The sequence below is a fragment of the Narcine bancroftii genome, chromosome 2 (assembly GCF_036971445.1).
Source record: "Narcine bancroftii isolate sNarBan1 chromosome 2, sNarBan1.hap1, whole genome shotgun sequence".
NCBI classification, from domain to species: domain Eukaryota; kingdom Metazoa; phylum Chordata; class Chondrichthyes; order Torpediniformes; family Narcinidae; genus Narcine; species Narcine bancroftii.
The window spans coordinates 183,966,552-184,254,909 of NC_091470.1; the positions used below are offsets into that span (position 1 = coordinate 183,966,552).

Consider the following 288,358-nt stretch of genomic DNA (forward strand, 5'->3'; position numbering starts at 1 on the left):
CATCGCCAAACGCAGGCAGTTGTGACCACTGTGTGTGGGGATATGTTTGACTGGGGTGGGCCGGCTGGGAGAAGCTAATCTTTCTCCGCCGTGTGAATCAGTATTATCTCCACGAGGAACTCAAAGGGTCAGTTAGTGAGCGAAAAAGGAAACAAAATTATCAACGTTGCAGCCAGGAACAACGTTTCTTCACAACTATTTGAAGGTAGATGCAAATCGAGCCAGAGGGAAGACCTTTACTGCTCCGTTATATTGTTATACAATGGAAGTCTCCGAAGAAATTCATACGTGATATCAAAATTAAAAAATGCATCCACGCGGATATTGGCAAACCGATTTTCACACACCATTTCACATCAACAGCCTAAGGGATTCCTGCAGATTTCTCCTCCAGCTGAACTCCTCATCCCATGCCCTTCTGAGCGAGTGCACGCTGTGGATGTACCGACACCCAGCAGCCTGCAGACCCACCATGGGTTGCAGGAACAGGACTTGGCCAACAGCATCATTGGGAGAATAACAATGGTCGAAGGTCGGGAATTGCGATTCCAATCATTGGGCCTTCCGTGACCATGGATGATGTCACATCAAAGCCCCATCAGTCAAACATCCCATCACATCGAATGCTGGTATCCACTGTCAAAATCCTAACTTCACACATGGTTTCAAGACTACTGTCCCATCCCTTTGAAGTTGAGTACGAATTACTATGTTTTGTGTACGAATTATTCTATTTGAGTATATTTGAATGTAATGTGGCTCATAATTTTAAATAAAGTATTCAAAAGAAGAGGTATGCACGTGCCCTTCCAAATTTACCCAGATTCCAAGAAAGCAGAGACGCGGCTGTGCTTTCTTGACAATTGGATCGACGTGGTTGCAGCAAGACATGCCACTGCTGATATATACACCTCGTATCATAAAGGTGCCAATGATGTCAAACCCCGGAAGGCTACAATCAACATTTTGGTCTGACTTTTGTATAGGCACCATCCCCTCTCACTTTATAATTATCAGCGGTACAAACCCACTTCCAAATTAAAGATGTTTCACTTGCACTTTCTCCAACAGAGAAATCGTGCTCACGATTCGGCAAGCCCCCTTCCCTTGAATGCATGGAACATAGACGGTCTCTTTGAGGAACTATTTAATGGATATCAAGAGATGACCCCAAATTTAGCTCCACTCCGCTTTTATTCTGCATCCTATTTCCTTCTGATCCCTCACTATGTGACCTCCTGCACCGTTCCAACACATCGGATTTGACAGCTAATTTCCTTCAGGTTCACTAAACAGGGATTTGAATTGATCTGAACTTCTCGGAGCATGTAACATTCCCATTGATAACTTCTACTATGACTTCAAACAGCCTTGTGTAAACTCACAATGTCTGAACATCCCCATCTCCCGCCAGCCACTCTCTATTCACACTCCTCTCATTGCAAAGAAGATTCATGAGACGGAGATAATTTTCTCCCATCCTTGGAAGATTAAACACCCAGAGATGGTGAACTTTGGAATTACTTCCCATCGAGGCAAATACTCTGTTCATTTGAAGGAGAATGAATAAGATTTCTGTGACGTGTTAAACGTTGATCAATGCACGTTTGGATTACTGTGGGCAATTTGTGTCAGTCAACTGCAGACAATACATCAAAGAAGATTGAAAACAGGGAGGAAAGGTTTATAATGAGAGTTGTCTGGACAAGAGGAGCCGTGTTCGAGGGGAACGAGAAACCTATTTCGACTTTTGTCCTCTAAACCCCAGAGAACAAACGCTGAAGTTATATATAAATAAGCTGTATATCTCTGTATAAGCTGTATATTGGAGCGCTTACTCCCCTAACGTCGAAGTACTCGAGATGGCAGAGGTCGACAGCATCGAGTCCACGCTGCTGAAGATCCGGCTGCGCTGGATGGGTCACATCTCCAGAATGGAGGACCATCGCCTTCCCAAGATCGTGTTATATGGCGAGCTCTCCACTGGCCACCGTGACAGAGGTGCACCAAAGAAAAGGTACAAGGACTGCCTAAAGAAATCTCTTGGTGCCTGCCACATTGACCACCGCCAGTGGGCTGATAACGCCTCAAACCGTGCATCTTGGCGCCTCACAGTTTGGCGGGCAGCAACCTCCTTTGAAGAAGACTGCAGAGCCCACCTCACTGACAAAAGGCAAAGGAGGAAAAACCCAACACCCAACCCCAACCAACCAATTTTCCCTTGCAAACGCTGCAATCGTGTCTGCCTGTGCCGCATCGGACTTGTCAGCCACAAACGAGCCTGCAGTTGACGTGGACTTTTTACCCCCTCCATAAATCTTTGTCCGCGAAGCCAAGCCAAAGAAGATATCTCGAGTAAAGGTGAAACGTTTTATTTTTTTTTTACCTGAACCTGAATGCAACAGTATTTGAGATTATCATGAAAGGCAACTGGAAGTTTAGATTTGCTCATCAAAAAGTGCATACATCCATATCAGTAACATTACATGAAGCGATGAAGTCCGGCAGATGCACTGAAGTGTGACCAATCCCCTCAGAGACGAGAATAAATCAAGGCAAATGGAGATGGATAAGCGCGATTATCTAGTGACGCGGTTCAAGCTCACGTGAGGCACCAGTTTCGCACCTGAACCTTGTTTACTCCAATCCGTCGTGACAAATACTGGTGGCCGAGCTGACCCAGTTCATCAATTTAGAATGTTGTTTAAATCGAGTCTGTGGTTGCGTAATTAAATGCCCCAGTGGAAACGGCTGTTAGACAAATAAGGCTTCACAGATAATCTCTTCGTTCTGGCACCTGGAATGTTCAGCAAATAAAACGTTCCCATCTTCAACCTGTGCTTCGAATGGACGTCACGGAAATCTTCTATCCAATTCTTGCGATAGTCGGCATTCCTGGTAAGCGCTGCCATCTCTGGGGTTTGGTTGCTTATTGTCATATTTCGGACGACTATTCGCTCTTCATCGCGTGTATTCATCACTGCAGATCGATCCACGTTTCACTTAAATGGAATGAACTGTTGCCTCCTTTGTTGCCAATGCGACAACTGGTACAAACCTGAAATTGTTGCAGATAGGGCTTGACCAGTCATTGGAAAAAATCATACGAACTCAGTCAATGGCGCTTCAGCAGTGAGAGCTGAGAGAAATCTCAGAGATTTTCAGCTCCGTGTCCAGGGTAAAAGAGAACGTATCAGACGCCGCGATCGGAGCAGAGGTTTTCCTTATTTACAGACTGAACTGGGACATAGAACCAGGCAAAGGGATTGTTCAGAGTGTGCGATTTTCAGTTACTATCGATTGGTTCGCGTATGTTGGGGTAATGTCGACCAAATGTCGAATATTGTCTATTCCCATTACACCCCTGGGTGTCTTTTGGACACTTTCTCTACTCGATTTATATCCACGCTTGTGTACAAATGCTAAATTACTTACAAATGTACTGACAATGCCACATTAATGTGTCGTATCGAAGTGGTTGATTTGTCCGCAAACAAGATGGCGATTGAAAACATAGTTGAGTGGTGTATCAACAACAACCTCTCAGTCAATGTCGCCAAACCCCAAAAGCTGATAGTCGAGTATAGGAAGGGGAAACCAGGTGTGTACTATGATTTGGGGAGCAGAGGTGGCGAGCTTTCACAAATTGCATATCATGGGAATTACAAATTCAAACGACCCATTCTGGAAACAACCTACTTGTGTCTCGTGGGAAAATAAATATTTCAACGCCTCAACCTACACTGCGAGCTTGCTGATATTTGCAGGGAGAGTAGATATACCTCGGCCGATGTGAAGTGGAATTTGTTCGGAAGGACTACTTGGGGGCTGGGAAATGGCATACAAATATTTAAATGCTCAAAAGACTTTCAAAAGATTACTTTACACTGTACATTACATCAGAGACAAGTCTCTCCCCATTATTGAGAAAATTTACATGGAGCACTGTTTTCCTAGCGCAGCAGCTGTTATCAATGAACTAACCAGGCACACACCACTCGGTGCTCGATACTGCCGTCAGAAAAGAGGTACAGGTCCCACAATACACGTACTACCATGATCAAGAACAGTGGGTATCCCTCCCCCACCAGATTGCTAAACAGGCTCAATCTGAGATTCTTTAAAGGACTCCAACTTTGCATGTTATTTATGACAATATTTATCTTTTTCTGCATTTCCACATTCAGCTTGTTAATTTTTCTTTCATTGTTTACGTGTCTCTCCTTTGTGTCCAGATATTTTTCAACAATATTTTACACAAACGATCAATAGAAATTTTGTCTTAAAATGAAAACAAAGAATCGCATGGTTTCATTTGATGCCGTGTCTGCACTGTGATAATATACTTTAAACTATTTTTCTTTATTTTTCACACGGTGAAGCATATTAATCAAAATACCCACAAACATTTCGCTCTTGAAAATACACAGTGCGATTTCTCTCCTTTTTCTCCCTCCCCTCCCTCACTCCTCCTCCCACCCCTTCCAATCCCATTAAACATTCATCATATACAATACAATAAACCCATTGAAAAATGTCATCACACAATAAAAATAAACAAGAATATTGTGTCATCTACTTTTACACACTGGATCAGGTCATTTCATCTTCTTTTCATTCTCTCATTTTAGGGGGTGGAGGTCCACAGTAGGCCCTCTCTGTTGTGTTGCATGTACCGTTCCAAATTTCTTCAAGTAATGTGACTTTATTTTTTTAATTATGTGTTATTTTTTCCAATGGAATACATTTATTCATTTCTATGTACCATTGCTGTATTCTCAGGCTCTCTTCTGATTTCCAAGTTGACATTATAGATTGTTTTACGACAGCTAAGGCTATCATAATAAATCTTTTTTGCGCTTCATCCAGTTTGAGGCCTAATACATTACTTCTTATATTACTTAGAAGAAAGATCTCTGGATATTTTGGTATGTTGTTTTTTAATGATTTTATTTAATACCTGATTTAGATCTTACCAAAACTTTTTCTCTTTCTCACATGCCCAAATTGCATGTACTGTTGTTCTCGTTTCCTTCTTACAGCGAAAAAATTTATCTGATAATGCTGAGTCCCATTTATTTAACTTTTTGGCCATGATATATACCCTGTTTAACCAATTATATTGTATCATGCGTCACCTACTATTTATTATATTTTTCATAGTTCCAGAACATAACTTTTCCCATATTTCATTTTCTTCTTTATGTTTAAATATTTTTCCCACTTTTCTTTGGGTTTATAGCTTATTTCATCATTTTCTTTCTCTTGCAGCTTGATGTACATGTTTGTTATAAATATTTTTATTATCATTGTTTCTGTAATCACATATTCAAAGCTGCTTCCTTCTGGTAATCTCAGTCTGCTTCCCAATTTCTCCTTTCAGTAGGCTTTCAGCTGGTGATATGCAATCATTGTACTATGAGTTATTCCATATTTGTACTTCACTTGTTCAAATGATAATAAATAATTTGACAAAAAAACAATTTTCTATTCTTTTAATTCCTTTTCTCTCCCATTCTCTAAAGGAATGGTTGTGTATTATGAAAGGGATTAGCTGATGTTGCGTTAATAATAATTTTGGTCGTTGGTAATTTGTTTTTGTTTTCCTTTCTACGTGAATTTTCTTCCATATGTTGAGTAAATGGTGTAGTACTGGTGAACGTCTATATTGGACCAGTTTTTCATCCCACTTATAAAGTATATGTTCTGGTACCTTCTCCCCTATTTTATCTCGCTCTATCTTGGACAAATTGCATTTTCCCTTTTTTGATTACAAATCTGATAGACACCTTAATTGTGCTGCTCTATAATAATTTTTAAAGTTTGGTAGTTGCAAACCACTTTGTTTGTACCATTCTGTTAATTTATCTAGCAGTATCCTCGGTTTCTGCCCCCCCCCCCACCCTTTCCATAAGAATTTCCTTATTATTCTATTTAGTTCATTGAAGAATTTCTCTGATAAAGGAATTGGTAATGATTGAAATAGGTATTGTATCCTTGGGAATACAATTTACTCTCCCTATCAGTGTTCGTGGCAATTCCTTCCAATGTTCTAAGTCATACAGTAATTTCTTCATTAATGACTGATAATTAAATTTGTATAGGTGGCCTACAATATTATCTCAGGTATCGAATTGCTTGTATTAGCCATTTAAATGATTATTCTCTTTTCAACTATGTGTGATCCGCATTATTCATTGGCATCACTTCACTTTTATTTCCGTTGATCTTGTACCCCGATATTTTTCAATATTCCTTCAAATTTTTATGTAGTTCTTTTATTATCGATATTTCTGGTTCTGTTAAGTATACTATGATGTCATCTGCAAATAAACAGATTTTATATTCCTTCTCCTTTAATTTTATCCCTTTTATTTTATTTTCTGTTCTTATCAGTTCTGCCAATGGTTGTATTGCGAAAGCGAACAGTGAGGTAGATATTGGACATCCCTGCCTAGTTGACCTACATAATTTAATTTGGTTCGATGTATATATCTATTTACTGTCACCTTTGCCAATGTTCCATTACATAATGCTTTAATCCAATTAATATATATTTCTGGTAGGTTGAACCTCTGTAATACTTTGAAAAAGTAATTCCATTCTACCCTATCAAAGGCTTTCTCTGTGTCTCAAGCAACAGCCACTGTTGGTATCTTATTTCCTTGTACTGCATGGATTAAGTTCATGAATTTACAGACATTGTCCGTTGTTCATCTTTTTTTAATAAATCCAGTTTGATCTTGTTTTACTATTTTTGTTACAGTCGGCCAATCTATTTGCTAATAATTTTGCTATTATCTTATAATCTGAATTAAGTAGAGATATTGGTCTATATGATGCTGGTGTTAGTGGATCCTTCCCCGTCTTTGGTAATACTGTAATTATTGATATTTTACATGAATCTGGCAAGTTTTCTGTTTCTTCTCTCTGGTTCATTTACTTCCAGGAGAGGAGGAAATAATAACTCTTTAAATGTGTTATAGAATTCTATTGGGAGTACATCCTCTCCAGGCGTTTCATTGTTCGGTAGCTTTTTAAATATATCCTGTATTTCCTCTATTTCAAATGGATTTATCAATTTGTTTTGATCCTCTTCTTGCAATTTTGGTAGTTCAATTTTAGCTAAAAACTCATCCATTTTGTCTTCGTTCTCAGTTCGGTATAATTGTTCATAGAATTCTTTAAAGTTTTCATTGATCTCTGTTGGGTTACATGTAATTTGTTTGTCCTATTTCCTTGATGCCAATACAATTATTTTAGCTTGTTCTGTTTTAAGTTGCCAGGCTAATATTTTGTGCATTTTTTTTGTCCGCAATTCTCTTATTTTTGTTGTATCTTCCGTTGTTGCTAGTTCTTTTTTTGTACTTACTATTTCCCTTTCAATCTGTTTAATTTCCCGATTGTAGTCCGTTTTCATCTTCGTTACATAACTTATTATCTGCCCTCTAATGAAGATTTTCATTGCATCCCATAATATAAATTTGTCTTTCACCGATTCTGCATTTATTTTAAAGTACATTTTAATTTGGCGTTCAATACTTTCTCAAAATTCCTTTCTTTTAAGTAGCATGGAGTTTAATCTCCATCTATATGTTCTTAGTGGGATGTCCTCCAGTTCTATTGCTAATAACAGGAGTGAAGGATCAGATAACAATCTCGCTATATATTTCATTTTCCTAACTCTCCCTTTTATATGTGCTGAAAACAGGAACAGATCAATCCTTTGCATATGTTTTATATCTACGAATAATATAAGTATTCCTTCTCCTTTGGGTTTTGCCTCCTCCATATATCCAAACGTTGCATTTCTTGTATTGATTTAAACATATATTTGGCAACTTTGTTCTTTTTGCTAGTCTTTAGTCCAGTTTTATCCACCTTTGGGTCCAAATTAAGGTTAAATTCCCCTCCCATCAATATATTCACCTGCATATCTACAATCTTCAAAAAAGATATCTTGCTAAACTTTTGATGCCATTCATTAGGTGCATATATATTGACAAAATTCCAGAATTTTGAATATATCTGAAACTGTATCATAACATATCTCGGTGTGGGATCTATTATTTTCTCCTCTATTTTGATTAGTACATTTTTGTTGATAAATATAGCTACACCTCTGGATTTTGAATTATATGATGCTGCCGTTACGTGCCCTATCCAGTCTCTCCTTAATTTATTATGTTCCACTTCAGTTCGATGTGTTTCCTGCACGAATGCTATATCTATTTTTTTTCAGTAAATTTAATAGCCTCTTCCTTTTGATTTGATTATGAATTCTATTAATATTTATGGTCATATAGTTCAATATGGCCATCTAATACTCTGTTTGCACCTCATTTCCACTTCCTCACCACCACCTTTCCCGTTTTCCCCATTTTCATTTCTCAGTTTTCCTTTTTTGAACTCAATGTATGACAACACTTTCAAGCATAAAATACTTCAACCACTCCCACATATAAAATTCCCTTAACCCCAAGTGTCCTCCCTCTCACAGTCGCCCCTTGTCCCTTGCCAGGCAACCACAACCCCCCTCTCCATTTGCATTGTGAACCTGTTCGCAAGTGTCAACTGATTTTGCAGTGACTGTTATTCTCTCCCACCCAACCCCCTCCAGAAAAGACTTTTATCTTCACATTAAAACAAAGCTCACCCTCTTTTCTTCTCTTCTTCCCCCTCCATTTTTTCACCCTTTCCCTTACTGCCCTTTTCTTTCCCTTCTTTAGTTCTTACTTATACATTATTTTAAATCTTTATATGTAATTTGTCGTCGTTCTTCGTTCTTGTTACATCTATTCATCTCTCTTTATCTCCTGCAGACGTTCTGAAAATTCTCGTACTTCCTCCGGATCTGAGAAAAGTCTGTTTTGCTACCCCAGATAACTATTTTAAGCACCGCTGGATATATTAACATAAATTTATAGCCTTTTTTCAATAGGATCGATTTTGCTATGTTAAACTCTTTCCTCTTTAGGAGTTCAAAACGTATGTCTGGATAAAAAAATATTTTATGACCCTTGTATTTCAATGTTTTTTTTGTCTTCTCTAATTTTATTCCATGCCTTCTCCAATATATTTTCTCTGTGGTTTATCTCAGAAATTCAAATAAATGGATTTTGGTTTTTGTTCTGACTGTGGTTTCCGGGCTAGTATTCTGTACGCCCTTTCTATTTCCATTCCTTCCTGTATTTCAGGCATTCCCAGGACTTTTAGGATCCATTCTTTTTCAAATTCTTTCATATTTATGCCTTCTTCATCTTCCTTTAGACCCACTATCTTTATATTGCTTCGCCTACTATAGTTTTTCATTATATCCATCTTCTGAGCTAACAACTCTTGTGACTTTAACTTTTTTTGTCAGTGTCTTCCAGTTTTCTTCTTGTTCCATTTCTACAGCCATTACTCCTTCTTCCACATTTTCTAAACTTTTTCCTATTTCTATTATGACCAGCTCTATTTTACTCACTTTTTCTTCTGATCATTTCATTTTTCGTTTCATTTCACAGCATTCTAGTGTCAACCATTCTTTAATGCTTTCATTTGTTTTTGATATTTTTTATCTATGTACTGTCCATCTATTTTACATTCTATTCCTTTGTGCAGAGCTTGGTCTTCTTCCGTGTCTGCTCTTGCGTTTGTGTCTTCTGCTTCTCTTCCTTGTATTTGTGTCTCTTCTGACTTTCTTGTTGAGTTTGTTGGGTGTTTTCTTCATGGCTTCTTGTTGTTGGTCCTCTTCTTCTGGGCTAGTTATCTGTTGGGCTTCCTGTTCCTGTTTTTCTTTCTTATCACTCCCTTTCCCGTTGCTTTTCTTCCAGCTGAGAACCCTGATGTCCGGCATCTCTCAGCTGGTCGCGCAGTGTAAGTTAACTCCACAGATGGTGTTTTCCTTTTCCTTGTTATGCCATTGTGCACTTCTGTTTGGTGCAGTGAGCCATTTTTACAGTTCCGCTGTCGGGGGGGTCGCGACACTGCGGTGTTTCCACTAACCTCTTGGAACGGGCTCCTCTGTCCACTGTGGGTCTCTGCCTCTTCATGCAGGTAAGGACTTCTCCTTTCTCTTCCGGCATCTTTCTTTCTGTTTTCCCTTTCTTTTGTTTTTTTCCTTCTTAGGTGCCATTTTTCTTTATTTTCTCCAAACCTTTATATTTTATTTGTTGTGTTTTGTGTTTCTTGAGCTCCGCATTTTCTTCACTTTATTTCTTCTTTTCTGGAGGGGGCTGGTATTCTCCTACCGGCCACTACTCCATGACGTGTCCCTTAAATACAATGAAAACTCAAGGAGACGACACTCACCAGCTGCTTTCCTGGAAATGGTTTATGGTCGCAGCCACCCTTCAGTTCGGATGGTCCACGGATTCGTAGTATCCAATGTTGGATATGCAGTCGATCGATCCCCTTTTTCGTTCGCACATCCTATTCTATCTATTAAACAGCTAACGTAGAACAGTACAAAACATTCATGATGTTGTGCTGATCCGTGAAACCTCATCATCCATAACCAAGTTTCTCCAGATCGCACTCACGAAAATCTACTTTTCTAACACTTATCGAAGTGTGTTTTAATTGTCGTTGCCTTATCCGCCTCTACCAGAAAACCGTGAACTAAATTCCGGGCGCCCAACATTTTGAAATACAATGAAAACGTATCTCCGACATCTCCCCTAAACTTCCTTCAACTCATTTGAATCAGCTGTCATCTGATTCTTGTTATCGTAGCTCCAAGGGACAGCTTTTGGCTGTCCACGCCATCATCTTGAATAGCCCTGTAAAGTCACATCATACCCTTTGTCGGTCAGTGAAAGCCCGGACCCTGTCAACCTTCCTTCACATCATAAATTCTCCAATCCAGGCATTGCATTTTCCCCCTCTCAAGAGCATCGTCTTCCTTTTATAAGGAAGCGACCAGAATTGAAAGCAAAGAGTTAAACTGTTTATAGTCACGTGTTCGGTAAAATGTGGAAAGGAGTATTGTTTTTCGTGCTATCCAGACAAAATAGCCCATAGAATATACGGCAGGCAGTGCAGAGATAACATTTAGTGCAGGTGAGACTCGAATAATCGCATATCCTGCTAAAGATAATGATGCTGTTAAGCAATGCAAGGGATTAAATTTTACTTGCAAGGTGTCGATTCACAAGCCTGACAGCAGAAATATTGGTGCCTTTGAACCTGGCAAAAAAAATTTTGCCAAACTCGTACTTCTTCTGTTTAACGGGAGGCAGAAGTAGAAACTATTAGACAGTGGAATAGATATTCTAACGTCCACTGATTATTTATCCAAGAGGCGGTGGGAGGTATTTCCGGTACCAATGGTCGGGTTGTTGGCTCGTTGGACAGTCCTGAGTTGCGTTTGTTCCTCGCCGAAGACTATTGAGACAGGGGCCAAGCATTTTACAACCCTATCAGTGATTAACGCGCACAAGATGCTGCATTTGCACACAAGAGTCACGTTCAATGGGGCCATGCATATTAACCTCAGCATCTGAGGCAGTGGAGGCATTGCTGCGCTTTCTGTTCCGTACCGTCAGTGTAATATCAGCAAATAAATCAATTACAGGGGCATACCAATGACCCGCTAAGATTATTCCTTGTGTTTCTATTGTTAAAATCACGTTAAAACTGTTGGCCTGTATTCTGATAGTTGAATTGTTTTGCATTCTGTTACAGCTAACCTGCTCTCCGTTGTCGTCCTGTCCCGGGGAATGCCCGACCTCTCCAAAGGAGTGATTCGTTACATGATAAATATGGCAGTTGCAGACACAATGGTCTGTGTGTTTAACGTGACGTTGGGAAACGTCTTCCTCTATCATTTTCCGCGTTCCTTCCTGGCCCACACCTCCACTTGCCGCCTGGGAGCCGTCATACAGAGAAGCAGTGTGCAATTCTCTGTCTCGTCCACGGTATCATTCACCATCGACCGCTGCATTGCTATTTGCTCCCAGAAATTGAAAACCAAATATTGTACCAAGAGGATCGCCGCGGTCATTATATCGACCGTGTGTGTCTTTAGCTTTTTGATGCACATTCCAGCTTATTTCCAGTATGAACCCCAGTCAGTTGTGGATGGTGTCCAATGGGACTGCAGTACCGTAACTCAATACTATTCTTCACCAGCATGGCAGGCTTACAGATGGTTGTCCAACAGCTTCGTGACATATGTTCCACTGCCACTGCTGTTACTGCTGAATTCTCTCACAGCCCGACACATTTTGCTGGCCAGCAAAGCTCGGAGGTCTTTGAAGCGCCGTGGGGACGGTGAGGTCCGTGATCCCGAGATGATAAGCCGAAGGACGTCCATTATTTTGCTCTTCGCCATCTCTGGGTGCTTCATCGCCTTGTGGGCCCCCGCTATGATAATTGGCATTTTTTCTCAATTCACCACAGAGTTTACGTTTGACGCCGAGAAGTCTCTGTATCTGGCCATTAGAATCTCGGTTCTGCTGATGTATCTTAGTTCCTGTGCAAATACTTGGATTTATGCTTTGACCCAGAGGAGATTCCGTGAGGAATTGATGAAGGTGTTAAAATATCCATTTATGGTCCTTGTTCGGTTTTTTTAAACGAATGAAGTAGTCGCAATAAATCAGAGTTCATGAAAATGTTCCTCAGTTCGTTTCCAATTTCGACTCTTGACGATTCTGTCTTTTCATTGAGTTTATTCTTACTTTATATTCTTAAGAATTGCATATGTTTTGGTCTTTATAGCCCTAAAATATCTGGAAGAGACGCTGTCAAATGCTAGAGGAGGAGGGGGCGAGGATTCATTCATTGTTGCTATCTCTCATTTCAGGGCAATTGTCTATTAATATTGTCTGGTTATATTAATGGAGATATAAGGTAGGGGACGAGGGAAAATTGGACTCGATGCTGAAGCTTGTACATAATTGGAAAATGTTCCGCATTTTTATTATTATGGATTTTTGGAAAAATAGTAAAATATTTATTTAAAACAAATTGAATGAAAGAAAAAGGCAAAATGCTAGAATAACTCATCACGTCTGGCAGAAACAATACCAAGAGAACTCGTTAAATGTTTCGTAAACAAGCAAAATACATGAGAGGATTGGATCGGCGAATGCACCGCGTAGTTTGCCTTGAGTAGGGGCTTGGAGGACCAGATGACACAGTGAGGGGGAAGGAGCGATTTAATACGAACTGGGTGGAAGTATAGTGACAGATTATATAAAAATATTTTTGGGGAGATAAATTCGGAAAGGTTAGAGTAGGTTATATAAAACACTTTCAAACAAATCTTATTTGTAATCCTGGAGAATTCACAAAAACTTTGAATAATGCCTATGGAGCCTTCACAAGTAACAATTAATAGTACTGATGTTGTAGAATAAATGGACTATTGTATTTTTTGATAAACTTTATTTATAAATATATGAAGTACATAACTAAAAACACAAAATTAAAAGTAAATCCCCCTTAAAAAAAAAGAGGAAAAACCCTATATACCCCCTCCTCTAACACCTCTAATAAAAACTCTCTAACGAGGGAACAAAACATATCTCAGTTACTCATTCATTGCTAAGGAATATGCCAACGTTTACAATTTAATAAGAAACACACAAAACACCACAAATAGTAACTATTGTACCTTCAAAGACATACGCCTCAAATATGGAGACCACATCTTCACATGAAAAGAATAATTATTACATAAATTATATGTTATCTTTTCCACACACAAGCTTTCAATTCATGATGCAAACGATTCATATTCAAATCCATATCCTTCTTCCATGTAATCACAATACATTTCCTTGCCACTGCTAAAGTTAAACGAGTAAATTCACGTTGAAATGTATCCATTTTTTAATCTCTTGTGAAAGTTATAATATTCCCCATTAAAAAAACATTGGATTCAATATTAAAATAATCTCAAATAAATCCTTCAAAACCACTTTAATTTGTATCCAAAAATACTTAACCTTATCATACAATTAGACAGAAAGGAAAAAGTACCAATGTGAGTCCCACAACGGAAACAAAAAAAATTATTAAATCCATATATTTTATCTTTTCCAGAGTTAAATATAACTGATATAAAATTAACAATTCACCCAACTATATCGTACGATTGAGTCACGCTATCTTCACACATACTAGTCCATTCATCTTGCGTTAATTCCAAAGATAAATCTTTTTCCCATTTATTCCTTGATTTATCTAAATCCGATTTAAACATTTTGTCTTGAAACAAAAAAATACATGTCTGAAATAAATCCCTTCTTTACCCCATTTACAATTAAATTTTCAATTTTAGTTAATTTAGGTATCTTCAGTTTGCGCCCAAATTTTCCACTACTAAAGCACGTACTTGATAATATGCAAACAAAGAATTTAATGGCACCTCCAATGTTTCCCGAAGTCTATCCCTTCTTCAAAAAAATCTGCTAAAACTTTAATACCATTCAGTTGCCAGATCTTTAAATATTAATTGTACGTCTATAAAGGTATTAACCTATTCTGATATAATGGAATCTGTAATGAAACCTTGTCTAATTGCCTTTAACGCAACAGCGGAGACATAGTGGTTTCCAATCCTTTTTGCAGGTTCTTTGAAGAGTGCTCAGAGATCAGTGATGAATGAGAAGGCTGGCTCCTATTGTTTGCTGGAGAAGATAATATAGTTTTGCAAGCAGAGGGAGTCCAACAGGCTACTCAGTCTGTGTGTGTGTGTGTGTGTGTGTGTGTGTGTGTGTGTGTGTGTGTGTGTGTGTGTGTGTGTGTGTGTGTGTGTGTGTGTGTGTGTGTGTGTGCGCGTGTGTGTGCGTGTGTGTGTGTGTGTGTGTGCGCGCGCGCGCGTGTGTGTGTGTGTGTGTGAGAGAGAGAGACAGACAGAGAGAATGAGAAAGAGAGAGATACAGACAGACAGACAGAGAGACAGAAAGAGAGAGCAGTGTCAGCCAACTGAAATAGAAATGGCTGGCAAGAATCTCCAATTTGGAAGATGGCATCGTCATAATCTTGTGGTTCATGCAAGAGGAGAGGACTGGTTGTCTAATGTTTCACTTCGAATAAGTGAAACAGAAGGAATCTCTGCACTGACCTGAAAGAAAAATGCGGGGGTACGTTTTGACAATAAGGTGACTGATGGAAGTATCTCAGTTGTGGATGTCCTGGAACAACACATCTCTCTCTCTGTAAACCTTCCTGGATGGTAACGATTTATCTTTCGATAAATGGACACCACATCTTCACATGAAAAGAATAATTATTACATAAATTATATGTTATCTTTTCCACACACAAGCTTTCAATTCATGATGCAAACGATTCATATTCAAATCCATATCCTTCTTCCATGTAATCACAATACATTTCCTTGGTGAACGTGATTATGTTTTCATGTTTAATGATCATTAAAAACAACTTTTGTTTAAGTAACCATTTGTCTTAGTGAATATCTATTGCTGCTAGGTTTTTAGATCCTTTGGGCTCGTAACAGTATTTTTACAGTAAATGGCGGTGAGTGAATGTATAAGTTACTGAAGGAAGTATTTGTGGCAGTTGCTATTTCAACGTTTAAAGAAACATGCAGACGTGTTGATCTGAACTTAATACATAGAAAGTCTATGGTCTCTGAAGAAATTCACAAGTAATACCAAAATGAAACAAGGTTCCACAAGGATATTGGCAAAGCTGTTTTAGGGTTGAGTAGAATGCAAAGTTTGGTTATATTAGTTGAATAATTTCCCATTTAGACATTTATAGCAGCGGAACCTACTGTCAAACCTGCCCCCACCTACCAGCCATGGTGTCTTTTCCTGTTTTAACCCCTCCCTCACTTTTCCCGACTGTTTACATGGTTTGCTCAAATCATTCCTGTTAGATATGCAACAAATAAATGTTTCAGTGAGCAATGCCCGTTCGATCGAAAGCAGTACGCAACACTGAGAAAGAATTATTAATTTAAAAGTGACCTGATTTTTATATCTGTTGAACAATCTTGTCCTGGTTTTAAATAATAAACTGCCGTGAAACATGAAAGACTTCGGACGCTGTGTCTGTAGTTAAAACACACCGTAAATGCTGGACGAACACAGCCAGTCTTTCAGCGTCCATAACAAAGATATATTGCCGATGGTTCCGTCCTGAATGCGCAGAATCGGCCAGAAGCAGGGAGTCTCAAAATTCAGAAATATTCTGCCTGGGGAGGAATCTAGACCAACGAAACATGTCGATTGAACATCATGGGGCGGTGAGGATGTATCGTGTCTGCGCGAAACAAGACAGGTAGGGGAGAGACCGGGCCGGGCGAAGGTGATGGGCGAAGCATTAATATCGATTTCTCTAGTTTTCGTTAACCCCACTCTCATTCCTTCACCCAGAGAGTGGTTGGATTGTGGAACGAGCTTGCATCTGAAGTGGTTAATGCGGGCTCCGTTTTGTCCTTGAATAAAGATTTGGAAGGTACTTGCCTTGCAGGAATTTTGAGTTTTATGGTGTTGGTGCAGGCCACAGAGACAGTGCAGAATTGTTATGTCGGCACAGATTAGATTGGCCGAATGTAACGTTTCTGTGTTTTCGTGTTCAATGGCTAATCAGCTAAGAGACGCGGGACGGTGAGAACAGCACTATGTAGGTCAGCTGTGACTTGCATACGACATGATTTATTTTCTTATTTACAAATTAGAACCAGGTCTCGCAGCCGAAACTGCTAATTATTTATCAAAAATCATAGCTGGCCTTTCATAGCTGCGCGAGGTGTCTTCACGAACATTTTGCACCACTAAAGTTGACTGAACCATGTTCTGCATCAATGCTGCCTGCCGTGTTGAGCATATAGGAGCATCGGAGCTCACGATGTTGCGCTGTCATATGTAAACCTTCTCCACGACATTTAATTTTCCCACCATTTCGCCCACAAATCTCTGAGTCTAAACAGCTACGTGATGTTTCACAAATATTCCAGCATGTTCTTGTTGTTCGTCTTTCAGAGTCGAAGATGACCACGATTCAAAATCAGATGAAACATTGATGGCTGTGGGTCCGGAAGTGACTGCTGAGGCCACTCTGGGCCCTGAAGGCTCGCCCTCATGTGGGACACAAGTGGGTGGGTGTTGTCGTGGCAGTGGATGCTGCTCGAGTCTTGCTCACAGCACGCTTTCATGGAGCCTGCCTTCAGTTGCACAAGCTCCTGTGATGACCACGCTGCCTGAAGCTAGACAGTTGAGGGTTAGCGTCCCCCACGTGTTGTTATCGACACCCAGTCCTTTGAAGGACATTTTGCAACGTTTCTTCTGCGCCAGACTGAGCGCTTGACCTGACACGGTTCTCCGTAAAGCAGCTGCATAGACAATCAGCTGTCTGGCGTCCAGCCAATCTGGCTTGAGGATGTAGACGCTGCAGAGAACAGCACAGTAGACATTAAGTTTGGTGAAAACGATGAGTGCTCTCCACTCCCAGACGTTCTCACGGAGTCTTCCAAAACATTCCAGCATGTGCATTCTTGTTGTTGGACCTTATTTATGATTTGATCAGTCACACGTTATGTCCTTCATCGCCTGCCTTCTCTTCATCCCAGAATGCGCCACTTTATGATGGCCGCTCCATCGTCGCTTTCTCTCCATCGCAGGATTGGCCACTTGGTGATGGCTACTCCATCGCCGCCTTCTCTCCATCACAGGATTCGCCACTTGGTGATGGCCACTCCATCGCCGCCTTTTCTCCATCCCAGAATGGGCCACTTGGTGATGGCCACTCCATCGCTGCCTTCTCTCCATCCCAGGATGGGCCACTTGGTGGTGACCACTCCATCCCTGCCTTCTCTCCATCCCAGGATGAGCCACTGGTGATGGCCACTCCGTCGCCGCCTTCTCTCCATCCCAGGATGGGCCACTCCATCGCCACCTTCTCCCTTCAGCGTCTGTTGGTCTGGCTCATTCTCGGAAAATGTACAATTCTCGGTTATTATTTTTACTATACCGTGTTCTCTTTTACAGCCGTTGGAAGAATACCAAAGGAATAATAATGGAAATGAACATCGCGGATCGATGGAATGCACCTGAGGACAAGAACGCGAATGGAAGCGACGGAACTGTGACAAAACCTCCCAGAGACCAGCATAAAGCGAAGCGAGACTGCGGTTCCAAGGAAGCCATTCCAAGCTTCGAGCTGCCACTTAATTTTGCAAACGCTGGTAACAATTGTTTAGAGCCAAATCCATTCATTACTTTAGAAAAAGCTTGTACTCTTTGTTAAATTGAGCATGTAGAGCGATTATGTAATTGAATATCTCAGTGGAGCCGGCAGTCCTATAAATTAGGCTTCATATTGAAACTCTTCGCTGTCAGGTACCGTTCAGAAAGCGTTCCTATTCACAAAAGATTTCACGAATGGACGCAGCGGAGATCTTCTATCCCATTCTTGCAATTATCGGCATTCCTGGTAAGTGCTGTTGATGCGATCTCCGCCGCGAGGTTCCTGGTCGTCCGCATTCCGCAGGGGTATCTCCTCTTCACCGCGTGTGCACATTGATCCGCCTTTCACTGACGCAAGGAGAACCGTTGCAAAATTTTCTCCCACTGCTGCCACCTGGCACAGAGCAATCCTCAGTGGGACAGAGAGAACGTTGGTCAACCGTCGCCCTGCAAAAGTGTGATGAATCATTTGACTTGAGGTTGTTGAAGATGGGGAATGTACAATCATTGGAAAATAAAAACCGACGACCTTAGGGCGCTAACAGAGACAGGTGAGATAAATCTCTGTTGTTTGCTGTCCCAATACGTGGCAAAAGGAGAGCACAACGGACGCTATCAATGAGTGTTATGTCACCTCCCGTTCCACTGGCATAGAGGAAATATCCATCTAATGGAAATCCTTCAATGTACCCTGAATTTTCTCATCCGTGATTCTCTCCCGTTTCTATCGCCGTCGCGATGCCGATCACAGACACTTATGGAGCTGCATAACATGGTCAGTTAGCAAGCGACGGCCCACCCCGAGTCACTTCAAATCACAGTCGCAGTCTTCAACGGGTCCTGTCTTACCAAACCCCTGCAGAATGATCACCGGCATGTAACCTGCTGTACAGGGTGTATCAGCCAATTTGATCACTGCGAAAGGCCTCTCTTCTTTCATGATGCAGCACTTTGGGTGTTTGCTGTCCATCCCTCATAATTTTGTATACCCTCAATAATTCACCTCTGACCTTTCGTCGCTGCTTAACCAAAAAGCCCCGGCTCTGTCAACCTTCCTTGAAATAGCATATTCTCCAATCCAGGAAGCGCCTTTCCACCTTGATCAGAGCATCCACGTCCTCAAAGGAGGCGACTTCAACCGAATGCACCATATTGAACTTGTCTATCATCAGGTGCACGGAGAAAAGTGAAAATGTGTTGTTTTGCGTTCTCTCCAGGCGAATCAGCCCAACAGCAGACAGTCCAAGGGTAAAAGATATTGCAGGCGATAGTGTTACATGTATACAAGTCCAACGTGTTGCTAAGCAGTGTAAGGCATTACCTTTACACATTATAGGGCACTCAAGATCCTGCCAGCTGGAAACTGGGTGTCTTTGTATCTAGTGCAAAGCGGTTTCTCAAACGCGTGCATTTTCTATCAGGCAGGAGTGAGAAGGGGTGGAATTGATACTTTAACATGTAGACTGATTAATTATTCCCAATGTAGCGGGAGGAACAGTCGGACAGATGGAGGGGAAGGTGGCCTGTTTGATGATCATGAATTGCGTTCCATACTCTCCTTCGTTTCTTGAGACCCCGTGCACAGTAGTCTCCACGCTCATCTGTGATACACGGGCAGCAAACTGTTTTGGTTCTGCATTTACACACAACGGTCAGGGGGGCAGGGGAAATTTATTCAGCTTCTGAGGAAGTCGAGGCGTTGCTACACACTCCGTTCCTTTACGCCGGAGTAATGTCAGCAAATGTATCATTTACAGGAGCATAAAAATGATCCGATAGTTTATTACCGATTGTTCCACAGTTAAAATCATGTTAATGCCTTTGGTCTTGTTTTCCTTTTTCTCCGGTAATTTCATTGTTTTCCATCTTGTTCCAGGTAACCTGCTGTCCGTTGTGGTCCTGTCCCGAGGAATGCCCTGACTTGCCAAAGGAGTGATTCGTTATATGGTCACCATGGCAGTTGGAGACACAATGGTCCGTGTGTTTAATGTTACGGTTGGAAACGGCTTCTTCTATCGTTTTTCGGACTCATTCCTGGCCGTCGCCTCCACTTGTCTAACAGCCTTCATGCAGATATCTACCGTGCAAACCACTGTCTGGGCCACGGTGTCATTCATAGTCGACAGCTTCATTGTCATCTGTTGCGAGAAATTGAAAACAAATTATGGTACCGAAAGAAACGCCGTGGTGGGTCTAACGACTGTGTGTGCACTGAGCATTTTGATTCACGTTCCAGTTTATTTCTGCTATGAACCCCATTACACTGTGGGTGGCGTCCAGTGGGGTGGCCGTACTGTAACACGATATACCACTTCACCAGCATGGCAGACTTACAGTTGGATGACCATCCTCGCGGTACCACTGATGCCGGTGCCGCTGATGTTACTGTTGAATGTTCTCACCGCCCGACACATTTTACTGGTCAGTAGAGCTCAGAGGGCTTTGAAGCGCCGCAGGGACAATGCGGTCCCTGATCCCGAGATGACGAACCGGAGGGCGTCCATTATTTAACTCTTCGCCATCTCTCGGGCCTTCATATCTTTGTGGAAACCGGTTACGGTCATTGAACTATGGTTCCAACTCACCTCAAGTTTTGCCCTCGACGTCTCGAAGTCACTCTCCCTGGCGATTAGAATCGCGATTCTACTGATGTATTTGAGTTCCTGTACAAACACTTGTGTTTATGCGTTTCCGCATTGGAGATTCTGGGAGGAGGTGAAGAAAGCATGAAATGTCCATTTATTGTCTTTGTTCGGATTTTTAGACAATGGAAACCAACCACGGCTTCATTATTCGGCTGTTATCAATTTTGACTTTTGTCCGTTTTCTGAATTATCCACTATATAGTCAGCCCGTTAATCAAAGCAAACCAGACAAGCCATTCACACACCAACGTGTCTGTCTGTGGCCGCATGTACTCACAAATGGAGGCCATCCTTAATTGGAAGAACACAACCTTTGCGGTCTCAGACTTACTCAATATCGAATTCGATTTTCTTTTACCAGCCCCTCCATGTGCCCCGTCCCTTCATTCCCCGATCAGCAAACAACATTGCCCTTTCATTTTCAACTTGTCTGCCTTCTACTCTCCCACCTGTATCAATCGTTCCTCTAACCTTCTGACCTGTTCTCCTCTCTTCAACTTCCTCATCCCCATCGCCTCTGCTCTCGCTCCCGTCATTTATATAAACAGGTGTCTGACCGATATTAATGCCTTATACCCAATGAAGACCTCAGGCCTATATGTTGGTTATCCTTTGCTTTCTATGAACGCTGCGTGACATGTTGAGTTTCTCCAGCAGCCCAGCATCTGAAGACTTTCTTTTTTACCTCTTAATTCCAATACTTAGCTTGCGGTAGGGGGTAGCAGCAAGAAGGAGGGATTGGAGCGAGGGTGGATAGGAGGAAGTGGTTGAGGAGGGATTTGGGAGGAGAATAAAGTGAAGCTAAGAGAAAGAGATAAACGTGACACTCCTGTGCCAAGGTTCCAGGTCACGTGTGACAGACACACACACACACACACACACACACACACACACACACACACACACACACACACACACACACACACACACACACACACACACACACACACACACACACACACACCTGAACCTGATTTCCTGTGAATAACAAGGACGGATTACTAAATCACGAATTTAGAATAAACTGGATGGGAGTGTTAAATCGTGTCTCTGGAGATGTTATTTAATTTAACGTCCCAGTGGAAACGGCTGTCCTATAAATGAAGCCTCACTGTGCTATACAGGAATCGTTCCTATCCACAAAAGGTTCCACGAATGGACGCCACGGAGATCTTCTATCCCATTCTTGCCATTGTCGGCATTCCTGGTAGGTAATTATGTTGCGATCTTCACCGCCTGGCCTAAGTCTGTCGTTATTCCGAAGCGCACAGCAGCAAATAATTTTTTCTATCACTCTTGTCAATTATTAAAAGCTAACTCGGTTTAATAATTTAGAAATAGCTTGGCCTTTTTGCTCAATCGAGTCTGTGGAGATGTTATGTAATTGAATGTCCCTGTGGAAAGAATGGCCTCTGAAAGGTATTCGAAAGGGAAAAGATTGTTTTGAAAAAGGTGTTTTTTCTTTCTCTTGGCCAATTGCAAGAACATTTTTAAATATCGTCGAACTCATTGTTTGCTTGTTATCAGATGCGAACTTTTGAAGAGAAAATTTGGGGCAAGAAACTAATCTTCCTAATTAAACTAGGTTTCAAATATTAATTACAGACCCTTTTAAGATAGGATTTATATCGGAAATGTATATATTTAGTTCCAAGAGAAGTTGAATAAACCTGATATCTTTAAATTTAAAAATAAGTGGGTGGAGAACATTCAAGTGGTTATTTTAGATGAAGATTGGTTAAAGATGTGTGAAAATACAGTCACTAGATTGTTTAATGTGAGGTATCGTTTGGTTAAGTATAATTATTAACATCAAATGTATTTGATGGTGGAGAAATTGCAAATATATGGATTTAGGGATTGGGATTTATGTTTTCGAAGTGGAACAAAAGAGGGAGTTTTATTACATTCTGTCTGGTTGTGTGAAAAGGTACAGAACTTCTGGTTAAATGTTAGACAATTTTTGGAACATTTGTATAATATACATTGTTACTTGATCCTTTATTATTTTTATTGGGTTCTTTGAAGGGTTTAAGGGGTTTGAAATTGGATAAAATTCAAATTGCATTGATTCGTTTTGGCTTTGGCCGGTGTGAGGAAAGGTGTAGCAGTAACATGGAAGGACAATGCAGTAATAAATATTCAAAGATGGAATAACAAATTGAAATCATGTATGCATTTAGAAAAATAACATAATTTGGATAACAATTACTCTTATTTACTAAATTGTTGGAACAATATCTAAAATCGATAGATATTATTATATCTTAAATATTATATTTTAAATTTTTGTGTAATATTAATGTACATAATATTTTTTTCTAAAAAGCACCATTAAAATATTATGTAGCTGCAGAGGTAGTGATGGGTTTTTTGGGGGGTGGAAGGGAGGGGATGAATGTATTACTAAATTATTAATTTATGGTTAAGTAATTTATTAATATAACACTGTAATAAGTGATTTTGACTGTATATATATATATATATATAGATAGATAGATAGATAGATATATATACACACACATTTGCACATTCTTAATAATATACATACAGTTGATTCATTTTTTTTTTAAATGTCCCAGTGGAAAAGGCTGTCCTATACCTTTGGCTTCACAATGTCCTGTGCTATACAGCAATCGTTCCTATCCTCAGAAGGTGCTGTTAAGATCATTTACCCTATTCATTCAATTGTCGGCATCCTTGGTATGTGTTTCTAATGCGTGGATCCTGTTTAGATTGACTGGAACCTGGCTTTTGACAAAGATAAAGCGTACAGTATGGTTTTTCAATTAACACCGGCTGGAACACGGACGGTTAGGTTTTGTCGTCCACCTGTTCCACTGCTTTAGAGCAATTAGCCATCAAATGCAACTCCTTCAGCGTACCCTTAAATTTCTCATTATTGAGTCTCACCGGAGTCCGTCTCCTGCCAGACGCTGATAACAGGCACTTGCGGAGCTGCATGACGTGGTCAGTCAAGAGCGACGGCACACTCCACTTCACTTCAAATCAAAGTCGGTGACTTTATCCAGGCCTGTGATACGTAATCTCTGCAGAATTATCACCAGCACGTACTCTGTTGGACCAGTGGTACCTATACATTTCATCACGTCTAAAATACAATAAGGAAGGTCCTTCATTCGTTCACGTCTTAGCATTTTCGTTTTTGTTGTCCACCCCATCTAAACCACTGATAATGTTTTAGACCCTCAATAATTCACCTCTATCTCTCCGTCGCTGTGAAGTTAAAAAAAACCAGCTCTGTCAACCTTCCTTCATATGACATGTTCTCCAATCCAGGCAACACCTTTGAACGCTCTCCAGAGCGTCCATATCCTATAAGGAGGCGACCGGAACTGTAGCAATGTCTTGAACTGTTTATCGTCACGTGTATGGAGAAAAGTGAAAAGAGGATGTTTTACGCACTATCCAGGCAAATCAACCCACAAATAATAGCGCAGGAAGTGCAAATAAAAAAAATGCACGGGATAATGTTACAATAAATGTACAGCATGTCGTGTTAAAGACAGAGCTGCCTTGAAGCAGTGCAAGGCTTTACCTTCCTTCACCTTACCTTACCTTCACTGTTAAGGTGACTGACGGCAAGAATCTATGTGCCCTTGAATCGAGTGAAAAGCGTTTATTTCGAACTCATGCATATTCCACCCGTCGGGATGAAGAAGGAGAGAGTGCGGTCGGGGTGGAATTGATACTTTAAAATGTACATTGAGTGTTTATCCACAAGGCGCTGGGATGTATGGATGGATCGATGGACGGACGGGTGGTTGGCTTTCTTGATGGCCCTGAGTTGTGTTCATTCCTAGTTACTTGAGTCTCCGAGTTGAGCAGCTTCCACACCTAACTGTGATAGAGCCGGACTGGACACTTACGATTGTGCATCTGCGCACAAAGGACAGTGATAATGACTGGTTGACGAATTTCGTCCGCTTCTGAGGAAGTGGAGAATTTGCAATGCTTTCCTTTCCGTGGCGCCAGTGTAATTTCATCAACATCATCGTTTACAGGAAATCTGGTTGTTATTTACAAACACTCTATTGTTAAAATCATGTTAAAGCTATTGGGCTGTTTTGATGGTCGTTTTCTTTTTTTTCCGTCTTGTTGCAGCCAACCTGCTCTCCGTTGTGGTCTTGTCCCGGGTAATGCGTAGCCTCTCCAAAGGAGTGATCCGTTACATGGTAACCATGGCAGTTGCAGGCACAATGGTCTGCATGTTTAACGTAACGTTGGGAAACGTCCTCCTCTATCATTTTCCGCGTTCCTTGCTGGCACAAACTTCCATTTGCCGTCTATCTTCATTATCTCAGGTATCCATCGTGCAATTCTCCGTCTGGGCCACGGTGTCATTCACCATTGACCGCTTCATTGTCATTTGTTGCCAGGAATTGAAAACAAAATATTACAATGAAAGAAACGCCGCCGTCACTCTAACTGCTGTGGGTCTGCTGAGCTTTTTGATTCACATTCCTGCTTATTTCCGCTTTGAACCTCATTACACTGTGGGTAACGTCCAAAGGGGCTGCGCAATTTTAACACGAAATAACTCTTCACCAGCATAGCAAACTTACAGATGGTTGACTAAACTAATGGTACCACTGGTGCCGCTGCCGCTAATGTAACTGTTGAATTTCCTCACCGACCGACATATTTTACTGGTCAGCAGAGCTCGGAGGACTTTGAAGCGCCGCGGGGTCGTTGAGGTTCCTGATCCCGAGATGACGAACCGGAGGACGTCCATTATTTTGTTCTTCGCCATCTCTGGGATCTTCATAGCGTTGTGGACACCGGTTACGATCATTGACCTATTATTCCCACTCACCTCAACCTTCGCGGTCGGTGCCCCGAAGACACTGTATCTGCCCATTAGAATCACGATTCTGCTAATGTATTTCAGCCGTTGCACAAATACTTGTGTTTATGCGTTGACACAGAGGAGATTCCGGGAGGAAGTGAAGAAACTGGTAAAATATCCATTTGCTGTCCTTGTTCAGTTTTTCGAACCAATTAGGGAGCGACAATAAATCAGATTGCCCTCTTCCTCAGTTCGTTTCCCGTTCCGACACTTGTCCTATCACTGAATCAATCCCAGTATCGTTAAGCCCCGTGAAACAAAGAAATCCACACACACACACACACACACACACACACACACACACACACAGACAGACAGACACACACACACACACACACACACACACACACGCTCACTCACCGTCACACACACTCACACTCTCTCTCACTCACTCTCACACACACACACAACATTGCCACACCAATATGGCCTCATGACTGCCCAATGAAAGCCTCCCGCAAATTGGAGGAACACTGCCTTGTGTTCTCAAGAAGACTTCATCAATATCGACTTCGGATTTCTGTCGATGCCCACTCCCCATGACTCCGTGTCCCATTCTTTCTCTTGATTCGTTGTGGGTGTTAGGTATTGAAAGATTAGATGGTTGAGGTGTAAGTTCACATAGGTCGGCGGCTCCTCGTGGTCCGAAGAACATACACTTACTGTTCTACGCTCGAAAATACTTATGCTTTATATTAACGAACACTTTGGGCCACTCAGAATTTCGGAATAAATTTTCCTTTCTGACTGTGAATGCAAATTAACATCAGACATTTATATGAAGAGAAGCCGATACAAAAGCATCGCTATTGTCCGAAATCTGACTGGTGGATTGCTGGCCAGTGTGATTGTCCAAACAATGGAGCCAAATATTCAATGGCACATGAATCAAAGATTGTCCAGGTGATTCAACGGTTCAAATTCGAATTCTGATTTGTCACATTTACACAGATGATGTGATTGAGTTATCTTACAACACACCAGTAGGTATCTCATACATCAGATTTATTATCGGATTAAATGCATGACATGACATAGGCAGTACGGTTGGCAATCCGTTTAGTGCACCGCATATACAACGCTGGCGATCAGGACCGGACCTGAGTTAGAAACCCCATTGTCCGTTACGAGTCTTCACATTCTCCACTTATCTGCATGGCTTTAATCCAGGGGCTCAGCTTTCCTCTCATCTTTCAAAAACGTATCGGGCTGTCGGCTAAATGCGTGTAAACCCTGCGGAACGGTCACGTGGGTCGAAATGGTCAGTTACCGGGCTGTCTGTCTCAATATTATTTAATTTAAAATTTCATCCCCGAGATTATGTTTTTCTGCGGGCGAGGTAGAATTTCCACTTATTGTTGATGCGCAAAACTGTACATAGCCTATACATGTAAAGAAACAAAGAACTGTAAGTACATAACGAGCGTAAACAATCAGACTGCAATACAGAGAGAATTTAAAACTATCAAACGAATGCAAAATTAAGTACATGGTCCAACAAGGAAGACAATGAAACAGTGGAGTGATACAAACAAGTTTGTGTGCGCGCACGCGTGCGTGCGTGTGTGTGTGTGTGTGTGTGTGTATGTGTGTGTGTGTGTGTGTGTGTGTGTGTGTGTGTGTGTGTGTGTTGGTGTTTGGAGTGGATGGGAGAGAGGGATGGACGCAAAAAAGATTTCAGGTGCCATGGAGAAAAGGCAACAAAACATTACGATCTTTGGACTAACCCTACCCCTAATACAACCACCGGGGAGAGGGTACAGGAGTCTAAAGACGAGCCCTGAGCGGCACAAGGACAGATTCTTCCCCGCTGCCATCAGATTCCTGAATGTTCATTGAACAAAAGACACGGCCTTACTTTTCGCGCTCTATTATCGCTATTTTGTTATATTTTATAGTGTCATAAAATGGATATAACGTGTTAGTTTGCGCTCGGACGCAGCAGCAAAACACCGTATTTCATGACTTGTTCAGTACATTAAATTCTGATTCTGATCCTGAAGGGTGACCGAAATTAGCTCCCGGATGGGTTATTGAGGCTGGCCCTATAGAAACAGTGCAGAAACGTTTAGACTGATACATGACTAGAAAGTGGTTTCGAGGGACAGCGGCCAAACGCAGGCAGGTGTGACCACTGTGGATGGGGATATGTTTGACTGGGGTGGGCTGGTCGGGAGAAGCTAATCTTTCTCCGCCATGTGAATCAGTTTTATTTTCACGAGGAACTCAGGGGGTCAGTTAGTGAGCGAAAACAGAAAAAAAATAAATTATCAACATTGCAACAATGTTCCTTCGTATCTATTACATGGTAGATGCAAATCGAGCCAGAGGGAAGCCCTATACTGCTCTGTTGTATTGTTATAGAAGGAAAGTCTCGAAAAATTCACACGTGATGTCAAAATGAAAAATGCTTCCACACGGATATTGGCAAACCGATCTTCTCACAGTGATTCACGTTAACAGCCTAACGAATTCCTGATGATTTCTCCTCCGGCTGAACTACGCATCCCATCTCCTTCTGAGAGACTGCACGCTGTGGAAGTACCGACATCCAGCAGCCTGCAGATCCACCGTGGATTGGAGGAACAGGAGATGGCCAACAGCATCATTGGGAGAATAACAATAGTCGACGGTCTGGATCTGCGATTCCACTCAATGGGCTTTCCGTCAACATGGATGATGTCAGATCAAAGCCCTATCAGTAGAACGCCCCATCAAATCGAATTGTGGTAGCTCCAAAGTCTAAATTCCAATTTCACACGTGGTTTCAAAACCACTGACCCATCCCTTTCAAGTTGAGTACGAATTATTATATTTTTTGTGTACGAATTATTCTATTTGAGTATATTTGAATGTAATGTGGCTCAATATTTTAAATAAAGTATTCAGAAACAGATGTATGCACGTGACCTTCCAAATTTGCTCAGATTCCGGGAAAAGAGAGACGCGGCTGCACTTTCTTGACAATTGGATCGACGTGGTTGCAGCAAGACATGCCACTGCTGATATATACACCTGGTAACACAACGGTGCCCATTATATCCAGCCCCGGACGGCTACAATCAATGTTTTGGTCTGACTAGCACTGAAGGAGTGGCTTTTAGTTTTACACCACGCCATCTCACCTTACAATTATCAGGGGTACAAACCTACTTCCAAATTAAAGATGCTTCACTTGCACTTTCTCCAACAGAGAAATCGTGCTCACGATTCGGCAAGAACCCTTCTTTTAAATGCATAAAACATAGACGGTCCCTTTGAGGAACTATTTAATGGATATCGAGAGATGACCCCAAGTTTAGTTTACCCCCTCTTTTATGCTGCATCCTTTTTCCTTCTGATCGCTCACTATGTGACCCGCGACACCGTTCAAACACATCGGACTTGAAACTTAATTTCCTTCAGATTCACTAAACCGGGATTTTAATTTATCTGAACTTCCAGTGGCATGTAGCATTCCCATTGATAACTTCTACCAAGACTTCCAACAGCCTTGTGTAAACACACAATATATGATCATCCCCATCTCCCGCCAGCCACTCTCTCTTCACCCTCCTCCCATTGCGATGAAGATTGATGAGACGGAGATATTTTTCTCCCATCCTTCGAAAATTAAGCACCCAGAGATGGAGATCTCTGGAATTCCCTCCCTTCGAGGCAAAGACCCTGTTCATTTGAAGGAGAATGAAGAAAATTTCTGTGACATGTTAAACATTGATCAGTGCATGTTTGGATTACTGTGGGCAATTTGTGTCAGCCAACTACAGAACATACATCTAAAAAGACTGAAAACAGGCAGCAAACGTCTACAATGGGTGTTGCCGGGACCAGAGGAGCCGAGTTCGAGGGAAACGAGAAACCTGTTTAGACCTTTCTCCTCTCAACACCGGAGAATAAACGCTGAAATAATATAGAGGTTATGAGCGGTATATCCTAAGTACATGCAAGCAGGATTACCCCACAGACGTTCGATGAGACCAGAAGTCAAGGAAATCTGTTGAAGTTGAAAAGTGAGATATTTAGAGGCCGAATCGGGGGAATATGGTAACAGGTTGTGAGAGGGTGATCGAGCTGCCAGATTAAATAGTGAATGCAGGCTCAATTATGACATTTAAGAACATTTTGGAAAGGAGGAATATGCAGAGATATGGTTCTGTTATAAGTCATTTGGAGCTATGAAATATAATGTTTCAGCACGGATTAGATGGGCTGAACGAATGCTATCTAATCCTATGATTAGGAGATTCAAGGGTATTTAATACAGTGCAATGTAGATCAGTCATATTATTTTTATTTTGTATCCATTTAATTGATTATATCTTCCTATTTACCGATTAGAAACTGGACTGGTGGCCGCATCTACTAACTATATATCACAAATCATAGCTGATATGATTCTGTACGACGTTCCTCACTTAGAGGTCACGAGCCGAAACGTTCTCTGCCCATATCTCTCCGCGGATGCTGCAGAACTCGTTGGGAACACAAGGAACATCGGAGCACAGTGCAGTCCCTTCAACCTGCGAGGATGTCCCGAATTAAGCAATGGTCACCTACAAACACCTTATCAGCCCTTACTCGAGTTACCCGATTTTTAGCCACGTTTCGAGCAAAAGCAGTTCTTGTGTTTCTTATATTTTATCAGTCACGCGCGTCTCCCCCAATTTCTCTCCTCCTTATGTCTATCCCAGGATGGGGCCTCTCATCGCGCCATCGCCGCCTTCTCCCGCTGGCATTTCTTGGACTGAGAATTCACCGGACTCTGTATGAGGCAGACCTTATGCTTATCATAGATGGTAGCTGGAAAATTAGATTCGCGGATGGAAATAATGCTTCTGACTATCAGATGGACGCTCCCCGAAGCGAAGAAAGCAGGATGATGCAGAGAGGTCAGACTAAATTCCCTCTGGGACCAGGATAAAGCGAAGCCAACAGAAATTAATTAGCGTGACGATCCGCTGCCAAGGTTCCAGGTCAAGTGTGGCAGCGACTCACACCTGAACCTTGTTTCGCGTCAGTTAATATGGCCTGATTACTAACTCACTAATTTAGAATGAACTGGTTGGGAGTGTTAAATAGAGTCTGTGGAGATGTTATTTCATTTAACGTCCCAGTGGAAACGGCTGTCCTATAAATTAGGCTTCACAATGTTCTGTGCTATACAAGAATCGTTCCTATTCTCTAAAGGTGCCACGAATGGACGTCGCGGAAATCTTCTATCCCATTCTTGCAATTGTCGGCATTCCTGGTAGGTGATTGTTCTGCGAACTTCGCCGCCTGGCCCAAAATTGTCCTTAACCCCGAGATCGCAGCTGCACCTTGTGTTTACGATCGCTCATGCAAATTACTAAAAGCTAACTCGATTTATTAATTTAGAAAGAACTTTTCCTTTTTATTCTCTTCACTATATGGAGCTGCTACTTAATTGAATGTCCCAGTAGAAATGGCTCTTCTACAGAGCTAATTGTAAGCAGTGCAAGGCTTTACCTTCACTTCTGAGAGGTCTGTTCAAGTGTCTGACAGCAAGAATCTATGTGCCCTTGAATCGAGTGAGAAGCGTTTTATTCAAACTCGTGCATATTCCACCCGACGGGATAAAGAAGGAAAGAATGCAGTCGGGGTGGAATTGATACATTAACATGTACATTGATTATTTATCCTCAAGGCGCCGGATGGTATGGATGGATCGATAGACGAGAGTTTGGTTTACCAGATAGCCCTGAGTTGCGTTCATTCCTGGCCGTAGTTACTTGAGTCCCCATGTTGAGCCACTTCCTCATCTATCTATGACAGAGCCGGACTGGTCACTTCCGATTATGCATCTGCACACAAGGAGCAGAGTCAAACATGGAATAGAGGAGTTGCTGCGGTTTCCTTTCCGTAACGCCAGTGTACATTCATCAACTTCATGATGTTCAGGAGAAAACAAATGTTTGGTTGTTATTTCCAGAGATTCTGCTGATAAAATCATGTTAAAGCTATTGGGTTGTTTTGATGATCGTTTCCTCTTTTTCCGTCTTGTTACAGCCAATCTGCTCTCTATTGTGGTCCTGTCCCGGGAAATGCCCGGCCTCTCCAAAGGAGTGATCCGTTACATGGTGGCCATGGCAGTGGCAGACACAATGGTCTGTGTGTTTAACGTTACGTTGGGAAACGTCTTCCTCTATCATTTTCCGCGTTCCTTCCACGCCCACACAACCACTTGCCGCCTGAGAACCGTCATGCAGAGAACCAGTGTGCAATTTTCCGTCTGGTCCACGGTATCGTTCACAATTGACCGATTCATTGCAATTTGTTGCCAGAAATTGAAAACAAAATATTGTACCGAAAGAAACCCCGCCGTCATTCTAACGGTTGTGTTTCTGCTGAGCTTTCTGATGCACATTTTTGCTTATTTCAGCTATGAACCCCAATACACTGTGGGTGATGTCCAATGGGGCTGCCGTACTGTAACAGGATATAACTCTTCACCAGCATGGCAGACTTACAGATGGTTGACTAAACTCATGCTACCACTGGTGCCGCTGCCGCTGATGTTACTGTTGAATACCCTCACCGCCCGACACATTTTACTGGTCAGCAGAGCTCGGAGGGCTTTGAAGCGCTGTGGGGTCGGTGAGGTCCCTGATCCCGAGATGACGAACCGGAGGTCGTCCATTATTTTGCTCTTCGCCATCTCTGGGACCTTCATAGCGTTGTGGACACCGGTTACAATCATTGACCTATTATTCCCACTCACCTCAACCTTCGCGGTCGGCGCCCCGAAGTCACTGTATCTGGCGATTAGAATCACGATTCTGCTAATGTATTTCAGCTGCTGCACAAACACTTGTGTTTATGCTTTGACACAGAGGAGATTTCGGGAGGGAGTGAAGAAACTGGTAAAATACCCATTTGTTCAGTTTTTCAAAGCAGTTAGGGAGCGACAATGAATCCGATAGCCCTCTTCCCCACTTCGTTTCCCGTTACGACTCTCGTACAATCACTGAATCAACCCCAGTATCGTTAAGCCCCGTAAAACAAAGGAAGCCACACACAGACACACACGCACACACAGAAACACACACACACACACACACACACACACACACACACACACACTCACACACACACTCACACACACACTCACACACACACACAGGCACACACACACACACATAATCTCTCTCACACACACTCACACACTCACACAGGCACACACACACACACATAATCTCTCTCACACACACTCACACACACACAAACACTCTCTCACACACAAACACACACACACACACACACAGACACACACACACACAATTCCAACACCAATTAATCCTCAAGACTGCGAAATGAAAACCACCCGAAAATTAGAGGAACACTACCTTGTATTCCGTCTCAAGAAGATTACATCAATATCGACTTTGGATTTCCATCAACACCCCCTCCCCATGTCGCCGTGTCCCTCTCTTTACCATGGTTTATGAAAGATTAAATGGTTGAGGAGTAGGTTCACATCGGTCTGGGCAACATTGTGAGCCGGAGAACATGCACTTACTGTTCTATGCTCTAAAATAATTATGCTTTACATTAACGAACACGCAGGGCCACTCAGAGATTCGGAATAAATTTTCCTTTCTGACCTTGAATTCAAATTAACTTCAGAATATTATATGATTAGAAGGCGATACCAAAGCAGTGCTATTGTCCGAAAGATGACCGGTGGATTGCTGGCCAGTGTAAACAATGGAGCCAAACATTCAATGTCGCATGAACCAAAGATTGCCCATGTGAATCAAGAGTTCAAATTCGAATTCTGATTTGTTGTCACATTTACAAAGAGGATGTGATTGCGTTGTCTTAAAACAAACCAGTAAGGATCCCATACCCCAGATTTATTGTCGGAGTTAATGCATTTCATGACATGGGGCGGTACAGTTGGCGTTCCGGTTAACCCTAGCTATTTGGACCGGACCTGAGGTGATATCTCCGCTGTCTGTAACGAGTCTCTACATTCTTCCCTGTCTCATGGCTTTTATCCGGAGGCACAGGTTTCATCCCACCCTTCAAAAACGTACCTGGGCTCTCAGTTAATGCGGTGTAAACCAAGGTGAACGGGCACATGGTCCGAAATGGTCAGTTACCGGGCTGTATGTCTAAATATACATTTAATTAAAAATTACAACCCCGAGATTATTTTTTTTTCTCAGGGCGAGGAAGGATTTCCACTTACAAAGGTCTGTTTAAGTGTCTGACAGCAAGAATCTATGTGCCCTTGAATCGAGTGTGAAGAGTTTTTTTTCGAACTCGCGCATATTCCACCCGACGGGATGAAGAAGGAGAGAGTGCGGTCGGGGTGGAATTGTTACTTTAACATGTACATTGAATATTTATCCACAAGGCGCCGGGAGGTATGGATGGACGGACGGGTGGTTGGCTTTCTTGATGGCCCTGGGCGTAGTTACTTGAGTCCCCGAGTTGAGCAGTTTCCAAACCTATTTATGATAAGCCGGACTGGACATTTACGATTGTGCATCTGCGCACAAAGGACAGTGCTAATGAGTGTTTGACGAATTTCGTCCGCTTCTGAGGAAGTGGAGAATTTGCAATGCTTTCCTTTCCGTGGCGCCAGTGTAATTTCATCAACCTCATCATATACAGGACATCTGGTTGTTATTTCCAGAGACTCTGTTGTTAAAATCATGTTAAAGCTATTGGGCTGTTTTGATGGTCGTTTTCTCTTTTTCCGTATTGTTACAGCCAACCTGCTCTCAGTTGTGCTCCTGTCCCGGGTAATGCGCAGCCTCTCCAAAGGAGTGATCCGTTACATTGTAACCATGGCAGTGGCAGACACAATGGTCTGCGTGTTTAAGGTTAGGTTAGGTAACGTCTTCTTCTATCATTTTCCGCGTCCCTTCCTGGCCCCCACCTCCACCAGACGTCTTGGAGCCGTCCTACAGAGTACCAGTGTGCATTTCTCCGACTGGCCCAGGCATCATTCACAATTGACCGCTTCATTGCCATTTGTTGCCAACAATTAAGGCTGTGGGTCTGCTAAGCTTTCAGTAGCAGATTTCAGTTTATTTCTGCTGTGAACCCGAATAAACTGTGGCTGACGTCTAAAGGGGCTGCCGTACTGTAACACGATTTAACTCTTCACCAGCATGGCAGACTTCCAGATGGTTGACTAAACTCATGGTACCATTGGTGCCGCTGCCGCTGATGTTACTGTTGAATTCCCTCACCGTCCGACACATTTTATTGGTCAGCATAGCTCGGAGGGCTTTAAGCGCCGCGGGGATCGTGAGTTCCCTGATCCCGAGATGACGAACAGAAGGACATCCATCATTTTTGATATTCGCCATCTCTAGGACTTTCATAGTGTTATGGACACCGGTTCCGATCATTGACCAATCTTTCAAGCTCATTAGCGCTTTTGCAGTCGGCACCTCGAAGTCACTTTACCTGGCCATTAAATGTGTCTACGTGTTGACACAGATGAGATTCCGGGATGAAGTGAAAAAAGGGGTGAAATATCATATTCTTTGTCCTCTTTCGGTTCTTTCAAGTAATTCGGCTGTCAAAATTAAGCAGAGTGTTCGAACCTTTTCACCAGTTCGTTTCCAATTTCAACTCATCTTTTCTCGGATTCATCCCCGATTTTGTAATCCCCGTGAAACAAATCATTTTCCAGAGTATGTAGAAGTTTCTGGCAGATAAATTGGGAAAGGTTTGTTAGGGCAGGTCACGCACAAACACTTCAAAACACCGATTTTTTGCAGAGGGCTCAGGTACTCATGGTGGAGTGTTGATTTCTAAAGGTTACAAATGTAACAAAAGGCACTATAAGCTTTGTCAGGAAAAGAGCATTTACTGTCTGGAAGGTCATGTGATCTTCGCAGGCAGAGAGAGCAGAAGAAAAGACAGGCTTTGGTCTCAGTGTTGGAGGGGAGTGAAAGAGGAGAGACATATACATATACATTTGACCTGGTCAAAAGAGAGTACTGGGTGTCCGGTGTCCGGTGTTTACCTCGGAATAGGAGAAACAGAAAGGAACTCTGTGGTGACCTGAAAGAAAGAGGTTATCATCTGGAGAACCCTGAAGGGGGAAAGTTTCTTCAGCAAGACACCAGAGTAGCTGATTAAAAAGGAATCAGTTGTGGATGCCTGGAACACTGAAAACCAGCAAGAACCTTTCTGAGTGGTAAAGATTTATCTGTTAAGCATCAAATCCGGGGGAACATTATTATCAATGTTAACTTCTGTGCACAGTTCATGAACTGCCTGAAACCAGTGAGATTGGACTGTGAACTAAAGAACTTTGTTGAACTTACACACACGTGATCTTAGCATGAGGAGGGGTTAAGTAGATAAAGTAAGTCAATAGAGATAAGTTGAAGTTTGATTCTATTTTCATGTTCAAAGATAATTAAAAGCAACTTTTGTTTAAGTTACCCTTTGTCGTGGTGTATATGTATTGCTGCTGGGTTTTGGGATCTTCAGGACTCGTAACACAACGCACACCCTTCCACACCAAAGTGTCTGTCAATGGCCTCATGCACTGCCAACTGGAGATCATCTGCAAATTGGAGGTCATTAACTTGTATACCGTGTCCAAATATCACCCTCAAATTTAGTACCATCCCTTATCCCCCTCTGTCTCTATGCCAATAGCGTGGGGTGCAGACCACAATGGGTGACACCGTCAGTGGTGCTGACGCCAAATGACTGTCAATAAAACTGTTGTGTGGAAATTTATTATTTATCATGAAAATATCTTTGCAGTTAATTATAACAACAAAAACATTTTTCATGAGTCCAGTTTACACTGGCAAACTGGATGCTCATTTACTTTTGGAATCTCCCAATGCACTCGGGTCAGAGCTGTGATTATTATCCAAGGACAATGGCGCTTCAAATCGCGTGGTTTCACCTGCACGCACCACAAGCAAGCGCTGTTGTTTTCGTTGCTGCTGGTGATTTTAAAATCGCTGCTTTTGTCAAATGTACTGGTGTTTTCGCTACAATCTTGTGGTCATTAGTATTTGTGAACCTGGATCAAAAATTGTTTTGAGTACGAAGTAGCAATTAAAGGAAAAGAAGAGAAAAATTTAAAAAAAAAGGTTTCTGCTCAGTTACTAATAAAGTTAAAATTCAATGTTGAAATATCTTACGAAACAATTTTGTTGTTAAATTTCATATAATCTAAAATAGATACATTTAAGCAACTATATTATCATAGGAACATAGGAACACAGGAACATAGGAAGTAGGAACAGGAGTAGGCCAAAAATTGCCCATCGAGCCTCCTCCGCCATTCAATAAGATAATGGCTGATCTAATTTATGACCTAACTCTGCCTACCTGCCTTCTCCTCATATCTCCCAATTCCTCTATCATGTAAAAATTTATCTAACCGAATTTTAAATATGTTTAATGAAGCAGCCTCAACCACTTCCCTGGTTAGAGAATTCCAAACATTCACCACTCTCTGGGAAAAACTATTTTTCCTCATCTCTGTGCTAAATCTACTCCCCCAAATCTTGAGCCTGTGTCCTCTCATTTTAGTTTCCCTGGCCAGCTCAAAAAACCTTCCTACATCTATCCTATCCATACCCTTCATAATCCTATGTTTCTATCAGATCTCCTCTCATTCTTCTGAATTGGAGCGAATACAATCCTAGATGATTTAATCTTTCATCATAAGTCAACCCCTTTATCCCAGGGATCAACCTAGTAAACCTCCTCTGGACCGTCTCCAAAGCCAGTATATCCTTCCTCAAATATGGAGACCAGAAATGGCCACAGTACTCCAGGTGCGGTCTCACCAGTACCTTATACAGTTGCAACATTACTCCCTACTCCTGAATTCAATTCCTCTAGCAATGAAGGCCAACATTCCATTTGCCTTCTTAATAACCTGCTCCACCTGCAACTTAGCTTTTGGCGATTCATGCACAAGCACTCCCAAGTCCCTCTGCACAACAGCATGCTGTAGTTTTTCACCCTTTAAATAATATTCAGCTCTTTTATTTTTCTTGCCAAAGTGGATAACCTCACACTTACTAACATTGTACTCCATCTGCCAGACCTTTGCCCACTCATCCAGCTTAACTATATCCCTCTGCAGACTCTCCACATCCTCATTACAATTTGCTCTTCCACTCAATTTGGTGTCATCCGCAAACTTGGCTACACCACATTTTGTCACCTCCTCCAAGTCATCAATGTAAATGGAGAACAGTTGTGGGCCTAACACTGACCCCTGCGGCACCCCACTTACCACTCTCTGCCAACCTGAAAAACTCCCACTTATCCCGACTTTCTGCCTCCCGTCAGACAACCAATTTTCAATCCAGGCCAATATACTTCCCCGGACTCCACTTTCCTGTAACTTACTGATAAGTCTCTTGTGCGGCACCTTATCAAACACTTTCTGGAAATCCAAATATACAGCATCAACTTGTTCCCCTCTATCCACCGCACCCATTATATCCTCGAAGAATCTTAACAAGTTTGTCAAACAAGATCTTCCCTTTCTAAAACCATGCTGCATCTGCCTGATTGAACCCTTACGTTCCCAAAGTTTCACTATTTCATCTTTAATGACAGCTTCAAGCATTTTTCCAACTACAGACGTCAAGCTAATTGGCCAATAATTTCCAGTCTTCTGCCTACATCCCTTCTTAAAAAGTGGTGTGACATTTGCTGTCTTCCAGTCTTCCAGGACCTGCCCACAATCCAAGGAATTTTGGTATGTGACCACTATAACTTCTGCCAACTATAACTATAACTTCTGCCATTTCCTTCAGAACCCTTGCATGCATATCATCAGGACCAGGTGATTTGTCTGGCTTTAGTCCCATTAATTTCTCCATCACTACTTCCTTTGTGACAACTATTTTATCAAGGCCCTCCCCAACATTCGCATCCTTAACTCCGCACTTGGGCATGCTGGACGTGTCTTCCACCGTGAAGACTGACACAAAATATTTGTTCAATGTCTCGGCCATTTCCTCATTTTTTGCTACCAGTTTTCCTTTCTCATCCTCCAAGGGTCCTATGTTAACTCTGGCCACCGTCTTCCGTTTTATATATTTACATTGTTCTATCTTTTACAACTAAATATTATATATTAATTTATGCCATGTGTATATGATATTTTAGTTTAAAGGTGCAATTTTAATTTTGCTCGTTGTTTATCTCACTACAATCATCGTTATATTCAATGATACACGGGAATTGGGAATTACGATTTCCGAGTAACATTAATACAAAGAACATGAAGGATTCTGTCTGGTCTGGTATGGGAGAGGGTCCATTGGTGGGGAAGGGTGAAGAGTGACACCGTGAAATACTGCACTGGATGACACCAAACCTAGTAGCATTACTGTTCTATACCCCGTCTCCTTTCCTCAAACCCCCTTACATTCTGTCTCCTATTGGAGAGCCACCCTCTCTGCTTTCACTTCTCAGCTTTAGGTTCAAATTCATTCTCATCTGATTGTACAAGTGTAATCCAATGAGACAACGATTTCTGGTCCTCGGTGCAAACACGCAGGCACAAAATGCGCCATAACACAAACGCTTTCAAGTGGAATCGCCTGGAGATTGCGGCTCCGGGTGTCTGCGAATGGACGTTCAGGTGGCAGCGCTGAAGGCGGTGTTCTGCCATCTGAAAGATCCGCAGCGGAGCGATGGGCCGCAGAGCAAACGACGGCTCCTGAGTCAGGCCAGGGGCAGCCGTCTGACAGCTTCCCTCCGCGCTGCCGACAGCCTTTTCCTCGCTGACTGACAGCCTCCCGCTGCGGGACATCAGGGCCGGGGCTGCCGGCGCGGGACCACACCAGCCGGGATGTTGGGTGGCAGGCTGACTGTCATCAGCCCGCCCCCTGCTAGGCATCTGAAAGATTCGGGAGCGCTCAGAAGCGGAGATTATAACACCCCGAGGTGGGTTGAGTAAGTGCTCCTCGGGGGCGGGTTCTCCGCTTTCAGTTGGCCTCCCGACAGTCTCATTTGGGTATTTTAGGCAGCTTAACATTCGGGTATTCTGGCCACCTGAAAACAGCTATAGAGACAAACAATATATTTGCGGGACAGATAGGTATTTATTTGTGAATAGTTGGAAGTACATGGTTTAATGAGAGCAGTTCCTTTGGTCGTTCAGCATTGTCACTCACCGTGGTGAAAAGCTGTTTCTCAGCCTGCTGCTGCTGGCCCTCATACACCTGTGCTAATTTCCTGACGGGAACAGCTGAAGGACGCCGTGTCCGGGGTTGTCAACAATTCTGCGCTCCCTCTTCAGACAACGATCCCAGTAGATCACATCGGTGGAGTTGGGGAGGGAGGGGGAGTGAGGGAAAGCTGTTGATCCTCTCTGCCACCCTTGCGGTCCTGAGGTTTGACCTCCGATTCAATTCTCTGCAGCATCTGTACCACACAGTGACGGAGCCTGCTCTTGATAGAGCTCCTGTTGAAGGTTGACACGATGGTGACCGACTGCCTTGCCCGTTTCAGTCTTCTCAGGAGGTGCTCACTGTTGCTCCCTTCTTTCAGCACTTGTCATGCACAAATAAGATGAAGTCTTTTCACCAACCACAACAATTTGCTCAAATTATGTAACAGGCCGAGTTTAGAAAATGTCATTTTGATTTTTTGTAAAAACATAATGCTGGAGAAACTCAGCAGGTTCAACAATGTACTGTAAGTTGTTGGTCCTTCATAGTCGAAGGTGACCATGGCTTCAAAGTCAAATGGAAGATTGGTGGCTGTGCGTCCGGAAATGACTGAGGAGGCCAATCCAGGCACTGGAGGCTCGTCCACATGTGGGGCACAAGTGGGTGGGTGCAGTCCTGCCAGTGCATGTTGCTCGGGCCTTACGCACAGCACGCTTTCATGGGGCCTGACTTCAGCTGCATGGGGTCCTGTGGTGATCTTGCTGCGCTAACCTGAACGGTCGAGGGCAAGCGTTCCCCACGTGTGGATGTCGACACCCAGGCCTTTGAAGGACGCTTTGACGCCGTCTTTGCGACTTTTCTTCTGTCCTCCAATTAAGCGCTTGCCCTGACACGGTTCTCCGTAAAGCAGCTGCTGAGGCAATCGGCTGTCCGGCGTTCTGACCACATGTCCAGCTCATCTGGCTTAGGGCCTTCAGCACCCATTGCACTTTGTTGAGCAAAGATAAAAAATACATAACCAACGTTCGGGGCTTGAGCTCGTCAAGGTTTGAGCAAAATGTCAGCAGGCTCACAAACAAAACGGTGGGAAGGGAGTACGGAGGAAACCGCTGAGTATCTCCAGCACCGTGTTTTTATTTCAATCACGGTGCCTGCAGATGTTTGTGTTTTACTACGACAGCTCATTTTAAATTGGGAGTTCAGCCATTTTTGGCAATTTCTCGGGGACGAGACAAACATGAATGTCAGCAATGAGCTGAAAAGACTGACATTTAAACAAGCCCTTCAGTGCATAACTTTTGGATTCTTCAACTTAAAAGGAGCTGGTTCGTAGCTTAACTGGCTAAATTGGCCTTGTACAGTGCAGGAAAAATTGAGGTGGAATTGGCCATGAAATGAAAATAGCAGGTAATATAAATAATGGGATTGCTCAGGGAACCAGAAGACACAAGGTGCTGTATGGCATTAATTTGGAGGCCCAGGTAGCTAGAGTGATAACCTTCATTAATGGTGAGTTCTTTGTAGATTTCAGATTTATTGTAGAGTACATACATGACCCTGAGATTCCTTTTTGCAGACTGGCTTGGTAGAATACAGGATCGTATTAGTTTTACACCTGAACGTTTTTTTGAATTAGCAGATGGCTTACAGAAAAACAGCAAAGAACCCTCAAAAACTGTCATGGAAGTTGGGTGTCAAATTAGGGACAGCATGGCACACAACGTTAATACTGTACCAGCAATCGGGACCAGGGAGTGGAATCCCACACCATCTCTAAGGAGTTTGCACGTTCTCCCCAAATCTCCATGGGTTCCTCCCACCCTTCATAACTTACTGGGGGCTGTAGATCATTTGGGTGTAATTGGCCAGCATGGGCTTATGGGTCAAAAGGGCCCGGATACCTAAATTTAAAATTGAGTTTTAAAAATGTAAAAATAATTAAATTTAAAACATTTAAAATATTACATTTAACAATCGATTTTAATAATTCAAACTACTTATTGAAATGAGTAGCATGCAAAAAAAAAATTTATTCCATGGAAATTTGAATTGGCCTGCAAATTGCTTTAAGGAGCTAATGCGCTGAATGCCCTCCCATTCCAATAACAATCCCATCAGTTGTAAGTAGCATACAAGAACATTGAACACGCTTTTTTAATTTTTTTTTATTTTTCACACTATAAACCATAGATATTGACCAAGATACATACAGACATTTTTTCTCTTGAATATATACAGTGTCATTTTCTCCCCCTTTCTCCCCCCCTCCCTTCCCTCCCTCCCTCACCCCCTTCCCCATTTATTTGAAGTTCAATCTATAAGATACATTTAACCCGTTCAACAATGTTGTAACTTAATAAAAATAGTCAAAGAACTGACTCAGTTCTGAGTCAGTTCTTTTCGTTGTCTTCTCCTTCTGTCATTTTAGGTGGTGGAAGTCCATGGTAGGATTTCTCTATTGTATTTCATGTATGGCTCCCATATTTGTTCGAATATTGTGATGTTATTTTTTCTAATGGAATACATTTATTCATTTCTATGTACCATTGTTGTATTCTCAAGTTGTCTTCTAATTTCCAGGTTGACATAATACATTTTTTTGCTACAGCTAGGGCTATCATAACAAATCTTTTTTGTGCTCCATCCAAATCGAGTCCAAATTCTTTATTTCTTGTATTACTTAGGAGGAAGATATCTGGGTTTTTTGGTATATTGCTTTTTGTGATTTTGTTTAATATCTGGTTTAGATCTTCCCAAATTTTTTCACTTTCTCACATGTCCAAATTGCATGAATTGTTGTTCCCCTTTCCTTTTTACAGCAAAAACATCTGTCTGATACTGTTGGGTCCCATTTATTTAACTTTTGAGGTGTGATGTATAGCCTGTGTATCCAGCTATATTGTATCATACGTAACCTCGTATTTATTGTATTTCTCATCGTTCCAGAACATAACTTCTCCCATGTTTCATTCTTTACCTTTATGTTTAGATCTTGTTCCCATTTTTGTTTAGGTTTACCGTTTTTTTCCTTGTTCTCCTTTTCTTGCAGTTTGATGTACATGTTTGTTACATTTTTTTTAATTATCATTGTGTCTGTAATCACATATTCAAAATTGCTTCCTTCTGGTAACCTCACACTGTTTTCCAATTTGTCCTTCAAGTAGGTTTTCAGTTGGTGGTATGCAAACATTGACATACCAGCAATCGGTCTGTTATCGTGAGTTATATTATATTTATCCTTCATTTGTTCAAAGGATAATAATTTATTTCCTGAAAAGCAATTTTCTATTCTTTTGATCCCTTTTCTCTCCCATTCTCTGAAGGAAAAGTTATCTATTGTGAAAGAGATTCGTTGATTTTGCGTCAATATTACTTTTGGTAGTTGGTAATTTGTTTTATTCCTTTCTACATGAATCTTCTTCCAAATGTTGAGCAGATGATGCAATACCGGTGAATTCCTACATTGCACCAATTTTTCATCCCATTTATATAGAATATGTTCAGGTATCTTCTCCCCTATTTTATCTAGTTTTAATCTGGTCCAATCTGGTTTTTCCCTTGTTTGATAAAAATCTGAAAGGTATCTTAATTGTGCGGCTCTATAATAAATAAGTTTGGTAGTTGTAAGCCTCCTTATTTGTTCCATTCTGTTAATTTATCTAGTGCTATCCTCGGTTTCCCTCCTTTCCATAAGAATTTCCTTATTATTTTTTTTAGCTCCTTGAAGAATTTCTCAGTTAGGTGAATTGGTAATGACTGAAATAGGTATTGTATCCTTGGGAAAATGTTCATTTTAATACAGTTTATCCTTGCTATCAGTGTTAGTGGTAAGTCTTTTCAATGCTCTAAGTCACACATGTCAAACTCTGGCCCGCGGGCCTGGCCCCCGATGTAATTATATTTGGCCCACAAGATCGTTTCAAAAATGTATTAGAGGTGGCCTGTCCTGCAGCGAGAGCCGATGCTGTTTTTTTGGTAATGTCACCCCTATCACCCTCCCCCTTCATTGCACATCCTTCCCCATTGTAACACGAGAAATTGTAACACGAGAAGTCTGTCGATGTCATCAGCCGGCAAGCCAGTTGGAAGGCTCCCCGCACAACCAGTCACTTCTCCCACCTGTTGAGCGGTGCAGCGGATTGGCGAGCGCCTGTGATTTCCTGTCAGCGCAACGGGCATGGCAGGCTGCGCATGGCCCCCGGGCAGCACGAGCCCCGCGCGACTGGCACCGGACGGCCCTTCCACAGCGCAAGCGCACTTCTCCCGGTCGCCACGGCCTTCAGCGCTTGCACCCGCGCGGACCCCAGGGACGGTTGGTTCGGCCCTGCACGTGAAGAGAGAGATGGTGGCTGTCCGCAAAGGCTGATCGGCAGCGCGCTGAGCCTGAGTGGGTGGGTAAGCAGGGGTGGGCAGAGGGTGTAGGTGAGGAGAAATGGGCAGGGGAAGTTATGGTGGTGTGAGGGGCAGTTAGAGGGAGGGATGAGTAGAAGGAGGGGTGGATAGGGAAGAGGTAAAAGGGGAGGGGCAGGGCGAGTAGGGGAGGGGTGATTAGAGGGTGAGAGACGGGTAGAGGGAGGAACAGGTTGAGGGGAGAGGCAGTAGAGATGCGTGTATAGGATGGGGTGGGTAGAGGCAGAGCGAGTGGAGTGAGGGGTGAGTAGAGGTTGGGTAAAGGACTGGTCAGGTAGAGGGATGGTGGGTCGAGGGTGAATAGAGGCCTAGAGCCTAAGGAGTGAGCAGGAAATGCTGAGTCCTGATGCAGGCCAAAATGGACACAGCCTGTGAATGCTGACTACATCTCCACAGGGATCAAATAGGTTTCCCTCAGGACAAGCAAAGGGTGAACTTGAGCTGCCTACTCCTGGCCTGTAACATTATCCTCCTAAAGTTATATCCTAAAGTTTAACATTACATATGTTGAAAGAAGAGAAAACATGCAGATGTTGTTGAAAATTTTCAATAAATATTTAGTTCGGCCCTCGACTTAGTCCAAGTTTTTAATTTTGGCCCACCGTGAATTTGAGTTTGACACCCCTGCTCTAAGTCGTCTTGTAATTTTTTCATTAATGGACGATAATTTATTTTATATAGATGGCCAAGATTTTTATTTAGTTGTACACCTTGGTATTGCATTGCTTGTGTTTGCCATCTAAATGGTGATTCTTTCTTAAACTTAGTGAAATCCGCATTATTCATTGGCATTGCTTCACTTTTATTTGCGTTGATCTTGTACCCCGATACTTCTCCATATTCCTTCAATTTCCTATGTAATTCTTTTATTGATATTTCTGGTTCTGTTAAGTATATTATAACGTCATCTGCAAATAGACTGATTTTATATTCCTTCTCATTTATTTTTATCCCTCTTATTTTATTTTTTGTTCTTATCAGTTCTGCCACTGGTTCTATAGCTAACGCGAACAGTGAGGGAGATAGTGGACATCCCTGCCTTGTTGATCGACTTATGTTAAATTGTTTTGATATATATCCATTTACTGTCACTTTCGCCAATGGTCCCTTATATAAGGCTTTAAACCAATTAATATATTGCTCTGGTAGGCTGAAGTTTTGTAGTACTTTGAATAAATAATTCCATTCTACCCTGTCAAAGGCCTTCTCTGCGTCTAAAGCAACCGCTACTGTTGGAGTTTTATTTCTTTCTACTGCATGAATTAAGTTAATAAATTTACAGACATTGTCCGTTGTTCGTCTTCTTTTAATAAATCCAGTTTGGTCTAGATTTACTATTTTTGGTACATAGTCGGCCAATCTGTTTGCTAATAGTTTAGCTATTATCTTATAATCTGTGTTAAGTAGAGATATTGGTCTATATGATGCTAGTGCTAGTGGATCTTTCCCTGTCTTTGGTATTACTGTAATTATTGCTGTTTTGCATGAATCTGGTATGTTTTGTGTTTTATCAATCTGGTTGATTACTTCCAGGAGGGGAGGAATTAACAAGTCTTTAAATATTTTATAGAATTCTATTGGAAATCCATCCTCTCCTGGTGTTTTATTGTTCAGTAATTTTTTTAATATCTCCTGTAATTCTTCTATTTCAAATGGTTTTGTTAATTTATTTTGCTCCTCTGTTTGTAATTTCGGTAGTTCAATTTTAGTTAGAACTTCATCTATTTTGTCTTCTTTCCCTTCGTTTTCAGTTTGATATAGCTGTTCGTAGAATTCCCTGAAGTTTTCATTGATCTCCGTTGGATTATATGTGATTTGTTTGTCCTTTTTCCTTCATGCCAATGCCATTCTTTTAGTTTGTCTTAAGCTGCCACGCTAGAATTTTGTGCGTTTTTTCTCCTAGCTCATAATATTTGTTTTGTCTTCATTATGTTCTTCTCCACCTTGTATGTTTGTAGTATTTCATATTTTATTTTTTTTTTATCTGCCAATTCTCTTCTTTTAGTTGTATCTTTTATTGCTAATTCTTTTTCTGTATTTGTTATTTCCCTTTCCAACTGTTCTGTTTCCTGATTGTAGTCCTTCTTCATTTTAGTTACATAACTTATTATTTGCCCTCTGATGAACGCTTTCATTGCATCCCATAGTATAAACTTATCTTTCACTGATTCCGTATTTATTTCAAAGTACATTTTAATTTGTCATTCAATCAATTCTCTAAAGTCCTGTCTTTTAAGTAGCATGGAGGTTAATCTCCATTTATATATTCTTGGTGGGATGTCCTCTAGCTCTATTGCCAATTACAGGGGTGAGTGATCCGATAATAGTCTAGCTTTATTTTCCATTTTCGTAACTCTCCCTTGAATTTGGGCTGATAACAGGAATAGGTCTATCCTTGAGTATGTTTTGTGTCTACCCGAATAATATGAATATTCCTTTTCCTTTGGGTGTTGATTCCTCTATATATCCAAAAGTTGCATTTCTTGCATCGATTTAATTATAAATTTGGTTACTTTGTTCTTTCTGTTAGTTTTTTTTTCCAGTTGTATCCATGTTTGAGTCCAAATTAAGGTTAAAATCCCCTCCTATTATTATGTTCCCTTGCGTATCTGCTATCTTCAAAAAGATATCTTGCATAAATTTTCGATCTTCTTCATTGGGTGAGTATATATTGAGTAAATTCCAAAATTCTGAATATATCTGACATTTTATCATTACATACCTCCCTGCTGGATCTATTATTTCCTCTTCTATTTTGTTTTTATTGATTAATATAGCTACTCCTCTGGCTTTTGAATTATATGATGCTGCTGTTACATGTCCTATCCAATCTCTCTTTAATTTCTTATGTTCCATTTCAGTTAGATGTGTTTCTTGTACGAATGCTATATCATTTTTTTCTTTTTTCAGTAAATTTAACAGTTTCTTCCTTTTGATTTGGTTATGTATTCCATTAATATTTAAAGTCATATAGTTCAACATAGTCATATCATACTTTGTTTATCTTTCCTTTCCGTTTCCTCATCACCACCTTCCCTTCTTATCCATTTCTGCATTCTTTTTTTGAACACATTATAAGAAAACATTTCTAAAACATAAAATATTTCCACTATTCTCATATCTAAAATTCCTTTAACCCCAATAGTCCCTCCCCTTTCTGAGTTGCCCTTTGTCCCTTGTCGGGCAACCACATCTCCCCTCTCCATTTGGATTTGCGAATCCGCTTGCAAGTGTCAACTGATTTCGCAGTGACTGTAATTCTTCCCCACCCAGCCCCCCCAGAAAAGATTTTAATCTTCAAATATAACAAAGGTCACGCTCTTAATTCCCTCCTTACTTCCTTTCTTCCCCTTCTTAGTTCTTACTTATATATATATATATATATATATATATATATATATAGTTTGTTGTCATTTTTGTTCTTGTTACATCTCTTCATCTCTCTGTCTGTTTTGTAGTTGTTCTGCAAATTTTCGTGCTTCTTCCGGATCTGAAAATAATCTGTTTTGCTGCCCCAGAATAACTATTTTAAATACTGCTGGGTATTTTAACATAAATTTATAACCTTTTTTTCCATCGGGTCGTTTTTGCTGCATTAAACTCCTTCGTCTTCTTCAGGAGTTCAAAACTTGTATCTGGATAGAAAAAAAAATTTGACCCTTGTATTCCAGTGGTTTTTTTTGTCTTCTTTTATTTTTTTCATTGCCTTCTCCAATATATTTTCTCTTGTTGTACATCTTAGGTATTTTACTAGAATGGATCTTGGTTTTTGTTGTGGTTGTGGTTTAGGGGCTAATGTTCTGTGTGCCCTTTCTATTTCCATTTCTTCCTGTAATTCTGGTCTTCCCAGGATCCTGGAGATACATTCTTTTATAAATTCTTTCATATTTTTTCCACCTTCATCTTCCTTAAGGCCCACTATCTTTATATTTTTTCTTCTATTATAATTTTCCATTATATCTATCTTCTGAGCTAACAGCTCCTGTGTCTCTTTAACTTTTTTTTAATCAGATTCATCTAATTTCTTTTTTTAAGTCATCTACCTCCATTTCTATGGCTGTTTCTCGTTCTTCCACCTTGTCCACTCTTTTTCCTATTTCTGTCATGATCATCACTAATCTATTCATTTTTTCTTCTGTACCTTTTATTCTTCTTTTTATTTCACTGAATTCTTGCAACTGCCATTCTTTTACTGCTTCCATATATTCTTTAAAAAATTATATATATCCATGTACTTGCCCTTCCCTTCATCTTCCATTTCTCTTTGTTCTCCCTCCTCTTCTGAGTCCACTCCAGGATCTGTGTCCTTTACCTCTGTCTCCTCTGGTTTTCTTGTTGGGTTGTTTATTTTGTTGGGTATTTTTGTTCTTATTTTTATTAAAAGTGTCTTGGTGTTGGTCTTCGTCCTCTGAGTTGCTCATCTGTTGTTTCTTTGATTTCCTATTTTTATTCTCTTCCTTCTTGTTCTCGTTATTTTCTATGTTTTCCTGTTGAGAGTCTTGCTGTTGTGTTATACTTGTCTGTTTCAGCTGTGGAGATTTACTCCTGAGCTGGTCCACTCCCGTCGGTGTTTTTTTTTCTCTTGTGCATCCGCGCACTTTTGTTTGGCTCCGTGAGCCATCTTTGTAGTCCTGAGTTCGGGGTTTCCACTGACCTCAGGGAGCGGGCTTCTCTCTCCACGGCGGGCCTCCTCGTACCGACCGGTAAGGCCTTCACCTTCCTCCTCCGATGTCCTTTCTTTTCGTCCCGTTTTTTTTTGGTTTTTCTTTCTTTGCTGCCATTTTCTCCACACTTTCACTTTGTTATGGTTTCTGTGTTAGTGACTTTGTTTTTTCCCTACCTTTTTTTCTACTTTTCTGGAGAGGGCTGGAGTTCCCCTACCGGCCACTACTCCATCACGTGACTCTTCTAACAATGAACACGCTTGATGTTAATTCAAACTGCCATTCAATGTCCCAACAGCACATTGAAGTTAAATCTTCATTTTCTTTTCACCTCGTGTAATATATATATTTTTTTAAAAATGCAGGGTGTTTAATGGAAACCGGAAAAGTTGGTTGATGTTATCTCGTTGGAGGGTGCCCAGGCAGACGATGAGGTGTTGTTCCTCCAATCTGCAATTGGTTTCAGCCTGGCAGAGAATGAGACCACGAACAGACATGTCAGCAAAGGAATGGGACAGCAAATTAAAATAGATGGCCATTGGGACATCCACACCACTGCAGTGGACAGAGCCATGGTGCTGAACAAAGCGATCGTCCAGTCTGCGCCGTTTCTCCACTGTCAGGGAAGCCAGAGTGGGAAGTGCTGCTTTGCTTGGAAGGACTGCTTGGGACCCTGAATGGTGGTGAGGGGGGGGGGGGGGGAGAGAAAGTGGAGCATCTTTTGCAGTCACAGGGGTAGGTGCCAAGGGGAGGGAGGAGTGGACAAGGGAGTTGTGGAAGAAGGTGTCTCGACAGAAAGGGAAATGTGTGTCATGCTGTGGTATCACATGATGACAATAGTTCCACAAGCAGTCTGCCCTCTGAATACAAGCACAGACAAGTATTTTGTCTGGAAAAAAGGGTCTGTAAAAGCCTTGAATTCATTTTCTCGATGATAGAAGCATAACTTCCAGTAAATGATGCCCCCTTCTCATCAGTGGGGCAATGAAGCCAAATTGTTCTCAGCCTACAGTGTGGGGAGAAAGTATGATTAGATAAAAAGATCTTCAGGTTGCCACAGCCAGCATTTAAAGAACAATAGCTCAGGTCTTTACTGATTTTATTCTGATATTGTCAGTGATATGGCAAGAATCTCTACAATCAGAAACAAGTAATTCATTAGATTTGCATGGATGAAAGTTTTCATAAATACAAAGAAAGTCCACAAGCAAATCAATTTGGACTGTAAAATCTAGTGCATGTCTAATATTTCCTTTCAAAATACAATATGCTTTATATTGATTAGGCATGTAGCTGATTTTGTTTTGTTACAACCTGATTTTGTGCAGATGCAATACCACTTATCATTGCCCTCACAAAGAAAGTCAATCTCCCACAAAGATCTGCACCTAAAGGGCTTGCAATAAAACGAGAATAAAAGCAATGTATTATTGTACTTAAAACTGTAGAATAAAAGCAGATTATTGTTATTCCTGCAACTCAAATTCTGGCACATTTCTCTGTATCTTATCGGGCAATTTACCGACTGTTTTATTTATTTTCTTTTTTAAATCACAATCCTGTTTCACGTTGCAGTTCAAGAAAAGAGTAAGGCTACCATATGAAATGGTAGGTGTGGGAGCAATTGGGATGCACAAAAGACATTTGGATGATTGAAAAGGTTTGGAGCAATATGGGGCACGTGCCAGCAAATGGGACCACAAGGGGAAGGGCCTGCAAAATCGTGATAAGAAAGGGATGCAAGATCAAGCTAACCTTTATTTGTCTGGTGGAAAACTATGTAAATGGGTTTACTTCTATTTCCAAATAGCCACTGTTAACAGGATTTTGGATCACAGTCAAGCTGGGTTCTTGCTCCAGCCGCTCTATGTGGGAACTGCAAACAGCAGCAAGGACCTGATCCAAGGTGATCAACGCCACATGGGCCTCTTGTTGAGGCAACTATTTTGGTCATAGATCTGGTCCAAAGGGGAGGGAAGGAGTTTATGTTTTGCCAGCTTCATCAGCAGTTCTCTATGCGCTTAACAAATGACCAACTCTAACAGCTTGACATGCTTTTAAAGTTTTTTTTAAAGCTCGCAGCACAGTAACAAGGCCTTCCTGGGTATGAGCCCGTGATGACCAATGAACCTACCGCCTCTTTACATCTTGGAAGGGTGGGAGGAAACCAGAGCACCCACAGGAAACCCACAGACATGGGGAGCATGCACAAACTCCTGACAGTCGCTGGCCACTGTAACAGTGTTGCCACATCAACTGTTCCTGGATGGGCCAAAAGGCCAGTTCCCATACGGTTGCATTCTTTGGTAAACAAGATTACCCCATGTCATATTCCAATATGTGCATTTATTTTATCAGATGGACGTACACCCTCATTTATCCTCCAAGTTACTTATAATAAAGTAAGTACCAAACTTGCAATCAACTGATCAAAGTCCAAATTGCAGACTTTAATAATCAGTACAGTGATGTTTAAAATGTCCCCATAGCTCATTGACTGCTACCAGAGTTTAAATTCAAAATTGAAAACCTCTAAACTCAGGGCTGATCCTTTGGTAGGCAAGACATTTGCTTCAATAAAGCATTTCCATCAGTTTGGCAGACAAGTGCATGAGAATTCCAGCAAAACACAGCAGGCGGAAAAGGCACAAAAGGGCAAGATGAAAACTAATAACCATTGAGCTAATTGATCGCTTCAAAGCAATGGAATGGAAGATGAAACTCTGCAGACACTGCGATTTAGTAAAAACACACACAGATGTTGGAAGAACACAGCTGGCCTCGCAGCATCCACAGGAGGTAAAGATGTATTACTGACGTTTCAGGGCTTGAGCCCTTCTTCAAGACTGCAGGATGGCCTGGTGATGAATCCTGACCAACAAAAGGTGCTAATGGAGGTGAGAGGTGAGAATTGATTTTTGGCTTTGAAAGGGAAGAGAGGGAAAGTGCAGAATCTGTAATTACAGTGCTTGAAAAACTTGCCAATCTTGTAAGGGTGAGAGAACTGGGGGGGGGGGGAAGGTCACAGGGGAAGGTGCTTGGTAGGTGTGGGGTGGATTGGTAGGGAGGGATGAGGGCACAAAGGGCCACTCCCTTTGTGACTCCCCACATGAGGCAGAGAGGGGAAGTTGCGTCTGGCAGTGGGATCCAGTTGTGAATGCCGGAAGTTCGGGGAAGCCGCGTTGTCAAAGGAGGCAGACAGTTCGGAAGATTTGGTCTGGAAGACCTCATCTTGGGAACAGATGCGGCAGAGATGGAGAAATTGAAAGAAGGGAATAGAATCTGAATGGGGGATGGGGTGTGGGGAGGTGCAGTTGAGGTGGTTGTGGCAGTTGGTGGAAAGCTGGCCTCCCTGAGATCGCGAGATGCAAGAAAAGGGCGATTGTTGCTGGAGATAGACCAGGCAAGTTTGAGATCAAGGTAGCATAGTGAAAGAAGTCGACGAGCTCTTCTATGTAAGGCACCGTTGGACCTGCTGAGTTCCTACAGCTTGGTTTTTACTTCAACCATGGTGTCTGCAGTCTTTTGTGTTTCACTTCTTTCAACCTGCCAGTTGACCTTCAGGCTGTCCTGCTCAAGGACTCCCAAGCCCCTTTGCATCTGGGCATTTTCAATTTTCTCCCCACTTAAAGTCTGCCTATTTGTTTTTTCCACCAAAGTGCATGACCATACACTTTCCAGCTTCATTGTATTTCATTTTCCACCTCTCTGCCCATTATCCTAATCTGTCCAAGTCCTTCTGTAGCCTCCCCGTTTCCTCGACACGACCTGCTCCTCCACTTTTCATACAAGCCAAATGCTGGCTGAGAAGAAATGCCCTTCAAAAAAAAAAACTACTTAAAATGAACTCAAGAATAATGTCCTGTGAAAGCTTGATCAATGCCAGAAAATAAATCAGAACAACCATTACCATGCCTAGGTCAGGTACTACATTTTCAAATTTGAATAACTCTTTCACTCTTCCTCTCATCAACATGCTGTTGAATCAGCCAATTTCATAGTCTACAAAACTGTCATGTGAGCATCATTTTATGTTGTGGTCGCGTACTTACCTTCGTCGGGAGGAGGGTGAGAGTGTCAGGACCACTTATGTGGCCATGAGCCAATGAGAAGGTCAGAGTTGAGAGGGGGAGTTGAATGTAATGCTGTGTGTGTGGTGATATGACCACTAGCCGACTGCAGGGGGGGATCTCTGTACCTGCAGAAGAACCACCTGAGGGGGCTGATTCCACCTGGCCAGCTGTCAATCGGCCAACCCAAATGTAAGCCTGAGCCGGCCCCTACTGAGTCAGTCACTCGGGTTCCCCCACCACAGCTGAAACTGGTGGGCACAGACTTTTAGCAGAGTAAAGCTTGCAGTAGTCTTTTGCATCTGCTTGCTGCTACCTCAGAGCATCACACTGTGTCTAGTGAAGAACAAAAGAAAGTTGGCTTCATGCTGTGCTGAAAGAAACGAGCGAGTGTATTTTTTATTTGTAAGCTGTGGTAAATCAGCGCTGTTACAACGTGATCAACATACACCAAGCACAAAGATGGCACAGGTTATACTGGTATATATCTTGAGAAGCCAAGAATATTTTCAATTCAAGATTCATCATGGTGGCCTGGGTAGCACAATGCCATTACTGTGCCAACAACCCTAGTTTGAATCCGCTGCTGTCTGGAAGGAGTTTGAGTGTTCTCCCAGTGAGGTCTGTGTGGGTTTCCTCTGGGTGCTTCTGCTTCCTCCCTCCCTATGAACTGTACAGGTGTTGTTTGTTAATTGGGATATTTGGTCAGCATGGGCTCATGGGTCCAAAGGGCCCGTTACCATGCTGCATGTCTTAATTTATTTTTAAAATTCAAGACCACACTCACTTCTTCAAGCCAGATCCAGAAAGAAGAAAAAAACTCAAGTTTGGATGGAAATGTGATTGCTCAACCACTGCAAGGACAACACTTGGCAGTGGAAAAACACAAACTGGTCCACTTGTACCTTGGTTCAAATGCTGTGGCTAGGTCTTAGCCACTCAAGGATTTGATTCTCTTCGCATTATTGGTAGTCACTGCGAGTGGTAGATTTTGAAATAAATCTACTTTAAAATAACTTGCCAGATTCTGATAATGAAGTAAAAAAGGATTAATGATCCCAATATTCATGCATTTTTTTAAAATGCAAGCTCATTAGAGTCTCCAACCATTTTGCCATCATTCTTGCATTTAATGAAGATTCCCAATTCTCATTCAGCCAGAGGTTAAGAATAAAAACTCCATTCAACTGTCCAATATATTAGCTTCCTTAATCAAATCAGAAGTCACTTGAATAACATACAGAATTAACTGAAAGCGGTAATGTAATTTCCAATGAGCAAGCTGAGTTTGCCCATTGATAAAATTGTGGTTGGCCTCAAGAATATCTCATTTGCTGTGAAAACACAATCAGAAAATGCACATCAGTGTAGCTTTTTCTAGAGAGGGAACCAGGAATCACTGAACAACTACTCGATTCCCCTCATCCTCACCTACCACCTTATTAGCCTCCGCACACATGTCATTCTCCACCATTTCCACCGCCAACTCAGTGATCCCACCAGCAGACAAATCATCCCCCTCCACCTTCCACAGGAGGTCCTCCCCGTTACACCCTTGTACACTCCTCCGTTCCCATCAATCACCCCCTTGACACCTGCAACCGCAGGAGGTGCGACACATGCGCCCACGCCTCCTCCCCCGCCACCATTCAGGGCCCCAAAGAGACCTTCCAAGTGAAGCAAGCACTTCACTTGTGAATCTGCAGGGGTTATCTACTGCATCCTGTCTCCTCTACATCAGTGAAACTGGGAGATCACTTCGTTGAGCACATTGGCTCTATCGCTGTAATAGCGGAGATCTCCCAGTGGCCACCCATTTCAATTCCCTGTTCCATTCCCATGCTGACATGCCCATCCATGGTCTCACATGCTGCCAGACTGAGACCACCACAAAATGGAAGAATAACATCTCATTCCATCAGGGCACCCTCCAATCAAATGGCATTAACATCGACATTAACAATGTCTCCTTTCATCTATCCCCCTCCCTTTCACTTACCCCCATCTCCTTTTCCCCAGCTCTGCATTCACAGAACCATTTCTTCCTCTGATCAATTCTCACCTTTCTTCTCCTGTCCTATCCATATCCTTTTATTCACTGTCCTGCACTGCTCCTCCCCTGGCATTTTTATTCCGACCTGCCTGTTTTTTGTTCATATCGTGAAGAAGGGCTCAGGCTATCCACCTTTACCTCCTACAGACGCTGCAAGTCCTGCTGAGTGCCTCCAGCATTCCTGCATTTTACTTACAATCACAACACCTGCAGATTTCCGTGTTTCACTCAACTACTGGATTGGACCCAGTTTCTTGCATCGATCAGGCTATCTCTGCTTCTCCTCCTTACTTCCCAATCCAAATCCTGAACACCCAAGTACAACCAGCCAAATGAAACGTTTAGAAGCAAAATGCGAAAATCTGCAGACTGTGGCTGAAGCAAAACACACAAAGCTGGAGAAACTCAGGAGGTCAGGAAGGGTCTTTTATGTAGCACAGGTAAAAATACATAGCTGGCGTTTCAGGTTTGAGGCCTTCATCGAGGTATGGAAAAATAATGAATGAAATATTCACAGGTCCCGCCAAGAAAGAACAGCAGATTGATGTTGCAACATTCAAATTTTGACCAGAAGAATCAGGCCAAGGAACAGTTTCACAAGTACCAGGTGCTATCAGCTGTGGCTTCATTCAATAGACAGACTTTTCATGACTGAGGGCTTTAGCAGGAGATAATAATGAAGGGAATATTAGCAGTGTATACATCCACTCAACGCCTTAAAAAAAAATACAGAACACGGTAGGTCTTCCAGCTTTCGTATGAGGTAGAGATGCATTCCCAACTTTAAGGGTAAGATACAAGCAAAAAGCAGGTGGGTGTCCCATTAAAGAGAGAAAGGTGGAGGAATAGGAAGGGGATGAGCAGACCAACAAACAAAAGGAGTTCATTGGATACAAGAGAAAAGGTGAGAATTGATTTTTGGAGAGGGGGTGAACGAATACCAGAGAAGTTGGTTCATGCCATCCGGTTGGGGAGGGGTGCACAGACAGCAGGCGAGTTGTGGTCCCTCCAACTTGTTGGTGGGATCAGTTTGGCCGGACACGTGACCATGGACAGACACGTCAGCAAAAGGAAATGTGGTGGGGAACTGAAATGGGTCAATGCCTGCACGATACTGACCACAACAATCAGCAATAGTAATCTCTTTGGATTTTTTCTTCTTCATAGTAAAGATCGATAACAAGTAGAGAGAGACTACTGCCACAGCTGTCATGAGCCAAGTTGCAAGATCACGCTGAGATTGCTCCAATTACCAAGATTTGCTTTGGTCTATCGATGAAAGCAAAGATTCGTTCCTCAATGGTCCTAATAAAAATGAGTTTGCTCCCCCATTTCTTGGTAAAATTGTGATACCCCAAGTAAAGTACGTTTTCCCATATCCGAAAAGTCAGGGACCTGATTTTTTTTTTCAGGTTAACTGGATTTTTCAGATAACCAAATAATGGCTTTAACCAGCCCAGTAGCATTAGCAGAATATTTGTATCAGCGGTTAAATCTCAATTAAAAAAAAAGCTTTTCAACCATGAAATACTGTTTAATTCATCAAAAAGCATGATCTCAGCCTACAAAACAAGATAGATGCAGATCCCGGACACCTCCCCACTGCCGCCACCGATCTCTGACACCCTCCCACCACCGCCACCGAGCTGACATCCAGCCGTTCAGCGGACGTCTTCCCAGCTGGTTCAGAGCTCTGTCGTTAGCAAACTGGTGCAAACAGAGCCCCGCACGAGCACGTCAGGTGAAAAAAAATATTTTTTCAACTTGTGATGTCACGTTGCCGCCATAAAAAGGTTCGGATAATTGAACTTTACAGTTCACTGAATTTCAGATATGGGGGAAAACGTACTGTATTCAGCAAGTTAATCTTGGGGGTCTTACAAGTGTCATTAAAATAGAATTTTGCAAAATAAGAAAAGGGAGCTGAGGGCAATATGTTTCTGCCAAGGAAATAAAGATAAGATCTTCAGGCATTTTGGCAAAGTCTATGCTGAGATACTGGTTTGGTACCAGTGGCAGAAGCTCAATAGGAAACTGAAGTTTTAGCAGTCCCTTGAGTGAAACTGAAATAATAATATAAGGCTGCATGGTGAACGCAACACTATAGAACCACTTGCTGTCTTCAAGGAGTTGTGCGTTCTTCCAGCATCCGTGTGGGATTCCTCCCACATTCCAAAGACATGGGGCTTGCAGGTTAATTGGTCACATGCATACCAAAAGACATGTGGCCAAAAGACAAGACAGATCATTCACATTCTCACTCCCATTTCCATAGCGTTAAGGCAAACGCTAACTAGAAAACAGTAATTGTTGGTCTTTCGATACATGGAGTGACTGTTACCTGCAGCCACAATGGAATTCTGCTGATGCCTCTTTCATGGCAATGTAGTTGCATCCAACGCAAGCCATGTGATACCAGGCATCACAATCATCGCACTGCACCCACGCCACAGTATCTTCCTGGGGCAACTGGCATCGTTCAGCGGCGCACTGCTCTGCGGCATGTAGCGTGTGAGTGAAGACCTTACATGTGACCTGTGAACCAAGCGAAATATTGCCGAAAGGATGCTTTCGGGGACGACCTCGCTTCTTCCTGAAAGAGAGAAAGGGAACAAGAGTAAACGCCACTTCCTCTTGCCAGACAATCCACCGTAACTTGTGGGCTTTCTCACAATCCCTCAATCTTCTACATGCAGCTTGCTCAAATTCTTCAAACAAGGGCAACAGGCCAAGCTTTGGAGTTTTCCCCAAAAACGAACAAGAAAGGGAATGATGGCAAAAGTGGACAAGACCATTTAACATATAATACAAATCCATAACATTCATTCAAGTGAAGCTCAAGCCTTTATTTCAACTAAAAATTACATGTGATGCAGTGCCTGCAAATGGAAATCCTATTGGCTTTAACAACTTTGTACAGAAACAGCTGATCACAACAAGGTCGGTCGTCCAATCAGGCAAGGACCATGGCAACAGTACCCCCTTGATTTCAGAGTGAAGGTGCATTCTTTGAAGAGTGAAGAAAAAGGATTTGCAGGGCTTTGGGGGCAAGAATACAAATTATGATTCAAGTATTACACACTAAGAGAAGAATTTTTGAACATTTTCATGTCCGCTTGTCCCCTTCTCTGTTTAAATTCCAGCTGAAGTTTGATTTATGATCGGAAGGAACCATGCCCCAAAGGAGCAAGTTGCTCCAAAGCAGTGGTTCCCAAACATTTTTGGACTTCCACACCCTTGGCTTCTAGGCCACATCCCCAGTGCCCCCCCCCCCCCCCCCCCCCACCACACCATACACAACAAACACCACTTTCTTGGTACACTGAAACCTCGTTCGAATGAGATGCGTTAATCCGCAGAATCACTTGTAGCGCGGGTATCTGTGGACCCCAAACTTTGCAAATATGGACAGATAGATGGATGGATTTGACAGATTATTGATATGTGTTTTGCCCTCAAAATCAGTTTCTTTGATCAAGATGACAAAGGGAACCAATTCAAATTATAAATTAAATACTGAACTTATTATTAATAGAGGTGTTTGACTGGCATTTTGTATATTTACAGCTTGAATTTAGTTTCTTTGAAGGTGTTAATCTGCATAATTAGTCGATTTACTTCTTACCTTGATCAAATAGTGCCACATTGATTATGTTCTTTTGTTTGGCTCAACTTGTGAAAATTTAACTGCAAGTTATGATCAAGAATCACTATAAAAAGCCCTGGTGCTGGAAGTGCCATCATCAATCGCTCAGAATCTCCTCAGCACTCCAGTGCTTCAAAAGAAAGCATGCAAAATAAGTTGATTAAAATTCAGAATACCAATATTAAAAGAATGCACTTGCTTTCTTTCACTGAAATTGTTAGTTACAGATAGCAGATCCTTCGAAAACTGGTAATATTTGGGTTTGATTATCCGTAGGCGCTCTGACATAGAGGCATCTGTTCCGCGACTCAGCTGTAACGCGGAATGAAATCTTGGACTCCAACCACCACATTCTAATGAGGTTTTACTGAATTAGGTCTACTGCAAATTTAAAACAACAAGTGTATCACTGAGAGGCCAGCAGAGAGAGCAGTGTTTCCCTGCCTGGAGATGTTCATTGTAGCACAATGGGTTCTTGTTTGCCTGTGTCAGCTTATAATTTGTGAGTGAGAGGTTTTGATTATATTCATCATTGTCAGTCTCTTCGGGAATCAAGAACTTTGATGTCAACCTCTCCTGCAAGGAAACAGCTTTTTGTTCAAGAAAAAGATAACGACCTGACGAGAGAACACTGCCCAATTTAAAGCAACTCCATGAACATTCACTGCCCCCCTTTCTCGTAACCACCCTCCTGGATCTTTCCACTGTCCCCAGGAGGCAGCAGCGCCCACTTTTGGAATGACTGCTCTAAAGTGTAGCACATCAGCTGAAGCTCTTACTCGGAACACTGGCATTCGCAGCGAGAATAACAGGATATAAGAGCAGCGATGTGATGTGCTTTATAAGGATCTGGTGAGGCCTCACTTGCAAGTATGGGGTACAGGTTTGGGCTCCTTCTTGGATGTGGCGGGACTGGAGAGGGTCCAGAGATTCAAATGAATGATTCCTGGAATGAAGGATTTAGCATACAAGGAACGAGGGCAGGGCAAAGGTAATGAGAAGGCCAGGCAGTGGGGCTGAATGGGGTAAATGGATCAGCTCATGATTAAATGGCAGGGCAGATTTGATGGGCTGAATGACCTATTTCTGCTCTGATGGCTCTTGAAACATTTGATGGCTTTTGGGTTGAAAATTGGGTGGGGAGGAGACCTTGAAGAAGCACCTCAAAGGCCTGAACACAATAGATGCGACAAAGTTGTTTTCCATGGTAGGGAGTCTAGAACGAGAGGCACAACTTTGGGATTGAAGGGAACCCATTTAATACAGATGTGGAGGTATTTCTTCAGTGAGAGCAGTGGAATTTTCTACCATGAGCAGCTGTGGAGGCCAAGACGTTGGGTTTTATTTAATGCAGAGATTGATACCCTGACATTTCAGATTCCTATCAAAGGTTATGGAGAGAAAGCAGGGGAGTGGGGCTGTGGGAAAATGGATTAGCTCATAATAGAATGGCAGATGGACTAGATGGCCCAAATGGCCTGCTTCCACTCCTATATCTTGTGTTGGCCACCGATTTATAATTTTCCATCAAGGAAATTTCAAAAAGGGGAAACACACAGTTGGTGAACCTCATTCACATGTCAGATCCAGTTCTATTCCAAATGTTTTCATATGCTAAATGGACACAGATGCCATGTGAAGCATCACCTGATTCAGCCACTCAACAGGTACCATCAGTCAGGTCAAGTTGAATGAAATTATGTTTTACTTGGGAGAACCCATGCATTCATGAAATCTTCTCCCATTGCCCTGCAAATGCTTTAACCTCCAAAGAAGCAACTGCGTGAACATCAACAGGTCTCTGGTAAACATGTAACGCAGAAGAAAATTACATAGTTTACCTTTCCACACTTACTAACCACCTTAAAAAAATATTCAAGACAATAGATAACTCAATGAGGCAAAATATTCAGTCAACGTTGCAGGTCTGAACCCTGAACTGAAGCAAGGAGTGATATTAAGTAGATGAAGGGGGAAGAAAGCTGAGAGAATATTGGACAGGAAAAGGGGAAAGACAAGTAGGGGAAGAGTGAGAAAGAAGTTAAAAGGCTTGCAGACACCGTAGTTGTAGTAAAAACACAATGCTGAAGAAACTCAGCTGGTTAAACAGTGTCCATTATGTAGCAAAGATAAAGAAACAGAACCAGCATTTTGGGTTTGACCCCTTCATCAAGGTTGGGAATAGCGGTTAGAGAATACCTGTAAGGAGTTTGTTCATTCTCCCCATGATCTGTCCGGGTTTCCTCCGACACTCCAAAAGCATCCAGAGTTTGTAGGTTAATTAGTGTATTTGGAGGGCACAGGCTCCTGAGCTGGAAGGGCTTGTTACGGTGAGGCTTCTCCAAATTACATTTTTTTTTTAAAAGTAGGTAAAGAGATGGAACCAGATGGAGATTAGAATTTTTTTTTAATCTATATTCATGCCAGTTGGGTTTCCGTCTGTCCTGTTCTCACTGAGAATAAAAAGCCAAGCAATTGGGCCACATTTGTCTGGAACTGCAATAGAGCTTTGGCCTGAATGGAGCCATTGCAAAGCAAGCGAGCATTGCTGCACAACATAATGAAAGAGCTGGTGGCAAATCTCACTCCAACAGATTATCCAAGGGCTGATGACTCATTTTTCATTTTTTATCTTTATGTTTAGACCTTGTTCCCACTTTTGTTTGGGTTTATAGCTTATTTCATCATTTTCCTTCTCTTGCAGCTATGTACATGTTTGTTATAAATCTTTTAATTATCATTGTGTCTGTAATCACATAATCAAAGCTGCTTCCTTCTGGTAACCTCAGTCTGCTTCCCAATTTGTCCTTTAAGTAGGTTCTCAGTTGGTGGTATGCAAACATTGTACCGTGAGTTATACCATATTTGTACATTTGTTCAAAAGGTAATGAATTAATTCCCAAAAAACAATTTTCTATTCTTTTAATTCCTTTTCTCTCCCATTCTCTAAAGGAAAGGTTATCTATTGTGAAAGGGATTAGTTGATTTTGCATTAATAATAATTTTGGTAGTTGGTAATTTGTTTTTTTCTTTTCTACGTGAATCTTCTTCCATTTGTTAAGTAAATGGTGCAGTACTGGTGAACTTCTATATTGCACCAGTTTTTCATCCCACTTATAAAGTATATGTTCTGGTACCTTCAAAGGGCTGATGACTCTACACAACTGGTATCCAACCCAACAAAAGTCCAAGCCTGAAGATTAAAGTCAATTCTCAGTCTCATTTGAGTCGTGGATTATTGAGGATTAGAGTCTGCAAAGTATCGGAGCTGAACCGTGTGGGCGGGACGGTTAGCGTAGTGGTTAGCCAAAGTTGTTACAGCTCCAGTTATTTGGACCAGGGGGTTGAGACCCTTACTGTCTATAAGGAGTTTAAATGGTGTGTGTATTGGGGAGGTGGGGTGTTTCCTCTCGGTGCTCCAGCTCTCCCCCCCCCCCACCATTTAAATAAAAATGTACTGGGGTTGTAGTCAATTGGGGCACATGGGCTCGTGGGCCTGTTTCTGTGCTGTATGTCTAACCTAATTTAAATTTCACTAAGCCATTCGGCCCGTCAAGTCTGCCGTTCCATTATGACATGATCCATTCTCCCACTCAGCCCCACTCTGTGCCTTCTCCCCATAGCCTTTGATATCCTGACTATTCAGAAACCTATCAATCTTTGCTTTAAAGGCACCCAGTGACTTGGCCTCCACAGCTGCCCATGGTTGCAAATTGCAGAGACTCTGGTTAAAGAAATTTCTTGACATGGGTTTTAAATGGGAACCCTTCAATCCTGAAGTCATGCCCTCTTGTCCTAGACTACCCTACAAAGGGAAACAATTTTGCCACATCTATTCTATCCAGGCCTTTGAACATTTGAGATGCTTCTATGAGGATTTCTCCCCCTCCCCTGCCCACACATTCTCCTGAACTCCAATGAGCAGAGTCCAAGAACCCATCAAACATTCCTCATAAGCTGATCCCTGATTTCCAGGAATCATTGCTGTGAATTTTTTTTTAACCTTCTTCAATGCCAGTCTGTCCTTTCTTAAATAAGGAGCCCAAAACTGCACCCTGGACTCCAAGTCTTACATTAACACTTGTTTGATAAAGGCACACGAACTCACCCAGTGGGAGTAATGTGGGCACTCTCGATTGCACTTTGGGGAATAGGAGCATTGTGCTCCAATTTGTGCTTCTTGAAGGTGGGGTTTGATTCTGGCGACAATTCCCGGACACCCAAAGTCAACTGTCGATACAAATTGTGGTCCACCCCAGACTCCGATTTGCAGTGCCGACGGCCAGTGGCACTTTGTTGCACCTTCACCGAAAACCGTTGTAGTTCTTCCTCCAGCTCAAGGTCCGGAAGGACAGTGTGAACAGTCTTCCGCCGATGCTTGGTGACTGGCCGATCACCTGGCTTCTTCTGAGCTGGAGTGGTGACCATATCATTGCTGGAACCCCGGCTCTTCAAGAACTGTCGAAATTTCCCCAAAACCCCCCTTGTATCACCATACTGGCCACTGTCCTCTAGTTCAGTCTGAAAGGTGGAGAGCTGCGACTTCAGCTTGCTGATGCTACCAATAGAGTTCAGAATCAGAGTCGCCCGGGAGGCAGCTGGTGTCTCAGTGAAGCTCCGGATCCGAGCCGCCTGGGGAGAGATGCATTTATCTGTGGAACAGACCGGCCGGAATCCACATTGCTCCCGTACCTTGGGAATTGTTATGGCATCAAAGTCTGCTGGACGCACGCTGACCTTTTGGAATAGGAAATAAAACTCAGAGTCCTGCTGAGTTGCCAAACAGCCCTCTGGGATGTTCATGGCATCAGGATGACCGAAGGTGACCGTATCACCATCTGCAAGCTCAGTCCTTTGGCCTTTGGGAATGCGAACATCATTCACAAAAGTTCCTGGAGCAACAGAACCATAAGCAATTTTAATATTATGAAAGACATGCAATACACAGAAGTGCTGGAGAAACTCTGCGTGGGTTTCCGCCAAGGGGCTCCGGTTTCCTCCCACCATTCGAAACAGGTTGTAGGTTAAAAGGGTGTAAAGTGGGCAGCACGACTCGTGGGCTGAAAGGGCCTGTTACCGTGCTGCATGTCTAAATTTAAAATTTTAATTTTTTTTTAAAAAAGCAAATTACCCAAAAAAAGGTTTAAATTTTATGACCCTATTTTAAAACCACCGGAGGATTTTATACTTGGCACGGGAGTAGCACTGAGACTTCACTGTTAAGGTTCGGATTTATTCTTGGTGAACAAAACAACCACTGATTTTGGGGTGGCATTTTTAAAGTTCAAGTCCCATCTTATACGTCAGTATATATGGAATTGATGCAACTCAGAAAGTGTTCATCAAGACAAGCAGCAGCCTGCGTTTGCTACCTTTCCATCTCAGTGAAGAAGTGCCTGGCTTTAATCCGTAATCCAACAAAAATCAAAACAATGTTGTGTGGGTGAAAATGAAATCACAGATGTGATCGGGTGTCAAGCGCACACCTTGCCACCTTTAATAGGCCATCTGTCACAGGAAGGACAAAGATATTACGAGCATCTCAATTTACCATTTTGGTCACCAGAAAATAAACAGAAGCAGCTTGTTATTGCAATTCCCAGCCCCAAATGCTATCAATGACAGGGATAGCCACAGGCAATGAGATGCACAGCTTTCCATGCTAAAAGGCCATCGGAATAGAAGCAGAAACAGGCCATTCCGCCCATAGAGACTATGAGGAGCGCTCAGCTGCTCTGCCTGGCCTTTCCCCATTAATTCCCAGTGGAAAAGGGACTCCTGACTCTCCCATCATGCAAAGCAACCTTTCTACATCTACTTTATCCATGCCTTCCAACATTCAAAATATTTCAATGAGATCTCCCTCTCATTCCTCTAAATTCCAAGAGCTGTCAAACACTCCTCATATGATAATCCTTTCATTCCCAGAATTATCCTTGAGAGCCTCTGCTGAACCCTCTCCAATATCAGCACATCCTTAAATGAGCCCAAAACTGTTCAAATACTCCAAGCAAGATCTCTCCAGTACCTTATAAAACCTCAACATCAAGCTCCTGCTCTTGTATTTCTTTTCCATCTGAAAAGAATGCCAGCATTACATTTGACCGCACCCTTCCTTAAACCCACATCCCCTTTCCAAGTCTTTAAATGATCCCATAATCCACCCAGTAAATTTCCCATTACAAACCAGAGATTGAGGTGGGGGGGGGGGGAGAGGGGAGAAGGGGAAACTTCTTCACACAGAGAGTGGTGGCAGTGTTGAACTAGATGAAGATGTTCATGCAGGCTCTCCGATCAGTTCATCTCCTGGTGTAACCCCCCTGAATCTCTCTGCCGTCTTCCCACGGGGTCCGGCCAGAGCTTGTCGTCCCGGGGGACAAAAGGGAAAGAAAGGCAAGATGATAAGGAGCTACGAGAGTCCATCTGTGTGTTATCGTTGGTGGGATGGTCAATGTAGAAAGAGGGTCAGGGAGTGTAGCTTGCCTGCTCAAGGATTCCAGCAAGTGAGGGACAAAAGCCAGTACTGGAAAGATGTCATTAAGATTAAGAGTGCAGAGAGGAGTTAAAAGGATGTTGTCAGGACTTCAGGAATTGAGTTACAGGGTTAAATACATTAGGACTTGATTCATTGGAGCAGAGAACAAGGAGAGATTTGATAGAGGTATACAAAATCATGAGGGTTATAGATAAAGGAAATGTAAGTAGGCTTTTTCCAGAGGTTCAGTGAGATCCAAACCAGAGGACATGGATTAAGGATGAAAAGGGAAAGGTTTAAGAGGAACATCTTCACAAAGAAAGTGGTGGGAGTATGGAACAAGCTACCAGCTGAAGTGGTGAATGTGGGCTCAATTTCAACATTTAAAAATTTTAAGTTATATGGATGGGAAGGATATGGAATAGGTGCAGGTCAGCAGGGCTGAGCAGAATAGTTTGGCACGGACTAAAGGGTCTGTTTTCTGTTTCTACATTACAAAGTTTCTACATGACAACCATTTCATTTCAGAATCATCCTAGTGAATGTCCTTTGAACCCTCCCCATCTTCAGCACACCCTTTCTTAAACAAAGAGCCCAAAACTGCTCACAAAGTGAAGGCTGAGCATCGCACACCTGGCACTTGTATCTAATCCTTTTGAAATGACTGCCAGTATTGCATTTGTCCACACCCTTCCTGAAACCCACATTTTCCTTCCCAAGACTTTAAACTATCACACATCCACCCAATAAGACTCCCATTACAAACTAGAGGTTTAGGGGTGAAAGGTTTATGGGGAACTTCATCACACAGTGAGTGGTGGGAGGGTGGAGCGAACTGAAGTGTTGAATATGGGCTCAGTTTGAACACGAGAAAAATTTGGATAGGGAGATGTTTGGGAGGACTAAGAACTGTGCAAGTTAGTGGGTCAAAGCAGAATAGCAGCACAGACTAGAAGGGCTGATGGGCCTGTTTTCTATGCTGCAGTGTTCTATTTTTCTTCTAGGGTGCACTCCTGGCTCTATTACAATGACTCGTATTCCATCTGGGCACCCTCCAATCGGATGGCATTAACATTGACTTCTCTGGTTTCCAATAAACCCCCTTCCTCCCCCATTGCCTTTCCCACAACACTGTAACTCTCTCCCTCTGTCTCCTTTCAGAGACAAAAATCAATTCTCACCTTTCCTACTATCAAATCAAATTAAGACCTTTTTTTGGGTCAAGACTCCCCTCCAGCCAGTCTGGTCTTCATTCTGATGCCTTCCTGTTCTTTGCTTATTCCTTGAAAGGCCAAGGCCCGAAACTTCACAAACATCTTTAGCTGCTCTCCACCATTTTTGTGCTTCAGCTATGACTCTAACCTTCCTCTTGGTGTTAAACCCCCTTCCCCATTAATTGGAAAATTGGTATGGAGAACAAGTGTCATGAGGTAAGGTTGGCAGAGCTAGAACTTTTCTCTTTGGAGCAAAGAAGAATGAGAGTGACTTTAATAGAGCTCTACAAGATTATAAGCCTTCTTATGGAGAAAAGGCGAACGTGCAGATTACCCAATGTATCTTTACATTGCTGGATTCAGTACCATAAAAAGTCCAAAGACAGATGGACAGCCATCGGTGGTGGTGGGGGGGGGGGGGGTACAAGGTGGAGCATAGTACTCCAGCTCTTACACAAAATGAATGCCGCTGAAAGCAAAGGGGAGAGCTCACGACGTTGCGATGGCGACGTCAGCCCTCAACCCAAGCACGAATTTTAAAGCGCTCAGTGTAATCAAATACAGGGCAATAGCGACTGCAATTTTTCTCTAAAGGATCATTATTCATACAAGTGATGGCTAAAGTCTTTTGTTCTTTTGGGTGGGAGGGAACATTTTCACTTGCCAGTGCATATGTTTGACATAATCGTGACAGGTTGTGCTAATGCACCACTTACCCTCCCTCAGCTCTCCATAAAGGCAACACTGGATCCGCATTATAGATGTCACCATCTCCTCCCCCCCCACCCACTCCAATCTGACTTTAATGCAGGGTTGCACCATAAAAAGGCCTTATGAGGGGCACTGATAAGGTAGACAGCCACCTTTTTCCCCAGGGTGGGAGCGGCGACCACCACTCTTGAAGATTTTAATTTGAGAATTTTCGATCAATATGCAGTCAAAACAAAGAATAATCAAAAAGTAAAACATCAATATCCATCATATTAACAAAATAATGCATATATTGATCCACACGTCAACATTAAAGCGAGAAAAAAGTCAACATGCAATTCAATTATTATAAAGGAGGAAAAATTACAATAGTACAAAAATGCAAATTAAATGTCCATGTTGAACCAAAGGGAGAAAAAATTAGAAAGATAGTAGAGAGAAAGAACAAGATAAAAGGAACTCTTCCACCCGAAAGAAATGAAGAAAAAGAGAAAAAATAAAAAGATTGGCTTCACCAAGGATAAACCCTACTCCCATCAAGGGACAAATAACCCAACTAGGGTCCTCAACACTGAGAGCACCAGGTATGAATTTCATATTAATCACACCTATTTCTGAGGTTATAGGTGATCATCTCCAGGGGAACACAATTATGCATTTCTATCTTCCAGCAGGGCTAAACCTAGTTGGGAATCAGATTTCCAAGCATCTGCTTAAGTGGGCTATCCTGCCCTCTGCTAAAGCGAGCTTAACGAATTTTAATTGCTACTTTGACAGCCTCATGTTAGGTCTTCTAAATTCCCCAATAAAGTTCATGCACCTTAGGGTTATCGAATTCCAGTATTTCCCCTCACCCAAGATTACCCAAATCTTCCCAGAAAGGCCTCACTTTAGGGCGTGACCAGGTCGAATGCAGGGAAGTATCTATTTCTCGAACACCACAAAGTGAAAGGAGGAAAGTTTAAGGGAGGCATCAGAGGTAGGTTCTTCCCCCACCCCCACCCCAGGGGTGCTTGGAATGCCTTGCCAGGGGTGCAGGGGCATTAAGGCCACTCTGAGAGCGGAACACATAGGGTTTTGGGATAGGGAGGGGGTTCTTTTTGCTAGATATATGAGCACATTGAGGGCCGAAGACCAGTGCTGGGCTGCAATGCCCCCTCCGCCCCTGCCCGAGCCCGGTCCCCTCACCGTTCGTGCTCCTGTCCACGATGTGCACCATCCAATCGCCGGCCGGCCCCCTCTCGGCCTGCAGTTCGGCATGCACCCGGGAGATGAGCTCGCCAGCCCGGCCCGAGCTCAGGCGCAGGTCGGTCAGGTCGGCCTGGCGGCCCAGGCGGAAGGTGCAGCGGCGGCCGGCCGGCAGGAAGGTGTAGAGGTCGCGCGGGGCGCAGGCAGGGCTCGGGTGGGGAGCTGTGCCGATGCGGAGCAACTGCAGACACGGCTGGACCTCCGACAGCATCGTCGCCGACTGAGGAGCGGCGGGGCTATTACGTCATCGAAGCCCGTGTTCCTTCCGCGTCAAAACTTGGTCACGTCATCGAGAGCTCGAGACCCCATCCTCGAGGCTATTGTTACGTCACCCAGCACCCCCTCCCCTCCCTCTCCCCGAGTCGCCGGCGTCAGGGCAGCGCGGAGGGTCCTGGCGCTCGGATGCCGCCCGGGGCAGAGGCGGCCGATGGCGGGGTAAGTCGCGCCGGTTTCTCCCCTTGACAACGGCCAGCCGACTTCCTCCCCGCTCGCTCTCCTCCTCTTCTATTGAAAGGATGCGCCTTTGAAAATTGGCGCGCTGGAGCTGATGGCAGTCAACCTCGCGAGATTACTTTTAAAAATCCGGCGCGCCCGCTGAGCATGCGCAGAGTCGAGACTGACACCACCACCCCTGGCGCCATATTTCAGACTGGCGGACGTGCTTGCTGCCAGGCAGCTTTGTCAGATATCTCCCACGCAGAAAATCGGCTCGTTTCTTGTTTAGAGTCACATTTGTCAAAATGGTACAAATGAACGCTGTAGGCATTTAATTTCTTTTTCAATATTTTTATTGGCATCAAGTAAATAAAAAATAATGTATTAACAAATCTCGTATGGCAATAGTACTAAAACTTATGTTACGTTAAATAGAAAGATTTTTTTAAAATCTCTATACTAAATTTAATTTCAGTGAGAAATCTGTCAGTTGACTTATCAGTATCATCATCTGTACCAGAACACCACCACCCTGTGTTCATCTCAGAATCAGAATTTGCCATGAACATTGCTTTCCAGCAACATTCCAGAGTACAAACATTTATATAAAACCACCTTTGAGCAATAAATAAAACTAGTGCAAGAATATGTCAAAGTAAGGCAGTGTAGATGGTTCATTGTTCATTCAGCAATCTATGAGAAGGGGAAGAAGTGCTGCTGGACACTCGTCTTCAGGCTCCTGTACCTTTTTTTCTCAATGGTAGCAGAGTGAAGAGGGCACGGCCTGGGTGGTGCTGGGGGTCCCTGAGGATAGAGGCTGCTTTCTTAAGACACCGCATCTTGTAGAGGTCTTCAATGGAGTGGTCTGATGCCTGCGAAGTCTCAGGCAACCCTCTGGAGTTTTTTTTTCCTTCTCGTCTTGAGCATTGGCACCTCCAGCCAGAATGGTACACCTGTTGAAGTTTTTCGCTTACATACTGAATCTCCTCAAGCTCCTCACAGAGTCTAATCGCTGGTGAGCCTTCTTTGTGATTGAAAGGAAAGGGAAAACAGGAGACTGGAATCTGGTGGAGGAGCTCCCAGCAGATCGAGCAGCATCATTGGGAGACAAAATGGTCAATGCTTTGGAACTGGAACCTTTTCTCAAGACGGAGAGGGGACCAGAAAAATTAGGACAAGTGAGAGGTAGGAGTTGGGCAGGGCGGCAGTGGGGGGATTGGTGAACCGTGAGGGGTGAAGGATGGGCAGGGTGCCGTCTGGATTGGAGAACATAACTTAGGAGGGAAGATTAGCAGACCTCGGGCTTTCCCCTTGGGAGTGAAGAAGGACGAGATGTAATTTTATGGCAGTCTACAAGATTATGAGAGGCATAAAGAAGTTAGGTAGCCAGCACCTTTTTCCTGGGATAAGGGAAGCAAACACCAAGAGGACACCTGTACAAAGCGTAGGAAGAAAAGTTTAAGGGAGACATCAGTGGTTGGTTTTTCACACAGAGAGTGTCCCTGCCAGGGGTGGTGGTGGTGGTGGAGGATGGAAAAACGGGGACATTTAAAAGACTTAAGCAGGTACATGGATACAGGAAAAATAGAGGGATATGGGTGTGAGGTATGGAAGGTTATTGTCAGGTAGGGTATTTAGGTCGGCACAGCATCGTGAGCTGAAGGTCCTGTACTGTAAAGTGTTATGTTATCTGTTCTAAATATGAGGAACAACACATCAGATTCTCCTTGTTCAGCCTTAAACCTAATGACATAAACATTGATTTTTTTTCTAACTTTAGATAAACCCCCATCCGATTCGACTGTTTCTAACCCTTCTTTACCAGCTCATGTAGATTTAATTTCTTTCTTTCCTACTCGTCCCCCCACCCTCGATAGCTTCTCCCTCTACCCGCATCTCAACCTTTCACACCTTCCGCCTCATACGCCATCACCTCTTGGCTCCTCCCCAGTCAAAACCCATTTTGTCTCAATAAAGGGTCCAGAACCGAAACACTGAGTGTCCATTTCGACTCATGGGTGCTGTCTGACCTGCTGTTGGTTTCTCAAGATTCCAGAAGCTGCCTCTATTGTGTTTCTCAGTCCATTGGGTGGCCCTCAAAGCCTATGCCTCGGAACACATGACAATGAATAAATCAACTCCGTGAAAAATATTGGGTTTACTCGTCTACAGAGAAAGAACCTTCGGCTACATTGCATCGATGTAAGGATGTGCAAAGGAAAAAACATCAAATCAGAATCTACTGATTTGGCGGCGCAGTCAGCACACGCTATCACAGCGCCAGCGAATCGGTTTGAATCCAGCGGCATCTGTAAGGAGTTTGTACACTCTCCCCATGAATATGTGTGCTTCCTCTTGGGGCTCCGGATTCCTCCCACTCTCCAAATCATAAGGGATTGTAGGTTAATTGTGTGTAATTATCCCATCCCATAGGATTTAGATGGTTCCTTTCTTACCACCTGGATCAAACCCTTATTAAATCACAGAGCACTTTTGTGTAGGGATTGCTTCAGGTGGAATTTGAGTTTGAAAACCACTAGTCAAAGTTATAGGGAAATGTTAAGCAAGGTTTTTATTCCATGGAGCATAAAAGGTTGAGGTTGGATTCGGTTGAGGTATTTAGAATTATTGAGGTATGGATAGAATTGATGTGGGGAGATAAATACAAGAGGACTCTAGTTGAGAGAAAGGGGCAAAAGTTTAGAGGTCATGTGAGGGGGGACTTTCACTCAGTGGTGGATGTGTGGAACGAGCTTCCAGATGAAGTGGTGGAAGCAGGCTCAATATTAGCGCTTAAGGAGAAGTTGCATATGTATATGAACAGGAAAGGAATGGAAGGTCATGGGTCAAGTGTAGGTCAATGGGGTTAGGTGGGACAAAGTGTTCGGCATGGACTAGAAGGGCCAAATTGGCCTGTTTCTGTGCTGTAATGGTTATATAGGTTATATATATAGAACTGACATCACGGACCAGATTGTATTGTTAATATTTTAACAAATAGATCATTCATCCCATATTTTGCACACCATTAAAATTAGTAAACTTTTGCAATAGTTGCGAAAAAATGAAAGAAAATTAAATTGGCAATCCCACGGAAATGTGCCACTGCAAGTCAGCTCAGTATACTTTCAGTCCTGCAAGTGTGCAGCTTGATATGTGGACCGTTGCGAAAAAATGAAAGAAAATTAAATTGGCAATCCCACGGAAATGTGCCACTGCAAGTCAGCTCAGTATACTTTCAGTCCTGCAAGTGTGCAGCTTGATATGTGGACCGACTCGTCGTCGCTGAGGTTCTCCACCGGACGGCTAAGGGCGCAACACGTCAACGGAATGTTATTGGTGCGGCGAGGTCCCGCGAAGCGGCTGACAGTGAGGGGGAGCAAGAAGAGACGGGAGTAGAAAGATAGCGAGGGGGGGGAAGGAAGGGGAGAGGAGAGGAGAGGAGGAAGAGAAGGAGACATACAGGAGGAAGCGGAGAGTAGGAGGAGGGAGAGGCTCGGCGAGGGAGGGAGAGGGGCTGGAGGGAGGGAGAGGGGCTGGAGGGAGGTAGAGGGACTAGGAGGCGAGGGAGAGGCTGGGGGATGGAGGGGGATTGGGGAGAGAGAAGGGCTTGAGAAGAGAGGGGGGCTAGGAGAGAGAGGGGGGCTAGGAGAGAGAGGGGGGGCTAGGAGAGAGAGGGGGGCTAGGAGAGAGAGGGGGGGCTAGGAGAGAGAGGGGGGCTAGGAGAGAGAGGGGGGGCTAGGAGAGAGGGGGGGGCTAGGAGAGAGGGGGGGGCTAGGAGAGAGGGGGGGGCTAGGAGAGAGAGGGGGGCTAGGAGAGAGAGGGGGGGCTAGGAGAGAGAGGGGGGCTAGGAGAGAGAGGGGGGCTAGGAGAGAGAGGGGGGGCTAGGAGAGAGAGGGGGGGCTAGGAGAGAGAGGGGGGCTAGGAGAGCGAGACGGGGCGAGGAGAGAGAGAGGGGGCTAGGAGAGAGAGGGTGGCTAGGAGAGCGAGACGGGGCGAGGAGAGAGAGAGGGGGCGAGGAGAGAGAGAGGGGGGGCTAGGAGAGAGAGAGAGGGGGCTAGGAGAGAGAGAGGGGGCTAGGAGAGAGGGGACTAGGAGAGAGAGAGGGGGGCTAGGAGAGAGAGAGGGTGCTTGGAGAGAGAGAGGGGGCTAGGAGAGAGAGGGGGGGCTTGGAGAGAGAGGGGGGGCTAGGAGAGAGAGGGGGGGCTAGGAGAGAGAGGGGGGGCTAGGAGAGAGAGGGGGGGCTAGGAGAGAGAGGGGGGGCTAGGAGAGAGAGGGGGGGCTAGGAGAGAGAGGGGGGGCTAGGAGAGAGAGGGGGGGCTAGGAGAGAGAGGGGGGCTAGGAGAGAGAGGGGGGCTAGGAGAGAGAGGGGGGCTAGGAGAGAGAGGGGGGCTAGGAGAGAGGGGGGGGCTAGGAGAGAGAGAGGGGGGGCTAGGAGAGAGAGGGGGGCTAGGAGAGAGAGGGGGGGCTAGGAGAGAGAGGGGGGCTAGGAGAGAGAGGGGGGCTTGGAGAGAGAGGGTGGGCTAGGAGAGAGAGGGGGGGCTAGGAGAGAGAGGGGGGGCTAGGAGAGAGAGGGGGGGCTAGGAGAGAGAGGGGGGGCTAGGAGAGAGAGGGGGGGCTAGGAGAGAGAGGGGGGGCTAGGAGAGAGAGGGGGGGCTAGGAGAGAGAGGGGGGGCCAGGAGAGGGAGGGGGGGGCTAGGAGAGAGAGGGGGGCTAGGAGAGAGAGGGGGGGCTAGGAGAGAGAGGGGGGCTAGGAGAGAGAGGGGGGGCTAGGAGAGAGAGGGGGGGCTAGGAGAGAGAGAGGGGGGGCTAGGAGAGAGAGGGGGGGCTAGGAGAGAGAGGGGGTGCTTGGAGAGAGAGGGGGGGCTTGGAGAGAGAGGGGGGGCTTGGAGAGAGAGGGGGGGCTAGGGGAGAGGGGGGGCTAGGGGAGAGGGGGGATAGGAGAGAGGGGGGATAGGAGAGAGGGGAGCGAGACTCGGGGAGGGGGAGAGAAGGGGAGCAGAGAAGGAGAGGTGGGGAGAAGAAAGGAGGGGAGAGAGGCAGAGGGAGAGAGATGAGGGGAATATAATCCATATACTGAATAATGGTGAGAGGATGATGACAGAGAGGCCGGGCAGAGAACTGGAGCCACCAGCAACTTTTAGGAGCAAAATAGGTACAAATAATTAAACAGAAATATTGGGAGGGTGGGAGTGTCATTCATATTAGGGGAGAGACCTGTTATATTTCTGATTTGGGGAGTAACCTATCGATCTCTGATAATGACATGTATATGGTTTGTGTAGAGGAGGGTCAAAGATACCTAAACACAATCTGTTGTCAGAACTCGGCTGGTTGAGAATGATGGAGAGTAAAATGTCGATTATTCTTTTGCTCCCACTGATCTTCTGATTTCTGTAGATCCTTAATGGAGAGAAGTGAATGTTATGTGCCTGATATAGGAGGGAAAGGTGGGCTCCTGATGTAAAGGGAGACCTAAAGATTAAGGAGAACGTATCCTTGAAATTGGAAGGTGACCCTTTTATAGTGAAAAGAAAATAATATACAAAGAGACAATCTTCTGGCGAAATTGGATTTGGATTGAACTGAACTGATGATCAAATAGCAGTGAATTAGGAGATCTTAGGTTTTTTTTGTGAATTATCCATTGCATACCCTAGTACAGCAAAGCGAAAACCATGTAAAGTTGAAGTAAGAGCGTGCTTAAATTGTGTACGGCTTTGGGACATGTGCTGAGGTAATGGTGAAGGTATCACACAAATTGCCTTCAACATGCCTAATGTTAGGGAATTCAGATATGGAGAAAGGCTTGAGAGATTGGGAACCACTGCCAAAATGCATATTCAAGGTGAATTCAACAGATGTATTTACAGGAGTGGTTTTCAAACTGCCTGCCTAAACTCAAGTTCCAATCGCTATGCCCTAAGTGCTCTGTGATTAGTAAGGGAGTGCTTAAAGTGAGTGGAAAGAAAAAGGTTTGAAAACCACTGTTTTAACTGTACTTAATTGGCTTGTTATGTGCATGGTTTCAGAACTCTAAATGGGCCAATGACAATGGTTCTCAAGCAAAATATTTCAATAACAATTGGGTCGAGAGCAGTGGTTTTCCAACTTTTTCTTTCCACTCACATTATCACCTTAAGCAATCGCTTACTAATCACAGAACAATGATGGCATAGGGATTTCTTAACATGGATCGTGTGTGGGAGGCAGTTCGAAAACCACTGATTTACAGCAAAGAATTGTTGGAGGAGCTCAGCAGTTGGACAGTATCCATAAGTAGAAATGGTCACAGGATTGAATTTTAACCGTTTGGACCTGTATCTTCCGTTACTACCATAAGCGCATGTACTCTAGGTCTAGGTTTTCTGGGACTGGTTTGATACCCAACCATCTGCTGTACTTCAATACTGTAAAGATTTACCCAGATACCCAGATTGGAGTATATATGATGAAAGGTTAAAAATGGACGGAGTACAAAGGGTTAAGTAAGATAAATTTTTGAAACTCAGATTTTTAAGAGGTCAGTATGAAACCATAAACTTAAATGCTTTGGTTAATAAATAACTCACCTGCATTTAATTAAGCTAAAGGTTCTGGTTTTCTAATGATGTTTCATGGAGTGTTTAGGGAAACTTGTTCTTATTGACAGGACCAGAGGACTTGATTCCACCATCATACTTCAGGAGTCGAACCCATGCCCCACTGCAGTTGGACAAAAACCCTTTGGCTGCCCTGTCCAAGGCTACCAAAGACATCCTGGAACTGAGGCAAGAGAATGAACGTCTGAGGAGAATGCAGGGGCCATCATCCAGGGGACGCTCAGAATTCGAAAAGGAACACATCTCCAATGGAGCCAGGTGTGTCAGATGAGATTAGATTTCAGATTTATTGTCAGAGTACATACATGACATCACATACAACCCTGAGATTCTTTTTCCTGCGGGTGCAGCAGAATTACCTCTTATTGGCAGTGCAAAATAAAACTGCCTCAAAGTATACATGTAAACAAATAAAGGTAAATAAACTGACTGCACAATAGATTAGAAAAATAAAAGTCCTTAAATGAGTTTGATTGAGTTTGCATTGAGGAGTCTGCTGGTGGAAGGGTAGCAGCTGTTCCTGAACACACTTTCCATCACACATCTGTAGAAGTTTGCCATGGTCTCTGATGTCACGCCAAACCTCCGCAAACTCCTGAGGAAGTCAAGACGCTGATGTGCCTTCTTTGCAATGTTGCAACACTCGGGGTGGGGTGGGGGGGCTTGACACTATCCAGGAAGAAGCAAACCTGCCTGAGCGTCACTCCATCCACTGCCCTAAACATTCAGTTCACCTGTGCACAGCAGACGCGGTGTGTTCTCCAACAAACTGCACTGCAATTACTCACCGTGGCTATTCCATTCATCCTCCCAAATCCACGGCCACTACCACAGGAACAAATGCACCTGAGTGACCACCTCCAAGTTCTCCTCTTTGGAAATCTGTTGCCTCATCTTCACTGCCTCTGTGTAGAGCATAGAACGCTACAGCACAGTACAGGCCCTTTGGCCCTGGATGTTCTTGGATATTCCCACCAATAAAAACTAGCAACCTCTTCCTCCCTCGTGATCCTCTATTTTTCTTTCATCCGTCTGCCTGTGAGAGGTTCTCTTAAATGCCCCCAAATGTTTCAGCCACCACCACCACCCCTGCAAGTGGTAAGGCATTCCAGGTACTCACAACTGTCTGTGTAAACCATCAATAACTTTCCTCCCTTCACATGTCCTCTGGTGTTTGCCATTCCCACCATGTGGAAAAAGGCACTGGCTGTCTACCTTACTTTTGCCTCTCAGAATCTTCCAGTCCTCTATCAAGTGTCCTCTCATCCTTCGCTCCAAAGAGAAAAGTCCCAGCACTGCTAACCTTGCCTCATAAGACATATTTTCCAATCCAGGCAGCCACCTCTGTACCCTCTCCATGGCTTCCATATCTTTTCTATAATGAGGTGACCAGAAATGAACACAATACTGGTCTCACCAGAGATTTGTGGAGTTTCAATATGTCCTCTCAATCTCCTGACGAATGAATGTCCTGAAGATCGCCTGCCAGCAGCATTATGGGAGCACCTTCATCCAAAGGACTGCAGTGATTTAGGAAGGCAGAACTCAAGGGGAGGTTGGGAAATTATTCTGAAGCACTTGGTCGATAATCTCACCCCACTCCCCCCAAAATCAATTGAAACAATTTGAACATGAGACTCAAACTGCAGGAGATGTTACCCCAGGGGGCTGCATGTATGCTATGTAGTGCAACAATGCTAACACCTCAGTATAAAGTAACACGAGAGTATAGTAGTTAGCACAGAGCCAGCAACTCGAGTGTGAATCCTGCGCTGTGGGGACCGTGTTTGCCTGGGTTTCACCCAGGTTCTCCTGTTTCCTCTCACATGTCAAAATGTGCAGGTTGCAGGTTAATTGGGGTATTGGATAGCACAGACTCTTGGGCTGGAAGGGCCGGATACTGTGCTATATTTAAATGAAGAGTAAAACATGAAAGTCTCCAGACATCGTGATTGAAGTAAAAACCCAATGCTAGAGAAACTCAGCAGGTCAAACAGTGTAGTTTATGCAGCAAAGATAAAGGTACATGACCAATTGTTTCAGGCTTGATCCCTTCATTAAGGTATGAATAAAATGTGGAGAGGAGCCCGAACATTATGGTGGGGAGAGGCAGGAGGTAACTGGTAGATAAAGAAGGGAGGGTGTACCTGCAAATGGGGAGTGGGGGGGGGGGGAATATCTCTGTGAATGGAGAGGGAAGGATAGAGAACTGGAGCAAAGGAGACAGAGGGATGGGGAAGGGAAGGAGAATGGAGAGGATGGGGAAGAGAAGGAGAATGGGGAGGATAGGGGAGAGAAAGAGGACAGGGAGGATGGGGGAGAGAAGGAGGACGGGGGAGAGGAGGAGGACGGGGGAGGAGGAGGACGGGGGGAGGAGGAGGACGGGGAGGAGGAGGACGGGGAGAGGAGGAGGACGGGGGAGAGGAGGAGGACGGGGAGGAGGAGGACAGGGAGGAGGAGGAGGACAGGGGAGAGGAGGAGGAGGACGGGGGAGAGGAGGAGGAGGACGGGGAGAGGAGGAGGAGGACGGGGAGTGGAGGAGGAGGACGGGGGAGAGGAGGAGGAGGACGGGGGAGAGGAGGAGGAGGACGGGGGAGAGGAGGAGGAGGACGGGGGAGAGGAGGAGGAGGACGGGGGAGAGGAGGAGGAGGACGGGGGAGAGGAGGAGGAGGACGGGGGAGAGGAGGAGGAGGACGGGGGAGAGGAGGAGGAGGACGGGGGAGAGGAGGAGGAGGACGGGGAGAGGAGGAGGAGGACGGGGAGTGGAGGAGGAGGACGGGGGAGAAGAGGAGGAGGACGGGGGAGAGGAGGAGGAGGACGGGGGAGAGGAGGAGGAGGACGGGGGAGAGGAGGAGGAGGACGGGGGAGAGGAGGAGGAGGACGGGGGAGAGGAGGAGGAGGAGGACGGGGGAGAGGAGGAGGAGGACGGGGTGGAGTAGGAGGATGGGGAAGGAGGTCAGGGAGGATGGGGAAGAGAAGGAGAATGGAGAGAAGGAGAATGGAGAGAAGGAGAATGGAGAGTGGGTGAGCAGAAACCAGATTGATTGATGTTCATGCCATCACGTTGGAGGGGACCCAGATGGAAAATTCCAATTTACAGGTGGTTTTGGTTTGAATTGAATTGTACATGGCAACATGAATGTAAAATGGCTTTGCACAGTTGTGCATTTTTAAGGGGAACGTTTATTTTTGGAAATAGAATGTGATCTTGCCTTGTGATTTGTTAACTTGCACAGACCCTTGGAGCAGGAGAGAACAATGCTGGCCTGCAAGCTGGCTGAGCAGAAACAGGAGGAGCATCAGGCAGAGTTGCTGAGGAGCGTGACGGCTCAGGAGGCAGCAGCCGTTGACGAGAAGGACCGCCTGCTTGGCTGCCTGGCCCAGCAGCTGAGCGAGCTGCAACAGAGGCCGGGGGCGGACCTGTCGCAACTGTACGACCGGGACGTGCGGCCAAAGTCGCAGTTGGCGCAGGAGCGGCAGAGGAACAGGCTGGAGGAGGTGAGGGAGTGTTCGCCGCCCAGACCAGGAGAAAAGAGCAGCGAGGGAAACAGGTCAGCAGGGAGGCATCGCTGCACATCCCAGGTATCCTCCAGTCAAAAGAGTAATGACTGTGAACCAACCCATCCCCCCCCCTCAAAAAAAACATCAAGCTCTCTTCAATGTGTTGTTGCCTCCAAGTTTCGTATTAATACTTTGGGCATCCAAGATGCCGATCACTGCTCCCATGGTCAGAGGAGATCTACAGGGTCAAAGGGCACTGCAATTAAATTCCTTGGCTAATAATCCTGGCATGAGGGAGAACTTTAAATGCAGTGAATAGATGATAAATCAGGATTAGCACAGGTGAGGAGCATAAAGCAACCTCGATGAAGGGTCCTGACCCGAAACACTGACTGACCATTTCTACCTCTGGATGCTGCCTGAGACCTGCTCATTTCCTTCATTGTGGATGGACACTCAGTGATTGATGTGGTCACAGAAAAGCTGGTTCCTGTTCCTCTCAAAGCTTTTTATACTTAAAACCACCTGAATGTGGTTACAAGTCCAGAGGACCCCAAAACCCAGCAACAATAGATACTTACCAAGACAAATGATTACGTAAACAAAAGTTGCTTTTAATTATCTTTGAACATGAAAATAGAATCAAACTTTAACTTATCTCTATTGACTCACTTAACCCCCTTCAAATGCTAAGTGCACGTGTGTGTAATGTGTGTGTAAGTTCATCAAAGTTCTTTGGTTCACAGTCCAAACTCACTGGTTGCAGGCCATTCTTGAACTGTGCACAGAAGTTCACATTAATAAAGTTCACCAGGCTTTGGTGCTGAACAGTTAAATGGTTAACACTTAGAAAGGTTCTTGTTGGTTTTTAGAGAGTCTTCTTGCTCCAGGACATCCACAACTGATTCCTTCTTAATCAGCCACTCCAGTGTCTTGCTGATGAAACTTGCCCCTTCAGGGTTCTCCAGATGATAACCTCTTTCTTTCAGGTCACCAGAGAGTTCCTTTTTGTTTCTCCTATTCCAAGGGAAACACTGGACAACCAGTCCTCTCCTTTGACCAGGCCGGCTTCCAAAGCTTGTCCCTCTGGAACCAATATCTGTGTTTCTTCGCTCTGTCTCTCTAACTCTGAGAGCAAAGCCTGTTTTTTCTGCTCTCTGCCTGCAAAGATCACATGACCTTCCAGACAGTAAATTCTGTTTTTCAGACAGAGCTGCTACTGCCTGTTGTTACATTTGTTGCCTTTTGCAAATAACAGTCCATCATGAGTCTCTGAGCTAAAGCTACTGCAAAAAGTCTGTGTTTTAAAGTGTTTGTGTGTGACCTGCTCTAACAAACCTTTCCCAATTTATCTCCCAAACACCTCTATATCCGCTGTCACAATGTGATTAATTTAATTTGTGGGCAGCACCATTAGCGTAGTGTGACACTATGGCAGTGCCAAGTTCAAGGTTATTGTCCTTTGAATGAACAGATACAAATACAACAGCCAGCACCACCAGGTTGAGGAACATCTTCCCACGGGCAGTGAGAATGCTGAATGACCAAAGGAACTGCTCACACTGACCATCTGAAACTCGTATATACAAAACAATATCTATTTCTTTATTTGGATGCTTAGAACATAGAACAATACAGTGCAATGTGCCGACCTGTAAATTCCTACCAAAAAAAACGAAACCCTACCTCACAAATCCTCGATTTTTCTTTCATCCATGTGCCTGTCTAAGAGTCTCTTAAATGTCCTTCATGTTTCAGCCTCCACACCACCCTTGGTAAGGCATTCCAGGCACCCACACTCTCTGTTTTTTTTTTAAACTTACCCCTGATGTCTCCCTTAAATTTTCCTCCCTTCACCTTGTACAGACATTCTCTGGTGTTTGCTACAGGGAAACAGGCGCTGGCTGTCTACCTCTAAGAATCTTGTAGACCTATTAAGTCACCTGTCGTCCTTCTTCACTCCAAAGAGAAAAGTCCCAGCTCGGCAAACCTTTGCCTCATAAGACATATTTTCTAATCCATGCAACCTCCTGGTAAATCTCCTCTGCGCATTTTTGTCCTGCACGGGCACTGCTTGTATTGTGACTGGTGTGTGCCTGCGTGTTTTTGCACTGAGGACCAGAGAACACAGTTTCATCGGGTTGTACTTGTGCAATCAGATGACAATAAACTTGACGACCCAACGAAGCAACGTATCTATGGTCCATAGAGAAGATCCACAGTGCACCCTGCACACAAACAACATGTACATAGCAATCCAAAATAAATATATACAAGAATAATTTACAGGTTTCTAGGATTGTTCAACAGTCTTACTGCCAGCAGGAAGAAGCTGTTTACCATCCTGACAGTCCTGGTTTTTATGCTCCTCTACTTCTTCATTGAAGGTAGTAACTCAAAGATTTTTTTAAAATTTGGACATGTAGCAAGCTTACAGGCCCTTCCAGCCCATGAAACCATTCTGCCCAATTATCCTACAGCTCCCGTACAGTTTGAAGGGTGGCAGGAAACTGGAGCACCCACGCAGATGTGGGAGGACGCATGAACTCCTCACAGACAGGACCGGATTCGAACCCCTGTCGCCAGCTGAAATAGCGTTGCACTAAGCGTGCTGCCAATACTGCAGGCTCAGTAATGGTCCTTAACAATTCTCTGAGTCCTTTTCTCAGCCGTCGTTATCATCCTCTGTCCTGACCTCAGATATTATGCTTTGCGGTTGCCAAGAGACTCTATTGTGCTCCTCTAAAACGTTGTTATTACCCGGGTTCGAATCCCAACACTGTCTGTAAGCAGTTTGTACGTGGGTTTTCCCTAGGTGCTCTGGCTTCCTCCCACCCTCCAAAACATATGGGGCTGCAGGTTGGTTGGGTGTAATTGGGCGGCACAGGTCTCAGTGGCTGGAATCAGCTTCTACTATGTTGTGTAACGAGCCCAAAGGATTCCAAAACCCAACAGCAATAGATATTCACCACAACAAATTGTTACTTAAACAAAAGTTGTTTTAATTAATCTTTAAACATGAAAACAGAATCAAACTTTAACTTATCTCTATTAACTTAAGTAACCTAACATAACCCTCTTCTAATTTTAAGCACACGTGTATGTAATGTGTGTGTAAATTTTAGAAAGTTCTTTGGTTCACAGTCCAATCTCACTTCTCATTCTTCCAAGTTCTCTAGTTGCAGGCAATTCTTGTACTGTGCACAAAATGTAACATGTATAAAGTTCACTAGGCTTTGGTGCTCGAAAGGTAAATGGTTACCACTCAGGAAGGTTCTTGTAGGTTTGCAGAGAGAGGATGTGTGGTTCCAGGATTTCTACAACTGAGGTACCACCGTTAGTCACCTCAATGTCTTGCTGATGAAATTTGCCCCATCAGGGTTCTCCAGATGATAACCTCTTTCTTTCAGACAATCACAGAGTTCCTTTCTGTTCCACTTATTCCAAGAGAAACATCAGATAGCACTTCCAGCCATCCGCCACTCTGGAACTTCTGTTTCAGTTCCAACAAGCTTCTCCTGGCTTGTTACAGCTGTCTGTGTCACCCACAATCAAAGAGTCTTTTCTGTCTCTCTCTCTATCTGAGATTCAAACTGCCAGCAACATGTCCTTCTCTCTCTTATTTGCAACCCCCCCCCCCTCCCTTCCAGCAAACAACAGGAGTTCCTCTCAATGACCTCTGAGTGAGCACTTTGCAGAGAGGTCAAAAGCCTTGCAAAAAGGACCAACACAGATAACCTGGCTCTGGTTGTTCTTCCAAGACAATAGCTCATTCATTTCATGACATCATTTCAATTAGCACCTACTTGTGAAATATGCATAGCATTCTCTACAGTTTCTGTAAAGTCACAGACTATGAATTCTTCAGTATTTCAAATAAGATCTGTTTTAAAGTGTGTGTATGTAACCTACTCAAATTTTACCAATTCATCTCTCAAAAACACTCCTCAATATTCCATCACAACGCCAACACTGCATTCGCCTTCTTCACCACCAACTCAACCTGGAGGTTAACCTCTAGGGTATCCCGCATGAAGACTCCCAAGTCCCTATGCACCTCTCAATTTTGAATTATATCCCCATCCAAATAGTCTGCTCGTCTACTTCTTCCACCAACTTGTACAACTTTATACATCGTATTTCATCTACCAGTGTAGCTGATACCATTGAAGAGGATTCCAAAATAAATTGCAGGGTTGGTGGGGATGAGGATGCGGAAAGGCTGCAGAGAGACTTGGCTAGATTAGGAGAATGGGTAAAATCCGCTAATCCTTGTGTCGAGCTGAGGAGGAACCAGATGGATGACTCAAAATTACTAGCCTTTCTCATCCAAAGTTAAGAGGCACTCATTTCAGTTGCAGGGGTTTCTGTCAATCATCTAGCTCCCATTTACACTTCCATTTATTCTTCACACATCCTTACCACCCTACTCCCCAACCCTCACTCCCAGATTCTATCACTCACCTGCACACCAGGGGCAACTTAAAGAGGCCAATTACCAACCAACCTATTCTGGTTTTTCTAGAAAGCTCCCAAAAAAAATCGGCATTTTTTTTTCCTGGTTCTGGTACAGCAGAGGAAGAGAGAGAGATGGCAGCATGTCTCGGGTGGGTGAGGGGAGAGAAGAGAGAGAGAGAGAGACGGCAACACAATTAGGTTGGGCGGGGGGTAGAGACGGCAGCATGTCTTGGGTGGGCGAGGGAGAGAGAGATGGCAGCACGACTCGGGTGGGCGAGGGGGGAGAGAGACAGCAAGCAGTGTGACTCGGGTGGGGGGGAGAAGAAAGATGGTAGTGCGACTCGGGGAAAGAAACAGCAGCGTAACTCAGGTGGGTGAGGGGGAGAGAGATGGCAGTGCAACTCGGGTGGGCGAGGGGGGAGAGAGAAGCCAGTGCGACTCAGGCGGGCAGGGGGGGAGGAGAAAGACGGCAGCACGACTCGGGTGGGGGGGAGAGAGACGGCAGTGCGACTCAGGTTAGGGGTGGAGAGAGACGGCAGCGCAACTTGGGTGGGCGAGGGGGGAGAGAGAGGGCAGTGCGACTGGAAGGGGGATGGATACGGTAGCACAATTTGGGTGGGCTTAAATCTGGGGCAGCTGGCTTTTGTTCTGAAATCCAGAAAAATCTGAAATTCGGAATACACTGTCCCAAGGGTTCTGGATAAAGGATTTTGTATCTGTACCATATACAATCTACCCATTTATTATTCAAGTTTTTTGGGCCAATTTTTCGGGTCATATTTGGAAGGGGTCGACTTTTACATGGGTAAACACCTGCATTGTTCAAGGCTTCGAGAGCTCGGTTGGCTAGGACCAGGTGGTAAGACCACCTTCAGGGCTTTCAGAGCCCGGATGGGTAGGCAGCCAGGGCCTAGGAGAGACCAAGGTCGGGCGCTCTGGCGGGAGAGCAGCTGGTACGAGGATCAGGGCATCGGGAGCTGGAATGGGCTTTGGGAGCTCGGATGGGTGGGCGGGTAGGGACCAAAAATGGAGCGGTTGACTTTTACATGGATCACACCAAAAATGTGCGATTTTCGGGCCAAAAATGTGGGGTCAACTATTACACGGGATCGACTCTTACAAGAGTACATTAAGGTACCAGCGTATGTCAGCTTAAAGTGAGTGGAGTGATGATTCAGAGATTTTTTTTAACTCAGAAATTGATGGGTGTCTGAAATCCATTGCCAGTGATGATAGTGGGGGCTGGTACATTCAAAAGACTTAAATAAGCACATGGATATAAGAAAAATAGAGTTAGTGGTGTGAAGTTGGGAAAAATTAGATTGTTGTGGTTTAGGGGTTTCATAGGTTGGTCCAACATTGTGGCCTGAAGGGCCTGCAGTGTGCTGTGATGTTCTATTTTCTGCAGTTATTGTGCAGGTTAAAAGCTTTCTTTGTCTGGTCCCAACAGCTGCTGCTCCCACCTGAATCCCTGGATGGGGATCGGGAGGCGCTGCTGCGCAGGGTGGCAGAGCTGGAAGAAGAGCTGCGGCAGGGTCGAGAGAAAGGCCAGTGCGAAGCAGCACACCTGAGGGAAAGGCTCGAGGCCATGGGCCAGGAACGGGACACCCTGCGGGAAGAATTGAGGCAAGTGAAACCCTAGGTTATTCCCTAGCCCACAAGGCTGTGGCATTTGTGCAAGTAAAAACATCATGCTGGAGTAATTCAGCAGGTCAGTGTACCTTATAGAGCAAAGATACATAACCAACGTTTTGGCCTTGAGCCTCTTCATAAAGGTTTGAATCCACGCAGTCTGTAAGGAGTTTGTTTGGTGTACAGTAAAATGCATAGTATCCGGTTATTCTACCAACTGGCAAAAAAAATGAGGAAATAAATAAACATTTAAATAAAAGTTTAAAATTTTAAAAGTGAATGTTCTCCAAAGTTCCCCCCATGAAAAGAGGACCGTACGTACATTCAGCCAGTAGACTGCCCCAGTTGTGCCTCACCCGCAGCAGTTTTTAAAAAAAGTTTGAAAACCACTGTTTTAATCATCCCGAATGGACTCGTTATGTGCCCAGTTTCAGAACTCCAAAGGAAATGGGCCAATGACAATTTTTCTCAAGCAAAATATTTCAGAGACTATTAGGTCTCACACCCTCATCCCATCTTAAGCAATTCCTTACAGAGCACTGATGGCCTAGGGAATACTTAAAGTGGAAAGATAAAGGTTGAGAAGTGCTGCTCTAACTCATATGTTCATTAATTAGTTGGTCATACACTTTGAGACTTGCTGCATCAAAATGTTATAAAATAGAACATTTTTTTTCTCCCTTTTCACTGCTACAGTAAAGCCAGATGTAATTCTGAATCTCAAAGCTCCTTGGTCCAGCAACTCCGCACTTACATTGGACATCTGGTACCGGACGAGAGGCAATTGGAGGAGGCTCAGGAAGAGAAAGAATGGCTAAGCAGCAGGAATCAGGTCAGTTTGACTTTGGCAGCTGTCGCATAAGTCCAAAATGAGGCAGAAACCTTCAGTAATATAATTCCATCAAATGTGAGTGAGTCACATTCCCTACAGTATTTGAATGACAATGAATTCCTCATGGTTCAAAAGTTGCTTTTATTTTAACATAATACTTTAATAATAAAAATGTAGTACAGGTACACAATCCTTTATCCGGAACCCTTGGGGAACAGCGTGTTCCAAATTTCGGATTTTTCCGGATTTCAGAACAAAAACCAGCGGCCCCAGATTTAAGTCCACCTGAATTGTGCTGCCATATCCACCCCCTTCCAACCGCGCTGGCGTCTCTCTCCCCCCTCGCCCGCCCGAGTGGCGCTGCTGTCTCCTCCTCCGCCTGCCCGAGTCGCGCTGCCGTCTCTCTCCCCCCTGCCCACCCGAGTTGCGCTGTCGTCTCCCTCCCCCCCCGCCTGCCCGAGTCGCCTTGCTGTCTCCCTCCCCCCTCACCCACCCAAGTCGCACTGCCATCTCTCTCCACCCACCCCCCCGCCCGAGTCATCTTGCTGTCTCTCTCCCCGCCCTCCCAACCAAGTCACACTGCTGTCTCTCTATATCTCCCTCCGCTGTACCAGCACCAGGAAAAAATTGCCGGTTTTTGGAGCTTTCTGGATTTTAGATGTCCGGATAAAAGATTGTGCACCTGTATATACCATATATGCTGTTTTTAGGATGAAGGTATAGGATGACCCCAGAATTTCCATCTAAAATGTAGGTTTTGAGTGATGCCCTTTGCATGAGACGACTCTCCCATATCTGGCACTTACCGCTGTCAGTGGATGCTGCTCAAACAAGTTACAATATTTTAATAACAAATTTTATTGGGATTTTTTAAAATAAACCACTGTTGGCTCCTGCAACAGGCTATTTAAACCCTGTACAAAACTGGGCAGATGGACACCATGGAGGAACGTTGAGACTTCACGAGATTGTATCAGAGCCGGCCAAGTTTCCAGGATCGTCCCATATACCGTCCTGCAGCTTTTGTCTGCCCCAAGGCAAACAAAGAGTTGCCCTGAGCATGTCTAGTGACCTCCGCACACAAGAGGAGAAAGGGGAGCAAATGAGTGTCCATGGTTTTACCTGCAGCCTCGCAGACTTCAGTTCAAACCATCAGCAACCCGCACTCCAGATCCAACGGCCCTACGGGAGCCCTTCTTGCTGTCAGTTCCCTTACGAATCCCAGAATCCCAGACTGTGTGGGTCCTTCGAGTCCACAGGCAAGGCCAGCTGTTATTAGTGAACCCATGATTTCCCCCCCCCCCCCCACCGCCTTGAGACGGTAACATAATGGGGCTGTCCTCCTGTACCACTGTTGCTTGTGTTCTGGATGGTTTGGATCCTCGCAGTAAACTGTTGCGCCCTATTATTTTGCCAGCATTTGGAGAAGGAGAGGGAGACGCTGACAGCCACAGTACAGCTGCTCAATGTGCGCCTGACTTCGCTAACGGACATTCTCACCATCCAGGAGAGCGACCATAGCAACGCCCCCAGTAACACACTCCGAGCTAAAGTAAGAACCGAAAGGGCTGGAAATACTTGGTCAATCAGGGAGAGAAACCGATTTGGCATCAGGCGGAGGGAGACCTTTCACCTGAAGTATTAATACTGTCCTCTCTCTACAGTGGTGTCTGACATGCTGACCATTGGCTGCTTCTTCTATTTTCAAATTCATATTTCAAGGAAGTGCACTATTTTGCTTTTGAACAACCTGGGCTAAGCCTCGGAGCTGATATTCCCAGTGGAATCGAAGGTGCGGTCTAATTCTAAATTTCACCATGGACTCTTGGTGTTCAACAAAATCATGTCGTAGACCTAGAACATTACAGTGCAGTAGAGGCCCTTGGTGGTGTGCCGACCTACATATTCCTACCAAAAACAAAACAGAACCTTTCCTACCACATAACCCTTTATTTTTCTTCTGTCTGTGTGCCTAAAAGTCTCTTAAATGCCCCTAATGTTTCAGCAGCTGCCACCACCCTTGGCAAGGCCTTCCAGGCCCCCATAACACTGACCAATAACCCAGGTTCAGTCCTGCCCTCTGGGGCTGTCTGTGTGCGTGTCTGGTCTCACTGTGACTGCTCAGTGTGTTCCAGCCTCCAAATGTGCATTTTAATTGACAACTCATACGGAATGTGTAGGTGAGTGGGGGAATGACGAGAATGTGGAGAAATAATCAAAATAACGGGATTCTTTAGAAACTATAGAACACTGCAGCACAGAAAGCAGGCCCTTCTATCCTGTGCCGAAATCGTATTCGGCCTCGTCCCACTGACCTGCACCCGGTCCATCGCCCTGCATACCTTCTCATCCATGACCTGGCCGACTTTTTTCTTAAATGTTAAAATTCAGCCCACATTCAACACTTCATCTTACAACGTTACTATTAAAAGAAAATAAGTGCACGAATAGTGAGGCAGTGTCTTTGGTTCATTGGTCATTCAGAAATCTGACAGGAGGGCAGAAGCCGTCCTTGTGCTGTTGACTCCTCGTCTTGAGGCTCCTGTACCTTTTTCCCAATGGTAGCAGAGTGAAGAGGGCATGGCCTGGGTGCTGTGAGGATAGAGACTGCTTTCTTAAGACAGCGCCTCGTGTCGATGTCCTTGATGGAGTGAAGTCTGGCGCCTGTAAAGTCACAGGCCGAGTTCACAACCCTCTGGAGTTTACTCTCGTCCAGAAGGTTGGCGCCTCCGTACCAGGCAGATTTATGAAGGCCAATGTGTTTTTCTGTTGTGTGTTTCCAGCCCACGTTGGATATCCAGAGAGGGGACGGTGGGAAGAAGGCACCGCTGGTGACTCGCTGGAGGGAGAAGGTGTTCGCTCTCATGGTGCAGCTGAAGTCACAGGAGATCAGTCACACCAATGATATCAATCATCTCCAGGTCAAGGTAAGGACCAGCCTTTACTGGTCTTACTGCTGTCCCAGACTGCTTGAAGCCTCATCTGTCAGGAGGTACCACTCGAAGTGCCAGAAATTCCTGGTCCCTGCTGCAGCCCTATTCCAAGGGTGGGATGAACCATAGAAGATTACAGCACAATAACAGGCCCTTTAGCCCTTCTAGCTGCACCAACTATATTTCTGCTTGGTCCCACTGACCTGCACCCAGTCCGTCGCCCTCCATACCTCCCCCATCCATGGGCCTGCCCAAATTTTTAAAAAATATTAAATATTAAAATGCCTGCATTCACCACTTCAGGTGGCAGCCCATTCCACCCCCTCCCCCCCCACCCAGTGTGAAGAACTTCGATTAATTTAGACATGAAGCATGGTAAACGGGCCCTTTTGGCTCATGAGCCTGTACTGTCCAAAATACATTCAATTGACCTGCAACCCTCTACATTTTGAGTGGTGGGAGGTTGCCCATGCAGACAAGAGAAGAATGTACAAACTCCTTGGAAACTGTGCCGGATTTGAGCCCCGGTCGCTGGTGCTAACCATGCCCAGCTCTCTCCATGTAACTGCCTGAAGCTCACCAGCTTTTGTTTGTTCAATATTGCAGTGTCTGGAGTTACTTGTGTTCTTTTATCCCATAACCCAGGTTGGTCCTTGCATTTATTCCAGCACCTACATGATGTTGACTCGTAGCTTGACTAAGGGCTCAGGTCCAAAATGTTAGTGATATATTTTTAACCATGTCCTTGACTATCACAACCACTTCGCCCTATCTCCTGCGGGCTAGCGTGGTGGAGAGCGTCGGTATCAGTGACTGGGGTTTGACACCAGGGCTGTGTGTAAGGAGTTTTTTCACTCTCCCCATGTCAGAGTGGGTTTCCTCCGGGTGCTCCACCTTCCTCCCGCCCTCCAAAATGTACCCAGGGTTGAAGGTTAATTGGGGGGTAATTGAGTTGCACAGCCTCGTGGGCTGAAAGGGCCTGTAACTGTGCTGTCTGTCCAAATTAAAATGAGATTAAATCGCTGTGTAACCTGCCGAGTTTCTCAGCAGACTTGTGCATTAAATACCAATCGCAGCTTCACCATTGAGGGGGTACCGAGAGAGAGAGATGCAAAACTGAGTTTGTTGAGGAGCCTGTCTTAGCCAGTCAGCCGATACTAGAACCTGCGTCTGCCCCAGCACACAAGTTAGCAGAGTGGCTTCAGTCAGCAGGTGACACTGGCAGAATTAGACCTTGGGAACAGGAATCTTTTTGAATGCCGTGCCAAATTCCTGTGGGTTGGGGATTAGTCTCGGTTGATAAATGCCAGAAAGATATCATTAGCGATGGCAGGACGGAGTGCAGTTTTTGTCTCTCGTCCACTGTCCGACTTTCGAGGGGGAAAGTGCATTTGCAGCTATTAGTCAATGCTGAAAATCCAGAGAAATCAAATCACCCCCCCCCCCAAATCAGCGGGTTGTTTTGTTTTTAATTGCACAGACTGGCCCCAATTATTGTCTCTTCCTGATGCTGCATGCGTTTGTGCGGGTGCTCCTCTACTTACAATGGGGTTACATTCCGATTAAACCCATTGTGAGTGGAAAAATCGGAAGACGATAAAGAATACTGCACCTGTTGAACTTGATAGCCAAGCCGACCTTAAATATGCTCAGATCACTTACCATAGCCTTAGCTGGGCAAATCTATCTAAAACAAAGCCTATTTTATAATTAAATTTTGAATACCTTTTATTCCACACTGAAAAAAACAATTTTTAATCATAAAATATATTGTTTTTATCATTTAATAGATTAAAGGAAAAGGTTGGAATGAAGTCAAATACACTATTTGCATATTATCAAATACGTACTTGGTTATTAGATCATTTAGGGCATGAATTAAAATCACCTAAAATATCTAAGTTTGAACGTTTATTAACTGATGGAGTTTAAAAAAAAAGTTTTATTTCAGAAATTTATTACAAAAGAAGATGACTAAACCTGATTTGTATAAAATGAAAATTAAATGGGAGAATGATTTATCTATTCCAATATCTCTGGAGGAGTGGAGGACTATGTGTGAGGACAGTATGACTAGATTAATTAATTAATGTGAGATATAGTTTGGTCCATTATAATTTTTTTACATCAGTTATATTCAACTCCCAAGAATTTAAAAGATATGATTTTAGTACTTCAGATATAGAAAATAAATAGGTACTTTCTTCCATTCAGTTTTGCGAAAAGGTAAAGCCTTTTTTATATGGAGTTTTTGGAAGGTTTATTCAAATTTAAACTAACACTTGATCCGTTTTTATTTTTATTGGGCTATACCACAATGTTGACTTTGGGTTTAAAACTAGACAAATTTCAAATGGCATTTATTCGATTAGCTTTAGCAGTCGCTAGGAAATGTATAGGATTGCATGGAAGAATTAAATATTCAAAGATGGCATAATGAATTGAGAATTTGTGTACCTTTGGAAAATATAACTTATAATTTGCATAATAATTATTTTTTTATTAAAATGTGGAATCCATATATGAAATATGTAGGTTTGGTCTGTTAGATGGGATTGGCACCATCCTCGGTATCAAATTACCGATAAATATGTATTAGCTCCATTTATTACTATTTTTATATTTTTCTGGGGGTAGATTAGAGGAGGGAGGGAATGGGAAGGAGAAAAATTTGTATTATGGTTAAACTTTATTACATATCTGTACTTTAATTTTTGTTCAATAAATAAAGTTATTTAAAAAAATCATAAAATATAGCACCAGTGTACCATCGTAACGTCGAAAACTCATAAGTGGAGAAGTAACCTTATTTCATTGGTTCCTGAACTTGACAAGTTTTCCAATCACGGGACAGCACGGTTGGCATAGCGGTTACAGTGCCAGCGACCGGGGTTCAAATCCAGCGCTGTCTGTAAGGAGTTTGCACATTCTCTCCATGTCTGTATGGGCTTTCCCCAGGGGTCTCCGGTGTCCTCCACCCTTCAAAACGTACCGGGGGTTGTAGGTCAGTTGGGTGTAATTGGGCAGCACGGGTTTGTGGGCTAAAAAGGCCTGTTACCGCGCTGTGTGTCTAAATTTAAACTGACTTATTTCATTCGACTTAAGGTGAAGTCATTCTCTGCAACTTTTCATTCTTAATTTCCATTATAAATTAGTCTGCATTTTTTCCAAAAATAAACTTTATTCACAATAAATTATTTACATAAAAGAAACCAAAGTCTTTCCATACCCATAACTTCAATCATATCTATATATTCTCATTAACGTATTGTTACATTTGTTCTCTCAATACACGATTCTCACCACTATGACACCCTGTCGTTACTCCCTCCCCCCAAAACTCTGTCGTTTGAGTGACTTCCCCTCGGTGCCCGGTAATGGGAGGACTCCAGATTGTAGTCCTTCCCCACAGAGCATCAAGCCTCAGCATGTACTCCTGCAGCCTGGAATGTGCCAGTTAGCAGCGTTCCCTCACCGACATCTCTGTGGGCTGAAAGACCAACAATTTGTCTGCTGTGGAATTCTTGGCAGCAGTCAAAAGTTCACATATGTCGATGGCCAAATGCTACAAATCTTGATGATATCTGGAAAACTGCCCCTTTGCAAAGGAGTGAAACAAAGGAGTTGTTGAATCACGTGTGGCAGTGGGAGCTCTTGCTTTGACTGGAGTTTTTCTGTGCCTTCTCAGATTAGATTAGACCTCACTCCTGTTAACTCAGCAGCATCTTTATTGTGAGCCACGAACAGATCAAATTCTTACTCCAATGCAGATCGCAGACCTGGAGAAGGAGGTTGCAGTGAAAGGTCGGGAGCACGCACTGTTTGTCCACAGCTTACAAGACAGGATTGCAGAAACCAAGCTGGAGCGAGTCAAAAATCAGGTAAGCAGTCGAAGAAAGCAATAGAAATTCTGAGCACATGTTTGCCAAAGTACACGTGCACAAAAGTACTGTATAGGATGTGTAGAGCTCGTCGAAAGAACCAAAGACTTGTTGATCCAAACCAAGGCTTTAATTAGCAAAAGACAGGAGCTCTTCACAGGTGGCCGACCAGTCGGAATGATCCGACCTGGCTCGGGACACAACCCTTTAAGGCCCAGACAGTAGGCGTGGCTAAGTTCTCAGCCAATCGCTGTAAGCACAGTCATTACATACTCTAGATACTGTAACTATATACATTGGTGATAGGTCCGTACTATCGCAGGATGACTCTATGGGATGACCCAGGATTTCCATTTAAAATGTAGGTTTTGACTAATGCCCTTTGCATAAGACAACCCTCCCAAATCTGGGACTCAGCACTGACCCAGCAGGTGCTGTTTAAAAACAAATCACAATATTTCAATAGCAAATGAGCCTTTAAAGGTTTAAATTTTATTTGGATGTTTTAAAATAAACCACTGCCTGCTCCTGTAACGGGCCGTTTAAAGCCTTGTACCGAGCCAACGGCCGTCAGACCGAGCATGTGGAGCCTGCGGGGGGAGTGCTGAGACTTGTCAAATAACCAAAGGGGCATGCGCAAGATGGCGTCAGAGCCGACAGGAAGATGGCAGGGGTGCTGAGACTTCGTATGGATTTTAGACCACGCGTACAGGACGACGCCGGTTTGAAGGTGAAATGTTTAAGTTTCGAGGATCGTCTATTCCATTGGTTTTCAAGATTACTCCCCCTCAAGACAGCTTAAGCAATCCCAATGCCAATTAGGGGCGATTAAAACAGTGGTCTACCACCTCAAGCAATCCCTTATGGCATAGGGATTGCTTAAGGTGGAATGTGAGTTGAGGGGGGCAGTTTGAATACCACTGTTCTATATGATGGCATATATGGTATGGTACATTAATACACAAGTAAGGGTATCTGAGGAAAGTATTTCATCAGTGGGTGCTTTAAGCAAGATCGCTCCAGACGTTGACCGCAGCACGAGACGTCGACTGCAGCTTTAAACATCGTCTGTGGCTTTGGGTGACAGCCTTGGCTTTCACTGGCAGCTCTGTGATCTTTGAGGAAGGAGGCTGTGGGTTCAAGTACATGGGGTTGCCCATGTACAAAAGCTAGACCTGCCCTTCCAGTACATTGCTGTGATTCTTTGTTTTTAGACATACGAACATTAGAAACAGGAACAGGAGTCGGCCATCCGACCTGTCGAGCCTATTCTTTTTTTTATAATTTTTTTTTACACTGTGAACCATATCAACCAAAATTTATATAAACATTTCTCATTAAATATACACAGTGGTGTTTTCTCCCTTTTTTTCCCCCTACCCTCCCTCCCCCCTTCTCGCCCCCCTCCAAAACCAATAAATATTCAATATATACAATACGATAAAACCACGAAACAATGTCTTCACGCAATGAAAAATAAACAAGAAAAATGTGTCATCTACTTTTACACACTGAATCAAGTTGTTTTGTCTTATCATCATTTTAGGGGGTGGAGGTCCAAGGCATGCCCTCTCTGATATGTTCCATGTATGGTTCCCAAATTTGTTCAAATAATGTGACTTTATTTTTTAAATTATATGTCATTTTTTTCAATGGAATACATTTATTCATTTCTATGTACCATTGCTGTATTCTCAGGCTCTCTTCCATTTTCCAAGTTGACATTATACATTTTTTTGCTACTGCTAAGACTAACATAATAAATCTTTTTTGCACTTTATCCAATTTGACGCCTAATTCATTACTTCATATGTTACTTAGAAGAAAGATCTCTGGATTTTTTGGTATGTTACTTTTTGTAATTTTATTTAGTATCTGATTTAATTCTTCCCAAAACATTTTCACTTTTGTACTGTTGTTCCCATTTCCTTCTTACAACGAAAACATCTATCTGATAATGTTGGATCTCATTCTTCTAATTTTTGAGGCGTGATATATAACCTGTGTAACCAATTATTGAGGGGGAGGCTTCCGTCGCGCATGCAGCCATCTTCAGCGCAAACGCCGGGAGATCCAAAATGAGTGGTGGACTAGCTTCGCCAAACGAACCCAGCTCAGCGCGGACATTGGCGACTTCAGGGGTTTTTACGAGGCCCTAAAGGCTGTGTACGGCCCCTCACCCCAAGTCCAAAGCCCGCTGCGCATCTCAGACGGCAAAGTCCTCCTCAGCGACAAGATCTCCATCCTCAACCGATGGTCAGAACACTTCCAATCTCTTTTCAGTGCCAACTGCTCAGTCCAAGATCCGCCCTGCTCCAGATCCCTCAACAGCCCTTAAGGCTAGAGCTGGATGAGGTCCTCACTCGGGAAGAGACATATAAGGCAATTGAACAACTGAAAAGTGGCAAAGCAGCAGGTATGGATGGATCCCCCCCCCAGAGGTCTGGAAGGCTGGCGGCAAAACTCTGCATGCCAAACTGCATGAGCGTTTCAAGCTCTGCTGGGACCAAGGAAAGCTGCCTCAGGACCTTCGTGATGCCATCATCATCACCCTGTGCAAAAACAAAGGCGAGAAATCAGACTGCTCAAACTACAGGGAAATCACGCTGCTCTCCCGAAAATGTTCTCCCAGAATCACAGTGCGGCTTTCGCGCAAACAGAGGAACTACTGACATGGTCTTTGCCCTCAGACAGCTCCAAGAAAAGTACAGAGAACAAAACAAAGGACTCCACATCACCTTTGTTGACCTCACCAAAGCCTTCGACACCGTGAGTAGGAAAGGGTTTTGGCAAATACTAGAGCACCTCGGATGCCCCCCAAAGTTCCTCAACATGGTTATCCAACTGCACGAAAACCAACAAAGTCGGGTCAGATACAGCAATGAGCTCTCTGAACCCTTCTCCATTAACAATGGCGTGAAGCAAGGCTGCGTTCTCGCACCAACCCTCTTTTCAATCTTCTTCAGCATGATGCTGAAACAAGCCATGAAGGACCTCAACAATGAAGACGCTGTTTACATCCGGTACCGCACGGATGGCAGTCTCTTCAATCTGAGGCGCCTGCAAGCTCACACCAAGACACAAGAGCAACTTGTCCGTGAACTACTCTTTGCAGACGATGCTGCTGTAGTTGCCCATTCAGAGCCAGCTCTTCAGCACTTGACATCCTGTTTTGCGGAAACTGCCAATATGTTTGGCCTGGAAGTCAGCCTGAAGAAAACTGAGGTCCTCCATCAGCCAGCTCCCCACCATGACTACCAGCCCCCCCACATCTCCATCGGGCACACAAAACTCAAAACGGTCAACCAGTTTACCTATCTCGGCTGCACCATTTCATCGGATGCAAGGATCGACAACGAGATAGACAACACATTCGCCAAGGCAAATAATGCCTTTGGAAGACTACACAAAAGAGTCTGGAAAAACAACCAACTGAAAAACCTCACAAAGATTAGCGTATACAGAGCCATTGCCATACCCACACTCCTGTTCGGCTCCAAATCATGGGTCCTTTACCGGCATCACCTAAAACGCTTCCACCACCGTTGTCTCCGCTCCATCCTCAACATTCATTGGAGCGACTTCATCTCCAACATCGAAGTACTCGAGATGGCAGAGGCCGACAGCATCGAATCCACGCTGCTGAAGATCAAACTGCGCTGGGTAGGTCACGTCTCAGAATGGAGGACCATCGCCTTCCCAAGATCGTGTTATGTGGTGAGCTCTCCACTGGCCATTGAGACAGAGATGCACCAAAGAAGAGGTACAAGGACTGCCTAAAGAAAGCTCTTGGTGCCTGCCACATTGACCACCGCCAGTGGGCTGATATCACCTCAAACCGTGCATCTTGGCGCCTCACAGTTCAGTGGGTAGCATCATCCTTTGAAGAAGACCGCAGAGCCCACCTCACTGTCAAAAGACAAAGGAGGAAAAACCCAACACCCAACCCCAACCAACCAATTTTCCCTTGCAACCGCTGCAACCGTGTCTGCCTGTCCCGCATCGGACTTGTCAGCCACAAACGACGTGGACTTTACCCCTCTATAAATCTTCATCCGCGAAGCCAAGCCAAAGAAAAGAAAAACCAATTATACTGTATCATGCGTAACTTTGTGTTTATTGTATAGTTCATAGTTCCAGAACATAACTTTTCCCATACTTCATTTTTTATCTTTATGTTTAAATCCTTTTCCCACTTCAGCTTAGGTTTATACTTTATTTCATCATTTTCCTTATCTTGCAGCTCAAAGAACATGTTCGTTATAAATCTTTTAATTGTCATTGTGTCTGTAATCACATATTCAAAGCTGCTTCCTTCTGGTAATCTCAGTCTGTTTCCCAATTTATCCTTTAAATAAGCTTTCAGTTGATGATATGCAAATATCATGAGTTATTCCATATTTGTACTTCAACTGTTCAAATGTTAATAAATTATTTCCCAAAAAACAATTTTCTATTCTTTTGATTCCTTTTCTCTCCCTTTCTCTAAAGGAAAGGTTATCTATTGTAAAAGGGATTCGCGGATTTTGCGTCAATAGTAATTTTGGTATTTGGTAATTTGATTTTTTTTCCTTTCTAAGTGGTTCTTCTTCCATATATTAAGTAAATGATGCAATACTGGTGAACTTTTATATTGCACCAGCTTTTCATCCCACTTATAAAGTATATGTTCCAGCACCTTCTCCCCTATTTTATCTAGTTCTATCTTAGTCCAGTCTGGTTTTTCCCTTATCTGGTAAAAATCTGATAAATACCTTAATTGTGTATATAATAATTTTTAAAGTTTGGTAACTGCAAACCACCTTGATTATATCTCGCTGTTAATTTATCTAATGCTACCCTCGGTTTCCCCCCTTTCCACAAGAATTTCCTTATTATTCTCTTTAGTTCATTAAAGAATTTCACTACTAAGGGAATTGGCAACGATTGAAATAAGTATTGTATCCTTGAGAAGACATTCATTTTAATGCAATTTACCCTCCCTATCAACGTTAGCAGTAATTCTTTCCAATGTTCCAAGTCTTCCTGCAATTTCTTTATTAGTGGCTGATAATTTAGTTTGTACAGGTGGCTTAAATTATTATCTAACCTGATACCAAGGTATCGGATTGCTTGTGTTTGCCATTTAAATGGTGATTCTTTTTTAAATTCTGTGTAGTCTGCGTTACTCATTGGTATCACTTCACTTTTATTTGCGTTGATCTTGTACCCCGATATTTCTCCATACTCCTTCAATTTCTTATGTAATTCTTTTATTGCTACTTCTGGTTCTGTTAGGTATACTATGATGTCATCAGCAAATAAACTGATTTTATACTCCTCCCTTATTTTTATCCCTTTTATTTTCTGTTAACAGTTCTGCCAGTGGTTCTATTGCTAAGGCGAACAATGAGGGGGATAATGGACATCCCTGTCAACTTGACCTACTTAATTTAAATTGGCTCGATACATATCCATTTACTGTTACCTTTGCCAATGGTCCATTATATAATGCTTTAATCCAATTAATATATTAATCTGGTAGATTGAACCTCTGTACTACATTAAATAAATAGTTCCATTCTACTCTGTCAAACGGTTTTTCTGCATCTAAAGCAACAGCCACTGTTGGCTTCTTATTTCCTTGAACTGCATAAATTAGATTAATAAGTTTAGAGACATTATCCGCTGTTTGTCTTAATAAATCCAGTTTGATCTTGTTTTACTATTTTTGGTACGCAATCGACCAATCTGTTTGCTAATAATTTCGCTATTATATACAAGTAGAGATATTGGTCTATATGATGCTGGTGTTAATGGATCCTTCCCCATCTTTGGTATTACTGTAATTATTACTGTCTTGCATGAATCTGGCAAGTTTTGTGTTTCTTCTATCAGGTTCATTACTTCCAGGGGAGGAAGAATTAATAACTCTTTAAATGTTTTATAGAATTCTATTGGGAATCCATCCTCTCCTGGCATTTTATTGTTCAGCAGCTTTTTTAATATATCCTGTGCTTCCTCTATTTCAATTGGTTTTATCAGTTTGTTTTGTTCCTCTTCTTGTAATTTCCGCAGTTCAACTTTAGCTAAAAACTCTTCTATTTTATCATCTTTCCCCTCGTTCTCAGTTTGGCATAATTGTTCATAAAATTCCTTAAAGTTCTCATTAATCTCTATTGGGTTATATGTAATTTGTTTGTCTTTTTTCCTTGATGCCAATACCGTTTTTATAGCTTGTTCTGTTTTAAGTTGCCAGGCTAATATTTTATGTTTTTTCTCCCAGTTCGTAATACTTTTGCTTTGTTTTCATTATGTTCTTCTCCTCCTTGTACGATTGTAATGTTTCGTATTTTATTTTTTTGTCCGTCAATTCTCTCCTTTTTGTTATATCATTTTACCAGTTCCTTTTCTGTACTTACTATCTCCCTTTCCAACTGCTCTATTTCCCGATTGTAGTTCTTTTTCATCTTAATTGCATAACTTATTATCTGCCCTCTAATGAAGGCTTTCATTGCGTCCCATAATATTAATTTGTCTTTCACTGATTCTGTGTTTATTTCAAAATATGTTTTAATTTGGCGTTCAATAAACTCTCTAAATTCCTGCCTTTTAAGTAGCATGGAGTTTAATCTCCATCTATATGTTCTTGGTGGAATGTCCTCCAGTTCTATTGCTAATAATAGGGGTGAATGATCTGATACTAGTCTACCTTTATACTCAGTTTTCCTAACTCTCCCTTGAATATGGGCCGACAACAACATATCAATCCTTGAGTATGTTTTATGCCTACTCGAATAATATTAATATTCCTTCTCTCTTGGGTGCTGCCTCCTCCATATATCCATAAATTTCATTTCCTGCATTGATTTAACCATAAATTTGGCCACTTTACTCTTTTTGCTTGTCTTTTGTCCAGTTTTATCCAACATTGGATCCAAATTAAGGTTGAAATCCCCTCCTATCAATATATTTCCTTGTGTATCTACAATATTCAAAAAAATATCCTGCATAAACTTTTGATCCTCCTCATTAGGTGCAGATATATTGAGCAAATTCCAAAATTCTGAGTATATCTGACACTTTATCATTACATTCCTCCTTGCTGGATCTATTATTTCCTCCTCTATTTTGATTGGTACATTTTTATTAATTAATATAGCTACACCTCCAGCTTTTGAATTATATGATGCTGCCACTATGTGTCCTATCCACTCTCTCTTTAATTTATGTTCCACTTCAGTTCGATCCGTTTCCAGCACAAATGCTATATCTTTTTTCAGTAAAATTAATAGCCTTTTTCATTTAATTTGGTTATGTATTCCATTAATATTTATAGTCATATAGTTCAACGTGGCCATCTCATATCCTGTTTACACCTCATTTCTGCTTATTCACCACCACCATCCCCTTTTTAATCTCTCAGCTTTCCCTTTTTAAACTCGATGTATGACAACTGTCGAGCCTATTCAAAGAGATCATGACTGATCTGATGATCGTCTCATCTTCCCCGACTTGCCTTTTCCCTACATCCCTTAATTCCCCTACTCATTGTAAAAAATCTGTCCAACCTTGTCTTAAATATACTTACGAAGGACTCCTCCACTGCTTCAACGGGCAGTGAATTCAGCAGATTCACCCCCCCCCCCCCCCCGGGAAAAGCAGTTCCTCCTCCTCTCCATCCTAAATCTACTCCCCGGGATCTTGAGGCCATGCCCCCTAGTTCTGGTCTCCCCGACCGATGGAATACACAGCACGGTAACAGGCCCTTCTGGCCCGTGAACCCGAGCCACCCAATTATACCCAAATGATTATACCCTACCTAGGTTTTAAAGAGTGGGAGGAAACTGGAGCACCCACAGGAAACCCACGCAGACATGGGAAGAATAGACAAACCCCTTGCAGAGAGCGCCAGATTGGAATCCTGGTCGCTGGCGCTGTAACAACGTTGCGTTGACCGCCACACCGTGCCATTTGTCAATCTCCACTTTGAATATATTTAATGACTATCCCCACATCCCTCTCCGCAAAGAAATCTGAAATGGGTGAATACTTATTCTGAAACAACGATATGCCCCCTTTACGGGGAATATCCTCATGGCATCCAGCCCATCAATCACCTCTCGGAATTTCAATATGATCTTCTGAACACTGAAGGGAACAGATCCAATCTGCTCAAACATTCCCATCATGCATCACCATCGTCAACCCTGAAATCAACCTCGTGGATTTTCCCTGTCCTTCTATCAGTCCTTAAATGCAGAGACCAATACTCCACGCGACACTTCCAGGGCACTGTTACCAGCAGCCAGTCAATTTGCATCAAAACTTTCCTACGTTTATATTCCATTTCCCACCACCCCCCTCTACAAAAGCATACCTAATACTTGTACTTGCAAGCTAATTTTTGATTAAAGGAGACCCTCACCTTCCCTCTTCTCACCCTCCCTCCCTTGCCCCCATCACCCTCTGCCCCCCAGTCCCCCTCTCTCTTCCATGTAGCTAATCGTCTGTTTATTCTTGCAGTGTCTCAGGGACAACTTGGCTGGCGTTCAGGACAACCTTGTTCAGTTCCAGGAGAAGGCAGAGCGAGCTGACAGTGCTTTGCATCATCTCCACAAGCTGTTGAGAAGGTAGGTGAAGTGATAATTGGGATCTGTCCCAGACGCATCCTGCCAGACTTTTGGGCCGCCCTGCTGTTTGGAGGCAGTGTTCATAGGATCTTGCTGCAGTGTACCCCAATGGCTGGGGGGGGGGAATATATGTTCGAGAGAGGGGAGGGGGTGGTTGCTGATTATGGGCAGTGCAATTGGCGTCGTGGTTAGTGCAGTGCCTTCACAGTGCCAGTGATTGGGACCAGTTTTCGAATCCTGGGCTGTCTAAGGAGCTTGTACGTTCTCCCCGTTTCTGCGTGGGTTTTACCCAGCAGCTTAACTGGGAGCTGATAAGTGTGAGAACCAGAGAGGAAATGAATAGCAGAGTAAATTAAATTTTAAATTTAGATACATAGCACAGTGAGAGGCCCTTCCAGCTCACAACCCTGTACCGCAAAATACTCCAATTAACCAACAACGTTCACACCTTTTGAAGGGTGGGAGGAACCGGGGGTGAAATCCACGCAGACACGGGGAGGACGTAGAAACGTACAGCACCAGATTCAAACCCAGGTTGCTAGTGCTGTAGCATCATTGTGCTATCCGCTACGCCCTCATGTTGTAAAAAAATATTTTAAAACGATACAGTGCAGGCCATGAAACCCATTCCACTCATTTGCACACAATTAATCCACCAACCTTGTACATTTGAATGGTGGGAGGAAACTGGAGCACATGGAGGAAACCCATGCAGGCACGAGCAGGATGTACAAACCTCTTACAGAGAGCGCGGGATTCAAACCTGATGGTGTAAACAGTGTCGTGCTAACTACTACTCTAAGCATTCCACTCACGATAGATGTCTCAGCATGTTGACCGGTGACTTTGACCCACTTTTCTCCCTCCCCTTACCCCTCCAGTTTCTACCAGCAGTTCCTGGAGCGGGAGGCGGGTGTAAAGCAGGCCTTGCGACGGCTGGGGAACCTGACTCAGAGGGTGTCCTTTGCGAACAAGCGCATCGATACCATTCAAGGTGAGTGACCTTCAGCGATCCGGTCAGGTTTTCTCAGCAAGCGTAGGTGGGATTATCGGGAGAAGTTTGTTGAGCGTAACAGTATCTCCCCCCACCCCCCCCCCCACCCCCACCAAATGTCATTGTATTTCTGGTTCCCTGTGGGAACTTTACCCTCTCCAAAGCCTTTTCCACAACTGACATGGAGCGAAGTGAGAAGTACTCTTGCCCTCATCGTTCAGCTCTGTGTAACCCCTTGAACAGGATGTTGAGACGCTTTAATTTAATTTTGAATACAGCATGGTACAGGCCCATCCTGCCCCTGAGCCCATGCCACCCAAAATAAACTCGTGTGACCAATTACTCCTTTGGAATGTGGGAGGAGACTGGACGAAACCCACACTGTTAGGGGAGAACGTGCAAACTCTTTAGTGACTTAGGTCCACTGGCACTTTCGATGTAGGAACCGAACTCAGCCATTCGGCCCATCCTGTCCACGCTGCCAATCCATAATGAGCTGATCCATTCTCCCACTCAGCCCCACTCCCTGCCTTTCTCCCCTTCAACTTTTTTTGAATATTTTATTTAAAAATGTCGCAGACATGTAATTAATAAACTTTTAAATAAACAAATATTGATTAAATTTAAAACTATAATGATTATATGCTGGTTTTACCCTTCCCTTCCCCTCCATCCCTTTTATACCCTCCCCCACTAAAGCATTAGACAAAAAAAATGTGGTAGGTATACAATCCTTTATCTGGAACCTTTGGGGGGGACAGTGTGTTCCGAATTTAGGATTTTTCCAGATTTCAGAAAAAATGCCAGCTGCCCCAAATTTAAGCCCACCCGAATTGTGCTGCCGTATCCTCCACCCCTTTCCAGTTGCGCTGCCATCTCTCTTTCTCCCCCCCCCGCCCGCCAACCCAAGTCGCGCTGCCATCTTCCCCCCCCCCCCCCCACAGTTGCGCTGCTGTCTCTCTCTCTCTCTCTCTCCTTTCCGGATTTTAGATGTCTGGATGAAGGATTATGTACTTGTACATAGTGATATGAAATATAGAAGAGAGAAAAATTGTTTCCTGGATTGAACAAATGGTCGATTTGCACACTGGGCTCCTACAGTATTTGTAAAACTGTTGTCGAGAAGGATCAACCCAGGACATAAGAGGCCAGAAGTACATTTTTACATATTTACCCCTAAACTTTGCACACACGGGCTCCAAAATTGTAAACAGGCAGTATATTTATTTCTTAAATTGTATGTAATTTTCTCCAAAGGAATACAATTTTGAATTTCTGAATTCCATCTCTCCTTGCCTAAATATGCATCTGATTTCCAAGTCACTACAATACACTTCCTTGCCCCCGCTACTCCCCATAATATTGGATGCCCTGACTATTCGGATATCTGTCAATCTTGGATATACCCAACGTCCTGGCCTCCACAGCTATCCGTGGTTGCAAATTCCAGAGGTTCTCCATTCCCCAGCAAAAGAAATTCAAGGTTCCTTTTATTGTCACATGATATTACTTTACGAATGTAACATACATGATATATTTTAACTTCTGCTGCTAAAAGGAAGATAGCACAAGTTGCCATTAGTATTGCCCGGTGCCCCTTGCAGTACAAGAGAGAGTCCTCTGCATCTCTGTTCAAAGTGGGCTCCCTTCAATCCTGAAGTTGTGCCCTTTTGTCCTAGACTCTTCCACGTGGAACAACTTCGCCACATCTACCCTGTCTACGTTTTCGCTAGCTGTCCGTTTGTTTGACTACCAGTTCCCTTCCAGCCAGAACTGGAGTTGTTGTGGCAGGGAGGGGCTATACAGGAGGCACGGTGTCACCTGGACTGGGGTGGGTGGGGGGTGGGGGACGAGTTGGCATTGTACCGCAGCCACTGTTTTTTGGACAGCCCCTATCTTTCTTTGACCAGGATTGTGTGCTCGGAAGGAGGCACTCGCTCGGCTCCAAATGCAGGAGAGAAGCAGGCAGCCAGAGAGAGGCGTCATCAGGTTGGTACCATGTAGAAACTGCTTCACTTGGAGGGACAGGGGATGCACTGTTGCCCTTTCTCAAGGGTCAAGTGTCTGTGAGATGGAGAACGATGTTGACAAATGTGAGATTATCCTCTTTGGTCTGAAAAATAGAAGATCAGAATATTAAGGAGCAAATGAGGTACTCAAGAAGTATAAAAATGCAAGAAAAACATCAGGACGGTTGAAAGAAAACATGAGGTTGCTTTGGCAGACAATGTGGAGGAAAATCCTAAGGGTTTCTGCAGGTATATTAAGAGCAAAAGTATAGTAAGGGACAAAATTGGTCCCCTTGAAAATCAGAGTGGTCAGAGATAGGGGAGATCTTAAATGTGTTTTTTTTTGCATCAGAATTTACTCGGGAATCTGGCACAGAGTCTAAAAATAAACAGTGAGGTCCTGGAACGTATAAAGGTTAAAGAGGAGGAGGAAAAGCTTGCTGTCTTAAAGCAAATACGGGTGGATAAGCCCCCAGGGTGTGACAAGATATTCCTTCGGACGTTGAGGGAGACTAATGTAGAAATTGGGCGGATTTTGGCAGAAATATTTAAAATGTCCTTTAGCCTCAGGAGGGCTGCTGGTGGATTGGAGGGTAGCTCTTGTTCTTCCGTTGTTTAAAAAAAGGCTCCAAAAGTAACCCTGGAAATTATAGACCAGTGAGCGTGATGTCAGTAGTAGTTAAATTAATTGGAAGGTGTTCTTGGGGTATATGGATAGCCAGGGCCTGATTAGGGATAGTCAACATGGCTTTGATCATGCTTAACCTACCTTAGAGTTTTTAGACGAGGTAACCAGGAAAGTTGATGAAGGAAAGGCTGTGGATGTTGTACGCATGGACTTTAGGAAGGCCTTTGACAAGGTCCCATATGGGAGGTTAGTCAGGAAGGTTCACGATGCTAGGTATTTGTGGTGAAGTAGTGAACTGGATTTGACAATGGCTACAGGGGAGAAGCTAGAGAGCAGTAATGGATGATGACTTCTCGGACTGGAGGCTTGTGACCATTGTAATATATCGATCTGGATAGTGAGGTAAATTGGATCATCAAATTTGCAGATGGCACCAAGATTGGAGAGGTGGTGGACAGCGAGGAAGGCTTTCAGCTTGCGGGGAGATCTGGACCAGTTGGGAAAATGAGTGGTAGATGGAATTTAATGCAGACAAGTGTGAGGTGTTGCATTTGGGAAGGACAAACCAAGGTGGGATATTTATGGCAGGTCTAAATCTTCTCTGCATTCTTTCAATTTTATTGCTCTCTTTCCTGTAGTTAGGTGACCAAAACTGCACAAAATACTCCAAATTTAGCCTCACCAATATGTCATACAACTTTACCATAACTTCCCAACTCCTATATGCAATACTTTGATTTATGAAGGCCTAAAGCTCTCTTTACAACCCTATCCACCCATGGCACCACTTTCAGCGAATTATGCATCGCCACTCCCAGATCCTTCTGTTCTGCCACACCCCTCAGTGCCCGACCATTTACCATATACATCCTACCTTGGCTTGTCCTTCCAAAATGCTACATCTCACACTTGTCTGCCTTAAATTCCACCTGCTATTTTATAGCCCATCCATTCAGCTGGTCCAGATCCCTCCGCAAGTTTTTGCCGTCCACAATTCCTCCAGTCTTTGTCTCAATGATCCAGGTTTGAATCCAGCACTGTCCTGTAAGGAAGTTTGTGCATTTTCTCTGAGAGTTCTGGTTTCCTCCCAACCTCTAAAATGTATGGGGTTGGGAAGTTTGCTGGGTGTAATTGGGCAGCAGAGGTTTCATGAAGAAGGTTCTTCCCATTTTAAAAAAATGTGATATAGAGGCTCCATAAGGCACTGGTGAGACATCACTTGGAGTATTGTAAGCAGTTTAGGGGTCCTCGTTTAAGAAAGGATGTGTTAACATTGAAGAGGGTTCATAAAGATGATTCCAGGAATTAAAAGGCTTATCATACAAGGAGCATTTGACACCTCTTGACCTGTACTCAAATGAGGGAGAATCTCATTGAAACATTTTGAATATTGAAAGGCATAGTCAGAGTAGATGTAGAAAGGTTGTTTCCCCACGGTGGGAGAGTCAAGGACAAGAGGGCACAACCTCAGGATTGAAGGGCGTCCGCTTAGAACCGATGCAGAGGAATTTCTTCAGCCAGAGGGTGGTAAATCTGTGGAATTTGTTGCCGCGGGCAGTTGTGGAGGCCTGGTGATTGGGTGTATTTATAGCCCCTTTTACACTTGCAAGTGATCCCAGGAATCCAACACCTATCGGCCTTTAAAGTGGCGAGTGCGAAAGCAAAATCAGCTCAACGCCGGCGTCATCTCGCACTGGGGATTGATGGCCTCGACCCCTAGTACAATCCCTGGAGTCTGCAGACGCCGGCATTGCAATCAGACAAGTATGAAGCAGGTAATTACATTGTGGGATTAAAATGACCCAAGTTTTTGCCTGAGTGCAGGAAGAAAAGATTAAAATGATGATATAAACTTTGCTGTGGGAAAGTCGCAGCGGGGGAGAGAGAGGAAATAAATAACAATAGTGGACAAATTTTAAACAGCATGAGAAAATTGGTAGTGCTTTTTCACACAATTTATAAAGACCATGGGGGTGGGGGGGGAACCAATGGCCAACCTGACCGCAGAATGCTGTGCGGCAGAGAAATCCTTTTATGAATGCTCCATTTTGCAGCCGGGCATACAGGCCTTTCTCTGCTGCATGGAATTCTGGGAGGGCAGATCCGCCATTGCTTTTGCTCAAGGTATTTATAAATTGTACACAATAGTGCTACCAACTTTCCCACACTATTTAAAAATTGTCCACTATTGCTATTTGTTGTACTTTCCCACGGTCCCTTATAAAGGTTTATACAGGTCGGCACAACAACAGGGGCCGAAGGGCTCATACTGTGCAGTACAAAAAGCTTAATTATGTTATATTTAGGCATGATTAATTTTGTTCAAATATAAGATCATAATACATTGATCAGGATTTAGGGCCTAACCCCAGGGATGGCTTCTTGCATGTGTAAAAACGTTCAGTGTCCCAGTTAGGAGTGATCAAGTGTGAAAAGCCAAACCCCCCCCCACATTCCTATCACGGGACACTGAACAGCCAATTTAGTGGGAAGTAATTGTGAAAGGGGCTTAAGGCAGAGATTGATAAGTCCTTGATTAGCCAGAGCATCGAAGATTATGGGGCTGAGTGGGGAAATGGATCAGCTCACAATTAAATGATGGGACAGACTTGATGGGCTGAATGGCCTGTTTATGCTCCTATGGCCTAAAATTCCGAGCACCTAGGGGAAAACTATGTAGTAACAGGATGCATGTGGGAGCTGCACAAAGGGAGCACTTGAGGTCAGGATTGAACGAGCGTCCCTGAACCCATGAAGCAGCTGCCCCGGGGCCTGCCTGTCTGTCACCCAACACCCCCCCCCAAGAACCAATGGGTGGTGGGAGGGGGTTTTTCGCTGGTTGCTCTTCTACCTCTTGCTGCTGGTGCCCAGCAAACTCTCCCACTCTGTTCCCACAGGCACACCCGTGAAGATCTGGAGCGGGAACTCGAGCTGCTGAACGGGGAGAGGGACCAGTTGGCGGCGGAGTTGAAGTGCAACTCACAGCTGATGGAGAAGATGGTGACAGAGGCGCGGACGAAATGTGAGTAACTGCAGCCAAATGTGATCTGTCCACAGCCAAGACCATAAGACAAAGGAGTGGGCCATTCAGCCCATTGAGTCGGACCCACCACTTGATCATGAGCTGATCCATTTTCCAACTCAGCCCCATAACCTTCAGTGCCCTCAGCTAATAATCAAGAACCTATCAACCTCTGCCTTAAATACACCCAGCCTCCACAACCAACAAATCCCACAGGTTTGCAAATTCAAAATTCCTCAACATCTCTGCTCTAATCGGACACCCTTCAATCCTGAAGTTGTGCCCTCTTGTCCCAGACTCTCCCACCTTGGGAAACAACCTATCTACATCTACTCTGTCCATCCCTTTCAATATTAGAAATTCTAAAGAGGTAACAAACCCTCCTTGTATTACAACCCTTTTACTCCCAGAATCATCCCGGTGAACCTTCTCCGGACCCTCTCCAACTTCAGCATATCTTTTCTTAAATGATGAGGCCTAAACTCAAGGTTCCTTTTATTGTCCCATAATAATACATCAATAATGTACATGATATACAAGATATACTTTTGTCTGCCATAAGAGTCCCGAGACCCTTCAGGGGACCTACTTGCCCTCAGCCACATTCTTGAATCTCAGTTCCCGGTTACGTGAGCCATTCTCTAGCGGTCTAGAGCCTACGCAGGTCCTTCAGCTGCCAAACCCCTTGATCTGGTCTGGAAACTCTCCATATTCTCATTAGATCAACCACACCACTGGCCAAAAGAGAAATCATCCGAGCCCGTACATTCGCCTCCGGCGCTTCCGCCGCCAAGCAGAGTCCGGTCCAAACCATTGGCAACCCCAGCTCTAGACCAGAACCTCAAAGACCATCAGGAGTCTTTCAGCACCCCTTGTGGCTCAGTTCCAATACCTGGTACCCCTTCAGCCGGTCTCCAGCAGTCCGCAGCCAGCACGTGCCTCCTGACAGCAGCCCCCCCCCATGGGTTCTGAGTCGCCAGCAGCACCTCAGAGCCCCCTCACTATTCACTAACCCGTGGGTTAGTGCTTCTCTGCTTCTCCTTCTCGGACGGGGGCGGTGGGGTGGTCACCCTGTTTTCTGGTGGCCTGCTCCAGTCCTCCTGATTCCCAGGAGTCTGTAACCCTCGTGGCTGATGCCGATCATAGGCGCTGCCGTCTTGGGTCCAGACCCCCGCGGTCACAGGATTTTAAATAAAACTACCGTCGGCTCCTTTAGTGGGCTGGGCTAAGCCTGTGGGAAGCCGGCAGCATTTGACTTGGCGGTTGGACCCCGTGGGAGCACTGTATCTTCGGTCTCCGTGGGTCTGCGCCTGCGGCAGCGCCGCCAAACTACTCACAACATTCCAAGCAAGGTCCCACCCGTGCCTTATGAAGCCTCAACATCGCATCCCTGCTCTTACATTCTACTCCTCTTGAAATGAAAGCCAGCTTCGCATTTGCCGCCTTCACCATCAAGAATAGGAAGAAAAGCACCTTGTATTTCGGCTGGGAACTCTCCATCCAGGTGTCTTGGACACTGGCTTGCTTTGGTCTCTCTCTTTCTTTATTTTCCCCCCCCCCCCCCACCCATCTCCTTACTGGAATTAAAATAGGGTATCAAGGGAGAAGGCAGGGGGGGAGAGGGGTGGAGAAGAAGAATGTGTCAGCTCATGGTGGAATAGCAGAGTGGACGTGATGGACTGATTTCAGTAAGGAGATGGGTGGGGGGGATAAGGAAAGAGAGAGACCAAAGGAAGCCGATTCTGCTCTTGTATCTTCTGGTCTTCCCTCTCGCTCTGGATTCAGAGAGAACCCCCTCCCCGAATCAAATCTTTCCTTGCCTGCTCTCTTATCCTTGTCCACTCCTATCTTGGCTATTGCCCTGTGCCCCTTCTTCCATCCACACCCCTGCCTTTTAACGTAGGCACCTGACTGCTTTTTGCTGATACCTTGATGAAGGGCTCAGGCCTGAAGCAGTAGTTGTATAATTTTACCTCCCATAGATGCTGCAGGACCTGTTCAAGTTTTCCACTATTTACTGCAATCACGGTGTCGGCAGGCATTCTGGTTTCACTGTGCAAGCAGCCTGTCGTAATGCGCCTAACGGCCAAATAAACACAGTCGCCACTGGCGTCTGTCGCAAGGTGCCTCCAACTGGTGGCGGGGGTAGGTTGAATGAACTGAGAACCTCTGCCTCTGAGTCGATAGTTCAAGAATCAGGGGCAGGGATTCAAGTTTATTGTTATCTGATTATACAAGTGCAACTTGGCAAAACAGTGTTCTCTGGATTTCTGTGCAAAAACATGCAAACGCACAACCATACCTAACACACACATAGACAAGCAATACATATGCAGGGTATGTGTTTATATACAGTAAAACCTCTGTAATCCAGAATTCAAGCAATCGGCAGCCTCAAGCCACTGTCAAAAAAGAAAATTGAGGAAAATAAATTTTAAAAATTAAATAAGAATAAATTAAATCAATGGAAAATAGGGTTCAGGAGCAGGCCATTCAGCCCTTCAAGCCAGCACCGCCATTCACTGTGATCACGGCTGACCATCCGCAATCAGTCCCTCCCCCTTTCCTGCCTTCTCCCATATCCCTTGACTCCACTACCTTCAAGAGCTCCATCGAACTCTTTCTTGAAAGCATCTGGAGAATTCCATAGATCCACAACTCTCTGGGTGAATAGGTTCTTCATTCTAAATGGGGATATATGACAAAGGTGGGCCGAAAGATGGCAGATAGAGTTTAATACTGATAAATGAAAGGTGCTATATTTTGGTAGGACTAATCAGCAAAGGTCATACACGTTAAATGGTCGACAATTGAGTAGTGCAGGAGAACAAAGGGATTTAGGGATTCTAGTACATAATTCTCTAAAAATTGAGTCACATGTAGATTGGGTGATATATAACCATATAACCACTTACAGCACAGAAAAGGCCAGTTCGGCCCTACTAGTCCATGCTGTAACAAATTCCCACCCTCCTAGTCCCACTGACCAGCACCCGGTCCATACCCCTCCAGTCCTCTCCTCTCCATGTAACGATCCAGTCTTTCCTTAAATGTAACCAATGATCCCGCCTCAACCACGTCTGCCGGAAGCTCATTCCACATCCCCACCACCCTCTGCATAAAGAAATTTCCCCTCATGTTCCCCTTATAATTTTCCCCCTTCAATCTTAATCCATGCCCTCTAGTTTGAATCTCCCCCACTCTTAATTGAAAAAGCCTATCCACATTTACTCTGTCTGTCCCTTTCAAAATCTTAAACACCTCCATCAAGTCCCCCCTCAATCTTCTACGCTCCAGAGAAAAAAGCCCTAGTCTGCACAACCTTTCTCTGTAACTCAAACCTTGAAATCCTGTCAACATTCTCGTGAACCTTCTCTGCACTCTCTCTATTTTGTTTATATCTTTCCTATAATTTGGTGACCAAAACTGTACACAGTACTCCAAATTTGGCCTCACCAATGCCTTGTACAATTTCATCATAACCTCCCTACTTTTGAATTCAATACTCCGATTTATGAATGCCAACATTCCAAATGCCTTCTTCACCACACCATCTACCTGAGTATCAGCCCTGAGGGTACTATTTACCATCACTCCTAAATCCCTTTGTTGCTCTGCACATCTCAATAGCCTACCATTTAATGGATATGACCTATTTAGATTTGCATATGACCTATTTAGATGAAAAAAGCTTTTGCCATGTTGGCTTTCATAAATCAGAGTATTGAGTACATGAGTTGGGATGTCATGTTGAAGCTATATAAGGCATTAGTGAGGCCAAATTTGGAATATTGTGTGCATTTTTGGTCACCAAATTACAGAAAAGAGAAAGAAGATTTACAAGAAGATTGTCTGGGTTTCAGGGAAAGGTTGAGCAGGCTGGGACTTTATTCCCTGGAGCGTAGAAGATTGAGAGGTGATTTGATAGAGGTCTTTAAAATAATGAGGGGAGACAGATAAAGTCAATGTGGACAGGCGTTTTCCATTGAGAGTGGGGGAGATTCGAACAAGATGTGGATTGCGGTTGAAGGGGGAATTTCTTCACTCAGAGGGTGGTGGGAGTGTGAAATGAGCTTCCAGCCAACGAGGTAGATTCAGGTTCGATTTTAATATGTAAGGAAAAGTTGGTTAGGACTATGGAGGAGAGGGGCGTGGAGGATAAGGGCCTGGGTGCGGGTCAATGGGACGAGGTGGGAGAAGGTGTTGGGCATGGACTAGAAGGGCCGAACTGGTCTGTTTCTGTGTTGTAATATAGTTACCTTCTGTGGGTCTTTAAAGCTTTCCCAATCCTCTGGCTTCCCGTTCATCTTTGCTCAGTTACACTTCAGAGGCTTTATCTGTAAACCTTGGGGGGGGGGGAAAGCTGGTTAATTATCTGTAATGTTATTGTTCGTCTTTCGGGCGGCTCCATGGAGGGACAAGAACCTGCAGGTGCAGCAACAGTTAAACGTTTTCAAAGAATGCAACTGAAAATAAAGTAAATGTTTTACGGTTTATAAATTCATTCAAGTTTGTTCAGTGTAAGTATAGTGTAATATTTTTGTCTTTTAAACTGTTTAATGCAGGTGTATTAGCTAGGCATTTTAAGTGAAAGTCTCAACCAACCAGAAAATGTACTTATCCGGCATCTACCAATCCCCATAGGTACCAGATACCAGGGTTTTACTGTATAGAAACCCCCTGGAGTATATATAATAAACCTATTATCCAACCCAATGGAACTGATAAATGCTGGATAAGTGAATTTTTGGTTGCTTGAGATTTCTCGTTGTGTGGCTTAGCGAGCTAATGGTGAAGGGCACCAATTTTAAATTTATGTCTTTTTTACAGATTTCTGGTTTTTTTGCCATTTGCTTGAATTCAGGATAATGGGTTTTACTGTTTACATAAATAAAAATAAATGCAGGTGTGTCGCTTAATGTCCACGATGCGTTCTGTGAAATTAGGCTTCATGAGATGTGGACGTTGTGCGAAAGCAATTAGCAAAGCTGTATGGGATACTGTAGTGTACCTATAAATTTTTATTTGTAAGTAGGGATCCATGTGAGGACAGACATGGAGCAGTGGGGAGAGAGCGGGACAGTGGGATTAGTGTGGGGACCAACACGCGGCTGTGGCGAGAGATCTCACGGTAACTGAATAATTATGGGACCATGGAAGTACATGCGGTTGAACGTTGCCTGTATTGTTTAATAAATAAGAGTCTCAGAGGGTTAATCTGAGGAGTTGAAAAGCCTGACCACACGGGAAAAGATCTCACGGCATTCACCCTGAAAACTGGCCTTGGTGGTGGCCATGCCTTCAGTGGCTTTAGTCCCCGGTTGTGAAACCTCTCTGCTTCCCCTCCGCGCCGCTCCGTAACACCCACCATTGTTTCCTTGTGCTTCCTACAGGGTTTTGTCACTGTTGCACAGTGCTGACGTCCCCCTGTTTGTCAGGGAAACTGCTCACCTTTCCCCTGTGCTTCGTTGCAGTCGAGGCAGAGTTAAAGGAGCAACTGGCCATCACAGGGCGGCTGGAGCACGCCTTGGAGGAGATGGCGCAGCGAGAGCGAGGGCTGACTGAGCAGTTGGCGGTGGCTCAGCGGGAGCAGAGGGACGCTCGGGAGGCCGTCGAGGCTCTGCGGGCGGAACTATGCCAGCGGCAGGTGAAGTACAAAGAAGGTGAGTTGCTGCCTTTGTCCACTTAGTGCAGGGAACCCTCAGCCATTGGTGGTGAGAGAACATTCTCCGTGGATTTCATCCTCATGCACGCCTTCAGTCGTCCATCAGCCCTGTTTCCTTGACAGGAAGGGGGTCTTGCCAGGCTAGGCTGGCACGGTGCCCATCCTTCACTGCCTTTGAGAAAGCGGTGGTGGAACAACCCACTTGATGTCTGTGTGCTGACTGTCCTTTCAATGTGCTGTTGGCTGGAGAAATGTGGTAATCGGATCCTTTGACGGTGCCTGTCAAACCTGGCCCTAACGTTCAATGCGATCATGGCTAATCTGCCTTCCCTTCCGAGCCAGTTTCTTGTAAGCCTCGTTCAATAGTGCATCTGCCTTCTCATTAAACAGTGTAGCAATTAGCACAATGCTAATTGCAGTGCCAGTGACCCAGGTTTGAATCTGTCGTTGTCTGTAAGGTTTGTTCTCCGTGACCTGTGTACATTTCCTCCCACGTTCCAAAGGGATTTGTCGGTTAATTAGTGTAATCACGGGCTTGTGGGCCTGGTATCGTGCTGCGCCTCTAAATTAAACGCCTCCAATGATCTCATCTCCACATCCACCCAGGTGGAGCGTCCCGGATGTTCGCCTGCATTTTGCAAGAAGCCCCCACCAAGACAGTTTGCGAACGGCCACTCTACCTGTCGCCTTGCTTCAGATTCTCCCATGATCTCAGCATCTACACTGTTTTTCCCCGTTCAGATCTTCGATAAGATCACCCCTAAATATTCAAAATAAGAATTATTGGAGTGGCATGGTTACCGTAGATGTCAGCGCAGGGCCATAATAGTGCCATCTCTGCGTGGTTTTCTTCCTCCAGGTGCTCTGGTTTCCTCCCAATCATCAAAATTGTACTGGGGGAGGGGGTGGTGGGTTGTAGCTTAATTGGGGCATTTGGGCCGCAGGCCAGGAGGGCCTGTTGACATGTCCAAATTTTAAAATTTTGTGACTCAGAGGGAAACGTGCTGCCAGCTGCCCCCGTCCTTGATGAGAGATTCTGGGGAGGGGGAGGGAGCGTGCTGCTGAAGCGGTCTTGGCAGGTCACAGCGGTGGACGATCGATTGGGGACACTGAGCTAGTGGTGGAGTGAGGGAATGGTGGGTGAAATGCTAGTCAAACGGGCTTTAAACACTCGTTAGTCATACAGAACTCTCCACAAGGTTTTGGGCAAAGACACTTCCCCCCCCACCTTTATTTGCCGCTATGCTCCACAGTTTTGAATTTGTAAAATTCACACGTGATTAAAATGTACATTCAAGACTTTATTAAAGGGTATTTGTGTACATTTTGGTTTGGCCATATAGAAATTACAGCACTTTTTATACATGTCCCTAATTTCGGGACACCTAATATTTGGGACATAGCAATGATGTGTATATGAAAGTGCTTTGTGGCATATCCCGTGCATGAAACGACTGCTGTTTGCTGGGGTTAGTTGACATGAGCAAGGTGGTTTCCAGAACATTGGAAGTAGGAACAGGAGTAGGCCAAAAATGGCCCATCGAGCCTGCTCCGCCATTCAATACGATCATGGCTGATCTAATTTATGACCTAACTCCACCTACCTGCCTTCTCCCCTCCCCAAAGCAAGGGGAATCCATGAGAATAGTGACCAAGACCCAGTTTCAATCCAGTGTGGAGTTGGTCTGTGATCCCTTGGCATCACCCTCGGGGCTGAGTATCTTCTCTGGTGATGCCCTGCCAGGCCTCGATTGCAGCCACCTTCAGATCCTGCTTGTTTCAGGGGTGGGGTGGGGGGGACCTTGTCACTTCAGCAAATGGAAGGCATGCTCAGTTGGATTTAGATGGGGTGACATTACTGGCCATTCAAGAATTAATCAGTTGCTGGAACAGCTTTCTCAACCACCCAATCTCCCAAACGAAGGATTTAAGAAGTGCCTACTTCATTTCGTATGTCGGTTTTTAAAAAAAGATTAGATATTTCTCTGCAGAGACATTTAATTTAGACCTGCGTACAGACCCTTTTGGCCCCAACTGCCCAATTACACCCAGCTGACGTATAACCCCTGTGTGTTTTGAAGGGTGGGAGGAAACTCACGCAGATGCGGGGAGAGAGTACAAACTGCCTACAGACAGCGATGGATTTGAACCTGTGTTGCTGGCACTGTTGACACCCTAACCGTTGTTCCTTGCTGTCCGGCACAGCGGGCCGGAGTAAGATTGGGGAGTGGGTGGATACTGACTGGTCAGCAATGTTCCTTGCAGCTCTTCAGGAGAAGGTGGCGGAGGCAGAGAGCAAGGCGGCTGAACAGCTGTCGGAAATAGAGAAGCAACTCAACGAGGCCCGCAGGGAGCACACCAAGGCCGGTGAGTGGGGCAGTGCGGTCATCACCTGGCTTCTGCAACAGTCTCCTTCACCACCTCCCCCATCCCTTCGTCCCTGTCTCCCTCTGGCCCTCATCTTCCTCACCCCTCCCCCTTTCTCTCGACCACAGTTGTCGCCCTGCGCCAAGCGGACCGTCAGGCAGCAAGGGACCGGGAGCGACTGGAAACTTGTGGGAAACTCCAGGAGGAGCAGCACCGGCGGGAAAATCAGCGCCATGTCGAGCGGCTGCGCGACGCAGAGAGGGATAAGAACCTCCTCATGGTTAGCAGTGGTCCCAGAAGGCAGGGGAGGTAGTGCGTGATTGCCCAGCGTTAAGGGAAGTGGGGGGTGCGGGGCCACGTACCTGGACTGGTCAAGATGAATGGGGCAGGGAAATGCAGAGGGCTGGTGGAGATAACCCTCCATCAAAACCATCCGGGGAGACCCTTCATCTGACAAGTTGATTATGTAATTCCCCAAAAACTGAGGGTAGGTGAGATACAAACCAGAGGAGGTGTGAAAGGGGAAAAGTTTAGGGGGAACATCTTCACACAGAGTGTGATGGGAGTGTGGAATGAGTTGCCAGCTGAAGTGGTGAATGTGGGCTCAATTTTAACATTCAAGATAAATTCAGACAGGTACATGGATAGGAGGGGTTACGGACTGGGTGCAGCTCAGTGGGACTAGTTCAGCATAAATGAGAAGGCCAGAAGGGCCTGTTTGCATGGTTCTATTGAGATTGCTGTTGCTGGGGTTAGTTGACATGAGCAAGGTGGTTTCCAGAAGTAAGGGGAATCCATGAAAACAGTGACCAAGACCTAGTTTCCTCCCTCCACCCATCGACCAAATTAATCGGCCCCAGTGTGTCAGGGAGGAAATGGGAATGTGGGACAAATAATAATGCAAAGAACAGCGTGAACGTAGGATGAGTGTGAATGAATGCTTGATGACTGGATTCCCTGCTGTGACATTTTCTGTCTGACTCCATGTCTATTTCATTGGATATATTAAGTGAAACAAGCCGAGCTGGCTGCACAAGGGCACACATTTGTTGGAAGGATATGCAATTAGGGTGGTTAAGAAGCCAAATGATATGCTGGCCTTCATAAATCATAGTAGAGAGTATAGGAGCTGGGAAGTGAAGCTGCAACTGTTTAAGGCATTGGTGAGGCCAGGTTTGGAGTATTGTGTTCAGTTCTGGTCTCCAAATTATAGGAAGGATGTAGATAAGGTGGAGAGGGTGCAGAGAATGTTTACGAGGATATTTCCTGGTTTACAGCATCTAGATTACAGGGAGAAATTAAGGAGACTAGGACTTTATTCATTGGAATGTACTCTTTCCCCTGAGTGCAGGGAAGGTTGGAACAAGAGGGCATGAGTTAAGGGTAAGGGGCAAAATGTTAAAGGATCCTTTTTCACACAGCAAGTGGTGGCAGAATGGAATGATCTTTGAAAAGAGATAGTTGTGACAGGGTCCCTTCTGTCATTTAAGAGAAGGTTGGATGTGAGGGGGTTGGAGGGTTATGGGCGGAGAGCAGGAGGGAGAACTAGTGGAGTTGTTCAAGTGAACCGGTGCAGCTCATAGGGCCGACATGGCCTGTTTCTGTGCTGTAAACTGTGATATTTATAATTGGTGTAGAGCATGTTCCTAAACCCATCCTATCGACGTATCTGTCCAATCTTCTTAAACACTGCAATAGCACCTGTCTCCTCATGCACCCACCACCCTCTGTACACTGGGAAAAAGACTTTCTGCGTTCACCTGATCCATTCCCCTCGTGATTTTTGACACCTCCATGAAATCATCCCTCACCCTCCAGGGTATTCAAAGGTTACAGGGACAAGGCCGGGCAGACTCGATGGGCAGGATAGCCTATTCCTGCTCCCATGTCTTATGGTCTAAAGCCCTAGCCTATTCAAAGCCCCCATAGGCACTGCAGGTCCTCAAGCATCAACGATGGGATCTGCTGCTGTCTGCGAGGGGTTTGTACATTCTCCCTGTGTCGGTTTCCTTCAGGTGCTCTGGTTTTCTCCCCCCATTCTAAAACATTTGTGGGGGGGGTACAGATTAATTGGGTGGTATAGACTCGAGGGCCGAAAGGGCATGTTACTGTGTTGTACGTCTAAAACAAAAATGCGACCAGGGGTATGTTTTTGTGTACGGTAGGCGACGCTGAGACAGGAAGGGCTGTTGAACCAGTTCAAGAAAAGTCGAGCTGCAGCTCTGCACACTTCTGCTTCCCTGTCTGACCAGTCGGAAGCAACGGGAACCCCACCTCTATCGCAGGCCAGAGCCAAGGACTCCAGTAAAGGTATCCTCCTCATATGATGCAGATCCAAACAGAAAATGGTGCTGTGAACCATTATCCTTTCTCCAACAACAGTGAAGTAAAATCAAAACTGCTCATGGCAGGTGGCATGGTCAGCATTGCACTTGGCACCCCGCTGTTACAGTACCAGCGACACAGGTTCTCGTGTCTGTCCTCCGGATGCTCCAGTTCCCTCCCATCCTTCAAACCGTACCAGGGTTGGAGGTCAATTGGGTGTATTTGGGCAGCCAGACTCTTGGGCCTAAATTTTACCCTTGCTATGAGCCCAAAGGACCCCAAAAACCAGCAGCAATAAATATGCACCAAAACAGAGGGTTAAATAAAAGTAGTTTTTAATTATAATTGAACAAGAAAACAGAACTAAACTTTAACTTATTACTTAATCTACCTAACCCACTGAATCCCCCCTTCTAATACTAAGTGCAGGTGTGTGTAATGTGTATTGAGGATTAGAAAAATTCTTTGGATCACTGGTTGCAGGCAATTCTTGTACTGTGCAGAGAAGTTAGCATTAATAAAGTTCACCAGGCTTTGGTGCTTAACAGGCAAATGGAGGGTTCTTGCTGGTTTTCAGAGAGATTCCTTTTGTTCCAGGACATCTGCACCTGACTCCTTTCCAATCAGTCTTGCTGACGAAACTTGCCTCCCTCCAGGATTCTCCAGATGATGCTCTTTCTTTCGGGTCACCTCAGACAGCCAGTCTTCTCCTTTGACCAGACAACCTTCCAAAAGTTTGCCAGCTTTGTCCTTCTGGAACTGATTTCTGTGTCTCTCCTCTCTGAGAGCAACTGTTCCGAGTCAGCCTGCAAAGATCACATGTTCTCCAGGAGAGCTGTATTCTACAACTTTGTTGCTCTTTTTGCAAAAAGCACTCTGCAAAAGTCCTGCGTTTTGAAATGTGTGTGTGCAACCTGCTCTAACAATTCCTCCAAAACCACCTCAAAATACGCTGTCACATCCTGTATAAATTTTAAATTTAGCACAGATGCTGCAAATCTAAAATTTTTAAAAATCTGGGAATACTCAGGCAGGATCTTGTGATGAGAGAAACAGCGGATGTTTCAGGCCAATGGCATTTCACCCATTCTGATGCAAATCCCTAAAAAAATTAACCATCTTACCATCCCCAGACACTGCCGAGAATTTCCCCCATTTTGTTTTTTTTACAACAAAATGTTTAATTATCTCGTTATCTGTGAGATCTCGCCGTGGAAAAGATGGCTGCGTTCTTGTCCACAAAACAGTTACCAGACTTAGTACTTGAATAAAGCAATTCAGATGTTGGAAATCAACTCAAAGCAGAAAACGCAGGACTGGATTTCACTCTCTCAAGTCTTCGAACACTGTCACCTCAGGGAGACGCGGTTAGTGTAGCAGATCAGCACCAGTGAACCAGGTTCGAAACTGGTGCTGTCTATAAGGTGTTTTCACTCTCTCCCCATGTTGGTGAGGGTACCCCCCCCACCCCCCACGTGCCTCAAAGCATACAGGAGTTGTAGGTTAATTGAGTGGCATGGGCTCATGGGCCAGAAGAACCCGTTACGGAGCTGCAGGTCTAATTTTTAAAAATATTTAAGGCCAATACTTAGAATGTGATAGACTGAACTGTCATTCAACTCCTCAACCCCGACACCTCTGTTCCCTCCATCTTCCCACTGCACAGTTCCTCTGAGCTGGGCTTTTAGGATTTTTCACCCTTTTTTGGTGGGCTGTTGAAGTGAAGGAGGAAATCCCACGAATGATCTCCTGCCATCAAAACTCCCCTTCCTCAAATACCCAGTTTATACCTGACAAAGGGATCAGGCCCGAAACATTGGCTATCCGTCGCTTTCTGTGAACGCTGCACAACCTGCAGAGTTTACTCCAGAGTATCACACTCGACTCCAGCATCTGCAGATATTTTTTTGTTTAACTCCCATTCTGGGGGTCGTTACCTCTCCCCCAACCCCACATCTTTGGAGCACAGGAGGGAACGGGGCAACCAATGCAGTGAAAACTCAGAAATTCTGGGGGGAATTCAGCAGTGTCTGTTGGAGGTAAAGACGTATCGGGCCTAAGCCTCTTCAAGACTTGAGCCAAACACAGGCAGGTGGAGGACACAGGTCAACAGCCATAATTGGACAGCGCGAGAGCAGCAGGGAGTTCGGAGAGGAAGCAGTGAGATAGCCTCTCACAGAACTCCCTTTGACGAGGATAACATTTTCAGGGTAGGCATACCTCAAAGTGATTTCTGTGGAGATAAAGATATATCACCAACATTTTGGGCCTGAGCCCTTCAAGTTACAAGCAAAAAGCAGGCAAGCGCCAAAATACTAGGACAGGATGGGCATCCGGACTCCACAGACTTCGCCAGACAGAGGTCAGGGTTGAACCAGAGTCTCTGAATGCATGGGGAGGGGAGGTAACTCTACCTACTTCGTTACTGACCTGCACCTTCAATAAACATATTCACGCCAACATGCATAGGACACTGCTCACAGCATCAGCTTTAAAAATGTGTGCCCTCCGATTTGAAAGGTGCACTACAATCATTTTTTTTTCCTCTGTTCCAGATTCTCTTGCAGAGGTTCTCAAGGAACTGCAGGTTTTGAGTGCAGCAGTGATTGGAGAGCGAGAGGAGAGAGAGCTGACTGACGAGGAGGAAGAGGCCAAGTAGAAGGGAAGGGAAATTCTTGGCCAACTTTACTGTAAATTTCTACCTAATATTCATAGGACTAAAACACAGAAGCCTACAGGCACTGAGATTGTTTTAAAAACTCACCAGAATGCTGGAGGAACCCGGCTCTCACAGCGTCCATCGGCCGTGGTCAACATGGGTACAGTAACTAAAGCGAAACGGGAGTGGCCTCTCCAGGGTGCAAGCCAGGGAAAAGTTGATGTGGAGATCCGTCTGCAGCTCATGCAGTGGGACTCTCTCTCCCACCCACCCACCCCCCCCCCCCCCCCCCCGTGCTCATGAACAGTCTGGTTGATAGTTTGGTGCCAGCATCAGTGCGGGAGTTGCTGTGCCATTGCTGGGTAAAGTAATCCGCCACCTTTGAGACTCAGACTCTGTTTGTAACCCTCTCTAATTTTACCAATTTATCTCCCAAAAACATTTCCAAATATTCCATCACAGTACAATGAGAAATGAAAGACTTTTCTAATCCAGAATTAAATTTAGACATATAGCACAGTAACAGGCCCTTTCAGCCCATGAGCCCAATCACACCAATATGTTTTGAAGGGTGAGAGGAAACCGGAGCACCCGTAGGAAACCAACGCAGGCATGGGGAGAAGGTACAAACTCCTTAAGGACAGTGCGGGATTTGAACCTGGGAAAATCACAGATCCAGGGTTTAGGAATTCGAGCGCCTCTCTTAAATGGCCTGGAGGAATGGATGTTTGCACTTTGTAATGCCAGTGTTATCTCCCACATCAAAGACATGTTCCTGGGACACAACCACCACAGCCCTGAGGAAGGACTTCCGTTTGAAGAACAGGGGCCCATCTCATCTCCAAGTGAAGACCAGCATTGTGACCCACAACCAGCATCAACAGATTATTTGTTCAATTTTGCATCAGGCTATTTGGATTTCCAGGGGGTAATCACGTGGTGCAACATAACAACGGTGGCAGGAATGTTATGAAGGGCGGCAGGGTCAACGCAGACCTGTGTCTGTGTGGGCTTCCTCCCACCTTCCAAAGGTTAATTGGTGTATTTTGGGCACGGTATGTCTAAATTTAAATAGGTATTGTGGCATGGATCATTTCCAAATTGCCAATTGCTGTGTTGGCGCAGAAATGCTCAGACATCACAATCTACATTAATATCTGGGACAAATGGATTAAAGTTACCATTACTCAGGGCAGCGCAACGCTGCGGCAGTGGCCCGAGTTTCAATCTGGGAACTTGCATTTTCTCCCCGTGAATTTTGCCCCGGTTTCCTCCTCCTCCTCCAAAAATGTACAGGATTGATCACGAGGGTGTATCTGGGTTCGGGAGCCAGAACGGCCTGTTACCGTGCTGTGTATCTCAGTTTTTTGAAAAAAACTGATGATACGTCAGGTGGGTGATCACGTTTAAAGGACAAAGAATCTGAAAAGGGATAAAGAAAGGTGAAGCTGGCAGATGGGAGTACAATATGGAAAAAATTAAATTCTGTACAAAGATGAAGGCAGCATATTCGTACTCAAAATGAATGAGACAAGAGGTTGCAATGCAACGGAAACAAGGATTCTCGCGTGCACATGTAGGACTGTAATTAGGCAGACAATAGAACGTTATCATCAGGGAATGGAATGGGGAGTGTTACCCTTTATTACTGCGAATGGAGTGAACAGGTAGATGAGTCTTGGAGCTTTACAAGGTAGTGATGAGACAGTGCCTGGACTTCTTGATCCTGTTTTCATCACATTTTTAGGAGTGATATTTCCATTAGAAGCAGTTCATTTAATATTCATTTTATTTGAAAAAGGCATCATTTAAATGACATGGTGGATTTACTCTTTGTTAAAGTCTGATACCTTGTTTCAGAACTCTCAGTACTTCTTTTTGGCTGAGGCTGGTCGTGCCGATCCCCGCTTTCTTTCTTGTGCCTCCGCCTTGCTGGTCTTGTCCCCGTCTAGCCGGTGCTTCACGAGGTCGACCGTCTGCTGGAGGATCCCCGTCAGGACAAATTCGGCGTTCACCACAGGGATGCCGGCGTCGCGGGCGGCTTTGCACTTGGCGAGGTCATCGGGACACGAAATTACCAGCGTCTTCTCCTGTCCCGTGACATTGATTCAAATCACAGGCATGTGATTAGCATCTCAGCTTTATTACCCGTCGAGAAACCTTTCCAGCCCTTGTTCCCAAAGAAGCAGGGTGCCTGTCGTGTGCAGGACACCGAAAGTTGCAAACATTTGTATTAGTGAAGTCAATGTTCGAACCACAATGTCTGTCGGATGAAACATTGCTTTCTCTCCTAGGAGAGATAGATTTGGACCACAGAGGGCTGTTCTTTCCCTTTTAAATAGCTTGATTTTTTTTTACAAATATCAAAGGAACTGAGTTACAGGGAAAGGTTAAGCAGGTAGGGGCTTTACTCCCTGGACTGTAGAAGAACAAGGGAGATTTGATAGAGGTGTACAAAATTATGAGGGGTACTGAGGGTAGGTGAGATACTAAGCAGAGTTCATGGATTAAGGGAGAAAGGTTTCGGGGGAACCTTCACACTGAGTAGTGGGAGTGTGGAACAAGCTGCCAGCGGAATTGGTGAACGTAGGCTCAATTTTAATATTTTTAAAAATTGGACAGGCACAAGAATGGGAGGGGTATGGACTGGGTACAGGTCAGTGGGACTAGTCTGGCACACACTAGAAGAGCCTGTTTTCTGTGCTGTAATGTTCAGTGATTCTATAAAGAGCCTTAAACTTCTGATGAAGAGGTAGGCTCATTCACAGCAGTGCTCCCCCAGTCCTGCGCAGATAGACAGTGAAGATTGGCTGTCCCAGTCACACAAGTGGGGCGTGAACCCAGCACCACCAACTCAGTCCATCGTGAGGAACTGTGACGCACCCAGCTAGTTCTGGTAACCCACCCACTTAGGTTGCTGGGACACATCAAAGCTGCCCAGCGTGGTCTTCCGGGTCCTTTGTTCAGTTCAAGTTTATAGTCGTGTACCAAGAGGCACCGATAAAGTTTAGGAGGTCCTGAGGGAGTGGTAAGCCTGAGGCCAGTATAAAGTTCACATGATGGCCCAGACAATATGCCTCAGAGGGCATCTTTGAAAGGACACGGGACTTTGGCATTACATTGCTGACAGAGACCGTGCTGTGTTGCGATTGGCTGCTGGTTTCACTGCTTCACAAAAAAGGGCAGTCATGCAGGATTTCCCACCGACTGCGAGAGACACTCAGAACATCCCGATGGTGTAAAAAGCAATATTTAATCTCCCGTTCGGCCCAAGATCAAACCACCACCTTCCCAATGCACTTCTCCTGACAGTCGATGCAAACAGAAAGACATTGTCCTGAGTTTGTAACTGCTGTGAGTTCATCTTTTCTCATTTCAGCACTGGCTTTTCCTATCTCTCCGTCGGAAGACATACAGCCTTCCCTACCAACTACAGGGATGAGGATGAAATGCTTCTCCCAGAGAGTAATGGATCTGCAGAATTGTCTGCCCAATGAAGCAGCAGAGGGTGCCTGATTGAATGTATTTAAGACGCAGCGAAAATATTTGGATAATAGGGGAACTAAGGGCAGGTAAGTGGAGCAGAGTCCAGGGCCAGATTAGCCATGAAGTCACTGAACTTCAGGGGACGTCCAGTAGGTGACTCCTGCTCCTACTTTTCATGTTAACACTGCAGCCTTTGAATCGTAGAACATTACAGCACAGAAACAGGCCCCTTTGGCCATTTTAGTCTATGCTGAACCTTCTGCCTCGTTTCACTGACTAATCCATAGCGCTCTATACCCCTCCCGTCCATGTACCTGTCCAAATTCCACTTAAATTTTAAAATTGAGCCCACATTCACCAGTTCAGCTGGCAGCTCGTTCCACGCTCTCTGGGTGAAGAAGTTTCCCCCTAAACTTTTCCCCTTTCACCCTTAACCCATGTCCTCTGGTTTGTATCTCACCTAAAAGTTTACTTGCATTAAGTCTGTCTACACACTTCATAATTTTGTAAACCTCTATCAAATCTCCTTTAGAGAATGGGAAAAAAAAGGGATTAAAAGAATAGAAAATTGTTTTTCAGGAAGTAGATTCTTATCCTTTGAACAAATGAGAGATAAGTACAATATAACTGGAGATACAGTGCTGGCATATTACCAACTGAGATCCTATTTGAAAGATAAATTAGGAAGCAATTTGAGTTTACCAGAGGGAAGTAACCTTGAATATGTGATTACAGATACAATGTTAATCAAAAGATTTATAACAAATATGTATATTAAACTGCAAGAAAAGGAGAATGAGGAAACAAATGGTAAAACTAAACAAAAATGGGAACAAGATTTAAATATAAAGATAAAAAAGGAAACATGGGAGAAATTATGTTCTGGAACGATGAGAAATACAATAAATACGAGGCTACGTATGATACAATATAATTGGTTACACAGACTATACATTACACCGCAAAAGTTAAATAAATGGGACCCAACAGTATCTGATAGATGTTTTAGATGTAAAAAAGAAATGGGAACAATTCATGCAATCTGGACATGTGAGAGAGTAGAAAAATTTTGGGATGATCTCAATCAGATATTAAATAAAATAACAGAAAACAATATACCAAAGAATCCAGAGATCTTTCTCTTAAGTAACATAAATTTGGAATTGATTTGGAGGATGCACAAAAAAGATTTGTTAAGATAGCCCTAGCCGTAGCAAAAAAATGTATTATGTCAACCTGGAAATTGGAAGATAATTTGAAAATACAACAATGGTATATAGAAATGAATAAATGTATTCCATTAGAAAAAATAACATATAGTTTAAGAAATAATATTGAAATATTCGAACAAGTATGGGAGCCTTACATTAAATACAATAGCGAAAACCTACCGGGGACAAACATTACCTAAGTTGATGGAAGGAGAAGGAAAGAAAAGAATGGACTCAGTAGAATTTCTGGTGTATTTTTGTTGAATGACAACATTGACTGATTTAATGCAACCTAGATTGTATACCTAAAATGGATGAGAGAGGGGGGTGGGGGGGTGGCTTGGGAGGAGGGAGGGGGGGGAGAAAAAGTCACTGTATATGTGTGAAAAAGAAAAAGTGTATATCATGGCTAAAGTGATTTATGGTGTGAAAAATAAAAAATAAAAAATAAAAAAAAATCTCTATCAAATCTCCTCTCATTCTTCGACGCTCCAGGGAATAAAGTCCTCACCTGTTTAGCCTTTCCCTGTAACTCAGTTTCTGAAGTCTGGGCAACATCCTAGTAAGTGGCAGTTCGAGTAAGTGATCCAATATTGACATCAGGCTCGTCTGCCTAGAATTTTCCAGGGTTACTTTTGGAGCCTTTTTTTAAAACAATGGAACAACACGAGCTCCCCTCCGATTCTCCAGCACAACACCTGTGGTGAAGGAAGTTTCTGCAATTTCTACTCTAGCCTCCCTTAAGGTCTGGGGGAATATCTGGTCAGGCCCCGGAAACCTAAGTTTGCAGCAAGCCTCACCTTGTACGTTCTCGGCATCTTGGGCAGCACGGTTGCTCCGCTGCACCGCAGGATAGTCCACATCTGGCTTGGATCAGGTTGCACCCCTGCTGTCACGTGGATCCGGTAATTCTAATGGCATTAAGGAGAGGGAGAAAAAAAAATTTACTGGAACAAAATGGCGGACAAGTATCTTCTCTTCATTTGTTTACCATGGAACCAGCAAGCCCGGCATTCTGAAGGGAGCAATGCAAACCGATAAAATTAAGGAGAGGGGAAACAAGTTGTTTGCCATAAACAAATAAATGCTCCGTGTACACAATTCTTCATCATGCCTTACCACCAGATCCTTCCAGTACTTTCCTTCTCAATTTGTCCACGTTTATTACATAAGAAATGGGAGTGGGAGTCGGCCATCCGGCCCGTCCTACCATTCAACAAGATCACGGCCGATCTGATGATCATCTCCACCGACTTGCCTGTTCCCCATATCCCTTAATTCCTCGACGATGTAAAAATCTACCCAACCTCATCTTACTGAGGTCACCACCCAATGCTTCAACGGGCAACAAATTCCAAAGATTCCCCACCCTCTGGGAAAAACAGTTCCTCCTCATCACCGTCCTGAATCTACTCCCCTGAATCTTGAGGCGATGTCCCCTAGTTCTAGTCTCCCCCACTCATGTAATCAACTTGGCTACTTCTCTCTTATTTTCCATGTTTCTAATAAGATCCCCTCTTATTCCAAATTCCAGAGAGTACGGTCCCAGATGTCTCAATCTTTCCTCATCGGTTAACCCCCTGATCTCTGGAATCAAGCTGGTGATTCTCATCTACACTGCTTCCATAGCCAGGGCATCTTCCTCGAGACCAGAACTGCAAGCTGGATTCCAGCTTTGGCCTCACCAGTACCGGTTATTATCGGTCTGCACATATACAGTTTGGATGGAACAGCGTTTATGTGAACTGTGGAAAAACGCAACACTTAATAATCACAAATATACACAAAGATATAAATAAAAATAAATATTTTGGGATGATTTACTCAGTTCCAGGATCTCACAGACTGTGGGAAGAAGTTATTCCCCATCCTGGCGGTCCTAATTTTGATGCTTCTGCATCTCCTTCCTGATGGTAGTGGGTCAAAAAAGCTGTGTGCTGGAAGGAAAGGGTCCTCAATAATTCTCTGGGCTCTATTTATGCAGTGACCAAGTTTCATCCCCCTGGAATTTGCTCTGCTGCAGTTCTCTCTTCTAGATTAGCACACCCCCTGTGTAGTTCAACTTCTGCTTGGGTTAACATCCTCTCTTATGTCATGGCTGCCCTTCCTTCCCCCACCCCCCCCCCCCATCCCTCTGGCCCAGTTACCTCTCTCACCTGCAGCAGCGGCTGTTCCTTGGCTTTCTGGAGGGAGTCTTTGAGCTTAAAGTTGAAGTTCTGCTCCTGGTCGCGGTCATCCAACAGGAAGCTGCGGTAGGACAAGAAGTAACTATTCCTCCCACTCTTCTCCGGGATTACGATCCAGTAGGTTGATGGGAAAGGAAGAGCAAAATGAGAATACAAAATAGAATCAAACAAAATTCAACGCCAAGCAAAAGCCAGCGATTACTGAAGTTGTCTTTCCAAGGGGATTAGGTCAAGTATGATGACAAATTCAAGAAACTCTCAGATTTAATCTTGGTATGTAGCACAGTGGAAGTCTTAAAATCCAGACTGCTCTGGAATTGGGTCGGATTTTTGGACACCTCGTTTAAAATTCAAATGTAAGGAAAATAAAGAGATGAACAGGCAAATTTGGATTTGTTATCAACAGGACATTTTTCATATAAAATACAAAAAAAAATTGTTCGTTCAATTCTGCTATTTCTCTGCAACTGTGGAGCTTACACAGACACAAAAAGCCCGCTAATTTTTTTTTTAAGTTTGAGAGTTTCGAAAAGTCTGGATTCTCGGGTGGTCTGGATTTCTGGACTTTCGCTGCACTGAACTGTTCGTCGTCACACGTTTTGCATGCTATCCAGGCAGCTCAACCCGTATCCAAGTGCAGCAGGCGATGCAAAATGCAACAAGAAGTGCAGAATATACCATTCCAAATTCGCACTTTGTTAATGAGGGAGGTACGGCAATAGCAGGGAGTAAATGGTCCTCGAACCTGGTGGTGAGCATCTCCAAACTTGCACATCTTCAGCTCAACAGGAGGAAGGAGGGAAGTTACAGGGTGGGATGGGGCTTTGAAGTTCAATATATCCCCAACCTGCTGAAGAATCACAGCAGGTCAAGCAGCGTCTGTGGGGGGTGGGGGGTTGAAAGGTGACGTTAAAACTCAAATGTTTGCAGATGCAGTGATTGAAGTGAAAACAAAATATTGGAGAAACTCAGCAGGTCAAACCGATCTTTATATGGCAAAGATAAAGATACATAACCAATGCTTCGGGCCTGAGCCACTTATCAAGGCCTGAGCAATACCTTGACGAAGGGTTCAAGCCCGAAATCTTGGTTATGTATCTTTATCTTTGCGACATTAAAGTATGTTGTGTGACCTGTGGGGTTTCTACAGCACACTGGCTCCAGCATCTGCAGATTTTCTTGTTTCACTCTGTTAATGGGTTGACTGCTTTCCCAAGAGGTTTTGACAAAGCAGCATTCATTCACCTGGCTGGCCGTTGCCAAGGGAACAGTGAGGGTGGGAGGGCATTGTTCGTGGGCTGCTGAGTGATCAGTCCAGCTCACGTGGGTGCCTTTCTACGTCCACATCAGCCTTAATCCAAAGCACTCTGCGGGGATAGTTATCTCCTTTTGGAAAAGGCCCACGACTCCACACGGTCAGAGTGAAGCCATTGGTGCAAGGCCCTGATGAATGTCCCGTTCCCAAGACGGTCCCCGTGACGGTTCAGCACACACCATGGCCTGGGAGGATTTGCTTCCCAGAGGTGTGTGGAAGGAACAAGATCAAGTCAGAGCTTGGCGTTTTCCTCTGAGCTTTCATTCATTTCACAGCTGCTCAAACACGAGACGACAATATCAGAGGAGGCGGGCTGAGTGGTCGCCCAGAGGGGTAATGAAACTACTCACCTTCTTCAGCCATTCTGGAGTGACCACAGGGATGCCCCTGGCCACAGCACACAGGAACTTCACCGTGCGTCTGATCCGGTCTGTGACCAGGTGGGTGCTGTCATGCACGCACTCCACCACTTCGCCCCCCAGCAGCTCAATCACCTTCATCCCATCCTCATCAACCAGTCCTGTGAACATGACCTTAGAACAAAAAAAAAACCACAGTAAATACTGGAGAAACTTAGCCAGTCCCACACCATCCATAGGAGGTCAAGATTGCTTACGCTTCAGGGCTGAGCTTTTTTTCAAGGTACAGGCAAAAACCAGGCAGTCGTCTCAATAAAGACGGAGGAGAGAAAGGTGGAGGAATCAAGACCAGACAAGAAGGTGTAATTGGATAAGAAAGGTGAGAATTGACTTTGGCTCTGTGAGTGGAGACAGAGGGAAAAGGTGGGGGGGGGGGAGAAAGAGAGCGAGAGAGAGAAAATACTAAAGAATACAGGGGAATGAAGATAAGCAGGGAGAGGTTAAACGGAAACTAAAGGTCAACATTAATGCCATCCAGTTGGAGGGTGTCCAGATGGAAGATGAAGTGCTGTTCCTCCAGTTTGCAGATCTGACAGCGCCTGAGACCAGGACAGAGACGTCAGCAAGGAAATGGGATGGAGAAGTGAAACGGGTGGCCACTGGGAGATCCACGCTATTGCGGCGGACAGAGCCGAGGTACTCAACAAAGCAATATCCCAGTCTCTCCGATGCATGGAAGACCACAACAGGAGCACCGGATACAGTAGCGGACACCTGCAACCCATCCTGGACTCAAAACCTCATTAGTCAGGAAGGTGCAGCAGCAGTTTCTAAGGAGTTTCTGGAGGGCAAAACTACTGGCCCCCATCTTGATATTCTACAGTACAACTGAGCATCCTGTCTGGCTGTATCATTGTGTGGGATGGTAGCTGCAAAGTATTGGACCGAAAGTAAATACAAAGGTTCATCAAAACTGTGGTGAAGATCACCAAGGTCTCCCTTTCTTCTATTGACATTTACCAGAAGTGTTGCTTAACTAGGGCTTGAGGACTTATGGAGGACCCTTTCCATCCAGCACACAGTACCTTTGACCCACAACCATCAAGGAGGTGGTACAGGAGCATCAAAATCAGGACTGCCTGCCTGGGGAAATAGCTTCTTCCCGCAGGCTGAGACTGATGAACGATCTCCTGTTACCAAGTTTATCATCCTAAAATATTTATACATTTTAAAATTTAAATTCAGGCTGGTCTGGGATTGGGTCAGTCCGGATTTTCGTATTTTACGGATCCAGGACCTGTGGTGCTGATGCAATATGGGCATGCACTCAAAAGCCAAGTGTTGTTGAGAAGTCCGGATTCTTGGGTTGTCCGGATTTCAGCCGAGAGTTTCAGAAGTCTTGATTCATGGGTAGTCAGGATTTCTGGCATCTGAATTTTTGGTTTGACACTGTACATATTTATCTAGATATGAGATTATTATGCCTGCACCATGGTCTGGAGAAATGCTGCTTCATCGGGTTGAATGTGTTCAGTCAGATGATAGTGAACTTGTGTCCTGGACTGGACTGGCTTGACACCACTCTGTATCACATGCATATTAAATCTGGTGCGAGGTTTCCTCGGTATTTTTGACCAAGCTGGGTTCCAAATGTGCTAAGAAAATCATTCAGCAGCTGGTACTCACCTTTGGCATAGGCACACTCTCCGAGAGGGAGGCCCCAGAGGGGGAGGGGGAGAGCTGGCACGCCTGCCGACGGGTTTTAACCCGTGTTGACGTGTTGGCTCCCAACTCGCTGCCCGCTTCGCTCGATGCCCTGGAGCGCCGCGACCGTGCAGAGGATGATCCCCTCTCCTGCCCGTCCTCCTGAAGAGAAAGAGTGCAACTGCTTACATGGCAGGCGATCTGATGTGGATGGCTGGTAGTGCAGACCCGAGGGGCCATAGCACATTTAGGTTAAAGCCTGGCTTTCACCTCATGCAACATAAATGTCTTTTTATGGGAGAGGAGCATGGAAGAAACCAACAAAACATCAGAGGGAAGGGACCCCAAAAACTTTGCCTGGAGACTTTCATGTTTTACTCCCATAAACTTCAAGCAGAGTTCCAATTGGGCCATTGCCAATAATTTAAAAAAAGGTTGGGAATAGCTGGTTTAGAGAAACCAGAAGCTGGAATTCCGAACAGACTCCAAGCAGCACAGGCGTTAGTTAGTGTAGCGCTTGGTGCAACGCTGGCGACCTGGGAGATCAAATCCAGCGCTATCTGTAATGAAGTTGTACGTTCTCCCTGCACCTGCGAGGGTTTCGTTCCACCCTTCAAAACGTGGGGTTGCATGTGAATCGGTGCATTTGGACAGCACAGGCCTCATGGGCTGCAAGGGCTCGTTACCGTGCTGCATGTCGAAACTTAAATAATTAATTTGAACAACGATCTGGTGGGGCTCAGCAGACCAGGGAGAGAAATGGACAGTCGATGTTTCAGGTCGGGACTCCAATTCAAGACCAAGGTGGGGAGGGGAGTTAGCAAGCAAAAAGAAAAAAGGTGGGGATGTGGAGATAGCCAGGGATGAACTAAGAAGTGATGGGATACAATTAGTGTGTCAGAGGTTGAACGGACTTACAGGTAGGGACGAGACCACTGGGAGGTGGGGGTTGCACGAAGCGCTATGCCAACCAGGCCGCCCAAATTATATGCGATTATTATGTGGCTCCACCATGATCTGGAGAAATGTTGCTTCATCAGGTTGTATGTGTACAGTCAAGACGATAGTGAACTTGCATCCTGGACTGGACTGGCTTGACACCACTCTGTATCACATGCATATAAAATGTGGTACGAGGTTTCCTCGGTGTTTTTGACCAAGCTGGGCTCCAATCGTACCAAGAAAATCATTCAGCAGCTGGTACTCACCTTCGACATAGACACACTCTCTGAGAGGGAGGCCCCAGAGGGGGAGGGGGAGAGCTGGCACGCCTGCCGACGGGTTTTAACCCGCGTTGACGTGCTGGTTCCCTTCTCGCTTCCCGCTTGACTTGCCACCCTGGAGCGCCGCGACTGTCCCGAGGATGACCCAGTCTCCTGCCCGTCCTCCTGAAGAGAGAAAGAACAAACTACTCACACTGCAGGCGATCTGACGTGAATGGGCAGTAGTGTACACCAGCCATTCTTAACATAAATGTCTTTTTATGTTGTCAGTGGGAGAGGAGGACGGAAGAAACCAACAAAACATCACAGGGCAGGGACCCCAAAAACTTTGCCTGGAGACTTTCATGTTTCACTCCCACAAATTTCGAGTAGAGTCCCAATTGGGCCATTGCCAATAAAAAAAAAGGTTGGGAATGGCTGGTTTAGAGAAACCAGAAGCTGACATTGCTGGAATTCTGAAAAGACCCGGAGCAGCATGGGCGTTGGTTAGCGTTGCGCTTGGTGCATCGCTGTTACAACGCCAGAGACCCAGGATCAAATCCAGCACTGTAAGGACTTTGTACATTCTCCCTGCACCTGCGAGGGCTTCCTCCCACCCTTCAAAGCGGGGGGGTTGCATGTGAATTGGTGCATTTGGACAGCACAGGCCTCATGGGCTACAAGGGCCCGTTACCGTGCTGCATGTCGAAACTTAAATAAATAATTACATTGAACAACGATCTGGTGGGACTCAGCAGACCAGGGACAGTCAATGTTTCAGGTCAGGACCAAAGTGGGGAGGGGAGTTAACAAGCAGGTGGGGTGGTGTGGGGCGGGGTGGGAAGGACTTAGAGATGATGGGTTACAATTAACGGTGTTAGAGGTGAAATGGCGAGACCACTGGGAGGAAAGGGGGCACTGGAAATGGGCTGGGGAAATGGGGAAGGCTCCCAGATCATATCCAGAGCTCAGGTTGCCAATTATTTGAACTGGAGTCTGTGTGGGACTTAAATGAGGAACCTAAAACCACTCACAATTCTCCAAGTGAGGACTCACCAGTGCCTGGTGGAGCTCGTACATTCTATTCCCCTTGAAATTAACGTAGTGTTGCATTTGCCTTCTTCACCCACCATCTCAATTTGAAAGTTCACCTTCAGGCCGTCCTGCACGAGGACTCCCTTTGCATCTGGGTATTTTCAATTATCTCCCCATTTTAAAATTAGCCTGAATATTTATTTTTTTCTCTCCCTGGCAATGCATTCCAGGCACCCACTACTCTGTGTTCAATACCTACCCAATGTGAGATTATGCCACAGGAGAACTTGCACAGAAAAATAATTTAAAATCTGTACCGCAATTTGAGAGAATCCAACAGCACAAAACATTCTACATAAATTCAAGGGGTCTGCACCAGGAAACCTGGGCTATTTTGACCCAAATGAAAATCCTCATCCATCAACTACTTGACACCTTTCATTAGACCTGAACTAATCCAGATGCAGCCAAGTAACGTCAGGCATTGATGTTACAGAGAAAGTTTAGAACTTTTCCCTTCCGGAGTGTAGAAGAATGATGCAAGGTTTGATAGAGGTATACAAAATTATGGGGGGGGGGGGGGGGGTAAGGATAGAGTAAATGCAAGCATGCCTTTTTCCACAGAGGTTAGGTAAGGCAAGAACAAAAGGATGTGGGTTAAGAGTGAAAGGAGAGATATTTAGCAGGATCATCTTCTTCCAAGAGTGTGGAACAAGCCACCAGCTGAAGTAGCAAATCCGGGCTTAATTCTGATGTTTATGAAAAATTTGTATCGGTTCATGGTAATGGAGCGTTATGGCCCAGGGGCAAGTCAATCTGACTTGGCAAAATAATAGTTTGGCACTGTCCAGATGGACCAATGGACTTGTTTTTGTTCTGTAGGTCCAAGCAGGATGTCTTCAACAACTTAAAAGGTTCAAAGCACTTCAAGATCTATACGCAATTTGCATGGAATCCACCCCACACGCAGCATCTTTCAGCTGCTCTTATCGGGGAAGAGATCCAGGATCAGAGACAGCACCACCAGGCTGAGGAGTGGCTTCCCATTGGCAGTGAGAATGCGGAACGAGCAAAGGAACCGCTCGCACTGACCCTCATATTCCAGAAACAACATGTATATATTTTGTATAGATGAGTACTTCTCCTGCATGTGGATGGTTTTACACCGATGACCAGATATCGCCATTTCATTGGGTTGCCCTTGTGCATTCAGATGACAAACTTGACTTGAGAGCTGCAGAACTGTTCTGGCACAGGAGTTAGCCATTCAGTACATACCAAGTGGGCAAATCCCGTCTGTCCCACTCCGCTGGAGGATTGGGCAGCAGCATCGGGGGGGAGGGGAGGTTAACCTCCCGAAAGATTGAATTAAGCTTCCAGGACATCACCAGCTGGTCAAATCTTCTCAGTTAAATAAGAAACTCTGCAGATGCTGTGATTGTAAGTGCAATGCACAAGATTGCTGGAGAAACTCAGCAGGTCACCCGACAAAGGGTTCAGCCTGAAGTGTTGGTGACTTTGGTTTCCTAAAGATGCTGTGCGACCTGCTGAGTTTCTCCAGCACACTTGTGCATTTTAACGTTAAATTTAGACGTGCAGCATGGTAACAAGCCCTTTCGATTCGTGTTGCCCAATTATACCAATAAGACCGACAACCCTAGTACGTTTAAGGATGGGAGAAACCCAGAGCCCCCCAGGGGAAACCCTCACAGACATGGGTGGGGGGTAATATACGAATTCCTTACCGACAGCGCCAGATTTGAACCCAGGCCACTGGTGCCACAACAGCGAGGCACTAGCATGCCGCTCCATGCACTGTGCATCTTTTTTGCTTTGGGGTGATGATGGATAGCATGAGGGAGAAGGGAAATTGAGGGATGGGATGGAGCGGGGAGGGAGAGGGCTGACAACGTCACTGACCTGCGAGCTGACATCTCTGCCTGTCGCAGGCCGTTTTTTGGGAGGGCTCTCACTTTCTGGCCGGTTCTGTGGGTCTGCCACAGATCTCCGCTTGGCTCTGGCCTTGGGGGCAATCAGAGGGCTTTGCTGGGGAGAACCAAGGTGATCATTTCCGGTGGTCTGCAAGGAGTTCCTCTGCCTGCCTTTGCCTCTCCTGGGTCTGGCTGGCGTCTGCTTCATCTCCAGCTCCACTGCTAACATAGCCTTTGCAGACGTCTCCTCCACTTTCCCTTGGGCACTCGGTTTCTGGGTCCTTGTCCTACGAGTGCACCGGACGTTTTCTCTGGCCTCCCGGCTCCGGTCCTCTCCACTACCAACCAAGCCAGAGCTGCACTGCCGGCTGTGTTCCTGGGGGACGACCACATCCCCCCAGCTCCCGTCACTGGACTTCAGTTCGGCAGCTCTCGATTTCCTGCTGCTGCGCCTCACGCCTGCCCGGCTGTTCTCGTCAGTACCAGGGTCAAATGCTTCCTCCCCAGGCTCTTGACACTCCAGCGAGCCCTGGGATTTCACCCCCTCCATCTCCTGCTGACAGGACACCCTCTCTCTCGCGCTCAGTGCCTCGCTCAGGCCTGTGGCTGCAGGAGCTTCCTCACAGTCCCCTCCCTCGTCCCTTGGAGGGGTATTGGCAGGGAAAGGGGCCAGGTCAGCTGCAGCCAGCACCAGGGCTGCTCCAGCCTCAGCCACTCGCTCCACCTCAACGGCCTGCTCACGTCCTAGTGAGGCCTGGATCTCTACGTCAGCTTCTGGCCTCTCCAGCCCTTGGGCCTCCAGCCCATCCAGCTCTCGGGGCTCCGGCCCCTCCAACAGCATGCTCCCAGTCATATCGGTCTCTGCTTCTGTGATGCTCTCCTCCCCAGGGCTACCTGAGGAAATTGGTGATTAGGTTCAGTCCACAGGTCAATGCTGCTGGCCGCTTAAAGACAAGAGCCCCCTACACTCTTCGCACAGGATCCCCAATCCCCCATCGAACACAACTGCTCAGAATCAGATCCTTCAGCCCATCTAGTCTGCCTTGTTCCATCATACTACACCCAGTCCTCCTTCCTCCATATCCCACCCATTCACGTACCTATCCAAATTTTTCGTATATGTCAAAATGTGGGCAGCCCGGTTGGCATAGCAGTTAGCACAACGCTGTTATAGCGCCAGCGACTCGGGCTTGAGTCCAGTACTGTTTGTGTGGGTTTCCTACCTCCATTCTAGGGGGTGCAAGTCAATTGGGCGGCTCGGGCTCATGGGCTGGAAGGGACTGTTACTGTGCTGTATGACTACATTTAAAATGCAGCCCACATTCACCCCTTCAGCTGGCAGCTCTTTCCACACCCCCACTACTCCCTGCATGAAGTAGTTCGCCCTTTATATCTCACCGATCCCCCGTGGAAAAAGCTAACTTGCATTTACTTTATCTATATCCCCCATAAATTTCTATACCTTTATCAAATCTCCACCAATCCTGAAATCCAGGAAATACCCTGGTAAATCTTCTCTGTGCTCCTTCATTCCTCCTTTCCCGCATTGTTCCCATCTGCCCATCATCCGGTTCCACTCATCACCCTTCTTCCTTAATCCAATTCGGCCCAGAGTTTTGTTTTATTTTAAATTTAATTTCGGCACGGTAACAGGTCCTTCCAGCACATGCAGCCAAAATGCACCAATCAACCTACCAATTTTGTGGGTGCTCAAGATGGCAGCACCTGTGCTCACCGGCAGCTTTGGGAAGTTGCAGAGTCCGGGGAGTAACGGATCCCAGAGCAGGGCACCAGAAACGGGGAGACAACCCCCTCCACTTGAGGAGAAGCAGAGGGTGGTGACCACGGCAGCAGGCTGAGGGATCCGCACGGGTTGCGGGCGACTAGCTCATGGGAGCCAGGTATCGGGACTGGAAGCTGAGAGGGTGCGGCGGGCAAGAAGGACCTCACAGGCACAGAAGGTTTGGATCTGGAGCTCGTGTTGCCGACTAAGTGAACAGGAGTCTGAGAGGCTGGAAGCAAATCTGTCTCTGAAGGGACTTTTTTGCTTCTTTCTCTCTAAGAGGCGCTAGGTGCCACTAATGGCGACCCTTTGTCTACCTTACGGCAAGCAGAAGGCAATTTTGTGTGATATTACATGTTCGGTACTATTACAAGGAATTTCGGGTCATTGTAAGAGTACAGAACATGTACTCTTCAGCAGCTCAGCCTTTGCATTTTTGCACATCTCACTCGTTCAGTCGGGTTATTTGGGCAGCAGTAACTCAGCCAGTAACGCTGCACCCTGGGTCACTTGGCATTTCCAACTGCGGTTCAGAATCCACTGCACTGCCAGTGGCGCTGACGTTTTTAATTTTTAAACTTGAATTTAAACATACAGCACGGTAACAAGCCCTTCAGGCCCACCTACACCAAACTGATCTACAACTCCAGAATGTTTTTGGAAGGTGGGAGGAAGCCCTCGTAGATACGGGGAGAGCGCACAAACTCTTTACAGAGAGCACGGGATCCAGGTTGCCGGCGCTATAACAGCTTTGCACTAACTGTGCCAACTTCTGTTGTCCCGGCTAATATTTATCCCACAACCAGTCACTGAATAACCAAATCACTGGCACTTTTCCCCCTCCCAACATTCTGTGGGATCCTGCTGTGCAGGTCAGCTGCAAGGCACAGGTCGGAAGCATAAAACAATATGGCCCACCGCGTCTGCACTATCCACCATGCCAATCTAAACTAATTCCATCTGTCTGGACATGGTGCACATCTCTCTGCCCCCTGCTCATTCCGTCTATCTAAATTTCTCCTAACACTGGTATTGAATTCTGTATAGATATAAAAAAAAAACACCTCCAAATCTGCGTTAAACTGTCTCCCGCTGACCTCACCCTCTAGGATTTGACATTTCAACCCAAAGAGGAAGATCTACCTTATCTGTGCCTCTCCTGGGTTTACGCACTTCCCCGAGCCTCCAACACCGTTACTGATGGCCTGTTATTTTGCTGTACGTCTAAGGGGAGGCACGGTTAGCATAACGCTGTTACAGCGCCAGTGACCAGGGCTGTACGTTCTCCCCATGTCTGTGCGAGTTTCCTCTGGATGTTCCTACCACTGTTCAAAAAGTACTGGGGCTGTAGGTCAATTAGGTGTAATGGGGAGTAGGGTATGTGTTCGTTGGCTGGAAGGGCCTGTTACCTTGCTGTATGTCTACATTTAAAAATTTAAATTTAAAATACTCCAGCTAAAACAATCCAGGCTCGTTCAACCTCTCCTGTACGTTCCAATCTAGGGTTAGGAAGTGAGAGAGAAGGAGAGACATAGAAATCGGTTCCAGAGGGACAAGCTGGCAAACTTTGGAAGGCTGCCTGATCAAAGGAGAAGACAGACGGTCTGAAAGGTGACCTGAAAAAAAGAGGATCATCTGGAGAACCCTGAATGGGACAAGTTTTGTCAGCAAGACTGATTGAGAAGGAATCAGTTGTGGATGTCCTGAAAATAATTCTGTGTTTTAAAATGTTTGTGTGTAAGCTGCTCTAACAATTCCTCCCAAACCACCTCTAAATACTCTGTCACAGGGGGGGCATGTGTTTGTGGGCTGGAAGGGCCTGTTACCTTGCTGTATGTCTAAGTCTAAAACAATCCAGGCTTGTTCAACATTTCGTATACGTTTTAATCTAGGCAACTCCTCCAAAACACACCTGATGTGCAACATTGTCAGATCATTCCAATTCTCTTCCTTACCTGTTGCTTCACCAAGTTGTCTTCTGTGATCAGAATCCGAAGCGAAGGCCTCTGAGAAAAAAAAATAACAAATTCAGTGCACTGACACAAAGACCAGCCAAGATTGTGCACATCAACTGGCCCAGCTTCACTGATTTTATGTAGAAACTACAGGAACAGAAGGTATCTGGTGTGGTGATCACACCTCAGCAGCTGATGTGCCAATTCATGGTCACAAAAGGAGCTGTATTAGCTGTTCACTCCATCGACTGCCTTGGTTGTGAAAAGTGCTATACAAATATAGTACAGTCCCCATTATCCGGCACCTATGGGGATCGTGGATGTCAGATATGCGAATTTTGCAGTTGACCGAGACTCATTCTTTCAAAGCCTAACTAATACTGGCAAAGCGTTCAATGCAATGCCTTTACGGCACCAGCAATCAGGACCGGTGTTCAAATCCCGCGCTGTCCGCAAGGAGTTTGTACGTTCTTTCTGTGTCTGCACGGATTTTCCCTAGGGCCTCCCATCCTTCAAAGCGTACTGGGGTAATAGGTTAATTGAGTGTAAATTGGGCAGCACGGACCTGTAGGCCAATATGGCCCATTACCGTCCTGTATGTATGTCTAACAAATGTCCAAATATACCTGCATTAAGAATACAGTTTAAAAGACAAAAGGTAAATTTGAAACAAATCAGTATTTTAGCCTTTATGTAAAGGACACAAGGTAATTCCTGAAACTTACAAAATTTAAATTCGAACCCCAGTCACTGGCACTGTAACAGCATGGCGCTAGCCGCTACGCTAATCCTGCCACCATCAGAATTAACCCCCTCCCCCAAATTTACAGATAACGCCTTACTAACACAGGTATACCTAATGCTAATAAAGACTCTTACCAGGAAGGGATAGGGAGATTCTTGGGGTGAGTTACCCCAGCAGCGTCAGCCAATTCTTCACCCTGGTGCTGCCTTTTCATTCCAACACAACTTTATTGAAATTTTGTTCACATAACTGCTGTGGGCAGGGCATGACTGGGGCTGAAAGTCTCAACATCGCAGCTACCATCTCCCTCCATATACTATCCCCACCCTGACTACCTGGCTCACCTCTACACAGGTCTCCCAGTCAAGCCCTCAGCGCAACTTTCTTGCACTAACAACCCAACTTATTTCCATGCAAGTGTTCCGGTCAGACCCTACGCACCTTCCTCACGCTGATGGCCCAGCACACTTCCACACCAGTGTCCCGGTTAGGACCTCGGCACACATTCTTCACACTGACAACCCGACTCACCTCCACGCAAGTGTCCCGGTCAGGGGCTAGGCAACCTCTACCACCTTCCTCACGCTGACAATCTGGCTCACCTCTGCACAGGTGGCAAGAGCATCGAGGGACATTGCTACGTCAGCAGGGAAAACCTGCACGTGTCCAGCTCTTCCACGGGGTCCATCCAACTGGACATTTATTTGAAAATCTATTTATTTATTTCCTTGATTCCCACTTGTAATGGAAGATTCTAACCTGTTTTTTTTTAAATTTGCAGCTCTTGGTTTTGCAAGCAGAATCAGCAGACTTAAGCTAAATTCCACCGAGGGACCAGAGGTGCTGTTATCTGAAGAAAGGACATCTGTGTACCAAGAACATTTAATCTTCCTGCTTGTTTTGGTCACAGACTGTCAGAGGTCTAGCCTTGATGCATAATAAACCATTGTATTCAAAGTGATAAGCTGAAAATTATGTTATATGTTAGAAGCCTAACATGCTAGCTCGCTCGCTTATCTTTCTTGCTGTGCTGGAAATGGGTGCTTTGGTAAGCAGTTTTTGGGTAATATAAGCCATGGTCCCGCTGCTGAAGTTAGAGACTCGCCGAGAGGTGGCAACATCTCTCAGCAAGAAGAACTTCTAGAGTCCAGCCAACGTCCTGGTCAGGGGAGGTGGGGAAGCTGCTACCGGCGCCCTGACAACATACTACAAGTGTGCAGTCGTTGCCTCGCTTCGGCAGTTGGGACCAGTCCAAGCGTTGATATGTATAGTTGGGAAGGGCTTGCATATTGTAGTGTGAAATCAGCTTTAGAATTTGTAATAAACATTTGTATAATCTGAACTGCTCTCGCTGTGTGTGTCTATTTTCTTTCGGTTGCTCAAACACTGTGACCAATCTAAAACGAACAAAGTGAGAGGTACAAGTTTACCCAAGACACCACTCCCCCTCAATTGATTAAATTCTGGATTATGGGGATTTTTACTGTACAAGCCTTCTCCTGTTATATCACCTTTCACAGCAAAAAAAATGCCATTGAAAATGAGAGCCCATTCAGATTGATATCACGACAAGCTCTGGACCACCAGATCATCCTAGTCGGATTATCAATGGTGCGTGGTTTGTGTTTCATGGTAAAACTAACAAAATGCAGCTGTTACACCACCCTGCAGCTCTTACATAGTAGCAAGTACATCTTCACAATGTCCAAACACTGACTACATGGTTTGCAGTGACAAAGGGTCAAAATAAATGGGCAGGATCAGCAAGTGGGAAGAGGATTACTTCTTCGTCTGCCACCTAGGTTACAGTTGCTCGCATACAAGCCGTATTCCTCTGTTTAATATTCAACCACCAGGCGTCATGCTGACTTGCCAGCAGCCTGTTGAATTACAGTCAAGGACAAATGCTTCCCTCAGGCTGCACCTGTTCCTCTCCCTGTACCGTTTGGAAACTGCATTCTGGGGCCCATCCCCTTGCTTTGCTTTCCCTTGGCGCGGAAGGGCGCCGGCCAGCTCAGTGCAGGCATACGATTGGGAACAGCAAGCTTCCTGGTTTGACTGCAGCCACGTTCAAACACTGCACTTGAAAAAAAAATCAATGGGGCCAATCTTTTGCCGTTGTGAGATTTCACCTCTCCTGCCTGCTCCCAACCAGCAGCTGAGACTTGGGGGAACTGAAAGCCTCAATATTCGGGGAGTAGGCTTAAGGTGGAGATGAGGAGGGGCTGCTTCTTCCGGAGAATTTTGTGGAATTCACTGCCCAAGGAAGCAGTAGAAACTGTCTCACTGAATGTACTAGAGTGAGAGAAAGGAATTTTTTTTTTTTTAAATAAAGAGTATAGGAATTGAGAGCCACATGGAACAGGCGGGAAAGTGGAGCTGAATCCACAGCCAGATCAGCCGTGGATCAACAGGAGCAGGATCGACAGACCAGATGCCACTACTGCTCCTAATTCTCATCTCCTCACACTTCCTATGTTTATATGCTCATCTTCCTTATATCTTCAAACCCGCACCCCACCCCCCCACTATTTTGGGCACTTGATTATTCATAACTAATTCTCCACCACAACTAGCTCTGATCGGAGACATTTAATCTCCTTCTCTCACACACACATGGCAGTTCTTTCCCTTGCCGTTTGGTGGGACTGTTGAGCTTTTATTTAATTAAAGCGAGCTACCAGGATAATCCATTCAGTCGAAAGAGAGCTGATTCATTGTCTCCTCGAAGATGATGATTCTCCACCACGCACCCCAAACTCCAACCTGACAAGAGCTGCTAAAATGATTCATCACGATCGCAAGCTGTTGACGCACAAACGAGAGGGTCCACATTGCCCAGCATACAAAAAGGAAATGTAACCTTCCAGTTACAACTCAAGGGAGCTACAAAGGTACATTGTTAGAGACAGCCCATTTTTCATAGAAAATTTTTTTTTTTTTTTTTAAAAGATTACTAAATCTCGATCGCTGCTGTTCATAACAGAGTGTGTTTGAGAATTGAAGGAACCATGTTTAATCATTGATTTCTGACATGGTAGAGGAAATAGGATGGGTTGCTAAAATTCCTGCAAAGTACAACTCTTTGGTTTGGTGACACAAGTTCTGACTGTTACAAGGAAAAGATCAGATTAGACCAGCCATTCTCAACAGGGGACACAACCAACACTGCTCCCTCACTACCATCCGGGGGCCCAAACAGTCCTTCCAAGTAAACAAACCTTCACGTGTGAATCTACAGGGGTCATCTACTGCATCCAGTGCTCCCGTTGTGGCCTCCTCTACTTCGGAGAGAATTGGTCACATACTGGGAGATCGCTTTGCTGAGAACCTCAGCTCTGTCTGCCACAGTAGCATGGATCTCCCAGTGGCCATCCATTTCAATTCCCTGCCCAATTCCCTTGCCGACATCCCTGTCCACGATCTCATGCACTGCCAGACTGAGACCACCCGCAAACTGGAGGAACAACACCTCATCTTCCATCTGGGCACCCTCCAACTGGATGGCATTAATATCAACTTCTGATTTCTGTTAAGAACCACCCCCCCACTCCCCTCCACACACCTTCTTCCCCTCTAGTTCTGTGTGTCTCCCTGGCTACTTCTTCGACAGAGCCAAAATCATTCTCTCCTTTCCTCATCGTATCCAATACAACACACATGTCAAACTCTGGCCCGCGGCCCAAATTATATTTGGCCCGCAAGATCATATCAAAAATATATTAGAGGTGGCCCACTGGCCGCCGCGCCAGTATAGCGCATGCACAGTAACCGCTGTGTCCCAGGGTGAGAGAGAGAGAGAGAAAAATCCTGGTCCTTGAAAAGTAGTGGTGGGTGGTTTTATAAACACGCTGTCGTGTCCCCCTGCCCACCCCCCCCACCGCAGCGCGGCCTGGCCGGTGTCAGGGGAAGCCAAGGCCGCTTCCCAGCGCCCGCAACCCCAGTGGCACAGCGTTTCTTGGAGCTGCAGATGGAGTCGGGACGCTGGAGGTAAGATTGGGGCTCCCCGCCGGGCGATGGGGGCGCCGGCCACCGGCCGCCCTGCGCCTTCCCACCGGACCAGTGGCGGGTGCCTGGAGTACACGTGGAGAGTGAGGCTGGTTGGGCAGGTAGGGTGGAACCCCCCACCCCCGCCAATCTCGGTAGTGGCGTAGGCTTCGGCCCTTTGACTCTACCTCGTGAAAACCCAACATTGGAGAAACTCACGGATTAAACCGTATCCTTTTTCCAGCAGAGAGGTACCTGACAATGTTTGGCCCTTGATCCCCCTCATCAATGTATGAGCGAAAGTCTGTGGTTCTCGTAAAAACACCAGAAGGGAGAAACTCAGCAGGTCAAAGGGGGGTCCGAGAGAAACTCAGCAGGTCAAGGGGGAGGGGTCCGGGAGAAACTCAGAAGGTCAAGGGGGGTCCGGGAGAAACTCAGCAGGTCAAGGGAGGTCCGGGAGAAACTCAACAGGTCAAGGGGGGTCCGGGAGAAACTTAGCAGGTCAAGGGGGGTCCGGGAGAAACTCAGCAGGTCAAGGGGGGGTCCGGGAGAAGCTCAGGGGGGGCCTGACCTCGCCAGGACCGTTGCCCACTCCCCCTCCCTGCCGCAGGCCGACCCGCGACTCACGGTGACGGGGCCGCTGATCCGCCGAGATGCCACCCTGCAGCGAGAGCCGATGCCCCTGCACTGTCGTTGTCCAACCCGATCGCCCGCAAACCCCGCCCTCCCGCACACAGGCCTGAGTAAGGATTATGAACTTTAATCTCAGGATAAAACGATCTTCCAATAGTTTCATGTCACAGTGATAAATATATTCCTGGTTAAAAATTGTCCTGCACCTGGATACAAGCTCATTAGGCATAAAACTTGAAAAGTGTGTAAATCAAAGGATATCTGTACCAATGGAAAAAGGGCATGGCAAATAACCCTGCTAGAATTCATGCCCACAATCAGTCACCCATTTGATTGCTTCAGGAATCATATTATTCTCCCATATTCTCAATAGCCCTCAGATTTTACTATTCGACAGCACACTAGCAACATTTGACAAATCCTCTAGAGAAATGTTAAACTTTTTCTTATCCAAAACTATTATTAAACATTTATTTTAATAAGAAAAAGTTTAACATTACATATGTTGAAAGAGAAAACATGCAGATGTTGTTGAAAATTTTCAATAAATACTTAGTTCGGCCCTCGACTTAGTCCAAGTTTTTAATTTTGGCCCTCCGTGAATTTGAGTTTGACACCCCTGCAATACAAGATAAATATTTTTTTTCTAATTTTTATGTAGTCAGTAGGAGAGAAATTCAGAAGAAACCAAAACTTGACTGCTTCATGGGGAAGGGGGCCCATAAACATAGAAAAATAGATGCAGGAGAGACCATTTGGCCCTTCAAGCCTACACCGCCATTCAATATGATCATGGCTGATCAGTACCCGGTTCCTGCCTTCTCCCCATACCCCCGGTCCCCTTAGCCATAAAGGCCAAATCTAACCTACTCTTAATTATTGACAAGGAACCGGCCTCAACTACTTCCTGTGGCAAAGAATTCCACACATTTACCACTCTCTGAGAGAAGGAAGTTTTCCTCATCTCAGTCCTAAAAAACTTTCCTCTTATCCTTGAACTGGGACCCCTGGTTCTGGTTTTTCCCAGCATTGGAAACAACCTTCCTGCGTCTAGTCTGTCTAAAGCCTTAAGAATTTTATATGTTTCAATCTTCTAAATTCCAGAGAATACAAGTCAAGTCTATCCAACCTTTCTTCATATGCAAGTCCTTCCATCCCTGGTATCATTCTCGTGAATCTTCTCTGCACCTCCTCCTTGGCAAGGATGTCCTTCCTCAGAAAAGGAAAACTACGCGCAGTACTCCAGGTGTGGTCTCACCAAGACCCTGTACAGCTGTAGCAGGATCTCTGTACTCCTGTACTCAAATCCTCTTGCTATGAACGCCAACATACCTTTCGCCCTCCTCACCACCTGCTGCACCTGTACGCCCACTTTCAATGACTGATGCAGAGCAACACCCAAGTCTCGCTGATCTCCCCTTTTCCTAAACAGATACCATTTAGATAATAGTCCTCTTTCCTGTTCTTACCTCCGAAGTGGAGAACCTCGCATTTACCCGCATTATATTGCATCTGCCACGTATTGGCCCACTCGCCTAACTTGTCCAAATCACTCTGCACCCTCCTAGCGTCCTCAACACAGTCAACTCTGCTACCCAACTTTGTGTCGTCTGCAAATTTTAAGATATTGCTATCTATTCCCACATTGAGCAGAATCCTAGGCGGAACCATAGCCAAAAAAAAAGGTTGAGAACAGCTGGATTAGATAGACCTCCCTGTCAATGAAATAGAAAACCCATGGAGGCAGAGAGAGGAAATATTGTGGGAGCTGAACTAAGAAATTCTGGTGATGTACCAGGTGTCATCTTTCCTTGGAACACCAAACTCACAAGACACTGTGCCCCGCGGATTAGGTTACACCATTAATGAGTAGATACTTCAAAACTGACACAACACACAAGGCCTGGGTTCAACCCTAACCTTGAGTGGTGTCCGAGTATCCAGTACCAAACGCTAGGAGACAAGTTTATTGTCAGGTATCGGAACCAGGTATTCAAGAAGGTCCTGAAGGCAAGAAGGGCTCTCGAAGGGCCTTGGGCGGTGGAGGCTTCCTGTTCGTAACAGAGGTCTGGATCTGTAGCTCGGGATGAAACAGGACTCTGTGCGGCTACAAAGAGGCTGTGGCAGTGCTTGAGGCAAATCCACGGAGACTCAGTGAATCTGAAGGGAATCTATTGCTTTGGTTTCTCATTGTTGGAGACGCCGGGCAATGTTCGCAGCAACTTTTTGTTTGCCTTATGGCAGAGCAAAGCTGACGAATTTTGTGCATGTTAAATTTCTTTGTATGATAAGGGAATCTTGATGCAAAAAATGCAATGCTGGAGAAACTCAGCAGGTCAAACAGTGCAAGTTATATAGCAGGGGTGGCCAACCTTTTAATTTTTAATTTAGACATACAACATGGTAACAGGCTATTTCAGCCCACAAGTCCCTGCCACCCAATTTACCTACATACATCCCCTGCATGGACTCGTGGGCCAAATTAGCCTGTTACCATGCTGTATGTCTAAATTAAAAATTAAAAGGTTGGCCATCCCTGTTATATAGCAAAAACAGAGATACATAACCAACATTTCACCCAAAATCAAGGGACCTTGATAACGTTGGTTATCTTTATTAATACCTTAGTGAAGGGAAACACGAAGATACATAACTGATATTTTGGGCTTGAACCCTTCATCAAGGAAGGAGCAAGATGTAGTGGGGTGGGGGGAGGTGCACAGTCCCACAGGCAGGAGGTAATAGGTGGATAAGGGCACACCAGCACACTGGGAGGTGGGGGTGGTGCTCTGTGGGTGGAGACGGAAGGAGCTGAAGGAAAGGTGACAAGAATGGGGAAGAAAGGGAAAACGGGGTCCAGCAGAGACCGGAGGGCGACGCAAATGCCATCCAGATGGAGATGGCCCAGATGGAAAAATTAGGAGTTGCTCCCCCAATTTACGGGTGGCCTTGGTTTTGCAACGCACGAGGCCATGGACGGACATGTTGGCGCTGGGATGAGATGCAGAACGAAAATGGTTGGCCTCAGAGATCCGCGTTACTGATGCAGACAGAGCGAAGATGATCTTGAATGTAGGCAGATACAATGCGCAGACACACTGAAATGCTTACTTGCTGCAACCATGCTGGTGTGCAAGAATCGCCAACAACAACAGTATTAATTAAATGACCATAATATGCCATGATAGAAAGATAATAAATATATTCACAGATGCAGTTAATCCAAAATAATTTTCAATAATACCTACAATATTTTAATCCTACAAAAATATTCCGCTCCTACGTGGGCCTCACCCATACCGCCTGAGTGTATTTGACAAGCCCACGTCTAACCCTGAGAGCATTCATCAGCTAAGGGCACACATTTGCATCTTACCTTGGCATGGCTCTCTGCTAAAAACTGAAGTCGGGAGGATGAAGGGCTGCGTGGCATCTTCTTCCAGGCTGTGCGCTGTTACAGGCTCACCTGTGGAGGGCGCAAATGCAACACGATTGAACACAGTCCACATTTGACAAGGTGCGCGCGACTCGCATTCATCAACGTGCCAGGCAGTTGAAGGCAAGAGAGCCCCCCCCCCGATCCAACGCATATTTGGAACTCACTGAGAAAGATACCGGGGCAAATGCCATGGAAGCACTGCCTGAGAGAGTGGGTGGAGCTGGGTTGCATTTAAAAACTGTGTAGATAAGGGCATTAAGGTTAGTGCAACACTATTTAGGCGCCAGTGACCTGGGTTCCAATGCGGCGCTGTCTGAGTTTGCGTGTTCTCCCGGTGTCTGCATGGGTTTCCTCTGGATGCTCCATTTTCCTCCCACCCTTAAAAATGTACAGGGTTCATGGTCGACGTACAGAAACAGATTGGAGGTCAATCCACAAGATCACTGGAATCTCCCTCACCCCCCATCAACTGGGATCATTGTCTAAAGAGGGCATGCAAAATCATTGAAGATTTCTTCCCCCCTGCACGCAGAATCGTTCAGCTTCTCTCATCGGGAAAGAGATACAGAAGGTATCAGAGGCAACACCTCAAGGGTGAGGAACAGCTTCCTCCCATGTTAAAACACAATGCTGGAGAAATTCAGCAGATCAAGCAATGTCCTTTATATTGCAAAGGGAAAAAATGCACACCAACATTTCAAGTTTGAGCCCTTCATCAAGGTATTGGAAATTGTCAGCAGGCGTCCAAACAAAATAATTGGGGTGGGGGGGGGGGGGGAGAAGAGGGGTGGTCACAAAGGCAGGAGAAGGGAGGAAGGGGACAGCAGAGATCAAGGGGAGGAGGGATGGCAAGGTGAAGGGAGGGAGGGAGGAGAACTGGAAAGAGAAGAGGGGAGGGGGAAGAGAAGAGACTAACAGAAACCAGAAAAGTATTTTAACACCATCTGGTTGGAGAGTGCCCAGATGGAAAAATCAGTTTCTTCTCGTGGGCAGTGAGAATGCTGAATGATCAAAGGAACTGCTCACACTAACCATCCGAGACTCTCATATTCCAGAAACATTTATTTATTTGTATCCAAGAAGACTTGTCCTGCATATGTATTGTTGGTCTGTATGTATGTTAGGTCTGGTTGTGCGTCTGCGTGTTTTGCACCGAGGACTGGAGAACGTGGTTTCAGCAAGTTGCATTTGTATAATCAGATGATAAGAAACCTGAAATTGTATTTTTAAATATCAAAATCGTAACCAACATGCCAAGTAGTTCAATAACATACCCGACTGCTGAATCTTAAATTCACACCAAGCCCTTGATTGCTCAGACAATAGCCATTCAATAAGCTCGTAGCTAATCCATGAACCAGTTCTGCGTCCGATCTAAAGCTCCAGATAGAAGGCGAAACTAATTACTGACACAACACGCTGTTCCTGTTTGCAACAGTGGGCCATAAAACCGTCAAACTTTCCCTCGTGGTAGTTAATGGACAGAGTAGATGTGGCGAGGATGTTTCCCGGGGTAAGGGGGGAGTCTGGGACAACTTCAGGATAAATTTAAAACAGATATGTGGGAAAAATTATTTTGCAAGAGTCTGTGGAACTTGTTGCCACAGATGGCTGTGGAAGCGAGGTCATTGGGTTTAAGGCAGAGATTGACAGGTATTTGATCAAGGTTACGGGGAGTGGGAGGATGGATCAGCTCATGATGGAGCGAAGAAGCAGATTCAATAGGCCGAATTCTGCTCCTATAGTTTGAAATCTTGTTTTATCAGGGGACCTGGACATTTCGTAGCTGATACAAGAGACCAAATCCTACACCCTTCAAAAAAAAAATGATGCAATGGATTCCCACAAGGACATTGATGGGGAGGATCAGCAAGTGATTTGACCACAAGAGGGAATAATTGCAACTGAGGGGATATACCAGTCTTGCTGATGGCTCTTTCTCCTATTCAACCAACCTCAATGGGATCAATTTTTGCTGAAACCGATTACCGTACTTACTTGTGCAAAAGGTGCTGCCATGTAAACATCGACCCCTTATTTTAGGCCCCAAATTTTCCACATAAAACTGGTATCTGCCACCTATGACGTATCAATTTTAAACTTGAGTACTTTTTACCCTATTGATTTTCCATAGTTTTTTTTGGCAAGTTGCTTGAATTCCAAATACTATAACCACATGTAAAAGTGGAACCACCTCCCCCACCAACTATTTTTGACCCAGACTGCTCTACCATCAAAGTTCCCAATGCCTCAGCCCCTGCTACCCGCCCATCGGAGCTCCCGACACCTCAAAAACAGGTACTATATTCAAAAGTACTATCCCTGTAATAGACAAGTGCATAAATTTAATGTTTAAAACATGCTCCACAAAATTCAACTTTTATACAAGTATATATGGTAATTTGATACTACAAAGGGATGCAGGACAGTTACCTACATGGCTCTAGTCTCGACAATGGGCCACAGAACAGTGAGATAAGCTGACAGCTCCAATACCAATTCTGAGTCACTGCTATGCCATAAGATGTGTTGCACTGATGAGATACAAAGGTCCCTTGTGCTCCCTGGAGTAAATGTGAAACAAAAATTCCCGAGGCAATGCTCGAGGGGCATCGACAGACCAAATGATGCAAAGCAGGCTCACCCCCCCCCCCACCCACCCCGCCGCCATTGAGGTTGGGTGAGAAAAGAACTAGAGGGCATGGGTTGATGCTACAAGATGAGATACTTGAAGGGAACACAAGGGGGAACCTTCACATAGTGAGTGATGAGATTGTGGAACGAGCTGGGAGGTGTATGGAGGGGCATTGTCCAGGTGTCGGTAAACGGCATGAAGCAAAATAATAGTATGGCATGGACCAGATGGGCCAAATGACCTGTTTCTGTTCAGGGTCTACATTTGGGCAGCCAAGATAGGAAAATGCAGACACTCCTGAGGCGCATAAAATCTTCCCGTACCTCTCCTGAAGCCGCTGACCAGCTCACCAGATTTTTTAAAATTTAAATATACAGCACAGTAACAGGTTTTTGGCCCACGACCCTGCGTCACTCAATTAACCTACAACCTGGCATGTTTTGAAGGGTGGGAGGAAACCAGAGCACCCAGACGAAACCCACTCAGGCACAGGGACAAACTTCTGACCGATGGCGCGGGATTCAAACCTGGGTCGCTGGCATTGTAAGAGTTGCACTACCTGCTTTGCTAACCGTGCCATCCGTTCTACACCTATACCAGGCTAGAACGTCGGCTACTCTTTATTTCCATCGGATGAAGCATGACCTGCTGAGTTTCTCCAGCCTGTTTTGTGTACTGCACTCGACCTCAGTATCTGCAGACTCTGTTTAACACCAGTTCTACAATGGGCCTTCAGCTCCACTGCTGTCTCTTCTAAAAGCCTGCCTGTGAGGGGAAATACGGTAGAGGTTTAATCCTCATCGGAGCTGCTCTCGAGTCTTTGCTGCTGGGTAAAAACAGAATAACCAGAAAAAAATGATAGGAAAGCACGAACCAGGTGTTGTCCACTTTTCTTCCGCTGCTGTTTCATCCTGCGTGCTTGAAACAGACAGCACAAAGCACTGGGTTGGTTGAAGAGCGTAAAAGTCATTCATATCTGCATTAAAATATAAAGCATCACTCATTAAATTAATAACTGGCATCTACCAACGACACCAATTACATAAAATTACAACGTGGAACCTATTCAGCCCATCTTTTAGGTAACAGAACTAATGCTCCAATGAGTATCCTCCCCCTTCAATGTCCTACAAACCTTTAGGCCCCGAATCTAACAAAAGGCGGCAGCAGAATAAAATAAAATCCTTCAACCACAAGGAGGCAAACAGAGCCTCGTAGTGAGCAGTGGGAACGCAAAGCTGTTGGGCAGCAGGTGAGGAGGACAAGGGAAATCCGGCCTGGTTGCATCTCAGGGAGGAAAGGGCCAGGACGGATGAGCAGGGGGGTGGGGGGGGGGGGGGGAAGGAGGAAGAAGAAATGCAGGTGAGTTGACGGCAGTAGAGGGGGGAAAAGGAGGCATCACGGATGTTCTGGAACAGAAGACCTCATCCTGGGAGTAGATGTGATATAGACAGCAGAGAAAGAAAGAATACTTGGAGAAGACAGGGTGGGAAGAGATGTAGTTGAGATTTCTTATTGAGGACATGGGCCTGGTAGTGATTCAAGCTACTGATTGTCAGGAACTAAGTTTATATTATCTGACCCTTGTATTTTGATTTGTATCCTCAATTTGCAATTTTCATGTTGTGTTTACGAAAAAGTGATCAGAAGCAGGAATCCAGACAGGGAGGTCCTGCCTACTGCAAAGGTGAAGAGGCCGTAAAGCACACACCGTAAACGCTGGAGGAACTCAGCCAGTAAAGATATTACCGACGTTTTGGGCCTGAACCCTTCAAGGTAGAAGGCAAAAGCAGGCAGATGTCTCAATAAAGGCAGAGAGAAAGGTAGAAGAATGGGATAGGGAGGAGTCCAAACCAACAAAGTGTTAATGGAGATTACAGGAAAGGGAGAGAGGTCTCCAAGTCTGTGCCCAGTGTCTCTGATCCAGTGAAGATGCTCCTGGAATACTGTATGCCATTCTAGACTTCTTACTTAGATATGACTCACTTTAGAGGAGGATCACCAGATTGATTCCGGATATTAAGAAGTTAGCTTACGAGGAAATTTTGAGTGGTCTGGGACTAAACTAAATGGGAGTATGGACCCCACTGGCAGGTGAGACGAGAACTTGGGGACAATGCCTTAAGGTTCTTGGGAGCAGATTTAAGCCAGATGGCAAGGAACTGGTTCTCCAAGAGAAAAATAAATTTCTGGAATTCACTACCAAATGGAGTAGAGGCTGTCTCATTGAATGTATTTAAGACAAGGAGAGATAGATTTTAGAATATTAGGTGAATTAAGGGTTATGGAGAACAGGTGGACAAGTGGAGCTGAGACCACCACATGGAATCAGCCATGATCTTGTTGAATAGTGGAGCGTACTCAACAGGGCTCACGTTCACTCCCTCAGGATTAGATACCCCTTTTGCATAAATGATTACAGCCAGGTATTATCCACCTTTCAGATGCTGTGTGAATTAATCAAAGGCAGATTTGGGGTTGGGGGGGGGGGGAGTTCTGAACTTACCCAGCTTTAATCTGCCAAGGAAGCTGGTGTCAGAGGTGGAGAGCATTGATGTGGGACCAGTCAAAGAAGGGGCAACCCTTTTGGCTGGGTCGAAATGAGGAGAGAAAACGACGTTGTGATGGTGGGTCCCAAAAAAAAGGTTCATGGTCAAAGGTGTGGGTGCATAGAGGAGGTGACTACTAGGCGCATCATGTGTGAATGTCGCCACCACCTGTACGAATCAGATTTGGTGGTTCTGGCCACAAGAGCTTGCAATCACACGTAGCTTTTATGAACACAATTTGTTGGAAGAGCAGGGGAAAATGTTAACAGGAATAAAAACACGTGCTCACAATTTGTAAAGGAGCGTGGGAAAATGTTACAAGAATAAACCGCACACAATTTATAAGAGCGTGGTAAAATATTGAACAATACACAATTAATAAAAGCTATGCATGTCCAGACCAACCAAATCAGATTCTTTTCTCAACACTACTCCACACTAGGTGCTGACACTGCTGTGCTACACATACTGCTTCTTTTACTTCAGGAAGCAGGCGTGCTGTGTAAAAGGAGTAATCGATCTCAGTTTCCTTCTGTTCTGCATGAACAAGCAAGCCGGTTTGCAGAGGCGAGTTGTGTATGCAGCAATAATTCGGCTTTTCGGTGTAAAAAGGGCTAGAGATGTCCAAACGTCAATCCAGGTAAAAGCAACAACATATTGGTGTTACAGCAGAATCTAAAACCTTCTCAACACTCACCATCGTCAGCATCTGTGTCATTCGTGCCATTCACCTCTGCAGAGGGCTGGGAAACTGGCTCCTTTGAGGAGTCCGCTCCATTGTCCTCTTTGCCCGGTTCCTTGGTGGTCATGCCTTCGCTGCCACTCAAACCATTGAGCACAGTCTCTCCTGTTGCCAGTGCTGGGTCCTGCCCCATCTCAGAATGTGGGACGATGGTGTGAGCCGGCTGCACAGTGGTGTGTTCTTCACCAGGCTTCTGATCTTCCTCCAAGTCAGTGTCACTGTGGTAATGCAGTGATGCTGACTGAAGGTTGGAGTGGGAGGTATTCTCGGCTTCGTCATCACTGGAAGAAAGTCATCGATTGAAAACGTACTCAATGATAAAGCAGAGAGTTGTTCACATTAGAGGCCTGTCAGTGCATTGTACCTGGGATATCTCTGCAAGTTCCATCCATTTGAACGAATGGATCACCCTTCCAGACAACACCAATTAACCAATCAGGGCTTCGCGGTTAGCGAGGCACTACTACAGTGCCAGTGACCCGGGTTCGAATCTGATGCTGTCTGTCAGGAGTTTGTATGTTATCCCCATAACCTGCATGGAATTCTCCGAGCCCTCAAGTTTTCTCAAAAAACATATGGGGGCATATAGATTTGTGCATATATGGCACAGACATATGGGCCAGAAGGGCCCAAATAAAAGAATTAAATTGTTAAATTACTCTGTCTTACCAATATTTGCCCGAAAAAGGTTGCCCTCATATACCTATTTTTTTTAAGTAGACCTGCTGACCCTTTCAGGCATCCATCCACAATTGCTTGCGTTTCCAAGGCCACAAGGCAAAGGGGAAGAAATAGGTGATTCAGCCCATCGACTCTGCCTCGCCATTTCGACATGAGCTGATCCAGTTTCCCACTCAGCCCCAGTGCCCGGCCTTCTCCCCGTAACCCTGGCAAAACAAGAACCTATCAATCTTGGTCTTAAATGCATGCAACACCCCGGCCTCCCCAACCGCCTGCGGCAACAAATTCTACAGATTTACCACCCTCTGGCTGAAGAAATTCCTCCCACACCTTGGTTCTAAGCGGTCACCCTTCAATCCTGACGTTGTCCTAGACTCTCCCACCATGGGATAAATAACCTTTCTACATCTACTCTGTCCGCACCTTTCAACATTCAACATGTTACAAAGAGATTCTCCAACCCCCACTCTCATTCTCCTAAATTCCAACAAATGTAGGCCGACCTGTCAAATGTTCCTCATATAACCTTTTCATTCCCGCAATCATTCTAATGAACCTCCTTTGAACCCTCTCTAACATCAGCACATTTTTTCTGAAATGAGGAGCACCAACCTGCTCACAAATACTCAGTGAGGTTTTACAGTGCCCTTTAAAGCCACATCTCATCTCTGCTTTTATAGTCCTCATTTAAGAAAACATCTGCTGACATTTGCATGGGTTCAGAGGTTTACAACGATAATTCCAGAAATGAAAGCGTTATCATCTGGTGACTGTTTGACAGCTCTTGGCCTGTTCTCAGTGGAATTTGGGAGAACAAGGGGGCATCTCATTGAAAAAGGTCATGGCCAGACTAGGCTGTTTCTCATGGTGGGAAAAAAAAATCAAAGACAAGAGGTCACAACTTCAGGATCAAGGGCATCCAATTCGAGGTGCAGAGAAATTTTTTCAGCTCGAAGATGATGGGCCTGTGGAATTTGTTGCTACAGGCTGTTGTGAAGGCCAGGTCATTGGGTGTATCTCAGGCAGTGAGTGATAAGTTCTTGATTAGCCAGGGCATCAAAGGTTATGGGGAGAAGGCCGGGCAGTGGGGCTGAGTGAGAAAATGGATCAGCTCATGATTGAACGGTGGGGCAGACTCGATGGACTGAATGGCCCGTTTCTGCTCCTATGTCTTCTGGTCAGGCAGCATTTGTAGAAAGCAAAAGGCAGCTGACATTTCAGGCCCGAGCCCTTCTTCAGAAGGATCAAGCACTGGCACTGATAAAATGAGATGGAAAAGGTGGGCTTGGGGAAGGAGCGCAAGCTAGCAAATGATTGGTGAGTGCAGGTGGTTTGAAATGTCGCGAGTGTGTCAGTGAGAGGTAGAATCCATGACCGTTGATGGGAATGTGGAGAATAAAATGGGATCAGTGTTTGATGGCAACCATGAAGAATGCCTTTCCCTTCTCTGAAGCGACTTGGTATCGATGGGTCCACAAATCTATGGCAGATGCCATCTCACTGGCTCTACACAAAGCCATAGACTGTGAAGATGAATAGATCAGAATGCTCTTTATTGACTACAATTCGGCATTTAACATCATCCACCCCTCAAAATTGATCAGGAAACTCCAAGTCCTGGGACTAGACAACCAACTGTGTAATTTGGATATTTCACAGACCACAATCAGTTAGAATTAGTAAGAACACCTCTTCCACCATCTCTATCAGTACCAGAGCACCACAGAGCTGCGTTCTTTGCCTTCTGCTCATCTCACTTTACGCCTATGACGGTGTGGTTCAGTATGACAATAACACAATTTACAAATGCACTGATGATACCGCATTTGTGAGTTTTGCAAAAAAGAGGCGATTGAAAACTTGGTCAAATGGGGCACCGAAAACCTCACACTCAATATCACCAAAACCAAGGAGCTGATTGTTGACTTCAGGAAGGGGAAACCAGGAGGAGTCACGTGATGGAGTAGTGGCCGGACGGTGAACTCCAGCCCTCTCCAGAAAAGTCGGGAAAAACGAGAGAAAATACAAAGGCACAGAAATACAAGTTAAAGAAAAGTGAATATAAAGGTGGAAAGAAGATGGAGACAAAAGGAGAAAAATCAAAATCAACGGAAAGAAGAGAGGAAGAGAAGACAACGGAGGAAAAAGGTGAAGGCCTTACCTGTCCGAAGAGGCCCGCTGTGGAGAGAAGACCCCACTACCTCAGGTCGGTAGAAAGAGAACTACAACAATGGCTCACAGAGCCGAGTAAAAGTGCGCAACCGCGCATGCGCGACTCCTCGCGCATGCGCGATGCGCATACAAAAAAACACACCGACGGGAGGGGGGACCAGCTGGGGAGTCGATCTCCACAGCCGGCAACGACAGCTGCAGAACACCTGCAGCAAGAAGACACCACAGAAGACAATGGAAACAAGAAAGAAGAGGAGGAAAGGGCAGCAAAGAAACAACAGATGGTCAACCTAGAGGAAGAAGAAGAGGAAGAGGAAGAGTACAGGGAAATAGAAGAAGAAAAGATAGGCAAGGTAAAGGAGGTACTTGCTCTTGTTAGAGGATACATGGAGTCATTTAAAGAATGGCAAACACAGGAATTCAATGATTTAAGAAGAAGAATAAACAACACAGAAAAGAAAATAAATAAAATGGATATGACCTTAACAGAAATGGGGAAAAAAATGGACAAGATGGAAGAACGGGCAATAGCAGCAGAAATGGAGGTAGAAGACTTAAAAAAGAAATTGGAGGAATCTAATAAAAAAACTAAAGAGACACAAGAATTACTAGCCCAAAAAATAGATATAATGGAAAATTATAACAGAAGAAACAACATAAAGATAGTGGGCCTTAAGGAAGATGTAGAAGGCAAGAATATGAGGGAGTTTATAAAAGAATGGATCCCTAAGGCCCTAGGATGTCCAGAACTACAGCAAGAAATGGAAATAGAAAGGGCACATAGAGCATTGGCCCCTAAACCACAACCACAACAAAAACCAAGATCTATTGTAGTAAAATTCCTAAGATATACTACAAGAGAAAAGGTGCTGGAGAAGACAATAGAAAAAGTAAGAGAGGGCAACAAACCACTGGAGTATAAAGGGCAAAAAATCTTCATTTATCCAGATATAAGCTTTGAACTCCTAAAGAAGAGAAAAGAGTTCAATGCAGCAAAAGCGATTTTATGGAAGAAAGGATATAAATTTACACTGAAGCATCCTGCGGTATTGAAAATATTTATTCCAGGACAACAAAACAGACTATTCTCGGATCCAGAAGAAGCACGAAAATTTGCAGAACAATTACAAAAATAGACTGAGGGATGAAGACGGGTAATGAGAGCAAAAATTATCACGATTGATATGTATGTGGGTAAAGACAAAAATAGACTGAGGGATGAAGACGGGTAAGGAGGGTAAAAATGACCACGATTGATATGTATGCGGGTAAAGAGGTATAAGAGTGAATAGAGACAACGGGCATATGTGAAAGTATCTGTAATTAGAGGAAAACATAGAAAGTATAGACAAGAATTAATAAGGGAAGGTAATGGAATAGAGAGAATAAGGAGGGAACTAAAAGAGTGACCTTTGTGACATATAAAAAACGAAATCTTTTCTGGGGGGGGCTGGGTGGGGGGAAAAGAGCGGTCACTGCAAAATCAGTTGACGCTTGCGAGTGGATTCGCAAATCCAAATGGAGAGGGGAGATGTGGTTGTCCGACAAGGGATAAAGGGCAACTCAGGAGGGGAAGGGGAGATTGGGGATAAAGAAGATAGAAATAGGAGAATAAGGAAAATGTTGGATGTTGTAGGAATGTTGTCTGGTAAAGAGTTGAAAATAAGAAAACAGAAATGGAAAAGGAGGAAAGGTAATGATGGAAAAACGGAAAGAGAAGATAAACAAAATATAAAATGGCTACGCTGAACTATATGACTCTAAATATTAATGGAATACATAACCAAATTAAAAGGAAGAAACTACTAAATTTACTGAAAAAGGAAAAAATAGATATAGCATTTGTCCAAGAAACACATTTAACTGAATTGGAGCACAAGAAATTAAAGAGAGATTGGGTAGGACATGTAACAGCAGCATCGTATAATTCAAAAGCAAGAGGAGTGGCTATATTAATTAGCAAAAATGTGCCATTTAAAATAGAAGAGGAAATAATAGATCCAGCAGGGAGATATGTTATGATAAAATGTCAGATATATTCAGAGCTTTGGAATCTACTTAATATATATTCACCTAACGAAGAAGATCAAAAGTTTATGCAAGATATCTTTTTGAAGGTAGCTAATACGCAAGGGAACATACTAATAGGAGGGGATTTCAATCTGAATTTGGATCCAAATATGGATAAAACGGGGAAAAAAATTAACAGGAAGAACAAAGTAACCAAATTTATAATTAAATCAATGCAAGAAATGAAACTTGTGGACATATGGAGGAAACAAAACCCAAAAGAAAAGGAATACTCATACTACTCGACTAGACATAAAACATACTCAAGGATAGACCTATTCCTGTTATCAGCCCACATACAAGGGAGAGTTAGGAAAACGGAATATAAAGCTAGACTATTATCGGACCACTCACCCCTGTTATTGGCAATAGAGCTAGAAGACATCCCTCCAAGAATGTATAGATGGAGATTAAACCCCATGCTACTTAAAAGACAGGATTTTAGAGAATTTATTGAAAAACAATTAAAAATGTACTTTGAAGTAAATACGGAATCAGTGGAAGATAAGTTTATACTATGGGACGCAATGAAAGCATTCATTAGAGGGCAAATAATAAGTTATGCAACCAAGATGAAGAAGGACTATAATCAGGAAACAGAGCAGTTGGAAAGGGAAATAATAAACATAGAAAAAAAATTAGCAATAAAGGAAGATACAACCAAAAGAAGAGAATTGGCGGATAAAAAAATAAAATATGAAACATTACAAACATATAAGGTGGAGAAGAATATAATGAAGACAAAACAGAAATATTATGAACTAGGGGAAAAAACACACAAAATCCTAGCATGGCAGCTTAAGACAGAGCAAACTAAGAAAACGGTATTGGCAATAAGGAAAAAAGACAAACAAATTACATATAATCCAAAAGAAATTAAGGAAAACTTCAGAGAATTCTATGAACAATTATACCGAACCGAAAACGAAGGGAAAGAAGGGAAAATAGATGAATTTTTGACTAAAATTGAACTACCAAAACTACAAATAGAGGAACAAAATAAATTAACAGAACCATTTGGAACAGTAGAAATACAAGAGATAATAAAAAATTTACCAAATAATAAGACACCAGGAGAGGATGGACTCCCAATAGAATTCTACAAAACATTTAAAGACCTAATAATACCGCCCCTCCTGGATGTAATCAACCAGATTGATGAGACACAAAACTTACCAGATTCATGTAAAACAGCAATAATTACAGTGATACTAAAACAAGGGAAAGATCCACTCTCACCAGCGTCATATAGACCAATATCTTTGCTAAACACAGATTATAAGATAATAGCTAAACTATTAGCGAACAGATTAGCAGAACAGGTACCGAAAATGGTAAATTTAGACCAAACTGGATTTATCAAAAAAAGACGCACAACAGACAATATTTGTAAATTTATTAACTTAATTCATGCAGTAGAAGGAAATAAAGCACCGGCAGTAGCAGTTGCTTTAGACGCAGAGAAGGCCTTCGACAGAGTAGAATGGAATTACTTGTTCAAAGTATTGCAAAAATTCAGTTTACCGGAGAAGTATATTAATTGGATTAAAGCATTATATAAGGGACCGTTAGCGAAAGTGACAGTAAATGGACATGTATCAAAGCAATTTAACTTAAGCAGGTCAACGCGGCAGGGATGCCCACTATCACCATTATTGTTTGCGCTAGCTATAGAACCACTAGCAGAATCGATAAGAAGAGATAATAATATAAAAGGAATAAAAATAAAAGACAGGGAATATAAAATCAGTCTGTTTGCGGATGATGTGATAGTGTACTTAACAGAACCAGAACTATCAATAAAAGAACTATATAAGAAATTGAAGGAATATGGAGAAGTGTCGGGATACAAGATAAACGTAAATAAAAGTGAAGCAATGCCTATGAATAACGCGGATTTCTCAAAATTTAAGGAGGAATCCCCATTCAGATGGCAAACGCAGGCAATAAGATACCTAGGTGTGCAAATAAACAAAAATCTAGGCCAATTATATAAACTCAATTACAATCCACTAATGAAAAAACTACAGGACGATTTAGAGCATTGGAAAGAGCTACCACTAACACTGATAGGAAGGATAAACTGTATTAAAATGAACATTTTTCCAAGGATACTATACTTATTTCAGGCATTGCCAATACAACTGACAGAAAAATTCTTCAAAGAGTTAAAGAAAATAATAAGGAGATTTTTATGGAGAGGGGGGAAACCGAGGATAGCACTAGACAAATTAACAGAATGGTATAAACAAGGAGGCTTACAATTGCCAAACTTCAAAAATTATTATAGAGCCGCACAATTAAGGTACCTATCAGATTTTTATCAAACAAGGGAAAAACCAGACTGGACGAGACTAGAATTAGATAAAATAGGGGAAAAGATACCTGAACACATATTATATAAATGGGACGAAAAATTGGTACAACATAGAACTTCTCCAGTATTACACCATCTCCTCAATATATGGAAGAAGATACATGTAGAAAGAAATAAAATAAATTACCAAATACCAAAACTAATATTGACGCAAAATAAGCTACTCCCTTTTACAATAGACAACCTTGCCTTTAGAAAATGGGAAAAAAAAGGGATTAAAAGAATAGAAAATTGTTTTTCAGGAAGTAGATTCTTATCCTTTGAACAAATGAGAGATAAGTACAATATAACGGGAGATACAGCGCTGGCATATTACCAACTGAGATCCTACTTGAAAGATAAATTAGGAAGCAACTTGAGTTTACCAGAGGGAAGTAACCTTGAATATGTGATTACAGATACAATGTTAATCAAAAGATTTATAAAAAATATGTATATTAAACTGCAAGAAAAGGAAAATGAGGAAACAAATGGTAAAACTAAACAAAAATGGGAACAAGATTTAAATATAAAGATAAAAAAGGAAACATGGGAGAAGTTATGCTCTGGAACGATGAGAAATACAATAAATACGAGGCTGCGTATGATACAATATAATTGGTTACACAGACTATACATTACACCGCAAAAGTTAAATAAATGGGACCCAACAGTATCTGATAGATGTTTTCGATGTAAAAAAGAAAGGGGAACAACAATTCATGCAATCTGGACATGTGAGAGAGTAGAAAAATTTTGGGATGATCTCAATCAGATATTAAATAAAATAACAGAAAACAATATACCAAAGAATCCAGAGATCTTTCTCCTAAGTAACATAAAAAATAAAGAATTTGGAATTGACTTGGAGGATGCACAAAAAAGATTTGTTAAGATAGCCCTAGCTGTAGCAAAAAAATGTATTATGTCAACCTGGAAATTGGAAGATAATTTGAAAATACAACAATGGTATATAGAAATGAATAAATGTATTCCATTAGAAAAAATAACATATAGTTTAAGAAATAATATTGAAATATTCGAACAAGTATGGGAGCCTTACATTAAATACAATAGCGAAAACCTACCGGGAACAAACATTACCTAAGTTGATGGAAGGAGAAGAGAAGAAAAAAATGGACTCAGTAGAATTTCTGGTGTATTTTTGTTGAATGACAACATTGTCTAACTGAATTAATGCAACCTAGATTGGATAACTAAAATGGATGAGAGGGGGGAGGGATGGGGGGGTGGCTTGGGAGGGGGGAGGGAGAAAAAGTCACTGTAAATGTGTGGAAAAGAAAAAGTGTATATCATGGCTATTGTGATTTATGGTGTGAAAAATAAAAAATAAAAATAAAAAAAAAAATAAAAAAAAAAAGGAAGGGGAAACCAGAGCTGTGCGATCCAGTGATCACTGGGGGAAATCAGAGGTGGAGAGGGTGAGCAAATTTAAGTTCTTCGGAGTCACTAGCACAGAGGATCTTTCCTGGACCCAGGACACTAATGGCATCGTGAAGAAAGCAAGTTAGCGCCTTGACGTTCCTCAGAAGTTTGCGGAGATTTGGTATTACATCAGAAACTGCGTAGTGATAGTGTGCTGACTGGCTGCATCATGTTCTGGTATGGAAACACTGGAGGGTGAAAGCCCTGCAAAAGGTAGTGGACACAGCCCAGAACATCATAGGTAAAACCCTCCCCACCATTGAGAGCATCAACTCTGCCATCGGAGAGCAGCAGCAATCATCAAAGATTCACACCACCCAGCACGTGCTCTGTTCTCACTGCTGCCATCTGGAAAGAGGTATCGGTGCCACAAGACTCACACCACCAGGAACAGCTGCTCCCCCTCCACCATCAGACTCCTCAACGACAAACTCAATCAGAGACTCATTTAAGGACTCTGACTTGTGCACTTTATTGCTTTTAACCTCTCCGTACTGCAATTTATTTGCATTTCTTTATTTGTTTACGTGTGTGGCGTTTTTTTTGCACTGCCATTTAAGTGGTAATTCTGCCTTGCCCGCAGGAAGAAGAATCTCAGGGTTGTATGTGATATCATGTATGCACTCTGACAATAAATTTGAAAATCTGAAAATCTTTGTGGAAAATATGCTGTCCTGATTACGCCTCAGAAACACTAGTATCCAGAAAGACAGACACCTACACAAAGGGCAGCACAGTTACCACAATGCTGTTACAGCGCTCAAATCCAGCACTATTTGTAGGGAGTTTGTACATTCTCCCCATGTCTGCTCTGGTTTCCTCCCCATCCTTCAAAATGTACTGGGGGTTTCAAGTCAATCGGAGCCGCACTGGCTTGTGGGCCAAAAGGGCTCGTTACTGACCTGAATGTCTAGATTTTTTCAAATGGCAAACCTAGCCAAGTCATCACGGGCACTGACCTACCATCCACTGGAAACGTCGACATAGGATGCTACCTCAAGAAGGCAGCCACCTAAAGGATCTCTTCACATGCTACAACCTCTTTCAGATAGAAGGTAATCGAAACTTGAAGGCCAGCAACTCCAGTTTCAAAAACACATTTGATCTAACATCTACAGTAAAATCCCCATTATCCAGAATTCAAGCAATCAGCAAAAACAAATTGCGGAAATAGGTTGTTTTTTTTAAAAAACAAAGTTTAAAATTGCCGCCCCCCTCACAGTTAGTTCACCAATCACATAATATAGTCTCAAGCAACCGCCAAATACACATCCAGCATGTACCAATCTCCATCATTGCAAGGTACCAGGGGTTTAACTGTACAAGGATCTTGAACCTTTCTGTACTACCCTAACCCCAAACTATTCCAGGCCTGCACTTTTATTTTGCACTAACTGCAACTATGAAAATATAGTTACGTATGTATGGGGGGGGAGGGGGAGGCGGTGTTTAACTGGGGTATTTGGGCAGTATGGGCCCATGGGCTGGGAGGGCCTATTACCGCACTGTATGTCTGAATTGAAATTGTTAGAAATTAAACATTATTGTTTCTTTTTCAGTGTCCTGACGTCCTGCAGAAATTTAATTTATACTATTGATATTAGTGTGTCTTGCCCATATGGCAAGAATGCATTCTGTGCACCTGTACATGACAATAAAGTTCTCATAGCGAGTCCTGTTGGCACGTTGATAGATTTAGTCATGAAGTTTCAGCTTCTGGCTCTGTGAGGTTTCTTCTGCTCAACTATCTTCATAAATCTTTGAATTATTTCCAATTTATTCGCCTCACATTGTTTCCCAGTACGTTCAGTGAAAAAAACGGAAGTCGACAGACGCCGTGATTGGAATACAGATGCACAGAGGAGCTCAGGTGGTCTCGCAGCATCCACTAGAGGTAAAGCTGCATAACCATTTTAGGCCTGAGCCCCTCTTCAACATACAAGCAAAAGGAAAACAGGCGTCTTGAATAAAGACTGGGGAGGGCGGGGGGCGAGGAGGGGGGGGGGCAGGAGGGGGGGGGGGCAGGAGGGGGGGGGCAGGAGGGGGGGGCAGGAGGGGGGGGCAGGAGGGGGGGGCAGGAGGGGGGGAAGGAGGGGGGAAGGAGGGGGGGGAAGGAGGGGGGGGGAAGGAGGGGGGGGAAGGAGGGGGGGGAAGGAGGGGGGGGAAGGAGGGGGGGGAAGGAGGGGGGGGAAGGAGGGGGGGGAAGGAGGGGGGGGAAGGAGGGGGGGAAGGAGGGGGGGGAAGGAGGGGGGGGGAAGGAGGGGGGGGAGGAGGGGGGGGGGAGGAGGGGGGGGGGAGGAGGGGGGGAAGGAGGGGGGGGAAGGAGGGGGGGGAAGGAGGGGGGGGAAGGAGGGGGGGGAAGGAGGGGGGGAAGGAGGGGGGGGAAGGAGGGGGGGAAGGAGGGGGGGGAAGGAGGGGGGGAAGGAGGGGGGGGAAGGAGGGGGGGGAAGGAGGGGGGGAAGGAGGGGGGGGAAGGATGGGGGGGAAGGAGGGGGGGAAGGAGGGGGGGAAGGAGGGGGGGGAAGGAGGGGGGGGAAGGAGGGGGGGGAAGGAAGGGGGGGGAAGGAGGGGGGGGAAGGAGGGGGGGGAAGGAGGGGGGGGAAGGAGGGGGGGGAAGGAGGGGGGGGAAGGAGGGGGGGGAAGGAGGGGGGGGAAGGAGGGGGGGAAGGAAGGAGGGGGGGGAAGGAGGGGGGGAAGGAGGGGGGGGAAGGAGGGGGGGGAAGGAGGGGGGGGAAGGAGGGGGGGGAAGGAGGGGGGGGAAGGAGGGGGGGGAAGGAGGGGGGGGAAGGAGGGGGGGAAGGAGGGGGGGGAAGGAGGGGGGGAAGGAGGGGGGGAAGGAGGGGGGGAAGGAGGGGGGGAAGGAGGGGGGGGAGGAGGGGGGGAAGGAGGGGGGGAAGGAGGGGGGGAAGGAGGGGGGGAAGGAGGGGGGAAGGAGGGGGGGAAGGAGGGGGGGAAGGAGGGGGGAAGGAGGGGGGGAAGGAGGGGGGGAAGGAGGGGGGGAAGGAGGGGGGGAAGGAGGGGGAAGGAGGGGGGGAAGAGGGGGGAAGGAGGGGGGGAAGGAGGGGGGGAAGGAGGGGGGGAAGGAGGGGGGGAAGGAGGGGGGGAAGGAGGGGGGGGAAGGAGGGGGGGAAGGAGGGGGGGAAGGAGGGGGGGAAGGAGGGGGGGAAGGAGGGGGGGGAAGGAGGGGGGAAGGAGGGGGGGAAGGAGGGGGGGAAGGAGGGGGGGGGAAGGAGGGGGGGAAGGAGGGGGGGGAAGGAGGGGGGGGAAGGAGGGGGGGGAAGGAGGGGGGAAGGAGGGGGGGGAAGGAGGGGGGGAAGGAGGGGGGGGAAGGAGGGGGGGGAAGGAGGGGGGGGAAGGAGGGGGGGAAGGAGGGGGGGGAAGGAGGGGGGGGAAGGAGGGGGGGAGGAGGGGGGGAGGAGGGGGGGAAGGAGGGGGGGAGGAGGGGGGGGAAGGAGGGGGGGAAGGAGGGGGGGAAGGAGGGGGGAAGGAGGGGGGGAAGGAGGGGGGGAAGGAGGGGGGGAAGGAGGGGGGGAAGGAGGGGGGGAAGGAGGGGGGGAAGGAGGGGGGGAAGGAGGGGGGGAAGGAGGGGGGAAGGAGGGGGGGAAGGAGGGGGGGAAGGAGGGGGGAAGGAGGGGGGAAGGAGGGGGGGAAGGAGGGGGGAAGGAGGGGGGGAAGGAGGGGGGGAAGGAGGGGGGAAGGAGGGGGGAAGGGAGGGGGGAAGGAGGGGGGGAAGGAGGGGGGGGAAGGAGGGTGGGGAAGGAGGGGGGGAAGGAGGTGGGGGAAGGAGGGGGGGAAGGAGGGGGGGAAGGAGGGGGGGGAAGGAGGGGGGGAAGGAGGGGGGGAAGGAGGGGGGGAAGGAGGGGGGGAAGGAGGGGGGGAAGGAGGGGGGGAGGAGGGGGGGGAAGGAGGGGGGGGAAGGAGGGGGGGGAAGGAGGGGGGGAAGGAGGGGGGGAAGGAGGGGGGGGAAGGAGGGGGGGAAGGAGGGGGGGAAGGAGGGGGGGGAAGGAGGGGGGGAAGGAGGGGGGGAAGGAGGGGGGGGAAGGAGGGGGGGGAAGGAGGGGGGGGAAGGAGGGGGGGAAGGAGGGGGGGAAGGAGGGGGGGGAAGGAGGGGGGGGAAGGAGGGGGGGGGAAGGAGGGGGGGAAGGAGGGGGGGGGGAAGGAGGGGGGGAAGGAGGGGGGGGAAGGAGGGGGGGGAAGGAGGGGGGGGAAGGCGGGGGGGGAAGGAGGGGGGGAAGGAGGGGGGGAAGGAGGGGGGGAAGGGGGTGGGAAGGAGGGGGGGAAGGAGGGGGGGGAAGGAGGGGGGGAAGGAGGGGGGAAGGAGGGGGGAAGGAGGGGGGAAGGAGGGGGGGAAGGAGGGGGGGAAGGAGGGGGGGAAGGAGGGGGGAAGGAGGGGGGGAAGGAGGGGGGGAAGGAGGGGGGGAAGGAGGGGGGGAAGGAGGGGGGGGAAGGAGGGGGGGGAAGGAGGGGGGGGAAGGAGGGGGGGAAGGAGGGGGGGAAGGAGGGGGGGGAAGGAGGGGGGAAGGAGGGGGGGAAGGAGGGGGGGAAGGAGGGGGGGAAGGAGGGGGGGAAGGAGGGGGGAAGGAGGGGGGGAAGGAGGGGGGGAAGGAGGGGGGAAGGAGGGGGGGAAGGAGGGGGGGAAGGAGGGGGGGAAGGAGGGGGGAAGGAGGGGGGGAAGGAGGGGGGGGAGGAGTTCCAGGCCACTGAACAAAAGATGTTAATTGGATACGATAAGAGAAAAGGAGAGAACAGATTTTCGTAAAAACACAAAGAAAATGCTGGAGGATGTTTTGGGTCTGAGAACCTTCTTCAAGGTAAAAGCAAAAGAGCAGGCAGGTGTCTGAATAAAGACTAGGGAGAAAGGGGAAGAATGCGAGGGGAAGGAACCCAGACCAACAGACTAAAGGTGTTCATTGGTGACGTTAAGAGGAAGGTAACAATTGATTTTGCCTCTGTTAAAGGAGACAGAGGGAAAGGGGAGAGGGAAGGTACAGAACTAGAGGAAAAGAGAGAGTGGGATGAATATAGGGGGAATTTTTTTTTGGGGGGGGGGGTAAAAACAATCAATGATTTCTCTTTCCTTTCCCACATGCCCAAAATATCCCTTCTTTGAAATTAATGAATCATACCTTTCAGGGACAACATTAGCTGATGGAGTTTGAAGGACTGAAATGCTTGCAGCTTGGGAAGTGAAAGCTCCTAGAAATTAGAAAAGGGAGGTAAACTTCTCATTACCAACTCCAGTCGTTTATTGTCATCTGATTACACAAGTACAACCTGATGAGACAGTGTTCTCCACTCCTCGGCATGTTTGAACAGCCTCAAAAACAAGTCCCCAAGGAATGAACATAAAATAGAGAACGTTCCAGCACAGTAGAGGCCCTTTGGCTCATGCCATTGACCAACTCAACAATCTATACCTTCTCCACCTCACACCCAGAACCCTCTATTTTCTTACATCCATGTGCCTGTCTAAAAGTCCTTTAAATGTCCCTATTATAACCAGCCTCCACCACCACCCCCAGCAATGCATTCCAGGCACCCAACAATCTCTGTATTTAAAAAACCTACCCCAGATGTCTTGCTTAAACTTAACTTCCCTCATCGTAAACAGATGTCCTCTGCTATTTGCTACTGTCACCTCAGGAAACAGGTCCTGGCCGCCCACCCTATCTCTGCCTCTCATAATCTTGCAGATCTCTGCTGAGTTACCTCTCATTCTTCTTCACTCGAAAGAGAAAAGCCCCATATCTGCCAACCTCGCCTCAACGGACACGTTCTCCAAGTGAGGCAACACCCTGGTAAATCTCCTCTGCCCCCTCTCCAAAGCTTCCACATCTTTCCTTTAATGAAGGTTAAAAAGTTATAACTAAAGTGCAAAGGTGGCCCTTACACCCCAGGAGCTCTGCACGTAAAGATAAATTCTCTCAGTATTCGCTGGGAAAGCAGATAAATGTAGCCACTATCCCTGAGAAAATTACCTGCCATTTGAAGCTCCAATAACCATCAGCAGGGAGATCGTTTACAAAGAATGGCTACGTGAGCCCTTTTGCACCCAACTAAGAGGGAAGATGGGGCATTAAAATATAAAATACTACACCACAGTACAGGCCATTTGACCCTCGAAGACGTGCCGACTTACATATTCCTACCAAAATAAATACTAAAACCTTCCTCCCTCATTACCTTCCATTTTTCCTTTATCCTTGCACCTCTCTAAGAATTTCTACAAAGTACCTAATGCTTCAGCCTCCACCACACCTGACAAGGTCTTCCAGGCACCCACAACTCTCTTAGAAAAACTTACCCCTGATGTCTCCAATAAACTTTCCTCTCATCACTCTGTACAGTCGTCCGCTGGTGTTTGCTATTCCCACCCTGGGAAAAAGGTGCTGGCCGTCCACCTTATCTATGCCTCTCAGAATCTTGTAGACCTCAATTAATCCAGCTCTCATCCTTCTACGATCCAAAGAGGATCACTCTGTACAGATGTTACTCGACAGGGTTGTCCATTGTCACCAGCCCTATTTGCGTTGGTCATTGAATCGTTAGCTCAATTAATATGGCAAATTGAGCAGATACAAGGGATGAGAGTTTTGGATGAAGAGTATAAGATTAATTTATTTGCAGATGATGTTTTGATTTACTTAACAAATCCGGAACAATCTTTGCCGTATTTACGGGAATGTTTATTGCAGTATGGATCATTATCTGGGTATAAAGTTAATTGAGATAAAAGTTAAATTTTACCGGTAGGTGAAGGAGATTATTTAGTTTATAAAAATGTTATTAATTTGAAATGGACAGATAAAATTAAATATTTAGGAATAATTGTGAATACTGAGTATCAAGACTGGGGAGAAAGGGGGAAGGAACCCAGACCAACAGACTAAAGGTGTTCATTGGAGATGTTAAGAGGAAGGTAACAATTGATTTTGCCTCTGTGAAAGGAGACAGAGGGAAAAGGGGAACAATGTTCCATTGTTGAAAAAGATAAAAGCAGACTTAATTAAGTGGAAAGACCTTCTGTTAACTTTAATTGGCTGGGTTAATTATATTACAATGAATATTTTTCCACATATTCAATATTTGTTTCAATCAATATTGTGTTTTCTTACAAGGAACTTTTTTTTCATGATTTAAATAAAGCTACTAGGGAATTTTTATAGAAAGGTAAATTACCAAGGGTAGCATTAAATAAGCTTACTTGGAAGTATGCATTAGGTGGATTGCAATTACCTCATTTTCAGAATTATTATGAGGCAGCCCAACTTTGTGATTTGATGGATTTGGATCAATCTCCAAGTTGGGCTATAGTTGAGATGGCATGTATCTCTGAAACTGCAGTACATCAATTTATATTTTGGTGGAATATAGATTTATTACGGGAATATGAAGTGCCGATATTAAAACATCTATTGATGTTATGGACAAAAAAACACAAGACTATAGGATCAAAAGGTAAATTATCTATTTTAAATCCATTATATAATAATCAACTTATTCCTTTTTCATTGTTTAATAGTCATTTAAAGAATTGGGATTTTAAGGGTATAAAAATATTGCATGATTGTTTTGTAGAAGGTCAATTTCTCTCTTTTATTCAATTGAAAGAGCATTTTGATATTGCTGAAGTTTCTTTATTTGTTTATCATCAACTTAGGTCACTGGTTAAAAAAAAGTATGGTAGAGAGATGGTTTTACCTGTATTGTCGGAGTTTGAGTCTTTGATTTCTTCTATGCCTAAAAAGGGTTATATTTCTGTTATGTATCAAGTATTATAAGATAATATGGATAAGTCGGAATGGGAGAAATCTAAGTTTAAATGGGAAAATGATTTAACTTTTGTTTTTCCTGAAGATTACTGGATGGATATGTGTCATTATAATGTTCTTTGGCTTGGCTTCGCGGACGAAGATTTATGGAGGGGGTAAAAAGTCCACGTCAGCTGCAGGCTCGTTTGTGGCTTACAAGTCCGATGCGGGACAGGCAGACACGATTGCAGCGGTTGCAGGGGAAAATTGGTTGGTTGGGGTTGGGTGTTGGGTTTTTCCTCCTTTGCCTTTTGTCAGTGAGGTGGGCTCTGCGGTCTTCTTCAAAGGAGGTTGCTGCCCGCCAAACTGTGAGGCGCCAAGATGCAGGGTTTGAGGCGTTATCAGCCCACTGGCGGTGGTCAATGGGGCAGGCACCAAGAGATTTCTTTAGGCAGTCCTTGTACCTTTTCTTTGGTGCACCTCTGTCACGGTGTCCAGTGGAGAGCTCGCCATATAACACGATCTTGGGAAGGCGATGGTCCTCCATTCTGGAGACGTGACCCATCCAGCGCAGCTGGATCTTCAGCAGCGTGGACTCGATGCTGTCGACCTCTGCCATCTCGAGTACTTCGACGTTAGGGGTGTAACATCCAATGGATGTTGAGGATGGAGCGGAGACAACGCTGGTGGAAGCGTTCTAGGAGCCGTAGGTGGTGCCGGTAGAGGACCCATGATTCGGAGCCGAACAGGAGTATAATGTTACTAGATTGACAAATGCACGATATGGAATGGTTAATTATAATTTTTTGCATCAGTTATATTTAACTCCTGAGAAATTGAAAAAATATGGCCTTAGTAATTCAGATTCCTGTTTTAGATGTGGTACGTGTTTTGGAACTTTTTTTACATGCTGTTTGGTCTTGTATATATGTACAACCATTTTGGGAAGAAATTAAGTCAATTTTGGAAAAATTATATAAGATTAAGTTACCATTAGATCCATTTGTTTTTTTACTGGGTTATGTGATTCCTTGAAAGGGATTGGGGTTGGATAAATTTCAAATTGCATTTGTATATTTAGCGTTGTCCGTAGCTCAAAAATGTATAGCAAGTACATGGAAAGATAATACAGTGATTAATATAATGCGATGGTATAATGAAATGAAAGCTTGTATTCTTATGGATAAAATTACTTATGTTTTACATGATAATTATTCTTTTTTGTTAATAAGTGGTCATTATATTTGGAATATGTGCATTTAGAAGTACTTTGATTTATTTTATTCTTTTTGTTTTAAATTTTCTTTTAAATATATATTTCTTTTTATTTTCATATATAAATGTTGTTGTGAAGTGTATTTTGTATGTTTACCAATAATTTTTCAATAAATAAAATTTGAAAAAAAAACTGTACAGATGTCCTCTGTCCTCTGGTGTTTGTTATTCCCACCCTGGGAAAAAAGTGCTGGCCGTCCACCTTATCTATGCCTCTCAGAATCTTGCAGACTTCAATTAAGTCAGCTCTCATCCTTCTACAATCCAAAGAAGAAATCTCCAACTCTATTAACCTTGCCTCAAAAGACACATTTTCCAATCCTGGCAACATCCTAATAAATCTCCTCTGCACCCTCCACATCCTTCCAATAATGAGACGACCAGAAGCGAACGATACCCTAAGTGTAGTCTGACCAGAGATTTGTAGAGTTGCAAGGTGATCTCTTCACTCTTGAGCTCAATTCCCCCAATGAAGCCCAGCATCCCATAGGCCTTCTTAACTATCCTATCAACTTGCACAGCGACCTTGAGAGATGTATGGATTTGGACCCCAAGGTCCCCTTGTTGAGCATCTGACCATCCACCCTTCAGGTTTGACCTTCCAAAATGCATCACCTCACACATATCCAGATTGAACTCTATCTGCCCAACTCTGCGTCCTGTCTATATACGCTTATAACCTACGACAAGCTACAATGCTATCCACAATTCCTCCAAGCTTCATATCATCCGGAAACTTACTGACCCATCCTTCCACTTTATCTTGGTCATTTACAAAAAAAAAAATCACCAGAGCTGGGATCCCAGAACAGATCCCAGAGTTCCGCAGAAATAGGCCCTTCAACGAAAAGTGGAAGAAATGCAGACTTCAAGGAGGGCCTCAAGGAGCAAACTAGAGGGACGGCAATTGTTTTCATTAATGAAGTGGGTCACTGAAAAATAAAACAGTGGCGCTGCCAGAGCTGCCGTAATGACTGTACAGCCACTGGTGCGGACACAGCGCTTCCCGCAGGGTCCTACTGTCTGCCAAGTGTTTTTTTTTTAAATAAACCTCCTGCAACCGTGGAGGTTCGAGATGCCCAGGATGCGGTGCCTGTGCTGGGTAGCGTACCATGGGGGGTTTCAGACTACAGGAGAACACCGGAGCAGCAGAAATGGGAGAGCAGCCCCCAGACGAGAAGCTTGGGAGATGACCACGGCAGAGGGCCAGCAAGAGGCTCGAAGGCTGCAGGACCCACGTGGGGTGCTGGTGACTTGAGATCCAAGGACTCTCGCCAGTCTGTGGACTGCAGGAGACTGGCTCCTCGGAAACAGGTACCTGAACCAGGATTGGAGCAGGTGGTGAGGGCAATTAAGGGCTCCTGAAGAGCCTCAGACACAGAAGACTTTCCAGATCATATCAGATGGCTGGACCTGGAGTTCGGGTGGCTGATAGATTGAACAGGAACCTGTGCGGCTGCAGAAGCTGTAGGACCACTGGAGGTGAACCCAGGGACATTCAGTGTCTCTGAAGGGACTCCCTTTCATTTATTGTTGGAGTTGCTAATAGCGACTCTTTGTTTACCTTTATACAGCAGGTAAAAGTTGACATATTTCATGTATGCAGGTATACCCCGCTTTACAAATACTTGCCTCACGGACACGTCTCCTGAAACCCTCTGGGATCAGCTGAAAACGGCCATACTGCAAACCACTGAAGAGGTACTGGGCTTCTCCTCCAGGAAATACAAGAACTGGTTTGACAACAACAACCAGGAAATCCAGGAGCTGCTGGCAAGGAAGTGATCTGCCCACCAGGCTCACCTTGCAAAGCTGTCCTGGCCAGAGAAGAAACGAGCCTTCCGTCTCGCATGCAGCCATCTTCAGCGCAAACTCCGGGAGATCCAAAATGAGTGGTGGACTAGCCTGCCAAATGAACCCAGCTTAGCGCCGACATTGGCGACTTCAGGGGTTTTTATGAGACACTAAAGGCTGTGTACGGCCCCTCACCCCAAGTCCAAAGCCCTCTGCACAGCTCAGACGGCGAAGTCCTCCTCAGCGACAAGATCTCCATCCTCAATCAATGGTCAGAACACTTCCAATCTCTTTTCAGTGTCAACCGCTCAGTCCAAGAATCCACCCTGCTCCAGCTCCCTTAACAGCCCTGGAGTCTAGAGCTGGATTAGGTCTTTACCCAGGAAGAGACATATAAGGCAATTGAACAACTGAAAAGTGGCAAAGCAGCAGGTATGGATGGAATCCCCCCCAGATGTCTGGAAGGCTGGCAGCAAAACTTTGCATACCAAACTGCATGAGTTTTTCATGCTCTGCTGGGACCAAGGAAAGCTGCCTCAGGACCTTCGTGGTGCCATCATCATCACCCTGTACAAAAACAAAGGCGAGAAATCAGTCTGCTCAAACCACAGGGGAATCACACTGGTCTTCATTGCAGGCAAAATTTTCGCTAGGATTCTCCTTAATAGAATAATACCTAGTGTCGCCGAAAATGTCCTCCCAGAATCACAGTGTGGCTTTCGTGCAAACAGAGGAACTACTGACATGGTCTTTGCCCTCAGACAGCTCCAAGAAAAGTGCAGAGAACAAAACAAAGGACTCGACATCACCTTTGTTGACCTCACCAAAGCCTTCGACACCGTGAGCACAAAAGGCTTTGGCAAATTCTAGAGCACCTCGGATGCCCCCCCAAGTTCCTCAACATGGTTATCCAACTGCATGAAAACCAACAAGGTCGGGTCAGAAACAGGAATGAACTCTCCGAACCCTTTTCCATTGACAACGGCGTGAAGCAAGGCTGCGTCCTCGCACAAACCCTCTTTACTATCTTCTTCAGCACGATGCTGAAATAAGCCATGAAAGACCTCAATAATGAAGACGCTGTTTACATCCGGTACCGCACGGATGGCAGTCTCTTCAATCTGAGGCGCCTGCAAGCTCACACCAACACACAAGAGAAACTTGTCCATGAACTACTCTTTGCAGACGATGCCGCTTTAGTTGTCCATTCAGAGCCAGCTCTCCAACGCATGACGTCTTGTTTTGCAGAAACTGCCAAAATGTTTGGCCTGGAAGTCAGCCTGAAGAAAACTGAGGTCCTCCATCAGCCAGCTCCCCACCATGACTACCAGCCCCCCCACATCTCCATCGGGCACACAGAACTCAAAAACAGTTTACCTACCAGTCAACCAGTTTACCTACCTCGGCTGCACCATTTCATCTGATGCAAGGATCGACAATGAGATAGACAACAGACTCGCCAAGGCAAATAGCACCTTTGGAAGACTACACAAAAGAGAAAAACAACCACCTGAAGAAACACACAAAGATCAGCGTGTACAGAGCCGTTGTCATACCCACGCTCCTGTTCGGCTCCGAATCATGGGTCCTCTACCGGCATCACCTACGGCTCCAAGAATGCTTCCATCAGTGCTGTCTCCGCACCATCCTCAACATTCATTGGAGTGACTTCATCACCAACATCGAAGTACTCGAGCTGGCAGAGTCCGCAAGCATCGAATCCACGCTGCTGAAGACCCAACTGCGCTGGGTGGGTCACATCTCCAGAATGGAGGACGACTGCCTTCCCAAGATCGTGTTATATGGCGAGCTCTTCACAGGCCACCGAGACAGAGGTGCACCAAAGTAAAGGTACAAGGACTGCTTAAAAAAATCTCTTGGTGCCTGCCACAATAACCACCGCCAGTGGGCTGATATTGCCTCCAATCGTGCATCTTGGCGCCTCACAGTTCGGCGGGCAGCAACCACCTTTGAAGAAGACCGCAGAGCCCACCTCACTGACAAAAGACAATGGAGGAAAACCCAACACCCAACCCCAACCAACCAATTTTCCCTTGCAACCGTGCCTGCCTGTCCAGCATCGGACTTGTCAGTCACCAACGAGCCTGCAGCAGACGTGGACATACCCCTCCTTAAATCTTCGTCCACGAAGCCAAGCCAAAGAGAGAGACAAATACTTGCTTTATGCATGCGAATTTGATGGAACGCTATCCAAAATAAATTTGAATGGGTTTTTGCTTTCACAAAAATAGCATTCAATAGTGTTAAAATCCTCTTTGCTTTACACCATTTTGGCTTACGGAATGTTTCATAGGAATGCTCTACTTTTGTAAAGTGAGGTATACATTTTTTATATCAATTGGCGAGAATAAAAAAATCTCGAATCGTGAAGAATAACATCTGCTTACGAGACTCCTTCCACGGTGTGTCATCATCTTCTGAATCTTTCACGTAGACGTTAGCCTGGACCAACTTCTCTGGCAGCCTGCGCTTGTAGGACGGGGTGGGTGACAATATCAGCGAATTATCTGCCCATTCCAAGTCTTTGCCTGCTGACTCAGGGATTGGGTGACTCTCCACCCGATACTCCATACTGGCTCGGGACTGGGGAAGCATGGATTCAGAGTCGGTGTCCGAGCCGGACTCAATGCCTTGGGCTTCAGGAGGTAGTACCAGGTACTGACAGGCAACATCGCCGAAGAGGAAAACGTCGCCATCGTTGATCTGGTACCGGATGTGGGGCTTAAGTATGACGCTCTTCCGCCGGGTTTTGTTCAGGCTGTTGCAATCATGAATCACGTGGGTATCCCCTTCGACGTCAATCACTGCATGTTTCTTGGAAACAGATTGCACCGGGATACAGATGTCGCAGTTCTCATTCCTGCCAATCACATTCAGACCTCCGTAGATGGTAAAATCTGTCAAAACAAAGGGAACAAATTAGTTTTATCCAGAAACAAAAGCACGAACCTTGCTTGTCCCAAATCTATTCCTTTACCTTGCTCCTGGAAATGCTGAAGTATGGTAAAATAAGGAAAAGTGACCAAGTCATACTGTATGAACATTGAATATAAGAACATTACTGCACAGAACAGGCCAACCTATGTAAAAGGGTGCCACGGTTAGCACAACGCTATTATAACACCAGCAGCCATGGATCAAATTGGGTGGCATAGGGGACCTTGGGGGGAGTAGGAGAGCCGCAGCGGACCTCGGGGGGGGGGGGGGGGAGGCGCAGGGGACCTCGGGGGGGGGGAGGCGCAGGGGACCTCGGGGGGGGGGGAGGCGCAGGGGACCTCGGGGGGGGGGGGAGGCGCAGGGGACCTCGGTGGGGGGGGGAGGCGCAGGGGACCTCGGTGGGGGGGGGAGGCGCAGGGGACCTCGGTGGGGGGGGGAGGCGCAGGGGACCTCGGTGGGGGGGGGAGGCGCAGGGGACCTCGGTGGGGGGGGGAGGCGCAGGGGACCTCGGTGGGGGGGGGAGGCGCAGGGGACCTCGGTGGGGGGGGGAGGCGCAGGGGACCTCGGGGGGTGGGGGGGAGCCGCGGGGGACGCCGGGTGGGAGAAGGAGTCGCCAGGGCGGAGGGGGAGACCCGCAAGGAGGTGGGTGGGGGGGGGAAGTGACCTCCAGGGAGGGGAGCTGCATAAAGAACTATGGACCCTGACCCTCACCCGTCTTTGCCTGCTTGGAGCCTCCAAACATCCTGAGCCGTGCCCGGGGCTCCCGCTCGGACCCTCCCTGCTCCTCTTCCTGCTCCTCGCAATTCCAGACAAGTTGCTGCGTGTCGTCCATGACCTCTGGCCGCCAACGTTACCTCTCAAAATCTTCCCTCTGCTCCCTCCATCTTCCGTTCCCGCAGACTATTGGCGCTCGCGATTGGCCATAGGGCACGTCCATCTGGCAGCCGCGCTCCGTTTCGATTGGCTCTACTACCCCCCCCCCCCCACCTCATCCAGCCTTCTCATTAGGCCTCCAGAGAGCATGCGCACGTTCGCCGCCTCCGAGTCAATCCCCATTAGCGATTGGGCCAGGAACCTGCCCATCAAAACGCAGCACAGGTCCCGCAAGTGGTTGTGAACGGTGCTTCCAGGTCAAGTGTAATGAGTGCTGCGATTGGTCAATTTTAAACAGCCAGGTATTTAACCTTATTTTTTTTTCTGTTATTTGGCGGAACATCCATCGTCTCGTTCCTTCGATGCTTTTCACCTTGTTCTAGTGCGGCTTTTTAATCCTCGGTTGCCGTTCCCTCTTGATCTGACAACCAACGGTCAGCGGCGCGCATCGCACTCTGTCGCCACAGATCACGTGACGGTTGGATCACGTGATCCTCCCGGAAGAGACTTACGGTGGAGGCTTCAGCTTCGACCCTTGCTTCCCAGCCACAGTTTCACGGGCGGCTGCCCGCAGGGAAGTCGCCGAGTCCAAGGCTGCAGAATAATAATTTGGCATGGACCCGAAGACGATGACGATGCACAAAACTCAGCAGGGTCTGTAGGAAGCAAAAGGATAGCACCAAGGGGGTTTTGTTTTGGCCTGAGCTCTTCGTCAAGTCGTGAGCGAAAAGCAGACAGGCGCCCGATTAAAAAGGTGGGCTAGAGAAGAGGCAGATATCCCTCCACTATCAGGCACAACAAACTCAGTCGGAGGATCATTTATGGACTTTACTGATTTTATTCTTCTCTGCATTGCAGTTTGTTTGCATGTGTACATTGAGTCGGATTTTTTTGCACTTCCAATAAGTGTAAATTGTGCCTCACAAATAAAAGATAGATTGAGATGGAGGTCCACAGACTGGGAGATTTTTTTCCCCTAGGCTCTATCCGCCACGTTAGCGTGAATCTCCCCGTGGCCGCCCATTTTAATTCACTCCCTGATGTGCCAGACCAAGACCACCCGCAAACAACACCTCATCTTCCGTCTGGGCACCCCCCCCCCCCAACCTGATGGCATCAACACCGACTTCTCCGGTCTCTGTTAAACATTCCTCCCCCCACTTCCCCAGTTGTCTTTCCCGCAGCTTTGTCTTTCGCTTTTCTCTGTATCCAAACACAGAGCCAAAATCAATTCACAGGTGGATGTAAGTGGGAGGTCAGTTGAGAAAGAAGCTGAGAAGTGATGGAGGGGGGGGGAGAGAGAGAGGGGGAAGTTTTGTGAATGGAAGTGGAAGGGATCGAGAGATGAACTAGAGACGGAAAAGGAAAAGATCATCCTGTTCTAGTTATAATCATCCTTGAGTTTAGTCCTACGTGCAGGGAATTAGCTCAAATGGTGGAGTGCTCGCCTGGCACACGAGAAGTAGCGTGATCAGTTCCCGCATTCTCCCTTGTAGTGGGATGCACGGTTAGCACAACAGCACCAGCTACCCAGGTACAAATCCAGTGCAGTCTGTAAGGAATTTGTAAGTTCCCTCGTGTCTATGCAGGTTTCCTTCAGATGCTCTGGTTTCCAAAATGTTGCAGGTTACTTGGGGATAATTGGGCAGCACGGGCTGGAAGGACCTGTTACCATGCTGTATATCTAAGTTTTTTTACAATTTCATGTTTTATTACTGACAATAAATTGAATTGAATATAGGTCGGTAAAACATCGTGGACCAAAGGGCATGTACTCTTCTGTAACTTTACATTTTTAAAAAATTTAGATATACAGCACAGTAACAGGCCATTTTGACCCACAAGTCCGTGCCAACCAATGAATCTCCACCCCGGTACATTTTGAATGGTGGGAGGAAACCAGAGAAAACCTTCGCGCACATGCGGAGAACGTACAAATTCCTTAGACAGCGCAGGATTCGAACCCAGGTCCTGATCACTGGCACTGTAAAGGCGTGGCACCAACCGCTATGCCAGCCATTCAACCCACCAATATTCTAACTGAATTAGATAGTGGATCCTGTTCTTTTTACCCACCCAATCTTCGCGGCCTTTAGTTTTATTGAATTTTTTTTAATCTTAGCTTTGGCGGAGTTTTGGCAATATCTGTGGCGGACTTTCAAAGAAATGCCCAATCTTTACCTCGGGACTGTACATTTTACATTCCATCTGGGCCAACGTTCCTCAAACTTTCATCGTGGATAAGCATTTTAATTAGGAATTTTATGCACTCAGCCTGTTTTTCTAAAAGTGGGACTTTACCAATGGCACCAATGCCTGCTTGAAGATAACACACATCACATCCAACAATATTCAAGACAATATCCAAGTTAACTAGGGCAATAATTTTATTGCAACTAACATATAAATGATAGAGGATACAATTTTGAAACAAATTCAAAGAAATCGCTATTTAAAAAGGCTGACATGCATCATTTTACCAATTATCCATGATTTTAAAGTTTTTATCTGCTTTACAAAGAAAATATTTTGGCATGAACTATATACTAAATATTAATCATGAAAATTTGTTAGCCATTTGATTCACAGATTAATACTTGTTCCACAAATTAGCTTGTGTTAAATTACAAAGCCAGCAAAATGGTACAATTGGTCACAGCAGCCTTGGGTTCAGGCAAAAAAAAATCAAACCAGACTTCCTGTATCTGATTAACCCTCGGTAACCATTTTATTTTCCTGATCTAATTCTTATTCTCTGCTATCTGATTTCCCCCTTTTCTTGGGTTCCCTGAAGAACATTATTGATTATGTCTAGGATTTACTAACTTTATATAGTCTGCAAGAATGGAACCGTGAAAGTGGAAAAATGCCGGAGGAAAGCAAAGAAAAAGTCAGGAAAAAGGTAAACAATATTTTCCCCTGGTACAGAAAGATCTGATATTTTTCTTAAATGTAGACATATGGCACAGTTAGAGGCCCTTTTGACCCACGAGCTAGTCCCGACCAATTACACCTGATTGACCTACAAACCCGGGTATGTTTTGAACGGTGGGAGGAGACCAGAGTGCCCGGAGGAAACCCACGCAGGCAAGGGAAGGTGCAAACTCCTTGCAGACAGCGCGGGATTTGAATGTGAAGGCCAATGTTAACTGCTGCGCTGACCGTGGGGCCCTAATAAACCATGGAGAAAGCCAGCAGGTAAGTCTTGATAGGACTTTGCGAAGCAGCACAACTTGCTATTTTTAAACAGAGTAATTTCCATGTTTCAGAGAAAGATAAAAGGACCTTAAACAATTAATCTGCAGAATTTGTATTCTTCAGATTTACTAACCTTATGTATTCATTTTGGATGTGCATATCTTGGACATAAATAGGTATATTCAACTATGCACAAATGGGAAACTGGAAAAGATATAATTCTAAATGCAAGCAAGAGCACAAAAAACCGGTGGGGGGGGGGTTTCTCAGGTTAAATGAAGAGAGAAAAAAAAATATTTTTAATAAAAGTTCTGGTCCAGTGCCACATTTCATTCGATCTGTTGCAAATGAATGGAAAATCCTTCGGAACAATTTCGACTTAAAGATTTAATTTAGGCATACAGCCCTCGAGCCCGTGCCACCCAATTGACCAACATCCCTGGTACAATTCTGAAGAGTGGGAGGAAATCCATGCAGGCACGGGGAGAACGTACCAGCTCATTACAAACAGCGCCGGATTCAAACCCCGGACACTGGTGCTGTGATACCGTTGGACTAACAGCTCCACGCTAAACTTGGATCAGAATAATTTATTTCTAGTCAACAAGCTATGCCTCCACCAAAAATGCCCTCGTGTGGAAAGCAGGATGGGATCCTGTCATTTGGTATCTTGTCAGCATCCTCAAGTCACAAATGACAAGCATTTGGGATACAGATGCAACAAGCATCAGGTGTTGAGTCTTTATTAGTTTTGGCACAAGGACTTGGTACTCTTGTGATAGACAAGTGCAATTCAAAAATTAAACCTCTAATCAATCAGCAGACCTACAGTTAACAGTGTAAACACGTTTGATAAATAGATCAGAAATGTGAACTAAAGAGCAACGAATTATTTAATGTTTAGACAACATGCAGCACGGTAACAGGCCCATGAGACCACGCCGCCCAAATGACCCTTGAGGCCCTGTAAACATTATGAACAGTGGGAGGAAACCCACGCAGGCACGTAGAAGGCACAAACTTGTTACAGGCAGTGCCGTATTGAAACTCAGGTCACTGGTGCTGTGACAGGGTTGCGCCAACCATGCCCCTCGCGCGTTGCATGGTCAGGGCTAGGAGTTGGAAAATCTGCAAAATCCAAGTCGTTCAAATCGTTTTCCATCAATCATCAGTCGCAGATGAACATGCCGTGGATTGGATAGCTGCAGCACTCAGCAACAATAACTTATCAATGGCATTAGTACCGAGCGCGAGTCATGCTTTTTTCAATACTTAAAAAAGAAAGTTGGTTACTTATTGCCAACAGAAACTTGGAGGAGGGAGAAATCGATGGTGAAAACTGAACTGAAGAGCAGGGGGAAAAAAATGAAATTCCAGTTCTCAGAGGCTAAATGCTTGAACTGATTTTCATCGCCATTATAGAATTTCTGCAATGGAAAATATTCTCACAAGTCTACAACTATAAAACAAAAGAGAGACTACCACCTCTTTCAACAACTTTGCAGAATTTATTCTGACAAATTCAAGGTGAACTCAAATGATCTTGGTCAGAGATGCAATAACAGAAGGCTCCTTTTGTATTTAGTTTTTCTTTTTGGTTACTAATGTTCAACATAAACATGCAACTTGCCCCAATAATGGAGACATTCTAAAGAAAAACAAGAATCCTTTTAAGTTGCCACAAGAACAAATGTATAATCTGGGACTTTCTGGCATTCTGCAGAAGCATGGAGGGAGGGGGAGGGGTGACTTGCCCTGTGATAACATTGATCACTTTTTGACGCTGGGATTGAGTAAGGGGTGGAAATAATTCAAACAGAAATGCTTAAACCTCTGTCCTTAACTGGTTTTAAAGCCCATTTAACTGACTGGCTTTTTTTTTTAAATAAAAACTATTAACACAAATTTTGGTCAAAACAAAACAAAAGAAAAATGAGATGTCCGTTGAGTTCTCAAATAGCAGACACAAAGTAATATTTGAAAAACTAATGCAGACGATCCAACAGCCAGCCAGCGGCGGAGGTGCATGAGGCTCACTTCCAAGGGCCAGCGCATGGCTCGCTCAGCTAGGAGAAACGAGCGGTGCAGAAAATAATGACAGGCTTCCAGAGAATGGTTCAGTGGGTTTCAAGTAAGATGGGCGCTGGTTAGAATTCAGTTCCAAGGACACCTCTTTAGCCCTGTCCCCAATTAGGAAAAGCAAAGGTCGTCTAGAAATTTGGGCCAAAGGAAAATTCGGTTTCTGCACTTCCCCAAACACAGACCTCTACAATGGTTATTTTGTGCTTGGTTGGTGTAAAGTGTTAGACCAGGCCCCTATATATTTTCCTCAAGGGCGCTAATATTTAAAATACATGCAAGCTAAAGGGTAATTCTAATCATTATTCTAATGAACTACAGGTTCTGCAAAAGGTAAGTTCGTTTTCAGTGGGGAACCTTCAAAACAATACTCAAATCGCACCCTTTTGCATACACATAACTTCCACATCCAGCTCTCCTGCCTGCACCGCAATCTGTTTGGTGCCCACATGCACTTCATTTGAAGTAACTCTGCAAAGCCCCGACGATTTGCTTTGATTTTTCAGTTGTGATGTCACTTTTGTGAATTATATCACGGATAATGAGCATAATGGACCTCCCAAGTTCAATGTAGAACTTCTCAGGGTCTTTGTTTTTCTTCTGGATTTCGCCCCCGCAGTGTAGCCCCACGACACATCCCTCGGAGTTAAATATCGGGGAACCTGAGGCGCCGTGGTGGAAATCAGCTTTGAAGGGGACCATGTTGGGGTGCCTCACCCTGTTGAAAGCGTAGCTCGCCACCAAGACCATGTCGGGCAGGTAACTCTCGGCATCTTCTCGAGTGACAACGGCTCGCAGATTGTCCAGGTGCTGCGAGGCCTCGCCGGCTCCCTGCCGATCTCCGCACATGACGGAGCAGGGGCAGACTTTCTTTATTTCTCCATCGGGGTGGCCAGCAATGTAGAGGTTGCCGGTTTCTGGAGGGGGGATGCAGAGCTCCATAAGGCCAGGGACGCCCGGGGAGGTCTCCAACTCCAGCAGGGCGTAATCAAGTGCTTGGTCGTAAAGTTCCAGCCAGCCTGTCAGCTTCAGTGGGCGCCCTCTCTGGCCATCCTCCTCGTACGTAAAGTAGACCTGGGCAAAGTCCTGGATGATGGAGGGCCACCTCTCGGGCGCCACGCCCTCCGCCAGCATCTCCACGGCGTGGTAGCAGGTAAGAATGTAGCGGTCCTTGAGGAGGAAGCAGGTGCCACCCCCCTGTGCCGTGGGAGATCTCCAGATCAGGCAGCCCACGCTGGAAAAGCGCTCGGCGACACGGCGGATGGCATGTGCCGGAATGGGCGACTGTGCCTCCTGGTGAAGTCGGTTCAAGTACTGTCTCTCAGACATGCCGCCGAGCTCAGCGTTCCTGGAGATGGTCTGCTTGAACTTCAGCATGGCTGCCCGCCGCGCCTCCACATGCCACCTGGGCAATGGGTGACGCCCGGCGTCCGGCCCCCTCCCGTCTGCCTCCTTCTTGCCAACGTCCGCCTGCTTGCTGAACTTGGGCTTGGAGTTCTTGCTGGCCTCATCAAAGGGCTGCTTCTTCTTGGCGCTACTCATCTCCACCTGGAAGCTCCGGTCGTGCAGGCCGTCCACCACGTTGTTGAACTGGATTTTGCGAGGGGGATCGACTTTCTCCAGCAGCTTGTGGGTGTCGTCGTCCACCCGAGGGTCAAAGCGGCCATCTTTGGTCAGCGCCTGCCGGATTGTGTCGCCTTCGAAGCCCAGCACGCAGAGCTTGGTCTGCCCCTGAGCGATGCGGTCGGTCAGGACGATGCGCAGGGTGGTGTTGCCCGTTGTCCTGCCACTCGGCTCCACATAGAATAGGACGTGGCGCCGCTCAGGCCAGGAGTGGGGGAGAGCCGGGCGCTCTGGCGCATCCCGGCCCGGAGCCCGCAGGAAGAGAAGCCGGAAATGCGTGAGCTGCGGCAGGTAGCGGCAGAGGATGTCGAAGTTCACTAGCCCCTTCAGCGGGCCCTCTCCGTAGATGAGAACGGTGCTATCGCTCCTCACCTTCTCCTCAAAGTCGCACGAGGAATTCAGCGCAAAGAGCAAGGTGTCGTCTGGATCCCCAGTGAAGGCGTACTGGATATTATCCGGGTCACCACACACGCTGAATGTGAACTCCTTCTTCGGCAAATTCTGCACAACACAGATGCCCGAGTCAAACTGGTCGTCATTCTTTAGAATCTTCCCATTCTTTGGGACAAACTCCTCAGTGCACCTGCTTGACTGTAGTTTTCGCTTATCCCGTGGGAGAGCATCGCTCGCCATTTTACTCCTGGTGTTTTTGAGCTGGAACGAAAGCATTGTGTCAAGCATTCAAGCAGATTGCAATTTTCTTCTCATCCCCCTCCCTTCTCTGGTTCCATCTTCTTCCACCCACATTTCCCCCCCAACAGGAATCTTCCCCACCACCCCCCTCCCCCATCCCCAGTTCCTCTCAGTGCCACCCAATTGTATCTGGTCCCATTCATTCCTAACCTCTCATCGAATCCCACCCTCAGTCTCCACATATCTCCCCTCTCCACCCATTTATGGCCTCCACCTTTTGCCCTCTCGCCTCTTTCCCCATCTGATATCTGCTGATCAACTGCCTCTGTCCATCATAGAACATTCCAGCACAGGGCAGGCCCTTTGGCTCTTGAGGTTGTGCCAACCGTTAGAATCCTGCTCAGCAAGAGAAACCTTCCCTACCTCGCACCCACAACCCTCTATTTCTCATGCATCCATGTGCCTGTCCAAGTCTTTTAAATGTCCCTTGGGGGACGGGTGTCTGGGCCTGAAGTGCCGCTCACCCAGGGAAAGTGCGCACGTAATACATTGCCTCTCCTTTCTCGGTGCAGTGATCGCTGCATGGCCACTATATGGCTCACCAGGCAGGAGGAGACTGCAAATGGCCTTTCCTATGTTAGTGAGTCCATAGCAACACCTTCTTGTCGGTGTCCACCCCCACCTCCCCGTTTTCACTGAGGTTGCTGCAAGTGTCCAGCGGTATAACTGGACGGGTGGTCTGGCCTCATTCACCTCGGTTGGCAGCCAGCCTAAGAGAAGGACAACTCTGATTTCAAACCTGGGCAGATGGGGCTCATTAGCCTCGTCAGGCCAACCATCTAAGAAAAGACCTAACACCTGAGGACCTGGCTGTGTTGGGCCATGGCAGATAAATCCCGGGTGTAAAGAGTGGGGCCAGTACTGCAAACATTGAACTCCCCCTTAAAAAAAATCCATTGTGCAGGTTCAAAGGACGTGCCCATGTCTACGATCCTTCCTGTATCTTTGCTCACAAAGCCAAGCCATGATGAGGATTCTACCAGCCTCCATCGCTACCCTTGGCAAGGCACTCCAGGCACCCACTACTCTCTGTGTTTAAAAAAAACCTACCCCTGATGTCTCCCCAAAATTTTCCTCCCTTCACCTTGTGTCCTCTGGTGTTTGCTACTCTTGTCCCAGGCTATCTACCTGTTCTATGCCTCTCATAATCTAGTAGACCTCCAATACGTCAACTCTCATCCTTCTTCCTTCCAAAGAGAACAGCCCTGGCTCTGCTAACCTCGCCTCATAAGACACGTTCTCCAATCCAGTCAACATCCTGGTCACCATTCACCAATATTTGCAGACCTTAATCCGACCAGCCAAACACAAATATTTCATCAATGACCATTCACCTTTACTCCCAGAGTAACGTCTGCTTTGCAATCGTAGCCCAGATCAAATTAACCGCGTCCCCTCATGCAAACTGCAGATGCTATCAGAGGAGCAATGGAACAAGCGAAGAGCCATGGAACTAGACAAATGCACAAACTTGGCATCTTCCCACTTCCTGCAGCAGCAAACCCCTCACCCAAACTACTAACAAGGCATCCTCGAGTAGAGTTTCACTTCAATTATTTTCAGTGGAGATAACGAGTACTTTTTTTTTCCAAAAACTGACACCTATTACGCTCTACCAAAGAACTATCGAACATTACAGCACAAAAAACAGGTCCCTTTGGCCCTTCTAGTCTGTGCCGAACTATTATTCTGCCTGATCACACTGACCTGCACCCTCCCATCCATGTACCTGCCCAAATTTTTCTTATATGTTCAAAATGAGCCCGCGTTCACCACCTCAGCTGGCAGCTCGTTCCACGCTCCCTGTGTAAAGAAGTTCCCCTTGAATTTTTCCCATTTCATATCCTCTGATTTGTATTTCACCTACCTTCAGTGGACAAAACCTGCTTGTATTTACTCTGTCTATACCCTTCATAATTTTAAAATACCTCTATCAAACTCCCTTCAATCTTCTGTGTTCCAGGGAATAAAGTCCTAACCTGTTGGACCTTTCCATTGTAACTCAGTTCCTGAGGTCCTGGCAGCATCCTAGTAAATCTTCTCTGCGCTCTTTCTATCGTTCCTGTCGTTAGGTGACCAAAACTGCACACAATACTCCAAATGTGGCCTCACCAATGCCTTATACCAAATATGTACCTGAGAATACTGGTAATTTTCTTCAGTAAGTTGGCCTAAGCAATCGGAATCTGAAAAGAAAATGCAAGCAATTTAAACTAAAACAAAAGCCACAAGTAACTAGACAAACCGTCTTTGTGTGCTGGAAGAGAATCCTTTTATTTGGGTATTCCAGTTGAGTAATCTTCATTAGTTGAACTACAAGTTAATTGCGACTGTTCCAAAATCTGCTTTATAACTTTGTGCCGCAAGGAGATAGAATGATCAGCTATGATGTGGCCAAGAAGCTGAATCTTCAACGTCCGCTCCATAGACTCAGCACATGGTCAAGGCTGACATCAGAATGGCGTACTGAGAGGCACCAGTTTCCACAAGAGTGTTCAGTGTCTAGTGATTGTTTGGGCTACGGATGTAAAAAGCAGCATTGGAGAAAGGTATGAGCTGAACGCCACCTCCTCGCACAAACTCTCCTCCTTTTCAGGGCTTTCTGACTCCTGGCTATGGTACCATTCCAAGCGGATTGAGGTGGAGGTGTCAAACCCAAATTCCATGTGCATTTTTCCAGCCACCTGCTACAATTTCAGCCCCCACCACTCTTCAACGAGTCATTGCATTTCTATATATATATACTTCCCCCCCAACACCTCTTCCACGCATCTTTTATTCGACTTAAAGACTGAATCTCTCTTTCCCGTTGGACGAGGATTGCAGATCCAATATGACAAAGGCATTTTCCCCATTGCCCGACCTGCTGATTTTGATTTTGTCTTAACGGTACAGGTTTTGCATTTCCATAATTGCAGGAGATGGGAGAGTGCACCAGAGCTTCAGAATTCTAAAACTGGCACATAGCAGAAAGGAATGAAGATTTACCATTATTTTGCTTTTGGATTAAATCTGGCACTTCTCCCTAAATGTCACTCGTTACACGAGTAAAAACAAAACCAACGGCGGAATAATCCTCTGGACCATAATGAAAGTCCACATTTGTTCAAACAACAATCAGAAGAAAATGCTTGCTGTGATTCAGACTGGCTCAGGACTGAGTTGAAGAAGGGTCATTGCTCAAAACATGGGTCAGGCACAAGTCCATGAACAAAAAAAAAAAAATCGGAAAAGTTTAAATTTAGGGCCAATTCGGCTCTACGAGTCCATGCCGCCCCATTTGCACCCCATTAACCTACTCCCTGGAGTGTTTTTTACTTTTTTTGAAGAAAACTGGAGCCCCCGGGGAAAATGCCCGCAGGCGCAGGGAGAACGTACAAGCTTCTTACAGATACCGCATAGCCATTCTGACTATCATCGTTTCAATGGACAGAATGAATGCCAGATGAATCCCCCTTCCCAGCCTCAGTCCGTGGCACTGCAGGCTCAAGGCTCATCTAGGTACTGTGTAGTGTTACGTTTCCCTCTTCAACTTTGTTCAGGCAGCCAGTTCCACACATCTACCATTCAACGAGTGAATTATTTTTTACACTGACCCAGCCGATCTCAAGGGGTGTCATTCGGCGCGGTACGGTTGGCGCCACACCTTTACAGCTCCAGCGACCGGGGTTCGAATCCGTGCTGTCTGGAAAGAGTTTGTACATTCTCCCTACATCTGCATGGGTTTTCCCTGGATATTTTTTAAAAAAACATACCGGGGATGTGGGTTAATGGGGTGGCGCGGACTGGTGGGCTGAAATAGCCTGTTACCCTCCTCAAAATTTAAAATTTAAATTGAAAGAAGTTTGCAAATTCATGGGGTTAGCAGCACATACAAGGGGGGCCCACGGACTGAAATCCTTAATGGGGGGGTGCCAAGGAGAGAAGTACAGAAAAAAAACTAAATGACTGCTTTACAGGAGAGTGGGCCCATAAACCTTGAGCGGAGTCTTAAGCCAAAAAATGGTCAAGAATGACTACATTAACCCTGCTACAATTAACTTCAATTTTTGGGTTTTTTTTAAAGATGTGGTAACAAGCCCTTTCAGCCCACAGGCTCATGCCGTCCAATTATACCCAACTGACCTACACCCCTGTACGTTTTTGACGTTGGGAGGAATCCGGAGCGCCCCGAGGAAACCCACTTAGACACTGGTAGAATATACAAACTCCTTACAGAGAGCACTGGATTAGAACACAGTTCACGCTAAACGTTCTGCCTTCCTCTAGTTATACTGCTTTAGACATTGATGTCTCTACTAAGTTGATCCTTTGCCTTACTGTTTATTAAAAGAAAGCAAATCTCCTTTCTGAAAATGGAAAGTATAATTTCATTTCTGAAACATGCACACGGTTGTTAAAATGAATGAGAAGGATCTCATTGAAATTTAAAAGGTAGAGACAGACTAGCTTCCCTGGTTATTTTTTTTTGAGGGGGCAATCTAGAATCAGGGGTTACAGTGACAGAATATGGGGTGACACATTTGGGACTGAGAAGAAGAAAAATGTCCTCACTCAACTGTGGAATTTTCAACCAACTGCAGCTTCAAAGGCCAAGTAGTTAATATGTTAGTAGATATGGAGGGGGAGCAACTGTCAGAATACCGGATTGAGATAGAATGGAGAAGCAGACTCAAAATGCCCACTTCCACCCCATTTTCATGCAAACTACAGAACCTAAAACATTAATTCAGAGGGGTCTTTTTAATGGATTTCATAGCATAAAATGCAGATTTTACCTAAGAATATACGAACAAAAGAAATAGGAGCAGGAGTCGGCCATCCGGCCCGTCAACCCCACTCGGCTGCTCAATGAGATCATGGCTGATCTGATGATGGGCTCATCTCCACCAACCGGCCTTTTCCCCATATCCCTTAATTCTCCCACTATGTAAAAATCTATCCAACTTGCCTTATGGTCACGTAATACTACATTTAGAATGTAACATACATGAAATTCATTTAACTTTGCCCAACGTAAGGAAGACAGAGTCGCCACTTTTGTCCGGCACCCCTCGCAGAAATGAGGCCCCAGCGAGGAACAAACTTGTGACCCCTGGTTTACAAGACCAGTGTTCTTACCACTAAGCTATCAGAGCCTCCATATATGCCATTGTATAGGACAACTCTGCATAGGACGACCCCTGGAATTTCCAACTAAAATGTTGATCTTGAGTGACACGCTTTGAATAAGATGACCCCCCCCCCCACCCAAAACAAAATATGGCACTTACCGCTGAACAGTGAAGGCTGTTAAAAGCAAATCACAATATTTTAAAAACAAATCATCATTTAAAGGTTGAAAGTCTATTTGGATATTTTCAAATAAATCACTGTCGGCTGCTGTAATGGGCTGTTTAAGACCTCTACAGAGCCAACAGCAGGCGGACTGCGGGGTGGGGGGTGGGAGAGCGCTGAGACTTCGCAAGTAACTAAAACAGCATATACGGTATTTACCAAGGCCGCCCCCACCCCCCCTCCCCCCAAACTCCTTCAATGGGCAGAGAGTTCCATATATTCACCACTCTTTGGGAAAAAGTTCCTCCTCATCTCTGTCCTGAATCTACAACCCTGAAAGGTCATTCCTTACAGCAGCCATTCTCAAACTTTGGGCCCCCTTCCCTGTGAAGCAGGCAAGTTTTGGCTTCTTCTGTACTTCTACCAATTACATTTTAAAAAATTGTTACATGAGGAGAAAAGAAAACAAGGCTTTTACTTAAATGTGCTGTGACCTCCAGGGAGAACCTGTTGAGAATGCAGCACCGAGACTGGTGCACAATCTACTTATGTTTTTTTTAAAACACAGCAGCCGTGTTCTGGGAAATTATTCCCAAATTCCCAGAACGCAGTCTGTGTGTAAAAAAAAATATCCGAACGGAAATGAGTGACTCATCCCCGGTTCTAAATTTTACCTGAAGCACCCCAAGACAATATTGCGGGCTGCTTGCAGTTTAAGCTGACCTGCAAGCGGTCTCCAACAGTGGGCTAGTGAATAGGCCGACGTTGCATGTACAGTATACGTCACGGTTGATGTCGACCCACATCCAGCACAGGCCGTTCCAGTGTGAGCGGCCACTCTGGAAGGTAGGTGTCGACAGAAAGAAATCCAACAGTTATATGTAAAAAAACATAATGGGTGTCTGTGTCAACCACAGCTGCCAGGAGCTGTTGTTCAACACAATACCCAAGTTATTAATCCCTGGCAAAAATGCACCAAAATGCTGGAGGACCTCAGCCAGTCTTTTCAGCGTCCATAGGAGTCAAAGATATATCGCTGACGTTTCAGGCCTGAGCCCTTCTTCAAAGAATAACCAGAATGAGCAGGAATCCTCAGAATACAGAGTGCCGGCTGCGGGGGAGGAGTCCAGACCAAGAAAAGGTGTTAATTGGATATGATAATGGAGCAGGTGAGAATTTATGTCAGGGAAAAGGGAGAAAGAGGGAGCTGGGGGAAGGTGACAGAGGAAGAAGTGAAGGGGGGGGGGGATTTAAATGAAAACCAGAGAAGTCAATATTAACGCCACCCGGTTGCCTAGTCAGAAGATGAGGTGTTGTTTCCCCAGCTCTGTCTCTTCCCCCTTTTCCCTTTCTCCTTTCACACATCAATTCTCACCTTCTTTCCCCCCTCCCCACCCTATCCTATCCAATTAACACCTTTTGCTGGTCTGGACTCCTCCCCCATCCAGCACTGTCTACTCTCGAGATTTCCTGTTCTTTGCTCTTCTGCTAGGGCTCAGGCCCAAAACAGTGACAATATATCTTTAAACCCCTTTCATACTGGCAATCTGCCTAGGAAGCGGGTAAACTTACCCGGCGTGCTGCACCTCTGGACTCTTTCCCCCCCCGCTCCATGATTTCCCTGTAAATCGGCAACCCGGCATTTTAAAGTTGGGGGAGGGGTCCACCTCCAGAGGTGACAGTGCAAGAGCAAGTCGTGCTTTCGCACCACCAGAAGGCGATTAACAAGTTAACTCGGCCGGGCTCTGACGCTTGTCCCCACCAAGTGTCGGAGCCAGGTTGAATTTAACAGGAATTTAACTTGCCCCCCCCCCCCCCCCCCTGCCAGATTGGGATGTTTCACACTGCACGATAACCAGGAATGATGGGCCCGCTAAATTAGCTGGTTGACCCACACGGAACCGGTGGTGCGAAAGGGGCTTGTCTCCTATGGATGTTGAAAACCAGCTGAACTCCTCTAGCACTCCAATCACAGCGTATGCAGGCATTCATGTTTCAATTAATTCCCAGTCTCCCAGTTCCCAATACCTAAAAAGACAGGCTGTCAGTTCATTTCATACCTTGCTTTATACCACTCTGTGGAGATATCCCATCATTTCTGGGGCCACTTGCATCTTGAGGCTGTACAAAACAAGAGTTCAGTTTACTGCCTGAATTGCTCAACTGAACTCTTATTAAACCACCAGCGCATATCCCAGCTCCCAGTCTTCATGAAGATCACCTCCTTAATGCACACCCATATGATACTAATTGATCAACAATCTTACTTCTGTTAAGACAGGAAAAGGTTTGAACTTCACTACACCAGATCTGGTCTTGGAACACCTCAAAAGTCAACCTACAAAACACTTCATAAAAAACACGAGTTGAAAAGCAAACAAAAAAAAGGCAGTTGCTGTAAATCAGTAAAACCTGTTATCTGGAATTCATGCAACAATCGCGCAAAATAAATAGGTTTTTTAAAAATGTGGAGGTTTAAAATTGGCGCGCCTCGCCTTTAGTGCGCCAGTCACGCATCATGCAATCTCAAGCAACTGGAAAATTCTCCGGCATCTACCAATCCCCACAGGTGCCGGATACCAGGGGTTTCATTGGATCAGCAGTTCTGGTAGCAGCATTCAATGAGAGAAACAATTAAAAGTTTCAAATCAAACTTCCTTCAGGTGAAAGGTTCTGATGAAAATCATCCATTCAAAGTGGAAGCGTAGAACACTACAGCACAGAAACGGTCAGCAACCCATCTAGTCTGTGCCAAACCATTAATCTGCCTTGTCTCACCCTGATCCAAGGCCTCCATACCCCTCCCATCCACGTACTATCCACTCTCACCACACTCTGTGGGAAGAAGTCCCCCCCCCCCATGTTCCCTTTAAGCATCTCACCTTTCACCCTTAACCCATGACCTCCAGTTCTTGTCTCGTCCAACCTCAGTGGGGAAAATGCCTGGTTGCATTTTATTCTAGCTATACACCTCATAATTTTGTACTCCTCCGACCAATCTCCCCTCAATCTTCCACCCCCCCCCGTGGAATTAAGTCCTAACTTCCCTAGATCTTCATTCCTCAAGTCCCAGTAACTTGTAAGTATCCACAGTTGTGGATCGCTGAAAAGTGCGGAGCTGTCGATGCACAGGACTGCAGGGGGTTGTGAACTCGGCCTACAACATCACAGGCACCAGTCTCCACTCCACTGAGGGCATCCACAAGAGGCGGGGTCTTAAGAAAGCTGTCTCTATCCTGAAGGACCCCCACCACCCAGGCCATGCCCTCTTCACTCTGCTACCACGGGGAAGGAAGTCCAGGAGCCTGAAGAGAAGCGCCCAGCGGCACAAGGATGGCTTCTTCCCCTCCACCATCAGATCCCTGAATGGTCTTTTTATTCCACTATTTTCATTTATTTGGTAAGGTGGTTGATATAAATGCTTGCAATGTCCTGCTGCGGCAAAGCAATGAATTTTGTGACTATATTCTGATATGTTGCCACCACTTCTCTTTTCCCTGACCTGTGGAATATTTTTAGTGTTTTGCCTCAGTTCAAGAAATTAGCAACTGTGAACATTTTATGGGCAAGACCTTTTTGATCCGTTTAATTCAGGGAAGCTGAACTGTTAAGTGTGGGCGCAATTTAGACACGAAAAAAACTTGGACAGGTACATGAATGCGAGGGACAATGGTCCGGGTGCAGGTCAGTGGGACCAGGCAGAATAATAGTTTGGCACGGCCTAGAAGGGCCTGTAGTGTGCTGTGGTTCTAATTGCTTCAGTGTACGGGGAAAGAGATTAGAGGAAGGGCACTGAGAATCATAAACTGCAATGGAGAGTATCTCAGCTGACCCAGTGAGAGGTGCAACAGAATATTCATAATGAAAAGCAAGATTAGTTACCGTCGGTGTCCTGCTGCCTTCATCGCTCGAGGAACTCATGCTGCAGTTTGTGGCACTCAGCACTGACAGGGCGGTGGGGGTTGATGGAGAGAAGGAGGAGAATTACATTAGAGCAGTCATCAAAGGTTGGGAATAGCTTGAAAAGAGTCCACCCTGCCAGCAGGATCCCTCGTTCACATCCTAGTGTAAGAATTCCAGCTCAACATGAGGCATCAGGACTTCTAAAAGAACGTTTGAATGTAACTGCTTTGGAAGGGGCTTAGAGGGGAAATGTATGGCGTGGAGCCGCCATTCTCAAGTCTATTCTTGGCTACAGCCCCTTTAGGTCTCTGCTCCAAGTTTACACCCCCTCCCCCCCCCCCCTGTGAAGCAGTCATCTGTACTCTCTCTGACCGACTACGTAAAAAACAAAAAAAAATTCTATTTCAGCGCGTGACCCCTCTTGAATGTGCTGTGGCCTGAGTTGAGAATGGCTGGTAATTACAGTAGGAACTCAAAAGGGGAAGAATCACCATCCAACCTAGATCAAGTGATCAGTCACTGCAAGATGGTATTGCAGCCACCGTATTCATTAATGGGCTACAGCTTGGACATTTGTGCAACTATCAGAATTCACTAACCGCACCCCCCCACTCACTTCACAGAACAGCAAGGACAAGATGATGCCCTATAGCAGTGGTTTTCAACCTTTTTCTTTTCACTCACTGTGCCATAGATGCTCTGAGATTAGTAAGGGATTACTTAAGGTGGAATGTGACTGGAAAGAAAAAGGTTGAAAACCACTGTTTTAATCGTCCCTCATTAGGTTTCTTCAGGTGCATGATCTGCCAAGAACACGCCTGCAGAAGCGGATTCTGACCTGTGGAATGGTCATTCAGATGGCAGTGCTGGTCATCTGAAAGGGACAGCTTCACGGGAGGCGCCACGGAGCGCACTCCGGCTCCTGTCCCTTCGGGCTGTCAGGGTTGGGATAGCTGGCTGTCAGCGCAGGGACATCCCACGCAGGGCGTACCCACACTGATCCCACTGCCCCACTCTCTCCCCACAGCCATATAGCGCTGACAGCCCGCGCCGGATGCTCCTGCCCTGACGTCCCACACTGGGGGGCAGGGGCAGCTGGGAGGGGGGTTGTCAGGTGCTTGCCAGCTGATTGTCATCCCCTTAGCAGCCGCTTTCAGGTGGCTGCATTCAGGTGCCGGGGGAACCTCAGTGCTCTGGCAAATATCCCTCCCGGAGGAGGGTTACAAAGTTCGCCTCGTATGCACTTCCTGCGCTTTCAAGAGGCCTCCCAACAGTCACATATGGACATAATATGAGGCTTTACATCAGGGGATTTTGGCCACCTGCAAGTGCCCATGCACGGTTTCAGAACTCCAAAGGAATGGGCCAACGACAATTTTTCTCCAGCAAAATATTTTTGTAACAATTGGGTCTAGAGCAGTGGTCTCAACCTTTTTTCCCCCCACTCACATATCTCCTTCAGGAATCTCTTACTGATCTACAGCACCGATGGTATAGGGATGACTTAAAGTGGAAAGAAAAAGTTTTAAAACCACTACCCTGGAGCAATATATCTTGATGAAATACAGCAACCTACTCAGCACATGAACAATCTGGTGAGGACTAATTTAAACTTCTGTCGTGAAGTTAAAGTTAAATTTTATGGGCTGAAATTTTTTTTTAAACTACAGATGCTGGAAATACGTCAATAAACCCTCCCCACCGTCGAGAGCATCGACAGGGAACGCTGCCGTCGGAGGGCAGCAGCAACCATCAAGGACCTTCACCACCCAGCGCACGGTGTTCTCACTGCTGTCAGGAAAGAGGAGTAGGGGCCACAAGACTCACACCATCAGACTCCTCAACAACCAACTCAATCAGGACTCTTACTTTGCACTTTATTGATTTTTTTTCCCTTCTGTATTACACAGTTTGTTTACAGTTCTTTATTTGTACATTAAGTACAGCTTTCATTCGCACTACCAATAAGTGGTAATTCTCCTTCACCTGCAGTGAAAGTATTTCTGGGTTGTATGTGATTTCATGTATGTATTCTGGCAATAAATCTGAAATCAAAAAACAAGAAATATCGAGAGTTCTCTACCGGATAGGATTCTATAGGGCTTCCTCTCCCTGAACAGGGCTGACAGAATACAATGTTAATGGGAGCAGCGTGGACGAGCTGGGATCTGGTGTCTGTGTCCTTACGACACTCAAACCTGCTGTCCAGGTTGATTATGCTGGTGAGAAGGCATATGGTGTGTTGGTATTCATTAACTGTGGGATCAAGTTTAAGAGCCGTGAGGTAATGATGCAGTTATACAGGTCCTGTAGTTTGACTGCACTTGGAAGATTGAGTCAAAACCTGGTCACCTCACCAATGGAAGGGCGTGGATATTAAAGGGAGTTTGCATTTACCAGAAGGCTGTCTGGATTGGAGAGCATACCTTACGAGGATAGAACCACAGAATAAATACAACACAGAAACATGCCACCTCAGCCCCACTCATCTGTGCCAAACCATTTTTTTTCCCTAGTCTCACTGACCTGCACCCAGCCCATAGCCCTCCATTCCTTTCCAATCCATGTACCTGTCCAAATTCTTCTTAAATATTAAAATTGAGCCCACATTTACCTCTTCAGCTGGAAGCTCATTCTATACTCCTACCGCTCTCTGTGTGAAGAAATTCCCCCTAAATTTTCCCCTTTCACCCTCAACCCATATCCTCTGGTTTGTATCTCACCCACCCTAAGTGGAAAAAGCCTATCAACATTTACTCTGTCGATCCCCCTCATAATTTTGTATACCTCTATCAAGTCTCCCCTTATTCTTCTACGCTCCAGGGAATAAAGTCCTAACCTGTTTATCTTTTTCCTGTAACTCAATTCCTGCAGTCTGGGCAACATCCTCTTCCATCTTATTGATACCTTCCCTGGAGTAGGTTGATTGAACTCAGTCGTTTCTCCTTGGAGTGACGGAAGATGTGGGGCAATCTGACAAAGGTACGCAAGATGATGAGAGGCAGTGATCGTGTGGCCGGCCAGAGGCTTTCTCCCAGGGCTGAAATTGCCAACATGTGGGGGCATAGTTTTAAGATGCCTGGGATAATGTAGAAGGGGGGGTAGAAGAGGTACGTTTTTCAAGCAGAAAGTAGTGAGTGCATGGAATACACTACCAGCCACGAAGGTGGAGGCAGGTACAGTAGGATCTTTGAAGAGACTATCAGATATTTACATAGAGAAAAATAGAAGGTTATGCACTAGGGGAATTCTACGCAGTTGTTCGAGTAGATTAGGTCAGCACAACACTATATGGCAACGGTCCTGTACTGCACTGTAGATTTCCATGTTGTATAACTACTTGACTCTCCTGCGACGAGACATGGCTTTGGTAATGTGAGGCCATTGGCTTTTATGATGAAGGTTTCATAGCTGGACAGACCCAAGTCCTTACCCAACCCTAGTATTGGTTGCAGTAACATCAGGTGCTTTGCATTGCAAACAAACCCACAATATTCCGAGTGCAGAGATGAAGAAAAGGATCACATTATAGGTTGAACTGATTTCATTCACACTGACACACCTCTACCTCTCATTTACTCAAAATACAACTGTCTTGTCAACCTTCACCCAAAAATCAGAGCAAATTTCGGCAATAACACTGTAAACATTCAGTAGGCCCGATACCATGCACAGAGGGAGATTATTTTTTTTAATTACATTTAAAAATACAGCTTGGTAACAGCCCCTTTTGGCCTACAAGCCTGTGCCACCCAATTAACCTATGATCCCCCCCTCCCCCATGAACGGTGGGAGGAAGCCCACGTAGACATGGGGAGAACATACAAACTCCATACAGACGGCACCAGATTATAACCTCGGTCGCTGGCGCTGTAAGTGTGGCGCTAACCATGCTGCAATTAATGCTTCTGGTGAACAGAAGCCTTCCATCAGAACAATTCAAATTTCTAGCATTTGCACTGTGTAACCTTTTTTTTTAATTTGGAGATTCAGCATGGAAATAGGCCCTTCTGGCCCACAAGCCCGAATACACCTACGTGACCAATTAACCTACTAACCCCACACGGATTTGGAGGGTGGGAAAAAACTGGAGCATCCGGAGGAAACCCACGCAAACATGGGAAGAACATACAAATTCCTCACAGGCAACGCCCGATTCGAACCCCCGATTTTGCCAACCACCATACTAACTATGCTGTCCTAGAGAAACCGTTGGCCTCCATTGGTAGCCTAGAATTCCGGTCTTCAGAATGCATTTTGACCAATGATTTATGGTCCAATTTAAGTAGATTTTTTAAAGGGGTGTAAATTGGGCAGCACAGACTGGTGGGCCAAAATAGCCTGTTACTGTGCTGTAGGTCTAAATTTTAAAGATTTAAAGAGGAAAACCTGTGGGCCAAAGACACTAGGGAGGTTGGGGGGTGGGAGAAGGGGAGGGCTTGTTCAGTGAGCCAGCATGTTGTGTATTTCGATTTTCAGAACGCCTTTGACAAGGCGCTGCATATGAAGCTACTTAACAAGCTAAGAGCCCAAGGTATAATGTGAAGCATGCTAGTGAGGCAGAGTGGCAGGAAGCAGAGAGTCGGAATACAGGGATCATATTCTCAATGGTTGCCAGTAGCTCATGGTGTTCATCTTATATATTAATGATTTAGATCGATGGTTTTTAGCCATAAGTCTTCCCTTGAGGTGGTATGTGAGTGGAAAGAAAACGTTTGAAAACTGTTTAAATCATAACCAATGGACTTATTATGTGCAGTTTCAGAGCTCCAAAGGAAATGGGCCAATGACAATCTTTCTCAAGCAAAATATTTCAGTAACCATTGGGTTCTCAATCTTTACTTTCCCCCACTCAAGTAATCCCTTACCAATCACAGAGCATCTTTGGCATAGCGATTTCTTAAGGTGGGATGTGAGTGGGGCAAAAAAAAAGTTTGAAAACAACTGATTTAGATTTATGGTGGCCAAGATGATATGAAGGTAGGTGGAACAGAAGGTAGTTTTTGAGGGAACTGGGAGGCTGCAAAGTATTAGGAGAAAGCAGAGAAGTGGCAAATCAAGGACAATGTCAGAAAGTATACAGTCATGCAGTTTGGTAGAATAAATAAGCAGACTACTTTCAATAGGATATGAATAAGGGAGAGAAGGTGCAGAGAAGATTTACTAAAATGTTTCCTGGATTGCAGTATCTAGAATACGGAGAAAGATTGAGTGGACTGGGTCTTTATTTGTTGGAGCATAGAAAGTTGAAAGGGGATTTGAAGGAGGTATTTAAAATTATGAGGAGGATAGAGAGTAGATGTGAATAGGCTCTCCCCCTTGAGGGTAGGGGAGATTGGAACGAGGGGTCATAAGTTAAAGCTTAGGGGGCAAAAGCTTAGGGGGCAAAACTTTAGAACATTAAGAGGAAGCTTCTTCACTCAGAGAGTGGTGGCTGAGTGGAATGACCTTCCAGAAGAGGTAGTTGAAGCAGGGTCATTTCTGACACTTAAGAGGAGATTGGATGAGTATATGGACGTGAGGGGTTTGGAGGGTTATAGGCAGGGAGCAGGTAGGTGGAACTAGTGGAGTTTCACGTAAATCGGTGTGGACCAGAAGGGCCAACGTGGCCTGTTTCCGTACTGTAATTATTATATGGTTATAAAACAAGAGGTAAAATGGAAAATACCCAGACGTAAAGGGAATCCTCGTGCAGGACAGCCTGAAGGTAAACTTGCAGGTTGAGTCAGTGGTGAAGCCAAAAGCAATGCTGCCATTCATTTCAAAAGGTGTAGACTATCAGAGCTGAGATGTGATGCTGAGGCTTCATAAGGTAATGGTCATTTACTTGATCATTTTTTGGACTCCTCAATTAAGAAAGGATGTGCTGACCTAAGAAAGCGTTCAGAGGAGGTTCACAAGGATTATTCCAGGAATGAAAGGGTTATTATATTAGAAACTTTTGATGGCTTTTGACCTGTTCTCGTTGGAATTTAGAACGAAGGGGTATGTCATCGAAGGGCAGCACATTTAGGACAATGCTGTTACAGCCTAGGTTCGAATCTGGCACTGTCTGCAAAGAGTTTGTACGTTCTCCCCATGTCTGCATGGGTTTCCTCCCACCCTTAAAACATACAGGGATCGTCAGTCAATTGGGCAGTGCGGTCTCATGGGCTGAACAGACCTGCTACCATGCTGAATGTCCAAATTTACATTTGAAATGTTTTGAGAGCACGGGCAAAGTAGCTTTGAAAAGGTTGCTTCCCCACAGTGGGAGGGTCTAGGGCAAGGGGGCACAACTTCAGGATTGAAGGGCGTACACTGAGAGGCACGGTTAGTGCAACGCCGTTCAGCATGAGTGATCGCGACCGGGGTTCGAATCCCGCGCTGTCTGTAAGGGGTTCGTACGTTCTCCCCGTGTCTGCAGGGGCTTTCCCCAGGGGGTCCAGTTTCCACCCACCATTCGAAATGTAAAGAGGGTGTAGGTTAATTGGGTATAAATTGGGCAGCACAGACTCAGGGGCCGAAATAGCCTGTTATCATGCTGTCTGTCTGAAAAAAAAATTCTGAAGAATATTTTGGCCAGAGGGTGGCAAATCTGTGTAATTTGTTCCCACAGGCATGGTGCAGGCCAAGTCATTGAGTGCACATAAGGGAGATTGATAGATTCTTGAGTAGAAAGGGCATCAAAGATAATGGGGAGAAGGCCGGGCAGTGGGGCTGAACGGGACAGTGGATCAGCTAATGATTCAATGGTGGGGCACACTCAAAGGGCTGAACAGCCTATTTCTGCCTCTACGTCTTATGAAAGGTTAATGGACTAGAATTCCATGCAGGAGCACAAATTAGAGAATATGAAGAATCACAACTCCTTGCGTGATGGTTTTGCAGTGAATGCTGAAAAGGTCTTCATGCTCAAATGGTCGTGCAAATCATGCTGTAAATCTAAATTCACTCACACCAGAGAAATTCACATGCCTCATGGCTGTAGTGGCTGAGTGATCACAGCACCAGACAGCTAAGACATTGCATTGTGTAGTTTTCAGGATTTCCCTGCCACTGCACAAGTTACCCCCAGCTTCTGCAAATTTCCCACCAACCTCAAAACATTAGTTCTGGCAGGCAGGCTGAACATCCCTCTTGTGGTAGGGTGGTCGAAGATTTGGAGGAAACCTTGAGGTCATGGCTAATTTACCTAGACCTCACATCCTGTGCCGGGTTCCCAAAGCTTTCACACAAAGAATGTTTATCTGGGAGACACTCAAAGGGTCAGACAGCATGGATATGTAGAAATAACCTGTAAGAATGCCTTCAGCAATTCTATTCAGCAAAATTCCAGTATCTGTAGCTTTTGTGCCTCCCCATAGTTCACAATTTACCTCAGAGAACAAAGAAAAATCTTTTTCTACCCCCAATGATTTAATCTTCACAATCCTGTAGGGGTGAGATTTACTACACCTGCAAAAATAATCCCCTACACACCTCAATTGCAAATGATTATATGGTTGCACCATTCCAGAACCTCAACATTAATAAACATTACCCCAGTGCCTGTAAGTAGCAACAGATCCGTGTACACAGAGCTCCCAACCCCGGAGAGAGGGGTAGAGCCGTTTCCCGACCCCGGAGAAAGGGGCAGACCCGCTCCCCGACCCGGAGAGAAGGGCAGACCCACTCCCTGACCCCGGAGAGAAGGGCAGACCCACTCCCTGACCCCGGAGAGAAGGGCAGACTCACTCCCTGACCCCGGAGAGAAGGGCAGACCCACTCCCTGACCCCGGAGAGAAGGGCAGACCCACTCCCTGACCCCGGAGAGAAGGGCAGACCCACTCCCTGACCCCGAAGAGAGGGGCAGAGCACAGAGAGAGGGGGAGACCCGCTCCCCGACCCGGAGAGAGGAGCAGACCCGCTCCTTGACCCCGGAGAGAAGGGCAGACCTACTCCCTGACCCCAAAGAGAGGGGCAGACCTACTCCCTGACCCCAAAGAGAGGGGCAGACCTACTCCCTGACCCCAAAGAGAGGGGCAGACCTACTCCCTGTCCCCAAAGAGAGGGGCAGACCCGCTCCGCAGGCCTACAGTTCCTTCGATCTCACTCACCTCCGACGCCAACCGAGCGAGTGTGCCGGAAGTGACGTCAGCGCGGGCGCAGGTCGACTCGGATTGGCTGACGGTGTTTCCCGCCTCCATTTTCCCCTCCCTCCCCGACTCCAACATGGTGGGCCCAGGCTTCCATGTGATGGAGGGCAGCACTGGCTGAAGGTAACCCCGCCCACCCAAGGGAACTTGCACCCCGATACCCTGGATTCCAGCAGGACAGCAGCTAGGAATCCTGTGCCCAGCCACTCACCTGGCACTTCAAAAAACTTTTCATCCATGAGGACCGCCATCGAAGACTTGGCACTATCGCCGAGGACCTTTCTGGAGCCAGGGGAGCAAGGCTAATCTTTTAGGTGCTGGATGTCACCAAAAAACAGGGACAAGGAGGTGCTGGAGCCGAAGATGCCCCCTGAGGTGCCCGGAGCTTCCCCCTGGACCCAACACATTAATGCCCTCAGCCTGAACAGTGCATCCATCAGGGCGCTCTTAATCAACCACAGTTGGGTATTCAACGCCATCGTCCCTTCCTTGAGGCAAGCAGCATCTCCTCACTTGTCAGGAAGGCACCACAGCACTTCTTAAGAAGCCTGAAGCAGTCAAGGCCACCGGCCGCCATCATTGTCAGCATTCTCAGGGAGCTCTATCGACTACGTCCTGACCGGCTCCAGCACAATAAACTGGATCGGAAGATCTTAATGCAGGTGTATTAATTAGGCATTGTAAGATAGGGTGGCTATTCCAAAGGAGGATATGGTCAGAGGTTACCATATATTACACGATATAGTGAGCTTGCATTTCTTGTTTTCGCAATACTGTTTAATTCTGTGTGTATGTACGTATGTGTGTGTGATACATACGCACATAGAAGCCTAATAATCTGAATATGCCTGAGATTGTCTGCTCTCGGAAGCTAAGCAGGCTCAGGCCTGGTCAGTACTTGGAGGGGAGACCATGTAGGAACACCAGGTGCTCTAGGTTTCTGTGAGGGGCGCTGGACAAAGTGGCGACTCTCTGTCTGCCTTACGGTGGACAAAAGTTGAAGAATTTCATGTATGTTACATTCTACATGACAATAGTGGAACCTTTACCTTTTTTAATTTTAAATATATGGTCATCTATGGCCATGTTCTCCTTTGGAATGGCCACCCTGTTGTAAGCCTCAAGCAACCAGTAAATTCACTTATCTGGCATCTACCAATCCCCATTGGTGCCCTATACCAGAGGTTTTACTGTAAATTAACTGGTTATTAAGTTTGCAGATTGTCTTAATACTTTATATCAATGTTTAAGCTCATGAAGAAGTGTGCAGCAAGTAAACAGGCTCTTTACCCCACAGAGTTCATACTGTCCATCAAACACACTTTTGGATTAATCCTACATAAATCCTATTTTGTCCTCCCTTCATTCCCACCAACTAGCCCACCTCCCAGATTCTATCCCTCTCCATCACAATAGGGAGTAATTTACTGGGTACTATCCAGCCACCAACCTGTTGAGACTAGGGGACTTAGGTGTAGATATAGGACCAAAAGAAGAAGGAACTGCTTCTCCCAGAGGGTAGTTAATCTGTGGAATTCTGTGCCCAAGGAATCAGGAGGGGCTGCCTCATTAAATGTTTTAAGACAGCACTTAGATAGATTTTTGAACTGTAGGGGAATTGTGGGTTATGGGAAAAGACAGTCCACAATGAAATCAGCCATGATCTCACTCAATGATGGAACAGGCTCAATGGGCCACAACTTTCCTGCTCCAATTTCTTATGCGACTCAAGTTAATAGGGTAGTTAATTGGTGGTTTTAGTTCAAGAGCCGTGAGATAATGTTGCAGCTCTATAAAACTGGGTAGACCACACTTGGAATATTGCTTTCAGTTCTGGTCACCTCAGTCAAGGAACGATATGGAAGCTATGGAGAGTGCAGAGATATACCCAGATGTTGACTGGATTGGAGAATATGTCTTGTGAGGAAAGGATGGCAGAACTAGGGCTTTCCTTTTTGGAGTGAAGAAGGATGAGATGTGATTTAATAGGTCAACGAAATAGGGCGGACAGCCAGCACCTATTTTCCAGGGCCGGAGTAACAAATACCAGAGGATATCTGTACAAAGTGAGGGGAGGAAAGTTTATGGAAGACCACAGGGGTTAGGTTTTTTTTTACCCAGAGAGTTGTGGGTGTCTGGAATGCCTTGCCAGGAATGGTGGTGGAGGCTGAAACATTAGAGGCATTAAAAAGACTCTTAGACGGGCACATGGATACATCTGAGGGTTAGGGGGGTGAGGTGGGGAAGGTTGAGTTGGTTTCTATCGATCCATTATGGGGTGAGCTGTTTTATGTCCTATAATGCTACTGGCCATGGAATTCCTCAGCTATTAGCTGTGCATCTCTACTCCATCACTTATCCCTCATTAGATGAGGTGAAGTCAGAAACAAAAACATGCACAGATTTTGATTATAATTGATGAAATTAATGTGGGAGATGAGCACTCTGTTGCGATCTGGAACTCTCTGCTGGATCGAGTGGTGCTGATGGAGACTGATTTCATATTTAAACCGTGCTTTGATGTTGACTAGGAGAGCCAGGGATTTCCTTTAATCCTGAGCTAATTGAACCATACAGCATTACAGCACAGAAACAGGCCCTTTGGCCCTTCTAATCTGTTTCAAACTAGCATTCTGCAGAGTCCCACTGATCTGCACCCAGTCCATACCCCCATCCCTGTACCTGTCCAAATTCTTCTTAAATGTTAAAATTGAGCCCACATTCACCAATGCAGCTGGCAGCTCGTTCCACACTCCCACCCAGCGTCAGTGCCAGAACAAATTTTAGAGGGGGGCATTAGCATGTGGGGGGGGGGGTGGCAGAGTGCAACGCTCATAAACTCACTCAGCAAGGGGGGGTGCTGTTAATTATCATCCATCCCTCCAATGAAGGTGACGAGAGCGTTGCTTTTATTGCGTCAAGCATCACAAGACGCCAGTGATGCTTGACGCACGCTAGTGGCATGACAGGTGGGTGGAGCGTCACTAGCGTGCATCAGGCGAGATGCTAGTGATATTTGATGCACGCTAGTGACACCGGAGGGGGTGGGGGAGGATCTGACATTGAGCGATAGCCACGACTTTATGGTGGGGGGGCACAGCACCTCGCATGAGGGGGGCAATGCCTGCAGATGCCCAACCTTGGCACCGACCCTGCTCCCACCACTCTTGGTGTGAAAAAGTTCTCCTTATACCTTTCCCCTTTCACCTTTAACCGATGCCCTTCAGTGTGCAAAATTAACAATTAAACTAAACAATTTCTCTTTTATATTCTCACTAAAAATTTAAAGCCATTTGATTATAATCTTGCATAAGATTCTCCTCACCTCAGCCCGTTCATCAGGGAGACACAGAGCTTTCTTTGGCATCTGCCTATTCTGCTCATCGAACTGTGCATAGAAGGTGTTCAGTCTGTCTGGACTTTAACTCACAAGGTTGACTTGTGATCTGTTATCGTCTTCATCCCTTGGCACATGTGCCTCACATTGCTGGTGTCGCACAACTGCCTATGGATTTTCTGTGCATACCCATGCTTTGCCTTCCAGATTGCATGGGAGAGTTCAATCCTGGCTGATCTTTGTTCCATCTTGTCTCCTGTCCTGAAGGCAGCATCAAGCATCACGAGCTCTGAGAAGTGCCCGGACTCCTATATCCAACTGTGGTTTCTGGTTAGCCTGGTTGTGAAGCATTTGATCTTGGTGACATCCTCAATGCACTTGCTAATGCATTATTCCACTGAGCTCATGTACTCCTGGGTGTGGTCTAGAAGCAGTCTTGTATTGCTGCTGTGCCCCTCCAGCCATGTGCTGATCTCCCTGCGAATTAGCTTAGTTTGATTTGCCAGCAGTCTGTATGCCGGGATTGGCAGGATAGATATGTGGTCCATGCATCCAAAGTATGGGTGAGGGCAACCTTGTACACACCAGGCACATTGGTGGACACGCAATCCAGGGTGCTCTCTCCAGTGGTGGCGAAGTCGACATGCTGCTGAAACCAGGGTGAGACTCTTTTCAGGTTGGCATGGTTGAAATCGCCATTCCTTCATGCTCCGGGAAATGAAATCTTAACCTGTTTAATTTTTCCCTGTAACTCACTTCCTTGTATCCCAGCAATATCCTGGCAAATCTTCTCTGCTGCACTCTTTCAGTCTTATATCTTTCAGCTACTGACTGTGTGGAGTTTATACGTTCTTCGCATGGGTTTTGTCTGAGTGCTCCAGTTTCCTCCCATGTCGCAAAGAGGTTAATTGCCCACTGTAAATTGCCTCCCAGGTTTGTAGGAGGATGATAGAATCTTGATAGGAATACGGTACCAAGGAAACTTGGAGGATCGGCATTACTTTGAGTTTAGAGCTGAAATGGCCTCCGTCCATGTCAAGGAAATGTGGAAAAACACACAGAGATGCTGGAGAAACTCAGCGGGTCTCGCAGCGTCCACAGGATGTAAGGGCCTGAGCCCTTCCTCAAGTGAAAAACACGGAGGCATCTGATTCACATTCTCTCCACTTTCCCATGTGGTATCCCAGAGCCAAAATCAATTCTCATCTTTTATCAAATGGCATTAACATCGTCTTCTCCAGTTTCTGTTAAACCCCGTTCCCCCTTCTTCCCCCTGTCACCTTCCCCCCCAGCTCTCTCTCTCTCTCTCACTTCCCTTTTCTTTTCCCTCAGTCTTCTTTCACAGAGCCACAATGAACTCTCACCTTTCCTCTTATCCAATTAACACCTACCTTTTGGCTGTTGGTCTGGACTCCTCCCCCTCTCAGTCTTTCCCCTTCCTCTCTCCAGTCTTTAATTAGATGCCTTCCTGCTTTTGAAGGAGGGCTCAGGCCCAAAATGTCAGCAGTATATCTTTACCTCCTGCAATGCTGCGAGTTCCTTTAGCTTTTCTCTGTGTTTTGACTGCAGTCCTCGCATCTGGCAGTCTTTCGGGTTTCACTCCAAGGATAGATGGAGATTTGAGAGCTGCAAGGTTATAAGCCCAGTGCTAAATGTTACGATTAGGCTGCAGAGGATGGAAAGGGTGAAAGATGGCGGCCCCGGCGGAGCCGCTGTAGCAGCAGTACTACTGTTGGTGCAGACCCGCAGGGAGCGAGGGAACAGAGATGTAGCAATCCCGTGGGGTCTAGCCGCCCAGCCGACTGCCATCGGCTCCGCCTAGCATTTGAAGGGCCTGTTGAGCGTTTTAGTTGAAATCCCTTGACCGTGGGTCTGCACCCAGGCAGCGGCCACGAGGGGAAGCGACGGACTGGAGCAGGGCACCAGAGAAGTCACGCCCCGTCTGAGAAGGAGAAGTGGAGGAGACCACCCCCTCCCCCCCACCCCGGGATGGTGACCATGGCGATGGACCAGTGAGGGCCTCTGTGGCAGAGGGGTGCGTGCGGCGGGCTGCTGGCATCTCGAGGCCAGGAACCCGTGGAAGCTGCAGAATGCTGGAGACTGGCTGGAGAGGGTACCAGGTATCGGAACTGAGATGAGAGGAGGTGCCGAGGGCGATGAGGGGTTCCTGACCGTGTCGGAGGGTCGGATCTGGAGTTCGGGTCGCCAATGGTTTGGACTGGACTCTGTGAGCCTGCGGAAGGGCTGGAGGCAAATCTACAGACACTTGGTGACTCTGGGAGAGACTCTCCTTTGCTTCCCTCTCTCTGTAAGTCTTGCTGTAAGATTTATTGTAAGAGGTGCTTCTGAATGCCTTGCAGCAGGCAAAAAGGAATTTCATGTCTTATGACACTGCTATTACGATGATAATAAATTAAATCTTAAAATCTCATTTTTTATTAGGAGACACAGTGAAATCACTAACAAAAGAGATTATAGCATTTTGTGCTGAATCTGGATAATAAGGTCTGGTGAAGAGTGTCTCAAGCCACTGTCAGGTGACCAAAATACCCCAACGTAAAGCCGCCTAAAATACCCGGCTGTTGGAAGGCCACCCGAAAGCGGAGAACCCTGACGTGAGGAGTACTTTACCCAACCATCCTTCGATAGATGCATTCTCTGCTCCCCCTAGGCACCTGAAGGCGGGTGGGACTACAGCCACAGGAGCCGCAGGTGTTTGCTCTGCGGCGCCTCTTCCTGCTGCGTATCTTTCGGGTGCCAGAACAGCACTGCCACCTGAACGTAACTTCGCACTCACGCACCCGCAGCCGGCTCCGGAGCCACATTCTCCAGGTGATTCCACCTGAAAGCGGCTTCGGCCTATAGCACGTGATCACAACTGTGTATGGGGGTAAAAGCTGAAACCTTTCACTTCAAAGTGAGAGTTCCACCCACTAAGATACAGTCAACACTGGGATTTGTAATGAATGTACAAAAAGGACAGCATTGCTATCTCAGTATGTCCAAAGCACCACATAGCTTTTTCAGAAATGATACCATTGCAGCGAGCCTAAAATGGCTGACATAGCATCAGCTGTGGGAGAGGAAAAAAAGTGGAAATCTGCTTAAATTAGAACGACAGCCAGACATTTCAACGCAGGTTGCCAAGGGAACAGGGTTGTGGAATTCCTGGCAGCCAACCAGATGAAAACTTGGAAGAACCGTTTGTCACTAACTGTATTCAGGGCAGCGGCAAGGAACAAAAGGGATTATGGGGCGCACTTTTATTTCCTTTGATTGAGAAACTGTTAATAAAAAATATAAAACACGCAACAAGAGGCCAGGAGAGCATAAGATATATAAAGACCAATATGAAGCCAGTGGAGTGGATCTTGCCCCCTTGTGAGGAATGTAGGGCTCGATTGTAGTGTCACGATAATGAGTTCATTGCTAAGATGTGTATGGTCGGGGGGGGGGGGAGCGGGGGAGTTGCCTCTTTTGGAGGGCTGTGAAGCTGTGAATATTTTAATTCTCTGATAAAGGCTGGCCAAGAGACTGAAATACTGAATATACTCAAAAGCAAGGGAGACAGATTTTGAACTTGAGATTCAAAGAGTATCTTATTGTCTTGCAATAAAACAGAAAATGAGACACCTGTATTACATAAAATTTATTTTAGTCAACCATATGGCAGACAAAGGTACGCATTCAGCAGAAATTGCCCAGCACACCCTTACAGTCAGAGAAAGAAAAGCACAAGAGAGCCCAGCCCCCCCCCCCCCAGAGCCACTGAATGTCCGTGACTCCAGAACTCCCACAACCATCATTCCTAACCATCAGCATCCCCAGCTCCAGATGCACACCTCTGACACAACCAGCGCCCTCTCGCATCCTGGTTCTGATACCTTTTATTTAATAATCTTTTATTTTTCACACTGTGAACCATATCAACCAAAATATGTACAAACGTTTCTCATTAAATTTACACAGTGGTCTTTTCTCCCCTTTTGTTTTCCCTTTCCCTCCCTCCCCTCTACCTACCCTCCCCTCCAAAACCCATAAATATTCAACATATGCAATACAATAAAACCATAAAACAATATCTTCACACAAAGGAAAATAAACAAGAAAAATGCATCATCTATTTATTACACACTGAATCTAGTAATTTTGTCTTCTTATCATTTTCATTCTCATTTTAGGGGATGGAGATCGTAGGCAAACTCTCTCTGATATGTTCCATGTATGGTTCTCAAATTTGTTCAAACATTGTGACTCATTTTTTAAATTATATGTTATTTTTTCCAATGGAATACATTAATTCATTTCCATGTACCATTGCTGTATACTCATGCTCTCTTCCATTTTCCAAGTTGACATTTTTTTGCTATCGCTAAGGCTATCATAATGAATCTTTTTTGCACTTTATCCAATTTGAGGCCTAATTCTCTACTTATGTTACTTGAAAGAAAGATCTCTGGTTTTTTTGGTATGTTATTTTTTGTTATTTTATTCAGTTCTTCCCAAAACATATTCACTTTTGTGCATGCCCAAGTTGCATGTAATGTTGTTCCCATTTCCTTCTTACAGCGAAAACATCTATCTGATAATGTTGAATCCCATTCTTTTAATTTTTGAGGAGTTATATATACCCCGTGTAACCAATTATACTGGATCATACGTAACCTTGTGTTTATTGTATTCTTCATAGTTCCAGAACATAACTTTTCCCATGCCTCATTTTTAATCTTTATGTTTAAATCCTTTTCCCACTTCTGCTTAGCTTTATAGTTTATTTCATCATTTTCCTTATCTTGCAGCTTAATGTACATGTTCCTTATAAATCTTTTAATTATCATTGTGTGTGTAATCACACATTCAAAGCTCCTTCCTTCAGGTAATCTCAAGCAGTTTCCCAATTTATCCTTTAAATAAGCTTTCAATTGATGATATGCAAACATTGTACCATGAGTTATTCCATATTTGTACTTCAACTGTTCAAATGTTAATAAATTATTTCCAGTTCCGATACCTGGTACCACTTCAGCCAGCCTTGAGCCAGTCTCCGGCAGTCCGCAGCCTGGTGCGATTCCCTTGACCGCAGTCACCAGCAGCCCACCGCCTGCTTGGGTTACTCGCCTTGAGTCATCAACAGCCCCACCACCTGTGTGATCATCAGCCTCAGGGCCCACCGCTGGTCCGCCACTGCAGTCACTGACCCCTGGGTTGTCTCCTCTGCTTCTCCTTCTCAAACGGGTTGGTCTCCCCGTTTTCTAGTGCCCTGCACCAGTCCTCTGCTTCCATGGAGTCTGCAGCCCCTCATGTCCGCTGCCAATCACAGATGCCGCTATCTTGGGCGTGGACCCTGTTTCCCATTTTAAAATAAACTACCGTCAGCTTTTTAACGGCAGTTGGACCCCGCGGAGGTGTGCTGAGACTTCCGGCTCTCTGCTGGCCCGCACCTGTGGCAGCCCTGCACTTTTTATTTGGCGTAAAATTAAAACTGGTTCAACTTCAGCCAATCCAAACATGGTTCAACTAGACCAATCCAAGCCCAGTCTGACTTCAGCCACTCCAAACCTGGCCCAACCAGACTGATCTAAACCCAGCCAGACTTCGATAAGGATTCCCAATTTAAGACATTGACTATTTCTACTCATGTGGATACTGTCTGATCTCCTGAGTTACTCAAGCATCACATTGTCTTTTTAAAAATTTTATTTAATTGTTTGCATTATTACAGGAAAAAGTGAATAAAACATTAATCAAATATCCATAGCCAATGACACAAAAAAGTACTTTTATATTTTTCTCCCCATCCCACCTCCCACCCAAAAGTAAGAAGCACCTACCATTTAATATACACTAATATTAGCATCGACAATCATTAATTGTTATTAAAAATTACTAATTAAGAGGAGTGGATAAGATAGAAGAGGTGGACGGAAAATTATCCAGAAAATCTACATATAGTTTCCAAAAACTATAAATATTTTCAACTTGATTCCTTCAACTATGTCATTTTTTCCAAAGGAATGCAATTTTGCATCTCATTGTACCATCTACTTAATAACACTTCTCGATCATCTTTCCATGACATCGCTGCACATTTCTTTGCAGTTGTAATTTGCAATACTTAAAAATCTTTCTTGGTATTTGTCCAATTTCATTTTTATACCCTTTTCATAAATATCTCCAAGTAAAAATACTCTTGGATCCTTTGTGTTTCTCTCATTAAAAGATAATGTTTTCTTCCAGTTATTTATGTATTTTGTTTGCTTCTAAAGAACCAGTTCTGTCCCTGAAACACTCTGTATATTGGATGCCGTAGTTGTTTTGTGGTTATTAAGGGATTACTTAAGGTGGTAGGTGAATGGGGGGGGGGGGGGGAAAAAGAGGTTGAGAACCACTCTCCCACCATTGGAAACAATCTTTCTACATCTACTCTGTCCACGCCTTCCAAAGTTGAAATTTTTTTCAATGCAATCCTCCCCTCATTTTTCTAAATTCCAACAAATCCTGGCTCTCAAACACCCCTTGTAAGATCACCCTTTCATTCCTGGAATCATCGGAGTGAACCTCCTTTGAGGAAGTGAAACAGCAGGTTGCAAATGTTTTTGGTTAAATCATGACATTGAATGACATGGGTTGAACAGGGAAGTCTGCAGACACTGGGGTTGCAGTGCAATACGCAAAAATACACATGGCATTTTTTGGACGGTAAGGGTTACCGCAACGGTATTACAGCGCCAGTGACTGGGTTAGAATCTGGCGCTGTCTGTGAGGAGCTTATACGTTCTCCCTATGACCTGTGTAGGTTTTCTCTGGTTTCCTCCCACCCTTCAAAATGTACATGGGGGTTGAAAGTTGATTGGCTCGTGGGTCAGAGGAGGGCCTGTTACTGCGCTGCATGTCTAAATTAAATTAACCACCTGTTTTGGGCCTTAGCCCTTCGTCAAGGTGTGAGCAAAAAGCAGGCAGGAGCCAGAATAAAAAGGCGGAGGAAGTGGGGGGGGGGGGGCAGGGGTAGCAGTAGGAGCACAGGCTGGCAGGTGTAGAACACAATAGTAAATGTATGCAGGCTTTTTTGACTGTTGACTGCGATTAGATGAGATACAAACCAGAGGAAGTGGGTTAAAGGAGAAAGAGGAAAAGTTTAGGGGAACATTTGGGGAAATTTCTTCACACAGAGAGTGGTGGGAGTGTGGAAGGAGCTGCCAGCTGAAGTAGTGAATATGGGCTCAACTTTCAGGTAAAATCAAGATGGGAGGGGTATGGACTAGACAGAATAATAATTTGGCACAGACTAGAAGAACCTGTTTTCTATGGTTCTAACATTACAAGTACAGTACAAGCCCGTCATCCCACGATGTTGTGCTGACCTACGGAAACCTAGTCCACATCAAGCTCATTTTACCCTACCTTACACTCATAACCAATTTTTCTTACATTCACGTGCCTTATCTGAGATTCGTTTGAAAAATCCTTCTTGTAGTCTATCAAGATTTATTCCCTTTATTTAAGTTTCAGTAGCAGGAGAGGAGTGCTTTCTGGGCTACTCAGGAGGCTGGGCGAAGAATGACAGATTGGCCAAATAGGTTGAGAGCATTTTAAACCATTAGGGATTTTATGACAATCCAATAGATTTCAGGCTCATTATTATGAAGTTAATGACTGCTAGTTAATGACTATTTTTTCTGCTGAATTGCAGGAAACAAGTGGTTACACAATGCTGTGTAACAGCACCAGCAATCGGGACGGGTTCAAATCCCGTGCTGTCTGTAAGGATGTTCTCCCCGTGTCTTCGTGGGTTTTCCACAGGGTCTCTGATTTACTCCCACCGTTCAAAACATTGCAGGGTAATTGGGTATGATTGGGCAGCACAAGCTCATGGGCCAAAAAGGCCTGTTGCTATTCTGTAGGTCTAAAATTTAAATTAAAACAAACACTGGACTACAGAGATTTTACTTCCTGAGCACTTTTGGGTGCATTTAATGGATTTTGGGCTGCAGATCACAAAAACCACCTTAAAGTTTCCCCATCACATACCGTTTTTTAGATATAACCTATTTTTGTGATTTCCTGTCATATTTTAAGTTTACTTCAAGCCTCCAAAACCGTGAAATGCAACATGTTGTTGAAAATTCATTTTCTGCGTTCACCCTTGGACTTCTTCCCTGCTGACCTTGGTGCAGTCAGCGATGAACAAGGTGAAAGGCTTCTCCAGGATATTGCAACCATGGAAATGCTGAATTGGGGCAACTGGAATCCCATCAATGCTGGCCGACTATAGTTGGGCACTAACACGAGAGGCATCAGATGCTGAGTACAAACAAAAATCAGCAGCAAAACGTTTTTTGGTCAGTTGAACGATGCAATTTTAAACATGCTAAAATTCAATGAAAGTTAATTTAATGTTTCTCCAACTTTCTACGTGATACATCAAATCTGAAATTATCTTTGTGTTCAGCTTGAAGTTGTCTCTCATAATCCCCAATTTTTTTTTCAGGAAGCAAACCTTATAAAAAATTTGTTGTCCAATGTAATTCACTACATATTAAATTGTGAATCGCCATCATGGTGGGATTTGAAATTCCCTGCATTTTCTCACGTCATTTAGCTACTGCAATATCCACACACCAGACACAAGGCCAGATATTCCATCAGCAGCTGGAAGATGTATCGATGCAGGATCCTACCCCAGATTTTTGTCTTCACACCAAAGCCGATTTGTTTTCAAGCTGAGAATTGAGAGGAGGGGTGGGTTTAGCCCTTTGAGTGGAAGGGGTTGGGAGCTTCAGGAAAGAAGGCAGAGGAATAAGGATAGAGGGAGCCTTGGAGGGTGGGGGGGGGGGGGCGTTTCAACAAAAAAATGGAGACATCAATGCAGTCTGGTTGGAGAGTGGCCAGACAGAAATATTGGGTGTTCCTCCAATTTCTGGGTAGCCTCCAGCCTTTTAAACCAAACGCTGGAATTATCCTGCTTTACTGGATTAACGTAGGTTATTTGACCAAATAGTGTGAATCTTAATTTCATCTGAGATTATCTGCACTGTTAATTGGCTGGGGTGGGGTGGTGACAGTGACTTTGGGCCCAAGTACACCCAATTAGTTCCACAACATTATGTGGAACTTCCACAGGTGTTCGGAGGTGCCTTTTCATCTTATTTTCCTGTGAATATGTCAAAACGGTATTTAATTTTAAAAATTCACAGGACCGTTACAGGTCATGAGGCCGTGCCATCCAAATACGCCAATTGGCCAATGATCCTCGTATATTTTTGGAGAGAATGTACAAACTCCTTATGGGCAGGGGTAGATTGGAATCTCAATCGCTGCAAAAGCATTGTGGCAAACCACTACATCAATTAAAATGCAAAAAGGCACAATATCGTTCATGAATTTGGCACTGTTGTATTGGAAGATGTTGGGTGTTGGATCAGCATTTAAACTTTTTTTCTTCATTTGGCAGCCAATAATCCAATGGATTTTCCAAGTTCCTGTCAGAGTACGTACATGCAACCCCAACATTCTTTTTCCTGTGAGCCAGGTAAAATTTCTAATTTCCAGTAACAGTAAACTATACTCGAGAAAGAAATGTAGAGCAAACTGGCTGCAAATGCAGGAAAATAAATATTCAGGCCTGAATAATGAGCAGAGTGCAGGTCTCTGAGTCAATGGTTGAGGAGTCTGATGGTGGAGGGGGTAGCAGCTGTTCCCAAACCTGGTGGGTGCAAATCTTGTGGCACCGATACTTCTCTCCTAATGGCAGAGCATGTGCTGGGTGGTGTGGATCCTTGATGATTGCTGCTTTTAAGTGCTCCCTATGCCATTGTAAGTTTGCTTAAGGTGAGATGTGAGTGGGAAGGTTGAGAATCAGTTCTGGACCAAATTGTGGTTGAAATCTTTTGCTTGAAATTGTCATTGGCCCATTTCCTTTGGAGTTCTAAAACCATGCACATAACAAGTCAATTAAGGGTGATTAAAACAAAGGTTTTCAACCTTTTCTTTCCACCCACATACCACCTTAAGCAATCCCTCACTAATTACAGAACACCCATGGCACAGGGATTAAAGTGGGATGTGAGTGGAAAGAGGTTGAGAACCACTGGCCTAACCTGTCCAAGCCCTTCTGCAGCCTCCCCATTTCCTGTGTTACCTACTCCTCCACTTCCCTTCCATTATTCGCTCTAATGTTTAGTCAGTGTGCACAAAAAACTTCCATTGTGCAAATTTTTTTTTCCTGTGATGAATGCATGATTGCATTCTCATGTATTTACAATTATTAATTACATTATTATGTAACTAACCTTTTGGGTGCACACTAATTGCCTTTTGTGCACTGGTTGCAAAAGTGGATAGCTTCGTATAGCCTGCAAACTTGGCTACTAAGCCATAGCCGTTCAATAGCAGAGTAGGTTTAGTGTCCATGGCTCATTTTGGTTTTGGCATCAATCCAAAAGAGGTGGAAAAATGGTCTGACCACCTTTTTCATGGCACTGAAGTAATTAACACTCCAATGAAGTCCTATTCTTAGAACTTCTGGGTTCAAAACCACTTCCTGTTCCAGTAGTTCCCATCTCAAGCAACCCCTTCTCATGAAACTGCAGCCCCAGTGCTCAGGAAGCCTGGTAGTGGGAAACATTCTCAACATCCACCCTCTGCATCTCACTTCAATGAAATCTCATTCTCGCCCAGACTTGCCTGTTCAATCATCACCTCTGCAGTACCCATTCCCAACAGGTCTTCCAGATCATGATCTTCTTCCATGAACATGGTTTATTCTCCACCATTTCCCTTGTCTGCCCAGGCCCCCTCTGCCCCAGACAACAATCATCGTGCTCAGATTTTGACACCCTCTGGCCACACTCATGTATGAGAATGAATCCCACACAATGTTGAAACTCTACCCAAAAGGCTAGTTATATTGTTTTGTATGACTGATGGTTTGAGAGATTTAATCTGTACAAGGACATGAAACCTGCAATGTACACTAAATAATTGCTGCATTTCACATTACTGTTGCTTCTATATTCCATGTGATGGCATGCAAGTGGGAAGGTTGAGAATCACTGCTCTAGGTCCAATTGGTACAGAAATATTTTGCTGGAGTAAAATTGTCATTGGCCCATTTCCTTTGGAGCTCCGAAACTCTGCACATAACAAGTAAATTAAGGACAATTAAAGCAATGTTTTCAAACTTTTATCCCCCACTCACATACCACCTTGAGCAATCTCTTACTAATCACAGAGCACTGATGGCAGAGAATACTTCAGGTGAAATTAGAGGGAGCAGTTTGAAAACCACTACTTTAAACCAGTGGTTCTCAATCATTTTCTTTCCACTCACATACCACTGTAAGTATTCCCTATGCAGTGATTAGGAAGGGATTGCTTAAGGTGGTAGGTGGGTGGAAAAAGGTTGAAAACCACTGGTTTAATTATCCCCAATTGACTCGTTATGTGCATGGTTTCAGAACTCCAAAGGAAATGGGCCAATGACAATTTTTCCTCAAGCAAAATCTTTCAATAACAATCAGGTCTCAAGCAGGGATTCCCAACCTTCCCACTCACATCCCACCTTAAGCAATCCCTTACTAATCACAGAGCACCAACTGAGGGATTGCTTAAAGTGGGAAGTGAGTGGGGAAGGGAAGGTTGGGAACCACTGCTCTAAAGTGCCTGGTTTTACTCTAATGAGCCACCAGTCTGTAACAGAGTGTCCTCTCATTTTCAAGCTCATTATAATGAAATGATAAGCTTCGAATTTGTAGATTCCCCCGTCTTCAGGTAAAAGTCTTGGCCTCACTTTTGTCATGGTGCTTAAACCATTACCCAAGTTCATCCGACATCCATGGTGCTCGTCTCATTGGCTAACTTTTGTAAAGATATAATTGGAACCTGGCAGAGGTTGGGGATGGTGAGAATCGGCATTTTGATTGCCACAGTGAAAATCCAGATGCAAGTAAAACCCATCAACCTGTCCACAAATCAAAATTGAGAACCTCATGATTAAAATGCAGATTAATAGAGCTATTTGCCAGCAATCCCCTTTAAAAATATTAAAGGTTAGCAAGTCAAAATGCACATACACACAGGCCACTTTTAAAATCGCAAAAAAAGTTTATTCGTCAGATAAGAAACAGGCTAGCTCCACACTTTTCAATATGAAAAACAAAGGAAAAAGATTCAAAGATTAAACAGCGGTGAAAGAACAGAAAATCCACAAGACAAAGATTGAAAGGTGCTCTACAAGCAGTGTGGAAGCAAGCTCGAGAGCTTTTCTTTTTATTTTAAGCAGTACATCTCCAAAATTTTTGGCTCACAACAGGAGGGGTGGGGGAAGCAAAAAAAAAGTCAGAGGCCAGTTGTCAGGTGACCAGAGAGCAACCTCACTGTCAAATCAAACGCTGCTCCCTTTCTTTCCAGGCACATTCTGGCCCTGTTCCCATTTTCCAGGGCTCTTCGTTCAAATCAGAAGTCACTCAATTTCATCAATTCACAAAAAAACATAAGGGGGGGGAAATAAAAGAGGTATTACTATAAATCGGAAGAACTCAGAACTTCAACTGCAGGCAGTTCAAGTTCCAAGCGTGGTCAAGACCGCACGTTTCTGCTAGATTGGAGGTCGCCTCGCAGTTGGCTCATTGGTGCAGGAACCGCAAGCTTCCCTTCTATACTGAAGCAACCAGTGAAAATTGTTGCTTCAGCTGGTTGGTAAATTATGGTGGCCTGGGGTTCTAACTTCTCCCTGGTCCTGGGATTTGAAGAGATGTCCCACGTTAGACTTGCAAATATTTGCTAAACTACAGAAGGATTCTTGGGTGACCTGATCCATGGTTTCCTTCAAAAGGTAAAGCAGCAAAGGTGGACAATCACATCAACACCAATGGCAAGATTATCACACTATCCCATTTAACAGTAGTGGTCAAACCCAAGAGAAACATTTGTTGAAATGGTGACACACCAATTCAGGCCAAACTGACACCCAAGACCACAACTCCACACACATCACCATTTCTGGCCAATTTCAGCAGTTTTTTTTTAAAAAAAAAAACTTGAAATGGAAAAACCAGCTCAAGGCCCCAATCTCTATTTCACCTGCCTCAAATAGGACAGTTTTATAGGCAAGTGTGAGCGAGGTTATCCAGGTGGCAAACGCAGCCATCTTCAGTTCAACGTGAAATCTGGTTCACTGGCACACCACCCTCAAGCTCAATGGATTGAAAAACCGATCTTAAACCCTTATCTCCATTTACAAAACATTACCTGGGACAGTGGAAATTGCAAGTCTCAGCAAAAAGTCTGACGTTTCCACACGGTTGTGTTTGACCCACAAAATTTGTTTCCCCAATTGGAAGCCCTGGATCAGTCAAAGAATTCCCAACCTGTTGAGGGCAAGAACAGGGGTTTTTGAGGCCAGGGATCTGGACCTTGACAATAAGTCCTGCGGGAGGCCATCACTGAAGCAGTGCCAATTCTTGAAGAAGCTAGAGACAGAGACACACCAGCTATGGCAAGGAGTTCAGGCCATTATAGCCTCCAAAGTGAGGGCCAACACTATAGGTGGATGTGATGCCTCACTACCCAATGAGTTGAACACCTATGCCCACTTTGAGAAGAACCAAACAGTGCCCACTAGAATCCCTGAAAAGGCAGAGGACCCTGTGCTACCTACATCAATTGAGTGGGTGAATCCTCTCAAGTTATCAGCCCTTGATGGCGTACCTGGCAGCGTACTGAAAATCTGCGCCAACCAACAAGCCAGAGTGCTCACGGGACATTTTCAACCTGCAGTTAGAGGTTCCCATCTGGTTCAAAAGGGCATCAATTGTCGCAGAACCCAAGAGTAGGGCAAGATGCTTCAATGACTACAGCTCAGTAGCACTAACTTGTACTAGGATGAAATGCTTTGGTCATGGCCAGAATGTACACATACCCAAGCAAAGATCTGGACCCACAGCAATTTGCCTATCGTCACAATCGCACCACAGCAGATGCAATATCGCTGGCTCTCAACTCAGCTCTGGATCATCTCGAAAACAGCAATTCATACATACAGCAGCCCTTCATTAGCGACAGCTCAGCCTTCAACACCATTATTCCCTCAGTGCTGGTTAAGAAGCTACAAACTCTAGGCCTCTATACCTCTCTTCCCCACCCCCCCCCCACCCACCGGATTCTTGATTTCATTGGAAGACCAATCAGTACAAATTGGAAACAATGTCTCCTCCTCACTGATTATCAACATCAGCACACCCCAAGTTGCATGCTTAGCCTACTGCTCCACTCGTTTATACCCCCATGACTGTGGCCAGGCACAATTCCAATGTAATCCATCTATCTACACAATTGTCAGCAGAATCACAAATGGCAATGTACAGAAGGTAGATGGATCAGTTCTTTGAATGGTGTAATGACAACAACCTTTTGCTCAATGTCAACAAAACCAAGGAGATGACTTTGGGCTTCAGGAGAAAGTCAGAGAAACACGACCCCAGTCCTCATTGAGGGCTCAGTAGTGGAGAGGGGCAAGATCTTCAAATTCCTGGGTGTCAGCATCTCCAATTCTCTGTCCTGGAGCCTCCACGTTGATGCAATCACAAAGAATCCCCAGCAGCTGTACTTTGTGAGGTGCCTGAGGAGATTCGGTACGTCACCGAAAATTCTCAAAACTTCTCCAGGTGGACCATGAAGAGCATTCCGGCCGGTTGCATCACTGCCTGGTTTGGAGATGCCAACTCTCAGATCAAGAATAAACTCCAGAGAGTTGTTAACTAGGCCTGTGAATCACAGGCACTGGACTCCACTCCACTGAGTACATCTACATGAGGTTGTGACTTTAAAAAAAGCAGCTTCTATCCTCAAAGGACCCCCCCCCCCCCCCACACCCACACCCACTATGCCCTCTTCACTCTGCTACCATTAGGAAGGAGGTACAGGAGCCTAAAAAGCACCCAGCGGCACAAGGACAGCTTCTTCCCCTCCGCCATCAGATTCATGAAGCATCAATAAACCACAGACATGGCCTTCCTTTTCGTGCACCATTATTTTTATAGTAATGTTGTAAGACAGTTAGGAACATTTGCATGATGCTGCTGCCACAAAACGCTGAATTTCAAAACAATAAAATTCTGATTCCGATTATTCGGGTTCAAATTTCATTTCCTGCATTTGAATCTTGAAGGAATTCTCTTCAGATCTGGGCCCTGACCATAGGGACACAGTGAAAGCGCACACCCAGAAGGGGCACAATCATTAGCCTCAAGGCTCCCCCTCATTTTCACTTCCATGCAGGGAAACGGGCTTCATTGACATGGACATTATAGGGATATTCGCACGCCTAACTCTCGCCCAACACCAATGGCAAACTCACTTCAAATCAATGCTGGTTGCACTAGAAGAAGCATCCAAAAATCCTGCAACGAACAAAAATAAAATGGCTCAGATAAAGTCACAACAAAGATTTGTAATGGGATACGACAGTTCACCATAGGAGTATAGAGGAGGGGGGGGGGTTGATTAGAGAGAGAGAATGAGAACAATCAGCTCATCACATTCCTCTACTGACTGCATTTCCCAGACCCAAATTCGCAGTTGGTTCCCCAACCTCTATTAGATTTGACATGCTTTTGATGCCTTCCACAGTTTTTTTTTTGATTGAACAAGCCACTTGCATAAACTTCCACAACTGCGTGTCAAACACCCTCCAATTTCAATTCAAGTGTGCAAGTGGGATTTGGGTTCATTTCCTCAGATTTTACATTGCGGCTCGAGCTTTGGCATTGCTGGGAGTTTTCCCCATTTTGAACACCATCGCAACTCTTGGGAATTTTATATTTTCTTTTCAAACCCAAGCCCTGCAAAAACCCCACGAATCTCACTAATTTACACAATTAAAAAAGGACATTTTTTTTATGTACAGGAAAAAAAAAAGGAACAATGGGATTTTTTTTGTGTTTGCCTTTAAGCCTCATCTTGCTCAATCTCTTCTTCAAACTCTCCCTCCTCTTCTGCCGTAGCATCTTGGTACTGCTGGTACTCTGAGACCAGGTCGTTCATGTTGCTCTCCGCCTCAGTGAACTCCATCTCGTCCATGCCCTCGCCCGTGTACCAGTGAAGGAACGCCTTGCGGCGGAACATGGCGGTGAACTGCTCCGAGATGCGCTTGAAGAGCTCCTGGATGGCGGTGCTGTTGCCAATGAAGGTGACCGCCATCTTGAGGCCACGAGGGGGGATGTCGCAGACGGCTGTCTTGACGTTGTTGGGGATCCACTCCACGAAGTAGCTGCTGTTCTTATTCTGGACATTGAGCATCTGCTCATCCACCTCTTTCATGGACATGCGGCCACGGAACACCGCCGCCACGGTCAGGTAGCGCCCATGCCGGGGGTCACAGGCTGCCATCATATTCTTGGCGTCGAACACCTGCTGGGTGAGCTCGGGCACCGTCAAGGCACGATACTGCTGGCTGCCGCGGCTGGTGAGAGGAGCAAAGCCAGGCATGAAGAAGTGGAGGCGGGGGAAGGGCACCATGTTGACAGCCAGCTTGCGCAGGTCGGCATTGAGCTGCCCGGGGAAGCGCAGGCAGGTGGTGACCCCACTCATGGTGGCGGAGACCAGGTGGTTGAGGTCGCCATAGGTGGGGGTGGTCAGCTTGAGAGTGCGGAAGCAGATGTCGTACAGCGCCTCGTTGTCAATGCAGTAGGTCTCGTCTGTGTTCTCCACCAGCTGGTGGACAGAGAGTGTGGCGTTGTAGGGCTCCACCACCGTGTCAGAGACCTTGGGGGATGGCACCACACTGAAGGTGTTCATGATCCGATCAGGGTACTCCTCGCGGATCTTGCTGATCAGCAGGGTGCCCATGCCAGAGCCGGTGCCCCCTCCCAGGGAGTGGGTGAGCTGGAAGCCCTGCAGGCAGTCGCAGCTCTCTGCCTCCTTCCGCACCACATCCAGGACGGAGTCCACCAGCTCCGCACCTTCTGTGTAGTGACCCTTGGCCCAGTTGTTTCCTGCACCACTCTGTCCTGTAACACAAGCAGACCCAACATTAACCAGGCAGATTTCCCACCGGGCACTTCACCACAGCCGTTTCTACATCTGCCATACTCCTGGAACCAAAAACATTCACCAAGTCTCAATGCTACTAGTTAAAGCTGGTGCTTCACAGCTCCAGTGAGTCGGGCTCAACATTGTCCTCTGTGGGATTAACTGCATAGGTTCGCTTCCCAACTTGCCGCAGATTGGAATCTAGCAGCGGATCAGAATGTGGGAAGTGCAGCAGTTAGCGCTACACTGTTAAAGCACCAGCCTAATATCTGGCGCTGTCTGTAGTATGTACGGTCTCATGTCTGTGCGGGTTTCCTCCGGGAACTCTGGTTCCCTCCCCCACCGCACCAAAATCATACCTGGTTGTAAGTGGGAGTAATTGGGCAATGTAGGCCTATTAGAGTTATGTATGTCTACATTAAAAGATGGGATTAAATTCAGACCTACAGCATGGTAACAGGCCCTTCCAGGCCACCAAGCTCAAATACACCAATTAACCATCAATTCCAGTATGTTTGGAAAGGGTGGGAGGAAACTAGAGCCCACCCCAACCCAGACATGGGGAGAACGTGCAGACTCCTTACAGACAGCGCAAGATTCAAAACCCAGTGCTGTCAAGGTGGTGCACTAATCATGCCACCTACATCTTTTCTTGGGGGAAGGACGTTCTGGTAGTGGAACTAGTTCAGAGGTTCACAAGGGTGATTTCAGAGCTAAGGTGGTGATCCAAGGAGATAGTTACTTGGGACTGGAATTCATAGAAATCTAATGCACCATTGGCCAACAGTGATGTGCCAACACAATAATCTACTGTAACAATTTTGCTCAGCTCCATAAAAGACCTTATTGCATATACAGGTACACAATCCTTTATCCGGAAACCTTGGGGGGACGGTGTATTACAGATTTCAGAATAAAAGTGAGCTGCCCCAGATTTAAGCCCACCCAAATTCTGCTGCCCTATCCACCCCCTTCCAGTTGCGTTGGCGTCTCTCTCCACCGCGCCCACTCAAGCCACGCTGCCATCTCTCCTCCACCCCCCCCCCCCCCCGGGTTGCGCTGCCACCTTCCCCTCCCCCTCCGCTGTACCAGCACCAGGAAGAAAAATGCCGGTTTTTGGAGCTTTCTGGATTTTAGATGTCTGGATAAAGGATTGTGTACCTGTACAAAATTTATGAGAAGGAATTTAGATGCGGGAAAGTGGTTTCTACTCGCAGACAAGACCAAAACTCAGGGACATACCTACAAGAATTGGGAGAATAGATTTAGGAAGAATTACTTTTACCAAACAGTAGCAAATCTGTGAAAGTATGCTTCCTTGTGCAGAGTAGAGGCTTCCTAATTAAATATATTGAAGGCCGTTAGATAGATTTCACTTACTTGGAGAGTGAAAGTGGGATGGGGAGGGGGTAGAAGAAAGAAAGGCAGCAAGGTCTCACTAAATAGCCAAGCAGGCTCGACAACCCTGTTCCCATCTCATGTTCCTTCGGACGCAGCTAGTTGGGGCAGCATTTCAATGAATCTGTACAGCGTGGCTTGTGGTGCACCAGAGCCTCCAAATCTCCCGATCTTAGAGTGAGGAAGAGAACTTGAAAGTAGATCGGGTCTCAATTTAACGGTCGAACGGCATGGTTAGCCCAAAATCAGGACCAAGGTCCGAATCCGCCGTTGTCTGTAAGGTGTTTGTGCATCCTCTGTGTCTGCGTGGGTTTTCCCGGGGGTGGGGGGGGGGCGGCACCTCTGGTTTTCTTCCACCATTCAAAACATACCTGGCAATGACTCATGGGCTGAAAGGGCCTGTTACCGTTCTGTTTGTCCAAATTTTAAAAAAAACAAGCAGTGCAAGTGCAATGAAGTCACCTTAAATTGCAGGATGCTGGCACGAGTCATGAAGAGCTATCCCAACCACCCCTCTACAACAAGCAAAATTAACATACAAGAGCAAAGACTTTGGGCTCCGCACTCACCAAACACAAAGTTATCTGGTCTGAAGATCTGCCCAAACGGTCCAGAACGAACAGAGTCCATGGTGCCAGGTTCCAGGTCAACCAGAATTGCACGAGGAACATATTTACCGCCTGACAAAGAAAAAGGGCAAGTGGTTTAGAAATGGCACCTGGTAAAAGATTGCCAACAACTCAGATCTCAAGCCATCCCCTGATCACCTTTCAGCAACATCAAAACCAAGCCCACCAGTCCTGACCCAACCTTTCAACAAGAAAAATACTGCAATTGTTCATTAATATACCCCCTCAACCTTTCAGGATGCAACTTTGAGATTGCCATTACTTCCCCATGCAAGGTTTGATGGGTGACAGAAAGCTCCTACCATAATGAAGGATCAACGTCAGATGCATGAGTCATACATTACCAGAAATCCCAATTGATTCTATACTCTGGATACACATAGAACTTAAGATGAGAAAATGCTGGTTATAATTCTTCATCTTACCAGCTACCAGATGCCATAAGTCAGGGGTGTCAAACTCAAATTCACGGAGGGCCAAAATTAAAAACTTGGACTAAGTCGAGGGCCGAACTAAATATTTATTGAAAATTTTCAACAACATCTGCATGTTTTCTCTTCTTTCAACATATGTAATGTTAAACTTTAGGATATAACTTTAGGAGGATAATGTTACAGGTCAGGAGTAGGTAGCTCAAGTTCACCCTTTGCTTGACCTGAGGGAAACATATTTGGTCCCTGTGGAGATGTAGTCAGCATTCACAGGCTGTGTCCATTTTGGCCTGCATCAGGACTCAGCATTTCCTGCTCACTCCTTAGGCTCTAGGCCTCTATTCACCCTCGACCCACCATCCCTCTACCTGACCAGTCCTTTACCCAACCTCTACTCACCCCTCACTCCACTCGCTCTGCCTCTACCCACCCCATCGTATACACGCCCCTCTACTGCCTCTCCCCTCAACCTGTTCCTCCCTCTACCCGTCTCTCACCCTCTAATCACCCCTCCCCTACTCGCCCTGTCCCTCCCCTTTTACCTCTTCTCTATCCACGCCTCCTTCTACTCATCCCTCCCTCTAACTGCCCCTTGCACCACCATAACTTCCCCTGCCCATTACTCCTCACCTACAACCTCTGCCCACCCCTGCTTACCCACCCACTCAGGCCCAGCGCTCTGTCAATCAGCCTTTGCGGACAGCCACCATCTCTATCTTCACGTGCAGGGCCGAACCAGCCGTCACTGGGGTCCACGCGGGTGCAAGCACTGAAGGCCGTGGCGACCGGGAGAAGTGCGCTCGCGCTGTGGAAGGGCCGTCCGGTGCCAGTCGCGCGGGGCTCGCGCTGCCCAGGGGCCGTGCGCAGCCTGCCATGCCCGTCGTGCCGACAGGAAATCACAGGCGCTCGCCCATCCGCCGCATCGCTCGACAGGTGGGAGAAGTGACTGGTTGTGCGGGGAGCCTTCCAACTGGCTTGCCGGCTGATGACATCAACAGACTTCTCGTGTTACAATTTCTCGTGTTACAATGGGGAAGGATGTGCAATGAAGGGGGAGGGTGGTAGGGGTGACATTACCAAAAAAACAGCATCGGCTCTCGCTGCAGGACAGGCCACCTCTAATACATTTTTGAAATGATCTTGCGGGCCAAATATAATTATAATTTGGCCCGCGGGCCAGAGTTTGACATGTGTGCCATAAGTGATAGGCTCAAGCCCAAAGCTTTGCTATATAAAGTCCACTGTGAGTTTCTCCAGCATTATTTTTACTTCAATTATAGTGTCTGCAGACTTTCAGGTGTTTTTGTTTTTAAAAAAACCCACACCAGGAACTTTGGCCAAGTCAAATTCCAAAATCTTCAGCGAGTCTGTACATTAGACTTATGAGTATTATCTTACCCTAGAGACAGGGTTTACTCATGGGAGCCAAGAGAGCTCCTTCAAAAAATTATGAAAATATCAGGCAAGAAAAGACCAGTTGACAAACAAGCCACATCCACCTGGTGAGATCACAAGGAACACTTCCCACACTCTCCTAATAGACAGGAGTGACCAAATCCCAGGTCAAAAACATTTGGGGGTGGGGAGCTACAATGTACAGTTGCATCCAAGGCCCTTCCTGCAGAGCAAGGTAAAATTTTGAGCCAAAGACCTGTCATGACAGGCAGACCCAGTGTACGAAAGGTATGTTAAAAACATGCTGCAAATCCCAGAGAGTCTCAGCAGGTCTCACAGCGTGGATAGGAGGTCAAGATAGCAGTTCAGGCTCGAGCCCTTCAAGGTACAAGAAGCCGCCAGGCATCTGAATAAAGACTGGGTGAGAAAGGTGGAAGAATGGGAGGGGGTAGAGCTGATTGACAACAGACCAAATCTAATCAGGGACAGGGCACAAACCCATTCGCTGCGCTCGTTGAATCTGGCCTGCAGGTGGGTGGGGGTCACAATAACTCATGGGGGGGGCATGGCCCATGAGTGACCCTCAGTACTCTACCCCAGGGTAGAGTCCAATTTGCAGGTGGTCTCAGTCAAGCACCAGTGGAGAGACATACCAGCAAGGGAACGGGACGGGGGAATTGAAATGGGTGACCACTGGGAGATCCATGCTATTGCGAGGGAGAGAGGCTGCTTGGAGCCAATTAACGCCTTTTACTAGTTGGTTTGCACCCCTCCCATCCCAATCTTTATTCAAATGCTTGCCTGTTTTGCTTATACCTTGAAGAAGGGCTCCGAGCCAAAATGTCGTATATAGACCTTTACCTCCTATGGACGCTAGGAGAACAGCGAAATTCCTTCAACATTTACTGCATTTTTTTTTTAACTACAATTGCGAGGTCTGCGGACTTCCGCGCTTTATTCTGTGAGGTACGTGGTCCGGGTTAGCCTCCGAGTACCCACCACCACCTAGTCTCCCCACATCATACCTGTTGCTTCATTGTAGTAGACGTTGATACGGTCTAGCTGCAGGTCACTGTCTCCATGGTAGGTGCCAGTGGGGTCAATGCCATGCTCATCACTGATCACTTCCCAGAACTGCAAAGACGGAGTAGATTAAAAATTAGACCATCTTTACAATACATTAAAACCCATGGTATCTTGCACCCATGGGATTGGTAGAGGCAGGATAAGTGAATTTTCCAGTTGATTGAGAATGGCAAGGCATGTCTATTTTAAATTTCAGTATTTTCAACCAATTTTCCGCAACTTTTTTTTGCCAGTTGCTTGAAATGCAGATGACAGGAGTTTTACTGTAGTTCTACCTGTCACTCTCACAACTGCCATGCTCAACTATTATCCAGTTATAGAAGTTTGAAAACATTTTTCAGGATATTGTGGTGACCATCAAGCCACATATTTATTGCCCATCCATAGCCCCCTCAAAAACGGCACATTGGATACCCTCTCCAAGACTGGGCCACCTGAATGTTAATCTTCAGCCTTGCTTAGGGGGTTAGAATTTTTTTTGATATGTTCTATTTTAGTTTCTTGAATGAGCTTTGGAACTTATACCTATGATCAGTATTGCAATCTCTCTGATAGTGTCAAAAATAAATAATTGGGAATTCGTTAGGTGAAGAGAGAGCCGAAGGATTTATTTATAAATGGATATAAAACAACTCTTTAAAGAAACACAACCCCATGTATTTCAGACGTGGAAAAGGAGAAAAGGTATTTGATGGAAGGTGGGGATATCCCCAAAATGCCCCGATTCCAAATAATTTAATACACTTGACTGAGTAATAAGGTCCTGGACACCTGGTGTTGGAGGGGAATCAGGTGTATCGTAACAAGGGGGGTAGTTTGTGTCATTTGAGCAATTGAGGTTGCGAGTTGCTTGATTGGCTAATGGCAAGGCACGCCAATTTTAAACTTCCATATTCTGGACCCTTTTCCTCAATTTTTTTTTGCTGTTTGCTCAAATTCGAGATCACAAGGGTTTTACTGTAATTTGACCTGCTCCATTTTAGTCTTGATAAGAGTTCAGACCCAAATCATTCATCGTGCCCATCCATGGATTCTGAGTTCTTCCAGCAATTCTAGTACTTGTCAGCAAAAGGATCTGTCTGACAGTTTATTCTTCACAGATGGCCTGTGAATGTTGGGTTAAACCTGGTCACACTAAGCAACTGCCAAATGATCAAAGTTACCACAAAAAAGGAACATTCCTATCAACACCAACTGCTACCTGCAGAATGGCTACGTGTGAGAGCTTACCTTCTGCATTAAAAATGGTTCAGTTGGCCAGATAGGATGATGTCAAGTGTGGCTTACTCTCATGGGGGGGCCCACCCCACAAAAATGGATTACAAAATCATTTGCAACTGTTGTTGGAAGACAAGCAAATCGTCTTGCAAAATGTTGAGCCCATTGGGCATCACTTTACTGCATCCCCCCTCTAGGCAGACTTTATCCCAACTGTGGAACCTCAGAATTAGCCTGCAAATCCAACCCCACTTTTGCAATGCCAGTTAACAGTCAGCAATCTTTATTCCAAAAGAACAGTGATCGTGAATTGGCACCTGTTTTTACAGGGGGCTAGTTGCTGCACTGGATGGAAGGGAAACCGGAATCTGCGTGCTCATAGCCCTCATGGTCTATTTTTACAGGAAATGGCCTTAAAAAGCAGCCTCCATCCTCAAGGACCCCCACCACCCAGGGTATGCTCTCTTCACTCTGCTACCATCGGGGGAGGGGAGAAAGGTACAGGAGCTTAAAGACATGCACTTTATGCAGTGTTGTAGAGAGCCTCTAATGAAGAAGGAGGCCCATTATATTGAAGGCATGTCGAACAGTGTGGGATAAATGGAGTCACAAGAGCAGGGATGTAGTGGTCAGCACAACACTTTTACAGCATCTGCGATCGGGACTGGGGTTCAAATCCCGCGCTGTCTAAGCTTGTATGTTCCCCGCGTGGGTTTTCCCTGGAGACTCAGGTTAGAAACTAACTGCGATGTAGGCTAATTGGGCAGCAGAGGCTCGTGTGCAGAAACGGCTAGATTTTCCTGCAACAGACAGACGGATCACGCCGATTTAGCATGAGGTGTAGACTCTGACACACAGGGGAGGGCAGTGAAAGAATAATATGCCCCTGGGAAGTAGGGATCCCTCAATGGGCCACATACTTCAGCAAAACCCCTGATACCCGGCATCTAGTGGGATTGACAGATGCCAGACAAGTCAATTTTCTGATTGCTTGAGACTTACAATGCCTAAAGCATTAACTTGACAAATATCACACTTACACCAAACAAACTTCACTTGTATGTATAAACCTTAAAAGGATTTCACTCTTTTCAGTCACATTCTTTGAAAACATTCAACAGTCGCTGCATCTGCAGGTTCCTCCCCCCCCTCCACAGAACCTTGCAAAAGACTAACATCATAGCTAATTTAACACCCCCCCCCCTTCAAGTTTACAGATAAAGCCTCTGACTGGGGCAACTCTTTCTAAGCAGACACATTGAGAGTCACCCCAACGGCATCGACCATCCCAGGCGATGCCATTACTGTTTCACACAACTTTATGCAAACAGCTGCTACGAGCAAGGCCCTCCGCTGGCTGAATATTTGTTCCAATCTTCAAAGGTTAATGAATGACTTCAGAGACATTTACAAATCTAAACTTTTTTTTTTAAAAAAACCTCTAGTTTCTTTTGCTCACATTTTTTTGCCTGTTGCTTGAATTTGGGAAATCAAGGGTTTTACTGTATCTAAAGCAAGTGGATAAAGGGTTCATGCAAATCATGGGGAGACCTCAAGAGAAGGCACACAGAACAATAGAATACAACACTCAGACTTGCATCATGGTCAAAGACCCAGAACTCTTACAGTCTAGGATGGCATGGTCAGTGCAACTCGAGCCAGTGACCTGCATTCGAATGTGGCACTGTCTGTAAAGAGTTTGTACGCTCGACCCATGATCCGAGTGCATTTCCTCCGGGCGATCTGGTTTCCCCCCCACCCTCCAAAAACATATATTGTCGCTTAATTGGTGTATGGGGGGGGGAAACAGGTTTGTTGGTCAGAAGGGGCCATCAGCATGTTTGATGTCTATATTTAAAAATAATCAGATATTTGATTCTAACACTGATTTTTTTTTTAAAAACATTCAACTCAGAAAGTGCATCAAGTCACGTGGGGATAGGCTTGATGAATTGGAGGTTCCTGTAGATGCTTTAATGCTTTCTGCATTTTAATATTCAGCTCCCACAGAAAGCTCTCCCCATTTGCTTTAGCTCACCGTGTGGATTTTGGAAGTGTCTGGATGTTAGATCTAACAGCAGTGACATAAGCCACAGAACCTGGAACATTTGATAGGTGTATGCAGGTAAGGTAGACAGCCCCTGCTCCCCCCCCCCCCCAACCCAGAGCCGGAGAACCGAACACCAGGGGAGTGCAAAGTGAAGGGAGGAAAGTTTAGGGGAGACACCAGGAGTAAGGCTTTATAAAATATTCAGGGAGTCTCTGGGCTTCGACTTATAGACAACTCATACTTACAAATTGTGCTAATTCCTTCCAGTATGCAAGACATTTTTCTACCTAAGTGGTTTGAAGAATTATTTTTAAAAAACAGTATGAAGACAAACATACTGACGCTAAGTAAGAATTACATGCACCTGTTCCAACTTAGACAAATTTGACTTAGAGATAGGAACAGATCTTGTTCGTAACCCAAGGCCTCCATATAACCATATACGGCACAGAACAGGCCAGTTTGGCTCTACTAGTCCATGCCAGAACAAATCCCCACCCTCCTAGTCCCACTGACCAGCACCTGCTCCATACCCCTCCAATCCTCTCCCCTATCCAGTCCAGTGTTGTAGTTGCCTGAAATGCCTTACCAAGGGTGGTAGCCGACACAATAGGGACATGTGGATGAAAGAAAAATAGAGTGATAGGAGGTAGGGAGGGTTTAGTTTTTATACTATATACGTCAGCACAACATCAAGGGCTAAAGGGCCTGTCCATATTGTAATGTTCTATTTGAACTAAGGGAAAAAATGTTAACACTGACATAAAATTAATGTGTAAAGAAATATGCCCTCCAATACACGTCAAACGCAAGTCCTTCATTGCACTAGGATACATCTACAGCAGGTTTACAATTGGTTTCTCAATAATAGATCAGCAAGAGGCCATTTCAAGGCTCTGCACAGATCAATGGTTTTCAAATGTTTTTATTCCACTCACACACCCCTTTAAGTAATCCCTATGCCACAGGTGCTCTGAGATTTAGCAAGGGATTGCTTAAAGTTGTACGTGAGTGGAAAGAAAAGTTTGAAAACCACTGTTTTAATTGTCCCTAATTGACTTACGTGCACGGTTTCAGGACTTCAATGACAATTTTTCTCAAGCAAAGTATTTCAGTCACAATTGGGTCTCGAGCGTGATTCTCAACCTTCCCTTCCCACTCACAGACCACCTTAAGCAATCCCTTACTAATCACAGAGCGCAGATGGCCTAGGGATTACTTAAAGAAAATGGGAGTGGAAAGAAAATGGTTTGAGAACCACTGGATGACATGATGTGATGTGCTCATTTAAGCTTGGAGAACATACGATACCAACATTATAGATAGAAAGTTTCAATTTGAAGTGATGTGGGGCCCGTTCATAGATTATTCAAGGTGGAAATGTGAGTGGGAAGTATGAAAACCACTGCCCTAGTTTACATACAGCTCACAAGATCATTCCCTGGCTGCGGCGCTGTATCAGGCACGCACCCAAATACTGGTGAGGCATGATGTTGTGCCAGCTTGGAGGCAACAGTGCTGGCCTTCAGCTCTCTCGGAAACCAAGCTGGCAGGAGCTAAAGAGCAAAGGAGGGCATGTAGAAGGTTGGAAACAGCACAAGGGCTGTAGACGTTCGCAACACTGTTGCCTGGCAACAAATGTCAAAGGATCCGCTTCAAACTGTACCCAGGTCAGCGAGTCCAAGGCAGCAGATTTTATAAATTGCCTATTGTTCCAAGGCAGCCAGGAACAACACAAGGATGGTGGGTGGAGAACTCGCCTGCAGAAGGAAGCAGCGGAGCAACTCAAAGAACTGAAAGGAAATGACCATCCCATGTTAACATCACTGCAATGAAAATGTACAGCCAAACACCCCTGGGCAATGGTTTAAAAATGCTGATTCCAGCAATAAGGTCTCATTATCTGGAATTCAACCAATTCCTTTGTCCAGTTACTATACACTGTCACTGCTTGGTGTGGGTGGAACCCCCACACCAACTGCAGCGAATGGGACAAGCCGGTACTCTGCAGCCTGGGATTTCCATTGTCTGGGATGGAGGCGTCAGCACTCAGAGAGAAACACTAGGTTGTTAACTTGGCCTGCAACATCACAGGCACCAGTCCTCACTCCATCAAAGACATCAACTAGAGGCGATGTCTCAAGAAAGTGGCTGTAGCTCTTTCTGTTGCAGATGTAAAAATGAGGGCGGATCGTTAATTCACAAGCTTTGGTCTTGTTCGGCCCTTGCCAAGTATTGGGAAGAGACCATTCATACTTTATCAAGTCACCGCTATTTATCACACATCATACTCGCATGGTCAAGATGAGATAGTGGCATTATCAGCAATTATGTATGTTAACCTAGCACCAGACCGGTTGGTGAACAGAGGGTAGTGAAATAGTCTTCATTTCAATGTCACAATTTAGCCTGTGCACCTCTCATTGCAAAACCTTTTATTTGGATGGGAAGATGCTGTCCCACCCACTCAGAATCAATGGTGACTTGATATGATGTATTTAACCTTGGAGAACATATGTTCCACAAGTGGCTCAAATTTAAACTTGCCCTAATCTATGGGGCTCTTGCTGGAATTTTTATTTATTTATTTTACAGTCTCTAATGGGAATCTTAACCAGGTTTTGTGTGATTTTGCATTTTTTACTTCTACTGGTAGATTTTTAAAAACATTGCCATGCAACGTAGGAATGGTTTGGGGTTTAGATTAGTTAATTTATATGGTTCCCCCCATCCCTTTCCAAATAACTTGTGAATAACACTATGGCACAAGAATTTTTTCCTGACATTGTTCTCGCTTTTTGCACCATTCCTTTACATATGTACTATTATACAAAAATTCAATAAAAACATTGAAAAAGAAAGCTGCCTCTACCCTCAAAAACTCCAGAGGCTCGTCAACTTGGCCTGCAACATTGTGGACATCAGACATTGAGGCATCTACACGAGGCAGTGTCTCTCCTCAAAGACCCCCACGCACCCCCCCCCCCCCCCCGGCCATGCCCTCTTCGCCCTGCTACCATGGGGGGGGGGGGGGGGGGAGGGGCAGGAGCCTGAAGACAAGCTTCTTCCCCACGGCCATCGGATTCTTGAAATGAACCAGACACTGACTGCCTCACTGTGATCCACTTTGTTTCATAAACATTTGCACCGTGCCACCTCAAAAGCACGCTTGCAACAAATAAATGCGGCTTCAGTAGTTCAGGTCAAAGCAACTGAGCAGAGGCGGACTTCGCAAACAAGAAGCTCCCAGTGGCCGCAGGCAAACAAAGAACCCGCAACTAGTTTGGCGTCTAAAGCTTTGGGACACCAAGAGGGGGAGCAAATAAATTAGCCACAGTTAAAATAAGGAATGGAAATAAAAGGCTCGGTTCTGAGGCACCGTTTCTGCTCCCCGCAAACTCCAAAAGAAGCCAACGATGACAAATTGCTCACGCGATACTGGATCCTGCATTCCTATGTTTGAACAAAGGAAAGAATGAGACCATTTGGCATCTCTCACCCCCTCCAAAAGGGAAGAAAACCCACAAGATTTTATCACTAGCCTCCAGCTCAGGCAAGCCTAAACTGTGAAAAGCTTCAACCAGGAAACATCACAAACACCCCCCCCCCTCCCCAATCCTGTTGGTTACACCCCCTCTGCCTCACTCCACCCCAGGAAGGTCAAAGCAAAACAGACTCTGGTAACCAAGGCCACAGATTGTCCCACACACACTAGCAACCAGCAACTTCCCGCTGACAACTGAGTACACAAAATCCAAATCATCAGCGATGCTTGCAAGCAAAAGTCCTCATTGAGCACTTTTCCAAGACACGGTGGAGGGGGAAGGTCTTGGTAATCACCCACACATCTCATGGTCACCTATTCCCGGGTGCCACGAACTCCACCTCAGTTCTCCCACCACAAGTGGCCAGCTTGCAGTTCGAATCCAACGGGGAATGGAAATTCTCAGCTGTGCCAATCTGCCACCAGAATAATGTTCAGCCCCTCAGACTAGGAGTTGCAAACATATCCAACTCAATCACAAGGAACAGATTCATTTGGAGAGTGACAAAGGGAGCAAAAATAGAAGGATTTGCTTTGACAACGATGGTTACGACCGACTTGTTTGAGAGAAAAAAAAATTAGTGGCCAGAATCTTTAAAATGCTGAAAACTTCTAGCAGTACTAGGACGAAGGCTTCAGAACAATTTTAATGATACCCAATATTAATAGTCAAGTTATCCCAGCTCCAAGAATTCAGATCAGCAAATGACAGGGCAGATATCCACTCATTTCAACTAAAAAATAAAGCATCTAATTCATGTAGAAAAATTAAAATTCCCTGGAATGATAAATGATACAGGATGGCTGAGCACATGAATGAAGTTGGCACGTCTGGGAGGTGGGGGGAGGACACAGATACAACCCTTGAATCTCTGGCCAAGATTCAATTCACCCCGCAACCCATCCATCCAATATCTACCACAGTAGGGGTGGCCATACCTGCTGAATGCAATAAACAGAGGTTTGAGAGCCACAATCTCAAGCAACGGCAATTAAATCTACCATTGCGAGCACCAGCTCAGCCTGTTCCCGCGAGCCACCCTGTGCTGCACCAAACCATCTTGGCAGCCGTTCACTCTAGTCATAATTGTCCAATCAATAGACTACATGTGAGTGCAGAGGCAGATAGAAGCTGCAACAGAAGGAGGCAGCCTGACTGGGCGGGGTGAGGTGAAATCAAACCTGCCAGCTTCCAGGCAGGTGGACTTTTGGGAAGCTTCTTACAGATGATGCTGGACCCACCAAATCCCCCCACCATTTTGTGTTTCACAGCCAGCGATACGGCCTGTATTTATGGATGCATCGGTGGAAGGAAACCCATTCATTCTGCGACAGCTGAGACCATTTCTATACTGCCTCAACATTATCTGCAGACAACAGACTTGTTCCAAGAATGAGGAATGGGCTCCAGAAAAGAGCTCTTCAAACTCTTCCACATCCTTTTAGTGCCAGTTTATTAACATATTTTCACAAGTCTGTCAAGTACAGGATTGGAACAGCTCACCAAGTTTTGATGCCAATGTCTGTCCAGTCAGGAGGTGGGTTGAGAGAAGGAACTAACTGATCAGGGATTTACATATTCATGCAAATCCTCCCTCATTCTATTAACCCAAACTATGATTGTTCAAGTAGAAAGTCTTAAAATTATGCTTTTACTTTTATTAGTATGTACAAAAATTTTTTAGCCAGTTACAAACAGGAATTTGATCTGCATAACTTTTGACCATCACCCAGCCAAAAAAAATTGCATCTCAAGAAACTGGTCTATTAAAACCATGTCATAAACTGGCATTAAACAAATGCAACCAATGAGATTAGTAGAATTTTTTAAAAATAAACAAATTTAGACATGTAGCACAATAACCAGCCCTTCTGGCCCACAAGCCCAATCATACCTAATTTACCTACAAGTGTGATAGTACAGAACTACGTGCAAATGAATCAGGAAATTAATATCCTGCAGTTATCTCCTTGCAAGAAAAAACCCAGTCCACTTGACAACACATTCTGTGTTCAGTTCTGCTCACCTCATTAAAGGAAGGACGTGGAGACTACGGGGAGGATGCAAAAGAGATTTACCAGGTGTTGCAGCAAGGTTAGCAGAGCTGGGACTTTTCTCTTTGGAGCAAAGAGGCCGACAAGATTATGAGAGGTCTAAATAGATAGGGAAGACAAGCAGTCCCATTGTTCCATCCCCCCACCAGGGTGGGAATAGCAAACACCAGAAAATATTTGTACAAAGGGAGAAAACTTGAGGAGACATAGTTGAGGGTGCCTGGAGTACCTTTACCAGGGGTGGTGGTGGAGGCTGGAACATTAAGACTCTTTGACAGGAATGTGGATGAAGGGTTAGGAGTTAGGGAGGGTTTAGGGTTTTTTGGGGGAGAGAAAAATGTAGGTCAGCACAACATTGAGGGCCCAAGTTCCTGTACAATCTACTTCACTCCATCAAGGACATCTACACGAGATGGTGTCTTTAAAAAAAGCTCCCATCCTCAAAGATACCACCCACCCCTCACGCTCTCTTCATTGGGGAGCCTGCAACTCAGTGGCACAAGGCCAGCTTCTTCCCCTTCCCCATCAGATTCCAAAATGGACAATGAAGCTTGTGGAAAAATCCCATGTTGGAAGACAGGTTTGGAGTTCAGCCCTTGTGGTCAATACGAGATGGCTGGCTCCACAATGTTTCACCCAAGACAAAGAAACCGAAAAGGAACTCTGTTGTGACCTGAAAGAAAGAGGCTATCGTCTGGAAAACCCTGATGTGATATGTTTCTTTGGCAAGACACTAAAGTGACTGGTTGGAAGGAATCAGTTTGTGACCAACGAGCAACAAATCTCTCTGAAAACCAACAAGAACTTTCCTGAGCAGTAACCATTTACCTTTCAAGGGCCAAAGCCTGGTGAAGATCCATAAATGATCAATTCTGTGCACAGTATAAGAATTGCCTACATCCAGTGAACTTGGAGGAGTGAGAATGGACTGTGAATCAAAGAACTTTGTTGAACTTGCACACATGCGCTTAGAATTAGAAAGGGGTTAGATCAAGAGTAACAAAGTTTGATCCTGTTTTTATGTTTAAAGAACATTGAAAGTACCCATTTGTCTTGGTGAACTTCTATTGCTGCTGGGTTTTGGAGTCCTCTAGACCTGCCACAGTTGTAATATGAATGTTTGCACTAAACTGCTTCTGCAACACACTGGAAAGTAGAGAATTGCGTTTAAACCGAGCAGGGAAGCCTCTGAAAGAGCCACCACGAGAATGGGAGGAAATAACCACGTGGCAGAATTTTAACACGGGTGCATAGCTAATCAGTAGATGCTTAGGGAGTGTTGGTGTCATCGTGTGAAGTCGATTAACGGCAAATTCAGCCGAACCCCCCACCCCCCACTGTTTAAATTATTAAACCCTCAGCCTGCCCTAAGGGATCGATAGCAATGAATCAATCATTCATGTCAGCAGGTTCGGCCACCTCTACTATCGTCGAAAATCTGCCCCCGGTGGCCTCAAGTGGGTGGGCAGCTCGCGGGGTGGGGGGGGGGGTGGAAGAAAAGAGGAAAGGGCGTCCTTCAACAGGTTTAAATTCAAAATGAGTACGTTTGGCGCCACATTCCGGGGATTCCATTGGCTCCTGCAATTTATTTTTGGCGCTTCTCTAGCGGATACATTAGTGCGGGAGGGAAATTAAAAAAAAGTCACCCAACTTCATTCCCCCTCCAGCCAAAAAACCCAAAATCATTCAGGTCGCAGGCACAAAATAATTATTTCCCTCGGCTTTAGTAGAGCCTGCTTTCCGTCAGCCACTCCCCTGCTACAAAGCAAATGCAACAAAGGAAACTCAACGCAACGTGTATTGCTAAAAGTCTGAAAATAACAGGATAACGATGAAAGTATTTGGAGTGTTAGAAGCATGCCATTTTGTACAGAATCATTGTGTTGCAGGAAGAGTACATGCATTTTGGGGAATAAAAGGAAAATATAGGCTTTTTTGTTGCATTGGTTCTCAATGGAGAGCGTTGGCCAGTGGAGACAATCTGGCGTTTTTTTTCCTATTCAAGCGCCAGCTTTTTTTCCCTTTTTAACTCCGAGTTGCCAAAGCCGCTGCATTTCACGCCTGTAAAACTAACCTAATTCAACTGCCCCACTCCTTCAGGGATAGCCTCAGCATTTTTTTTATATAAAAATGCATCAAATTTTTTACATCAAAACGATAGGGCGGCGAAGCAGTCCGGTCTCGGTGCGTTAAGCCATCGCCCTCACCTAGACATTTAACAGAAGGCTCATTTACAAATTCCTACAGTGCCGACTTGCAAATGGGACACCTGCAAATTTATCTCATCTGATTTTGGGGTGGGGGGAAGAGGAAAGAGAAAAAAAAACCATCAACAAAAAGGAATTAGCAAACACATGTTGAAATATATTTTATTTGTAGAAAACCCTTCTGAATAGGGGTGCAAATATGTAACATTATCGTGAATCAAAATGTAACAAGCCTGACAATAATCATTGATACATAGTTACCTTGGCCCCGATCTGGTTACCACATTGTCCAGCTTGTACGTGCACGATCTCCCGCATGGTTTTAAAAAAAAGTTATTAACTTGCTACTTTAGTTCTTAAAAACAACAAAGTAACCAGCGCTCCCCGTCTGCTCGCTACAAAGTACCGACGCCTCCCTCTCTAGCTCGCTCAACTTGCTTCCCAGAGCCGGCGCTCAACAAAGCTTATAAACGCCCTGGCTACACGACAACGAGGCGCCCTTCCCATTGGCCCGTCTTGCCCACGTGCTGCGCCAGCGCCTCCGCGATTGGCCGCAAAGTGTTGCAGTAATTAACAAGGTGACGTCATGCCGGGTGCCCCGGGAGACGGTGCAGCATTCTTTCGGCTCGCACCCCCCCCCCCCCCCGGCGTGTGTTTCCATTTGGCTAGTTGCTGTGGACGACAGAATCCGAGTGCATTGTTCGTGAAATTTGTTTTGTGGCGGCAGCATCACAAGTTGATAGGAACCACCTTACCAAAAAAAAAGCAATCGAGGGCAAGAAAATAGAAGGCGAAACAGGGCACGAAAATTCCTGTAGTAAAAACACAAAATGCTGGAGAAGTTCAGCAGGACAGTGTCTTTTTTGTAGCAAAGGTTTGAGCAGTTGGTTCACTGTTCATTGAGGAATGTGATGGTACCTCCTTCCCGATGGGTAGCTGAGTGAAGAGGCCATGGCCTAGCCAGTGGGGTGGGGTGGGGGTCCTTGAGGGCAGAGGCTGCTTTCCTTTAGATGCCCTCAGTGGAGTGAAGTCTGGTGCCCGTGATGTCGCCGGCCGAGCTAACAGTCCTCTGGAGTTTACTGCGGCTCTGGGAGTTGGCGCCTCCGCACCAGGCAGGGATGCCACTGGCCAGAATGCCCTCCGCGGTCCACCTGTGGAAGCTTTCGAGAGGCTCAGACACCTCACCGAGTCTAGCCGCCTTCGTGATTGCGTTGGCAATCCAGAACAGATCTTCGGAGTTGCTGACACCCAAGAGTTCAAATCCATCTCTCTCCCTGGGCTTAAGTTTTATTTTAAGCGGCTGAATTTGGCCTGGAATGAGTTAATCAGAGCCAAAGGTCTTTGCTGGTGATTGAATTAACTCACTTATTGTTATAACATAGGACTGTCATTTTTCTTCCCCCTAATGATGTTTCCAGGCGTACTTCCTGTGGCGACCCACCTATTTCTTTAGACTAAATGTAACAAATATAACAGACGTACTCCAATTAAGCCGGGTCCAACAAGAAAGACTGCAAGCGTGGTGCAGGGTGATTTTAATCTGTCATCTGGAGGAGAATTTGCAAATGTTAAAATAAAGTGTGTGAATTAAGGGCTGATTCAAAACAAAAATAGTCACGATAAGGGAACAAGAAGTAATTTTAAAAATGACAGAATTATGGACTTGCAAAAGGTGCGTGTGTGTGTGCGCGGGGGGGGGGGTTGGTGACTGCGTTTGTACGCCAGACGGTTAGAGACTGTTGTTCAGTGAATTGTGGCTGAACTATAGCATTTATGTTTCTTCTTTCCTGTTCCCTTCCAGTAACAAAGGAGCTTTTAAAGTTCCCAATTAACATTTGGTAAACTCCTCAAGTGGCCAATCAAGGAGCACACATCAACTTTGAGAGTGTCTGCCCGATTTTGTGTTTTTTAAGATAAGCACTGATCAAGGCCAACTGTCTCCCAACCTTTTTCTTTCCATTCACATCCCATTTTAAGTATTCCCTATGCGATTGGTGCTCTGTGATTAGTAAGGGATAACTTCAGGTGGGATGTAAGTGAAAAGAAAAAGTTTGAAAACCACTCATTGACTCGTCCCTCATTGACTCGGTATGTGCACGGTTTCTTAACTCCAAAGGAAATGGGCCAATGACAATTTTTCTCAAGCAAAGTATTTCAATAACCATTGGGTTTTGAGCAGTGATTCTCAACCTTCCTTTCCCACCCACCTTAAGCAACCCCTTACTAATCACAGAGCACCGATGGCTCAGGGATTACTTAAAGTAGGATGTGAGTGGAAAGAAAAAGGTTGAGAACTGCTGATAAATACCCTCCCAACACCCCATGTGCAGGTGAACTCAGTCAGCAGCAACACATGAGCCAGAAATGCCCCTGGTGTCTGGATGTTTCTCGGAGTGAACACACGAAAGTCTGTAGATGCTATTATTGTAGTAAAACACATACAGAGATGCAGGAGGAACCCGACTGGTCTTGCAACACCCATAGGAGGAAAAGACAGATTGACGACATTTCGGGCCTGAGCCCTTTCTCAAGGTGTGAGCAGATAAACAGGAAGGTGTCTGAGTAAAGAATGGCTGAGTGAGGAGTCCAAACCAACAATCAAAGGGTGCTTATTGGATATGATGGGAGGAAAAGTGAGAGTTGATTTTGGCTCTGTGAAAGGAGACAGAGAAGCTCTTTTCACACCACAGGCGAGCAATGACCCTACTTTGTCCTAGTGAAATTCCTGGGAATTTAGGACCTCCTGGGCTTTTCGCACCATGGTCAAAATGCCCAGGAATTTGCCCTCCCCGGCAATTTAAGGGGGGGAGGGGGTCCCACCCCCAACCGATGACTTGTTATGCACATACAAGAAGAGTAAGAGTAAGTTCACCCCTGTCTATCTGTCGCTAGCCCACCTGCCCACTCGCTCCCTCTCCCCTCCCCCACTCCCGACCGCCCGTTGCCTGCTCCCCCCACCTCTGGTTCAGCATGACGTGATGGCAGCACAAAGTTCAAACTGAGCCCGCATTCACAAATTCATCTGGCTGCTCGTTCCACGATCCCATCACTCTGTGTGAAGAAATTTCCCCCTCATGTTGCCCGGGGTGATTAGTGTAGCAGTTAATGTAATGCAGCACGGTCAGGGAAGCTGTTAGTGCAATGCTGCCACAGCGCCAGCATTCGAACCCCGCGCTGATTGTAAGGAGTTGTACTTTCTCCCCGTGACTGCATGGGTTTCCTCCGGGGGGTGGGGGGTGCTCTGCTTTCCTCCCACCATACTAGAATTGGAGGTTGATAGGGTGTAAGTTGGGCTGCGCAGGCACGGGAGGCAAAAGGGTCTTTAGGAGTTGAGTGACCAGGAAAGTTTAAACAGGTTAGGACTATACTCCCTGGAATAAAGAAGAATGAGGGGAGACTCTTAGAGATTTATAAGATGATGAGGGGTACAGACAGAATAGATGTAAGTCGGGTGTTTCCACTTAGATTGGGGGGGGGGTATAAATATGAGAGGTCACAGCTTTAGGCTGAAAGGGGAGCAGTACGAGGGGAATATTAGGGGAAAGTTTTTCACTCAGAGAGCGGTGGGAGTGTGGAATGAGCTGCTATCTGATATGGTGAATGAAGATTCATTCTTGAGTTTTAAAAATAAATTGGATAAATACATGGATGGGAGAGGTCTGGAGGGTTATGGAATGAGAGCAGGTCAGTGGGACCAGCTAGTTTTATTGGTCGGCACAGACCAGAGGGGTCAAATGGCCTGTTTTTCTGTGCTGTGATGTTCTATGGAACATGCTTAACAAAGGGTTAATGAGTTGACCTGAGCATATAGTTACCTTGTAATATAGAGGCTGTCTTCTAACATGTCCTTCCCTGGGCTGTAGTGCAATAGTAACCAAAACCATAAAGACCATAACAAGTAAACTAACCCAAGAGTAAGGACACCCTGATGTTTCCCAGCTACCTGCAGACACCACAAGAGAACATGTTGTGCTACAAAAAAAACCACAGGGAGAACCAACTGTGTGAACCTTTGTAGGGTCTGACGCAGACCCCTGCTCAAAGGTGTATAAAAATGGGATAAGCGCTCTGTATGCTTTGAACTCTTAGTGTGGAGAACAAGTGGCCAATCTCTTTCTTTGTGTCCCTCACTCCCGCTAGCGTTATAAAGGGTGAATAAAGAAACTGTTTATTGGTCCTGCTGTTTGTTTTATTACAGCGTGGGCTGACTCCAACAGTCTAAATTTAAAATTAAATTAAATTAACAATATCTAAATACTCAAATTCTCAAATCCCCAAATTATTAAATCACCTCACAAACACTTTTCCTTTGTAGAACATTGGTGACTTATTTATCATAATGCCTTAGAAAACTTCTCAGTCTGCTCCATCCAATTACACTGATTCCATTTTCCCATTGACCCCTCCCATATTCTCCCACTCACCTACGCATGACAGGCAATATCTTCAGGATGTATGTGGGTGGGTGGGTGGGGGGGGGGGAGACAATTTGGCCACAGGGAGAACGCCTAAACCTCATACAGGCAGCACCTAAGGGCAGGCTCGAGTGAAGGTCACTAGGGTCACAATGCAACGCACCCCACCGGGCTCAACAAGTCACAACAGCATCCACAGGAAGTAAAGGGTGATCGATGCTTCGTCAAGGTATGTTGGGGGCGCGTCTTCAACCACGCAGCAAGGATTGGCCAGGGGAGGCCTCCTCTCATGGCCAGCCAAGGCAAGTCTTAGCGATTGTTAGTCAGCTCTAGCAATGAGGCATTCCACCAAATTCCATTTAAAAAAAAATTAAGTTTATGAACAGCATGGTAGAAGCCTATTCCAACCACAGAAACCTGTGCCATCCAAGCCCTGAGACCTCCTGCAAATATTCCATCTGGACACCCTCCAACCAGATGGCATTAACATCGACTTCTCTGGTTTCCAATAGTTTCAAGATCAAGTTTATTTTCATTGAAATAAATTCCCTTTTGCCTGCTGCAGGGCTGACAGATTCGCCATTGGCAGAAATTGCCTGAAGTGCTTCTTACAGTCAGAGAGAGAGAAGCAACAGGGAATTCCCAACCCCAGGAGTCACCAAGTGTCTATAGATTTGCCTCCAGTGCTTCCTCTGCATCCACAGCCACACAGAGTCCAGTCCAAACCATTGGCAACACTGTCAGGAACCCCTCAGCGCCTTTGGCACTCCCTCACATCCCAGTTCTGATACCTGGTTCCCCCTTCGGCCAGTTTCGAGTCAGATTTCAGCGAGTCCCCCGACAACAGCCTCCAGCGCCCCACCTCACCCCCCCGGCCTCCGTGGTTTCCTCGCCTCGAGCCTTTGGCAGCCCCGCCGTATGCGTGGGTCTTTCAGCCACGGAACCCCCCCCATCAGTCCCACTGCCGTGGTCACTGTTCCCCCCACCTCCCCCCCAAGTTGACTCCTCTACTTCTCCTTCTCAGATGGTGGAGGGGTTTTCCTGGTGCCCAGCGCCAGGAGCCTTCAACCCCTCGTGGCAACTGCCGATCACGGGCGCAGACCACTGTGGCCCTAGGATTTTAAGTAAAACCGCCATCAGCTCCTGTAACAGGTCATTCAAAACCTGTGTTTGAACTGATGGGAGTTGACTGGGCAGCTGGACCCCACAGAGAGAGCTCCTCGCTGCCTTGTTTCTTCCCCCACCCCCTGCCATCTCTTCCCCTTCCCCATCCCTTCTCTCTCTCTCTTTCCCTATCCCTCTATCTCCTTTCCTCCAGCTCTGCATTCACAGAACCCACCCCCCCTCCCCCCCATAAATCCTCACCGTCCCTCTGCCTGTTTGTGCTCCTCCCCTTGACCCTTTCCCCCACCACCCCTCCCTCATACCCCGATGAAGGGATCAGGCCCAAAATGTTGGTGAATACATCACCCAGGAGGGGCTGCCGTGGTCACCGAGGGCTCAAAAGACTGGCCGAAGGCATGCTATGCCTCGGACGGGGGATTCACTGTGGTCACCAAGGGCTTCCCAATCGTGCCAGGGGGTGTTTCTCTGGAGCTCGGGTGCGGACCATGCACAGCTGTGGGAGTGCCGGAGGCAAATCCACGGACACACAGTAGCCACTTTCAGGCGCTTGGACGCAGATAATGCTCTGGCAGACACGTCTGAGGGGGGAGTGCAGTCGGGATGTTCAGGTGGCTGCAGGGAAGACGCCTTTATGTCAGCCGAACACGCTGGGTGAAGGAAAGCCATGTCCAAACGAATGCCAGCTCCTGTGGACTCTGGCCAAGGTCCCACTGCTGCTTTCAGGTGCAATGGGGGATTCTTGGAGCCAGAGATTATATCTACAGGAGGAGGGTTAGGTCAGTGCTCCTCCTGGCTGGGTTCTCCGCTTTCAGGAGGCCTCCTGACAGTCGCATTGGGGTAGAATAGGCGGTATTACAGTTGGGTACTCTGGCCACCTGAAAGTGGAGAGTGACTCTGAGGGGGTCGGGGTGGGGGGGGGCGATCTCTCCTTTGCTTCTCTTTCTCTAATGTAAGGAGCACTGGACAATTTCTGCTGATGTCAAATCTTTCCCTACCTCAGGCCTGGATTAAGGGAATAGTGATAAAAGCAGATGCTATGAGCTCCGCAATTTTAAAGGGCCCCCGTGTTTAAATACTCAAACATTCTTGGTTTTCATCTTTAGATGAGATTTAGCCTTAATCGGGGTTATTAACATGTGTTCCATACATGGTGCAGGCTGATGAATAGTTAGGAAGCATGAAAGGTTAGAGGGGTGGTATCGAAAATTATTATCACCTTTCATCAAGGACGTAACATACCATTTTAAAGGGAGGGAGGGGCGCCTCTATCCTCACCTCATTCGCCTGCCTCGCTCCCAGCCCCGGCCCTCCGTTGCGCCCCACCCACCCCTCCCCTGTCTAACTCGCGACGCGGCACTCGGGGTGCAGTGCGGCTGGGGGGGAGGCTCAGCCCAGCATCACCAGCCACCTCCATTCCCCATAATCTGCTGGCACTAGCACCGGGGAAACGCAGAGCATGCAGGATATGGGCGCCAACATCAGCCCTTGCTCCTACACTGAGCCGTCGCCGTGAGGAGGTTTTAGCAGGGGAAGGGACGCCATTTCAGTGGAAGGTCTTCCCCCTCACCGCGCATGCACTATTTAGAGTTGCTTTAAAATGTGTGTTACGAGACCCCACAATACCTTGATCCGGCCCTGCTCTGCCTGGCTGTAGACTAAAGGAAATTTTGTGTAAGAAGGCCATAAGTCATAGAACAGAAATAGGCCGTTCAGCCCATCAAGCCTCCCCCACCATTTAATCATGAGCTGATAAATTTTCCCACTCAACATCACTGCCCAGCCTTCTCCCCATAACTTGTGATGACCTGGTGAATCAAATCTGTTTATTTATTTATTTTTAAAAAAACGTAGAGCTTTTTCTTTCCACTCACATCCCACTTTAAGTAATCCCAATGCCATCGGTGCTCTATGATTAGTCAGGGATTGCTTAAGGTGGGATGTGAGTAGGAAGGGAATGTTGAGAATCACTGCTTTAGACCCACTTGTTACTGAAATATTTTGCTTGAGAAAAATTGTCATTAGCCAATTTCCTTTGGACGATTAAAACAGTGGTTTTCAAACTTTTTCTTCCCACCCATATCCCACCTTAAGCACCCTCTTACTCATCACAGAGCTCTTATGGCATAGGGATCGCTTAAAGTGGGATGAGTGGAAAGAAAAAGCTTGAAAAACACAGGCAGACACACAGCACGGTGACAGGCCATTTCGGCCCACAAGTCTGTACCACCCAATTAACCCCCACAACCCCTGGAACGTTTCAGACGGTGGGAGGAAACCGGGGGGGGGGGGGGAACCCACGTAGACACTAGGAGTATGCACAAACTCCTTACAGACAGTGGGGGATTCCAACCCCGGTCGCAGTCCTCACTTCTACCCCACCTCTCCCCACCCCACCCCCCGTCGCCTTTCCCCCAGCTCTGTCTCTCCCTTACCTTTCTCCTGTCACACAAATATGATAAATTCTCACCTGGTCCCCTCTAACACCTGTTGTGGTTCTGGATTCCTCCCCCATTGTCTGAATTCTGAGATCTTCTGCTTATTCCTTGAAGAAGGCCTGAGGCCCAAAACATCGGCAATATGTCTGAAAAGACCGGCTGGGCTCCTCCAGCATTTCAGTGGGTTTTTACTACAATCACAGCCTTGCAGACTTTCGTGTTTCACTCTCTTCCTCCTGGACATCCTGACACCAAACAGCACAAGCACTGATATTTCTAAGTTTAGGAAAGACCCCCGCCTCTGGTTTTGCTGGTTTTGCTGCCCTCAGCACCTGGGTGGCCCTCCTGGGACCCGAGTGTGATTACTGGGGCAAAGGTGCATCTTGTAAATCACAGGGGGATCGACCCGTTAAATCGCCCACCCAGTGATTTAAAGGGGATCCCACCCCCTCCCACCCACACCCCACGACGACGCGTCATGTACTCACCGGACGTACTGCCAGATGTTCGGATGCTGGCTGCCCAAAGTAGGCGGGTCAACCACTTTCCTGTTGAGATCGGCCATGGACACGACCAAGGTAAGTTTAACAGGGTTCCCTGACCACCTCTGACGTAGGTTGGATTCCAACGGCGTTGACCGGGTTGGACCCTTTCGGTGTCACCGGGGCATCTACCGGGGAAATTGCATTTTACATGGCAGTTTGAAAGGGCCTACTGTTGCCATCCCTTCTTTACCTACTCCCGGTCTTGGTTTTCTCTCTAACCCCTCCTCCTCCCCTCCCCTACCTGTCTCTTCACCCCTCCCACCTACTGTATGATGCCCTTGGGTCCTCCTCAACTTCTTTCTCCCTTCATACATATAATATGCACATGAAAGTATGCAGACACCATAAAAAACCCAAAGCTGGAGAAACTCAGCAGGTCAAACAGTGTCCTTTATATAGCAAAAATACATCACCAACGTTTCGGGCTATATAACCTTTTTTTTAAATTTAAAAATTTTTCACACTATGAACCATACTGACCAAAATACACACAAACATTTCCCTCTTGAATATACACAGTCATTTTCTCCCCTTTTACCCCCTCCATTCCCTCCCTCCTTCACCCCCCCCTCCCCCCCTCCCCACCTACTCAATGTTCAACATATAGGATACATTAAACCCATTGAACAATGTCCTCACACAATGAAAATAAACAAGAAAATTGTGTCATCTACTTTTACACACTGGGTCAGTTCATTTAGTCTTCTTCTCCTTCTGTCATTTGAGGTCCACGGTAGGACTTCTCTGTTGTGTTCCATGTACGGTTCCCAAATTTGTTCAAATACTGTGATCTTATTTCTGAAATTATATGTTATTTTTTCCAATGGAATACATTTATTCATTTCTATGTACCATTGCTGTATTCTCAGGTTATCTTCTGATTTCCAGGTTGACATAATACATTTTTTTTCCACTGCTAAGGCTATCATAATAAATCTTTTTTGTGCTCCATCCAAATCGAGGCCAAGTTCTTTACTTCTTAAATTACTTAGAAGAAAGATCTCTGGATTTTTTGGTATGTTGCTTTTCGTGATTTTATTTAATACCTGATTTAGTTCTTCCCAAAACTTTTCCACTTTCTCACATGCCCAAATTGCATGTACTGTTGTTCCCGTTTCCTTCTTACAGCGAAAACATCTATCTGATACTGTTGGGTCCCATTTATTTAACTTTTGGGGTGTGGTGTATAGCCTGTGTATCCAATTATATTGTATCATGCGTAACCTCGTGTTTATTGTATTTCTCATAGTTCCGGAGCATAACTCTTCCCACGTTTCATTCTTTATCTTTATGTTTAGATCTTGTTCCCATTTTTGTTTGGGTTTACAGCTTCTTTCCTCATTCTCTTTCTCTTGCAGTTTGATGTACATGTTTGTTATAAATCTTTTAATTATCATTGTGTCTGTAATCACATATTCAAAATTTCTTCCTTCTGGTAACCTCAGCCTCCTTCCCAATTTGTCCTTCAAGTAGGTTTTTAGTTGGTGGTATGCAAACATTGTACCATGAGTTATACCATACTTGCACTTCATTTGTTCAAAAGATAATAATTTATTTCCCAAAAAACAATTTTCTATTCTTTTGATCCCTTTTTTCTCCCATTCTCTAAAGGAAAGGTTATCTATTGTGAAGGGGATTAGTTGATTTTGCGTCAATATTAATTTTGATAGTTGATAATTTGTTTTTTTTTCATTTCTACGTGAATCTTCTTCCAAATGTTGAGCAGACGGTGTAGTATTGGTGAATTCCCATGTTGCACCACCTTTTCATCCCACTTATATAGTATATGTTCAGGTACCTTCTCCCCTATTTTATCTAGCTCTAAACTGGTCCAATCTGGTTTTTCCCTTGTTTGATAAAAATCTAATAGGTATCTTAATTGTGCTGCTCTATAATAATTCTTAAAGTTTGGTAGCTGTAAGCCCCTTTGTTTGTACCATTCTGTTAATTTATCTAGCGCTATCCTCGGTTTTCCCCCCTTTCCATAAGAATTTCCTTATTATTTTCTTTAGCTCCTTGAAGAATTTCTCTGTTAGGGGCTATATAACCTTGATGAAGAGCTCAAGCCCGAAACGTCGGTGATGAATCTTTATCTTTGCTACATAAAGGACACTGTTTGACCTGCTGAGTTTCTCCAGCATTGTGTTTTTTTAACATCTGGCGGTGTCTGCAAGGAGTTTGCTCTGGTTCCCTCCTACTCTTCACAAATGGACCAGAGGGTGGCGTGGGGGGGTTGTGGAGGTCGATTGGGTGGTACAGGGCCTTGGGGCTGAATGTCTAAAACAAAATTACAATTAGAAATCTTTTTTAAATTAAAATTTGTAAATTTTAAATGTAATACCCTCTCTTCTTACTTCAGTTCCTGACTGGAAACGTTGTCTGGCCCTTTCTACCCCTGGATGCTGTTTGACTCACTGAGTTCCTTCACGATGTCAGTCATTGTTTGCTGGGGAAGGGCTCGAATTGTGTCCGGGCTCACAATGGACCCGCTGTGTAACATGATCCTGCTGTCTTCCCCCTGGTGGCTTGTGCTGAATCGGCGTCTCCTGGTTACCGACCCTCCCGGAGCTGGGAACTCTCTCTGCCTATTCACACTGTCGCAACCCCTTCATCCAGTTCCACTGAGGTCCGAATTGCCCCTTTAAATTCTTTAAATCCTATTAGATATGCAGCAAAAGGAAAATGCTCCGGTTTAACTCCCTCCCACCACCAGCACCCCCCTCCCATCATCGCCAATCCCTCAATCTTTTCTTATGCCAATAAATTCTGAAAATTTCATTCTGCTGGAGAGCACGGCAAGGGAGAAACCAGCCCTGGAATAGAGAGTTGGAGGGATGGGATTATGATGGATGAGAACAGATTGGTGAAGCCAGAGACCACACACTGGATTATTGCCCGGCTTTTCTCCCATTGGGGTCTGACTTGCTCTCTGAAAGGCACAATGGACCACCTGCCTAACACAAGCTGCTGGGGGAACTTGGCAGGTCAAGCAGCATCCGTGGGAGAGAAAAAGAACAGGGAACACTAGAGCCCAATCCCCTGGATGTTGCTGGGGATTGGTAGGCACCGGATAAGTGTATTTTCTGGTTGCTTGAGACTTACCTCCTGGATTGCACCGAGCGGTCGCGCTTGCAGTCTGGAGCACTGGAAGGAGAGCGTCTCAGAGCCGGGGAGCGGGACGAGGGCAGGAAGGAGTTAGACCAGGATTTGGTTATGGATGGAGCTCTCTCCTCCCGATGGTGGATCTGTGGGTTCAAACCACCTGCTGCCTTGCAGGTTTTGCCTCTTCAGGCAAAGGCTATGAGAAAGCAACTCTGACTTCAAATCCCCGGGCTATGCTTGCCCAGCCATCAGTACCTGAAAAGGGCACCAGCTATGGATAAATATCACATCAGTCTGGCAGCAGGGGCCGGCAGCTGCGGCAGAGCACAGGAAAAAGTTTCCATAGCAGTCTGCAGCAGCAAACTCGGTGGGCGAAGGATCCGTAAAGACAACGGCCAGAGAGTACGGTCTTGGAACAGACCACTGCGGGCAATCCCATGTCACTCTGGCTGTCGTGCCTCACATTCTGCCAGGCCCAGTGGCGTTGGACCCAGAGGGAGGCATTTGTCCTGGGCAAGCACTTTCCTCCAAGTCCTTGCCCTGGCACATGGTGCCTAAAGCTCCATGGAAAACAGAACAGGGAGGAGTCACGTGATGGAGTAGTGGCCGGACGGTGAACTCCAGCCCTCTCCAGAAAAGTCGGGAAAAACGAGAGAAAATACAAAGGCACAGAAATACAAGTTAAAGAAAAGTGAATATAAAGGTGGAAAGAAGATGGAGACAAAAGGAGAAAAATCAAAATCAACGGAAAGAAGAGAGGAAGAGAAGACAACGGAGGAAAAAGGTGAAGGCCTTACCTGTCCGAAGAGGCCCGCTGCGGAGAGAAGACCCCACTACCTCAGGTCGGTAGAAAGAGAACTACAACAATGGCTCACAGAGCCGAGTAAAAGTGCGCAACCGCGCATGCGCGACTCCTCGCGCATGCGCGATGCGCATACAAAAAAACACACCGACGGGAGGGGGGACCAGCTGGGGAGTCGATCTCCACAGCCGGCAACGACAGCTGCAGAACACCTGCAGCAAGAAGACACCACAGAAGACAATGGAAACAAGAAAGAAGAGGAGGAAAGGGCAGCAAAGAAACAACAGATGGTCAACCTAGAGGAAGAAGAAGAGGAAGAGGAAGAGTACAGGGAAATAGAAGAAGAAAAGATAGGCAAGGTAAAGGAGGTACTTGCTCTTGTTAGAGGATACATGGAGTCATTTAAAGAATGGCAAACACAGGAATTCAATGATTTAAGAAGAAGAATAAACAACACAGAAAAGAAAATAAATAAAATGGATATGACCTTAACAGAAATGGGGAAAAAAATGGACAAGATGGAAGAACGGGCAATAGCAGCAGAAATGGAGGTAGAAGACTTAAAAAAGAAATTGGAGGAATCTAATAAAAAAACTAAAGAGACACAAGAATTACTAGCCCAAAAAATAGATATAATGGAAAATTATAACAGAAGAAATAACATAAAGATAGTGGGCCTTAAGGAAGATGTAGAAGGCAAGAATATGAGGGAGTTTATAAAAGAATGGATCCCTAAGGCCCTAGGATGTCCAGAACTACAGCAAGAAATGGAAATAGAAAGGGCACATAGAGCATTGGCCCCTAAACCACAACCACAACAAAAACCAAGATCTATTGTAGTAAAATTCCTAAGATATACTACAAGAGAAAAGGTGCTGGAGAAGACAATGGAAAAAGTAAGAGAGGGCAACAAACCACTGGAGTATAAAGGGCAAAAAATCTTCATTTATCCAGATATAAGCTTTGAACTCCTAAAGAAGAGAAAAGAGTTCAATGCAGCAAAAGCGATTTTATGGAAGAAAGGATATAAATTTACACTGAAGCATCCTGCGGTATTGAAAATATTTATTCCAGGACAACAAAACAGACTATTCTCGGATCCAGAAGAAGCACGAAAATTTGCAGAACAATTACAAAAATAGACTGAGGGATGAAGACGGGTAATGAGAGCAAAAATTATCACGATTGATATGTATGTGGGTAAAGACAAAAATAGACTGAGGGATGAAGACGGGTAAGGAGGGTAAAAATGACCACGATTGATATGTATGCGGGTAAAGAGGTATAAGAGTGAATAGAGACAACGGGCATATGTGAAAGTATCTGTAATTAGAGGAAAACATAGAAAGTATAGACAAGAATTAATAAGGGAAGGTAATGGAATAGAGAGAATAAGGAGGGAACTAAAAGAGTGACCTTTGTGACATATAAAAAACGAAATCTTTTCTGGGGGGGGCTGGGTGGGGGGAAAAGAGCGGTCACTGCAAAATCAGTTGACGCTTGCGAGTGGATTCGCAAATCCAAATGGAGAGGGGAGATGTGGTTGTCCGACAAGGGATAAAGGGCAACTCAGGAGGGGAAGGGGAGATTGGGGATAAAGAAGATAGAAATAGGAGAATAAGGAAAATGTTGGATGTTGTAGGAATGTTGTCTGGTAAAGAGTTGAAAATAAGAAAACAGAAATGGAAAAGGAGGAAAGGTAATGATGGAAAAACGGAAAGAGAAGATAAACAAAATATAAAATGGCTACGCTGAACTATATGACTCTAAATATTAATGGAATACATAACCAAATTAAAAGGAAGAAACTACTAAATTTACTGAAAAAGGAAAAAATAGATATAGCATTTGTCCAAGAAACACATTTAACTGAATTGGAGCACAAGAAATTAAAGAGAGATTGGGTAGGACATGTAACAGCAGCATCGTATAATTCAAAAGCAAGAGGAGTGGCTATATTAATTAGCAAAAATGTGCCATTTAAAATAGAAGAGGAAATAATAGATCCAGCAGGGAGATATGTTATGATAAAATGTCAGATATATTCAGAGCTTTGGAATCTACTTAATATATATTCACCTAACGAAGAAGATCAAAAGTTTATGCAAGATATCTTTTTGAAGGTAGCTAATACGCAAGGGAACATACTAATAGGAGGGGATTTCAATCTGAATTTGGATCCAAATATGGATAAAACGGGGAAAAAAATTAACAGGAAGAACAAAGTAACCAAATTTATAATTAAATCAATGCAAGAAATGAAACTTGTGGACATATGGAGGAAACAAAACCCAAAAGAAAAGGAATACTCATACTACTCGACTAGACATAAAACATACTCAAGGATAGACCTATTCCTGTTATCAGCCCACATACAAGGGAGAGTTAGGAAAACGGAATATAAAGCTAGACTATTATCGGACCACTCACCCCTGTTACTGGCAATAGAGCTAGAAGACATCCCTCCAAGAATGTATAGATGGAGATTAAACCCCATGCTACTTAAAAGACAGGATTTTAGAGAATTTATTGAAAAACAATTAAAAATGTACTTTGAAGTAAATACGGAATCAGTGGAAGATAAGTTTATACTATGGGACGCAATGAAAGCATTCATTAGAGGGCAAATAATAAGTTATGCAACCAAGATGAAGAAGGACTATAATCAGGAAACAGAGCAGTTGGAAAGGGAAATAATAAACATAGAAAAAAAATTAGCAATAAAGGAAGATACAACCAAAAGAAGAGAATTGGCGGATAAAAAAATAAAATATGAAACATTACAAACATATAAGGTGGAGAAGAATATAATGAAGACAAAACAGAAATATTATGAACTAGGGGAAAAAACACACAAAATCCTAGCATGGCAGCTTAAGACAGAGCAAACTAAGAAAACGGTATTGGCAACAAGGAAAAAAGACAAACAAATTACATATAATCCAAAAGAAATTAAGGAAAACTTCAGAGAATTCTATGAACAATTATACCGAACCGAAAACGAAGGGAAAGAAGGGAAAATAGATGAATTTTTGACTAAAATTGAACTACCAAAACTACAAATAGAGGAACAAAATAAATTAACAGAACCATTTGGAACAGTAGAAATACAAGAGATAATAAAAAATTTACCAAATAATAAGACACCAGGAGAGGATGGACTCCCAATAGAATTCTACAAAACATTTAAAGACCTAATAATACCGCCCCTCCTGGATGTAATCAACCAGATTGATGAGACACAAAACTTACCAGATTCATGTAAAACAGCAATAATTACAGTGATACTAAAACAAGGGAAAGATCCACTCTCACCAGCGTCATATAGACCAATATCTTTGCTAAACACAGATTATAAGATAATAGCTAAACTATTAGCGAACAGATTAGCAGAACAGGTACCGAAAATGGTAAATTTAGACCAAACTGGATTTATCAAAAAAAGACGCACAACAGACAATATTTGTAAATTTATTAACTTAATTCATGCAGTAGAAGGAAATAAAGCACCGGCAGTAGCAGTTGCTTTAGACGCAGAGAAGGCCTTCGACAGAGTAGAATGGAATTACTTGTTCAAAGTATTGCAAAAATTCAGTTTACCGGAGAAGTATATTAATTGGATTAAAGCATTATATAAGGGACCGTTAGCGAAAGTGACAGTAAATGGACATGTATCAAAGCAATTTAACTTAAGCAGGTCAACGCGGCAGGGATGCCCACTATCACCATTATTGTTTGCGCTAGCTATAGAACCACTAGCAGAATCGATAAGAAGAGATAATAATATAAAAGGAATAAAAATAAAAGACAGGGAATATAAAATCAGTCTGTGTGCGGATGATGTGATAGTGTACTTAACAGAACCAGAACTATCAATAAAAGAACTATATAAGAAATTGAAGGAATATGGAGAAGTGTCGGGATACAAGATAAACGTAAATAAAAGTGAAGCAATGCCTATGAATAACGCGGATTTCTCAAAATTTAAGGAGGAATCCCCATTCAGATGGCAAACGCAGGCAATAAGATACCTAGGTGTGCAAATAAACAAAAATCTAGGCCAATTATATAAACTCAATTACAATCCACTAATGAAAAAACTACAGGACGATTTAGAGCATTGGAAAGAGCTACCACTAACACTGATAGGAAGGATAAACTGTATTAAAATGAACATTTTTCCAAGGATACTATACTTATTTCAGGCATTGCCAATACAACTGACAGAAAAATTCTTCAAAGAGTTAAAGAAAATAATAAGGAGATTTTTATGGAGAGGGGGGAAACCGAGGATAGCACTAGACAAATTAACAGAATGGTATAAACAAGGAGGCTTACAATTGCCAAACTTCAAAAATTATTATAGAGCCGCACAATTAAGGTACCTATCAGATTTTTATCAAACAAGGGAAAAACCAGACTGGACGAGACTAGAATTAGATAAAATAGGGGAAAAGATACCTGAACACATATTATATAAATGGGACGAAAAATTGGTACAACATAGAACTTCTCCAGTATTACACCATCTCCTCAATATATGGAAGAAGATACATGTAGAAAGAAATAAAATAAATTACCAAATACCAAAACTAATATTGACGCAAAATAAGCTACTCCCTTTTACAATAGACAACCTTGCCTTTAGAAAATGGGAAAAAAAAGGGATTAAAAGAATAGAAAATTGTTTTTCAGGAAGTAGATTCTTATCCTTTGAACAAATGAGAGATAAGTACAATATAACGGGAGATACAGCGCTGGCATATTACCAACTGAGATCCTACTTGAAAGATAAATTAGGAAGCAACTTGAGTTTACCAGAGGGAAGTAACCTTGAATATGTGATTACAGATACAATGTTAATCAAAAGATTTATAAAAAATATGTATATTAAACTGCAAGAAAAGGAAAATGAGGAAACAAATGGTAAAACTAAACAAAAATGGGAACAAGATTTAAATATAAAGATAAAAAAGGAAACATGGGAGAAGTTATGCTCTGGAACGATGAGAAATACAATAAATACGAGGCTGCGTATGATACAATATAATTGGTTACACAGACTATACATTACACCGCAAAAGTTAAATAAATGGGACCCAACAGTATCTGATAGATGTTTTCGATGTAAAAAAGAAAGGGGAACAACAATTCATGCAATCTGGACATGTGAGAGAGTAGAAAAATTTTGGGATGATCTCAATCAGATATTAAATAAAATAACAGAAAACAATATACCAAAGAATCCAGAGATCTTTCTCCTAAGTAACATAAAAAATAAAGAATTTGGAATTGACTTGGAGGATGCACAAAAAAGATTTGTTAAGATAGCCCTAGCTGTAGCAAAAAAATGTATTATGTCAACCTGGAAATTGGAAGATAATTTGAAAATACAACAATGGTATATAGAAATGAATAAATGTATTCCATTAGAAAAAATAACATATAGTTTAAGAAATAATATTGAAATATTCGAACAAGTATGGGAGCCTTACATTAAATACAATAGCGAAAACCTACCGGGAACAAACATTACCTAAGTTGATGGAAGGAGAAGAGAAGAAAAAAATGGACTCAGTAGAATTTCTGGTGTATTTTTGTTGAATGACAACATTGTCTAACTGAATTAATGCAACCTAGATTGTATAACTAAAATGGATGAGAGGGGGGAGGGATGGGGGGGTGGCTTGGGAGGAGGGAGGGGGGAGGGAGAAAAAGTCACTGTAAATGTGTGGAAAAGAAAAAGTGTATATCATGGCTATTGTGATTTATGGTGTGAAAAATAAAAAATTTAAAAAAAAAAAAAAAAAAAAAAAAAAAAAAAAAAAAAAAAAAAAAAAAAACAGAACAAAAGTTCTGTGAGGACAGAAGAGCTACAAGGCACCGCGTTCATCTTCACTTGTGAAGGGATGTGCCATGGTGATGATGAAGGTGAGACTTACTCTTACGATGCCTAACTCTGGTTCTCAACCTATTTTGTTCTAAGGTCCACCCGGCCATAGGTCATTAGTAGAACCCTAACTAATATACCTGCATTAAGAATAAACACTTTAAAACACAAAAATATTATACACAGGTCCGTGCTGCCCAGTTTACACCCCATTAATCTACACCCCCAATACGTTTTGAAAGGTGGGAGGAAACTGGAGCCCCCTGGGGTAAAACCCACGCAGACACGGGAAGAACGTATAAATGCCTTACAGACAGCGCGGGATCGAACCCCGGGTCCCGATTGCTGACGATGTAAAGGAGTCGCGCCAACCATACCTTTATTGTCAGTCACGTTCTTTGAAAACAATTAACCATCGCTGCATCTGCAGGTTCCTCCCCCTCCACAGAGCCACCCGAAAGACAAACAATAATATCATAGGCCATTAACCCCTCCCCCACCCGCTTAGCCCAGGTTTACAGATGAAGCCTCTGACTGGGGCAACTCTGACTAAGCAGAGACAAGGAGACACTTTAAGAGAGTCACCCCAACAGCGAGTGGCATCAACCAGCTCTTCATCCTGGGCAACGCCATTGCTGTTTCACACAACTTTATTCAAACAGCCACCAAGAGAATTAAACTTTATTTTAATGCTTAAAAAGTCTTACCTTGTTGCTTGTTGTTGTACAAACACTGTGACGAGTGATTTGCTGTTGCTACTGGGCTGTTTTTTTTCAAATGACCGGTTCTCTGAAAAAATCCATTTATCCGAAATGGGCCCAGTCCTGACCATCTCAGATTATAGGAGTTGTACTGTAATTTGCATTTTGGCCAAGTACTAACTTCGATCAGCTTTGCCTCTCATTCTGATCATTTTGGTTTTAGTCAAAGTGTCGAAGACTGACAGCGCACAGGCAGGAGACCCTTCAGCCCATTGACTGTGCTAGCTCTTTGAAAGAGCCCTGCATATAAATAACCCCAGGCCTCAGGCCTTTCCCCTCTTCCTCAGTTACCACCACCAGCACACCCCAGGTGACAGTAATTGCGGTCGTACGTTATATTTTAATGCTCCTCAGGATGCAAGTTCTGGACATTAGTTCACGTTTAAAGAGAGTTTGGAATGGTTGACGGGACATCATCTCAGTACCCTGTTCGAACAAAGTGATGTCAACTTTGTCTGAACCATTCTATGGACATGGTGGCATGCAGAAGTTTACAACTTAATCAAAAAAAGGGAATAAAATGAAAGCAAAAAAAACTTAAAACTAAATCTAATTGGCCCCCTCCCCACAATCAAGGTTACCTTGTAAAGTTATGGATCAAATAGTGACCTTTAGGCACCAGACAGAGAATCACCAGAGCATCCAAATTACTCAAATCTGCCTATCATGATAATATTCTGTAGCCCCTTTTCCACTGGCTCCTTGTCCCAGGAATTAACAGGGAATTAACCGGTTAAGGGTGCAGTGGAAAAAGAATAGAATCAATGGGCCGGCGTCAAATGACGTCAAGTCATGCCGGATATTGACAGCATCCACTCCTACTCATATCCCCGGCATCAGCTGATGCCAGTGTGCCAATTAAACCAGTGGAAGAAGAAGAGCAGAAATCCACCCGTTTCCATTTGAAATTCGACTCTCTGATCCCCCGTGGATGAGTTGTGTTTGGAGGAAAAGCCATCAAGGTCCCGGTTAGTGGTGGCCCAGTGGACACGGCACCAATGGCTTCCTGTCCCAGAACATGGCACGGTCAATGACCCAGGGTGCCAGTGGGAAAAAAAGGGGTAATGGATGGGCCCCACATCTTTTCAAATTGAAGCTTTCTACCTATAATGTTGTATCTAATTTTCTCCAAGCTGAAATAGGACATTACATCACGTAAATCACTGTGCGTGAGTCGGTGAAGAGTAATCTTCCTATTTCATTAACATGGCTATCAACGAGCTAAAAGCTAAAACTGTCTCTTGAGATGCAGGTGCATGTACATCCGGTTCACGAGAAAAACTGAAGAAGGCAACATTTTTTATAGGTGAATTGATTATATATGGATTGAGTTATGTCTGGAGTGTTAGATGATATGGAAGAGCCATTATCTTCATCCAATCTTCGAGTTGCTATTTACAACTCTTAGGGCACGAAGATGGAAAGATCCTGTTTCATCCACCAGAACTCAGTGGTTATGCCTTAACTTAGAAAAGATCAGGTGTTCCATGTTCTATGTTGACACCAATTTTCCTTTTATGGACTATTTTCGTGCTCATTAAACCTGTTTGTCTTGATCATTGAATGTATTTATTTACCACCTTTAATTTTATGTCAAAACATCCCAGGGTTTTTGGTAGGGAGTTAGAGGGTTTTTTTGTCATTCTGACAACATTGTGTGGGGAAGGGGGTATCACTATTGTTTTTTATTGGGGAAATGTACTTATAGTCTTTATATTTTGTATTTTATATTTATATTTTGTTCTCTGTACAATGTGTGCTTGCTATTATAAAACTCAGTCACTTCTCCCAGAGGAACTTTGGGAAAAGATTTTGGGAATGGTTAATACACCTTCATTATGTGCATTGACACAGTTTAAAATGGTACATTGGATTCATATACTGAAAGATAAATTGGCCCATATCTTTAGTCCGATGTGTAATCAATGCAAATCACAAGTGGCCTCAACTAACACATATGTTTTGGTCTATCTCTGTATTGGACAGATATTTCCAAGACTATCAATTCTCCTGGGCATTAGATTGCAACCTCTTTTCAATCTTCTTACAAGCCATGAAAGACCTCAACAATGAAGATGCTGTTTACATCCGGTACCGCACGGATGGCAGTCTCTTCAATCTGAGGCGCCTGCAAGCTCACATCAAGACACAAGAGCAACTTGTCCGTGAACTTCTCTTTGCAGATGATGCCACTTTAGTTGCCCATTCAGAGCCAGCTCTTCAGTGCGTGATGTCCTGTTTTGCGGAAACTGCCAAAATGTTTGGCCTGGAAGTTAGCCTGAAGAAAACTGAGGTCCTCCATCAGCCAGCTCCCCACCATGACTACCAGCCCCCCCACATCTCCATTGGGGACACAAAACTCAAAACGGTCAACCAGTTTACCTATCTCGGCTGCACTATTTCATCGGATGCAAGGATCGACAACAAGATAGACAACAGACTCGCCAAGGCAAATAGTGCCTTTGGAAGACTACACAAAAGAGTCTGGAAAAACAACCAACTGAAAAACCTCACAAAGATTAGCGTATACAGAGCCGTTGTCATACCCATACTCCTGTTCGGCTCCGAATCATGGGTCCTTTACCGGCATCACCTACGGCTCCTAGAACGCTTCCACCAGCATTGTCTCCACTCCATCCTCAACATTCATTGGAGCGACTTCATCTCCAACATCGAAGTACTCAAGATAGCAGAGGCCGACAGCATCGAATCCACGCTGCTGAAGATCAAACTGCACTGGGTAGGTCACGTCTTCAGAATGGAGGATCATCGCCTTCCCAAGATTGTGTTATATGGTGAGCTCTCCACTGGCCACCGAGACAGAGGTGCACCAAAGAAGAGGTACAAGGACTGCCTAAAGAAAGCTCTTGGTGCTTGGCACATTGACCACTGTCAGTGGGCTGATATCGCCTCAAACCGTGCATCTTGGTGCCTCACAGTTCAGCGGGCAGCAACCTCCTTTTTTTTTAAATTTTTTACTTTTCACACTATAAACCATATTTAACAAGTTACATACATACATTTTTCTTCTTAAATATATACAGTGTCATTTTCTCCCCTTTTTCCCCCCTCCCTTCCCTCCCTCCCTCACTCCCTTTCCCATTTATTTAAAGTTCAAACTATAAGATACATTAAACCCATTAAACAATGTTGTCACTTAATAAAAATAAACAAGAAATTTTACTGAGTCAGTTCTTTTCATTACCTTCTCCTTCTGTCATTTTAGGTGGTAGATGTCCCCGGTAGGTTTTCTCTATTGTGTTTCATGTATGGCTCCCATATTTGTTCGAATATTGTAATATTATTTCTTAAATTATATGTTATTTTTTCTAATGGAATACATTTATTCATTTCTATATACCATTGTTGTAATCTAATTTCCAGGTTGACATAATACATTTTTTTGCTACAGCTAGGGCTATCATAACAAATCTTTTTTGTGCTCCATCCAAATCGAGTCCAAATTCTTCATTTCTTATATTACTTAGGAGGAAGATCTCTGGGTTTTTTGGTATATTGCTTTTTGTGATTTTATTTAATAACTGGTTTAGATCTTCCCAAATTTTTTCACTTTCTCACATGTCCAAATTGCATGAATTTTTGTTCCCGTTTCCTTTTTACAGCGAAAACATCTGTCTGATACTGTTGGGTCCCATTTATTTAACTTTTGAGGTGTGATGTATAGCCTGTGTATCCAGTTATATTGTATCATACGTAACCTCATGTTTATTGTATTTCTCATAGTTCCGGAGCATAGCTTCTCCCATGTTTCATTCTTTATCTTTATGTTTAGATCTTGTTCCCATTTTTGTTTAGTTTTACCATTTGTTTCCTCATTCTCCTTTTTTGGAGTTGATGTACTTGTTTGTTACAGATTTTTTGATTATCATTGTGTCTGTAATCACATATTCAAAATTGCTTTCTTCTGGTAACCTCAGACTGTTTCCCAATTTGTCCTTCAAGTAGGTTTTCAGTTGGTAGTATGCAAACATTGTATTATGAGTTATATTATATTTATCCTTTATTTGTTCAAAGGATAATAATTTATTTCCCGAAAAACAATTTTCTATTCTTTTGATCCCTTTTCTCTCCCACTCTCTAAAGGAAAGGTTATCTATTGTAAAAGGGATTAGCTGATTTTGCGTCAATATTAGTTTTGGTAGTTGGTAATTTGTTTTATTCCTTTCTACATGAATCTTCTTGCAAATATTGAGCAGATGGTGCAATACCGGTGAATTCCTACGTTGTACCAATTTTTCATCCCATTTATATAGTATATGTTCAGGTATCTTCTCCCCTATTTTATCTAGTTCTAATCTGGTCCAATCTGGTTTTTCCCTTGTTTGATAAAAATCTGATAGGTATCTTAATTGTACGCCTCTATAATAATTTTTAAAGTTTGGTAGTTGTAAGCCTCCTTGTTTGTACCATTCTGTTAATTTATCTAGTGCTATCCTCAGTTTCCCCCCTTTCCATAAAAATTTCCTTATTATTTTCTTTAACTCCTTGAAGAATTTCTCTGTTAGGCGTATTGGTAATGACTGAAATAGGTATTGTATCCTTGGGAAAATGTTCATTTTAATACAGTTTATCCTTCCTATCAGTGTTAGCAGTAAGTCTTTCCAATGCTCTAAGTCGTCTTGTAATTTTTTCATTAATGGATGGTAATTGAGTTTATATAGATGGCCGAGGTTTTTATTTATTTCTATACCTAGGTATCGCATTGCTTGTGTTTGCCATCTAAATGGCGATTCTTTCTTAAACTTTGAGAAATCTGCATTATTCATTGGCATTGCTTCACTTTTATTTGTGTTGATCTTGTACCCCGACACTTCTCCATATTCCTTCAATTTCCTATGTAATTCTTTTATTTCTGGTTCTGTTAAGTATATTATAACGTCATCTGCAAATAGACTGATTTTATATTCCTTCTCTTTTATTTTTATCCCTTTTATTTTATTTTCTGTTCTTATCAGTTCTGCTAGTGGTTCTATAGCTAACACGAACAATGAGAGAGATAGTGGACATCCCTGCCTTGTTGATCTGCTTAAGTTAAATTGTTTTGATATATATCCATTTACTGTCACTTTCGCCAATGGCCCCTTATATAATGCTTTAATCCAATTAATATATTTCTCTGGTAAGCTGAATTTTTGTAGTACTTTGAATAAATAATTCCATTCTACTCTGTGAAAGGCCTTCTCTGCGTCTAAAGCAACCGCTACTGTTGGAGTTTTATTTCCTTCTAATGCATGAATTAAGTTAATACATTTACAGATATTGTCTGTTGTTCGTCTTTTTTTAATAAATCCAGTTTGGTCTAGATTTACTATTTTTGGTACATAGTCGGCTAGTCTGTTTGCTAATAGTTTAGCTATTATCTTATAATCTGTGTTAAGTAAAGATATTGGTCTATATGACGCTGGTGCAAGTGGGTCTTTCCCTGTCTTTGATATGACTGTAATTATTGCTGTTTTGCATGAATCTAGTAAGCTTGGTGTTTTATCAGTCTGGTTGATTACTTCCAGAAGGGGAGGAATTAAATGTTTTATAGAATTCTATTGGGAATCCATCCTCTCCTGGTGTTTTATTGTTCAGTAGTTTTTTTTATTATCTCCTGTAATTCTTCTACTTCAAATGGTTTTATTAATTTATTTTGCTCCTCTGTTTGTAATTTCGGTAGTTCAATTTTAGTTAGAAATTCATCTATTTTGTCTTCTTTCCCTTCATTTTCAGTTTGATATAGTTGCTCGTAGAATTCCCTGAAGTTTTCATTGATCTCCATTGGATTATATGTAATTTGCTTGTCCTTTTTCCTTAATGCCAATACCATTCTTTTAGTTTGTTCTGTCTTAAGCTGCCACGCTAGAATTTTGTGCGTTTTTTCTCCTGGTTCATAATATTTCTGTTTTGTCTTCATTATGTTCTTCTCCACCTTATATATTTGTAGTGTTTCATATTTTATTTTTTTATCTGCCAGTTCTCTTCTTTTAGTTGTATCTTCCTTTATTGCTAATTCTTTTTCTATATTTGTTATTTCCCTTTCCAACTGTTCTGTTTCCCGATTGTAGTCCTTCTTCATCTTAGTTATATAACTTATTATTTGCCCTCTGATGAACGCTTTCATTGTGTCCCATAGTATAAACTTATCTTTCATTGATTCTGTATTTATTTCAAAGTACATTTTAATTTCTTTAAAATCCTGTCTTTTAAGTAGCATGGAGTTTAATCTCCATCTATACATTCTTGGTGGGATGTCCTCTAGCTCTATTGCCAATTACAGGGGTGAGTGGTCCGATAATAGTCCAGCTTTATATTCCGTTTTCCTAACTCTCCCTTGAATGTGGGCTGATAACAGGAATAGGTCTATCCTTGAATATGTTTTATGTCTGCCTGAATAATATGAATATTCCTTTTCCTTTGGGTGTTTTTCCTCCATATATCCAAAAGTTGCATTTCTTGCATCGATTTAATTATAAATTTGGTTACTTTGTTCTTTCTGTTAGTTTTTTTTCCAGTTTTATCCATGTTTGAATCCAAATTAATGTTAAAATCCCCTCCTATTAGTATGTTCCCTTGTGTGTCTGCTATCTTCAAAAAGATATCTTGCATAAATTTTTGATCTTCTTCATTAGGTGAATATACATTTAGTAAATTCCAAAATTCTGAATATATCTGACATTTTATCATTACATATCTCCCTGCTGGATCTATTATTTCCTCTTCTATTTTGATTGGTACATTTTTATTGATTAATATAGCTACTCCTCTGACTTTTGAATTATATTATCCTGCTGTTGCATGTCCTATTCAATCTCTCTTTAATTTCTTGTGTTCCACTTCAGTTAGATGTGTTTCTTGTACGAATGCTATATCAATTTTTTTTCTTTTTTCAGTAAATTTAACAGTTTCTTCCTTTTGATTTGGTTATGTATTCCATTAATATTTAAAGTCATATAGTTCAACATAGCCATTTCATACTTTGTTTATCTTTCCTTTCCGTTTCCTCATCACCACCTTCCCTTCTAATCCATTTCTGCTTTCTTTTTTTGAACACATTATAAGACAACATTTCTAAAATATAAATTATTTCCACTATTCTCATATCTAAAATTCCTTTAACCCCAATAGTCCCTCCCCTTCCTGAGTTGCCCTTTGTCCCTTGTCGGGCAACCACATCTCCCCTCTCCATTTGGATTTGTGAATTCACTTGCAAGCGTCAACTGATTTCGCAGTGACTGTAATTCTTCCCCACCCAGCCCCCCCGAAAAGATTTTAATCTTCATATATAACAAAGGTTACTCTCTTAATTCCCTCCTTACTTCCTTTCTTCCCTTTCTTTCCCTTGTTAGATACATACACACATATACATATTTATATGTATATATATATATATATATATATATATACCTACATACACACATACGTATAGTTTGTTGTCATTTTTGTTCTTGTTACATCTCTTCATCTCTCTGTCTGTTTTGTAGTTGTTCTGTAAATTTTCGTGCTTCTTCCGGATCTGAAAATAATCTGTTTTGCTGCCCCAGAATAACTATTTTAAATACTGCTGGGTATTTTAACATAAATTTATAACCTTTTTTCCATAGGGTCATTTTTGCTGCATTAAACTCCTTCCTCTTCTAGAGGAGTCACGTGATGGAGTAGTGGCCGGACGGTGAACTCCAGCCCTCTCCAGAAAAGTCGGGAAAAACAAGTGAAAATACAAAGGCACAGAAATACAAGTTAAAGAAAAGTGAATATAAAGGTGGAAAGAAGATGGAGACAAAAGGAGAAAAATCAAAATCAACGGAAAGAAGAGAGGAAGAGAAGACAACGGAGGAAAAAGGTGAAGGCCTTACCTGTCCGAAGAGGCCCGCTGTGGAGAGAAGACCCCACTACCTCAGGTCGGTAGAAAGAGAACTACAACAATGGCTCACAGAGCCGAGTAAAAGTGCGCAACCGCGCATGCGCGACTCCTCGCGCATGCGCGATGCGCATGAAAAAAAACACACCAACGGGAGGGGGGACCAGCTGGGGAGTCGATCTCCACAGCCGGCAACGACAGCTGCAGAACACCTGCAGCAAGAAGAGACCACAGAAGACAATGGAAACAAGAAAGAAGAGGAGGAAAGGGCAGCAAAGGAACAACAGATGGTCAACCTAGAGGAAGAAGAAGAGGAAGAGGAAGAGTACAGGGAAATAGAAGAAGAAAAGAAAGGCAAGGTAAAGGAGGTACTTGCTCTTGTTAGAGGATACATGGAGTCATTTAAAGAATGGCAAACACAGGAATTCAATGATTTAAGAAGAAGAATAAACAACACAGAAAAGAAAATAAATAAAATGGATATGACCTTAACAGAAATGGGGAAAAAAATGGACAAGATGGAAGAACGGGCAATAGCAGCAGAAATGGAGGTAGAAGACTTAAAAAAGAAATTGGAGGAATCTAATAAAAAAACTAAAGAGACACAAGAACTACTAGCTCAAAAAATAGATACAATGGAAAACCATAACAGAAGAAATAACATAAAGATAGTGGGCCATAAGGAAGATGTAGAAGGCAAGAATATGAGGGAGTTTATAAAAGAATGGATCCCTAAGGCCCTAGGATGTCCAGAACTACAGCAAGAAATGGAAATAGAAAGGGCACATAGAGCATTGGCCCCTAAACCACAACCACAACAAAAACCAAGATCTATTGTAGTAAAATTCCTAAGATATACTACAAGAGAAAAGGTACTGGAGAAGACAATGGAAAAAGTAAGAGAGGGCAACAAACCACTGGAGTATAAAGGGCAAAAAATCTTCATTTATCCAGATATAAGCTTTGAACTCCTAAAGAAGAGAAAAGAGTTCAATGCAGCAAAAGCGATTTTATGGAAGAAAGGATATAAATTTACACTGAAGCATCCTGCGGTATTGAAAATATTTATTCCAGGACAACAAAACAGACTATTCTCGGATCCAGAAGAAGCACGAAAATTTGCAGAACAATTACAAAAATAGACTGAGGGATGAAGACGGGTAATGAGAGCAAAAATTATCACGATTGATATGTATGTGGGTAAAGACAAAAATAGACTGAGGGATGAAGACGGGTAAGGAGGGTAAAAATGACCACGATTGATATGTATGCGGGTAAAGAGGTATAAGAGTGAATAGAGACAATGGGCATATGTGAAAGTATCTGTAATTAGAGGAAAACATAGAGAGTATAGACAAGAATTAATAAGGGAAGGTAATGGAATAGAGAGAATAAGGAGGGAACTAAAAGAGTGACCTTTGTGACATATAAAAAACAAAATCTTTTCTGGGGGGGGCTGGGTGGGGGGAAAAGAGCGGTCACTGCAAAATCAGTTGACGCTTGCGAGTGGATTCGCAAATCCAAATGGAGAGGGGAGATGTGGTTGTCCGACAAGGGATAAAGGGCAACTCAGGAGGGGAAGGGGAGACTGGGGATAAAGAAGATAGAAATAGGGGAATAAGGAAAATGTTGGATGTTGTAGGAATGTTGTCTGGTAAAGAGTTGAAAATAAGAAAACAGAAATGGAAAAGGAGGAAAGGTAATGATGGAAAAACGGAAAGAGAAGATAAACAAAATATAAAATGGCTACGCTGAACTATATGACTCTAAATATTAATGGAATACATAACCAAATTAAAAGGAAGAAACTACTAAATTTACTGAAAAAGGAAAAAATAGATATAGCATTTGTCCAAGAAACACATTTAACTGAATTGGAGCACAAGAAATTAAAGAGAGATTGGGTAGGACATGTAACAGCAGCATCGTATAATTCAAAAGCAAGAGGAGTGGCTATATTAATTAGCAAAAATGTGCCATTTAAAATAGAAGAGGAAATAATAGATCCAGCAGGGAGATATGTTATGATAAAATGTCAGATATATTCAGAGCTTTGGAATCTACTTAATATATATTCACCTAACGAAGAAGATCAAAAGTTTATGCAAGATATCTTTTTGAAGGTAGCTAATACGCAAGGGAACATACTAATAGGAGGGGATTTCAATCTGAATTTGGATCCAAATATGGATAAAACGGGGAAAAAAATTAACAGGAAGAACAAAGTAACCAAATTTATAATTAAATCAATGCAAGAAATGAAACTTGTGGACATATGGAGGAAACAAAACCCAAAAGAAAAGGAATACTCATACTACTCGACTAGACATAAAACATACTCAAGGATAGACCTATTCCTGTTATCAGCCCACATACAAGGGAGAGTTAGGAAAACGGAATATAAAGCTAGACTATTATCGGACCACTCACCCCTGTTATTGGCAATAGAGCTAGAAGACATCCCTCCAAGAATGTATAGATGGAGATTAAACCCCATGCTACTTAAAAGACAGGATTTTAGAGAATTTATTGAAAAACAATTAAAAATGTACTTTGAAGTAAATACGGAATCAGTGGAAGATAAGTTTATACTATGGGACGCAATGAAAGCATTCATTAGAGGGCAAATAATAAGTTATGCAACCAAGATGAAGAAGGACTATAATCAGGAAACAGAGCAGTTGGAAAGGGAAATAATAAACATAGAAAAAAAATTAGCAATAAAGGAAGATACAACCAAAAGAAGAGAATTGGCGGATAAAAAAATAAAATATGAAACATTACAAACATATAAGGTGGAGAAGAATATAATGAAGACAAAACAGAAATATTATGAACTAGGGGAAAAAACACACAAAATCCTAGCATGGCAGCTTAAGACAGAGCAAACTAAGAAAATGGTATTGGCAACAAGGAAAAAAGACAAACAAATTACATATAATCCAAAAGAAATTAAGGAAAACTTCAGAGAATTCTATGAACAATTATACCGAACCGAAAACGAAGGGAAAGAAGGGAAAATAGATGAATTTTTTGACTAAAATTGAACTACCAAAACTACAAATAGAGGAACAAAATAAATTAACAGAACCATTTGGAACAGTAGAAATACAAGAGATAATAAAAAATTTACCAAATAATAAGACACCAGGAGAGGATGGACTCCCAATAGAATTCTACAAAACATTTAAAGACCTAATAATACCGCCCCTCCTGGATGTAATCAACCAGATTGATGAGACACAAAACTTACCAGATTCATGTAAAACAGCAATAATTACAGTAATACTAAAACAAGGGAAAGATCCACTCTCACCAGCGTCATATAGACCAATATCTCTGCTAAACACAGATTATAAGATAATAGCTAAACTATTAGCGAACAGATTAGCAGAACAGGTACCGAAAATGGTAAATTTAGACCAAACTGGATTTATCAAAAAAAGACGCACAACAGACAATATTTGTAAATTTATTAACTTAATTCATGCAGTAGAAGGAAATAAAGCACCGGCAGTAGCAGTTGCTTTAGACGCAGAGAAGGCCTTCGACAGAGTAGAATGGAATTACTTGTTCAAAGTATTGCAAAAATTCAGTTTACCGGAGAAGTATATTAATTGGATTAAAGCATTATATAAGGGACCGTTAGCGAAAGTGACAGTAAATGGACATGTATCAAAGCAATTTAACTTAAGCAGGTCAACGCGGCAGGGATGCCCACTATCACCATTATTGTTTGCGCTAGCTATAGAACCACTAGCAGAATCGATAAGAAGAGATAATAATATAAAAGGAATAAAAATAAAAGACAGGGAATATAAAATCAGTCTGTTTGCGGATGATGTGATAGTGTACTTAACAGAACCAGAACTATCAATAAAAGAACTATATAAGAAATTGAAGGAATATGGAGAAGTGTCGGGATACAAGATAAACGTAAATAAAAGTGAAGCAATGCCTATGAATAACGCGGATTTCTCAAAATTTAAGGAGGAATCCCCATTCAGATGGCAAACGCAGGCAATAAGATACCTAGGTGTGCAAATAAACAAAAATCTAGGCCAATTATATAAACTCAATTACAATCCACTAATGAAAAAATTACAGGACGATTTAGAGCATTGGAAAGAGCTACCACTAACACTGATAGGAAGGATAAACTGTATTAAAATGAACATTTTTCCAAGGATACTATACTTATTTCAGGCATTGCCAATACAACTGACAGAAAAATTCTTCAAAGAGTTAAAGAAAATAATAAGGAGATTTTTATGGAGAGGGGGGAAACCGAGGATAGCACTAGACAAATTAACAGAATGGTATAAACAAGGAGGCTTACAATTGCCAAACTTCAAAAATTATTATAGAGCCGCACAATTAAGGTACCTATCAGATTTTTATCAAACAAGGGAAAAACCAGACTGGACGAGACTAGAATTAGATAAAATAGGGGAAAAGATACCTGAACACATATTATATAAATGGGACGAAAAATTGGTACAACATAGAACTTCTCCAGTATTACACCATCTCCTCAATATATGGAAGAAGATTCATGTAGAAAGAAATAAAATAAATTACCAAATACCAAAACTAATATTGACGCAAAATAAGCTACTCCCTTTTACAATAGACAACCTTGCCTTTAGAAAATGGGAAAAAAAAGAGATAAGAGAGATAAGTACAATATAACGGGAGATACAGCGCTGGCATATTACCAACTGTGATCCTACTTGAAAGATAAATTAGGAAGCAACTTGAGTTTACCAGAGGGAAGTAACCTTGAATATGTGATTACAGATACAATGTTAATCAAAAGATTTATAAAAAATATGTATATTAAACTGCAAGAAAAGGAAAATGAGGAAACAAATGGTAAAACTAAACAAAAATGGGAACAAGATTTAAATATAAAGATAAAAAAGGAAACATGGGAGAAGTTATGCTCGGGAACGATGAGAAATACAATAAATACGAGGCTGCGTATGATACAATATAATTGGTTACACAGACTATACATTACACCGCAAAAGTTAAATAAATGGGACCCAACAGTATCTGATAGATGTTTTCGATGTAAAAAAGAAAGGGGAACAACAATTCATGCAATCTGGACATGTGAGAGAGTAGAAAAATTTTGGGATGATCTCAATCAGATATTAAATAAAATAACAGAAAACAATATACCAAAGAATCCAGAGATCTTTCTCCTAAGTAACATAAAAAATAAAGAATTTGGAATTGACTTGGAGGATGCACAAAAAAGATTTGTTAAGATAGCCCTAGCTGTAGCAAAAAAATGTATTATGTCAACCTGGAAATTGGAAGATAATTTGAAAATACAACAATGGTATATAGAAATGAATAAATGTATTCCATTAGAAAAAATAACATATAGTTTAAGAAATAATATTGAAATATTCGAACAAGTATGGGAGCCTTACATTAAATACAATAGCGAAAACCTACCGGGAACAAACATTACCTAAGTTGATGGAAGGAGAAGAAAAGAAAAGAATGGACTCAGTAGAATTTCTGGTGTATTTTTGTTGAATGACAACATTGTCTAACTGAATTAATGCAACCTAGATTGTATAACTAAAATGGATGAGGGGGGGGGGGGGATGGGGGGGTGGCTTGGGAGGAGGGAGGGGGGAGGGAGAAAAAGTCACTGTAAATGTGTGGAAAAGAAAAAGTGTATATCATGGCTATTGTGATTTATGGTGTGAAAAATAAAAAATTAAAAAAAAAAAAAAACAAAAAAAAAACTCCTTCCTCTTCTTCAGGAGTTCAAAACTTATATCTGGATGGAAAAAAATTTTTTGACCCTTGTATTCCAGTGGTTTTTTGTCTTCTCTTATTTTCTTCATTGCCTTCTCCAATATATTTTCTCTTGTTGTATATCTTAGGAATTTTACTAGAATGGATCTTGGTTTTTGTTGTGGTTGTGGTTTAGGAGCTAATGTTGTGTGTGCCCTTTCTATTTCCATTTCCTCATGTAATTCTGGTCTTCCTTGGACCCTGGGGATCCATTCTTTTATAAATTCTTTCATATTTTTGCCTTCTTCATCTTTCTTAAGGCCCACTATCTTTATATTGTTTCTTCTATTATAATTTTCCATTATATCTATCTTCTGAGCTAACAGCTCTTGTGTCTCTTTAACTTTTTTATCAGCTTCTTCTAATTTCTTTTTTAAGTCATCTACTTCCATTTCTATGGCTGTTTCTCGTTCTTCCACCTTGTCTACTCTTTTTCCTATTTTTGTCATGATCATCTCTAATCTATTCACTTTTTCTTCTGCACTTTTTATTCTTCTTTTTATTTCACTGAATTCTTGTGACTGCCATTCTTTTACTGTTTCCATATATTCTTTCAAAAATATATATCCATGTACTTGCCCTTCCCTTCATCTTCCATTTCTCTGTGTTCTTCCTCTTCTTCTGAGTCCACTCCAGGATCTGTGTCCTTTACCTCTGTCTCTTCTGGTTTTCTTGTTGGGTTATTTGTTTTATTTTGTTGGGTATTTTTGGTCTTCTTATTTTTATTAGAAGTGTCTTGATGTTGGTCTTCTTCCTCTGGGTTGGTCATCTGTTGTTTCTTTGATTTATTATTTTTACTCTCTTCTTTCTTGCTCTCGTTATTTTCTGTGCTTTCCCCTTGCTGTTGTGTTGTAGTTGTCAGTTTCAGCTGTGGAGATCGACTCCTCAGCTGGTCCCCCCTCCCGTCAATGTTATTTTTGTCTTGCACATCGCACATGCGCGAGGATTCGCGCATGCGCGGTTGTGCACTTTTGTTTGCCTCCGTGAGCCATTTTATTTAGACCCGAGTTTGGGGCTTCGACTGTCCTCAGGGAGCGGGCTTCTCTCTCCACGGCGGGCCTCCTCGTACAGGTAAGGCCTTCACCTTCTTCTTCTGACGTCTTTCCTTCTTCTTTTCTTCCCGTTGTTTTTGGCTTTTCTTTCTTCGCTGTCATTTTCTCCACACTTTTATTTTCACTTTGTTTTGGTTTTTATGTTTGTGCCTTTGGTTTTTCTCTATCTTTTTTTTAACTTTTCTGGAGAGGGCTGGAGTTCCCCGACCGGCCACTACTCCATCACGTGACTCCGGGAGCAACCTCCTTTGAAGAAGACCGCAGAGCCCACCTCACTGTCAAAAGACAAAGGAGGAAAAGCCCAACACCCAACCCCAACCAACCAATTTTCCCTTGCAACCGCTGCAACTGTGTCTGCCTGTCCCGCATCGGACTTGTCAGCCACAAACGAGCATGCAGCTGACCTGGACATTACCCCTCCATAAATCTTCGTCCGCGAAGCCAAGCCAAAGAAAGAAGATTGAAGCCGAATCCAATCTATTTTTGGAATTCTAGTTCCAGGATGGGGAGGGGGGTGTTGAATTCCCATTTCTGCACACCAGGGGTTGACGCCTTGACTCCACCGTTGGCCAGAAGAGCCTGAAAGATCCTAATTCCCCAACGTCGGTGCAATGGCGCTCTCAAATTACATTATCTTTTAAGTTTAAAAAAAATGTGGAGCTGCACTTTTGATACCTCCGTTAAGTTTGAAGAGACTCAGCGTCCCGTCATAAACTATTTTCATAAGAGTTCATCTGTATTTTGACTTTACCTTCCAGACTGTTCTGCATTTCAGTTGTGTTTTTTTTAATTGGCAAGGACCAGTTAAATAGTTTGTACTGATCTGTTGGGGTGAACTCTCGTCCTTGTTTTAAACAAAATATTTTGGTAGGGGTTTTAATAATATTATTTTTCTCTTTTTTGAATGTTGCAAATTTAGGAGAAATGGACAATATTGTTCAATATGTTACAGTGTTACATAAATTGAGTATTGAGAATTGTGATATATTGATGTTTATATTTTTACTATCGATTCTGGATTCTATTCTCCTCATGTATTGTTTACTTATAATATGTTTATTAAGAAGATTGAAAAAGAATGAAAATAAGATAGAAGGACATCACATTAGACAGATATTACTCTGTGTTATGACCAAGGGTTGGTATAATTTAACTCAATCGGTTTCTAAACAGAATTTTTTTTAAAATGTTTTATTTTTCACACTATGAATCATATTGACCAAAATACACACAAACATTTCCCTCTTTAATATACAGTGTCATTTTCTCTGTTTTTCCCCCCTCCCTCCTTCCCACCCCCTCCCCACCCACTCAACTTTCAACATATATGATACATTAACCCATTAAACAATGTCCTCACACAATGAAAATAAACAAGAAAATTGTGTCATCTACTTTTACACACAGTCAGTTCATTTCGTCTTCTTCTCCTACTGTCATTTGAGGTCCGCGGTAGGACTTCTCTGTTGTGTTCCATGTATGGTTCCCAAATTTGTTCGAATACTGTGATCTTATTTCTTAAATTATATGTTATTTTTTCCAATGGAATATATTTATTCATTTCCATGTACCATTGCTGTATTCTCAGGCTCTCTTCTGATTTCCAGGTTGACATAATACATTTTTTTGCTACAGCTAAGGCTATCATAATAAATCGTTTTTGTGCTCCATCCAAATCGAGACCAAGTTCTTTACTTTTTATATTACTTAGAAGAAAGATCTCTGGACTTTTTGGCATGTTGTGATTTTATTTAATACCTGATTTAGATCTTCCCAAAACTTTTCCACTTTCTCACATGCCCAAATTGCATGTACTGTTGTTCCCGTTTCCTTCTTACAGCGAAAACATCTATCTGATACTGTTGGGTCCCGTTTATTTCACTTTTGGGGCGTGGTGTATTGTCTGTGAAACCAATTATATTGTATCATGCATAACCTCATGTTTATTGTATATCTCATAGTTCCGGAGCACAGCTTTTCCCATGTTTCCTTCTTTATCTTTATGTTTAGATCTTGTTCCCATTTTTGTTTGGGTTTACAACTTATTTCATCATTCTCTTTCTCTTGTAGTTTGATGTACATGTTTGTTATAAAAGAATTATTTTGAAGAAATAATGTTTAATCAACAAATATGGATGGATTTTTTAAAAATTACATTTATTTTAATTTGTGAGATGTGTATATGACCTGCTATTTGCTATATTAGTAGACTTTGTGTGTATGATTATTATGTAAAACTCAATAAAAGTATTTTAAACAGAACTTTGTCCCTTGTAGGGGACGTGAAAAATTATGGAATGAAACACCCCCATCTAGTGAGGTTTAACCCTGTGGATTCTCAGGGGCGCTGAGTTATCCCCGGCATCATTCCGACCCGGGCTAAAGCTAGGGAAGACCTTCTCGATGAAAACATGGGTGTATGTGTGGAGGTGGGACATGTCACTCGCATTGTAAAATGACACCTGCCCGGCTTCATAATCAAGGAAGACTCCAATCACCTTGGGACTCATGTTGGGGTTGAGGGGGCCACGTGAGGGTGAGGTGAATTCGACGTAGCCCTTTCCAGGCAGCAGGCACATGGTGAAGAATCCGGTCTTGGGTCTCAGGTCACCGCTTCCCCGCCGGTTGGCTGATTCTGCCGCCACTCCCAGGCCCCACCAAATCTTGTCGCCCACCTCCACTTCCCAGTAGTGCCTCCCCGATGTGAACCCCTCCGACCCCAGGACGTAAGCCCTGCGATCAAACCTCGCTGGGGTGTCGGGGAGGTCCTGCCGTCTGTCCCCGCATCTCACGCTCGTCCGGTCCTTGGAGACGATGAGCCAGGGGTTGGCTGTCTTTGGGTCTAGAGTCAGAGGGGCTGGAGCTGAAGGAGGTTAAAAAAAATTATTAAATTATTCTGAAACATTTATACATACAATAAAACCCCTGGTGTCTGGCACCTGTGGGAATTGATAGATGCTGGATAAGTGTATTTTCCAGTTGCTTGAGATTGCATGGTCTAACATGGTCTGGAGAAACACCTGTTGTCATATTTACAGTCAGATAATAAACTTGAATCTGAAGACGTTCAAAATAACTGAAAATCTCTTGCCTCTAAAAGTGCACATTGTATATCAGTGAAATGTACACACCCAGTACAGACGTGAATATTTGGAAATATTTTTAAAATGGTGGCGTGGACCCGGGAGAGCGGAAATACAGCATTACTCCGAAGGGTTCAACTGACTTCGACTCAATACAGGCTTCAAGTGACCTGTTGAGGAGCTGATGGTGTTTTTCAGCTATGAAGCTTCGACCATAGAGGTTCGTGCCCACGATGGCAATGCCAGTAGCACGAGGGGTTGCAGACTTAAGGAGAAGCAGAGGAGACGACCCTAGGGGATGGTGAGCATGGCAAGTGGGCCGGCACAGGCTGTGGGCGACTTGCAGTCGGGGGACCTGCACAGGCTGCAGGCTGAGGAGTCTGCCATTGGAGCCGGGATGCAAGAGGGCACTGAGGGCAGGAAGGGCCTCGGGAGCTGAGGGCTTCCTGATCATGTCAGACGCTTGGATCTGGAGCTCATGGCTTGGCTTGAACAGGAGTGTGCGCGGCTGCAGAGGTGGTGGGAGGCGAATCCACAGACACTCAACGGTTCTGAAGGGACTACATTTTCCTTCTCTTCCTCTCGTACTGTAAGGGCGACACTAATGGCGACTCTGTCTGCCTTGCAGGTGTAATATTACATGCTCTGTTCTACAGTATTACAAGACAACAAGCAAATCTCGGAATAACCCAATGTAATGTTAATTTATTGTTAGTTGGCAACAACACATGGTTTTCAAGGGATGTTCTTCTTTCTTCTTTGGCTTGGCTTCGCGGACGAAGATTTATGGAGGGGGTAAAAGTCCACGTCAGCTGCAGGCTCGTTTGTGGCTGACAAGTCCGATGCGGGACAGGCAGACACGGTTGCAGCGGCTGCAGGGGAAAATTGGTTGGTTGGGGTTGGGTGTTGGGTTTTTCCTCCTTTGCCTTTTGTCAGTGAGGTGGGCTCTGCGGTCTTCTTCAAAGGAAGTTGCTGCCCGCCAAACTGTGAGGCGCCAAGATGCACGGTTTGAGGCGATATCAGCCCACTGGCGGTGGTCAATGTGGCAGGCACCAAGAGATTTCTTTAGGCAGTCCTTGTACCTTTTCTTTGGTGCACCTCTGTCATGGTGGCCAGTGGAGAGCTCGCCATATAACACGATCTTGGGAAGGCAATGGTCCTCCATTCTGGAGACGTGACCCATCCAGCGCAGCTGGATCTTCAGCAGCGTGGACCCGATGCTGTCGACCTCTGCCATCTCGAGTACTTCGACGTTAGGGATGAAAGCGCTCCAATGGATGTTGAGGATGGAGCAGAGACAACGCTGGTGGAAGCGTTCTAGGAGCCGTAGGTGATGCCGGTAGAGGACCCATGATTCGGAGTCGAACAGGAGTGTGGGTATGACAACGGCTCTGTATACGCTTATCTTTGTGAGGTTTTTCAGTTGGTTGTTTTTCCAGACTCTTTTGTGTAGTCTTCCAAAGGCACTATTTGCCTTGGCGAGTCTGTTGTCTATCTCATTGTCGATCCTTGCATCTGATGAAATGGTGCAGCCGAGATAGGTAAACTGGTTGACCGATGTGAGTCTCAATTAAAGGGATGGGCTTTATTTAATGTGGCGGATCAGACCCATGCCCCTCCACCAATCGAATATCCTTGATGAAACTTCTGGTAGAGACCTGACCATTATTCCTGCCTGGAGGAATACATGCTGACATACACACTGAAACTTGGTGTCAGCCAATGCAAAGGACAGCCCTGAACACTGAGGAGCCAGGCTCTGTGTAACACCCAAATTGATGTGTTGTTTAAATCAGCCGTGGGACATAGGAACATAAAGAGGCCATTCGGCCCATCGAGTCTGTCCCGCCATTCAATCGTGAGCTGATCCATGCCCCGCTGCCCGGACTTCTCCCCATGCCATCAATGCCCTGGCTCATCATCGAGAACCTATCAATCTCTGCATCAAATACGCCCCAGCCTCCACAACCTGCCTGTGGCAATGAATTCCATAGATTCACTGCCCTCTGGCTCAAGAAATTCCTCTGCATCTCTGTTCTGAGTGGGCACCCTTCAATCCTGAGGTTGTGCCCTCTTGTCCTGGACTCTCCCACCATGGGAAACAACCTTTCTACATCTACTCTGTCCATGCCTTTCAACATTCAAAATGTTTGAAGGAGGATCCCACCAACCCCCCCACCCCTAAATTCTGATAACTTTCATTGTGAACCTCAATGAGCTCCCCCTCATTCTCCAAAATTCTAACAAGTGCAGGCCAAGAGCTGTCAAACACTCCTCATATCATAACCCCTTCCATTCCCAGAATCATCCAAGTGAACCTCCTCTGAACTCTCTCCAACTCAGCACTTATTTTCTGAAATGAGGAGCCCAAAACTGCTCACAATTCTCCACGTGAGGTCTCCCCAGTGCCTTGTAAAGCCTCAACATCACATCCTGGCTCTTACGTTGTATTCCTCTTGAAATGAACGCCAGCATTGCATTTGCCTTCTTCACCACCAACTCAACCTTCAAGTTTACCTTCAGGCCATCCTGCACGAGGAATCGCAAGCCCCTTTGCATTTAGGTATTTTCAATGATCTCCCCATTTAAATAATTTTTTTTCCACCAAATTGCATGACGGTAAACATCGGATGCATTAACCTGTATAAACCGATTGTATACCAATGTAGTCTTCGATGTAGCGGAGAAAGAGCTGGGGACCCTTGCCTGTGTAGTCCTGTAGGATGTATTGGTCCACCCCACGGACAAAGTGGCCTGGACCCCATGCAGGCACCGATGGCTGCCCTCTTGACTTTTAGAACGGAGGATGGAACTATGGGAGGTTATTGAGGGTGAGAGCCGGAGGGAGGGTGGTGGTGGAAGGAGGGAATGGCTTTGGTCTGTTGTTGAAAGGGCTTTGAGACCTTCGGTGCAGTGGAAGGAGCAGTGGTGTCTCTAGGGTTGGTGTCACCGTGCGGTAACTCATGGTGTCACACCCTCCCCACCCGCACCCCTCCAATGGACCTCCTCCCGTACCAGACCAAACAGAATCCTTAGTAATGCTTTTTGTACCAATATTACTCATAATTCCCATTGATTACTGAATGTAATGGCGACAGTAGTGAGATAAACTGCCAGCAAAATTAAAATTACCCCTTTATATTACAATATCACACGACTCCATTCTCAAAACAGTTATTGATGTTGGTCCACAAATGCTATTGACCACAAGATTGTAGCTAAAACAGCAGAAAATTTGACAAAAGCAGCGATTATAAAAACACCAGCAGCAACAAAAACAACAGCGCTTGCTTGTGTAGACGAAACCACGTGATTCGAAGTGTCACTTTTGTTGGGCCATAACAGCTCTTATCGGAGGTTCTAAAAGTAAATGAGCATCGGGTTTTAGCCTCGTGGGTCTATCGATACATGTCAGCTGAGCTGACAAAAAAACGTCTTTGTTGTTAGAACTAACGACAGGCATATTTTTATTTAAAAAATAATTAAATTTTCTGCTGAAACTGCACAGAAACTATACAGACAGTCATTTCAGTGTCACCCCCACCCCCTTCCCTGATCGTGTCCCCCGGTGAGGTCCGCACCATCCTGGTGACGCCAGTGGGAAGGAGCTGTTAATGCCCATGGCGTTGGTACTGTTTATGTTTCCTGTATCTATTTCTTCCCGGAGAAAGTTAGATAAACTGAGGGACAGGCCTTGTGCAACAGTGTTTCAAACAATTCACGGGCATACTGTTTCCAGAGAAAGCGAGGCTGGCCTTGAATCACTGTGGGAGGCTGGGCTGATGTATCTGATGTCAAGGAGGATGTGTGCGGCAAGAGAGTTGCTGAGTAAAAGCGTTGCTGCGCATCACATCCTAGCACCTTTTTCTTTTTTTTTCTTTGGCTTGGCTTCGCGGACAAAGATTTATGGAGGGGGTAAATGTCCACGTCAGCTGCAGGCTCGTTTGTGGCTGACAAGTCCGATGCGGGACAGGCAGACATGGTTGCAGCGGAAAATTGGTTGGTTGGGGTTGGGTGTTGGGTTTTTCCTCCTTTGTCTTTTGTCAGTGAGGTGGGTTCTGCGGTCTTCTTCAAAGGAGGTTGCTGCCCGCCGAACTGTGAGGCGCCAAGATGCACGGTTTGAGGTGATATCAGCCCATTGGCGGTGGTCAATGTGGCAGGCACCAAGAGATTTCTTTAGGCAGTCCTTGTACCTCTTCTTTGGTGCACCTTTGTCACGGTGGCCAGTGGAGAGCTCGCCTTAAATACATTGCCAACCTATATGTCCTCTGTTACTTGAAATACAGGCTGTGCCTCTTTAATCCAGGACCTGACCCTTGCTGGACCACAGAAAAGGGCGAGAAGCAGAAATGGACTCCAAAGGGAACCCCCATGTAAACATAGCAAAGCTTAAAACAGGAAATAATACTGTGGGCCAGCATGGTTAGTGCAATGCCTTTCCAGCACCAACGATCGGGACTGGGATTCGAATCCGCGCTGTCTGCAAGGACAGCAGATTCAAATGTGCCGGGAGTCGCCGGACACAGAGCGCCAGGGCGAGAAAGGTACAACCTGTATTGCTTTTACCCTGCAATTCTCCACCTTAAGGTATAGAGGCAGAAGTAGGCCATTTGGCCTATCGAGTCTGTTCTGCCATTCCATTCCTTCTATTCAGCCCCTTCTTCCCGATATTGTAAGTGCTCTCTGAAGCCACGCACGCCCCTTGGTGAAGATGGGAGCAAACATTCGGCCAGCGGTGCGCCCCAGTCGTAGCCCGCCCGTTTGAATGAAATGGTGGCCCCCGGGATGAAAGGCCGGCCATTGCCACTCACCGATGGGGGAGACTCTTCCAAAGCGTCTCCCTGCCCCTGCCTGGTAAGAGGCTTTATTAGTATTAAGCATATTGGCAAGATTTTATCTGTAAACTTGGAGGGGGTGGGGGGTTAATTATGACGGCGAATGGTGTTCGAATTTAAATTTTGTAAGTCGCGGATTTACCTGATTAAAGTGAACTTTACATAATTAAAGACTACAGTACAGATTTTTTTCCCCCAGATTACTTTTCTTTTGTCCTTTAAATGGTATATTCTTAAATGCTGGTGTCTTAGTTCGGTCCTGGGAGAGCGAGTCTCAGTGAACCGGAAAATTCACATGTCCGGCATCCGCAATCCCCGGAGGTGCCGGTTAATGGGGATTCCACTAAGGTGAAATGAGAGCAAGGCATTTATTCCGCGAGTAACCACAGTGGCTCATAACCATATTACCATTTACAGCACAGAAACCTACCGTACTAGTCCATGCAGAACATCGTCTCCCGCCTTGTCCCACTAACCTGCATTCGGCCCATCGCCCTCCACACCTCTCCCTTCCATACACCTATCCAACCTTTCCTTCCTGCCCTTTTGTTTGAATCTCCCACACTCTCAGTGGAAAAAGCCTATCTTCCATAATTTTGAAGACCTCTATCAAATCACCCCTCAACCTTCTACGCTCCAAGGAATAAAGTCCCAGCCTGCTCAACTGTTCCCTGTAACTCAAACCCTGAAAACCCGGCAAAGTTCTTGTAAACCTCCTCTGCAGTCTCTCTATACTGTTTATATCCTTCCTGTAATTCGGGACCAAAAATGCACACAATATTTCAAATTTAGTCTCACCAATGCCTTATACAACTTCCACATCACCTCCCAACTCCTGTATTCTATCCTCTGATTCCAGAACATGCAAGGCAAAAGTAATTCTTATTGAATATGTAGGAAGGAAAGAAACATGAATGTACACATTACAGTTTGCAAACCCTCCCTCGCCCACCTCCAGTATACCTTGGCTTCCCTTTCTTAAAGATTTCTGTCTGTGCCCCCCCCTATAAATATGCTGTGGTCCTCAGTGGGGCAGGGAGGGGGGTGGGGGGAGCACGTCTTTCTCTGGCTGTAAGAGGCGCTTCAGGTAATTTCTGCCGATGGTAAATCTGTCTGCCTTACAGCAGACCAGAGGCAATTTCATGTGATATGACACTGTTTTATCACAATGGCAATAGATTGAATCTTGAGCATAGCTGTGCTCGCCCACTGGTTTTCAACTGTTACCACTCGCAATACCACCTTAAGTCTTTGGCTTGGCTTCGCAGTCGAAGATTTATGGAGGGGGTAAATGTCCACGTCAGCTGCAGGCTCGTTTGTGGCTGACAAGTCCGATGCGGGACAGGCAGACACGGTTGCAGCAGTTGCAGGGGAAAATTGGTTGGTTGGGGTGGGTGTTGGGTTTTTCCTCCCTTTGTCTTTTTGGTCAGTGAGGTGGGCTCTTCAAAGGAGGTTGCTGCCCGCCGAACTGTGAGGCGCCAAAGATGCACGGTTTGAGGCGATATCAGCCCACTGGCGGTGGGTCAAAGTGGCAGGCACCAAGAGATTTCTTTAGGCAGTCTTGTACCTCTTCTTTGGGTGCACCTCTGTCACGGTGGCCCAGTGGAGAGCTCGCCATATAACACGATCTTGGGAAGGCGATGGTCCTCCATTCTGGAGACGTGACCCACCCAGGTGCAGCTGGATCTTCAGCAGCGTGGACTCGATTGCTGTCGGCCTCTGCCATCTCGAGTACTTCGACGTTAGGGATGAAGGCGCTCCAATGAATGGTTTTTTTTTTGTTCTTTTTTAAATTTTTTATTTTTCACACCATAAATCACATTAGCCATGATATACACTATTTCTTTTTCACACATATACAGTGACTTTTTCTCCCCCCCACCCTTTCCTCCCAAACCACCCCCCCCACCCCCCCTCTCATCCATTTTAGGTATACAATCTAGGTTGCATTAAGCCAGTCAGACAATGTTGTCATTCAACAAAATTACACCAGAAATTCTACTGAGTCCATTCTTTTCTTTCCTTCTCCTTCCATCAACTTAGGTAATGTTTGTCCCCGGTAGGTTTTCGCTATTGTATTTAATGTAAGGCTCCTATACTTGTTTGAATATTTCAATATTATTTCTTAACCTATATGTTATTTTTTCTAATGGAATACATTTATTCATTTAAATTTAGTAGTTTCTTCCTTTTAATTTGGTTATGTATTCCATTAATATTTAAAGACATATAGTTCAGCGTAGCCCTTTTATATTTTGTTTATCTTCTCTTTCTGTTTTTCCATCATTACCTTTCCTCCTTTTCCATTTCTGTTTTCTTATTTTCAACTCTTTATAAGACAACATTCCTACAACATCCAACATTTTCCTTATTCTCCTATTTCTATCTTATTTATCCCCAATCTCCCCTTCACCTCCTGAGTTGTCCTTTATCCCTTGTCGGACAACCACATCTCCCCTCTCCATTTGGATTTGCGAATCCACTCGCAAGCGTCAACTGATTTTGCAGTGACCGCTATTTCCCCCTACCCCGTCTCCCCCAGAAAAGATTTCACTTTTCATATGTCACAAAGGTCACTCTTTTAATTCCCTCCTTATTCTCTCTATTCCATTACCTTCCCTTATTAATTCTTGTCTATACTATCTATATTTTCCTCTAAGTACAGATACATTCATGTATGCTCATTGTCTCTATTCACTCTTATACCTCTTTACCCGCATACATATCAATCGTGATCATTTTTACTCTCATTACCCGTCTTCATCCCTCAGTCTATTTTTGTCTTTACCCACATACATATCCATCGTGATCATTTTAACTCTCATTACCCGTCTTCCTCCCTCAGTCTATTTTTGTAATTGTTCTGCAAATTTTCGTGCTTCTTCTGGATCCGAGAATAGTCTGTTTTGTTGTCCTGGAATAAATATTTTCAATACCGCTGGATGCTTTAGTATAAATTTATATCCTTTCTTCCATAAAATCGCCTTTGCTGTATTGAACTCCTTTCTCTTCTTTAGGAGTTCAAAACTTATATCTGGATAAATGAAGATTTTTTGCCCTTTATACTCCAGTGGTTTGTTGCCCTCTCTTACTTTTTCCATTGTCTTCTCCAGTACCTTTTCTCTTGTAGTATATCTTAGGAATTTTACTACAATAGATCTTGGTTTTTGTTGTGGTTGTGGTTTAGAGGCCAATACTCTATGTGCCCTTTCTATTTCCATTTCTTGCTGTAGTTCTGGACATCCTAGGGTCTTAGGGATCCACTCTTTTATAAACTCCCTCATATTCTTGCCTTCTTCATCTTCCTTAAGGCCCACTATCTTTATGTTATTTCTTCTGTTATGGTTTTCCATTGTATCTATTTTTTGAGCTAGTAGTTCTTGTGTCTCTTTAGTTTTTTTATTAGATTTCTCCAATTTCTTTTTTAAGTCTTCTACCTCCATTTTTGCTGCTACTGCCCGCTCTTCCATCTTGTCCATTTTCTTTCCCATTTCTGTTAAGGTCATCTCCATTTTATTTATTTTCTCTTCTGTGTTGTTTATTCTTTTTCTTAAATCCTTAAATTCCTGTGTTTGCCATTCTTTAAATGACTCCATGTATCCTTTAATAAGAGCAAGTATATCCTTTACCTTGCCTTTCTTTTCTTCTTCTATTTCCCTGTACTCTTCCTCTTCCTCTTCTTCTTCCTCTGGGTTGGCCATCTGTTGTTTCTTTGGTGCCCTTTCCTCCTCTTCTTTCTTGTTTCTATTGTCTTCTGTGGTCTCTTCTTGCTGCAGGTGTTCTGCAGCTGTCGTTGCCGGCTGTGGAGATCGACTCCCCAGCTGGTCCCCCCTCCCGTCGGTGTGTTTTTTTTCATTCGCATCGCGCATGCGCGGTTGCGCACTTTTACTCGGCTCTGCGAGCCATTTTTGTAGTCCATTATTTACCGACCTGAGGGAGTGGGTTTCTCTCTCCGCAGCGGGCCTCTTCGGACAGGTAAGGCCTTCACCTTTTTCCTCCTTTGTCTTCTCTTCCTCTCTTCTTACCGTTGCTTTCGATTTTTCTTTTTTTGTCGCCATCTTCTTTCCACCTTTATACTCACTTTTCTGTAACTTTTATTTCTGTGCCTTTGTGTTTTCCTTTGTTTTTCCCGACTTTTCTGGAGAGGGCTGGAGTTCACCGTCCGGCCACACTCCATCACGTGACCCCAATGAATGTTGAGGATGGAGCGTAGACAACGCTTGTGGAAGCGTTCTAGGAGCCGTAGGTGATGCCGGTAGAGGACCCATGATTCAGAGCCGAACGGGAGTGTGGGTATGACATCGGCTCTGTATATGCTTATCTTTGTGAGGTTTTTCAGTTGGTTGCTTTTCCAGACTCTATTGTGTAGTCTTCCAAAGGCGCTATTTGCCTTGGCGAGTCTGTTGTCTATCTCATTGTCGATCCTTGCATCTGATGAAATGGTGCAGCCGAGATAGGTAAACTGGTTGACCGTTTTGAGTTTTGTGTGCCCGATGAAGATGTGGGGGGGCTGGTAGTCATGGTGGGGAGCTGGCTGATGGAGGACCTCAGTTTTCTTCAGGCTGACTTCCAGGCCAAACATTTTGGCAGTTTCCGCAAAACAGGACGTCAAGCGCTGAAGAGCTGGCTCTGAATGGGCAACTAAAGCGGCATCGTCTGCAAAGAGTAGTTCACGGACAAGTTTTTCTTGTGTCTTGGTGTGAGCTTGCAGGCTTCTCAGATTGAAGAGACTGCCATCCGTGCGGTACCGGATGTAAACAGCGTCTTCATTGTTTAGGTCTTTCATGGCTTGCTTCAGCATCATGCTGAAGAAGATTGAAAAGAGGGTTGGTGCGAGAACACAGCCTTGCTTCACGCCATTGTTAATGGAGAAGGGTTCAGAGAGCTCATTGCTGTATCTGACCCGACCTTGTTGGTTTTCGTGCAGTTGGATAACCAAACAAGGACTGGTTCGACGATAACAGCCAGGAAATCCAGGAGCTGCTGGCAAAGAAGCGAGCTGCCCACCAGGCTCACCTTACAAAGCCGTCCTGTCCAGAGAAGAAACAAGCTTTCCGTCGCGCATCCAGCCATCTTCAGCGCAAACTCCGGAAGATCCAAAATGAGTGGTGGACTAGCCTCGCCAAGCGAACCCAGCTCAGCGCGGACATTGGCGACTTCAGGGGTTTCTACAAGGCTTTAAAGGTTGTGTACGGCACCTCACCCCAAGTCCAAAGCCCGCTGCGCAACTCAGACGGCAAAGTCCTCCTCAGCGACAAGATCTCCATCCTCAACCGATGGTCAGAACACTTCCAATCTCTTTTCAGTGCCAACCGCTCAGTCCAAGATTCCGCCCTGCTCCAGCTCCCTCAACAGCCCCTAAGGCTAGAGCTGGATGAGGTCCTCACCCAGGATGAGACATATAAGGCAATTGAACAACTGAAAAGTGGCAAAGCAGCAGGTATGGATGGAATCCCCCCAGAGGTCTGGAAGGCTGGCAGCAAAACTCTGCATGTCAAACTGCATGAGTTTTTCAAGCTTTGTTAGGACCAAGGAAAACTGCCTCAGGACCTTCATCATCACCCTGTACAAAAACAAAGGCGAGAAATCAGACTGCTCAAACTACAGGGGAATCACGCTGCTCTCCATTGCAGGCAAAATCTTTGCTAGGATTCTCCTAAATAGAATAATACCTAGTGTCGCCGAGAATATTCTCCCAGAATCACAGTGCGGCTTTCGCGCAAACAGAGGAACTACAGACATGGTCTTTGCCCTCAGACAGCTCCAAGAAAAGTGCAGAGAACAAAACAAAGGACTCTACATCACCTTTGTTGACCTCACCAAAGCCTTCGACACAGTGAGCAGGAAAGGGCTTTGGCAAATACTAGAGCGCATCGGATGCCCCCCAAAGTTCCTCAACATGGTTATCCAACTGCACCACCTTAAGTAATCCCTTACTAACCTCAGAGCACCGTTGGTGTACGATGCGGTTTAGTATGGGATTACTTAAGGAGATCCATGAATGGAAAGAAAAAGGGTGAGAACCATTGGGCAAGATGATTGGAATCTTTCTCCTAGTGTTACCAATGTCAAATGCTCGAGAACGTGCGTTGAAGGAGTGGGGGGGGAGGGGTTTAAAGGAGAAATTCGGAGCATGGTTTTCCATTTCACGGAGGGTGGAGGGCACTTGGAATAGACATTGTAAGCATGTCCAATAGCAGCATTTAAGAGGCTTCTCGATTGACGATGCAGACAGAAGAGATTTAGTTTAATCTGGCATCATATTCACCATAGAAATCCTGGGCCCAAAGGCTTGATCCTGTGCCATTCTCTTCTAATATCTCTGATTTAGGTTCTCTGTTTGAGATAAAGAGATAACACTGCTGGAGAAACCCACCAGGTCCTGCAATGCCCATTGGAGACAAAGATCAGTAACCAACTTAAATGACCTGAGCCCTTTGCCAATGCAGGACCCTTGACAAAAGGCTCAGGGCCGAAACGCTGGCTTTGTATCTTTGCCCCCAATGAACGCTGCGAGATCTCCTGAATTCCTGCGTATTTCTTACGATTGCAACATCTGCAGGCTTTCTCATTCCACCCCCCCTCCCCCCCCCCCCCCCCCACCCGCCCCAGGATTTAAGTTTTCTATGTTCTCTGTTGTATGTTGCATATTCTAGGCTCTATGTTGTATATTCTCAGTTCTAGTCCTCAACCTTTTTCCACTCACATCCCACTTTAAGTCATCCCTAGGCCATCGGTGCTCTGTGATTAGTAAAGGTTTGCTTAAGCCAAGTGGGAAGGGAAGGTTGCAAACCAATGCTCTATACCCAATTGTTTCAGAGTATTTAGAGGTGTTTTGGGAAGGATTATTAGAGCAGGTTTGCACACAAACATTTTAAAACACAGAATATTTGCAGGACTTTTGCAGGGCGCTTTTTGCAAAATGAGCATACAGTTTGCCTGGGAAAGGATGTGATTTTTTTGCAGGCAGAGGGAGAACAGTTTTGCTCTCAGAGAGGGAGGGTGTGAAACAGAGAGAAAGGAGACAGAAATCAGTTCCAGAAGGACAAAGCTGGTAAACTTTTGGAAGACTGTCTGGTCAAAGGAGAAGACTGGCTGTCTGAAAGAAGGAGGATCATCTGGAGAATCCTGAAGGGGACAAGTTTCGTCAGCAAGACTGATTAAACAGGAATCAAGTGCAGATGTCCTGGAACAAAAAAGGATCTCTCTCTGAAGACCAACAAGAACCCTCCTGAGTGGTAACCATTTGCTTGTTAAGCACCAAAGACTGGTGAAGTTTGTTAATGCTAACTTCTGTGCACAGAAGTACAAGAATTGGCTGCAACCATTGAGATTGGACTGTGACCCAAAGAAATTTTCAAAGTGTATATACACATTAAAGATGCTTGTGGTTAGTATTAGAGGGGGGATTAAGTAGGCTAAGTAATAAGTTAAAGTTTAATTCTGTTTTCTTGTTCAAAAATAATTAAAAACTACTTTTGTTTAGATACCCTTTTGTGTGGTGGTGCATATCTATTACTCCTGGTTTTTTGAGTCCTCTGGACTCCATAACACAATTTTTACTGAATTAATTTGCTTGAGAAAAATTGCCATTGGCCCATTTCCTTTGGAGTTCAGAAACTGTGAACAAAACGAGTCAACGAGGGATGATTAAAACAGTGGTTTGCAAACTTTTTCTTCCCACCCACATCCCTGCTTAAGCAACCCACAGAGCACCGATGGCCTAGGGATTACTTAAAGCAAGTGGAAAGAGAAAGGTTGAGAACCCCTACTCTAAGTTGTATGCAACTTTGGACCAGAAGTGCTCTCTCTTTCAAGTCACCTCATCGGTAATTCAGGAGCAAGAGAGTGCATGGGCATTACCAGGATGGAGGGAATTGATCATTCCTTTCCACGTGATGTACTGTATGGGCCCGTTGAATCTTTCAAGGGCAAGGCCATCCTCCACCAGTGCTGGTCGATCATCTTTCTCCTCAGCCCTGCAAATGCCAAACAATTGGCGCGTGAGCATTTTATTTCCTCTTTGCTTTCTTCGAGGAAAATAGGCCAGAGTTTCAGTTAAGGGTGCATCCTTACCTGCTCCTCTGCTGCGTTCCCTCCTGAAATAAAGAAAAGTACAAAAGGTAGTTGGGAGTGCCAACTCCCCCGTCCCCACCGATAATCTCGATTATTCCCACTGAGAGGATGCTGAAAGCTACAGATGGATATTGAGGTAT

At 44.6% G+C, this 288,358-nt stretch overlaps 7 protein-coding genes and 1 long non-coding RNA gene across 22 annotated transcripts in view; 3 read left to right on the top strand and 5 right to left on the bottom strand.

Annotated features, from left to right (window-relative positions):
* The first annotated feature begins 31,639 nt into the window (after nucleotides 1-31,639).
* LOC138753010 (probable G-protein coupled receptor 139) lies at nucleotides 31,640-33,423 on the top strand. Its single transcript, XM_069915604.1, has 2 exons — nucleotides 31,640-32,551; nucleotides 33,331-33,423. The coding sequence occupies exons 1-2, from the start codon at nucleotides 31,640-31,642 to the stop codon at nucleotides 33,421-33,423; spliced, it is 1,005 nt and encodes a 334-aa protein (XP_069771705.1).
* Nucleotides 33,424-49,982: 16,559 nt separating this feature from the next.
* tcf19l (transcription factor 19 (SC1), like) lies at nucleotides 49,983-68,805 on the bottom strand. The gene is made up of 3 exons (XM_069919519.1): nucleotides 68,258-68,805; nucleotides 62,778-63,561; nucleotides 49,983-57,616 (listed from the first exon to the last, which is right to left on the bottom strand). Exons 1-3 carry the CDS (start codon nucleotides 68,526-68,528, stop codon nucleotides 57,361-57,363), a joined length of 1,311 nt encoding a protein of 436 aa, XP_069775620.1. The 5' UTR covers nucleotides 68,529-68,805; the 3' UTR covers nucleotides 49,983-57,360.
* A 4,932-nt stretch (nucleotides 68,806-73,737) lies between these two features.
* cchcr1 (coiled-coil alpha-helical rod protein 1) lies at nucleotides 73,738-125,916 on the top strand. Of its 6 annotated transcripts, none has more exons than XM_069919527.1 (17): nucleotides 73,739-73,907; nucleotides 75,405-75,612; nucleotides 78,591-78,936; nucleotides 84,764-84,939; nucleotides 85,642-85,777; nucleotides 87,195-87,329; nucleotides 88,561-88,704; nucleotides 92,481-92,591; nucleotides 101,097-101,203; nucleotides 102,085-102,197; nucleotides 104,108-104,186; nucleotides 107,732-107,856; nucleotides 113,331-113,519; nucleotides 115,787-115,888; nucleotides 116,017-116,168; nucleotides 118,054-118,198; nucleotides 120,769-125,916. In XM_069919527.1, the coding sequence occupies exons 1-17, from the start codon at nucleotides 73,847-73,849 to the stop codon at nucleotides 120,870-120,872; spliced, it is 2,433 nt and encodes an 810-aa protein (XP_069775628.1). In that variant the 5' UTR covers nucleotides 73,739-73,846; the 3' UTR covers nucleotides 120,873-125,916. The 6 variants fall into 6 exon arrangements, 5 of the variants coding, with proteins under 5 accessions (XP_069775630.1, XP_069775628.1, XP_069775631.1 ...); XM_069919528.1 differs by having other exon boundaries at nucleotides 73,741-73,907; nucleotides 78,591-78,852; XM_069919529.1 differs by lacking the exon at nucleotides 87,195-87,329 and having other exon boundaries at nucleotides 73,738-73,907.
* Nucleotides 103,402-177,599, bottom strand: mdc1 (mediator of DNA damage checkpoint 1). Of its 8 annotated transcripts, none has more exons than XR_011351915.1 (16): nucleotides 176,984-177,599; nucleotides 175,723-176,232; nucleotides 167,621-167,690; nucleotides 153,725-154,050; nucleotides 151,353-151,454; nucleotides 147,781-147,870; nucleotides 139,040-139,090; nucleotides 135,291-136,195; nucleotides 132,342-132,521; nucleotides 131,116-131,295; nucleotides 129,421-129,603; nucleotides 127,726-127,851; nucleotides 126,370-126,480; nucleotides 112,116-112,201; nucleotides 110,455-110,540; nucleotides 103,402-104,310 (listed from the first exon to the last, which is right to left on the bottom strand). XR_011351915.1 is itself a non-coding variant. In XM_069919522.1 (15 exons), the coding sequence occupies exons 1-14, from the start codon at nucleotides 177,102-177,104 to the stop codon at nucleotides 122,738-122,740; spliced, it is 3,180 nt and encodes a 1,059-aa protein (XP_069775623.1). In that variant the 5' UTR covers nucleotides 177,105-177,598; the 3' UTR covers nucleotides 103,402-104,310; nucleotides 122,723-122,737. The 8 variants fall into 8 exon arrangements, 5 of the variants coding, with proteins under 5 accessions (XP_069775623.1, XP_069775625.1, XP_069775624.1 ...); XR_011351913.1 differs by lacking the exon at nucleotides 110,455-110,540 and adding an exon at nucleotides 122,723-122,962 and having other exon boundaries at nucleotides 176,984-177,598; XR_011351914.1 differs by lacking the exon at nucleotides 110,455-110,540.
* LOC138754751 (uncharacterized) lies at nucleotides 177,294-195,951 on the top strand. The gene is made up of 3 exons (XR_011351917.1): nucleotides 177,294-177,447; nucleotides 195,381-195,513; nucleotides 195,589-195,951. It is a non-coding gene; the product is annotated as an uncharacterized lncRNA (long non-coding RNA).
* Nucleotides 181,832-202,025, bottom strand: LOC138754750 (serine protease FAM111A-like). Of its 3 annotated transcripts, XM_069919532.1 has the most exons (5): nucleotides 201,997-202,025; nucleotides 193,898-193,959; nucleotides 192,076-192,136; nucleotides 186,875-186,924; nucleotides 181,832-184,699 (listed from the first exon to the last, which is right to left on the bottom strand). In XM_069919532.1, exons 2-5 carry the CDS (start codon nucleotides 193,934-193,936, stop codon nucleotides 182,879-182,881), a joined length of 1,971 nt encoding a protein of 656 aa, XP_069775633.1. In that variant the 5' UTR covers nucleotides 193,937-193,959; nucleotides 201,997-202,025; the 3' UTR covers nucleotides 181,832-182,878. The 3 variants fall into 3 exon arrangements, with proteins under 3 accessions (XP_069775633.1, XP_069775636.1, XP_069775634.1); XM_069919535.1 differs by lacking the exons at nucleotides 193,898-193,959; nucleotides 201,997-202,025 and adding an exon at nucleotides 190,012-190,027; XM_069919533.1 differs by lacking the exons at nucleotides 186,875-186,924; nucleotides 192,076-192,136; nucleotides 193,898-193,959; nucleotides 201,997-202,025 and adding an exon at nucleotides 186,718-186,853.
* Nucleotides 202,026-217,454: 15,429 nt separating this feature from the next.
* Nucleotides 217,455-238,881, bottom strand: LOC138754752 (tubulin beta-4B chain-like). Its single transcript, XM_069919536.1, has 4 exons — nucleotides 238,675-238,881; nucleotides 227,279-227,387; nucleotides 224,368-224,478; nucleotides 217,455-222,378 (listed from the first exon to the last, which is right to left on the bottom strand). The coding sequence occupies exons 1-4, from the start codon at nucleotides 238,729-238,731 to the stop codon at nucleotides 221,318-221,320; spliced, it is 1,338 nt and encodes a 445-aa protein (XP_069775637.1). The 5' UTR covers nucleotides 238,732-238,881; the 3' UTR covers nucleotides 217,455-221,317.
* A 35,479-nt stretch (nucleotides 238,882-274,360) lies between these two features.
* LOC138753011 (uncharacterized) overlaps nucleotides 274,361-288,358 on the bottom strand; it is a 32,934-nt gene continuing 18,936 nt past the window's right edge. The window contains 3 exon segments of the mRNA XM_069915605.1: nucleotides 274,361-275,087; nucleotides 288,006-288,121; nucleotides 288,219-288,241. Coding sequence (XP_069771706.1) covers nucleotides 274,537-275,087; nucleotides 288,006-288,121; nucleotides 288,219-288,241 — 690 coding nt within the window. The 3' untranslated portion in view covers nucleotides 274,361-274,536.

Coding starts and splice junctions, on each gene's coding strand:
- cchcr1 (XM_069919527.1), top strand. CDS start 73,847: ATGATGACAGAGAGGCCGGGCAGAGAACTGGAGCCACCAGCAACTTTT. Junction 113,520..115,786: donor GCAGGTGAAGTACAAAGAAG/GTGAGTTGCTGC, acceptor TGTTCCTTGCAG/CTCTTCAGGAGAAGGTGGCG. Junction 118,199..120,768: donor AGCCAAGGACTCCAGTAAAG/GTATCCTCCTCA, acceptor CCTCTGTTCCAG/ATTCTCTTGCAGAGGTTCTC.
- LOC138754752 (XM_069919536.1), bottom strand. CDS start 238,731: ATGCGGGAGATCGTGCACGTACAAGCTGGACAATGTGGTAACCAGATC. Junction 227,388..238,674: donor GTAACCAGATCGGGGCCAAG/GTAACTATGTAT, acceptor CCGTCTTTGCAG/TTCTGGGAAGTGATCAGTGA. Junction 222,379..224,367: donor ACCAGATAACTTTGTGTTTG/GTGAGTGCGGAG, acceptor CTTGTGTTACAG/GACAGAGTGGTGCAGGAAAC.
- LOC138754750 (XM_069919532.1), bottom strand. CDS start 193,936: ATGAGTTCCTCGAGCGATGAAGGCAGCAGGACACCGACG. Junction 186,925..192,075: donor ACAGAGTGGTATAAAGCAAG/GTATGAAATGAA, acceptor TTTTCTTTTCAG/ATTCCGATTGCTTAGGCCAA. Junction 184,700..186,874: donor AAAATTACCAGTATTCTCAG/GTACATATTTGG, acceptor CTTTCGTTCCAG/CTCAAAAACACCAGGAGTAA.
- LOC138753010 (XM_069915604.1), top strand. CDS start 31,640: ATGTTAAAGCTATTGGGTTGTTTTGATGATCGTTTCCTCTTTTTCCGT. Junction 32,552..33,330: donor GGGAGGGAGTGAAGAAACTG/GTAAAATACCCA, acceptor TTATATGATTAG/AAGGCGATACCAAAGCAGTG.
- tcf19l (XM_069919519.1), bottom strand. CDS start 68,528: ATGCTGTCGGAGGTCCAGCCGTGTCTGCAGTTGCTCCGCATCGGCACA. Junction 63,562..68,257: donor CGTGGACAGGAGCACGAACG/GTGAGGGGACCG, acceptor CTGTTGCTCCAG/GAACTTTTGTGAATGATGTT. Junction 57,617..62,777: donor GCCCACATTACTCCCACTGG/GTGAGTTCGTGT, acceptor TCTCTCTTTCAG/GAAGAAGCGAGGTCGTCCCC.
- mdc1 (XM_069919522.1), bottom strand. CDS start 177,104: ATGGACGACACGCAGCAACTTGTCTGGAATTGCGAGGAGCAGGAAGAG. Junction 176,233..176,983: donor CTCCAAGCAGGCAAAGACGG/GTGAGGGTCAGG, acceptor TTGTTTTGACAG/ATTTTACCATCTACGGAGGT. Junction 131,296..132,341: donor AGAGTGTGTCTATGTCGAAG/GTGAGTACCAGC, acceptor CTTTCTCTTCAG/GAGGACGGGCAGGAGAGGGG.